General features: G+C 41.0%; 2 protein-coding genes and 1 long non-coding RNA gene across 7 annotated transcripts; 1 reads left to right on the forward strand and 2 right to left on the reverse strand.

The window, feature by feature from the left end:
- Positions 1 to 16,293: 16,293 nt before the first annotated feature.
- Positions 16,294 to 159,240, forward strand: IL12RB2 (interleukin 12 receptor subunit beta 2). The gene is made up of 21 exons (XM_042997534.1): positions 16,294 to 16,360; positions 27,521 to 27,632; positions 29,352 to 29,639; positions 37,076 to 37,190; positions 38,224 to 38,408; positions 39,828 to 39,970; positions 40,895 to 41,045; positions 50,277 to 50,356; positions 61,163 to 61,382; positions 71,669 to 71,869; positions 75,868 to 75,966; positions 76,057 to 76,215; positions 80,873 to 81,010; positions 83,765 to 83,855; positions 86,317 to 86,416; positions 132,339 to 132,379; positions 133,578 to 133,661; positions 154,298 to 154,387; positions 156,113 to 156,294; positions 156,997 to 157,105; positions 159,177 to 159,240. Exons 2-18 carry the CDS (start codon positions 27,557 to 27,559, stop codon positions 154,314 to 154,316), a joined length of 2,190 nt encoding a protein of 729 aa, XP_042853468.1. The 5' UTR covers positions 16,294 to 16,360; positions 27,521 to 27,556; the 3' UTR covers positions 154,317 to 154,387; positions 156,113 to 156,294; positions 156,997 to 157,105; positions 159,177 to 159,240.
- On the reverse strand, positions 103,898 to 117,820 carry SERBP1 (SERPINE1 mRNA binding protein 1). 4 transcript variants are annotated; one of them, XM_007089817.3, is made up of 8 exons: positions 117,387 to 117,820; positions 113,611 to 113,761; positions 112,827 to 112,967; positions 112,625 to 112,696; positions 111,923 to 112,042; positions 109,022 to 109,199; positions 105,872 to 106,045; positions 103,898 to 104,496 (listed from the first exon to the last, which is right to left on the reverse strand). In XM_007089817.3, the coding sequence occupies exons 1-8, from the start codon at positions 117,697 to 117,699 to the stop codon at positions 104,440 to 104,442; spliced, it is 1,206 nt and encodes a 401-aa protein (XP_007089879.1). In that variant the 5' UTR covers positions 117,700 to 117,820; the 3' UTR covers positions 103,898 to 104,439. The 4 variants fall into 4 exon arrangements, with proteins under 4 accessions (XP_007089879.1, XP_007089878.1, XP_007089881.1 ...); XM_007089816.3 differs by having other exon boundaries at positions 112,625 to 112,714; XM_007089819.3 differs by having other exon boundaries at positions 111,923 to 111,997; positions 117,387 to 117,818.
- A 97,305-nt stretch (positions 159,241 to 256,545) lies between the features above and the next one.
- LOC122241238 lies at positions 256,546 to 267,538 on the reverse strand. Of its 2 annotated transcripts, XR_006221274.1 has the most exons (5): positions 267,230 to 267,538; positions 260,149 to 260,290; positions 258,305 to 258,478; positions 258,080 to 258,229; positions 256,546 to 256,895 (listed from the first exon to the last, which is right to left on the reverse strand). It is a non-coding gene; the product is annotated as an uncharacterized LOC122241238 (long non-coding RNA). The 2 variants fall into 2 exon arrangements; XR_006221273.1 differs by lacking the exon at positions 256,546 to 256,895 and having other exon boundaries at positions 258,021 to 258,229.
- Positions 267,539 to 288,358: the final 20,820 nt, after the last annotated feature.

The following is a 288,358-nucleotide window of genomic DNA, read 5'->3' on the forward strand; positions in this document are numbered from 1 at the left end:
TCTCTCAGAAGTTAGCCCCGCTGAGCACCTAGCAAATACAACTTCTTTATACACCTTCCCTAACAAAATGAAAAAGATCAGCTTGTGGAATGGATACATTCAAAAGAAAATCATGACTAATTTAAAGGCCAAATTAAATTCCTTAATGTGTATTTATTTATTTTGAGAGAGAGAAAGAGAGAGAGCACAAGTGGGGAGGCACAGAGAGGGGAAGAGAGAGAATCTCAAGCTGGTTCTGCACTGTCAGCACAGAGCCTAACGTGGGGCTTGATCTCATGGTCTGAGCTGTAATCAAGAGTCAGATGCTTAACTGACTGAGCAACCCAGGTGCCCCAAAGGCTAAATTTAAATTATGAATCTAAACAAGCATTTTCTAAGGAGAGAATTAGTAGATACATTCCTTCATCTTGTATATCAAGGTTTACTGTGTTGAGTTTGAAATGCTAATGAGCCACAGAGCCAAGGATGCTCATTAGATGGTTGAAGTAATTACTGGGAAAAAAACCCTGAAATTTAGATACTGATTTGAGAGTCATTCCTGCTGAGGAATGAATTTCACATACGAAGTATGAGATTACCAAGTGTGGTAGGTGGTAGGTGGCAGGTGGAATTCGACAATGGCCCCTGGTTCCTGCTCCCTTGTAGTCACACCTTTGTGTACTCATCTTCCCTTGAGTGTGGGTGGAGACTGTGACCTATTTACAACCAATAGAACATGGTAGAGATAAGAGGTTATCACTCCTATAATTATGTTACCTTATATGGCAAATGTGAAAGTATTTTGCAGTTAAGGTCCCTCATCAGGTAACTTTGAGTTAACTAAAAGGGAGATTACCTTGGGGGTGTCTGGGTGGCTCAGTTGGTTCAACACCCAACTCTTGATTTCTGCACTATTAGCGCAGACCCCGCTTGGGATTCTCTGTCTCCCTTTCTGTCCCCCGCCCCTCTCTCTCTCAAAAATAATTAATTTTTTTTTTAAACAAGGAAAATTATCTTGGATTGACCTGATCTAATTAAAGAGGGACTAAATCTAATCAAAGAGGGACTGAGGCCCTCCCTGAGTTCAAAGAGATTCTCTCCTGCTAGCCATCCTGAGTTCTATAGCTGCATGGAAATGAATTCAGCCAACAACTCTGTAAGCTCGGAAGAGGACCCCAAGACTCAGATTACATCACAGCCCTGGTCAACACCTTGACTGCAGCCTGTGAGCCCTTGCACAGAGAACCCAGTTGAATTGTACCTAGACTACTAACTCACCAAAACTGTGAGGCAGTAACATCTATTGTTTTAAACTGTTACACTAGTGGCAATTTGTGATACAATGGTAGAATACTAATACACCAAGGGAAGAAGACTACAGAGAGAACCAAAAAGTGACAGGGAAAAGAAATGAAACAATAATCGGTATTAAAAGGGGGTGGCTGCCAGGTGGTATCTTAGTTCGGGCTGCTATAACAAGAATATTGAAGACTGGGTGGCTTAAACAATACTTATTTCTCACTATTTTGGAGGCCATAAGTTTGATATTAGGATTTCAGCATGGTCAGATGCTGGTAAGAGTCCTCTTCTTGGTTTCAACATAATGTGAGAAAGTTTGGTCTCTTCAACCCTTTATAAGGATACCAATCCCATCCTGGGGACTCCACTCCATGACCTCATGCAAACCTAATTACTTCCCAAAGGCTCCATCTCCAAATACCATCACATTGGGGATTAAAGCTTCAACATATGAATCTGGGGTAGAAAAACACAAACATTCTGTTCATAGCAAGTGGAGACTTCCAGATAATAATATAGCAGCTGGCACAGGAAGCTATCTCTAACTCCAAAAATACAGAAATTCTGAATATATTTTTTTAATTGTTTAAAATACAGAGCCAAGCCCAAAGCAGGAAAGCACAATCCCACTGGCCAGAAATGAAGTTAGGCCAAAAGTAAAAGCATCATCAGGGTAAGAGGTAAAACTTAACAGCTCATAGGTTAAAGAAGATACTTACACCCTTTAGGATGAGAGATTTACTATCTCTCAGGAGAATAAGCAGATAGCCTAATACTCATGCTTAATGGAAAGCTTGAATAATCCTATGAATGACATAAGGCTGTCCTGTTAGTGAAAATGGGGCAAGGAAAACTCTACGAAACCAATAGATTAAGACAATAAAAACAAGTGAGAAATAGAAGACTTAGAAATGAAGAGACAAAGGTTTCATTATTTTTTGGCGATAAACTATAAAAAAAAAAAGATAAACTATGATAGCCAGTAAGTTATTATAATAAAACTATGATAAAAAGTTATTACAATAATTTATCAAAACAAAATCAGTACTGTGAAGCCATTAATGTCCCTTAGTCCCAGCAATACCTAATTAGAAAATATAAGCAAAAGACTTCATTTATAATAGCAAGAAACAATAAAGTAAGTTGGAATCAATGTAAGTAACACTAGACCTTTCTGTAGAAGATTTTAAGTAAAAATTACCTATAAAATAAATATAGCATAGAATTTGAAATTTTAAAATACAGAGAGAATGAAATATTATTTAAAAATTCCCTCCTAGGGGCGCCTGGGTGGCGCAGTCGGTTAGGCGTCCGACTTCAGCCAGGTCACGATCTCGCGGTCCGTGAGTTCGAGCCCCGCGTCAGGCTCTGGGCTGATGGCTCGGAGCCTGGAGCCTGTTTCCGATTCTGTGTCTCCCTCTCTCTCTGCCCCTCCCCCGTTCATGCTCTCTCTCTGTCCCAAAAATAAATTAAAAACGTTGAAAAAAAAATTAAAAAAAAAAAAATTCCCTCCTACCTTTCCCCAACCATTCAATTCCCTTCTCCAGAGGTATCCTAGGCATACACAGGCAAATATATTTTTTTCCTAATTTTTACAAAATAACAGCATAGTAGAATACTTGGCACCCCACCTTTCTTCACTTATCAATACATCTGGGGAAAACTTCACATCCAGACATATGAAATTGCCTCACTCTTTTGAAGTGGAGCATTGTATTCCATTTACATAATCAATCCTACATAAATGGAAATTAGTACGAACAATGCTGTTGTGAAAAATCTCTGTACCTAAATCATTTCCCATAGTTTCATGTGCAAGAATATCTCAAGTTAAAACTGCTAGAAGGGGAATTGTTAAATCAAAGGGTATGCTCATTTAAAATTTTGATCGATAAGCCAAACAGTCCTCCATAAAAGTTGCACTAATTCACATTCCCACCAGCAACGTAGGCCAGTGCCTATTTTCTCCCAATATATTCTTTACCTCAGTGTTAAAAAAAAAAATTTTATGTTTGCCAGTATAACAGATAAAAATGGGTCTCATGCAAATGGCAACCACAAAGGGATACTGCTTCACACACACACTAGGGTGGCTATAATCAAGCGGACAGATAAGTTTTGGCGAAGAACCCTCATACGATGCTAATGGAAGACATTTTAAATGATGCAGTCACCTTAGAAAATGGTTTGGCAGTTTCTCACAAATTTAAACATAGTTACTATTTGACCCAGCAATTTTACCCCTAGGAATATACCCAAGAGAAGTGAAAACATATCCACACAAAAATTGGTACACAAATGCTGACAGCTGCATCATTCCACCAAAAGATAAAAACCACCAGAATGTCCACCAGCTGATGAATGGATAAACAAAATGCAGTAAGTATATCAATACAATAGAATAGTATTAGCCATAAAAAGGAGTAAAGTAATAACACATGCTACAACACAGATAAACTTTGAAGACATTGTGCTAAGTGAAAGAGGCCAATCACAAAAGACCACATTTGATTCTATTTATATAAAATGTCTAGAATTGGCAAATCTATGGATACAGACAGAAGATAGTTGCCCAGGGTCAGGAGGGATAGAGAGGTTGGAGGGGATGGCCAAAGGTTACAGTGTTTCTTTGTGGGGGGTAAAGAAAACAGTCTAAAGTTGATTGTGATGATGGTTGCACAACTCTGTAAATATACTAAAACCACAGAATTATACACTTTAAATGACTAAATTATATGGTACATGAACTGTATCTCAATATATCTCATGTTGTTATAAAAAATGGTCTCAGTGTCGTTTTACTTTGCATTGCTATTACTAAGTGTGAATTTATTTATTTGCTTTTCAGATATTTTCTTCGGTGAATTGTCTTTTATATCCATTACTAGTTTTCTATTTTTTTTCCTTACCAATTTATAGTTCTTTGTACACTTTAGCTACATGGAGATGCTTTACAAATTAGCAAAAATTAGAAAGTCGGTATGGTAGGCAGAAAAATGCTACCCTCCCTCCATCTACATTCTAATCCTCAGAACCTGTGAATAGATTAGGTTACGTGGAAAAAGAGAATTAAGGCGGCAGGTGGAATTAAAGTTGTTAATGAGTTGACCTCGAGAGAGGGAGGTTATCTAGGCAGGCCCAATGTAATCACAAGCATCTTTAAATGTGAAAGAGACAGGCAGAAGAGGGAGTTTCAGAGTGATATAATGTGAAAAACACTTGACTGGCATTGCCATATTTAAAGAGGGAAGGGAGCCATGAGCCAAGAAAAACAAGTAGACTATAGAAGCTGGGAAAGGCAAGAAAATGGATTCTCCCTTGGAGTCTCCAGAGAAGAATGCAGCCCTGTCAACATATTGGTTTTAGCTCAATAAAATCCATTTTGGACTTTTGATCTCCAGAGCTATAAAAATGTGTGTTGTTTAAGTCACCAAGTTTGTAGTAATTTGTTGCAAAGCAACAGGAAAGCAATACAATTGAATAATATAAATCCTGAAAAGAATGAGGAGAAACAGATATCCTCAAGTGTCCCTCATGTGAGTGGCAACTGGTACAGCCAATTTTGGAGAGCAATCTTGTACTAAGTGCTGTTGAAGCGTGTACATCACTATGACCCAACACTTCTATTTCTGGGTACACACAGAAACATCCACATACATGCACACGAAAAATATACAAGGATGTTCATTCATCAGGGTGTTATTATTTTGGGTAGCAAGGAGTTGGAGGCAACCTAGAAGACCATCAATACAAGTACGGATGTGGAAATGTGGGTTATACGTTTGATGGAATACCATGCAGCAAGCTGAAACAATGAACCAAAGCTACTTGTAACAATATGGATTGATCATAATTTTATTTCTCTTTAAAACATGTTTGTTTATTTTTTATTTTAAAAAAATTTAAGTTTATTTATTTATTTTGAGAGAGAGAGAGAGAGAGAACGAGCGCAAGCAGGGAGGGGCAGAGAGAGAATCCCAAGCAGGCTCCACACTGTCAACATGGAGGCTGATGCAGGCCTCAAACTCCCAAACCATGAGATCATGACTAAGCAGATAGCAAGAGTTGGATGCTTAGCAACTGAGCCACACAGACACCCCTCTTTAAAACATGTTTAAAGAGGATTAAAATTCTCTTTAAAGATGTTTTAGGAGAAAATTTAAAACAGTACAAATTTATAAAATAACATTTTAAAACACGGAAATATTAGATACTTATCACAGATTCGTATGTATATAAATAAACACAAGGAATATGGATTGGAAAAACATGTAAATGAGAGCATCAATGGAATGGGAAGGAAAATAGAACAGGACATGGAGGACAGGTGCGGGGGGCACAATGAGGGGGGAGACAAAACAGAAGTTAACAGGGCATATTGACTAGTCTCACCAAAAAAAGAAAGAGCCTAAAATCAGAAATAAAAGGGTAGATGTTATAACTGATAACAAAGAAATACAAAGGATCATAAGAGACTACTATGAATAATTATATGCCAAAAATTAGACAACTTAAAAGAAATGGATAAATTCCTTAGAAACATACAACCTACCAACACTCAATCATGAACAAATAGAAAATCTGAATGACTAATTACCAGTAAGGAGATTGAATCAGTAATCAAAACCCTCCCAATAAAGAAAAGTCCAGGACCAGATGGCTTCACTGGTGAATTGTAACAAATACTTAAAGAATGCCAATCTTAAAATTCTTCTGAAAAATAGAAGAGGAAGGAACACAGTCAAATTCATTTTATGAGGCTAGCCTTACCCTGATACCAAAATGGGACAAGGCTACTAAAAGAAAATTATAGTCCAATATCCCTGATGAATATAGATGTAAAAACTTCTCAAAATACTAGGAAACCAAATTCAACAATACATTAAAAGGATCGCAGGCATAATCAAGTTAGATTTATTTCAGGGATACATGGAGGGTTCAACATCTACAAATCAATGAATATGATACACCACATTAACAAAATGAAGGATAAAAATCATATGATCATATCTTAATAGATTCAGGAAAAACATTTGACAAAATTCAAGACCCATTCATGATTAAAAAAAAAAAAACTCTCAACAAAGTGGGTATAAAAGGAGCAAACCTCAGCAAAATAAAGGTCATAAATGACAAGCCCACAGCTAACATCATACTCAGTGGTGTAAAGCTGGAAGCTATCTTTTAAGATAAAAAACACAAGAATGCCCACTATCACCACTTTTATTCAACATAGTACTGGAAGTCCTAGCCAGAGCAATTACACAAGAAAAAGACACAAAAGACATACAAATTGGAAAGGAAGAAGTAAAATTGTCTCTACTCGCAGATGACCTAATATTATATATAACACCCTAAAGTCTCCACCACAAAGCTGTTAGAACTAATTAATTAATTTAGTAAATTTGCAAGATACAAAATCAATATACAAAATTCAGTTAGGTCTCTATACACTATCAGAAAGAAAACAGTCCCATTTACAACTGCATCTAAAAGAATAAAATACCTACGAATAAATTTAACCAAGACCTATACATTGAAAATTATGACATTGGTGAAAAAAATTCAAAAAGACACAAATAAGTGGAAAGATATTCTGTGCACATGGATTGGAAGAATTAATATTATTAAAATGTCCGTCCTAACCAAAGTAATCTACGGATTCAATGCAATCTCTATCAAAGTTCCAATGGCATTTTTCATAGAAATGGAACAAATAATCTTAAAAATTTTAAATTTATATGGAACCACAAAAGACTCCAAATAGCAAAGCAATCTTGAGAAAGAAGAACAAAGCTGGAGATATCACACTTCCTGATTTCAAACTATATTACAAAGTTATAGTAATCAAACATAAATGGACAGCCACATCCAAAAGAATAAAACAAGACCACTATCTTATACCATAAACAAAAATTAACTCAAAATGGATTAAAGAAAAATATAAGACCTGAGACCATAAAATTCCTAGAAGAAAACATAGGCAGTAAGTTCCTTATATTGATCTTGGCAATGATTTTTTGTATTTGATACCCAAAACAAAGGCAATAAAAGCAAAAATAAATAAGTGGGACCATATCAAACTAAAAAGTTCCTGCACAGCAAAGGAAACCATCAAAATAATGAAAAGGCAACCTACTGAATAGGAGAAAATATTTGCAAGTCACATATCTTAAAAGGGGTTAATATCCAAAATATATAAAGAACTTATACAACTCAGTAGCAAAAAACAAACAAAACACAACATCAACAACAACAAAACCCAAAGTCTGATAAAAAAAAAAAAAAAATTGGCAGAGTTGCTGAATAGACATTTTTCCAAAGAAGACAGAGATGTCCAACAGGCACATGAAAATGTATTCAACATCACTAATTATCAAGGACATTCAAATCAAAAGCATGGTGAGATATCACTTCACATATGTTATAATGGCTATTGTAAAAAAAAAAAAAAGAAAGAAATAACAAGTGTTGGTGAGGACTGGAGAAAAGGGAACACATGCGCATTATTGGTAGGGATATAAATTCCCATACTATGGAAAATAGTGTGGATTTCTTCAAAAAATTAAAAGTAGAACTAACATATGATCCAGTAGTTTTATTTCTGAGTATTTATCTGAAGGAAACAAAGACACTAACTCAAGAAGATATCTGCACCCCATGTTCACTGCAGGATTATTTACAATGGCCAAGATATGGAAGCACCTAAATGTCTATTGATGGATAAATGGATAAAGAAGTTTGGGTACACACACACATCCCAGGAAATTATTAAGTCACTTGCAACAACATGAATGGACCTTGAGGGCATTATGCTAAGTGAAATAAGTCAGACAGAAAGACATATTATATGATCTCACATACACGTGAAATCTAAAAAACAAACCAACGCTGAACTCATAGATACAGAGAACAGATTAATGGTTGCCAGGGGCAGGGAGCAGGTGGTGGGGAAATGGGTGAAGGGGGGTCTAAAGTACAAACTTCCAGTTATAAAATAAATACATGCTGGGGATATAATATACAGCATGGTGACTATAGTTAATAATACTTATTGTATATTTGTAAGTTGCTTAGTTAGTAAATCTTAAAATTTCTCATCACAAGAGAAACAAATTTGTAACTATATGTAGTGATGGATATTAACTAGACTTATTGGGATCATTTTGCAATATTTACATATATTTAAGCATTATCTTGCACATCCAAAACTAATATGTAATGTGTCAATTATATCTCAATAAAAAATTACAAACATGCACTTTCCTTTATGCTGAAAGTGTATTTCCAAAAGTGTATCCCATGAAATAGTCACACATGTTCTTAAATATATATATAAACTATGTAAACAATGTTTCTTGCAATATCATGTGGAATAATAGAAAATTACAAATAAAATATCCATTAAAATGGAAATAGTTCATGAATTGTGGCCTATTTGTACTATATATGTGATGAAGTTGTTTAAGAAAAGTATGAGGTAGACTTATGCACTCTAATGTGGAAAAAACTCCAAGATGCATAATAATTCAAATAAAGGAACAATGAATGCACATCCTATAGTCCCAAATACACTCACACAAATCAAGGTGTATGTTTGTTAATACAATGAATAGAAAGTGGGTGTAGAGATTAGAAATTGTTTAACAGTAGACCCAGGCCAAAGTTGTGTTTGCTTAAAACTTTGCATAAATTGAAAAAATAGAAAGTGTCACTCTCAAAGTATGGTGTAGAAGAACTGATGGAGATTATGAGAGAATCTAAATCTCCCTAAGCCAAATGTTGACAATTGTTGAGTTTGTGATAGAGCTGGGGAAGAGAGATTGTTCGTATTGTTTTCCACATTTTTGTATTCTTGACTCTCAACTAATAAAAATAAAAAGTTATAGTGATGTATTAATTATAAAAAAGGGAAGGGACAGGACTTTAAAAGACAATTGTATGCTATGTATTCCATGTACTAACAATTATACTCAACACAATTCTATGCATCTAGGGCAGAGTCAGCAAACATTTTCTGTAAAGGACTAGATAGAAAATATTTTAGCCTTTGTAGGTCACATAACATTTACCATTTCTAGGGTTCAGTAAAAGAAATTACTAAATGAGCAAATAAGCCCACTAAATGGGCAAAGGGTCACACTTAATGTGACTCATAAGGAGAAAAATTGGACAATAGAGATAAACCTAGAAACAGCAGAGATAATAGAAATAGAAGACAAAGACTTTACTACTATTACAAATGTAATCAAGGATTTAAAGGAAAAACTGATAAGAGATTTGGAAACATAAAAAATAACCAAATGGAACTTGTAGAACTGATAAATATTTTAACATCTTGTATGAAACTAACTGAATGCATTTAACAGATTTGACACTGAAGATACAAGAGCAATAAATAAACTTGGGGAACCTGGATGGCTTAGTTAAGCATCTGACTCTTGATTTCAGCTCAGGTCATAATCTCACGGCTTGTGAGAGCAAGCCCTGTGTCAGCACAGAGCCTACTTGGGATTCTCTCTCTCCTCTCTCTCTGCCCCTCTCCCTGCTCGTGCTCTCTCTCTTTCTCTCTCAAAAAAAAATATTTTTTTAAGAACAATAAACTTGAAGACACAGCAATAGAAACTATCCAAACTAAAGCAAAGAGAGGAAAAAAGCTGGGGGGAGGGGGGGGGAAAGGAGCAGAGCCTCAGTGAACAATATAAAGCACTATAAAATTGTGTAATTGGAATCTACAAGTGGGGACATTAGAAACATTTGAAGAAATAATACCTGAAAAGTTTTCCAAAGTCAGCAAAAACTAAAAAAGAAAGAAAGAAAAGAAAAGAAAAACACCATGGATCTGACAAATTTAACAAACAGTAAGCAGAATAAATACCAAGGAAACCACATGACAGCACATCAAAATATAATACTGAAAATCAGTGATAAGATTTTGAAGGTGTTGAGAGAAAGAAAGACATTACATACAAGAGAATAAGGTGAGAGTTCCACTGACTTCTCATCAGAAACAATGCAAGCCAGAGGACTGCGGAATAATATCATTAATGTGTAGGGAAAAGAAAGCTGTCATTTCATACACAGTAAAAAAATTTCTTCATAAATGGAGGTGAAATAAAAACATTTTTAGACAAAAGCTGAGAAAATTTGTCACTAACATATCTGTACTACAGGAAATGTTAAAGGAATTTCTTTAGACAAAAATGAAAAGATACCTTGTGGAAACTTTGATCTATACAAAGGAATGAAGGGTTCTGGTAAACACAGCTATGTGGGAAAATGTAGAAAACTTTTGTTTTCTATTTTTAAATTTCTTTTTAAAAGATAAATAGTTAAAACAGAAGTAGTAACAACGTATTGTGGGTTTATATTATATCTGAAAGTAAAATGGACAGTGAAAGAGCACAGAAGATGTGAAGACAGAAGTATATTGTAAATTTCTTACATCATATGCTATTTGAAGATACACTGAGATAAATTAATTATACATATTTGTAAAAACTATCAGACATATGAAAAGATGTTTGTAGTGAAGTATGTACAGCTTAAAATGAGATTCCATTTCTCATCTATTGATTGATAAACATTACAGAATATAGACAGCATTCACTGTTACTGATAATGTCGAATGCTGTAGGAGTGTGAATTACTACAGTTAGGATAAAAATCTGGCATAATCCATTAAAGTGGAAAAGCTCATACTCTGATTCAACAAACCACATGTGAGATTCTATTACACACAAGTAAAATTTCTGTATATCTGTACATATGCAAAAATATTTGCATATATTCACTTATTTTGGTGAATATCTTATATTTTTGTTTGGGGGGAAAGTGAAAAAATAAACCATGAAGATCTGTAAATAAGAGAATCATTAACCAAATCTTAGTACATACACAGTATGGAAAATTGTAGCTATTGAAAACATAATTAGATCAATGATGTGTTATGGAATGTTTATGCCATATGGTAAAGAAGAACAAACCAAAGATAGATGGATAGATGGATGAATAGCATGACTCAATTTTAATTTCCACATAGAGGGGAAAAAAGTCTGTCATGTTTTTACACATCTGTGAAAGCATGAAGAAAAATGTGGAAAGATTCTCACAAAACTATTACTGGGGAAAGAGATTGGAGGGAAGAGGACAAATTATTAAAATCTGATATTACTCAGTTGTGTTTGACTTGCAGGAAAGGACACTTAATTGAGATTCTTTCTGTCCCCATTTTAGCAGAGAGCCTATAGGCCAAAATCAAAAATTCTAACACATCACCCAGTAGACACCAGCGCTTCAGACTGGTGTCTTCTGGCATCTCACATGTTTCTCCTTGCCAAAGGGGAGCATTCTCTGTTCCTGTTACACAAGTTTACATTGTGGGTGGGGTGTAGGGTACAGGTAACACGTGTTTTGGGATTACAGGCAGAGGAGTTATAACCCACTAGGTAGCCACTGCTACTCACTACCCAGAGGGCTTGGCTCTGAGCTGGATGCAGTGACAGGACAAGATTTGGGCTGTCTCGCTTGAGAAATCAGAGATTATCTTCTATATATGGGAAGCATGGAGCAAAGGTATATTTGGAGCCTCAAATAATGAAATACAGAACAGACTGCTAATGCTCACCAATTATCCATGTTCCAGAGTGTTCTTCATTAGGCTTTTATTGAAGAATTCTATAACTAACTAACTAAAGGAACATATGTGTGGTTTTATGTAGAAATAGTTGTGAGAAATTTGCCTTTTATGTGAACCATTCTTCTCTTTATAAGAATCTAGAAAACACTTTCTTTTGGGCCACCAAAGTTCTGCCCCTGATGACATGGTTACGAGCCATTATATTATGGAATCTGTGAATCCTATAACTCATATGTCTCTTAGATTTAGCTGTTGAGAATAGCAGAGCCAGAATATGAATCAAATTTATATTGTGTGGGACCCTGTAGCTGTTAGTGTTTTAAATTTGCCTCCTGTCTCATGTACTCTTTAACCTTTCCTTTCATTTAATAGGGCCTATGGGCAACCTAGAAACCTCTTGAAATTGCACTGCTCTTATCCAAGACATGGCATTTTCCATGTGGTTTATTCATCTGTAAACAACATCTGTGCTTGCTAAATGTCAGTTGTGGAAAAGTTACAACTCTGCATTTCAAGAATCTTTGGGGATTACTAATAATCTAAGAATCTTATACTATGGTATTTTATATAAGCCTTTCAACATATGACATTACAGGGGCACCTGGGTGGCTCAGTCAGTTAAGCGTCCAACTTTGGCTCAGGTCATGACCTCATGGTTCATGAGTTCGAGTCCCACGTTGGGCTCTGTTCTGACAGCTCAGAGTCTGGAGCCTGCTTCAGATTCTGTGTCTCCCACTCTTTCTGCACCTCCCCCACTCAGAGTCCATCTCTCTCTCTCTCTCTCTCTCTCTCAAAAATGAGTAGACATTAAAAATAAAAAACATATGACACTACAAGTATAGGTAGGAGTTATATCGGTGTCCTATAAGTGTACTACTTCGTACAGATGAATGAAATTAACAAATGAAAACTTTTAGAAATGAAATTTTTGTGAAGTTGAAGCAGCAAGGATGAATAGTTAATCTTAGATTCTGATCTTATTAAAGTAAAAGATTAAAATATATTGTCAAAACTTTCTTACCAAGTTTAACTGGTGCCAGCGTCTATCTGATGCACTAAATCACTGTCTTAATACTTTGACAAATGACACACAGTTGTCATAGCACAGTGTGTGTTAAATATTTTTAGGGCTTTTGGTATCAACAATGAAACAAGATAGACATGTAAATGAGTGGAAAAGTACCAGAAATGGAAACCAAACTAGTATTTCCTAGAAAAGTCTTTGTCACTGTCACTGTGGTTATTCACTTAATTGAGCTTTTGATTTGCAAGTACATTCATCTAGCTACAGCCTTACAGAAGGCCATTTCACACCCATAGACTTAATCATATTAACAGTCATAGGTTGATATTTTGGTTTCTATGTTAGGCTCTTGCTTCATTAGGCATTCTCCACCATCTAGGGCTTATTCTCAGAAACACAGAAGCAAGATTCTTTTTTCCCTCTAACTAGACAGGCAGCTACTAACAGACATGCACCTACTAGGGAAACTCCAAGATACTAAAAGAAGAAGGAGGAAAAGAAAGGAAGAAAGAAAATACAAAAACCTCTACAGTCTATCAAATAAATAAGTTAAAACAGAAAAACAAAGGCCTCTATAGAGGAGCAGATTCCATATGGAAGAGTCATTGGCTTGCCAAGAAAAACTACATATAATTTTCCAACTACTTTTCTTTTAACTTGAAAATTTTGAAGATTGAACGCCTATAAATTTTGTTGACCAAAGAGAGTGAGGTCTTTCCAGAACAAGTCAATTTAGCGCAATAAACATTTGGTGAGTACCTCTCATGTGCCACTCATTGTGCCAGGTGCTGGCGATAAATGAAGAAGCAAGACACATGTGGTCCTTGCATTCATGGAGTTTACAATGCAGGGAGGATTCATGAAGGATGAGGGAACTGCTGTTATGAAAAACTATTAGCACAAGTCTTCCCTCAATGTTTAACCCTAATTGAATGACAGAGATGGACTTAGATGATACCTTCTCTAATAATATTTATGTAAGAATGGTCATCTTGTTTATTTGCATCTAGGAAAAAGAAGAGAAAAAGGAAGGCTATTGTTGCCTGCATCTTATTTGTATTCTCATAATTTGTTTTGTTTGCTTAACAATCGGATTCAAGTCCTTTCTCCAATACCTTCATCCATTCTCCTAAAGAAGATGGCTCAGGTGAATTTGGAACACCATCTCATATCTGATTTAGCAATTTTGTAACACGCTGCGATTAGAACATTTTAGATTGTGCACTCCTTAAGGAAAAAGGAGATTAGAAAACACATTGTCAATATATGTTTAGTTGTTTTTTCACTTACTTACAAATTTTGTATACACATAAATATGCATTGCAAATATATATTTACTATATTAAGATGTACACAAAAATATAAATTAAACTTTAAAATGAAACAAAGAGTAAAGTAAAATTTGAAATAGTTTATTAACAAAATAAAAGCCTTTCTTTTCATGAAAAAAAAAACACTGAAAAAATAAGCTAATCCATGAATTGTACAAGCTCATTAACATTTGGTTACCGTATTTTTATGATCTCTATATTGATTAGTTGTCCTTTCAAACTAAGCAGAAGCTGCATTTTCCTATTTTTTTTTTAAAAAATGGTTTAAAATTTACTGAACTACTCAACTGAAACATTGAAACAAGACAGCAAATTGTTTCCAAGGCTTCTTAAGTACTTTTTTTGTAGGTGACAAACATAATTTTACCAATCCACCCCCACCCCCACACAGTTATGGCAACATTTTGAAATACTGTTCTTGTTTTCAAATGTTCCCTTAATAGCACTTTCTCACTCAGTGTTAAAATATTATCTTTACCTTGAAAGGACAAAAAAAAGCCTGTGATTTTTTTTTTTTTTAAGAAAAACCTATTTGGTAACATGCTACTGATAGATGCATAACATTACAGAACATATCAGCAAATTTAGAACATTTACCTTTTTTGGTGAAAAAAATAAATAAAAAAAAACTCAGTTTTAAAATAACTCTTTTGACTTTGTTGCAAATGATTTCCACAACCATTCACCATCTCATTACACAGTAATGTTAAGATTCTACAATTTAAAATGTTTGTTTTTATCCATTAATTATGGAGACAAATTGCTGAAGTGTGTAAATACCACCATATGTCACTGTCTCATAAAAACAATCCAGGGTACGTTGTTGATTCTAAGATGTTCATTTTTCATATTTAATGTCTCCAACAATGGGGAGTTTTAGGCCTACTGCCCAGTTTGATGAGGGGGCTGGTTCTGAGCATGCCCAGCTAACTTAGGTTGGTTTTGGTGGCCTGGAAGAATACCCTAGAGACAACAGTGGGACACTGTTAAGACCTGCTGCCTTATTACAACTCTTCTGTCACTGAGGATGATACTGGGTGAAAAAAAAGGTGATGGGGAGCGTTGGACCCAATGTGAATGTATCTGAAGAATATCTTAACCAATTGATTTTGCTTGTATTTCCCTTCTCCTTTTGTGAATGAAGAAGAGTGTTAGATAATACAAACATATTTATAAATAAATCTAAAAGGGATATTTCAATAAATAAAAATTTAATCAAAAGACATTAGGTGACAAGAAAGCATGTGTCATAGCTTATGTGACAAGTCTTATTTCTTACTGGTACCTAAAACACGGTAAGTAGTATCGTCAATGAATTCCTAGATCCAGTGAAATACTGTCATAAGTTAAGGGTCCTGCTGTCATCCCCTCTGCATTTGTGTGCAGTTTTCCCCCTTCCCTCAGAACCCCACTTACAACATATCGAACACGGGACCACTTAGGGTCGGTGTCATGCCATCTAAGAGTGCTAGTTATCTGTCATCCCACTGCCCACCGTGGAGAGCCTGCGCGAGCGTGCGGAGAGAGGCGGGCAGCGCAGAGCGCGCAGAGGAAGGACATCTCTGAGGAAAGTTCTCACTCTAACATGAGTCAACAAAGTGACTCCTTGTGGCTGTGCAAGCTGAGGACATGGTTTTGTCGGGCTGGTCCTACCTCGCACGTAATTCACCGCACCAACTCCGTCAAGGCTCGCTCAACCTTAGAAGCGAAGGCTTTGCGTCCGCATTTTGTGTCGGGAAGGCAGGTGCCCAGCGATAATCCCCTTGCTCCGGGCGACACTGGGAGCCCACGGGGGCGGGGGGCAGGACCAGGTCCTGGCTGGCGTGGAGCTCGGCGGGGAAACCGCAGGCGCCCGCGGGGCCGAGGGTCCGGCAGCTGCACGTGCCCCGCCCTCCTCCACCGCCGCGCGCGCGCGCGCGCCCCCCGCCCCGGGGTCGACCAGCCGCACGTGGCGGGGGCGGCGGCAGTAGGGCGCGCGCTGGCGCCCGGACGCCCAGGGCTAGAGCCACACGTGCGCCCCGAGCGCGAGCGCCGGGGCCGCGGGGGCCTCGCCAGCCCCAGCCCCCGCCCTCATACCGGCGACGCGCGGTGAGTGACCAGGGGCTCGAATGGGGTGGGGGCGCCGGGGACCCCGGGACACGGACTTAGCTGGGTGTCTGAATGCCCGGGCTTCGTGCCTCGCCTCTCCCGGGGCATTGGGTGCGGCTGGGAGTTCTCCTCGTCAAGGTCCTCGCTCTCTGGGTGCTGATGTGCACTTGAGGGTGCCAGGTTGGGGTTCGGCTAGGAAGAGGGGAGAGGGCGCTCAGACTGAGTGAGCCTCCCGGGACGCAGAATGGTGGGTGTGTGGGGCAGGGAGGGCTGGCATCTGGGGAAAGGGCCGAAGGCACGACTCGGGGTCCAGTGTTGGCGTGACTCGGGCTAGAAAATGGGCCTTTTCTAAGGCATTGCAGTCTTAAGTCTCGCGTGGTGGGTGTACTGTCCCATCATCGGCAGCACTTTCCCATAAACACACCTGGAGTCCCTACCTGGCGCATTAGCTGCTCGTGGAAGGGCAAGCCCAGCCCACTGGCTAGCCACCGGCCAGACTCAATTTCCTCATTTGAGGAATGTCTTTGGGAAGGCTCTTCTCAGCTGGTTAGGGGGCACAAGTATAAGCATTATAAGAGATTAAGTATCTGCATGATTAGATGGACATCTTAAACTTCATAACCCAGAAACATACAAAAGACTTTACCCAGGTATGTCCAGAGAACAGGACAAAATTAATCTTTATCCCTTATCTCTGGATAATTGTTATAATCCCTTATGTGTATATCCTCTGTAGATAAAAGTCTTTGCTGAGCCTCTACTATGTACCTGGCCTTTGAGTGTATTTTGTGATCCTTTATAATTCTTTTAAAAGTAGATGAAGTGGCTATTAGTGTTCTCACTTTACAGATACGGAAACTTCCCTGCTTTCACAGAGATGGTGAGTTTCAAGTTCCTGGCTCCAAACTTCGTGCTTCTTGCCGGCTCATAACATTATATCCACTTCCACTTGGACAAACATTATATTCTTATTGCCCATTAACTGGAAATGGTACAGTGCCCTGTTTCTCTGTCCAACATATAACCTTAGTGGCTAAGAGCTGACACTTGTTCCGCATTGTAAAGTAAAATCCTCAATCATTACCAGTAGTACTTTGTTAGGCATGAAACGCTCTATAAGAGTCTGCAACATTCTTTGATGTGTCTTGTTTCTTGAATGTCATGATGATTACATAGGATGGTCAGTTTCCAAATTTTGGCAAGCTCTGAATCATGTGTTAGAATGAGTTCCAGGGTGAAAAAAATTCTAAAGCATATGTAAGATTTTTATGGGAGAAGAATCCTCTCAGTATAGTAGATTTTGCACATTATTTCTCAAGTGTGGACTTATTTTTGTATTAGTATACCTGCTTTGTCCTCTGGCCAGTTATCTGTCATCTTTGTAATTACACTCACAGCACTGCTCTCAATTTGTGCAGACCCATGTAAAAAGAAAGCCAAATCCCAAAGAAGGTTTGTCCAATGGCTTTTGTTCTTGGAATCTTGTGGTGCTCTTTGCTAATGGAAACAATGATTTTTTTTTAATACAAATATGTATTGAACAGCTATTATGTTCAAGACATTGTGCTGGTCACTGTACTAAATATAAAGAAGTGTAAGACCCAGTTCCTGTCCTCAAGAAAGGAAAACTGTTTGAGAAGACAATAATTAGGAGAACACTTAGTATGTCATGGGTGATAGGTGGCATAAAGTCACCTATTACAAGGAAGGTATGGGATCTAGCTTTAATCAAATTAATCTTTCAGTGATGAGTCAGATGAATAGGCAAAGAGAAAGGTCAAAAAGCAAGCCTGTCCAACAATTCTGATAATATCCTTGAAAAGTAGGTGATATTATCCTTTTTTCTTATAATAATAAAAGCAGATAATATTTATGGAACTCTTGCTATATACCAGGCACTGTAATAAGAGCTGCTCATTTAATCTCCACAATAATCTTGTGACGTCGGTGCTATTTTTATTCTCATTTTACAAATGAGGAAACTCAAGTATGGAAGGCAGTTCTAATTTATCTAATTTTGAATTTACTTCTGGGTTTTCCTTTTTTTTTAAGTTTGTTTTGAGACAGAGAGAGAAAGTGGGGGTGGGGCAGAAAGTGAGGGAGAGAGAGAATCCCAAGCAGGCTCTGAGCTGTCAGCACAGAGACCTATGCAAGGCTCCAACTCCCGAACCGCGAGATCATGACCTGAGCTAAAATCAAGAGTCAAATGCTTAACTGACTGAGCCACTCAGGCGCCCCACTTCTGGCTTTTCTGTGTTAACTTGGTCAACTTGAGGATTTCCCACCTGTAGCATAGAGATACCAATAGTTTATATAGCAGATGACCTAATATTAACAACTCAAATATATGCTCTGCATTGTGATAAATTGCTAAGTAAATGCCTGTAAAAGATGATGAAGATTAGAATCTTAATTTACATCTCTTTTACAGTGATATGCGGAGGAAAAGGTAAACACTGAGTAAAACATCAGGCAGAGATGTTGAGACATGGAGTTGTTTGTGTAGAGACTTCAACTGAATTTTTCATTTATATAAGAAACGTTTAGGAACATTGTGGAATGATGATCACCAGTCTCAGCTCACCCCACCCCCTGGCAGTGTGCCTCCAATTATCTTTAATTGTGAAATTCCTAGAAAATTCTTTAAACAGAGTAATTGCAATGTGCTTTAATATTTTTGATGCCTCGTAGCACTTTATGAAAAGACTCCATGGTTGAGGTTACAAGGTGAAGCAAAGCTTGCCAGAATCCAAAGATAATAATACCCAAGATGTTAAGATGAACCCCCCCACCCTCTGCCACTGTCCATAAATAGAGACTTCAAGATTGAGGAAGACCAAGGAGAAACCCTTCCAATAAATTAAGGAAAAAAAGTTAGTAAAAGAGATTTAATTTTCTCAATAAATGTCGGTTGCCATTTTTCAAACAAGGAAAAGAGGCTTTGAAATGTGAAGTTACTTGGGATGGTGACACAGGTAGAAATGGAAGAACCAGGCACCCAGGCCTCAAGCCCCAGGCACCATGCTCTTCCCAGTACATCATCCTTCCTGAAAGACAACGACTTATTTTATTTATAGCTCTAGATGGATACGGAGGGTGAAAATAGAGAAGGTTGGATTTTTTTTTAAGTTTATTTATTTATTTTGAGAGAGGGAGAGAGAGCACAAGTGGGGTAGGGACAGAGAGAGAGGGGAGAGAGAGAACCCCAAGCAGGCCCATGCTGTCACCACAGAGCCTGATGCAGGGCTCGAACTCATGAACCATGAGTTCATGACCTAAGCTGAGATCAAAAGTCAGACACTTGACCAACTGAGCCACCCAGGTGCCCCAAGAAGGTTGGATTGTTAAAACTTAACAAGTACAGGGCATCTGGGTGGCTCAGTCGGTTATGCAACCAATTCTTGGTTTGGGCTCAGGTCATAACCTCACAGTTTGTGAGTTCAAGCCCTGTATCGGGCTCCTCACTGGCAGCACGGAGCCTGCTTGGGATTCTCTCTTTCCTTCTCTCTCTCTCCCCCTCCCCTGCTCATGCCATCTCCGTCTCTCTCAAAATAAATTTAAAAACTCAAAAAAAATAAAAACTTAAGTGCTATGAAAATTGTTGGCTTGTGGAGCTAATCAAAGAAAGAAAACAGGAAACAAACCAAATAACACCAATTGACTTGAGAGTACCTTATTTCTTCAGGACTCCATCCATGTCTTGTTTCTTTTATTTCTTTTTTGTAGTTCTCTACAAAATGAAATCTCTACAAAATGAAGTGCTTGTTCAATTTATAAGACAGTTCACAGTACAAATGATTCCAGGGTTGAGATAAGATTCCCTTATGCCCTTTAAATTAATTTATTTATATGCAGTATTTCAAGAGTCTGTCTATTATGTCCAGTGTGATATATCTGAAATGGAAATAAAGGCAAATAGAATTAACAGAAGAACATTTCAGAAAAATATAAAAGAAGGGGGAAATGTGTAAAGGAACTTTTGTTAAGAAAAATGAAGAGGTCATAAAGAGGGAAAGGAGAAAACCCTCCAACAGAATTAAAAAAAAAAAAAAAAAGGACCAACACTTCAGAAACACTTCAGAAGTCTCCTGCTTTCAAGCAAGAAAAGAATGTGCCTACGTATAGGTAAAGTTAGGAGTACAAATGCTTACCAGTGAGACTGGAGGAAATTCTAGAGAGCCTCAGCTGCTCTCGAGAAAGGAGAACAGTGTCTGTCTAGTTTGTTGATGTAAAGTGTGTTGGGACTATTGGGTAGAAAGAAGAAAAAGCAGAGAGGTTTAAGGTGATGTTACTTTCCTTGCCAGTCACATCACCTAACATGACATCATAAGGAGACTGATTTGATGATCAGGGTCAGACAGCACAGCATTTGTCCATGTTAGAGCTTGTGAGATTTTTTTCACCAAATGGCAGACTCAGAAGGAAAAAGGAGATAATGCTTCAGTCAGGAGACTGTTCTTTTTCATGACTTAGCTCATGAAAAGTCATGGAGAAGAAGGTTGACTCCAATGGCGAAGTTGCAAGCTTGCTACTTGGTGGATTTGATTTTCCTTTTCCATCATCCTAGTGGAATAGATCATTAGAGGTGGTTACATATTGTCTCTATACTGTTTTTGTATTTGTTTGTCTCATTCTCTTTTGAGGAAGGGAAGGGGGCATCAGAATGATTCAAACTTGTGAAGATTAAAGCATAAGGCATTATAACTGCTTTACTAGTGGGTATGATAAAGAATGCATGTAATGTGCATTGTGCCTGGAATATAGTAAGAAATCGATAAACTAAGCATTAGTTTTGATGGTAGAATTAACATTAGCACTATTTTTACTATTATGCTGCTATTGCTACTAATCAGAAGCAGTCTCACATGCTTGAAGTAATGTTAGATTAGAAAGCAGAAAATCTATGTTCTGATCTCGATTCTGCTATTAATGACATTTGGCAAGTCCCCCTCTTTTCTCTAAACCTTGACTTATCTATCTGTAAAATGGGGAAGGTGAAATAGATAACCTCCAAAGTGTGGTCTTTGTACTGAGATGCCACCACTAAGACATGTCTATAAGTAGCTTTGCCAGCAGAAGGGAAGGATTTTGTACTCCACCTCATTGAGTCAACTGGGTAATTAATAGTATGCATTTGTAAGAGAGTCAACCTTGATAGACATCTAGAACGTCATTTGGTTGTTCTGCAGTGTCCCAGACTGAAATGTCAGCTGTTGGAGGGTAAGAGCAGCAGGATCATGGCAGTGACTAGCTAACCTTTGAAGTGCCTTCCTCCTCTGACTTATTCAAGTATTTGATACTAAGGTTAAGAATAAAGATAGCCTCAGGGCACCCAGGTGACTCAGTCAATTAAGCATTGACTTTGGCTCAGGTCATCATCTTGAAGTCTGTGAGTTAGAGCCGTGTGGGGCTCTGTGCTGACAGCTCAGAGCCTGGAACCTGCTTTGGATTCTGTGTCTCCCTTTCTCTCTCTGCACCTCCCCTGCTCTCTCTCTCTCTCTTTCTCTCTCTCTCTCTCAGAAATAAACATTAAAAAAAAAAGAAAGATAGTCTAGCATATGATTTTTTTTAAACCTAGTTTTACAAAACGTATATAGTTCCAGTGTAGTAAAAGTCATAAGTGATTTAGAAAAGACATCCATTGGGGTGCCTGGATGGCTCAGTCGGTAAGTGCCTGACTCTTGGTTTGGGCTCAGGTCATGATCTCATGACAGTTCATGAGTTCAAGCTCCATGTTGAGCTCTGTGCTGACGGTGGGAAGCCTGCTTGGGATTCTCTCCCTCTCTCTGCCCCTCCCCTGCTTGTGTGTGTGTGTGTGTGTGTGTGTGTGTGTGTGTGTGTGTGAGAGAGAGAGAGAGAGAGAGAGAGAGAGAGAGAGAGAGAGATATGCAAAAGCAGGACCCAGAAGGGAAAATGGGAGCTAGCCTCAGTGGAGTGCCTACTTTGTTCTAGGTAATCTCATAGGTCCATGACACTATCATATTAATCTTCCCAGTAACTTTGTCCAGGTTCCTATTACTGTATGCACTGTAAGAATGAGGAAATGGCACTCTTACAGTTAATAGCGCACAGTGGAACTAAGGTTCACTAGCTTTTTTCTTTTCCACAATACTACACTGCCCCCTTGAACTTAACATAGTGCTACCACGTTAAGTAAAGTAATGTGGAAGTAGGAAGTGCTCCTGCCTACATGCAGTTATCACCTGTGGTAAGGGTTTTTCCTAGCCTACTAAAACACAGTTTTGCAGTAATGTGTATTTTGTGCTTCTTCCTGGAGCAACAGAGGAAGATACTCACCGGGGAGTTATCCTTGCTTCTGCCTTCCTGCCAGTTGTAGCATTTCTGGCTCATCCTTGTCCCCCTCACTGAGATAGTATTTTCACTGTGTGGAAACTGTCACAACTTGAGTGATGGGTCAGTGACGAGTCAGTGAGGCAGCATTCTCTTTGATTTTCTGATTCAAGATAGAGTTGTAGTTTTAATATCAACCCTCCAGGCAGGCTGTCTGAAAGATGTTTACAGTTGATAGGAAGTTTCATTTTATTAGAAGATACCTCATTTACTTGAAGGTCTTTGGGGTTCTGAGTTTCTTATAAGAGGAGAAACTATTTTACTGGGTATTCAAAGAAAATGAGCAAACTCGTGTTTTGAGCAAACTCAATGTACTATATAAACTCAACTCTATCCTCTAATTTGCCTATTTCATATATAGGGGTGTGTGTGTGTGTATTTCATATATGTATATTTCATATATATTTCTTATGTACATATTTAATATGTGTTTTATATATGCATATTTCATATTTATACATTTAAAACATTCTTATAACTAATTAAATATTTTGCTATTACTATTTTATTTATTTAGATAATGTCATAGCTCCATAAATTGCAAAGCATATTGAAAGATACCCTGTAGATACCCCTTATAGTCAAGAAGCAGAAATTTATTTAATCCCCTATGTAACTGTTTGTTCATAATCCAATCATCTTCTAGTTGTCTTCTCATTCAGTTTGTAATTTTCTTTATGCTAGAATATTACAAATTTTAATGAAGTAAGTAAGGTAGTGGTAATAAAGAAAAACTTACTATTAATGATGTCAGCCATGATGTGGCAGAATCAGATTTAATGTAGTTGTAGTTACATTAAAATAGAAATAAAATAGACACTACATGAATAGACACTACTGGTCTGCTGGCTTTACTCTGGTCCCCATACATGAGGCCAAGACTAACTTTTTTGTTTGCTTTTTGCCTTTGCATGTGTTTGTTTAATGTAATTCATATCTTGTAACACCTTGACTTATCCCCAATTAAAACTCAGTTAAATAAATTTTTTTAAAAATGTTGAATTAAACATCAGTGGTTTCCTATAGATTTGAGAGTAAAATCCAGGCTCCCTTCCATGGTAAACAAACCCATGGTAGATCTGGTTCCTGGCTTCTTCTCCATTTCATGTCCTACCGTTCTCCCCACAGTCACTTCCCCTGCCACCCTGCCCTTTTTTTTCCTGTGACTCACCCATAGCCAGCTTGTTCCTCTGCCTCTGGGCTTCATCCTGAGTCTTCACTTGGCTTGTGCCAGTCTCAGCTCCAACTTCACCTCTTGCATTGACCAGCTTCTCTCCTCCCCAGTCTTTCTCTCCCCTTAGCTTCTTTTGTGGTTTTCTTTTATCATTGTCTGAATTTGTTATTTATTTGTTTTCTGTCTCCTTATTCCAGAACGTTGGTTCCATGAGAGCAGAAACCCTCACTATCTTGTTCTTCACTCTATCCCTAGACCCTGCCACACAACAACTGCTTGATACATATTTGTTGATTGAATGGCTGACTAAAAGGTGTCTGAGCTGAGTTGGAATGGATGCATAAGACTTAGCCATTCTAGGGGTACCTGGGTGGTACAATCGGTTAAGCGTCTGACTCTCAATCTCAGCTCAGGTCATGATCTCACAGTTTGTGAGTTCAAGCCTTGCATTGGGCTCTGCGCTGATGGCTTGGGATTCTGTCTCTCCTTCTCTCTGCCCCTCCCCCACTTGTGTGTACGCTCTCTCTCCCTCAAAGTAAATAAACTTAAAAAATTTTTTTTAATTAAAAAAAAAGATTTAGCCATTCTAAGAACAGTGGAAAAGTAAGAGAATAACATCAACAGGATGTTGCAGGAAAACTAAGCAGCTAGAGAGTAGAGATGGATGTGGTTGGTAATATAGACAGAAATTAGCTCACAGAGGCCATTGTAGGCTGTGACCTTGGACTGTATGGTTTAGAGGGAAACTATCAGCTTTTAATTTAGATCAATGTTTTTCAAACATTTTAAACCAAGAGCGATAAGAAACACATTTCATATTTTCTGTAAACTGAGACTCACCCTCAGATTCTAGAGGCCACCACAATCTTTGGCTCATGGCACCCTCCTGAATCTGCCACTGTAGATTCTTATATCAGTCCTTGTCATATTATAGCTCCCTGACTGACATTTTCGCCTCTCTCATCTACTTTTAAAGACTCACCTGATTAGATTGGGCTCATTTGAATAACACAGGATATTCTCCCCATCTCAGATCCTTAGCAGTAATCACACCTCCAAAGTCCCTCTATCATGAATTGTAATATATACACATGTTCTAGGGATTAAGGCATGGACATCTTTTGCGGGCCATTATTCTGCCTACCACAGGCATGTTTATAAGGAGTTTTTTAATAGCTCATATTTCTTTCCCCTTCCTCCCTTTTTCTTTCTTTTAATAAATATTTGTTGAATACTCTTTCCTAGTGCTAGGTGCTGGCATAGAGCAGCAAGCCAGTGTTCCTGCTCTTATGGTAGCTTAAATTCTCACACAAAAATAGATGACAAACAAGTAGTCAAGTAAATAAACACAGTAGTTACAGATTGTACCAGGAAGCAATAAATAGGGTGATGAGTAGAAAGTAGCTGGGCAAGACCACTTTGGCTAGGGGATCAGGGAGGGGCTCTCTGAGGAAGTAACACATGATCTAAGATCTGAAGGATATAAGTCAGCCAGCCACTAAGAAACAGAGGAAGAGGATTCTAGCAGACGAAATGGAAAGTGCAGAATCTCTGGGCAGCAAAAGGCATGCCTTATTTAGGGGCACAGTCTGAAAGCCAGTATGAATGGAGCAGAGTGAGCAAGGCAGAAAAGTATGGCAAATGATGGTGGCAACACAGGAGAAGTGAGGCCATACATTGCCCAAGAGAGCATCTGCGGTGAGGATTTTGGATTTTATTCTAACAACAATAGACATATTGAAGGGCTGTGAATGGTGGTAGTATGAAACATGTAATGTAATCTTATTTATATTTCTAAAAGGTAGTCAGTATGTGAAAATGACCTAGAAAGGGGTAAGGATGGATTGGAAAGACACATTAAGGAGCTACTATAGTCATCTAGGGGAGAGATGACTGGCTTTTGGACTAGGGTGAGGACAGTAGAAACAGAGAGAAGTGGATTGATCTGTAATATATTTTGGAGGTAAAATTAATGAGACTTAGTGATGACCTGGTTGTAGGGAATGAGAAAGAGAGTGGACTCAAGGTCCACTTCTAGGTTTTTGAGCAACTTAAGGGGCAAGAATGTTATTTACTGAAATAAAAAGGGCTAGGGAAAGAACCAATTTGGAGAAGGGAGACCAACTGAATGTGTTAATATTGAGTACTGTTAGAGATCAAGAGGTGATGCAAAGAGACAGACTGGAACACTGGAGTCTGAGATGAAGATGTGCATCTGAGAGGCATTAGCATACAAATGATTTCTAGAACCGGGTGACCAGATGTGGAGCTGGGTGACCAGATGAGATCTCCTGGGGCAGGAGTAGAAATAGAAAATAATGTCTTGAGTGAGCTGAGGTCCTCCAAGAGTTGAAAGTCAGGAGGAGAAGGAAGAGCAACCAGCAAAGACTATTGAAAAGACGAGTGATGACTAGGCTAGAGGTAGAAAAGTTAAAGGGGCAAGTGGGCACATTTCTATAAACCCACTAGAGCCAGGGCACCTGGGTGGCTATGTTGGTTGAGTGTCCAACTCTTGATTTAGGTTCAGGTCAGGATCCCAGGGTTGTGGGATCAAGTCCTGTGTAGGGCTCCTGCCTAAGATTCTCTCTGTCTCCCTTCCTCTCCCCCCACCCCCCTCCCTGGTGCTCTGCTCCTCTCTCCTACTTACTCACATATGCTTGCCTGCTCTCTCTCTCTCTCTCTCTCTCTCTCTCAAAACTAAAAAAACTAAACAAACAAACAAAAAACACTAGCGCAGTACTGTTATATCTCTAGCACTTAACATTGTGCCTGGCACATGAAAGGTAGCCTGTTAAAGGAATAAGTGAATTTTTCTGAGAATGTCTAGTATGTTCTGGCACATCTCTAGGCATGGGAGTAAGACGTGAACATTTGCATTGGCTGGTTCCCAATAGCCTAACATCGCAGAACTTTCCAGCATATGTTATGGATTTTTGGCCCACCTTAAAATAGAATTTAGAGAATTCCCTAATGATTAGTAGAACCATTCCTTAGGTTTAAATTTGGGAACAATCAGAAATCACCAGCTTGCATTTTCTGAACCATTCGAGATAGGAATACTTAGTAAAATAAATGAGTAATAAATATAAACAAGCAAACAAACAAGTAAAATTGAACTTCTGTAGAAGACTCAAACAACTCCCTTTCTTATGACCAAAGAGATCAATTTTTCACTAAGTTCTAGGAGAGGGTTATAAGCCACTTTTTAATCTTCTGTTCTGGAAGCACATGAATAGATCAGAAATTCTCATTAGTCTTGGGATTTAACACCATTATGTTTGACTATGATGGTGCAACCCTGTTTGGAAGAAAACAATTTTTGTGTGCACCTGAGGCTCGGAAGGTTAAGTAACTTGCTCCCAGTCTCAGAGTTCTTAAACCCAGTTCTAAAGGACTCCACAGGCCATACCTCTTCTCCCACCCTTTGCCAACTCCAAGAAGCATAAGTGAATGGGGTTAGAGGTGGTTAAGATTTTCAGTTTACAAGTTTTAAGGTATACTTCATTTAAAAAGAAAAAACCCAAATCTTAATGATACAGAGAAATTAAAGGGGCATTTTAAGCCTTTCTGAATGGTGTTGGTCCTGGTATTTTCTGAATGTATTTAACATGAATGAATTTGTCTTCTTTTACAAGGAAAATTACAGAGGTGTGTTCCAGAGTTGACTGTTCATGGCACAAACAAATGGAGGGTGTTCACTGGCACTTATTTTTATCATTGTGTTGTTGTTGGCTAAAGCAAATATAGGTAAGATATTTTTATAATTGAATCAGTAGAAGGATTTATGGGTTAAATTTTCAGTTACAGATGAAATATATATTCGTGGCAATTGTTCTGGTAGTTGGTCTTTTGTAGTCAATCTTCTATCATTTTAAGTGGGTATATCTGGTTCCATATCTGTAACTAATATGCATTTTATTTAATTTATACTGATTAACATGAGTCCAATCATATCATTTCTCATTAAGTGAGTAGGTAACCACAAAGCTGACTTCATGAATGAATGTTTTACTAAAACGGTAGTGCATTTTAACAGAGGGTGTTTATGAGCAAATTCAACTATGCTAAAAAAATAATGGCTGACGCTTTCCCTGCCTTTTCTTTTTTGGGAGCTCACTTTTTTACTTAAGATCAATGAAAATTAAAGATGCAGAGAACAAATATACAAGTAGGATAGGGTGAGGAAAGAGAAAGGGAGAGACTTTTTCAGTTCTAAAAATAAAAAAGAATTTTTCATTTATAGGGAATTTTTAGTATGTCATTTATTTGATATAAATAACTTCTTCTGGGGCACCTGGGTGGCTCAGTTGGTTGACTGCCCGACTTTGGCTCAGGTCATGATCTCGCTGTCCATGGGTTCAAGCCCCGCATTGGGCTCTGTGCTGACAGCTCGGAGCCTGGAGCCTGTTTCAAATTCTGTGTCTCCCTCGCTCTCTGCCCCTCACCCACTCATGCTCTGTCTCTCTCTCTCTCTCTCTGTCAAAAATAAATAAACATTGAAAAAAATAACTTTTTCTACCAATTCCTGTTTAGGATAGTTAATCAAAGCAGTCTTACAATTACAAAAAAAAAAAAAAAGAAGAGACTTTCAGTAGAGGCTTTCTATCACATTTGAGAATTCAGGGCAAATCTATAATTCTGATGTTCTTTCACTGGCAGTACCACCAAAAACTGTTCATTTCTGAATAATTGTCATATTTATTTACACAAAAGCTTCTGGAGAGTAAGAATGACCTCTCTTTTAATGAGTTTAATGTAGTATCTGTCAATAAACAAACTCTTTTCATGTAGTGTCACATTAGCTGTATTGGGTTATGGTTCATCTAGCCCAGGGTCTTGCATCTTGAAGGAATACCAAAATATGGCATGGTAAGACCTAATTTTCATCCTTGATGCCAACCACAAACATAACAGAGCCACTGAATATTTTCTTTTGTTATAAAATAATGTTCTAGATTATACAAACTTTATACCATTAATACAGCAAGAGAAAGTGTTATTCCTAAATCTATCCCTTGGAGTTTCTAATAGCCCCTTACACCATTATTTTTCTTTTTGGTCTGAGTAATGAAGTAAGCCTTATAAATCATAAATGAGAATGGAAACAAGTGTGATTTATTCTGGGAAGTACTTTTCAGTAGCCTGAGGAATAATCTGCATATAAGAGAGGTTGATTTTTCCTGGTCCCATGTTCCTGAATGTTCTCCCAACCCTATTTTCTCAGCACTTTTGGTTCTGCTTATAGTATAACTGTTTTGAGAAGGATGCGTATTTTAATTCAAATACAATTAGATTTTAATGTGGTTACCTTCTGTTCTCATTGTGCATCACCAATTCAGCCAGAGCAGTGTAGGTTATTTATATTTCCATGATTTGATGGGATTAATTTTACTTTGCTCTTGAGGATTACACAAACCTACCATTTTGAGATGGATTTCTTATGTGCTGACTTGTGTCTTATTGCAGATGTATGCAAGAGAGGAGATGTGACCGTGAAGCCTTCCCGTGTAATTTCACTTGGATCAGCTGTCAATATTTCATGCTCTTTGAAGCCTGAACAAGGCTGCTCACAATACCCCAGTGTTAACAGGTTAATCCTCTACAAGTTTGACAGACAAATCCATTTTCTGCATGGTTACTCCCTCAGTTCTCAAGTCACTGGTCTTCCTCTGGGTACAACCCTGTTTCTCTGCAAATTGGCATGTAGCAAAAACAAGGAGTTTCGAATATGTGGGGCAGAGATCTCAGTTGGTGGTGAGCATTCCATTCTGAATTCTTAAAAACTAGTCATCTTTCGATATTTGTCATGTGTTATACAGAAATCCAAATATAGGACTGTTCTTTCTTTTCATGCCACATGGATATATTTCATCTTGATAGCAATATGAGCATCTCAATGTCAGAAATCCAGAAATCAATAGAATTGGGGTTTCATTTAGTAGTGTTATCTCTCTTTTTCTTCCTCCCCCATCCCCTCCCCTGCCCACTAGTGTTTTACCCATTAAGACCATTTACCTGTTGTCCTTGGACTCCAGTGGCAGGAAAGAGAATCTCTGCAGCTGACTCTTCATGGCTTCATGATTTATGAGAATTTAATTCAAAGCTACAACCTCCTAAAAAGACGAAAGAGGTACCTTTTTTGACTTATGAAGTCCAGGTTGACCACCCAAAGCTGAGCAGTTCTCCTTTCCCTAACTTAATGGTCCTTACATCCACACTTACTCCTGACCACAGGTTATACTTATCAGAGGTTAAAAGAAAACTATTGTCACACTATCTTTACCTGGGTTTTCTAGAAAGCTCCCTGAGGCAGAACTGACATGCTTATGCTTCATTGGGAAAGGGGAATTCAGTAGTCTCAGGGAAGCAAGAGTGAGGGGGTGAGCCAGGAAGGGACCAAAGCAAACACAAGGAGGTCAAGTCACTGAGCTGGCCACAGCATCGAAAGAAAATACAGCTGGTTGCTTGGTCACTAGGGACATTCCCAAAAAAAAAAGTATGGAAATACAATGACAGAGAACGAGGAGAATTTAACTATCTGTCATTGGTCAAAGTTCACCCACAGGGTATCAACTCCCCCACTTAGCTTGCACTGCTGGTCCCTCCAGGCAGCTGCTATGCCTAGGGTGAGCTGGCAGCACACCTGCCAAAAGCTTGTAGCCTACAGCCTACAACCTGTAGCCTTGAAGGTCCAGCCGGGCAATCCAGTGAGATTGCATGGGCTCTGAGTCATCCCATCTCATTCTGTGCCTCCGTGGTTGCAGATAAGCTCTGGAGTGGTCAGTGAGAGGCATGGGAGAGTAGGAGGAATTGGTATATTAGTCTGACTGACAAAGATGCAAGGACAGGGCCCCTGACATGAAGACAGTGTTACAGAGCTCAATGAGACTCTTTCCTAAAGATGGAAACCACTATTCTTTGACCTGCAAGGATATGGTTGGTGCCAAGCAATCTTGCTGGAGAGTCACCAGAAGCAGTGAGTAGAATACCAAGCAAACAGCTGAACAAATCACTGGAGGCTGAGAAGATATAAACCAGGCCAGTCCTCCTCTTCCAGTTCAGGGCCTCCTATTCGTACCATTTATGGGTCATGTACTCTTGGCTCTGACTGCCTGTGGTGTCCTAAAAGGAACATGGGCTTTGAAGCCCAACCCTGTCACTAGCAGTAGGCAGTTTCAATTCTCTGAGCCCCAGTTTCTCTGTCTGTTATGAAGATACTAACACATACTTCAGAAAATGGTTGTAGTGAATAGATGACACTCAGTATGCAAAGTGCTTAATCTAGTACCAGGCCCATGGAATGCACCTAGGTGATAAGCATTAGGGTTGAAGTTTTATGTGGCTTGACTCTTTTATTCCTGTGCACAGTGTGTTGGGTAGGCGACCCCATTTCCCTTAAAAGAACAGTATAAAAAAGTGATAGACAAAATCAAAACTTTTCTAAAAATCACCATTGGTCCTCACCTTCCTTGTCCTCAGAACACATGAATGTTTTACCCTGGGGTAACTTGTTAGTAGACCAACATTACATATGTGTATTAGATATTCCCAGGCATAGATGTCAGTTGTGGGTGTTCACAGTGCTGCTGCTGTTTTCTTCATATTTACTAGGCTAACAGTAGCTTTGAAAGTCAGTGTCCTTGCACATGTCTTTAGCCATCCCATTCCATTTCCTACCTTTTCTTAGGTATGTTAGAGTGCTACAACCCCTTTTCATTTTCAAAACTTTCCATCCAGAATATGCAGATGCATTTGTGACAGTTGCAGCATCAGAAAACCCAGGGAGATGGTCAAAAGGATCTGTCGTGGTGTAGCAAAGTTGGGTGGTGCTGCTGGAATTTTGCTTGCACGGTGTGCTCTAGTTGTAACCGCACCACCAAATGGCTGCTCTTCAAGCAAGGTTAGCACCTTTGAGGGGAAGGACTGACTGAAAGTAGCACCTTTTTCTGAGTACAGCTAGTCATTCCAAGAAAAGACACAATGAATTTTGGTTTTGCCTAGTATAGCAAGCTTAATCCTATCTAGTGAGGGAGTAAAGAGCCCTTTTTCTGTGATAAGTGGTGTCCACAGTGCCTTTGTATATCCTAAGGATGCTGTCATAAAGTTGGCTGTTTTCTAAGAACTGGGAATGGGTAATTTAGCCTTTTCTTCCCAGCCCCTTCCAGGGCTTAGGCTGCTCTGCTGCCAAGACCTCATTCCAATTGTGCAGTAAGTAAGCAATCAGTGCTCTAGCTTAACCTCATAGGATCGATCCACAAGCTATTTAGAAAATCAAGGCAATAAATGAAAGACAATGGATTCTTGCTTGGGTGGGTCTTTTAATGTTTGTTTGTTTGTTTATGAGGGAGAGAGAGAGAGAGAGAGAGGGAGAGGGAGGGGCAGAGATAGAGGGGAACAGAGGGTCCAAAATGGCCTCTGTACTCATCACAGAGAACCTGACCTGGGATTCAGACCCATGAACTGAGAGATCATGACTTAGCCAAAGTCAGATACTCAACCGACTGAGCCACCCAGGTGCCCCTTGGGTGTTTTCAGCATATACTTGACTGTTGATATTTCTGAAAGCTATTTTTCCAAGACTATTAATTTCCCATAGTAAGTAGGGCTTTTAAAAACAATAACAACTGTAGTACTCATATCAATTTATTATATTGCAAGCTATCTTAATTTTCAGAGGCTTTGATTTCTGTCCTTTTTTTGGTGTCAGCTATTATACACTTGTATTGAAGAGAATGAGGCCTGGTTTCCCCTGGAACAGATAGTCTCTGTCAAAACCAAGTCCTGGGGTGTGGGGACCTCATGCTAGGAAAGTTGACTTGATTTGTGAGTAAAAGCTGTGCTCTTTAAAATAAGAGTCTCTGAAAACTTTTAGGAGTAAAGATACGAGTGAGAACTAACTTTTTAATTACTTAAAAGTACCACGTGCTTTATATGTCATTTGGTCATCAAAAGACCCTATGAAGGGTTAGGATGGGAGGGGAGACATATCAACAAACTTCTAGAAGCTAGAAAGCAGGTAGACGAGTAATAATTGGCTTAGCCAGCAGCTAGCGATGAGAAATGTCATGATGCAACATGATTGAATGCAGAAGATTCCACCCCAGAAAGACTCAGAAATTGGTGATATCATGTCTTTCTGGGACGAAGGGTAAAATAGGACTAAGAAATGAGAGATTCCATTGAAAATATATTTGAAAAACAGATTCTCAGATCTCTTTCCAAATTCCATGTAGCTAGACATTCACTGCTCCACTACTCTGGCATAAGACTGGAGGCTTGGCATCAGAGGGTCACTAAACTAGCTCCGACCACTTCAGTTGAGATTGGTAATACCATGCTGAAAAACAGAGGGATTAAAGGAACACCTACAAATAGCTCCCTTCAACCCTGTACTCTCCCCCACTAAAGTTAGAATATCCTTTTCTAAGAAATCTGACAAGGCCAAGAGGAAATATCTAAAATTATTGACGATACTGTGGCACCTGGGTGACTCGGTTGAGCATACGACTTTAGCTCAGGTCATGATCTCCCCATTCGTGGGTTTGAGCGCTACGTCGGGCTCTGTGATGACAGCCCAGAGCCTGGAGCCTGCTTCTGATTATTCTGTGTCTCCCTCTCTCTCTGCCCCTCCCCCACTCATGCTCTGTCTCTCTCAAAAATAAATAAATATTTAAAAAAATTTTTAATAAAATAATTGACAATACAGAAAACCTGGCCAGATTACCCTGGGTGAAACCCAGAATCAGCAAATGCACCTCAGCTGACACACATGCAGAATTCCAATCTATAATTTAAATAGTGCCTCACTTCTATACATGAGTAAAAATATAAGGATCTGGGGAAAATGTCTGCTATGAAAGATAGAAACCAGAACAAACATAGGGAACAAAGCATATAAGCAAAGTGGAAGAAGTAGAATGTATTCAGGGAGGAAATATTAAAAAACAAAAACTATCCTTGATACCCTCAGAGAATTGAGAGAAACTATTGCATACAGAACAAAGATAGGATGCTGTGTGGAAAGAAAATATTCAGAGAATAGAAAACATGGCCCCCAATGATAAACAAATGAAAAACTTAACAAGAGACTAGGTATATACACTGAGGAGGTTTTTCCTTGATGGTAGAGCAGAAAGATGAAGAGCTTAAAACTATAGAGGGTAATATATAAAATTAGAGGAAGATCCAACCGATGAAAACTAGAGATTTTTAGAAAGATAAAAATAGAGAAGAGAGAATCAACAGAAAAATAATTCAAGACTGTTTCCCAAACTGAAGGACAAAAGTTCCCAGAATGTATACACTCCAAGAATCCAAAAGAAAGTAGGCCCTCATTAAGCACATCTTTGTGAAAAATCAGAATAGTGGGGACAAAGAAAAGATTTTACAATCTTCTGAAGATGAAAAACAGTGGTTCAAGAATCAGAATGACTGGGGCGCCTGGGTGGCTCAGTTGGTTAAGTGTCCAACTTCAGCTTGGGTCATGATATTGTGGTTCACGAGTTCAAGCCCCACATCGGGCTCTATGCTGACAGCTCGGAGCCTGGACCCAGCTTCAGATTCTGTGTCTCCCTCTCTCTCTGCTCCTCCCCCACTCGTGCTCTGTCTCTGTCTCTTAAAAATAAATAAACATTAAAGAATCAGATGGCTTCAAGCTTCTCAACAGCACCCTAGAATATGGAAGACAGTAGAGTATTGTCTCCAGAATCCTGGATGAAAATTCTTCTCAATTTAGAATTTAATACTCAGCCAAAGTATTAGTCAAGTGTGAGGGTAGAATAAATACATTTTTAGTCATGGTCAAAGTAGTTCCTCCCTGTGCCCTTTTCCAGGGAATTACTGGAGGATGTACCCCACCAACACAAATAATTAAAGGAGAGGAAAGAATTAGATTTAAGAAATAGGATATCAAACACCAGAAAAAGAAGGAATTTCCATGATACTAAGTACTGGTAATATCAGAATAACAGCTGCTATTGTACCAGGCACAAAGGAAACCTATCTTATTGGAAAGTTCGCAAGGACCCAAGAAAGAGGTCTTCAGGCAAATGAAACAGCATTTTAATATGGTAAGCAGTGATTCAGATAATTGGCTTGAGAGTTTGGAATTAATAATAAGAAAAATAAACAAATGGAAAAACAAGGCAATTTATTGCTGGCTCCAAGATCAATAAAAAGTAGTACATAAAATGAGAAGTTAATGTAGTGTTCTAAGTGGATTAGTCATAAGTAGTTATGTATACAGATATATAGAGTGTATTTATACATTTAACCATGTTCACAATATTTCCTTCCCTGAGCCCTTTCTCAGGGAACTGTAACAGTGTATACAGTATATACAGTGTGTGTGTGTGTGCGCGCATGCGTGTGTTTCATACATGATATATATTTCAATGTAATGTATACGTATTTCATATATATATGAAAGAGTCTGTTCTTTTAGGAAAAAGAAAATTTATTATTCCATCAAACAAAACTATATGAGCTCCATACTATTATACCCATTTTATAGATGAAGAAATTGAACCTCTGAGAAGTTAACTTGTCCACCATCACATAGTGGGCAATTATCATGTCTGTGGTGTTTGCTAAGAACAAAACAAAAAGTTGGGGGGGGGGATTTATTCCATCAATTACAGCTTTTTTTTTTTGGTGCAGAGAATATCTAGGGATTTAGTGGTATACTTGTTTTATCTCACCCAAGGGAAACATCTATTACATGTGGGTCTCAGTATTAGAGTACAATGAGATGAATGATTAACAGTGTCTTTTCTTACTTCCACTAAATCTGAGAAACTCCTAGCTTGGGTTTTGCCTTTGACTATAATATGGCTTAATTTACAAATACACACCTTATGGTAGAAGGTATCTTGCCTTGTACACCTTTGTATGTCCATAGCTAGCACTGTGCCCAACTCATGGAAGGTACTCAGTGTCCACGTACATAAAGAATTAGCGTAAATATATGATAACTAATTTGGATGTAAATTTAAAAAAATAAAATTAAAAAAATATATTAAAAAAGAAAAAAGTATTCAAAAAAAGAATTAGCTTATAAATGTTTATAAAGTGTTTCAAGTGATTCTGCAGAAATTAGATTTAGATGATACAACTCAGAAGGACATGACTAGGGCTAATGGGTAGAAGTGTCTTGGCAGCAAATATCAGGTCTAGGAAGAGAAAGAGCCCCTAGTTTTTAAGGGTTTCTAATATTGGGGGACACCTGGGTGGCTCAGTTGGTTGAGCATCCAACTTTGGCTCAGGTCATGATCTTGTGGTTCATGAGTTTGAGCCCTGTGTCTGGGTCAGAGCTGTCTCTGCTGTCAGGTCAGAGCCAGCTTGGTTCCTCTGTCCCCCTCTGTCTCTGTACCTCCCCTGCTCATGCTCTCTCTATCTCTCTCTCTCTTAAAAATAAATAAACATTGAAGTGCCTGGGTGGCTCGGTCAGTTGGGCGCCCGACTTCAGCTCAGGTCATGGTTTCACGGTTCATGAGTTCAAGCCCCACGTAGGACTCTGTGCTGACAGCTCGGAGCCTGGATCCTGCTTCGGATTCTGTGTCTCCCTCTCTGTCTGCCCTTGCCCTATTCACGCTCTGTCTCTCTCTGTCTCTCAAAAATGAATAAATGTTAAAAAATATTTTAAATAAATAATAAACATTAAAAATATGAAGTTTAAAAAAATTAAGTTTAAAGGTTTCTAATATTTGAATGGACCTCACTCTGAATCAGTAAACTCATCATCACCATTGGTAATGAAGCTAGCACTGGATGTTCAGCTGTCAGGGGAAATGGTTGAATATGGTGGTAAAAGGCTTAGACTCCAGTCAGCTACACCTGGGCTGGAGCCCTGATTCTGCCACAACACAGTTTTGTAATTTGGGGCCAGATATTTAACCTCTAAGTTTTAGTTTTCCTCTTCAGTACAATGAGGATGATAACAATAAATACTTGATGTAGCTGCTATGATACCTAATTGAGAAAAACCATGCACAATGCATAAGACTCAGCATGTAGTGTTTGATCCATTTTCACTATTGTTATTAAAAGACATTCATGCCTTGGAAGCAAATATGAACTTGATGGAACTAGACATAGGGGAAGTATCATTGTCTTATTGTCAAATAACAATGTGACGGAGATATCAACTGTGTGGTGTTTAAAATATGAGGCTTTGCACTTTCTTTTTAAAGTTGTTCCGGAACAGCCTCAAAACTTATCTTGTATACAGAAGGGAGAACATGGGACCGTAACCTGCATCTGGGACAGAGGACGAGACACCCACCTATATACTGCATATACTTTACAGTGAGTGAAAGACTATTTTTGCAGCTGCTTTGTAGGTATTGTCTTAGACTACACTTAGAAATTCAGTTAGATATGCATTTAGAAATAAGTTTTATATTTACCAGAGAGAAGCAATAGACACCTCTAGATAGGTACTTTAACAAAAATTCTAGTGTTCATCAGTTAAAACTGGTTCATTCATCCAAAGTGTGAGAACTGATGTCTTGGGTCTGCGATCTAACTCAGAGTTCTCTTCAGAGCATCCAAGGCTTATGTTATGGATGTTCCTCCCTGCTCTAATAGGGTTAAACTGGCCACATTGTATCCCTTCTTTTGTGGTTGTAGACTCTTAGGGTCATAATATATAAATAGACTCCTCCTTGTGGTAGCTTTCCATTAGCTTCGGAGGAGTTTCTTTTTAAAGCATCTTTGTGTGACCTGGAAGTCCACACAAAGAAGAGTCTGGGAGATTCTGTTCCCTGGAGTTGATTCCATAATCCATCCAAAGGATAGGATAGTTTGCACATGCCTAACTGAGCAGGAAATGGGGGAAAGAAAGTGGAGCCCAGGGTTCCAGGCTGTACTAGAAGCTGGCACTTCTTTTTGTACAGTAAATGCCTAGGGCCATGGATCTTTGGGTAACAGTTGGGTCTGCCCTGAGGAGCCAGGATGTCAGCCAGGGTTTCGGGTTACTTATCTATATGCACATCAAAAAGTCTCAATCTGGGGTGCTTGGGTGGCTCAGTTGGTTAAGCCTCTGACTCTTGATCTCAGCTCAGGTCTTGATCTCAGGACTGGGAATTCAAGGCCTGCATTGGGCTCTATGCTGGGTGTGGAGTCTACTTAAAAAAAAAAATGTCTCAATCCTACTAAAAAAGGGGAGAAAATATGGTCCTATTTATTACCATAGAATACAAATATTCCCTTAATGTATCCAACTGACCTTAACAAAATGTCTAGAATTTTGAATATTCAAATATTATATCCCTTTTGTACTAAAAGGAACAAGTACTCATAAAGTATCTTGCTAAACACAATTGTCTTTTATTTACAGGCTAACTGGACCAAAAAATTTCACTTGGCAGAGGCAATGTAATGATCATTATTGTGACCATTTGGACCTTGGAATTAACCTAACCCCTGAATTGCCTGAATCCAGTTACACAGCCAAGGTTACTGCTACAAATAGTCTTGGAAATGCTTCTTCAATTCCATCCACATTTACATTCTTGGACATAGGTACATTTTATTTCATGTTTTGTAGGTATCATTCATTGGTAAATGAACATTATTCTTAAAATCACTTCAATGTTCTGTACGTAATTGTTTCAAAAGGGACAATGGCACAAAGAATAGATATTACTTTGATGCAAGGAAAAGAGTGCATGATCTCAGAGCCTTATGGAGATGGCCATACAGAATGGAATGTTCAACATTATTCTCTCTGTTGGAGAAAAAAGAACTTAGTCCCACAGAGGCACTAGCTGCCAGTGATAACCATTTGACTGAGGAGAGGGTTCTGCAAGATTGATTTTTCATGAAACTCAGTGTAGGCATTTCTTGTCAGAGATATCTTTTTACCCCCATGGTTACTCCACTGTTCTGAGATAGGCTACCTGTGGGTTTGCTGGGCCAGTGCAGAGGTGCAAACTATCAATAAAGTGTACCAAGGTACAGGGGTGCCTGGGTGGCTCAGTCAGTGAGGCGTCCAACTCAGTTTCAGCTCAGGCCATGATCTCATGGTTCATGAGTTTGAGCCTTGCATGGGGCTCTGTGCTGACAGTGCAGAGCCTGCTTGGGATTCTCTCTCTCTCTGCAGCTCCCCTGCTCACTCTGTCTCTCAAAATAAATAAACATTTTTTTAAGTGTATCAAGGCACAAATGTATCTTGTTCTGAGAATACCTACTACCATTCTCATCACCTTGGGACCTGGAGTGAGCCAGTTGTAGCACATTTCTGAGCAAATAAAATTGGCCCAGTTGAGTTAGAGGCCAGTGTCAAATATCCCCCAGGTAGGACTGTGCTTCTGGTCTGCCTTAACTTCCAGCCTTACATTATGTGTCTCTCTTCTCTCTTCCCACAGCACCTCTTTGCACAGCGTATATTGCTATGGGTATCAACACAGGCATTTATTATACATTACCTATCATACTTCTCCCCGTCTTACTACCTTCCATTTCTTTACATTGACTATTTCTCTGTAAGGCACCTTCTTTTCCTCTTATTCTTTCCCTCTGTTCTCTGGTTCCTGTGACCATTCTGTATGATCTTTCCCTACCACCATTTCTTCTTCTGAGAAGTGATCACCACTAGCCATCTCTGGCTTGTCAGCCATTGGTACTCTGGGGTTTGGTACATTGGTTTTCTTTATGCATTGGATTAAATGCAGTCGATACTATCACTAATGTTGAAGGTAGTTTATTTGGTAAAAAATGAGGGTAGATTAAGGAGAATTATTTTAATTATTTAGCAGTGGATCAAACTTTTTTTTTCTCTCTGTAAAAGCCATGGATTTCTTTCTTATATATCTCACCAGCTTTGGTAGTCATGCATCTTAGAAATGAGCTGTGTTCACCTCTTTCTGGCTTATGTCAAAACAAAGGTTATTTCTGATTTTGGAGCCTGAATCATACGTTTTTGTTTGTCCTGATTACTAGTGAGGCCTCTTCCTCCATGGAACATCAGAATCAAATGTGTAAATGCTTCTGTGAGCAGATGTATCCTTCAGTGGAGAGATGAGGGGCTGGTGTTGCTTAATCGACTCAGATATCGGCCCAACAGCAGCAGGTCCTGGACTATGGTAATGGTTTTAAGAGTAAAGGGGAAAAACAGGGAGGGGCTCCTAATATCACTGCACAAATCTCTGTCTTTTCATGCCAGCAAAATATGGGGTTTAAGAATATTTAGCCCTAAAGTACACACTTGAGATAGATCAGAAAGTCATATGCACCTCTATTTATTAAGAAATATCTTGAATTTTGATTATTGATTCTGAAATTTTTTAAACCACAGGCTTCTGTAAACTAATATTAATTTTCCACAATTAGTAAAGGATTCATTGTACTTTGTTATGCTACCCCTGTTTTATTTTTTAGTAATCTTTTTACATATTAGAAAGAGAAATATTAGGAAATGTCCATAGAGGCTTATCTGGAATTGAATATTGCAAAGATAAAGCCCCACACTTTGATATATTAGACATTAATGTTTTTAAATTAAATTTTAGGATTATAATTCCTCCTAGTATATTTGTAAAATAGAATGGCTTATAATAATAACAAAGGATAAGTTGCACATATAACTGAAACTCAGGAGAAATTGCTTTTTTTAATATAATTAAAATTTTCTTTTTGAAGTCTGTTCTATGTCTGTGATAAAACATTTATCACATTCTAATTATGACCAAATAAAAAATAATCTCTAGAAAATTCTCCAAGTTTTTTCTGAAAATTGGTATTTTTCAGCCTTTACTTACTTTTCAGCTTGTTTCAGGATCCCCCTTGGGACCCTTATAGGTGGGTTCTTAGTCCCCAGAGTTTGTTTTTAATGAGAAGCTATTTCATATTAACATCATGTATATTCAGTAGCCCTGTCATTGGTATTTTTTCTCAATGAATGACAGATCTGAAAAAAGAGAAAGGGTTATCTACTCAAGTTTCTTACCTATGTGTGTCAAAATTCTTTAATTTTAATTGACACCTTTAAAAATCTTGTCTGATTCAAGGTCAGTGCTACAAATGCCAAAGGAAGACAGGATCTGCTGGATCTGAAACCATTTACAGAGTATGAATTTCAGATTTCTTCTAAGTTACATCTATATAAAGGTAGTTGGAGTGATTGGAGTGAACCATTCAGGACACAAACACCAGAAGAAGGTATGTGTTCTAAAAAGGAGGGTGGGAAGAGAAGGAGGAGAGATGGGAGAGGGATCTGTAAAGTACTGGTACTGAATCAACAAGTTAATTTAACACATTAATTAACAAGTAAATGAGTACACTAATTAACAAGTTAATTTTGACTTTAGCTTAAGTACTGTAATTGTCCAGGGAGATGTGTTTATATTGTTAGGGAAATTTTAACATTAAGTAAGTCCTACCCCTGTTTGCCCCATGTTTTCATGTTGGTTACAAGCTTACGCTTCAGTAATGTTTGGTTATAACTCTTATTTCTATTTTTTTTTTAAGTTTATTTGTGTATTTTGAGAGAGAGCACGTGTGTGCAAGCAGCGGGGAGGGGTAGAAAGAGAGGAGAGAGAGTCCAAAGCAGACTCCATGCTATCAGCGCAAGCCCAATGCTGGGCTCAGTCCCACTGACCATGAGATCATGACCTGAGCAAAAATCAAAAGTTGGAAGCCTAACTGACTGAGACACCCAGGCACCCCTTATTTCTATTTCTTGTTTATATTACTAGCTCAGTAACTCTCTCATTCCACAAAACCATAACCAGTAATTTCATTCCTTTAGAGTAAAACTTGATCATTCTACCTTTTGGATTCTATGAAAATTAAAAGCTTAAAAGAAGGTAGACTCGGGGCGCCTGGATGGCTCAGTCGGTTAAGCGTCCGACTTCGGCTCAGGTCATGATCTCGCGGTCCGTGAATTCGAGCCCCGCATTGGGCTCTGTGCTGACAACTCAGAGCCTGGACCCTGCTTCGGATTCTGTGTCTCCCTCTCTCTCTCTCTGCTCCTTCCCTGTTCATGCTCTCTCTCTCTCTGTCTCAAAAATAAATAAACATTTAAAAAAAAAAAAAAAGAAGGTAGACTCTGGAGACATACATTTTAAAATACAGTTTAACATCCACCAGCCCTCTCTCTTCCAAATATTACAGCACTGCACTTCATCATGCCTCTGATATACACTGCTCAAATGAGGGCCTCCAGCCTGCCCATAGCTATGGAAAGGATATCAAATATATTTCTTAGTCTGATGGGCTTTTCTTTTTGGCAGTTATAGGGATGACAATTTACTGAGGTCTTAAGTATAATCAAACTAAGGTGCAATCAAACATTGATCATATGAATAAATAATAGCTATATGAACTTGATGTCAATATTAACAAATCTTTGGATACACAAGAAATAACCATCTGAATAATTAGTTTTTAAGAGCACTCATTTAGTGACCTACTATACAACTTTTCACAGTCTGTGTAACTTTGGCTCAGAAGAAAAATTATTGGCATATAATCCATTGCTTTATTATGTGGAGATTGTGAAGTATTAACGTGAGAAAATCTAAACGCTTATTTGTAAAACTTATGGATATGTGTGACTGTAAATTAGTTTCATGATATGTTATATTCATTTTTCTGTGAGCTGCTAATGGCCTTTGATAGCTGATGACACTTATCAATACCCAAGTGACTTTCAAGGACCCAAAGAGCCTAAAATATAAAATATTTAAATATTTAATATTTAATAAATATTATAAAATATTTAATGTTAAATATTTAAATATCCTAAAATATAACACCTAATATATAAATTGTAGAATAATGTATATTTTTCCTTTCTTCTTATATTAATTGCATTTCTGTATTTTAAAATAACTCCATCTAACAAATTGTAATTTATTCCCTCTCATTTTATGATAAAAATCTCTTAAAATTGATGTTGAGCTACTTGCTCTCTGTTTAAATATTTGTCATTTTTATAATCCAGAGTTTTTTATTCTTTTATTAAACATAGTCAAAGTAATGTATTTTTTAATGCCTTATCTATGAGACTTTGTTTATATGTCCTACAGATAAAATTCTTGAAAATGGGCCATATTTTCTGTGCACGGCCAAGGTACTAAATAGGCTGAGTAGTTTTTAAGTTATGTCACATTCGGCTTAACTATAAACCAGGGGTATTCTGGGCTTGTGAATTCTCGTCATTCTTACTGACATTTAATAATGACCTGTTTGGAGGTGTGTGGAAAGGTTTGGGGTTTTTTTTTTTTTTTTTTTTTTTTTCTGAAAGGGTTTATCTGTTAAATTAAAAACAGTTCAAGGTGGGACAGTAACAACAGTAACTTTCTCATAGCCCTTAAATAAACCACTATCATAACAATGAGTGAGTGCAGCAACTTGTTATGGTTGTGAACTCATGGACAGTTATGAATCAAATCAAGGAACTGACTTGTTCAGAGTAATTGCAGGCATTCATGAAGAGAGGAAACCCATACTCTGAGATGCACCACATTTACGAAGCTGTTGGCTTCCTTTCAGTGTCTGCATTTCCCTTTTCTATGTTTCATCTTTCTGTGGGTTGATGTAGGACCTCTTCCCTCTTACTCTGAGCAGCTTGGTTTTCTCCCCTTACCGCTATTTCTGTCATCAGTTTCTTTATGAAACACCAATTGATGTAAACTTAAAAGGTGTGAATTTTTTTAACACTTCTTCCTTTTCAGCCTTCGAATGTGTACTCATATGTAACTTGGCATTAAAAAAAATTGCTAGTAAGCTTTTTTTTTTTTTAGTTACTCTTTAAAACTCTGAATGACCTTATAATAGAGTTCTTTGGAGCCTTTGCTGCCCAAAACTGAGAGCAATGTTATCTTCTGGTGGATTGAGCACAGTTATTTAGATCATGTCAGCAGAGAATGAGGTCTTTATTTACTCCATATGGCCCTTTCCTGTGTCATTAAATTCAACTCCTGTTATGGTCCTCCATGGAAAACACTTTTTAAATGACCTTTAAGTAAGGAGTAGAAGGAAAGAAACTGCTTTCCTCTGTTTAGGAGAACAGTCCCTCAATCTTTATCCATCAAAAGCAGGTCTGATACTGGGAACTGAGCAACCACATTTGGCCTGTAGTGGGAGAATATTCTTCAGTTTGAGCTGCAGGGTCTCCAGACACATCTGGAGAAGAAAGGTGTTGGGGAGGTGATTCCCTCACCACCTAGAACACCCAGGAGGAGACTCCATAAAAAAGATGAACAAGCCATTCCTTAGAGCTATAGTATAAATTAGGTATTTCTGTTTGCTCATTCACCACTTTTTAAAGTCTAATTTACATGTTTTGGTCTTGTTAAACTCTGTATAGGCAATTAATAAATAAAGCAAGTGCTACATACTCAACCTTAACACCAGAGCAATGAAGGAGTAGCCCTCCTCCCCCCACCGCCATAAGAGGTGGTGGCATGGGTGGTTGGTGAGAGACTCCCAAAGGGGAGAAAATTCAGGGTCACCAGTTGCAGCCACCCCTTCTCACATTGAGAAGCTAGGCAATTCATTCATTCATTTGTAATTCTGAAATATTGCTAAGATGGGTTAATTTTAATGAATAGAAGAGCTCTGACCCATGGTCAGCACTCAATAAATTTAGCTGTTGTTTTCTTCATTTGGAAAATTAAGTGTTAGAGCTAATAGAACTTGTTCAAAGTCTCAGAACTAAGAATTGGAGAAGCCAGGTTTTGAACACTGGTCTTTTTTATCACATAGCCCAAGCTCTTGGCTCTGCACCCCACAGTTACCTGACTCTGAGAAGGCCAATTAAATACTAGAGGTTATTTTATCATTTTGGTTAACAAGTTCTTAATAATGATCTAGCTTAGGAGTCAGCAAACATTTTCTGTAAAGGTCCAGGCAGTAAATATTTTCAGCTTTGCAGACCATATCTCTGTCACCAGTACTAAAATTCGCTATTGTAGTGTGCAAGCAGCTATTGACAGTGTATAAATACATAGACAAAGCTATGTTCCAACTGAACCTCATTTATGGATACTGAAATTTTAATTTTATGTAATTTTCACATGTCACTGAAAATTACTCTTTTGTTTGTTTTCAACCATTTAAAAATGTAAAAACCATTGTTAGTCCACAGGCTGTACTAAAACAAGGAGCAGATTTGACCCACTGGCAATAGTTTGCTGACTCCTAAATTAGCTCATTTATCTGAGTGCCTAAGGCTTGAGGATATGGGAATCAAAGGTTCTTAGCCTTCTAAAGAGATTTACATGCAAATGTTTTCATTAGAAGGAAAATGTTATGTTTGAGAGCCAATGACAGTCCCTGCCTTCCTTTCTTTTTGGGTCCCCTCTAAGCCCAACATCTATCCTGGAAGAAATCAATGTCTGAGCTCAATTATTTGACAAGATGGTGATCACCCCAATAGGAAGAAATGCTTTCCGTGAAGCCTTCCAGACAGAAACAAATGGGGGAAAATGCTTCTCAAGATGGATCTGTGAGAAAAGTGTGTGTGTATCAGGAACTATGCCAGGTGCTGGGACACAGTGATAACTTGTCAGATCCTCAGACTCAAGGACTTCTAATCTGTTTTGGAACATTAGGTAAAGATTCCTGGAGGATACAACACCACGAAGAAATGTAAAGTTCCAATGCAACTTATGGACTTCCCTCATCTGGAACATATGGCCTCCAAAGTCATTGCAGTAGGAGAAGGGAGCTATTTCCTCCCTGAAGTACTTGATTCTTTTGAATTCTGTGAAATCTCATGTTCCTGGATTTTATTCTTCTTCATTGACCAGGTCTTCTTGGTTTCTTGCTGGTCAGTTTTCTCTTCTCAATACCAATCCCTATGGCTTTTCCCTGGGCTCCCTTCTTTTCCCAGGTGACTTTATCCAGTTCCACAGTTCGAAAACTAGACAGACAGATGATAGATAGATAGATAGATAGATAGATAGATAGATAGATATCTCTTTGTTTTTCTCCAAGACAGAATGTTTCCAAAATACTTCTGTTTCAATATTTTCTATTTTAGTAAATGATACCACCATCTTCCTAGTTACTGAAGTCAAAAATCAAGAAGTTATCTTTAAATTCTCCTTTTCCAAATAAAAAGAAATTCTTTTTCCTTATTCCCCAATACCAGCACTTGACTCTCCTAAACATATTCAAAATCTGTTCATTTCTTCTGTTGCCACTATGATTATGCTAGGTTAAGCTACTTTCTCCGTACAAAGGATAACAGCAAAGTGAACAGTTATGAACCCACCATTCAACTTAAATGCTGTGAAATTACCAATATACTATTGACACTATCCTGAATTATATGTTTATCAGTACTTTTCACATAACTTTCAGAAATGTATGTATCTCTAAACAGTTACTAGTTTTGCTTGTTGCCATGGTTGCAATATCTGTAGAATGATAGGAGAAAATCTCAGGTGCAACGGGCTGAGAGTGAGTGTGAAGTGAGGGAATAAAGACTAACAATTCACAACTCTTCATGAAGTTCTGTGAAGGAGAGCAGAGATGTGGGGCAGTAGTTGGAGCAGGATGTGGTATCAGGAAATGCTTTGTCTGGTTTTGTTTTTAGGATTGGTGAAAAATTGTAGTGTATTTTCAAGGTAATGGTAAGCTTCCAGCAGAGAGGGAGAAATTAGTAATGCAAGAGAAGTAGGGGAGAAGTCCTTGATAAAACAAGGGAGGATGGGATCCAGAACTCAGGTTGGGTTGAACTTTGATGGAAGTAGGGATACTATGTTAGAGAATTGATGGTGAACTTTTCATGGTAGAAAGATGAGGGAATCCTGCCTTGTTACTTCCTTTTGCTCAGTGAAGTATGAAGCAAAAGCATCAGTTGACAGAAACAGATCCTTAGAAGTGGGCAGGTGGAGGGACTGACAGTACCAGCTACTGGGAAGGAACACCTTATGGATGGTGGCCCTTCACAAGTAATAAAATAGGTGACAGAAAGAGGTGAAAAGAGAGAGTGAACCAAGTGTTAAACTTCATTTATCAAGAAGGAAGTGGAATGGGGTAGTCTATATAGGACTTCCCGTGGAGGCATAGCAGGTGATAACGTCTGAAAATAAAACTTGTTTAATCAAGTAGATACTTGTAATATCTGTTTGAATTGAGTTGTTTAAAACTAGATTTTAGATAAATGGGTCAACCCCAAAAAGTGAACTTCAAGGAACCGAGGCAGTGAGTGACTTATCTCTGTCTTGCCCTGCTTGGAACATGACTTGGACCAAAAAATCCTCGTGTGTTTCATTGAGCCCACTACCTGAAACCTCCCAAGATATGCCTTTTCCATATTTGCTTTGTGTTAAATTCTCCATTTTCACTCTTTTTGGAAATCTGTATGCTCCTTGAGGAAACCTCTGTTGAGGGATTGCTTTCCACCTGCAATTAAGTTGCTCTTGTCCACGTTCCTGTGTTCGCCTTGGCTTCAGATATGGATGCTCATCTCAGAAGCACATGGATTGGCTCAGATTTGTTTGCCACACCTATTGTTTCATAGAATCCTAGAATCTTGGGATTTTAGAGTTGAAAGCACCTTCAGGGTCATTTAGGTCAATCTCCTGCTTAATTTAGGATCTTCACTTTTTTTCATATTGGTGACTCTATTCAACTCTACAGTTTTCTCCTTTATCATATAGGAGGCAGTTTCATCTCAGGTGACCTGACTTCCATTTCCAATATTTGTATTTTTAGTCATTTGTACCCATTTGTTTTGTAATCACTTGGACATTTGGTCTTTGGCTTTCCTTTTCTGGCCTGCCTATAATAGTTTTATCTGCCTTTGTTAGATAACACTGAGGTTAGAATTTCAAGTGATTTTGTGTCAGTTGAATGTCAAAGATTCTCTTTAATATCAGCTCTTATGCTGCTTTAAGCAGCAGTGGTTTGACACCCCTGGTCATGAAATTTTACACTTTGAAACTCATACAGATTCAGCTAATGATTTCTCTCCCACAGAGGCTAACACTGCAGGTGGGCACCATTAAAATTTCAGTTTCACTTGCAATTTTTCCTTTGAAGAGACTGTGATTCTAGAATTCAATTCTTAGCTCTGTAGTAATCTGGTGGTTGTAGATCTTTAATGAGACAATGAGTATTCCCTTTATTTGTTACTAATATGTAATTAACTGGAGACATTTAGCACTAATAAGTCATCTGGCTTCAACATGGAGCACATCCAAGTTTCCACATCCTGATTATGTAGTCAATGTCTGGGTTATCTAGTTTGCTCAGATCTCTGCTCAATGTAGTGAACTGTAATGGAAGAGCAGGGTCTTTGGAAATAGTGAAACCTGGGCTCAGCTGGCTTTGCCATTTACCAACTCCATGTGTTCTGGAAATCATTTAACCTTTGTCAGCCTCCTTGGCCTCAGCTCTAAAACAGATGTAATCACACACACACACACACACCCTGCATTGTGTGAGGATTAAATGAGATAACGTGCAGTACATAAAATGTCCAAATATTTCCTGACACGTTGTAGGTGGTTAATAATGGTCAGGTCCCCTTTCCTTCTGTTGCCTGTGCTTTTTTCCTTTTTGCATCTGGACTAGCAGATAAAAGTGCTAGGCTTGTTTTCTGGGTCACTCTTCATAATCCTGAAGGATGGAGAGCATTTTCACAATGTCTTGGGTAAGCATTTCTTACCTTTAGGTCCTCACTGCAAGGGTAGAAGCTACCACTGGTGGGAAAAGAGGGGAAGAAAATAAGTGAATGTTTAGAAAAAAACAAAAGGAAGAGGGTGAGAGAGGCAGGAAACGGAAATAAAAAAGGAAGAGGGTAGAACACAGAAGAGCACCTGTTGGGCGTGGAAGTACTGTTGAGAAATCACAAGCCTCAGAGCCAGGTAACTGCAGGGTGCAGAGAGAAGAGTGCTGGCTATGTGATAAAACAGACCAATGTTCAAAACCTGGCTTCTCCGATTACTAGTTCTGGGACCTTGAACAAGCTCATTTCCAAATGAAGAAACAACAGCTAAATTTCCTGAGTGCTTACCTTAGGTCAGGGCTGTTCTGTTCATTCAATTCTCACAACAGCCCCATGTGACGTATAGAACTACAATCCTCATTGAACAGATGAGGAAACTGGCTTCAGGATGTAAAGTATGTATTCAGGATGTGGTTAACATTTGTTCAAGATCACAGAGCTGGGATTTGCCCATAGACGGTCTAGCTCTGGAGTTCACACTTTAACCACTGTACTAAAGCTGCATATGTCATGGGGGTAAAGAGGATATGGGATGCAAGTTTAAGTGGGCCAAAGGACCGCCCATAGTATGTGTGGGTGCATGTGCTCCTTCCCTTTTTCTCTTCTCCTCTCCCTGGCTGCTTGTCTTCTCTTTTCCTGGTGGGAGTTAATGTTCCAGAAACTTCGTCTGGTTAAATGGGACTTGTCACCCCAGAAGGAACCCCAATGTAAGCCTCATCTCAAATACATTCTAAGTGTCACAATGAACAAGTTTCATTGGTGCAGTTGAAGCTTGTTTTCAGGGGCTGTTTCTGTGAGTTCCACCCCTGGCTGTAAATCAAAATAAATCTGATAATGGGAGAAATAAAACTATTCACCCACTCACACATGCACAGGTGCACACACACTCTCTTTCTCTCTAGCACACAGGAGTTGATTATTCAGTTTCTTTTCAAGTCTGTTTGATTGACTTTCTCAGATTAAATTAGGTCATATTTGACCATTGTCTTAAAGATGGTGGTTTTTCCTTCAATCAGTTCATTCTCTGTTTTAGCATCAAGTAGCTAACATTGTCTGAATTGTTCATTTGTACATTTGTCACCTGACAAAGAGTTGTCAGGAGCCTGTTACATTCTAAGCACTATGTAGGTATGAGAGATATTAAGATGAATGAGATGGGCTTTCCTTTCAAGTAGATCATGATCTCATGATCTAATGATCTAATGATCATAAAACCAAATAATTATGCCACAACATGGTAAGTTCAGGAATGGACGTGAACACAGAGTTAATCATTTGTATTTTTTATTTTTACAGGATCAAAACTGTGTTCCTTATGATTCATATTTTGGTTTTTCTGCTGAGAATTAATTCTTTCTGTATTCCAATAAAAAAGAAATAATCACACGTACTTTCTTTGAGTTATTTTATTACTACATATTTTAAGAGTAAGTTAGGAATCCAATTTCCTCATCATCATTTTTTTAAATTTGTTTTTAAGGTAAAATTTGTGTTTTCTATGGCCGACACATATGTTCATTGTTTAACAAAAGGAAAGAAATATGGGGGCACAAAGAAAATTGAAATTACCTGACAATCCTACTCTCCTGGAATTGTTTATTAAATAAGCAATTGACTTTAAGAGGTTTTATATTGTGCATGTATGGATGTATACATGTATGTGTGTATACATGAAAATATGGGTTTTTTTCCCTTCAAAACAGAGCCTACTGGGACATTAGATGTTTGGTACATGAAACAACCCATTGACTACAATAGACAACAGATTTCTCTTTTCTGGAAGGTAAGTTTTCATTGTCAGTGTAAAATTCAAGAGAAGTATATATTTGGTTGATTTTTTTTGTTTTGTTTTTATTGAGATATAATTAACATATAGAAAGAATTATATATTTGAACAATGTTTAAGGCCAAAAAAAAAAAAAGTTTTATTTCCATAGTGGCTTTATACAAGGCTTCAGAGACTTGGTTGAAGCTCGTTTCCTCAGCGATATCCTCAAGACACTTGACCCAATGTCATTTCCTTTTGTCAGATAAGAGTGAGAGTTCCCACTGAGTTCCCTCCTGCACACAACTGCATCTTTTCCTCATGTGCTTGCATCCGTTCCTATCTCTAGGCATGTCCACACTCTGTCCCACTGCACCATTTCTTCTGCCTCTTGACCCTCCCAGCCACTCTTAATCTCCCCTGCGTATAACATGCCCACCAGTGACCACACCACCTTATTCACTTTTTGGGAAATTAAAGATGGGAAGTCTGTGGATGTGGATATCTAGGAATATATTTGCTATAGTCACTGAAAAGGGAGAGGGTGGAAAGAAGGCTGTTCTACCTCAGGAACTCAAGTAATTGTAGACAATCGTGTGAAGAGGAATGGAAAGCAACTCCTCCTCAGGAATAGTAGTAAAACAGTAGTGATTCAAACAACCTTCCAGAAAACAGTAAGACCTAATGTTATTACAGGATGTGAGAGTTTCACACAGTGCTGATTCTGGTGTGGTTGCTTCACTTAATCCTTTAAAAACCCTGTAAGGTAGGTCGTAGGTATCCCCACTTAACAAATGGAAAACCTGAGGGTAAGAGAGAGGATGTTCTTCCCACAGTTACCCAGCTACTAAGTGCAGAATTGAGACTGAAACCCCATCCAGAACTCTTTCTGCTCTGTCATGACTCATCTTTGTGAAAAGAAAATACTATTTGAATTGAGCTCCTGATTGGCATGCTGCTAATAAGAGGTTTTCAGGTGAGCTGTACTCCTCTTTACTTCCCTACTCCTGCGTCCCTCTCACTGCACCTCTTCCATTTAAGGGTAAATCAACAGTTTTGGAATCATGAAGCTGATGAGCACGAAAGCAGAAGAGTCAGAGAAATGAATATCAAGTCCTCTGATGGGGTTAGCATGATAGATGTTGATAACTGCAGTTTTCTTCAGTTTTAAGAAATGAGCCAGGCAAGAATTGAGCTCTTTCTCCCTCTTTTCCTTTCTGTCTCACACACGCACAAAATGTCTGGTATGAGACTACTATAAATAGCTTGGTGAGTCATAATCAAGCTCTTCACTTTGAAACTAAAACTACAGCTTAAAATTTATTTTAAAATGAAGCCATGTTTAAGAGCAAGACAATTCTCAAAGCAAGACATTTAGAGTGGCCATAATTTGTGAATATTATAGAAGAACACAGCTCAGTTCTTGAGTGTTGGTTTTCATTTTCACAAGTAAGCAACTGGTTAAAACCAAAATTCCTCCTTCCATAGAGAATCCTTCCCCCTGAGTGTCCTCAGCAGTGATCTGAAGAGATAGACTGTTTTAGTTCCAATAAACATTTTTTAGCCACAGGTAATGCTCAGCCAACATGCATATGCAAATTCTTCTCTGCTTTTCATTTTAATCTTGCCCCTAAGCCCAGAAAAGCCTAAACTCTAAAGTGAGATCTTGGAATTCAAAAGAACTTGAATTCTCTTCTAGTCTACTCTCCTATCATTAGCACTGCTCCCACTCCAGCCAGGACTGACACATGCCCCTGCTTGGACTATCTTGGACAGGGAGAATTCCACTTTGTAAGCAGTCCATGCTCTGGTGGGCATCTCTTACTGTTAGAAAATTTTCCCTTTTGTGGAGCCAGAGTTGTGGGTGCATTGGACTGGAACTGGCGTCACTAAGAAACCAAAAATGTAAATACTAGAAACTTCCTGGCACCAGATGGTGATCAAGACAGGGCAACTTCAAGACCTTCTGTGACTGTCCTGTTTGAGAGAGGCTCCTTAAGGAATGTTGGATCTAGTCCTCAGTTTTTCAGGACTATCACAAGACTAAGTCCTTTTCTGCCAAACCCTGGGCTTCTTCAGTGGCCCCAAATAGGCCACTCACCTGGCAGTGGCAGTAAAAGACTGACAAGAGTTACTGAGATGAGCAGCCTGCTTTGACCACAGAGCCACAGAGCCACAGAGCCGGAGGGAATGTAAGCAGCATGCAGGCCCACCACCCATTTCACAAACAGAAACAGGTCTAGGGAAATGACGTGATTCCAAAGAGAGGATTTCAGGTACTGTGGTGCTTGCAGCTGGGAGCCTTCCTAGGCAGAAGTCACTGCTCCTGTCTGGAACCACTCCAGTCCCACTTGTCCTCCTGGGGATTCCCTATGCCACTCTCAGGCAGGCTTGGGAATTGATGGGGTGGTGCCATGACATAAGGGACCTGTTTAAATGTCAGACTAGAAGAAACACTGCAGCCAGATCAGGTGGTTTGTGGTGGGGCCCAAATCAGACCTCACCAAGGAAAGGAAGCAAAGATGTATGTGTGTTGATTTTGGCTTTTTTTTTTTTTTCACTTTGATCAATACTGGGAACCCCAGTGAGAGGGACACCCTGCCACTGCAAAGAGGGGGATTTCAGGTCTTGGCACCAAAGGAAGCCCCAGGTAAAACCCCATTAGTCTATGAACAAAGTGAGAGCATGTTTCTCTGACAGCTGGGGGAATGTGAGGTGACCTTTCATTATTGTAGGATGTTTACATCAGAAGAGAACAACTTGTTGCTGAATGGGTACAGCCTGGGTGTGTGAGGGAGTGAAGTGTGAATATAGGAGAGTGTGAGTATGTATGTGTGATTGTGCATTTATGTGAGTGATGTGTGCATGTGTGTGAGTGCAGAGAGTAAACGTGAATGTGTGACTGGGTATGAGTTTTTTATATGTGTGTGGGATGTGAGTGGGAGTGTGGGTATGTATCTATGAGTCTGTGTGTCAGTGTGGGTGCATGTAGGTGAGTGTCTTAGTCCCTTTGGGTACTATAACAAAATACCATAGACTGGGCGGATTATAAACAGAAATCAATTTCTCACAATTATGGTGGCCGGAGTGTGTGTGGGTATGAGTGTTCGTGAATGTGTGTATGGATCAATGTGAGTGTGGGGGTGTGTTGAGGGGGAAGGAGACTTTTGCTTTATTGTTCTGGCTCTTACCTACTTACTCTGGGTTTCTCCTGAAAGCTTTCTTCTAAAGTTCTCTTTCCTCAAAAATATCTGGTAGTATGCTTTGCCATAGCTATTTTTAAGAGAAAAAATACTTTCTTTGTTGAAGCCAAAAAAGTACAACTTAATCTGTGAAATAAAACACCTCAGTATTGTTCAAACAATAAATGCAATAACAAGTAGAAAATGTTGCTCTGTCACAAACAGTGCCAGTGTCATGTTAGAGCTCTTCACAGGGGGCTTTCTAGCATCCACTCCCTCACATTCCCTGTATCTTCCTTCTCCGCAAAGATTCATAGTGTTTCCTTTGTTTTGATTAAGCATTTCAATCCATGATTCCAGTACAGATTTCTTTCACTTAACATAGCATGTATCCTTTAGGAAGAAAATCACCTTATAGATAGATAGATAGATAGATAGATAGATAGATAGATAGATAGATAGACAGACAATGTATGGAAAGATATGACAAACCTCATTAACCTTTCCAATTTCCTCTGTTAATTTCTTAATCATGGCAGGTCATAAACTTTCTGGAATTATGTTTGAGGCCATGGATCTGGAAGTAGTGTGTATAAATGAAGCCAACTTCATTCATTCATTCAAACTAGCAAATATATTGAAGGCTCTCATTAGTACTAGACACTGTGCTGCATTCCAGAGATATGGAAGTGAACAAGACAAATGCAGTCCTCAGGTGCTTGAACGCACAGTCCAGGAGAAGGACAGACATGGGGATGATGACAGCACTCAGGTGTTAAGGAGGAGTTCAAGATCCAGCTAGGGAGATGATTATCGAGGTTAGCTAGTAGACCAAGGGAATGGGTGAGGAGTCACAGAGGATCTCTTGCAAGGTAATACTAGAGCTGACCCCAGAAGAACAGGTTAGCTGGGACAAGGGTGGGGGAACATTTGGCAGGAAACCAAGGACTATGGATTCAGCATGTAAAGGATCACTGTAGTGAAGCCCCATCCCATAGAAATATAAAGCAAGCCACAAAGGAGAGTCATATGTATAATTTAAAATTTTCTTGTAGCCACATTTAAAAAATAAAAAGAGACAGGTGGGATCAATTTTAATAATATATTTTATTTAAGCCCAAGTATGTATGGAATATTATCCTTTCAACATGTAAATCAATATTTTAAAATTATTGATCAGCTATTTTACATTCTTCTTACCCTACTAAGTCTTTGAAAACTGGTGTGTCTACTAAGTGCCAGCGGGTCCAGCGGCTAAGAGCTTGCCTCCAGAGGGCAGACACGTCAGTCACACATCAAGATTTTTATGGCTGCCTGCAGCTAGTGGCTCCCTCATGTAGCAAACAGCGCCCCTCTAGGGCCCTCACAAGCAATACAGAAGAGAGTTAGAGAAACTCAGTTCCAAAAGTGGGGAAGATTTGGTGGGTTTTGTTCATTTGTTAAATGACGTAACTCATTCGGATAAACAGCTACCCTCAAATCACAGAAGACGAGAAGAAAGAGAAAAGAACAAGCCCCATACACCAGTTCACAGCAGAGCCTCAGAAAGGTCTGTGACCAGAGGGAGCTTAGTTAGTACATTCTCTTCGTCTCTTTCTCTCTGTATTTCTCTGTGTCCTATGAAGAATATTACAATCCATATCACGTTGCACTGATGAGATGTGTCCTTTGGCCTCCTCATATGAAAGAAATCCAGTAAATGTAGGAAAATATTACTTGTAATCTGATTTATATTGATGTAGAACAAAGGTCTGTCATAAATCCACAGGGAAGATTGGCTGTCAGGAGCCTGAGGCCTTTATATAATTAGAGGAGGCATCCCAATCTCAGAATCAATATTTAAATACAAAAGCAACAGATGGGAAGATTTTGATAGTTTTGTTGCAATATTCAACTCTGTCTCCTTTCCTTTCCCAACCCTGGTCCTATCACAGGCTGGCACAGCATTTCTGAAGGTATTTTCAGAAAGAAAGGGTTGTTTTCCCTTGCTTACTAGTCACACATATTATAGTATCTGTAATGTAGAGAATCTTAGTTGGATAACAGAAGGTGGTCAATGACAAAGATAAGAAAGTGGGTAGCAGAGAATTAACAGAAGATAGAAAACAGAGACAGAAAGGAAGTTCAAGTTTTGCTCTAACAAAGTTTCCATTATTTTGCTGATTTTCTGCTACAAAACAAGTTAGAAATCATGATGTCATGAGTTATTAGTATCCATTAAATAAGTTCAGGGTAGCAAAACACCTGGGAGAATCTAGAAAGTGCTAACACGACAGCAGTTAAGAGCTTACCCTCTAGGCAGAACTGAGCTGCCTGGGTTCAGGGTGCAGCCTCACCACCTACTGGCTGTGTGTTCTTAAGCAAGGTGCTTAACCTCTCTGTGCCTTCCTTTCCTCACACATGCATATGGTAATAGTATGTACTACATGAGGCTGTTGAGAAGATTAATGAGAGAATCACGAAAAGCATTTGCTAGATTATTAGGAAGCAAACGTTGTGCAGGACTCTGAGGACACAAAGGTGAGCTGACAGGCTCATGGGAGGACAGATCCATAGATGGATCATTTCAATACAGTGATTTTTAAACCTTCCGATGAGGGTTATATTTTGAGGTGCTCCTTCACTTTGGGCTGGGTTGCTGAAAGCCATCATGAGTTCTGAAACCAAACCCAGGCTTAAATTATACATGCTTTGTAATCAACTGTATGACATTGGTGAGATTTTCATACAGAGCTGTGGTGGGATCCAAGTCAAGATGGCTTGACCTTCCATAGATTGGTAGAAGAGTAATATGAATATAATGGAAAAGTGCCAGGTACGGTGATTTTTATATTAGGATAACCGACTAACTCACAAAGTGTCTTAACATTTGCCATGCATCCAGCACTCTTTGAAACTGTTTGCCTCCTTCAGCCCATTGAATCCTCCAGTAAGCCTATGCTATACACAGAATTACCTCATTTTACAGATAAGTAAATTGAGCCTCAGAAAGGTAAAATAATTTGGCCAAGGTCACACAGCTGCTATGTGGTGGAGTAGGAAAAACTAAGTAGCTTTCCAAAACCAACCTTGCCACCCCAAAAGTCTTCATAGACAAAACTGTGACATATTCAAGTTCCCCACCTTTCTAATATGTCTTGACTACAGACTCTCTTCTTTGACATATTGGCAGCTTTGACATATTTTTGTTTGTTTGCATCAGGGAAAGTTAGAATAAAATATTATTTTATGACAAGTACAGTAGGTTTTTTAAAGTCCTAAGAATACATGATTTATCAATTCACAGAAACACCCTTCTTCCTATATACTTCAAAACAAAATAGGGACATTTGGAGGGCTCAGTTGGTGGAGCATGTGACTCTTGATCTCAGGGTTGTGAGTTCGAGCCCCATGTTGGGTGTACAGAGTACTTAAATAAAATCTTTAAAAACAAAGCAAACAAAAAACAACAGAGGTCTTGCATTCTGACATGTACCAGATTTTGTCCTATCACAGATACATTTACCAAGGTATTTTTGATGGTGAAAGCCTTTTCACCCAACAGAACTCTCACAATAGTTTGTGAGAGAGCTGTTCACTCTTTGCTTCGTAGACAAACCTGTCAGAAAAGCTAACTCATACTAAGTTTAGATCATTTCTTACGGAGCAGAAAGAAAACTGAAGGAGACCGTGGGACAGCTTTTCCTGCTTAGCACACTCTTACCAATAGGAGAGGCTGACAATGACAGTAGGAACACTGGCTTGAGACCTGCTTTCAGCACTGCCCACAAAGGTACAAGAAGTACCAGAGACATTGGACACATTTTGGACATTGCCTTACACCCACCGTACACCCTCTTACACCCACTAGGGGGCGCACTAAAAACTTACTTTTCTGTGGGGACTACTTGCATCAGTCTCTTAACCTCTCCAAGCTTCAGCTCCCTCAGGATGGGGAGATGTGAGGACTAAATGTGACAATAGATGTAAAGTTTCTGACTCATGGTATGGCCCAATAAATGATAGTTTCTCCCTATCACTCACCCAAATATACATTAGAATAAAATATTAGAATAAATATTAAAAATAAATACATTAGTGTATATATATGTGTGTGTGCGTGTATATATATATTGTATATATACATGTGTATATAGTGTATATATATATGTGTATATATATGTATATTGTATATATATATACATACACATTAGAATAAAAGAAGTTCATCTAGAAAGACCCAGCTGGCTCCTCAGATGGCAGTTCTTTGGGATTCACAGCTTGTCTCCTTGTGACGCAAGGCCTGTTGGCTCTGGAAAAAAAAGAATTCTGGATCTCCACCCTCCCAAAATTGTTGACCTGTTGTCTGCTGTTGATGTTCCACATCAGAATATACCACAACCTTGCAATTAGACAAGCTGCTTTCCAACATTGGGCCAGAGAGTGACTGGGGATTCCAACTATGAAACATGGTGCCCCCTGGTGACCAGTTGTCTCAGGCTTGCCAACAGAAGGAGCAGGAGTAGAGGGATCACTAGTCAAGAGCCTTGGATTCCAACCTCAGCTCCTCCATCTATCCCTTGAGAGCCCTTAAGCAAGTCACTTCATGTCCCAGACTCAATTTCCCTATTGGTAAAATGAAATGTTGAATGAACTGTTAAACTGTAGAATCCTGCCTGGTTCTGAAGTTCTGTGATGATATTCCATTAGATCAAGACCAAGTATAATCTGGAGGTGATGTATTACATGCATTATTTGCAAACTTTATGTTATTATTTTTTTAAAAAGCCAAATTGCACTGTTTTCAGTTGCTTCAGGAGACTATGTGCCCAGCTGGATAAACACCTGTTTTCCTTTTGGCTCATTGAGTTTTTTGTTCTATGGACCGTGTTGGACAAATTGTGCCCATTTTCAGATTGGTGAAGGAGACCAATTGCCTGAGTGATGTTAACCTTTATCCTAAAACTTGAGCTTAATATTTTATATAAGCATAACTTGTATGTGTATGTGTATAAGCATATGTGTATGTGTATACATATACATATATATACACACATATTTATACATACATATACACATATGTATAAATATGGGATACCATATTTATTTCTCTAACTACCTTACCTCCACCTTCACCTTCTCAATGATATTTTCAACTCCAAAATATGGGATGTGGAGGGGAAAATGCAAGGGTTTGGGTCCAGGCCCTTCACTACCCTCTAGGAACCTTCACTCATCTTTCAGATCCACATCTCTGTTCACTAGATCACTGCAGTGTGTGGTGTGTGGAAATGAGCTAGATTTCCACAGCAGTTCCTAGGAAGGTCATTGGATCCAAGATGATTTGGCATTTCCTCCTTCTTCCAGCACTCTCCCATAGGATTGAAGGAGATGGCTGATGTGTCTATGAAGGACAGTGAGAGGAAGGTAGTGAGGGTTGAGTTGCAAGGTGTTTTTTTCAATTAGGGGTCCATTTTCTCAGTTGTCAGAGTAAGACTGAAGCCCCTTGTGTTCCTGTCAAGAATGGGGAGCTTTGTGAGCACAGTTAACTCTTGAGGAGTGCCCTAAGGGGTATATGGTGTGAGGGTGGATAATAGTCCTATCTCTGGACCTACAGAGGAGATAGGGAAGGATAGAGTGATAGCTAAGGGAATTAGCTTCTCCAGTCAGCTTTTGCTTTAACTTATCCTTTTTTTCTCCTGTGACAAAAGGCATGTTTATTTTTTATTTTTTATTTTATTTTAATTTACATCCAAGTTAGTTAGCATATAGTGCAACAATGATTTCAGGAGTAGATTCCTTAATGTCCCTTACCCATTTAGCCCATCCCCTCTCCTACAACCCTTCCAGTAACCCCTGTTGTTCTCCATATTTAAGAGTCTCTTATGTTTTGTCACCCTTCCTGATTGTATATTATTTTTGCTTCCCTTCCCTTATGTTCATCTGTTTTGTCTCTTAAAGTCCTCATATGGGTGGAGTTATATGATATTTGTCTTTCCCTGACTAATTTCACTTAGCATAATACCCTCTAGTTCCATCCATGTAGCTGCAAATTGCAAGATTTCATTCTTTTTGATTGCTGAGTAATACTCCGTTGTATATATATACCACATCTTCTTTATCCATTCATCCATCGATGGATATTTGGGCTCTTTCCATACTTTGGCTATTGTTGGTAGTGCTGCTATAAACATTGGGGTACAAAGGGCATATTTATTAATAACAGTTCAGAATATCGCAATTTCAAAAGCACTCACTTTAATGCAAACAACAGGCATATAAGATTGACTGTGGTGTACAATTAAAATATTAACTTTCTTGGTTCTTGCCAAAACACAAAAATGTCTTCTAGGGAAAGACTGAATGTGCACCCAAAAGAGCCCTCAGCAACATGGCATTCATCTGGTGCATTGACCATGGTTTAAGATCCAGTCCTGGACCTTGTGGATCCAGAAGGGCACCTAGGATAGGACCTGCATTAATCAAGTTCCCAGAGACTGAAATATAAAAAGCTAGATGTTCATGGATTAATTTATAGTGAGGAATGCAGCTGTTGGGCTAACTAGGAGGCTTGAGTCAGCAGATAGGAACATTCTCTCTCAGCATGCTAATTATTTCAGAAGCCAAATTATAATCAGAAGGCCAATTTATTCACTTAAAGTGAAAAACATAAATTTTAAGTAAACCAGATGTTCCTGTTATCCCAGTCTCTCCTGAAAGATAAACTTCACAGGAAACAAAATTATTAGGAGATGGCTTGAGGGGCAGGGAATCAGAGAAAGGGGCATTTGGCAGTCCTAAAATGTGTCTTTTAGCAGCTGCACCCATGAAGGAATAGCCTTGCCAAGAAAATGGTAATGCTTAAGTCTCACGGGTTAAACCTTTTTCTCCCTGTACTAGGCATGGACGGGTACTGCCATTGCTGGCCTTGGCAGCTCTCCATTTTCATTGCTTCTGTTTCCCATGGTCCTTATCCAAACAGGGTTACAATACAAATAATTAGTTTTCTGCTTACTTTCTGGGATCCCTCCCAAATGATCTCAATTGGAATTCTTGCAATTCCAAAACTCATTAGTCACACATTTATAAACAGTGTCTTACTTTCCTAGGACAGATGGCTAATCCAGTTCATGAAGTGTGGATTTTACTAGTTTAGCTCTTGAAAATCTCACTTTTGATTTAATGAGCAGCATTACACTTTCTACATAAAAAGTTTGTGTGTGTGTGTGTGTGTGTGTGTGTGTGTGTGTGTGTGTGTGTATTTCACAGATTTAAAAATGGAGATTCAGAGGTGCTGAATGCCTTGCGCTGGCTCACACAGCTAGTAATTGGTGGGGCTGGAACTGAAACCTAGATCATCTGAGTTCAGATTCCACTCTTGTTCCATTGGATGTAATTGAGTTTTCTACTGCTGGAAGTTTCATTTTGAAACAAGAAAGGAAAATCGATGTGTCTTTAAGAATTAGCTTTAAAAAATATTAACTGATTTTTCCCCTAAATGGTGGGTTTTTGTGGAGGCACAAAAATATGCAGTGCAGCAGATGAGAAGATATAAATAAGTCATTCGGATGTAACCTGCTGCTACAGGAGCCATAAGGTCCAGGCACAAAGATCCAGCGACCTTGTTTGAGACTACACAGTAAATGGATGTGTTTCTTTACAGAATATGAGTGTATCTGAGGCAAGAGGGAAAATCCTCCACTATCTAGTGACCTTGCAGGAGGTGGCAGGGGGGAAAGTCACAATGCAGAACATCACAGAACACACCTCCTGGACCTGGATCATTCCCAGAACTGGAAAGTGGGCTGCAACTGTGTCTGCAGCCAACTCAAAAGGCAGTTCCCTGCCTACTCGTATTAACATAACGGACCTGTGTGAGGCAGGTAAGTACCAAGTTTCCTTCAATTAGTGCCTGTGGGAAACTGTATCTTACTTACCTCATATCTCCCACCGGCTCAGCCCAGGGCCTGGCATGAGTAACACAGGAGTTTGGAGCTAACAGCCTTCAGAGGCTCTTTTGCACCCGGCCTTGGACAAGTGAATTAACATGTCTGAACTTCAGTTTCCCCCTCTCCAAAGTAGGGATTATATTATCTGTCTTGCAGCTCATTGTCAGATTAAATAAAGACTAATATATAGTAGGTGCTTAACAAATGTTAGGAAATATTAGTTACATTAAATTGAACACTAATATTTGGCTAATTTTTCTAGGAGCAAGAATAGCATGTGTTGTCAAGTTCTAGAAAACAATATTCTACACGTAAGCATATTTTAAAACCAATAGTGTTGAAATTCTGGCTGTAATGAAATCATAGTAAAATTTTTCTGTACTATAGCTCTTTATTACACAAATTTAGATATGTACCAATTATCTATATTGAAAATCTCCCGACTAGCTATACACATTTTACAGTTGCATGCTCTGAAAACTAATTTCTCAAGATAAAAGCCTATGATTAGTCAATAAAATGGATATAAATGCTGTTTCTCAAATCTGTATTATAAATAGATTCCATGTCAAGATCACTGGCCTAACTTTTCCAAAAACGCCTAATAAAACTATAATTAAATCCTTTCTTAAAATCCAGTGGAACAATCTTATCTACATGTGAGTCTAGCAATCATCATTTGAAAGAAGTTTCTACTCAAACATGATTATTTTATATACACTGTTAAATCTTAGTTATATATCTTTTCAGTCATACAGCCATAAACATAGAGATAATAGAGTAGCTAAAAATAACTAGAAGAAAATACAAATAAATATAGATGTAACTTTGGGTTGGTATAGGAGTTGGGAATTGCTCTTAGCAGTAAGGGGTTGCTCTTACCAGAGGTCTGACTAGAGTGTCTTTTATTAATTCTCTCACATATAAGAAGTTCAGAGGTAGACAGCTCAGGGCTGATGTGACAGCTTGGTTATTCCAGGCTCCTTCTTTCTGTTCCCTCTGCCAAGTTGGCTTCCATCCTCAAGATGGAAGTGGTCCAAGATGGCTGCCAGAGCTCTAGCTACTTTCTTCTAGGAAAAGAAGGAAGAGAGGAGGGCTCTCACCCTGAGGAGCTTTGTTCCAGGTCACACAACACACTTGGAGTCATTGACTCTGCCTGGTCACCTGGTCACAGGTGCAAAGGAGACTTAGAAATATACTCCAGGCAGCAGTGTTCCCTTGCTAAAGATGATGAGGAGAGAGTGTTTGGGAGAATGATAACTGGTAACTGATAACCTCTGACAAATGTGGGTAGGTATCTAAGGCAGAAACCTGAAGGAAAAGATGAATTAACTGTATGGAGAAAAAGCTCAAACTGTATGCATAGTAAAATAAAAATTTTTTAAACACCACAAACAAAGCTTTAAAAACGTAGATAGCAATTTGGGGCACCTGGGTGGCTCAGTCAGTTAGATGTCTGATTTAGGCTCAGGTCATGATCTCACTGCTCCTGAGTTTGAGCCCTGAGTCGGGCTCTGTGCTGACAGCTCAGAGCCTGGAGCCTGCTTCAGATTCTGTGTCTCCCTCTTTCTCTGCCCCTCCCCTTCTCATGCTCTCTCTCTCTCATAAATAAATAAACATTAAAAATTTTTTTAAATAAATGAAATGTCTTAAAAATGTAAATAGCAATTTAAGAAGTGTTTATATCACATTTTCAGCAAAAGGAGATTATCTATCTATCTATCTATCTATCTATCTATTTTTTCAAATAAATAAGTGACCAGGGGATATGAACTGGCAACTCTAAATAGAAAAGTAGCAATAAAGATGTGAAAATATGTTCAACCTAACTAGCAATCAATGACATGCAAATTTTGAAAAAACATGAGAAACCAAATCACACTGAGAAAGAGTAAGTAGAGTTAGTATAACCCATGTGGGGAGTGTGTGGGGAAGAGATACGCTTGTAGCCTGCTGGTGGGTATGTAAATTTGTACAACTTTCTGAAGACATTTGGCCGTACGTAACAAACTTCAAATACTAACATATCTTTGACCAAAAAATTTTACCATTAGAAATGAATCCTCAGCAAATGGTAAGTGCTTAGAAGTGTAGGCACAAAGATGTTTGTGGAAAAATTTTTGAAATAGTGAAACACCACAAACAACCTGTTAAATAATAGAGAATGGACTGGCTTAATGTATCATGACTCTCACCTGCCTAATCCCACACTAGCATTAAAGTGATATTCTAATTGTGCTTTTATTGACAAGCAAAAATGCACATAATGAGTAAAAAGGTAGACTTTTTGTAGTATGTATGGGATGATGCTATTTAAAATATGTATTGGGGTGCCTGGGTGGCTCAGTCAGTTAAGCATCTGACTCTTGATTTCAGCTCAGGTCATGATCTCATGGTTCATGAGTTTAATTCCCACATCAGGCCCTTTACTAACAATGTGGAGCCTGCTTGAGATTGTCTCTCCCTGTCTCTCTGCCCAGGCCCCACTCACACTCGGTCTCTCTAAATAAATAAATGAAATGAAATAAAATAAAATAAAATAAAATAATAAAATATGTATTAACGGGGTGCCTAGGTGACTCAGTTGGTTAAGCATCCAACTCTTGGTTTCGGCTCAGGTCATGATCTCACAATTGTGAGATCGAGCCCCAAGTTGGGTTCCTTGCTGGGCATGGAGCCTGCTTCAAATTCTCTCTTTCCATCTCCCCCACTTTCCCCACCCTTTCTCAAAAAAAAAAAAAAGAAAAGAAAAAAATGTATTTACATGACTACACATTTTTTGCATCTTAAAAAAAATCTAGTAGAATGTATATGAAAATGTTAACAGAGGTCATGACTGCATCATAGGATTACAGGTGATTTTCCTTCTCTTTTGCTTTTTTTTATAAGTGTATTTATTTATTTTGAAAGAAAGAGAGAGAGAGAGTGAGCAGGGAAGGACAGAGAGAGAGAGGAGAATCCCAAGCAGGCTCTGAGCTATCAGCACAGAGAGCTCAACCTGGGGCTCGATTCATGAACTAAGCTGAAACCAAAAGTTGAATGCTTAACCATCTGAGCCACCCAGGGACTCCCCACTTTTGCTTTCTATATTTTTTTAAAAAATTTTCTTCAGTAAGTACTGCATATATAATTTTTAATATACCCTGTGGGGGTAATTGAACTCATACCACTATTTAGTATCCTGCTGTTGTTAAAATGTAATATATCAGAATACCTTCTTCAAATGCCACTGCAGTTGGGTCTTGAGGATATAATCTTGGTGAATTTTCTGGGTCTGTTCCAAGTATTTTATTTATTTATTTTTTTAATGTTTATTTAAAGAGAGGGAGAGAGGAAGAGAGGGCACACACTCAGAGGAGGGACAGAGAGAGAGAGAGAGAGGAAGAGAGAGAATACCAAACAGGCTCCATGCTGTCCGTGCTGTCAGTGCAGAGCCCAACGTGGGGCTTGATACCACAAAGCTGAGATCATGACCTGAGCCAAAAAAAATCAAGAGTCTGATGCTTAACTGACTGGGTCACCCAGGCACTCCTACAGATGCTTTATTTACATTTGGTAACAACTTCTCTAAATGACACAGTCATTATGTTAGAGTTGGCCTCTACTTTATTCATTCAGCAGTCATTTATTGAGTGTATACTACATAAGGCAGCTAGAATCCAGCAATAGGTAAAATATACTGTTGAGGTCCTCCAGTTATATTCAGTCATGGGAGGGGGGGGCAAACAAAAACAAATAAACTCTGGTACAGTGTAACAAATGTGAGATTAGATGGATGCACAGGGAGCTCTAGGAACAGAGAAAAGCTGAAGCATGGGCTTGAAGAGAATGCCAGGGAAGGAGGTAACATGTGACCCGAGCATGGAGAGCTCTGTGAGCCAGGTGTGGGAGTGGAGGTGTGTGGGTGTGTGGGTTTATTTTAAAGTGAGATCTCAGAAAGCTTGTAAGCTGAGAAAAAGACTTGGGTAGGGAAGAGTGTGAGGATTAAGGGGAGAGAGGGACTAATTAATGGAATGAAGTCCCTGGGGAGGTGAAAGATGGTGGAAAGCAGTGACAAACAAAACACCTGTTTCTCTCCTCTCAGACTGGATAGGTGTTAAAAAAAGGATGAGGCTCCATACAGATGAACATGCAGGGGAGGTAAGATAGGACAGTACTTGAACTGAGCAATAGCGAAGAGAGTTCTGGTCCTGGAAATCTTGGAGTATCAAGGATCTATGCTTCTCCTAAGACCACACCTGAACCACCCAATACCCTGCACGTCCCAGGTGACATAGAGGACACACTGGCAAATTACATGGTCCCACCCTTGAGCGCTCTTGTCTCACACATGTTCTGAATGATCTGTAGGGATAACGTACTATGATTTTGTCTCCCTTTCTTTCAGTGTATGTTAATGTATACTCCTCACATACAGAGCTTTCCTTTTAGGAAAAGAAAAGTAATACCCCCCACAGGCAGAATTATGTTGATTTTGAGAAAGTAGGGAGAGCTTTGTTGTAAAAAAAAAAAAAAAAAACACCTGCCACAGCATTGCCCATAAAGAAGCACAAGAGTGATTTTGTTGGTTTACGATGAAAATCGAATGTGTGCTAAACCCATAAGTCAGCAAGTAAAAACATATTTAATATTTCAGACCAGTCCCTGTACTCAAGTATTCTCAAAACTATGGGAAAAGTCAGAAGCCAGTACAGGGGCGCCTGAGTGGCTCAGTCAGTTGAGCGTCTGACTCTTGATTTCAGCTCAGGTCATGATCTCACAGTTCGTGAGTTTGAGTCCCACATTGAATTCTGTTCTGAAAGTGGAGCCTGCCTAAAATTCTTTCTCTCCCACTCCCTCTGCCCCTCCCCTGCTCTTATATGCTCTCTAAATAAATAAATAGACAAATAAATAAAAAGTTTTTGACAGAAGCCAGTACAGTCATAAACAGAGACCCATACAGATGTCAGAGACTGAGGCCCCAGGAGGTGAAATAACCTAGCCAAGATCAACAGATCCAATTAGTGGCAGAACTGGACTGGAAAACAAGGCCACCTGTCTCTTAGATGGGTACTTATTGCAAATACCTTATGAACCTTATAACTCTGTTCAGAAGCTCTCAGGGAAAAAGGAGATGGGAAGTTGAATGATTGAGGCTAAAGGAATAATTCTGAAAGTTGATAGAAAGAAGGTGAGTTGTTATCAGAGTTCTGAAGGAGAGAACATGCCCTGACAAGCATCATGGGAAGGAAATTCAGGCTGGTTCCTGGTAAATATGATGAGTCAGGCAGAGCAATGCCAAGTTGATTTGCCTAGCAAATTCCAGAGAAAGCAGTGGTCAGAAGGGGTCTCTGGCTATTTTAGTCCATCACCTGGCAAAGGTACTGGAACCTATAGGTGCTCAATAAATATTTACCAAATGAATGCATTTCATTCTCAAAAAAAAAAAAAAATCATGTGGCATAGCCAGGACATTGATAACAAGGCAAATGAATATAAGGGAACCCCTACTGGGGAGTTCCAGTCCCTGACAAGATGGCCAATACTCAGGGTATAGGCCCTCACCACCAAGCACAGTACTGAGGATGCCATTTGAGGGACAGGATAGATGGCTGAGTGCAGTGGGGAATAGTGTTGAAAGGGAGTGCTGAAGTAGCACTTTCTGGTTTCACTCCTTCTTATCACTCATGTTGCCCTGATATGATCATTGCTTAGACATTTCTACTATGGAGCAGGGAAGTCCAGAGAGCAGAACAGGGTAACTTCAGAGAAGCCCCAGCACCTGGCTGTGAAAGGGAGCTTAGAGCAAAGACTGCCTCTGAGCTGGCTGGTCCTTGAGATTTCTCCTGCCATCTACCCCATGGGCCTGGCAATTACAAAAGAGAGTTACAGTCCCAATCCCCCATGCAGAGCAGTGCCAGCCGTTAAGACATGAGTACTGGGTTCTGGAGGTACTAAGTATACCTTAGGGGAACCTGAGGACAGGTAGAACACAAGCTAAATCACTGTAGACTCTCTGGCCTGGAACTTTCCACCCTGGAAAGCTCCTCCTCCCCACCTGAACTTACTTGGAGAAGCACAAACTACAGTGAAGCTTTCACTGTCTCCCCACAGAAAGATAAAGGCCAAGGCTGCAACAGCAACCCAAAAAATAAGACATCCCAAAGGAGAAAATTAGGAGAAATCTGAGGGGCACAAGTTCCGGGAAAGAAAGGCAACAAAGGGAACAACATGTACCATAGAAAATCTCACTAATGCCACAGAAAGAACAAAAGTTGAGAATAAGCATAACAAATATCCTTAGAAAGATTAGAGAGGCTGGTAGAAACATGAATCAGTCAAGTCAGGTGGTTATGAAGAAGCCCCAAATGAAGAGAGTCGGTATGGAAAGTTTAATTGTTGAAATAACACAGCCAATGCGTTGAATCACACAAAGGACTCAAGACCGAGTGAGTGGAAGTTTGGGTGAGAGACTTCCAAAAGGCATCAAAAGCCAGGAAAGAAGTTGAAAAATGAGAAAACTTAAAAGACTGAAAGAATAGGAAGAGAAATTATGACAACTACTTAAAAGGAGTCCCAGGCAGAGAAAAAACTAAATGAAGGGGAAAAAAATACTTGAAAATATTTATTAAAAAATCTTACTGTGTGTACTGCTCTAGTACAGGACGTCAGTAGTGGGGCAGGCTATGCATATGTGGGGTCAGGGTACACAGAAAAGCTCTGCACCTTCCACTTATGCTGCTGTGAACTTAAAGCTTCTCTAAAAAATCAAATCTGTGTTACAAAAGTCTCTGAAAAAAAAAATTGGTAGAAGGTGGAGGATAGAGAGGTCAAAAAAAAAAAAAAAAAAGAAAGAAAATAGTGCAGAATGATCAACAGATTGATCCCAAGAATGTAAAGATGGATAAATATCAGAAAAATGTATTAATGTAATTCATCACAATAACAAAAAAGAGAGAGAAAGGGGTATGTTTTTAACAGATACAGAAAAGTATTTGGTGAAAAATATTTTTTAATAAATAATATTTTACAAAAATAAACCTAATTGGAAACTATGAAGAAACTAAAATGTTTTAGGTTTTTAAAGACTTGCTACCAAAAACCTTCAGCAAATATCATCTTAATAAAGATATATAGGCACAGTCTCCTTAAAATTTGCAACAATGAAAACATAAAAGGAAATAAGAGATTTAAAGATTGAAAGGAGGTGATTTTTTTTTTTTGGAAAAAAAATTTTATGCTTATTTCTGATAGAGTGCAAGTGGGTGAGGGGTAGAGAGAGAGAAAGAGAGAGAGACAGAATCTGAAGCAGGCTCCGGGCTCTGAGCTGTCAGAGCAGAGCCCAGTGTAGGACTCAAACTCATGAACCGTGAGGTCATGACCTGAGCCAAAGTCGGATGCTCAACCAAATGAGCCATCCAGGTGCCCCGGAAGGAGGGGATGCTTAAGTGTGCAGCTAATAAGATTACTAAGTGCAGAGTTCAACAAAGGCAGCAGACAAATTATTAGAACTAATTAGAAACTTTATCAGTTTACCAGAAATAAGAATGACACACACAAATGGTAGAAAAAGCATTAGAAAATAAGATGTTATTTAAATAGCAGAACACATGTATAAAGTGTCTAGGAATTAGCCTGTAACAAGGAATGCATAAAAACCTTAAGAAGCTATTTTTAAAACTCCATTGAAAGATATAAAAGAGGATCTGGGGCGCCTAGGTGGCTCAGTCAGTTAAGCGTCCGACTTCGGCTCAGGTCATGATCTTGCAGTTTGCGAGTTCAAGCTCCATGTCAGGCTCTGTGCTGACAGCTCAGAGCCTGGAACCTGCTTTGGATTCTGTGTCTCCCTCTCTCTGCTCCTCCCCCACTCATGCTCGCTCTCTCTCTCTCTCTCTCTCTCTATCAGAAATAAACTTAAAAAAAATTTTTTTACAAAGATATAAAAGAGGATCTGAAAAATTTCAATTAAACAGCATATTTATGAATGGAACAAATTAACATTGGAACACCATCATTTCACCTTGAATTAAACTATAAATTTAACTTAATTCCAATAAAAAATAACAGCTGGAATTTCTGGGGACTCTGATAAACTGATTCAAAAGCTATATGGAAGAATAAAGTGTCATAAATATCCTGGACCACTTTGGAAAATGAAGGGCAAAATGAGGAGGAGAATTTACCAACCAAATAGACATCACAAAGCCTAGTAGTGTGAGCACTGTGTTCTCACAAAGAAGCTGACCCCAGACATAGACCCATTAAATATATGGAACTTGGTGTATGGAACTTAGGGATAGTATCCATTAAATATATGGAACTTAGGGATAGTATCACATTTGGAAAAATTGACTCAAAGTGTGGAAAATGTAATAAAATCTATTCCCCTTAATAATTGTATTCCCTTAGCTATATTTGGATTAAAAACTTAAATGTGGCAGGTAAAAACCAGAAGCCAAGAGGAGAAAATGTAATTGAGTATCTTCATGATCCCAAGATGGAAGGATTTCATAAACAAGACTCAAAATGCACAAGCCAGGGGCACCTGGGTTGCTCAATAGATTAAGCATCTAACTCTTGATTTTGGCTCAGGTCATGATCTCCCCATGTCAGGATGCTCCCTCCCTATCTCTCTGCCCCTTCCCCATTCGTGAGCACACTCTCTCCCTCTTTCTTTCTCTCTCACAAATAAACACTTTTTTTAAAAACTGCACAAGCCATAGATAAATTTACCTAAATCAAAGTAAATATTTATGTGCAAACATATCATAAAGTTATCAGAGACTTAAAAAGCTGAAATATATTTCTAGTGTTGAAAGCTCACAAATGATTGATATCTAGAATATAAAACCTATTTCTGTAAATCAGAGAAAAGACAGGAAACTCAACGGAAAAAATGAGTTAAGTATATGAGCAGGGAGTTCACAGAGGGGGAAGTCAGAATGCTAGTAACATATGAAGAAAAGCTCAGCATCATAAGAAATCAGAAAGCAAAAACAAAACCGTAGTTAAAAACTGCTTTGCATCTACCAGATTGGCAAAAATTAGAAAGTCAGAGATACCAAGTATTGGTGGGGAAATAAGAATCCTTACGCTTTGCTTTTCTTTTAAAAAAATTTTTTTAATGTTTATTTTTGAAGGAGAGAGAGACAGAGTATGATTGGCGGAGGTGGGGGTGGGCGCCCAGAGAGAGAAAGGGAGACACAGAATCTGAATCAGGCTCCAGGCTCTGAGCTGTCAGCACAGAGCCCGACGCAGGGCTCGAACCCACAATCTGCAAGATCATGACCTGAGCCCAAGTCAAAGCTCAACTGACTGAGCCACCCAGGCGCCCCTCCTTATGCTTTTCTTGTTGGAGTGTCAACTGATTGGCTATTTTAGAGATCACTCTGGCTGTGTTTAATGAAATAATACATGTATTTATACTTGAGCAGCTCTGTGCAGATATATCCAGAGACACTCTTGGGACAGGGACACATGAGAATATGGAAGAAATGTTCATTGCATCCTTGTTTGTGTTAGCAAACAGCTGGAAGGAACCGCCTGATTGTCGCTTGGACAGAAAAAGATTTGAGGTAGCTGTCAGAAGGAATAAGCTGGATTTACATGTAGCAGCAGGATGGACATATCCCAGAAATATAATATTAAATGGGAAAGAAAAAGTAAGAAAAAGCATTATATTTACTCCCAGCACATTTCATGAAAATACAAAGCACAAACACAAAGCAACACTAATTTTCAAGGATACGTAGATATCTAAATAAACATATGGGAGGTAGATTAGAAGGATGCATATTATATTCATTACAGCAGGTACCTTTGGGGAATGGAAGATGAAGAGGAAAATAATAATTACACAGGGTCCTTGCACTGATGCCAATTCAGATTTGTTGAAAACAAATATGAAGTCCTTTTTTTTAAATAAAGTTCATTTTGTTTATTTATTCTGAGGCAAGGGAAATGGGGGAAGGCAGAGAGAGGGGGAGAGAATCCCAACCAGACTCCTCACTGTCAGTGCAGAGCCCGACACAGGGCTCAAACCCACGAACTGTGTAATTATGAGTCCAAATCAAGAGTTGGACGCTTACCCAACTGAGCCACCCAGGCACCCCCCCGCCGCCAAATCTGAAGTTCTTAAAAAGAAATTGTTTTTTTGGAAAACTTTGCTGGGATGAGTTGTTTTTTTATATCTTTATCCACCTGTGAATTTGTTTTTGTCCTTCCCCCTTTTCCCCATTAAGAGTTGTTGGCTCCTCGTCAGGTCTCTGCAAACTCAGAGGGCGTGGACAACATGATGGTGACCTGGGAGCCCCCTGGGAAAGCCGCCCCTGCTGTCCAGGAGTATGTGGTGGAATGGAGGGAGCCCCATTCCGGGAGTGACACGCAGCCCCCTCTAAACTGGCTGCGGAGTCCCCCCTACAATGTGTCCGCTTTGATTTCAGGTATTTAATTGTTCACCTTCCTTTTGGAGAGTTACTAAGCTCACATTTTTTGGAGGAAGTCACAGGTGGGAACCCAGAACCTTCTTCAGTTTACAGGCAGCTGCATAAGAGGAATAGTAATGACCTAGGGTCCTTCAGGACAGCACCTCAGAGTATACCACTGCAGGCATAGAATACCAACTGATTGACTAAAATCTCTAGTGTTTATGGAAAATTCACGTGCCTGGCACAAAGCCGTATATGCCAAATGCATCATTGAACCAAACAAACATGGCTGAGAGCTAAGTAGTAATCGGTCAGTGTGATGGGCACCTTTCACTTAGGGGTTTAGGTAATTCTCAGAACAATCTTATGTAGCAACTACTGTAGTCATTGTACAGATGAGGAAACCAGGAGATCTTTCATTACCAATTCTGCTGCATAGTATTTGTGTGATAATAAATCCAGAATTATCTATGTGATAATTAGCATCTCTAGACCCCAAATCCAAATCCATCAGTAGTTACAATCAAGTGATAGAAGGCATCTGAAAAATATATTAAAATGATTGGACAGAACTTAGTCAATGTCACTTTTAGGAATAAGTTCAGCAGAGTAGCTGAAAGTCCAGGTTCTGTGGGTTTAAGTCCTGGCTCTGTCACTAGGCTGTGTGACCTAGGGCAAATTATTTAACTTCTCTTTATCTCAGTTTCCTTATCTGCAAAATGGGCAAAATAATATTACCTACCCCGTTGGGCTATTGTGAGGACTAACTGAATTGATGTAGAGAAAACATTTTGAATAGTGCCTAACACATTTTAAGTACCTGATAATTTAGCTGTCATTGTTGTTATTATATGTGACAGGGCTAACATTCTTACAGGCTTGCAAGCTCTAAATTCTATAATATTTTTGTTACACCATGGCAATCATTACACCTGTCCAGGAGGATGTACATGCCCTGCTTACGGAGACAAGACAGATGAAATAAGCAGAGCAGAACATGTGACAACACGTGAGCTAGTCATTAACTGTGTGCCTCTTTTATACTGTAGCTGCTCAGATTTCTAGTGGGTTGCATTCAGTTTTAATCACTACACTTAAAGACAATGTTGTCTAGATAACCCAGTGAACATCAAAGGAAGATGAAAACAAGTCATTGGAGGTCTGGAACTTTTAATGTGGGAACCATTTAGCCTGTAGAAGAGAATTCTAGATGGGGGTGGGAGGTTTGATGGCTGTTGCTGGCTTTGATGTATACGTGAGAAAGAGTATGTGTCCTTTGTTGCTCTGGAGAACACAACTAAATCCTCTATGTGGAAATTATAAGGCAGATGTCAGCTCAATTTTGAGAAAGAAATTTCCTTACACATGATGATCTCTAATAAGACAATTGATTGGCCCTCAGAGTGGTGCATTACCTGTCACTAGAATTGTTGAAATAGGACCAACTTCCCTTTAGGGCTGTTATGCCCATCAAATCAAATGTAACAGTGTAACTCTAAACTGCTACAAAATTGTAAATGCTTACTATAAACTATATTAGGATTTACCTCTGTGGGATACTTTGAGCCCTGTGGTCCCTACAGTTTCTTCCTTTTAGAAATTCTATAATATTACCCAAATACCATAAAAGAGATGACAGGAGAGAATGTTTTTCATATTTAAGATATTAAATTATTTTTAAGCACTTTATAAATACTCATTTGAATGAAATCAGTATGATATTGGGTGAAATAATTTTACTAATTAAAGTTGTTCCCCTGCTTGAAAATATTTGGTTAGCTAGTAGTGTTGATGTTACATTCTGGAAATAAACACTTAACAAATTAAGTAATTCATACTTATGAATTCAATATGGCGCTCTCCAGTCAGTAAGGTGACTCATTGCCTTCGGATCCTTACCAGCCTTTTCTCATCATCTGGCTAGGGCAGAGTTGGGTGTTTTGGAATATATCCTGAAGGTCAGAATACCATCCGGCTCCTAGATTATAGGTTTATGGGCCCAGGCTAGAGACCATCAGCCCTGTCTTGTGTGGGTAGAAATGGTTCTGACCATATAGATCCACTCCTTATATAAATATGTAGATATCTATCTGTAGATGTCTAGAAATACCTTCCCTGAGGCCTAGGCTATTTGGGTCCCTCTTCTGCATGCTCCCACTGGACTTCCTCTATGATCATTCTTCATTACTGATCATTTAATGTTTGTCTTCTCCCAAATTTAATAGGTGAAATTAGCTTTCTGCAAAAAATCCACCATAGCTATAGTTTAAAAACATGGAACGGAGCCTTTGTCCAAGGGTGCCAGGTATATATGTATGCACGGGAGTAGTGGGAAATAGGCCTGGAAGTTGGGGCCAGACTATAGAAAGAAATAAAAAAACTTAGGAATGTGGACTTTGTGCACTGGACAGCAAAACTAAGGAATTTGGAGCTAATGATTAGGGTGTGTTTGTGTAAGAATTAGCCAATAAAACAGGGGTCCTTAAGGTCAGAACCAGGGAACAAGCTTATTAGGGCTCTCCTCTGCATGCAAAGGGAAAAGTCAACTAAGTTATGGATCCACATTTTCTTCCCTCCTCCACTAAGGGTGGGCTATTCACAAAAACAAGCCACAGCTTCTGATGCAGCAGTCCCAAAGCCTCTGCCCTGAACTCACATTTTGCACGGCAAAATGCAGTGATACTGTTTGCCTAATGAGCTCTTCTAGAATTCCCACAGCTATACACAGGCACAGTGGTTGGCCGGATGCTTCCAGGACCAGCGACAGCAGCCAGGCCCTAGCCCCTCCCAGATGAAATATGATTCCTTATTCCTTGTTGCCCTTTTGGCTCCTGGGTCTGCATGCCACTGTGAAGAAGCTTTGGATGACTGGACTAAGCTCACTGTGGCCTTTTCTCTGTATCACCTGGTTCATGAATATGAATGGGAACTCACCATGGCATGAGTTCGGATCTCCTTGTGGTCTCTTCCAACAGTATTGGTTACACATCTGAGGTTTCTGTAGGGCACTTGCTGGAATGTTTAAGGAACAATGGATTTTCATATAAAACACACCTTATTTAGTAAATTATTCTGCGATACAAAATTCCTCTTCCCCCAAAATAAAATGTTAAAATTGTCAGTGTAGGGGATCAGATCTGCGTTAAACAATATGGGAGACAGCCCTTACTCTGACCACATAATCCTATCATTGCCTAGTAGGGATTCGCTCTCTTTTCTCTTTAAATTTCCATTGGGAATTTAAAGATATGTCCTGCGCAGTGTCTATGAGAAGGGCCTTTTCTTTACAGGAAGTAGAATCTAAAATTCATGGAAATAAGGAATTTTGACGGGAAAGAGCAACTCGCCAGCAAACTTCATGACTCATAGAAAATTGCAAAGTGTGGCATTTTAAAAGCTAGGAAGGGGCAGTAATGTTCCTAGGTATCCTCCTCATCTCCAGGCTGTCAAGCAAATGAAATGTGACTGGAGCATAGAGGGGGAGGCGGGGGGAGGAGGGGAAGGAACAAGGGGTTGGATTACACTGAGCGTGCCCTGGTTAGAATGTGCCATCCCGCTGCCCTGTCAGATCCCCAAAAGCATCTGTGGAGTTAGAAGAGGGTTCAGGTTCAAAACAACAGTCGCACTTCTCTGCAAATAGCAAATGATTTGCTTGTAGAAGTCAGTGGGTTTTGCGGGGATTTTTTTGTTTTCTGGTTTTTTCCTTGTGAGTTTTGTTTCAAAAGCAGTCTCTGTGGTTATATTTAAATCTTTGTTGGAAATGGAATAGCTTTTGTTTCCTTAATCATGTTGACCCCGGAAAGAAGCTTCAGGTCTGCCTGTTGGCTCACCTTGAGGTGAACTTGAGAGGTAGGAGCAGTTGCTTCCAGAAGCCAGCAACTTGGCAAACAGGATGCTGAGATTTTGTGACTTAGGTCATCCCTTCACCCTCAGTCCAGAAATTTTTAAATGTCTCCCTTTAGTGACTCACATGTGATGCCAAACCTGTTGTAAGAACTCCCTTTTCCTTGCAGGGAACATAAAACCCTACAGCTGTTATGAAATCTGCGTGTGTGCACTGTCGGGGGACCAGAGAGGATGCAGCTCCATCCGGAGTAACTCTAAGCACAAAGGTGAGCCTTGGAACCTTTTGCCAAATTTTACTTTAGTTCAATAGTTTGGAGTTAAAGGGTGACAAAAGCTTTCTGTGTTCTACTTTGCAGCACCACTGAGTGGCCCCCACATTAATGCCATCTCAGAGGAAAAGGGGAACATTGTAATTTCATGGAACGAAATTCCAGCCCAGGAGCAAATGGGTTGCATCCTCCATTACAGGATATACTGGAAGGAACAGGACTCTAATTCCCAGCCTCAACTTTGTGGTATGTGTGAGGCACAAATGCAGTGGGGCCTTTCTTATTTAGATGTTGGGAAAACACACAAGTATGTGCATGTGCATACATACACACAGGTGCTAACACTGTGACTGGCACATAGTAGGTGCTCAGTAAATATTTGTGAAATTAATTGAGTGGAAAAAAATGGAAGATATCTAAACACACACGTACACAGAGTTACTATATGTTATGTGCCAAGCAAATTGAAGAAATGAAGGTAATGGACTAGGCTCTCAAGGAGCTACTCACATGGGGAGATATTTCAAAAAGCAGTAACAGCTGGGGTGCCTGGGTGGCTCAGTTTGTTAAGTGTCCAACTTCAGCTCAGGTCATGATCTCGTGGTTTGTGGGTTCAAGCCCCACGTCGGGCTCTATGCTGACAGCTCAGAGCCTGGACCCAGCTTCAGATTCTGTGTCTCCCTCTCTCTCTGCTCCTCCCCCACTCGTGCTCTGTCTCTCTCAAAAATGAATCAGTGTTAAAAAATTTTAAAAAGAAAAAGCAGTAACAGCCCATCAGTACTATTATATAGACCCTTGAGGTGTGTAAGGGATGAGTTAGAACTTCTGAATCCCCCACATTTGCAAACACTATCATAGCATATTATTTTCTCCTTAAAATGGGTAAAATACAATACAGTTAGGTAGCTTCTTATGACCCATAATTATTCTATAACTATAAAAATCTAAAGCAATTAAATTCTGGCTAGAACATTATCTCAAATGATTTCATCTCTCATTATGTAGCAGCTCCAAGTCACTTGCCAGATATGATGTTCTAATCTTTGATTTATTCAGAGTTGTTATGGGTTTTTTTCCTGGCTTGACCTTCTTTTTATTTCATAAGCAACTGGCTTTCTTTCAGGAGCATTTATCATAAAGAAGCAACATTTTTTAACTAACTTGAGAATAAAGAGAAATAAGGAAGCAATATTTTTATTCCTTCATGAGAGCTGTTAGGTCCAGGAAGAATGTAGCCTGAGATGTGGGTGCCAGAGAGCTGCCTGCAAGATTGATTTTTACCTAGAAAACTTTAGAAGTTGGTCCTTTCTCTTGACCTTAGAAAATCTTCAGTATTGCTTTTCTGAAAGTTATGACTTTTAATGCTAGTTAATTTTTATTATGTAAATACAACTTGCACATAGTAAAAGCACTTAAATAGTTCAGAAAGATATAAAAATGTAAATTATCCCTTCCTCCATACTTAGGCTGTTAGCAGTTCTTTACATGCTCTTCCACAAAAAAAAAAACAAAACAGAAAAATTAATGCATATATTTAGGGTAATCATCTGCATTCTGATCTACACTTTGCTTTTACCTCTCAATAATACAGGCTGGACCTCTTTCTGCATCAGTCCATATGGATTTGCCTCATTCTTTTTTAACAGCTCTATAGAATTCCATTATAAGGCCTCACAATCTGTCAATTAATCCACCACTGATGAACAGCACATATCTTTGAACAGAACCACTTTGGGCCCGTCAGGGTCAGTTATTTCTGAAATGCACCCCAGAACATGACGAATTGATTGACCGCTTCCTGGGCCATTTGGACACCCCCCACTTTGCACTTTAGCAGAATTGACACCAAGATGTCTGTTTACAATCAACATGGTCAGTTGGTTCTTAGAGCTGCTCTTGTACATGTTGAAGAAACTACGTATCTTATTTTACCACAAATCTGATGAATCTGAAGTTTATATAAGGGCATTTTAAAATAAATTAAAAGGAGAGGAGGTGCATTGACAGCCTGGAGCCTGATTTGGATTCTCTCTCTCTGCCCTACCCCCACTTGCACTCGCGCTCTCTCTCTCTCTCTCTCTCTCAAAATAAATAAAAATTAAAAAAAATTTTTTTCTTAAGGAGAGGAGGTGCAGATTCAAAGTCCTATTTCACACCAGTTTAAATTAAGTTTTCCTTTTATTCAGTAAGCATTCATTGATGAATTAGACCTGTCTGTCTTCAGAGAGCTCAATCTACCAAGGGAGGTGGAAAAGCACACAGAGTGATGTAACCGTTGTAATCAAGGACTGACAACTACCTATTGTATTTGGCAACTAGAAATCATTGGCAAAGCCACAGGTGCAGTCTCCAGAGAGTGGTAGAGGGCAGTAGGTTGAGGAGGAGGGAGAAAGACACCAGAGAGAGAGGCATTACAAACCGAAGAGGAGGATGGAGAGCCAACGAGGAAGGGGGCCCTGTCCTATGTGTCTGGGAGCTGTCCACTGGGCAGCAGCACTGTGGCCACACGCAGAATGCAGTTGGAGCACTCTGCCCTTCCTGAGCAGAGGGGAGGGCTACACCTGGAGCGGAGCATCCGCATTTTAGTGCCTCTCTCAGGTGGTTTCGGTTCACAGCCACTCCTCTGGAAATGTGTTGATGCTGCCATGTGCACCAATAGCACATTTCTCTACTGGCACACATGTTGGGTTTTGTTACTACTTGGCTGTTTTTGTCAACAGACTCTGAGCATCATGAAGGCAGAGGCCAGGGCAATTTGCTCACCATTGTCTCCGCCTACCAGGCATACAGGAGTGAATACTGCCCTACTCTTTGTTACACCAATGTAGATTGTTAGGTAATAACTAGTTTCCAGTAACAATGCGGCTGTTTTGTCTGGTACCACTTGACTTTCTTACCTGCAGCCTTTCAAATGATTGGCAACTATCCCATCTTCCTAAACTGGTGCCGCCTCATTTAACCACCCTGAGCCTCAAGTTTCAGCCCCCCAAGGATTGAATGCCCACCTTTATCTCTGCTGGTGATCACAGCCCAGACCAGGCAGCAGAACCGGAATTTCCTGCATGACTTCTTTCTCCCATTACTCAACCAGGTCTGTTTTGCTAGCCAAACTGAGGGAGCCATCACCCTCCTCACTGCTCCCTCCATAGAGTTTCTGTTTTTATTCTCCAAGTATACATATGTGTGTGTGTTTGTGTATAAACTTTTTTGGCCCAGCAAACCGTTCAAGACCCTTCCCTTCTGTTCTGAGGTCTCATTTCACTCTGAGTTAAGGGTGCCTTCACACGGTCGGATGGTTGACTCTGATGCTCACTGATGCTTTGCTGCAACAAGATGAGAGAAGGTCTCTCCAAAATTAATTTTTTAATCCTCTGCCGTAGGAATAAAGACAGAGTTTTTTTAGTTTAATCACATAGTTTAAGTCTGTGCGAATTCATTAGGTTAGAGTAGGCTTGGAAATTTTCCACATGGTACTTTTTCTCAACAGGATGTTGAATATAGGGGTACCTAGGTGGTTCAGTGAAGTGTCTGACTTCCACTCAGGTCATGATCTCACAGTTTGTGGGTTTGAGCCCCACATCGGGCTCTCTGCTGATAGCTCAGAGCCTGGAGCCTGCTTTGGATTCTGTGTCTCCCTCTCTTTGCCACCCCCCCCCCCGCCCCCCGCATGCTGTCTCTCAATAAATAAACATTTAAAAAATTAAATTAAAAAAAAGGATGTTGAATATAGAAATTGCTCTGATAGTCACAGCTGTTAAGTGATGTGCTTAGGCCCCTTTGGATGGATATTACAGGACTCCTTGCTGGTCACCCATAGTAGTCAGGGGTGGGGGGAGTATAAGGGCTCTCTCTGTTTTCTCCACTAGCTGGTGAACTCTTTGAGGCAGATTCTGTGCCTTTGTATACTTGGTGACTTATCCAGAGCGCAAGCTCAATAAATATTTGTGACTGTGGAAATAAATTTAGCAAACAGGAGCATTGTCTGACCTGCCCTGGGGTTTTTGAGCTGGTAACTGAAGTTGAGGCTCAAAAGTGCTGGGTTCAAGTTTCCACTTTGATCACCCACACAGGTGCATGTCAGCTGAGGGAGCCAGCAGGTTACTCCTGCCAAAGTTCTGCCCTTGATCTTCTAGTCTTCCTGCCTCGCAGCCCTAGCTTTTGAGAAGTCAGTCCAAACCTTACACCCAGCAGATCACTGGAAAAGAAGATTTCCTATGTACTACAGGAGGGAAAAAACATCAGCGTGTTGCTCAAAAAACCCAAAATCTTCCCTGCTGAGACTCTGCAGGGGTGTTGAGAGTGTAAGGGACTGATAACCTAGTAAAACTGCCAAATAAATCCAATGTACGTGCCACTGATCTCAATTTTAGATTTTATGTCAGATTGAAGCAGATCATCATGTTAAACTCATTAAGACCAGTATCTAGAACCTACCCCAAAAAAACAGAAAATCAAAATTAATGTTAAATGTCTATTTCATTAATTGCCTAACTTAGCTTTCTTAAAAATTCCACTGAAAACAATTGGTGTATTTAATTTCCTCCCCAAGAGTTCTCAAATATATCTAATAAATGTTGGAAACAGTATAGTCATAGGAAATAAAAGGAATTACTACAGCTGAGTAATTTCAAAGCAGAATGATGAAAGTTCTTTCAAAAGATTTTGCCACAGAAAATTATTTTGGTATGTTGTAGAGTGAGACCTCCGTAAATGACAGTGTCCAGGGCCTAGTAAAATATTAAGTACTAATGAATTAGTAGTTTTAAAAAATTAGTTTTAAAATAGCAGTGTGCTTTTCTCTTTCAAATTAAAACATTAACAACAACAAAAATAAGTAAAAGCCCACATTCAAATAGTTCCTGTAACATGTGCCTTTCTTCTTTTATCTTTATCCTCCCTTCAGAAATTCCCTATAGGGTATCCCCAAATTCACATTCAATAGACAGCCTGCAGCCCGGAGTAACATATGTCCTGTGGATAACAGCTCTGACAGCTGCTGGTGAAAGCCCCCCAGGAAACAAGAGGGAATTTCATCTGCAAGGTAGGAAACAACTTTAAAGATGGCACAGCCACCCTGGATTCCTACCTAGGTGTATACTCCCACTATGTTTGGCATGGAGATTATCAGATTTTCTTTAATTCATTAATTACTTTCTTGCTGCTCCATCTTTGCACTTGCTGTTTCCTTTAGCTGGACTGCCCTACCACTGCTTAGAGAAAGTATCTACTTATTTTTCAAAACTCAGCCAAAGTGTTTCCTCCTCCAGGAAGCCTTCCCAAGTGCACCTCCGTAATTCCTCCATAATGCACTACATTTGACCCCTCTTCAAAACACTGAATCCAGTAGGCAGGAACTGTTTATCTTTGAGGTCTGGTTCGGTGCCGGGGACATAGTACTTGTTCACTAAATATCTGTTCAGTGACCAATGAGAATAATCTCAACAATAACAATGGCAGCTATTGCCTATCAGGTAGTTACTATGCACCAGTCGTTGTGTTCAGTGCTTTGCACACTGTATTGGTTTGCTGGGGCTCTTGTAACAAAGTGCCACAAAACTGTGTGGCTTTAACAACAGAAGTTTATTTTCTCACAGTTCTGGAAGCTGGAAGTCTTGAGTTCAAGGTATCAGCGGGCTTGTTTTCTTCTGAGGACTATAAGAGAATCAGTTCCCTGCTTCTCCTCTCGTCTGGTGGCAATCTTTGGTGTTCTTTGGCTTATAGATCTCTGCTTTCATCTTCACATGGAGTTTTCCTTGTGTGTGTCTCTTTGTTCAAATTTCCTCATTTTTAAGGACACTGATCATGGTGGATTAGGGCTACTTACACCAGTTTGACCTCATCTTAACTAATTACATCTGCAATGATCCTGTTTCATAATATGGTCACTTTCTGAGGTCCTGGAGGTTAGGACTTCGGTGTATGGATTTTTGGGGTAAAAGGACACATTTCACCCTTCATAACACATACTTTTACTCATTGAATCCTGACCTCAACCACGCAAGGTGCCTGCTTTACACTGTTGTACCTGGTCACATAGTATCAGGCACTCAATTCAAAATGAATAAAGGAACAAGGGATTAGGATGCCTTTTTACAAGGTCCAGAATGTACAGAAAGATTACCCAAAGTCATGGAAGTGTCAAGTGGCAGAACTACAAATCAAACTCAGATTTAGTTACTTGAGTTAAATTTGAGTGACCTAGCGAACATGGGCTTCTCTCCACTGGCTAAATTGTGCTGTTCTCTCTGGCAGCACGTGCCTGCATCTTGCTCCAAGCATGAAACAAGCTGTTCTTGCTTTGCAACATGGAGTATCAGGTTGATCATTTAGGACTTGGTTGTTCTATGCCCGGTACTTCTCCACTGGGAAAGTTGACAAACCCTCTTCTCATCTTCTAGCACGCTAGCACCAAAGTTAACTTGTGAGCAATTAATCAGTTAACAACTCAGCATCTTTCTACCTGTGGTACTCCATACTTGCCCCATCTGCCCAGGAAGGAAGACAGATGCTAAAGAAATGTCAGATTGTGCTGATTGCGTGGGGTGGTAACAAAACTGCATCAACACCCCGTTCAGCCCTGGTGACACGCCTCTCTAGTCCCTCCCTGCTCACGCTCCTCCTGAACCTGTCCTGCCCTCTACCAGAAGAATCTTTCTGCAAGATACCTTGCTCCATGTTGACATCCCACCTCCATCGCAGCCCATCAGTGGGTCCCCAGGGACCTTCAAGCTAGAATTCAAACTGCTTCGTCACCAAGCCCCACATGATCTGCTCCTGTTCACCCATCTAGCTTCGCCCTCTACCACACGCTCATCTTTCGTACTTGAAAGTGTGACGAGACTACCTGGAGTTGCCTGAAGGTTCCATGCCTTTGTATAGTTCTGTCTAGTCTGCTTCCCTAACTTGACTGCTTTGCTGGCTCCACCCTCCAAACCTGAACTTTTGACATCATGCCTTTTGGGACAACATCCTGGGCTGCCCTTGGGATTATTTCCCATGCTGTTCCCTGCTACACTGCCTTGTACATGCCTTTTGTAAAAATGCATATCCCATGGCATCATGATTTATTTACATGTTTACGCATCTGTCTCCTGGACTAGATTAATGATTTAAGACAACAGAGCCCATGTCCTCCTCATCTTTGTATCCCAGCACCTAAAAGCTCCTGATACATGGTTAATAATAATGAGTGAATAATAATTATAATTATAATAATAAAGAATATACTACTAATAATAAATGGATGAATTAATGAAGAATCCCAACACATAGCAAAATACATCTTCATAGCAAGGAATCCAAACAATTTCAAAGACCCTAGTTAGAAGGCTTATCCAGTGGTTTGTTAAAATCAGTAATACCATTTCTCAAGGGCTTCCTATGTTCAGATGCATTGCCATGTGCTTTATATACACCATCTCTAATCTTCACAACAACCTGCAGGGCAGATGTCATCATTCACCTTTTGTAGATCAGGAATCTGGAGTCCATTGATCACATATCAGTCAGTGGAAAGTCAGGATTAGAATTCAGGGCTCCCAGTTCACAGCCAGTGCTTGGAACACCACACTCCCTTTCCTTCTGCCCCTGTTAGAGGAAGGAGCCCCTTCCTTAGAACCATAGAACTGGATCCCTTAGGGCCCTTCTCCCTAGCTGAAAGAACAAAAACAAGTTGGCCTTTTTCCTGAGCCCATCTAGCTAGCCAGTAGCTGTGGGTAGGTGCCAGAGGGTTCATGCAAGTATTTTAAGATGTTCATTGAAGATAACTCAGTCACAGGATTTGCTAACTTTTCAGGTAAAGCCAATTGGAGTGTGTTTGTGGCACCAAGCATTTGCGTTGCTGTCGTCATAGTGGGCATTTTCTCAACGCGTTACTTCCGGCAAAAGTGAGTTGATTATATTTTCCAATTTCAGCAATGTGATGTTTTAAAATGACAATAGCTGTTGCCACTATGCGTCAAAGAAACGGACGTTCTCATACATTGCTGGTAGCAGACTAAATTTATTCAACTTTCTTGGACAACAGTATTATGTTAAAATTTTTTTTTAAGTTTTAAAATAGACCTATGACCTATCAATTCCTAACTGGAAATTTAGTCTAAGTATATACAGATATTTAATGGCAAATATGTTCACTGAAGTATTGTTCGTTGAAGGAAAATATGAAATAACCTAAATGTCCAGTGATATGGGGTTGTTTTACTACATCACAATATATCTCATGCTGTATAGCATATTATATCCATTAAAGACAGAAAATAAAATGGTATATCTGCAATATTACATTTTAAAAAGGTTGCAAAGCAGTATGTACTTTAAAAAGTACATGTACACATGCATACCTATATCTAAGACAGACCATTTAGCATTAAATTTGGTTCTATATGCCAAATAATAGGACTTAAACTAGCTAGCCCTGGACTTTCTCGCCCAGGTTAAGGAAGTAAATTCAGGTTAAGGGCTGGTGTGGTAGCTCTATAGTCACCAGGCATCTAGGCTCTTTTGATCTTTTTGTGCCATTATCTGGACTTGGCTTCCACAAGCTCACTCCATGGTCCAATGACTGCAGGAACTATAGCCATCATGCCTGCATTCTACAACTATAGGGAGAAAGAAGCAAGGTACCCATTATTTCCCTTTTCAGGAGCTTTTACATGAAGAAGTCAGACATGATACTTCTGGTTACACATTGGCCAGAACTGGAGCAAGGGAGATTTAAAATTGCGGTCCTACAGCTGGGCTTGTTGTCACCCCAGTAAATCAGGGTCCTTTTCCTAAGGAAGAGGATGAGGGAGTATTGGGTAGTGATTAACGCTCTCTACCCCAAGGATATGCACCAAAATATTAATGAATGGTAGCTTACCAGGATATAGAATAATGGGATTTTAGTTCTATTTATTTTCTACAATTTCTTTAGGCATTATTTTGTAAAGAGAATTTTTTAGAGTTATTCGATAAAGAGTTTTCTTCAAATGTTGTGTAAAGTAAGAGAAGAGGTCAAAATGAAACTAGCTCAAAGTCATTGTACTAGCCATTGAACTTATCTGAAAGGCTTTACATTTATTGAAGCTCTCATATGTGATAGATACTTCAAAGCAGAGCTCTCTTTAGGTAGACTTTGAAAAAGTTGAATTCAAATAGAATCAAGTAGGATCACATTCATCCTCTTCAGGGAAATATTACCAGTTAGGGTGAAAGCTTTTTTTGTTAAAAGAAAACAAACACCCCCAGATATATGGCTTTAAAAATAGTTTATTTCTCTCCCGCATAATAGTCCTGAAGTAAGTCATCCAGGTCGGTTGGCAGCCATGCTCCACACAGTCATTAGGGACCCCGTTGTCTTCTGCTTTAGTGGCTGAGCATCCCTTGGACATTGTCCTCATCTGTATGATCTGTACTGGGTCACAGGTACCTCTGCTCACAGTTGTTCGGAGAGAAACCAGTCACACAGACACATCACTTGCTTCAAAGGGCTAAACATCCCGAAAGCTTTCCATTCTTATTAAATATCAAAGCTTATTAAAGCCAATTCTTCAAAAATGTTTCATATTCGCTTTGAATTTTTAAAAAATAAAACATTTAACTCACATGCATTTATTAGAAACATTTTTAGGACTTTTTTCCTTTCATGTCATAAAAGTAATATAAACACATTTTAAGGTATTTTTTAAAAACCAGAGGATAAAGAAAAAAAGACCCATAGTTCTTCTGATCATCAAGTACAACTACTGTTAACAGTTTGGATATTTCCATATGGTATTTTTTTCCTAGGCATTTTTTAACATTGTTATTGTTCCTGTTTTGTTCTTTGTTGTGGTGGTTTTTGTTTTTGTTTTTTTTTTCCCTTTTTTCCTTTTAGCATAATACTTTACCTGTTATTACAAACTTAAAAAAATTTTTTTTAGATTTACATCCAAGTTAGTTAGCATATAACAAACTCTTTATAAACATTTTAAACTAAATAGTAAGTTCTCCACAGGTGGGAACCATGTCTTCTTGTTTGTTTTTTCATCCCCAGGATATGGCATGTGCTCATCATACATTAGGGGTTCAGTCGGTGCTTGTTGAATGAATGCATGGCTGGACAGTGACAGCTAAACATTTGTTGAGTAAAAGTTCCATAATTTATTTAGCAAACCCCAAATGGTTGCATTATGACTATCATCTATCTGAACTTCAGAAAAAACTAGTCTAGCCTTGGATGATGCATCATCTTTCTCCTTCAGTGTTTTTTATTTTATTCATTTGCACACTCCTACCGTGAAATCACCACACTAAGAACCGATGCTTCCATGACATTGTGTGTGTGCATGCTTAACCAGATGTCATTGTTTTCTTTATCTGTAGGGTATTTGTTCTCCTTTCAGCCCTCAGACCTCAGTGGTGTAGTAAAGAAATTCCAGACCCAGCCAATAGTACTTGGGCCAAGAAATACCCCACTGTGGAGGTAAGGTTATAATGCCTTAGTGGTGAATTGATAGAATTCCAGTGATCTAAGTTTCCCATTAGAGTTATCAGGAGACCTAGGTGCTCATTAGTCCCTATGGATAAGCTGAAGCCCCTAGTGCTAGGTTACCAACTGAGTCAACACTCCCATACACAGGAATTTTCTGAAGCTTATGCCCAAAAGACTAAAAGACCCATAGCTTTTCATTCCTCTCTATGCCATAGGTTCCCTCCTCACCTCCTCACCTCAATTCTTCAAAAGACATAAAAAAGCAAGTATTTTTGCCATTTGCTGAGCACTAGCCTGACTCATCCAAATTTAAGAGAACTGAAGCTTTACTGTGACATTTCCTGTCCTGGGCATTGAACAGATAAATAGAGCTCAGACTATTTTGGCATTGGCAGGAAGCCAGTCATTCCATTGTGCAAGGAGAAGGTTTTAAAGGAGAGGTTGCTCTGCTGGCAGATGGGAGAATGGAGAGTAAAGGATGGGAAGGGCATTGCCGCACAGCCCGAGGTGGTGAGAACAGCTCACGGGGGGCAAGCTGGTCATCTTGGGTGAGGGGTCTGGGAGTTGGAGGCATCTGGACATGGAGCAACACTGTGCATTTAAGGGGAGCCAATGGGACAAAGGCAGGATGCCAATATTCTTCCCGTTGCCCAGGACCTTGCAGCCCCACACTCTATTTCTCACACTTGCTAGACATTCTCCTCCAGGATTCTTCTCCTCAGTTATGCAGTAAATTCTCTCATCCACACCCTTCCTCAGGCAAGAAGGTAGTGGTACCAGCCGCTGCTCAGGGAAAGAGCAGGTTTCAGCCGTGTCTGTCTCAGTGGGAATTGAGGTCACTGCAATTAGTGCCTTTGAAATAAAGTTTGGGTGCAGACCCACCTCGCCACTCACCATGTGGATGGCCCTTGGGCAACCTGCCTGATGATCTGAGCCCAAGTTTCATCCTCTGTAAAACAGGAATTGATAATATCTCCCATGTATACTGTTTGTGAGGATTGAGTAAGATGCCATGTAAAGCACATGCATCATACAAGGCAAAGATCCTTCACTTTATTTCCGGAAAGACTCACACTTGACATCTCCTTTCACTGTTGAGGGATTTTGTCTCTGTTAAGTTACATTAACAAGAACAATAATAATAATAGTAGCTTTTATATATGTGCACATATGATTATATATTTATTTTATATATATTATATACAGGATACATAATTACATATAATATAGTATATAACTATATTATTAAATAATATATTCAGGGGCGCCTGGGTGGCTCAGTCAGTTAAGTAACTGACTCTTGATTTCAGCTCAGGTCATGACTCGAATTCATGAGATCGAGCCCCGTATCAGACTCACACCGGCCATGGAGCCTCCCTGAGATTCTCTCTCTCCCTCTGCCCTTCCCCCACTTGCACACATGCACTCTGTCTCTCAAAAAAATAATATATTCATGTTTATATATACAGGCACATGCCAGATTTATTGCAGATTTGGTTTCAAACCACAATAAAGCAAATACTGCAATAAAGGTAAATGACTTTTTGGGTTTCCTAGTAAAGTTATGTTTTTACTATACTGTAGGTCTATTAAGTGTGCAATGCACTGTCTAAAAACATAACGTATATACCTTAATTTAAAAACACTTTATTACTAAAAAATGCTAATCCTCATCTGAGCTTTCAGCAAGTCATAATCACTCAACACAAATCACCAAAACAAATAATGAAGAAGTTTGAAATGTTGCAAGAATTACCAAAATATGACAGAAACACAAAGTGAGCAAATGCTGTTGGAAATATTATGCCAGTAGACTTTTTTGAAGCAGGATTGCCACAAACCTTCATTTTGTAAAAAAACAAAACAAAACAAAACACAGTATCCAAAGTGCAATAAAGCCAAGCACAATGAGTTTTATCTATAATATATATTATATATATACATATACATATATATATATATATATATATATATATCTTTTATATGCCAGCCACTCAAAAAAACCTTTCTCAAGCATTAAAATCTAATCCATACAACAGCTTTATGAGGCTGTACTATTGTTATGCCCATTTTTCAGATGAGAAAACTGAGGCACTGAGGACTAAGTAACTTGCCTAACGCTAGCCAGCTAAAATGGTGGATCCTGGATTCACATACAAGTAGAATGTGCCATCTGCCTTTGTATTATAGGCTCTAAAAGACCTTTAAGCATAGGGTGAGCGGAGTATTTCTAGTAGTCAACACCTCTGAGCTGAACAGACTAACTGAAGAGGTATTCACACACTGGGCCCTCACTTGGTGGCAATCTTGCAATGATCTACGGTCATGCACTCAATAAGGACACCAATGCTAGTGTCAGAGGGGATTCAAGTACCAGGAGCTGAGTCAGCTGAGCTTTAAGATCCCTGTCTTCCAATGCTGACATTCCACAGTCCCAAGTCCTAAGAGCCTGAAATAGCACAGTGGGAAGCAGCTCTGGGTCAGTCCCGGACACCTGGCTCCCAAACTTGTAGCTTTGGCGTCATGGTCTCTGTTTGCCTGTTTGAGCATGAGGGGATACAGAGGCAGACAAGGCCTATGAAGGGCCCATAAAAACCTAGAAGAAATGCTGAGAAAGACATACAAAGGGTTAGAGACAGTAACAAGGAAAAAGATAGAAGAAATTGCCATACATAGGCCCGAAGTTCATTGTAGCATTATAAATAGAAGCCAAAAAATTGGGCATAATGGAACCTGCCACCAGGGGAGCAGGTTAAACATGTGGGTACATCCATACAACAGGATATTATGCAACTACTGAAAAAAAAAAAAAAAAAAGATCTATAATGTGTCTAAAAGTCCCTAAGACACCTAAAGGTAAAAAAAAAAAAAAAAAAAAAAAAAAAGTTTGTAACAGCTGTCTAAAGTGGGTTTCATTTGTATAAAGAGAGAAATTTTATATACACTCAACTCCAGCAATGTATAGGATATTTCTCGGAAGCCTACATAGGAAACTGATAATGTTGGTTGGCTTTGGGTAGTGACTTGGAGATAAGAGGGCCACTTAATTTGCATTACAGAGTCTTTCATTACAAAATGATGTGCATATATAGGTCTTTTGCAGAACAAAAAAACAAAAACAAAAAACCCAGTAAATTAGAAAATAAAATTTAGCTTAAACATGGTATCTGTGGTGATGGCCTTGAGGCAGCCTCAGAACCCCATGTCACTTGACCCTTGAAGTGGGCAGACTGCTTCTAAAGACCCTTCTCTCCCGTTAGAGGCTGAGGCAGACATCAGAAGCACAACAGTCTGTCTTTCACCTCCAACAAAATTCTCAGGCCTTAGATCCCTGTACTACTTCTTAAGATGTGGCTAAAAAACAGGTCTTTAAGCTCTGGAGGAAAAGGCCAAATCATAAAGGCAACCACTAGGATGTTCTCCATTTTGAGCCTGTAGAAGCTAAACAATGCCCTTGAGATACCTGAGGACTTGCCCTAGGACATGTTACCCAGAGAGCCTGCTTTGTACACACTCTGAGGAGCAGGCTCTACCAATATGGCCAAAGTCTTCAAGAAGGCAGAGCAAATGCCCCACTTATGGAAAAAATAAGCCATTTCTGACCCCGTATAGTCCCTCCCACATCTGGGGTAACCGTGCTTTGGCAGCCAAAGCAGAGAAAATGGCAGCTGTGCTTCCCAGAGCTAAAGGCCATCTTCCAAGCCAGACTGTTGTGCCAGGGCCAGTTTGAGTAACCATCAGAAAAGAATACTTCCCCCCATGCCCACCCCCCAAAAAACCCCACACACGCACTTACCCTCTAGCTTGTCAGTGTCCTTTGTGGAAGTCTGTCCTGAGACCTCACCATCATTCACTTTTGGATGCTTGTCATGCTCAAGGAAAGGAAGGGGACATCAGAAGCAAGTCCAGACCAAAAACCACTCTTGCACAACTTGGCATTTGACAGATGAGGGAACAAAAAGCCAGAGAGGTTGATGGAGATTTCCCAGGCTATTGAATATCAGAGTTGGGAGTAATCCTCAGGGTTTTCCCTGTCATCCTACTCTTCCCTTCAGGCATGAAAGATCTCTATTTGCAGATGGCTTACGGACATGTAAAAAACAAAAAAAAAATTTGACCGTATAAAACATCATGTACAAAGAAGGCCTTCATGAAAGAGGAAGGCATCAAGCAGAAAAAGGTGCAGAAAACAGGAGGGTGGGAGGCTAGCAGTGGAAGCCCAAGTGTGTTGGTGGCTTAGTAATGTGCTTAGTAAGACCAGGACGGTGTGCCTGAAAGTTTTTGAATGGAAATATGGGGAGGTAGAGGAAGGTGCAGGAACCTGCCTGCCAAACTACAGGCTGGGAAGCTTCACTATGTAAGTCTGAGCTGTTAAAGGCTTTGGAACTCTGCTTTAAAAAGATCAAGCAGTGTGAAAGATAGTTTTGAGGGGATAAGTAGAGTCCAATGAAGCCCAGAAAGAGAAATGTTAACAGAGTGGTTGGACCTGGAGGACTCAGGAATCTGTAGTAAGTTTAGAAAGGAAAGAGACTGGACATTGAAGAACTGGTAACTGAAGTGATGCTGACCAAGATAAGAGTAGAAAAAATTAGCTATAGGGGAAAAAAAGATGAAAATTTTTTCCAAAAGTTACTCCAAAAGGTCTTTCTTAAGAGAACTGAGATTATTACCCTGGACCATTTAGTTGTATCAAAGCTCAAACTCATTAGCATCCCTTAAAATTCTCTTCATCATGTGACCTTGTATTTCCAAAGCTTCTGTTTACCTGTCAAGAGAGAGAACTTGCATGTTCCAGAATAGACCAGTCCTCCTTGCCCATCACCTTCCTACCTGGAAAGTCTCTCTCAAGATTCAGCTCTAGTGTGACTTTTAAAGTCCTCCCTGCCTCCTCCCCCAGACGGAGGCAAGCTCAGCCTTCCCTTCGCACCCACCATGCTCTCTATCCTAAGAAATAGCTAGTACAGTTGGACTCCTCAGAAGTAGTCTGGTTGAAGGTTAAGTTTGGTAGGTAATCACTCATTGGCAGGGGGTTGAGAAGTCCATGGCTCCTGTCTGCTCCCCGACGATGTTAACTGTTTCACTCCTGCCACAAAGTCAAGGTCCCACGATGTCCCACCTAGAACCAATCAGGCGATGCAGGCTGCAAGGCCTTTCAGAACCCTGAAGTCAGTTGTCAAAGGATACTTCTGTAACAGAGCTGTATTATTAGCCTGTTCCTCCCCTTTCTCAGAAGATGCAGCTACCCTTGGACAGGCTCCTGACAGACTGGCCCACTCCTGAAGAACCTGAGCCTCTGGTCATCAGTGAAGTCCTGCATCAAGTGACCCCAGTCTTCAGACATCCTCATCACCCCAACTGGCCAGACAAGGGACAAGAAATCCAAGGTCACTATACCTCTGAGGAAGACACAGGATATAGTGCCTCAAGCCTACCACCTCCCAAAGCTCTCATAGCAGAGACAGGACTAGTGGATCTGTACAAGATGTTGGGGAGCAGGAGCCCTGACTCAAAGCCAGGACACCTAGCTGGCCCTGTGACAGTACTCCCAGTGGACTACCTTCCCACCCATGAGGGATACTTACCCTCCAACATAGAGTATCTTCCTTCACATGAAGCTCCTATAACTGATCCTCTGGAAGAACTAAAGCCTCAGCACATCTCTCTTTCCATTTTCCCCTCAAGTTCTCTTCACCCACTCACCTTCTCCTGTGATAAGAAGCTGACTCTGGATCGGTTAAAGATGGGGTGCAGCTCCCTCATGCTGTGAGTGGTGAAGCTTGGAAAGTCCATGTGCTCCCAGCCCCCAATGTGTCTCTCATCCCCAGCCCACACTGCTCCAGTGGTCATCACCTCTGGGGTGCTGCTATCAGGTCTGTTTCCAAATAGAGGGCAAACAAAAAGCCCAGGGTTTGTCTTGGGAACTGAGAATTGGCTGTAACCCAGATGCCTGTCTTGCCTTCTCCAGAGCCTTAGGACTATAGTTAACCCTTGAACAGTGTGAGGGTTAGGGGCACAGGCTTAAATCTGCATAACTTGTGACTCCTCAGAAAGTTAACCATTGTTCGCTTTTTGACCACTCTTACTGGTAACATAAACACTTATTTTGTAGATGTATTTTATATACTGTATTCTTGAAGCTAGAGAAAAAAAATGTTAAGAAAATCGTAAGGAAAAAGATTTATAGTACTGTATTTATTGAAGAAAATCCACCTAAGTAGACCCACACAGTTCAAACTTGTGTTATCCAAGATTCAATGGTACACCGTGTGTACCTAGAGACTCCAATCTGGGTTCCCACAACTTTCTTTGCCAGGTTGGCCAGTAAAGGGAAAGGATAGAATGGAAACCAAGGCTCTTACTAGCAAGGGCTAAGAATCCAAGCTTTATAAAGCTGCTACTCCATACCAAGTCATACACCTAGATCAGAAGCATCCAATAGGCCTAAGGCAGAAATGTTCTCTACATTTCTTTACTGTTCGCTGCAGTCGATATGAACCACATTGGCTCTTGACCACTTTGGAATGTCTAGTATGACTGAGAAGTGAATTTTGATTGTAATTAGTCACATATAGGAGGGTACAGGTCTAAATTACGGATCCACCAGTAAGAATTACAATGAGTCTTCAAAACAGATCAACCCAGTTTTACAGAGGAGGATGTAAAAGATCGTGGTGAACATCAGTATTACAAGAGCTCCCAAATGGTCATGACTGTTCTTATTTGTGAAAGCCTGTACAAATACACCTTTTTCCTAGTTTTCCTATTGTTTTATTTTGTCTTCACCCTCTTTCAGTGAATCAAGAACAACTTACTGGTGGAAAGTTCCTGTAAACCCACAATATGACCTTGGGAAAACAGCTTCCCCCCTCTGAAATCCAATGTTTTGGAAAGGAGTGGGCCAAAGGCTTTCTGACACCTTGTTTCCTCTTCTTTCTGCTGTAGCAGCTGTTGCCTTCAGGATCAGGGCTATCTCAGGGTCTAATGGTTGCACTTATGTCAACCCTTTCTCCCCAAGGCATCCTGCTTTTCCTTCCTCAGGAAGACAGAACTGATGCTGAACTGAGCCTAGGAGGTAATTCTTTTTCCCAGCATGAACTTGGAACATGATACATGTTGTATTCACTTAAAGCTGTGGCCGCTGGCTTGTCACCTTCCCCACCCCATCACTGCTTCTATCCCTTCACTGTAAGCCCTTCTGCTAAGCTGGTAAGGGAAGTCTTTTCAAAATGCTAATAGTACCCTTTCCAAACTAACAGGATGAAAAGTCCAAGAAACCTTCTTAAATCCCTGTCAAGCTCAGGGCCTACACCCCAGCCTGATCCCAAACCAAACACTGGCACTGAGACAGCTTTGGTTTACCAAATGTCCCTCAGAGCTCTAGGAACTCAAGTGATGAACATTTGCTCTGCTTGTTCATGTTTAATTCTTTATGCTTCCTGCCATTCCAGATTTAATACAGTTCTTTCAGGCTTTCTTTGAGAAGCTTAGTAAGTTCCTTCCTTACATCCCTATTCTACTCTATTTAGGTGCTGCTCAGCACCGCCACACATGCTTTCTTGAATCTCAGCAGCTTCAGCGTTTGTCTATACCCAAGATGCAGTGCCCCTTGTTTGACTGTTTACAGTGTGTCGTAACAGACAAGGCCACCTCCTCAGAAGCAGGCTAACCTGTCACCTCTTGACAATGGGAGCCAACTTCTCTTGTGGCAATACCTGCTTTACCTAGCTCTGATTTTTTCTTTTGCTGGCCTGATACCCATCTTAGTCATTCTTCCCCTCCCCACTCAGCCCAACACCCAACTCCCAGTCTCCCTATTACCCCTCTAGACCCTTTCCCTTTCCCAAGTGATACTGCAGTTATTTGTGTTCCTAGAAAGTAAAAATAAAGAATTTACTGGACTGTAAATAACTTGAAGGCAGGAACGATCTGCTTCCCTCACACCATACCTGGTTCACAATAGGCTATCAGTAAAATTAAGGAGCCATCACCTACCACTGTTTTCACCTTGTTCCTTCTGTTCCAGAAGCCAATCTAGCTGTGCCTGCTTCCTTTTATTGGGACACTTGAGTTTGTATTTGTTCTTCATTCCCAACATTCTACCCTACTGTTCACTGACAGCATTGCTATATAATACATGTAGCAGTGGTTCTTATTTTAAAGACCTATTTGAGCATGCCTTTGGCTGCTCACTCTGCCAGATAAAATATCCTCTTTCCATGAATGACAATATCCTCTTTCCATGAATGACAGAGGATGGGTAACCCTGTTCTGCCTTTGCCAAGGAGTTTTTGATTACAATCCCCTCATCCTGCAGATGCAGTCAAAATACCAAATTGGGCTGCCTCCTTTAACCAGGACTAGGTGGAACTCATAAATATTCATACATATTCATACACCCAACTTTCATTACACAGGAAAATTAGCTATGATTTTAATCCTCACGCCTTCCATACATCCCAAAGCCAACACGGAAATCTCTGCTCTACTGAAACACATCAAACTCCTTAATTCTCTGAGACCTAAATACTACAAATAGAGTCCAAGTTTACTCTTAATGGATTCATGGGAATCTCCACCACTAATTCTTGTGCAGAGATTCTTATCTGACATTGCCCCTTGAAAGGACCCTCTTTCCCAGAAGCTAGAGATTCTACTTCCTGGGTCTCTGTCTTCCTTTTAGGCAGTAAGAAAGTCAAACTAGTGTTATCTAGTTCTTTCCCTTTACTGACTTTTCACTTCTGTCCTAATTTCTCAGCTTCCATTAATAGCCCACAGCTGCAACTCACCAATGCCCTGAGGCCAGTGAAAAACATGCCAGCTAGGCACATTCTATTCCTGTCAATCCCCTATGTTCGATTCTTGGTTTTTCTCCATTAGGCTGTCTTTTTCCTTCATGATACAGTTGTGATCTGTTCCAATATCTCAGCTCAAGTCCTCCAAAGGAGCCCAGTTTTTCTCTTCCTAACCTGCAGGACTCCTGGACATTCATAGTATCCACCCTATGAAAGGCTGATAGGTGAACTCTCAAGTAAATCACTTCTCTGGAATTAAGAGATCAGAAAGGTTTCTTCCTTTCCACTAATAAAAGATAAGCAATTTAACCAATTGCCTGTCAATGGAAAGAAGTGAGATCTTTACATCGCAGCCTATACTAAAGCTCCAATAAACTAAAACTTTGCAAAACACACACACCAAGTTAGATAAAAAATAGTTGCAATATATGCCCCCAAATAACTAAATTAGGTGCTCTTACAGATCAATATGAAAAAAGCCAACACTTTAAAGTAAAATGGACTGAGTAGAGCCAACTCACAACACATGTAACTGCCTGGTAAGCATAAAACAATCACCTATAATCAAAGGAATGAAAGATAATGCCATTTTTCACGTATCAAATTAGAATAAACTGGTGCGCACAACCAGGAATGTAGTTGGCTTTCTGGAAGCAGTTGGACAATAATATTCAATAAAATTTGAATAAGCCAACTCCACACCTAGCAATGCAGACTAAAGAACAGTATAAACATCAAATAGGATAAAGGACTGATCACACCATACATTAAAATGGAGAGGGGGCCTAAATGCCCTTCAGTAGGTACCTGGTTAAACTATAATCTATACAACAGTTTTATGGAATCTAAGATTCCACTAGTTTTAGGACACACCATTACGTTATGCTCTGAGTAGGAAAAAGTGCTAAACTCTAATATGCCATCAATTTCCATGATGGATGTTCCCCCTGCCCCACCATTTTAACATGCCTGAAATTGGAATGGATCTTTGAACTGATGAAAAGCATACTATACATGCTTTTTACAAGTATAATATTGGACATGGAAATGGTCAGTTTCAAAAGGCTGAACTGAATCATCTCACTTTTATAAATCAATGCAAAACAAACAAACCCTGGAAGAATATACACCAAGATGCTGTAGTGGCTATCTCTAGCCATAGGTTTTTAAATTACGTTCTTTTCACCAAAAACTCATTACTCTTGTAATAGGATAAAGTCAATAAAATATGAAGTTATTACCAATTTCCTTCCGAAGACTTGAAACAGTGGATCTAGAGACAGACCCTATTGAGCACTTTAAGCCCATGCTGCTTTCATCCTCCACCGTGTTTGGCACTTTCACTGACCATTAGTACTCCTGTCAGAGGGCACAGCAGAAAAGTAAAAAAGGCAAAGTAGGTGACATGCTTGGTAAGGGTGGGGGTTAGAAATTTTAGGGTAATAACTTAAAAGCAGTGGATCTTGGAAATACAAAGTTTTTATCATAAGCCAATTTCCCCCAAATCCCCATTCTAACGGAATAATGACCAGTAACATCAAACACAGTCCTTAGTACATGCATTTTTGAAGGGTGTTATTAATGCAGTGCTCAACTCTGACTGGTTAAGGTATTAATACCCACTACTCAAGTGGGGAAACATACAAATTAAGTAACTTCTAAGTCATATAACTAATACCTGATACTGGAGAGTCTTGTTTCAGAGAATAACCTTTATAATTCTTTCCTATGCAAAAGACTGCTCTACAAATTTATGTCAACTGGGGTTTTGACTATAGTTGACTATAATTCCATAAAAATCTTTGATGCTATTTTTACTAGGTAACAAAAAACTGGCATTTCCATACTTTTAAAGTTCTACATCGTTATTTTTCTTGAGAAATCTACATAAAACCTTGGTAAATCTTAAATGACCAGAAAAAATCTGGCACTCCTGAACTTGCTAATTTATCTCTCCAGCTAATCTAAGTCCTATAAGACACAGGTAGGCCACAGAAAGGAAGTAACTAACACTCCCAGTCAACTCCATTATTTAAAGGAAATTGATAAATGGAGTATTTAAAGCTACATATAAAAACATTATGCCTTTTCAATAGAAAAATAACCAGAGCAATGTTGTCTTTAATTAAAATAGCAATTACTCTACTTAACTTACCTATTGATTTTTTCCAAGTAAAAGGCTCTCTTAGGGCTGCATTTGACTTAATATTTTTGCTTATGTAAATTGTTGAACCATTAATGTCCTCCTCCATTCTGTAGTAACTGACTCATTTTGCGAGGGGTCATTTATTTCAGCAGCAAAACCATTCTTAAGTTGGTTCTGCTGAGATTTCAATCACATCTCTGAGACACACAAACATATTTATGTGCTGTCATAGTTTACCTTTAAGTCAATTCATACCTGTTTTAATTTCCACAAATTTAAAGAATTCTTCCTTGCGAGACCCTGGCCTTATGTAGGTAAAAGAATGTTACGTATCTTGTCAATTTTAGATATCTTACTACCTACCTAGAGGTTACTAGGACCCCAAGGGAATACTACAGTAACTATTAGGGAGTTTCTCAGAGAAGAAACTGTTCTCAAAGCCCTGAATTGTCACTGAAAAGGCCCTAACACCCCATAGCAGGATACTTTTACTAGTTCAAAAAACTGAAAATATTCCTTATAAACCGGGTGAAAACCAGTAACATAAGACATTTGTTCTTTATGAAAGAAAATCTCAATTCAGCTGCTAAAATGGCAATTATATACATCTTCCAACATTAGCGGACGATATGCCTATGTTAAGCTGAGGGCACATTTCTTGTGCCATCTAAAACCAAGGAGCCTGGAGACACACATCCCTACCTCTCCCCAACCAAAAAACCTCTCTCAAGGTGAAAATAGGGGATCATAGATTTCATTTAGAAACAGAAATCTTACTTTATTCCACCACATAGAGAGTAAAAGATCATTTGTCCCTCTGTAGAAAATACTTTTCCTAAGTTTCTTCTCCTCATACTTGTATTACAACTTTGACTAGATTCCTTTGCATTCCTATACATTCCCTTTAGTTTACCCCTCCTGGTCTATGGCAGGGTAGATTTTCAGAGCAGCTGCAAAGACAATTTTTAGAAAACACCCACTTTGACCTGCTTGCAATAGACTAAAATAACTTGCAAGGATAATTAAGTCAGTAAGCCATTTCTCCAGCTATAGATGCAATCTTAAATCAATTCAAATTTTTCCTCAAAAAATCTGTAGTTATTTTAAAAATCTAGTAACTCTAAGGAGCAAGACTGATGATCCTGAAAATAAGAGGAACATCCATACCCTCCCGTAACTGGAGGATGCTTGTTAAATTTCAATTCTTTAATCAACAATATATAGGCAATTTTCTCTTAATAAATTTTGTTCGTTTTCTCCTGAAGAGGAAATCTTCTCAGATTATTTCACTTAGCATTATTCAGCATCCGAAGCCCTTTTCTTCTTCTGTCAACATGACTTCCAGAGCTCTACCAAGACTCAAGAAGTGTGTTGGGGCTTGGGGGCGTCAGTCTAATTATTAAAAACATTGATTTACCAGATTTTGTTAACACAGTGACTAAATGCCACTCAATCTTCAAGGGATACATTAACAAAATATACCTGCTATAGATGCTGACTTCCTTCCCGGTGACCAGTAAAACTTACATCTTAAAAGTAGCTTTATCCAATCCAGTCTTCTCATGCATCCTTCAGAAGCTCTTTAGACTTTAACACTTAAATGAAACCTTGGTAACTATGTACATGAATCAAGTTGAAACAAAATTATCTGTAGTTTTTGGAAAAGTTCTTCCTCTACTGGAAAAAAAAAAATGTGGAAGCTTCACTGGAAGTTCAGAATTTCCAGGCAAAAGACAAACCATCTATCTATCTATAAATAGAACGGTAACTGTGTTTAGTTCAATTCACCAATTATGAAAGCTTATACATTTTCAGCCATGAAACTGGGAGTTGATGAGGTGGTAGTGACAATCAGCATCTTCTTTAATGTGTTTAGTCATCAATTTCCACAACTACCTCTGGCAGTCTGAGCACTTTGAGAGTGTGGCTGCCAAACAAAGCAACATTTCGCTATGGATTATTACACCCTAGGTGTGAGACAAGGAATTCAGTAAGTTCCCAAAACAAAGTTTCTGACATTATTCATCAGCTAATAAAAAATTTTAGTCCAATGTAACAAAACCAGGCAAACAAGAACCACATTCAGCTGGACCACTTCATACAACTCTTCATGCTAGGTAGATGGAAACCAGGCCATTTCTTCAAACTAAGAGAGCTCTTTAAGTCCTAAATTCTTTAAGAGAAATGATCAGCTACAACTGTAACTGAGGGTAATAGAGTGTAATCAGTACCATCCATTTTCCCTACTCAGTTCACCAAATATCACAATCCTGAATATTAACTAGCCCTTTGCTCTCCACATTTCCATACCAGTAACACTGAATACAGCTGTTTAAGAAATAAAACCGTATCAAGATCAGTTCAGAGCTTCTCTCTCAACACCCGGTAGGTTATCCAAACAGGCTTTAAAAAACCTGTTATTAATTAGAATTGTCAGGTATAACCAGGTATCTTTCATAGGTCTTCCAAGCACAAAGCTTAGCATACATAAGCACACTAGGAACTGCCACACCCAGCCAAACGGAGAGCAAAAGGGACAAAGTTACTGATTTAAAACACTTTAAGTACCTACATAATTAACATATCAAACAAAAACATAATTAAATTATTTCCTAACTTGCATGAGTCATTTTTCATCTTTTCTTTCCTTCCATTCAGAAGTAAAGAATTGACTCCTAGTTATTTATAAGGTAATCAATGGCACAAAATCGAAATTCTGCCCAAATGAATATTCTAAGCTCTGAGAAATGCAGTCCTCAAGAATCCAGTAATTGATACCCCAGCTCAACCTATGAAGTTAATTAAAACAGACTTTTGTTTCCTCACCTATATAAAATGTTCACAACTCTCAGCTCACTGAAAAATCACTACACATCAGAAAGAGCATTGACAAAAACTGCCGAAACATAAAACATTAAACTATAATCATGGCATTAAGCATAATCTTATAGCAAATTTACACTTTCCTAAACAACTTTCAGAATATATTTGAGTTACAAGCTACATAATCTTTTGTGAACAAGACCATCTTTACTTAAACAGGCTACCAGATACCTTGCCCTTATTCTGATTGTAGAAGTTAAAAGGTAACTTGCTTTAAAATACTTGTAACTTCACAACTTCCAGTGGGTTAGGATTTAATTTGTACCTAGAACTCTCACATGTTGACCTGGGAGTGATAGCTTAGATCAGGGGTCAGCAAAGATTTTCCATGAAGGGACATATGTTTCAAGCTTTGTGGGCTACATCTTCATATAGGATTAGTTTTTAACCCTTAAAAAATGTAGAAGTCATTCTTTGCTCAACTGTACAAAAGCAGGCCACAGGCTGAAGTCTGTGGACTCCTAGTTTAGATACAGAACTTAAACACTCATTTCCAATGTTAACTATCTCCCTGAAGCCAAAATCTTGATAGTAATAATGTATCTTTATATCGTAACCATTTTATGAAATTAAACTTCTCATCCTTTAGTTACAATTTTTCTCTATATTCTTTGATCTAGTGAATTCCTCTCAGCCTGAAACAGGCTTACTTCAATCACTCCTCCTACAACCTTCATATTTACCTCACTTAAAAATCACATAGGATTTAAGCTGAGGACATGTCCAAGGTAAACCTAGGCTGAGCAAAAAGGAACTGAACCCAAATTTCTAAAATCTGCCACTTAATAAACATCTTAATGATAAACTTTGACAGTTTTGTAAATCATGTTAATGAATTATTTCACTAATTTCTAGGTCTGAAACTTTGGTAAGAGATCATTTTACAAGTTGTTATTACTCTGTAAAGCATACTAGTAATCACATTTTGGGCCTTCTCCAGCTAATTTGGAAATGGGACTTATGTTTAGACTTGCTAAACACAGGTTAATTTCAGAATTAGAAAAATATGGGTTATAATCTACTTTTTAGGTATTAATTTACTTTCTTTAGAAAGTAGAATTTACGTGTATTGGAAAGCCCTAGAATTTGCTATACCAGTTCCTTCAAAGTTGGGACAGCTATCCATTAATATACCTGATATAATCTTACCTTAAAGTCACAATCATTCAGGTTCCAGGAGCTTCACACTTGTGTTTTAACCTTTTAATATTTTTGGTTCCTTCCACGTAATGCTAGTGCTCTTAAAGATGTGTTTTAAATATCCAATACACAATATTTAGATTTTGTATGAAACTTCCTAATGGCACAATAAAATTTTCCTATTTCAGTGCAATGATCTCTAGCAATTGGAAAAATAATACAATTAGAATGAGTACTTCATAGTCTCCCTTCAAACCTATACCAAGAAATAAGCCCCAAATATATTTACAACCCTAGAGATGTGTCCTGCTTCCATGTTTAAAATAAAACTAAATAACTGAATGTGTAGTACCTACTACATTTTAAAATCTTTCCTAATTCCACACAAGTCTCAAAAGACTATTAAACTAAAAAATAAACTAAATCCCAATTATGTGAATGCAAGCTGAAAATGTCTTAGTAATAAATATCAACTCTGGCATTATTCCCATGTAAAAGCACCAAGATAAAAGTTTACTACAACATTCAGTCAGGGACCACTATTATTTAGAGACCTGTATTAAGGGATTTTTAGTATTGTATCATTTGTTTAAAAAAAAAAAAAAAGTGGTATTCAGTATGATTAACTTTCACACTCAAAATGTGATTTGCTAAAAGAAATGCCAATTGTCCTGTTAATCCTTGAAATTCATTTTACAAGAATTCAACTTTCTATTGAAATAGGTATCCCTTCCAAATGTGATCCAACAGCCTGGTTTAACAAAAACCCCACATAAACAAAATCTAAATATAAGGGGGGGGGGAATGATTATTTTGGGGGTGCACACACAGGTCAGAAAACACATAACGATAAATGGGCTCCTATTTGTTTTCATGACTTTTAAGAAGTGAGCATGAAAATAAAATCTTTATTTTCAGTTATTACCCACCAATAAGAGAAAGTTAGGTTCACAGTTTTAGCTCTTGACACAAAGTGAACTAGGAGGCAAATTTACATCCATCAGATACAACTAATGGACCAACTTTTTAAAGTTCAGGCTATCTTGAAAGCTTGCAACATACCAGATATTGCTGTATTCTACAGTGACAGAATGCCAGCAATGGCTGACACTAAGTAGAACTTGTGAAGTGTTTTTAATAGGAGGTGTTTTCTATATGTTGCTAAAAATCAAGGTTTACAAACATTACACGTCCAGAAACAAGTTTAAGGAACTTGGAAGTCTAACCACAATGATTTAGGAGGGTGTATGTTGCAATCTCAAGAGGGGTCAATAGTCCATATGGACTAAATTAATACTTGCCTCTGGGTAGCAGGTATGTTTGTAAATATAAAATTATATTAGACATTAGCACCAGTGCAGAACACGCTCAGCATCATAAGATCCAAAACACCAGCACAAAAGTTTATGCATCATTAAAAACCAATTACCTCCTTCCTAAGATGTCAAACTAACAGGTAACTAGATTATAAATCTAATCCAAATGAATAACTCTTGTACTGTACAATTTCTCTTTTAGAAGTATATGGGAGAATTAATCAGCTAAATAGCAGACATTCTGATTTAAGATCTTCAGTATTTTTAAAATTGGACATTACCATACACAGGTAGAAAATACTGAGTGACAAAAGATCTTTAAAACTGTACATTAAGTTCCTTTCCTGTTTACCAATAAATGTGACCAAAAAAAAAAAAAAAAAATCCTAGAATATCTCATCTGTTTGTTGAGAATTCTCTCCATGTATGTGGTGATGCTCCCATTCAAGGAACCCATTAACCTAATTTTCTGAGGAAGAGGTAAAAGATACTTACTTGTCACTTTCTGTGGAACAGTCATCTATCAACTTAAGACCAAAATTAATAGCAATATAGGAAATTCAGAAACAGTAAGATTTTTGGTTTATATTTCAAGGACGGTGCTGCTGTTCCAACCTTATAAAGTAAAGCTGTCTGCTCTCCAAATTCCAAAAATTAACATACCCCCGCCCCCCCCAATCTTACCATACAAACCAGTGCCCTTTGGTTTCTTAAGAAAAAAGCAAGGGTTAAAAGGCTGTTGATTATGGAAGAACAATTTTGATTTGGGACCTTCCACACACAAATCATACTGAGTGGTCAGACACTTATTTTACAGAACAGTTTAAATAGTACGCAGTAGCCAAATCAACTTGTTCCACCCACCCTTTGGAGAGGAAAAAACCCAACACCCATAAAACTACTTCACTTGATAGGATGTGTACCAACAAGTAGCTTAAACCTTCACCAACAAGGTGTCTAGTTTGGTTTTTAAAATGGGGGACAGTCACACATTTTAAAAGCAAATATAGGTGAAATTGTCAATCAATTATAAATTTGAACCTAATGAACCATGCAGGAGCAAGGGTTAATAAACCAATGTGCTTTGAATTTGTTCAAGTACTGATAGTTCTGTATATAAAGATTTAGCATATATAACAGCTATCATGAGAAGTGAAAAAAGATTTTCCCCAGAAATGAAAATATTAAAACTAAGTTAAAATACATAAAGTAGTATTAGTATTCCACACAGCATAAAATTTGACAAATCAAAGTTTACATGACCCAGTTGACCATGTGTGAAAATGCAAAGCAGGTATTAAAACTGATATTATGTCCAATATTTAAAACCAGTTTGTAATTGAGAGAACATCTAAATCCTTAATTAAAAAACACAAATGAAGTGAAAGCTTTAAACTGGTACACACTGTTCACACCTATATTTCAAGTTTGGAAATGCATATTTGCAAGCAGCAATACAAAAGTATTCATGAAGAATGCATAATCTCTGAAAATTATGAAAACATCCCTGCTACCAATACATTTCTAAATACAAAACTGACTACCATATTGTTACTTCTGTGTAGCGAGAGAAGTTCATTTTCAAAACAGATAAAATTCAGTCTTTAGGTGTGAATGGTATGAATGACAGTCTTTTTTTTTTTTTTTTAAATTCTTAAGTCGTTTGGGATCCTTAAGCATGCAAAACCTCAGATGGGAGGGTCCACAAAGGAACCAGGGTTGTCTTATGGCATCCAGTTAAGCCAGAGCTGGGAATGCCTCAGGGTCATCTACATCAGGAGCAGAAGCACTTGACTGAAAAAGAAAGAAACCAAAATGAACAATTCTAGAATCTTGGATTGCCAGTGTCTACATTCAGACACACAACTCTAAAAAATCATGAGGTTAAATAAAATACTAAGTAAAATGTGGCAAAAGCTTTACTTAAAAGTCAAAGTTACGGATCAGAATAAAACTATAAATATTTACAATGAGCCTTGTCCTAAGTTTTTATCAAAACCTATAAAACTTGCTTAATAATACCATGGGTTTAGTTTTCTAATAAATCACACAAGTAGACTCACATGGAATATGTGTGTGGAATTCTTACTCTGTTGTTTAGTAATTTTTCCTCCCTTGCTCAATATGAATGGCATCAATTTGAAAGCAGGCTAAGAAACTTGTTACATAAAATGATTTAAGCAGCACATTCATCAGGGTTAGAAAGGGACCCAACTGCTATTTATAAAGTACAAATAACAACAGAAATGTGTTGAAAGAGCCCATATACACAACAGTGATCTTTTTAAAAAAACCTGATGTCAGAGGAAGAAACAAGAAATTATCATCCATTATGGACAAGCATAAAATCTGCTATACTAATCTACCACTATAATCAAACACTGACAGACTAAATCAAGTAAATGGGTCCCCAATTTGCACATCAGGTGTTGAGAATTCAGGAAGGCATCATTGTTGTTTCCTAGCCACACCATTAGAGACAAAGAACTAACTTAACCCAAGTATTACCTCTAATACTTTAGTTTAATAATATCTAGTCATGATACTTTGGCATCAAACAAATCAGAGTTCAAATTCATCAATTAGTAGGGCTTCTATCAAAATATTTCTTAAGAACTTGTTTCATGTCACACACACTGTGCAAGGCATTAGATTATAAAACTAGGACATAAATGAATTCCAGCTTTCACACTATAGTAAAAAAAAGTGACAATATCATCTTGTGTCACACAATTATGGACACAAATGTTATTAATGTTAACATTTAGCTGAGACCTAAAAAAAGCAGCAAAGAGTCAAGGCAAAGGAAGAAGCTGGCATTTCAAGTAGACCTTAGCAAAGGCCAAGAGTTAACCTGGTTCCCTGTATCTAAATTTCTCCTTCTGTAAAACAGGGATGTCAGTGTGGTAACAAGAATTAAGTACCTAAAATGCCTAGCACAGCACCATGACCAGCATCTAATAAGTACTGAACAAAGTGATAATTTTACTAGCAGCACAATTCAATCACTTTAAATACTTTAAACAAAAATATAGCCTAAAATGTAGTTTCTTGAAGGTATGTCTGTCTACTTCTTTTTTCTTCTTCTATTCATATCCCCAAAATGGACATAGGGCACTGATTTACCAAAGAGAGGTCTTCAAATTACTTAAAGAAGTCTTAAAATTACCTTGTCAGTTCTGCTGCCACGGTTTGGACGTCCACCACGCCCACGGCCACCTCGCCCTCCCCTGCCACCACGTCCTGGGCGGCCAAGGTCTCCAAAATTGATCTCCAGCTGAGACGTTATATCATTTGCTGGCTTCCGGAAATGATGGTCCATAACCGAATCTTCAGCATGAGCCTAAAAAATTAAGAGTGGGCCATGGGATGATTAATAGGAAAGCAACACCACTAATTTCTAAATAACTAACTTTCTTTTAAAAAGACCAAAATCCAATCTGCACTTTGTGTGAATATATCAAAAATGATATGTGTCCTTCAGATGAAGACTTCTGGATAGATGTAAGGTTTCTACTGGTGATAACTGAATCCCTTTTTAAGTTATGAAGAGAACTCTGGCTCTGTACTCTTCCAAGTATGACTTGGGAAAAGAAGTCACATATAAACTTCTCAGAATGCTTTTCTGTTCATGTACAACTATATGTTCTTCCCTATAAACTGGAGAACTACAGATTCAAATGAAACACAACTTTACATCAGGGAACCTTGAAAGCTAAGCACAAATAAATCCAAGCCTTAAATATAGCCAGGTAACCTTAAAGTCAACATGTTTGTGGAATCCAGATCCTCCTCTGTATTTATGTATAAGGTATACCACCCACTCTGCAAAACAAAACAAAAGCCAGAGAATTTTACACTGTTTAATTCTTAATTTCTTCTTATATGTTTGGGATGAATGTGTTTTAATTTTTTTAATGTTTACTTTTGAGAGAGAGCGAGAGAGAGCGAGAGAGAGCGCGCGCAAGCAGGGGAGGGGGAGATAGAGAAGGAGACACAGAATCCGAAGCAGGTTCCAGGCTCTGAGCTGTCAGCACAGAGCCGGATGCGGGGCTTGAACTCACAAGCTGTGGGATCATGACCAGAGCCGAAGTTGGATGCTTAACTGACTGAGCCACACAGGCGCCCCGGGATGAATGGGTTTTAATCTTCTAGTTGGAAACTTTTCTTATACTACTTGAAAAGTATGTTTTAGTATTTCTAAATACAGGTACAATCCTTTTCTGAAGGAACAATGAACATTTTGTTCTTTCTAAATGTTGTAACACTACAACTGTTAACTACCCTTTAAAGTAGAAGTAAATTTTGTAGTTATATCTATGTTTTCACCCCTCTAATTGTCTAATATCCAAATTGTCATTCCTCAGTGCTAGGCCAACCTAATCTAAAAGGCAGTAGAAGGTTCTTTTTAGAATATCCATTTAAGTTAATGTTTAAATGTAAATCCACAAAACAACTGGCAAATTAAAGTCAATTATATATACGAATTGCTTAATTTTTAAACATTTGCTACTGCAAAGCAACAGTATCAATTCATTAATTAGAAGTGTTTTATAAGTTTCTAGAGCACAGAAGCAAAAAAGCCTAACTGATATCCTACTGAAGCACCTCAAAGGTTGTACTACACTAATAAAGACAAAGTCTGGATGTTCAGGGCACATCCCTTTAAAGCAGCTAGAACAAATCTGCAGTTTTTTTTCTAGAACCATGAAGGATAATCAGGAACTAAGAGCTCTGACTTCAGCTGTCAATTAACATCCTAATTCAGTTTTCCATTTCTAAAGTTTCTTGTTATTCCTAACTACTAGTTTGTTGTGAGGATTAGGATATGTAAAAGAGAAAGAGCACTTAAAATGTACTACAACAATCTTGAAGATCTATACATAAACTGCAAGACCATATATGTCAATAAGGCCAGATCTAAACAGGTTCCCACATCACAAAAGCAACATGAACAAAAAGGATCCAAACACATAAAAGTGGTTTGATAACAAACATGTCCTGGTTTCAAAGTTATTCATAACACATTTCACAACTTAATTTTCAAAAATTTCTAATCATATACATCAGTTTGTGTAATTATTTTTGAAAAGTTCAATGTAAAATAGTACTTAAAACTACCATACCTAACCCAAGGTCTGTAAAATGCATGAGAGATTTCAGGGTATTCATGAATCATGTAAAATAGATCAGTATTTTGTGTATGTGTGTCTTGTTCTAGAGAAAACTTCTATCGGGACCCCAAAAAAGTTACAAATCATTTTGTCAAGTTGCCTAAGTAAATCTTTCCCATTTTAACCTAAGCAGTTTAATAATTAGTACAAATTAACAACCTCTCCAAGATGAACTTTCATGGTTTTTTTAATCAGGAATCCTATTTGCTTAACCCTAATACACAACTTTATCTGCAAAAATTACAAAAAAAAATAACCAAAGGCATTCAAATGAAGCAAAAAGTTTTTTTTTTTTTTTTCCTACAGGACTTGGCACTTAAGTCCCCATTTTATTTTTATGGAGTCAATGCTAAAAAAATCATCTCTAAACCCAGAATATTTAAGTCTCTTCAACCTTTATTTCAAAATGTTTCCAAGTTTGTTTCACAGCTATTTGTTTAGAAAATTAAGATGCAGTATCTTACCGAATCTTTTTATTGCAAGTTGCCTTAGTAACAAAAACATTTCAACTTAACTTTATAATCAAAATCTCACACTTGTACAAGCCCTAAATCATGTGGCAATGGGCCATTCCTCTAAGAACCCGCTCCTATGATTGTTACCTAATCAAAAACCACCAACATGCCTTTCTCAAATATTTTTGTTAGTAAACCAATTTGCTGGTTCCTGTAAGACATCAATCCTCAGTAAAGGAAAACATTTTTTGAAGAGTCTTGATCATTATAAATGGCACAGGCAGAATTTGAAAAATTTAATAATAATGAAGCCACTAATTTATTTTAGATTAAACCACATGAATATGCAAATCTTTCATCTGATTCCCAGTTAGGCAAGACATTTTAAATATTAGCACAACTCTGAAAAGACCTACCTTATTTCTAAGACACTAATTTTATGATACACAACTAACTGCTTTTTAGGAAAAAAACAAAACCACATTAGATACATTGTGGACTGATTGAAGGACTACTTTTCTTGAAACATATGGTAATGCAATTTATTTCCTTTTTGAAAGTTTATCTACCCCAAATGATCCTAGGTAAAGGTTTTCTAAAAACAGATTACCCATGTCATATTTTTAAAAAGTATAAATACAATTCAATACACATCTGAACATTCCCAAACACCACAAAACTTAATTTTACCTCTTCACTCTTTGACTTATGAAGAACAAATCCCTTCTTCCACTGCCCATCAGCACCTTCATTTGGTTTTCGGATATTAAATTCTACTTTTGCCCGGTCCTTATTTTGAATAGCTTTCCACTCATCCAAAGTCATTTCTTTTGGACCCTCTTCCTTTACTTCTTCAACTTCATTCTCCCTGTGAAAACATATTTGTTTTATAGCTGGTAGTTCTTTTAAAGCTGATAAAATCCTAATTTACAATTATAAGGAAGCAGCTAATCTTGACTAGTTGGTAATCTTTAAGAGACTACTCAAGGACAAGAAGACCCCAGTCCTCTTTGTAACCCAAAGGTTAACATGTAACTTGGTGGAGGCTAGAATTCAGTACTTGTTGAATTAGTGAAAGCATGGATAACTGAGGAATATACAATTTTGAATTATCTTTACCTAAAATACACATTTCTTAAAAACATACTTCTTTAAAACCATACATACCCTTATGTGATTAAAATATTAGGCTTAGCTTCTCCTAAAACACTTTTTAATTTTCCTAATTTCCCACAATATAGAACTTATAACAAAAATAAAGGCAATCATCTAGGATGACTGAACAACCAGGACTCATATTCTAGAATATAAAAGAACTATTCCTCTATCCTTTATCAACTAACGCTCATAGCAAAACAATTTTAAAAGCCAAGTACACCTATAAATCCAAAATCCTGTATACTCCAAACTTTCAAATCAACCTGACGTGGACAGGAAACTGCAGCTTCACCAATACTGGAACCTTCCACAAAACACACCAATTTCAAAACTTCATACTAAATTAGTTAGAACTATTATATACTATCCTTTCCCTTTTTTTCAAAAACAAAGCATGGGCCTAGGAATCCATTATTTTAGTCTAATCTCAACTTGTAATTGTCACCAAACAAGTTGTTTGCTATTTTGGGAGCCTTGCTTCCTTCCAAAGATAGCAGGTGACTCAGTTAGCCTGAGAGCTCAAATATCTATCTCCCTTCCATGCTACTTTTCACTGTTCGATATATCCTATCTTAAAACTTCCTGTACCAAGTTTACACTTAATAAATGGTACCTTGGCTAGCAATATCAAATCCAACTCTTGTCACTTTGCAAGTGAGAAAACTAAGGATCAAAAAAAGATCCTAGTTACTCCCAAGTCATGACACAGCCAAGAATAGAACTCAGCATACCTTTACCACATCATGAGATCATGACCTCTACCTTCAAGGTAACGATCAAATGAAATAAAATAATAATAAAATAAAGGCTCTGGGAACTAAATATAAGGGAGTTAATCAAAGTCAGCCTGTGACTCTTAATCAAAGCTATGCTTCCTAAATTTATACTTCCACATATAAGATGGAATACTATATTCAGATTCTCCCCTGCTCTAATATCATAATCTTGATCTTCTTTAGCCCAAATACCCTCAATTGTATTCCTGGGTCCTGAGCGAAAGATTTGCTTGCAATACACTATCAATACATTAATTTCTTCCGATAAACAGTTTTACCACTCAAAATTATGATTTCATAGTTTCATATAAGTGAAATTTATATTACCCCAAGTGTAACAGATCACTTAATACCATGTATGTTTATCTAATAGTAAATTATTATTCTTTCTTCAAACAAACCCATGGAATATGATACTATTACCAATAATGGTTCACTGTAGGCACAACTTTTGGAGAAAAAGAAGAAAAGCATCCCCTCTCTGACTGATTTAAATATACTCTGATTAAGATTACACAAACCCAGGGTGCCTGGGTGGCTTAGTGGGTTAAGCATCCAACTCTTGATTTTGGCTCAGGTCATGATCTCACGGTAGCATGTCAGGCTCTGCCGACTGTGGAGCCTGCTTGGGATTCTGGCTCTCCCTCACCCTCTGCCCCTCCCCCACTCGTGGGCTAGCCCTCTCTACATAAACAAAAACCCTAAATTACTGGCAATTACACAAACCCTAAATAACTGGCAATTCCAGACTTTAAGCCATATTACTATATATAATAAATGACTGGCATGTAACTTCTGCTTGGGTTGATGGAAACTAGAGGAAGGCAGTAAATTATTTCCACCAGCATAACTTGAACCTTTACAATTCTTTCACCCTTGAATGAAGACTTCAAAACCAAGTCTTATATCTAAAAAACTCAGAAAATGAAAAGGATTAAGAAAGCCAGTAAATTAGTAACATATTCTGGCTCTTGCTCTCCTCATACATTTAAAAACAAGACAATAACGCTATGTTCCAAATTCTATAGGGGGGAGTGGGGGAAGCCTTCAGAGACAGAGAAACCAATTTTAAAATGGTCACATTTTCTAGTTTTAAACTATTTTGGAATAAAATTTATATAGACTCCAAAGTACTACCACCTATGCATTCTAAATACTACAATTCTCTTATGTCAACCATTTGGTCTAATTTTCAGAAACCCCCAGTTTTAGCTTCCACCTATTCAATGTCTCTAGACAGCTATCATCACTAGGATTATTCATTATAACTTGTCTACCACATAAAGTATAGCTAAATAAAATGCAGGGCATCTTTTTCCTATTCTCCATTCTCAGGTTAAACAGTTAATTTTTGTTCTCAAGGTGAACAAGTATTACTGTTCATACTGTAAAATATGCATTTTCCTTATCTTTTAAAAGACAACAATGGTAATTTCAAATAGAAATATCCATTTCTATTTTTCAAACCATTATAGTCCAATATAAAAATGTGTAAAGCAGTCCTCTAAATAGATACTATTTGAGGGATTGGGGCACCACAAAAGTCTCCGGTTAAAAACCATCAAATAGTAGCATTAAACCTGCATGCTCTTTTCTTGGTAAAAACCCAAACTGATTGCAATGCTGGGGCATTACCAGTACACATAAAACCACTTACTTATTTTCAGTGTCTGCAACTGGATGTTCTTCACCTTCAGGTGTTTCCTCAGTCACATTTGATTGATCCAAGTCACTGCAATTATAAGATATTGGTTTCTGAATGTATTTTGGGGACTCTCTAAGGAAAAAAGAAAAAGAAAAGCATCTAGGTCCATTTACATGTAGCTGAAGAATTCTTTATACAAAAATGTTTTAAAGTCTTCACATTCCCTAACAATCTTTTCTTACTAAATAAACTTCCCAGTAGACCTAACAGAAAATAACTTAAAAATGCATACTAATTCCAAGTTATAGTTCAAGTACTTTATTCAAAAAGTAGCAGGACAGAGTAGCTTGCTCAAAAACAAAGTTTCAACAGCCTATCAAACTTTTCTAATGACCACACGGGTCAACAGCTAGAAAAGGAACTATTAAAAACATACAGGAAATCAGCATACCCAAATAACTTAAACGTAGGGTTTGAAAAGCTACACTGCCATATGAAAAGAAAAATTAACATCACATATATTAAAATATAGAAAAATTGGTCATTTGACATATTGTATTCAAATACATCCAACAAGATAGTATAAGGAAGTAGCTCTCAGATGAGAGCATCTGTTCTTGTCCTAGGACAAGTAAAACTTAATAGGTATAGATAAAACTCTAATAAAGTATAGAATCTTATTTAAGCATTATTTTAAAAATTCAGAATACCAACGTTAATTCATCTTTGACAGTTCCCCAGTTGTGAGAGCCGCTACCTCCACGTTTGTCTTCGTGCTTCAGGCCACTGTAATGTGAAAAAGAACTAACAAAACTGAGTTAACATAGTACTCTTTAATTCTAGAAATTCAAATTTTGTCTAATTAAGGAAGCAAATTCACATGTAAAAATATAATCAAAACCTATATAAGACTTACGATCTATCACTTCCACTATGCCTATCAAATTCACGTTTGCCACGAGAATCAAATCCATCTCCTCGGCCCATTCCACGTCCACGGCCTCCTCGACCTCTTCCAAGACCACCACGGCCTCGGATAGGCCGATCAATAATCGGTCTACAACAAATAAAAAAATATTATATACCTCCTCCAAGGTTTCCAGAAAAAAAAAAAAAATAAGGAAAATTCATCCAAAGACTCAAATGCAAAAACATATTTACTGGCTAATAATGCAGTGGTTAAACACGTTTCAGAAAATTCAAAACAATCTACTTCCAAACACAGAAATCAGAACTAGGAAGCTCCCCGCAGACGAGAAATTTTTGCTTTCTCTAAAACTTTACTGCCAGTGCCTATACTTTTTCATGGTTATTCATTTTGCATTATAATCCAGTAAAACCACTACACCTCACCAATACACTTCAAAATAAAAATAAATGCATCTAATGTGCACAAGTCATCTGTTTTCCTATAAACAATTACCCAACAGGACTTTCCTGCTAACAACATCTGGGGACAGTAAGGAAAAGAAATTATCCACTGATTTGATAGAAGTATTTCATTACAAGAAGTCCAAGACTGAACACTAAAAACTGTCACCAAAATGTTCATAGTAAAACAATGCATACACTCAGACATTTCTCTAAAAAACTGATCAATGTAACCAGCCACACTGCCACCTGGCAAATTATGCCCAATTTATAGCTTTGTGTTAATATATGACTCTATAAACTGACAAATATGAATTAAAAAATCTTGCCTATCAACTGAAAATTCTCCTCCTTCACCCTTTTCTTCAAGTGGCTTTTCAAATCGCCGTTCACGAGGTGGTCGCCTTTCTGGTCTCCTATCAATTATTTTCCCTTCACCCTGCAGCTGTTGATCAGGTCTTCTTCCAACACGTCTTATTCCTAAAATGATAAATAACCTGCATAAGCACAGTGTTTTTGCAACACAAAAAATTAGGCAGACTACCGAAAAACAAAAAAAGAAAAAAAAAGTTGCTATTCTTTCAATCCACTATCCAGCACTTGCTGCTGAAACTGGCAAGTGGGCATCTCTATAAAGTATAAAAGTACTTCAGAGAAATTCCTAAAGACAATAAATTTGTTTCAAACTTCTATTTAGTTTGCCAAATCATATCCCACTCCCTCCCCAAGCATTCCTGTAACTGACTTGTTAAGTCATCAGGGTAGCCATTATTCCTCTCACTTTTCAAGATGCCACAATCCCTTAATTTAAAATTCCCACTTTTAGAAATTTTAGGCATATGATACATAGTGGCCTTCAAGATACCAAAGATTAACACCAGTAGCCATTCATTAGTTAACACTGAAGCAAATCAACACACTCACCAGATAAGGACCCTCAGAAAACAGTGAAGGCCACCTACTTTATTTTACATAATCTGGAGGAAATAAAACTAATTTCTATGAAATTACAAAACTGATAGGAAAACAAATGGCACGGAGGACTACATCTTCATTGTTTCAAACAGCTAATTAACCAGAAAAAAAAGTATCATTTTCCTCTATTAATTTTTGTATGTATTCACATATCCATATCCATTCACAGGGACACACACTGAGGAAAAAAAAATACTGCTATGCAACCATCAGGAAATAGTCCAATCATATCTTTATTATAAATGGAGAGCTTTCTTTGTTTGCCCTTACAAGTATCTTTGTTTCTGAAGAATCTTTAAAAACCACACACACATAGATCCCTTTAAAAACAGTATTTAAGAAATAAAAACCATCACTAGGTGATGGCTAAAACATTTACTGATTTCCCCATTAGTTTTTTCCTGTGTCAGTGGCCCACAAAGGCAACCAATATGCATTATCAGTGGCCTCAAGTAGATTAAATTCATGACTGTAAAATTTCAGGTATGCCTAAACTCCTAAACCATAATTTCTGCCCGAGTCAAAAAGCAGCTGAGGAATTGGTTTTGTAACAGGATCTTAAATTGATTCACTGATTCTTTCTAAGAAAGTGACCACCACCAGAATGCACCCAATCATTCAGTTGCTTGTAACTAAATTCAAATGGTAAATATCAAACTCTTAAATAAAATTTTAAGGTCCAATCCACATAAACTCTCAGGGTAAACCACAAATGTTAGATTGTAAGGCATCTTAAACAAATGCTGTCACAGGTATAGTGTATTGGGGTGGAGCTATGGAACCAGTCCTTTAATAATGATATTCAACAAGCCAAACACACCCAAATGAACAATGGCTTCCTTCCCCACCCAATATTCATTATTATGCTTACAGAACCTAAAAAATTTACTAAATAAATTCACCCAATGACAGATATTTTTAAAAATTCAAACTTTTCTTACCCTCTTATCTGCACTTGCAAACTCATTTGATCTGCAGTAGATTCCAGGCTTTCAATTAAAAAAAAAAAAACTAAACTAAACTAAAAAACACCTTAGTCTACACTCTTAGCGATGTTCTGTGTCAGCTCTCAAATTCTTCAAATGGACAAGCTATGAAACTCATAAAATACGAAATACATATCTAAGATACTTCTAGCATTTGCCAGGACTTATCATCCAAAGGCAAAGAACACATGATTAGGTAGGAATTCTTCCCACTGCAAGAGGCAGGGAGACAGTTTACAGGTCTATCCTTCTCCAATGCCCACAACATCAACTGACAGGTAGGAGGGATCTGAAATCTTTTTCATTCAACACTTTTCCTATATTTATATGCTTGTGTTTTATGCAATTTAAGGTTAACAAGTGAGTGCAATGTATTGCTGATCTGAAGAAAATGTTGACAGCTAATATGGAAGTTTTCCTAAGGAAAGTGTACAGAGTGTGAACTCAGTCCTGGTTATAAATTTATGAAGTAATTCCATAACTTTGTAACCTAAAATACTAGGTTTGAGGTTAAGAGCTTACCTCAAAAGTGGGCTTTATGATCAAAACAACTGAGGGGTTTAAATCAATCTTCATGCTTTGAACATTCAAAATGGGTGAACACATTTACCTGGTACACTTTGATTTATACATTTGACTCAATTTTTTCACTTTTTTGGGATTAGTGATCAAGGGGGGTGAACTTGAGCAAAAAATAGTAAATACACAGGTCTCTGTTACTCAACACAGAAATTAAATAATTATTCCACTGTGCTACAGGTTGCTTTAAAACTTAGATTAAATAGATACTTGGTCTAATCAATGTGCACACATGCTTTCCAACACTCCAAATTGTGCTTCTCCCCACCCTGTAATTTTAATACAAGAATTGTTTTGTTTTAGTCATTACATAGGTTCTTCATTCCAAGCATCACAGAAGTTCTGCATTAAAAAAAAAAAATCCCAAAGCAAAGCCTAATATCATAATAAATCATAACTGTGATTTTTAAAATTAGTTGAATGCAATTCAACTAAAATGAGAAACTACTACTTTCACGAGCACGTGGCAGTGAAGAATAATTTCAACTTTCAACATAAAAAGGCAACTCCAAAGATTCAGAGCTTAAGTACTACACCTACCTGCTACCGATCGAGTACGTTTTCTTATCCTCAACTGTTTTTGCTTTTTCATCCATCACAGAAGACAAACCAGCAATAAGAGAACGCAAAAATCAACCCCAAGACAACTGTGACCGGCCAGTGAGTCCTGACCATGCTTCATGCACATGTGGAGAAAAAGCTACAGACTCAAAGGAGCTCTGCCATGGCTAACATTGTGACAGCCTCTGCACTCGTTTCACCACGAGGCCCAGGCGGGGCCACTGAAATACTGAGAGGAGGGGTGACGGGACAGAGGACGAGCCTCAGGATTTCCTGCAATAACAGGTCTTCGTTCAGAATTCCCGCTTCTGCTTGCTACAGTGTAACAAAATGTCTCTTCCCAAAAGCTTCCTTCACTCCAAGTTTATAGTTTTTAACAGTTAAGGGGATGGGGGGGGGGCAATAAAGTACCTGTGGCACCTGGAACAGCAGCTTGCTCCACAGTATGATAGCGTAGGACACAGAACTAGCTCAGGTGCAAACTCCGACCCCCCCAGCTTTTCAGTGGGGTACTCCGCGCCATCGTGGGACAAGATGGCAGGAGAGAAGCCAACCGCACCTCAAAGCAGCCTCGGGAGAGCTCCGTGCTGCAAGAAGCTGTGGACCCCACACTTCCCCGTAACTACAAAAGCTTCAGCAAGTGGCTAGCTTCCCCGAACCTCGGTCCACGCGCTCGCCCGCCAAGGAATCCGGCGGGAAGGCAACAGCCTCCCAGGATCGCGAACACGCTCGAGGAGCAGCTATCTCCAGAGCACGCTCCTCCGCTCAGAAACTGAAGCGGGAAGGGGATGGCTCCAGGATCCTTGCAGGTGGTTTGAACTTGGGGCTACCACGCTCCCAGCACCTTAGCGGGACCTGGCTTTTGTCGTGTGGAGGAAACGTGAGGAAATCGGCGGCAAAGTCTCCCGCGGACCCTCAGAACTCCAGAAGTAGGTGGTAGCCGTAAAGTCCCCTCGCTCCTTCCCTCCATCCCGGGTCTCCCCCACCTTCTACCACAGCTTTACCTTCTTTCTTAAGCGCCACGGGCGGCTGCGTCTCCTCTTTCTTGTCAACCACGCCGACGTTGGGGGGCAGTGGGTTCTTGCGGTCTTTCTGGGACTCTTTACGCAGCTGTTTGCCTGCCGCGTTGGAGTTGGTCTGGGCTGCGGCCTGAGCTGCGCTCTTGGCCCCGGGGCCCCCAACGCCGCCCCCGCCGGCTTCTTTTTTCTTGTTCTCTGCTGCCTTCAACACCTCAAAGGGGTCCGATTCGTCGTCAAATAACTGATCGAATCGGTTGGTGACCACGCAGCCGAAGCCTTCCTGTAAGTGCCCAGGCATGATGGTGGCTCGGCGGCGCGTTCCTCCACGGATTGCAGCGGGCCGCGCCGAGCCAAGAGCGCCTGCTTCAGCTCTTCCCACAAGATGGCCGGGCCGAGAGAGGGGGGCCGTCTTCTCTTCCGGCGCCAGGCACACATCCGGGAGCGGCCAGCGCCGCACGGCACCACGGGGTATGTAGGCCAGAGTCGCTTTTCCTGAGGCGGCTCTCGGCTCCAAGACTACAAATCCCAGAATGCACGGCGCTGCAACTCTTCGCGCGCGCCTAAGAGGAGGGACCTCACGAAGGGAGTGGAGCGTGCGAGCTGAGGGCGGGGAAGCGTTGTGGTGGGCGGAGTCCTGCCACCTGCTCTTGCCACCCTTAAACTCTCTGGGTCTCGGGCTACTCTGAAAACAGGAAAACGAGACGGCGTATTTTGCTCGCGAAAGTTCTCTGTCTTTGGTTTTACTTACCCGCCTCCGGCCCAGGGCTAACTTTCCCCACCTCCCCGGGGAGGGTCAAGGTTACTCCAGATTTTACAATTAGAGACTCACAAACTTCCAGGGCTGGAAGGTTGCTGCCTCGCGCAGGCATGTCCCGATCTGTTCCAAGTTCTTAGCTGCTCAGGTGTTGGAGTCGCCCTGTTGCACCGCCAATAATGAATCGAGACTCTTGTGTTTAAATGAAGGAGGAATACGCTTTCTCTCGCGGGGACGTGAACTCGGTTAGCAGAATGAAAAAGACCACTTGAACTTTCGCACAGGAGCATTGCGCGCCTTTCCTGAATGTTGCGATGGGTGCTTTAATTGCTGTTAACTCTTAACAGTGCAGCACTAGCTAGATACGGGGCAAACCTCAAAAAGGCACTGTTTGTAGGAACACTTTCTGAACTCGATCCAATTGTCCATTAGTGTCCAGCAAGGTAAGGTTGGTAAAATGTGTTCAAGAAATAATATTGTAAAGCATCTGAGTGTGTGGGGTGCTGAGAAATGCAGCGAGGAGAGGGAAATGTGTCAGCAAATTAATTGCTGTTATTAAAAGCGTTGATATTAGTTGAGAATAGTAAGGTCCATTAAGGCAATAGATGTCAGTGCATATTCAAGCATATTTGGTAACACTTAAAGAGTGTTTAAATATATCACCATAACTTTTCAACCTTTTCCCATTTACACAAAATAGAAAATGTGTCTCTTATGTTCAAGGTGTTACAAATAACCTTAATCTCAACAACAGCTTGTTAGGTAGTTTCCCCTTTTCACAGCTGATGAAACCATTTCAGAGGTGAAATGAGTTACCAAATTCACACCTCTTTAAGTGCTAATGCCAGGAGGTAACCTAGTCTTGTAACTCCACTCTGAGACTGTTGACATCAACTTTTAAATCCAAACTCTGCCTTCTGATAGAGGTCAGTCCATTATTAGTTAATTTCCAATCTTTAATAAGATTTAAATACTGTTGCATGTCAGGCAGGGTATGTAAACATGGCTGAATGTAATCTTATCAATTTCTGAGCAAATTTTAAATCAATTCCTTAACAGGGAAAACAAGAGTCGTATTTCAAGCATGTGGCAGCAAGCCTGGTGATTTTCATGTTTCTAAATCCAGCCTCACTCCTCAAAGTCACTTATTTTTCTGTCGTCTCAGCCCCTGCCACTTGCACCCCACCCGCTTCCACAAGCTCTTGTGGTTCCTACCAAGACAAAAGGCAAGGAGCTTTTGACTGTACGCTTTGTGCCCCTTTGAAAATAGCTCAAGTGCAGTTTGGAAGATCTCCATGCTTTTAACACACCCTTTCTCTACCAAGGACTGTTAATATTTGCATCTTTGAGGCATCTGCTACAGCTCCTTTTTACCTCTTTCTGGCCACTACAACAACAATAAGAGCGAAAACTTGGCATTTTACTGTGTGCTTGGTGCACTTTACATGTTGTATTTCATTTAATCCTCACATCAACTCTATGAGTAAGTTCATGTATTCCCTCTTTAAGGTGAGGAAAATGAAGTACAAAGAGACTAACTTACCTACTCTTACCACAGTCTGGGAAGTGGGGCAGGCCTATCCTTAGTAATTTTTTCCTATGTACAGATCCCCGGTTTCCTCAAACAGATCCTTATGACCACCAAGTATTATTACATTAAGAATACTTATAGATAAGCTACACATAGGGGAACTGTGTAGCTATGAGTTTCTAAAGTTCACTTAATGCTCCTCAGAGAATTTTACCTATTAATATAACAAAAATAAAAACCTTTGGGGGGAAAAGGGAGAAACTTGTAAGTACTTTTAAGTTCCTTCTCTCCCTTTCTTCTTTCCTGGAATTTTGGTTAATATGGTAAAATTTTAAGGCCCATTTTTAAAGCACACAAATAAAGCTCAAAATGGCTATTCTTTTACCACAATCAGTTACTATTTTATAAGTGGTTATTTTCACTAATGTTTCCCTTCTCCTAAAAAGTTAAAATAGTCCTAAAAAATAGTCAGAAGTTCTTGCTACTTTCCATAGAAAAAATATTGGCTAAATAAACCGCAAAGGAGGAGGAAAGGAGACTTCTTGGCAGATTTGTTACTCAAATTACAGGCATAAGTTGTAAAGTGAAAAGTGGTAAGATACCACTGATTAGAAATGTAGCCTAAAATATCAGGTCTCTGTAGCAATGCTTGAGTCACATATTGTTCTCTGAAAAATATTCATACAACTTCACAGCTTTATCTTTAGCAAGTTCTGTAAAGAGTTTTCTAGCAGTAAATTCTGAAAACTATCCAAATATCTTGATTAAATGTCGAATATAGTTACCTAATGTTAATGAAACTGAGAATAAGAATATTATACATCCTTCCAGTCCTCACTTTTAGGATTCTAATACTCAATTCTCAACCACATTGCAACTTGTTTTTACTCATTTCTTAATAATCTCAATCCTCTATCGCTAACTGTTGCTAAATTAAAATAATAATTGCTAACAACTACTACAATTTGAGCATTGACTATGCTCTTGACATCTTGTGCTAAATTCCCTACATGCATTATTTCCTTTAATTCTCAGAACAACATTAGGTAGTAATTAGTTTCACTACCTCTGCCTCCCTTTTACAGATAGGGACACTGAAGTTAAGTGTCTCTCCCAAGTTCACATTGCCTGAAATAGTCCAGGCAGTCTGATCGCACAGCCTGGGCACCCAACTATTATACTTGTGAGGGCCATGGCAGAGGGAACAAAGTGTTTCATCTTTATAGTGCTATCATCTAATAGTAAAACTATTATTATAACACTTCGGGGACACTAGATACAGGCACCACATAAATGTAAATAAAAGACTAATTTTTAGTGTACTCTAAATACATTATGCATTTTTAAAACAAAAGCAGTAAAGGTGGTACTTGTGAAGAAAAGGGCAAATCTGTGTCTGAGGATGCAATGCTAAGCATAAAATTGCAAGTCTACGCTCTTGCTAAAGTTAGAATATCTAAGCTAAAAATAGAAATATTATACTCTCTATTTTGCCACCTCAAACTCACTTTGAAGTTTGATCCTCTTAATTTTAAACATCCCTTCCTTTTATTTCCCTGCATTGTACTCTTAAAAACAAAAAGATTTATTGAGATATAATTCACAGGTCATACATAATTCACCTGTCTAAAGGGTACTATTCAGAGTTTTTTGGTATCCCCACAGAGTTGTGCAACCATTGCTGCTACCTAATTTTAGAACATTTTTATCGTTCCAAAAAGAAACCAATACCAATTAACATTCACTTCCCATTCCCTCCACCCCCAGTCCTAGGCAACCACTTATCTACTTTCTGTCTCATTGATTTACCTATTCTGGATATCTCATATAAATGAGATGGTCTTTTGCGACTGGCATCTTTCACTTAGCATAATGTTTTCTACGTTCATATTGTAGTATGTGTCAGTATTTTATTTCCTTTTATGGCTGAATAATATTCTATTATATAGATAGATGACATTTTAATTATCCATTTACCAGCTGATGGACATTTGAGCTACTTCTGTTTTTTTCCTCTGTTTTGCTGTTGTGAATATTTGTTTACAGGGCTTGTATGGACATGTTTCCATTTCCCATATATATATATGAATGGAATTGTTGGGTTATATGGTAACTCTATGTTTCATATTTTGTAGAGTTAAGCTGTTTTCCAAAGAGGCTACACCATGTTACAATCACACCAACACTTATGAAGGTTCTAATTTCTCCACATCCTCACTAATGCTTGTTTCGTCTTTTTGAGAATGGCCATCCTAGTGAGTGAGAGTGAAGCTATATCTCATTGTAGCTTTGATTTATATTTCCCTAATGGCTAATGATGTGCTTTTCACATGCTGATTGGCCATTTTTGTATCTTCTTTGGAGAATGTCTATCTACATTTTAACTGGTGTATTTATCTTTTTATTATTGAATTGAAAGAATTCTTCATATAGTCTAGATTTCGAGTGCCTTATCAGTTATATGATTTGTAAATATTTTACCCCATTTTGTAGGCTGACTTTTCACTTTCCTGGTGGTAACCTCTACAGCATAAAAGCTTTTTATTTGATGTGGTCTTTTGTGAAGTTCAATGTATCTGTTTTTCTTTTGTCACTTATACTTTTGTTGTCATATCTAACATGGGTTTGTCTAACTCAAGATCACAAAGATTTCATCTATGCCTTCTTCTAAAAGTTTTAGATATTTTTTACAGTTTTAGCTTTACATTTAGGCCTATAATCCATTTTAAAATAATTTTTTGTTTCACATATACCCTTTCCTTTTAATTTAATTTTGAATATGTCAAACCAAAAAGAAGAACTTTAGGAGAAAAAAAAGATACTGTTATTATTCATCTTATTTTTTAAAAAAATTTTAATGTTTATTTACTTTTGAGAGAGACAGAGAGAGAAACAGAGAATGAGTGGGGGAGGGGCAGGGAGAGAGGGCTACACAGAATCCAAAGCAGGCTGTAGGCTCTGAGCTGTCAGCACAGAGCCAGACACAGGGGTCAAACCCACCGACCGCAAGATCATGACCTGAGCCGAAGTCAGATGCTTAACCAACTGAGTCACCCAGTTACCCCATCTTATTTTTTTAAAAAACATTTTATTTTGGGCGTTATAATAAATAGCAAGTTTTTAGGTTTAATACATCCAATGAAGCTCCAAATGCATCTGTGAAAACCCCTTTGGAAATTGAAAATATAGTTCACACTTAATACTACCTATTCATTCTGATAACAAACATTTAATTCAACAATTATTTATTAAACACCCACTAGTGTGTCAAGCACTGTTCTGAGCCCTGAGGATTATGTGGTGAACAAAATAGGCAAGGCTTTCATTTTTATGGAGTTTACACACTGGAGGAAAGAAGCAAAGAGAAAACATGTAAACAGATACATCACTAAGGTTATTTGCAAAGTGATAAGTAACGTGAGAGTGTAATGTGAGGGAGGGACAACTTTTTTGGATTGCATGGTCAGAAAGCCTTCTGTGCTGAGGTCTGAATCATGAGAAGACACCAGCATTGCAATGATTTAGTAAAAAAAAGGAGGAGGAGGAGGAGGAGGAGGAGGAGGAGGAGGGAGGAGGGAGGAAGAGGGGACTGAAAGCAAGAGACCAAGAGTTAGGAAAGAGCTTGTAGGTTCCAAGACAAAAAAACAAGAGCAAAACCAAATATCTCTGAGTGTCTGTAGGCAAAAGAGCACAAGATTGGGATGGCAGACTGGAAGACAGATCTTGAAGTGAATACAAGGATAATTAAGACTGTGTATGCTTCCAGTTTCCTTTTTTTTTTTAATTTTAATATTTCTTTATTTTTGAGAGAGTGCAGGCAGGCGAGGGGCAGAGAGAGGGGGACAGAGGATCTGAAGCAGGTTCTGCACTGACAGGATGACAGTAATGAGCCTGATGTGGGGCTTGAACTCACAAACCGTGAGATCATGACCTGAGCTGAAGTCAGATGCTCAACTGATTGAGCCACCCAGCTGCACCAACCGCGCCCCCACCCAGTTTCCTTTTTAAAGAAGAATCCTCAGCTAACATGGTAATAAAATTTAAAATTTAGATGAGGAAAATGTTCTGTAATCAAAATTAGCATTTCTTATTCTAAAGAGGCCAGATCAACACATTCTTGAAATTCTGACCCACTACCTGAGGCATTGGGAGGCATTCCTACTTGATCCAGTGGGAACTCAAACATCATTTTATTTTTTTACTAAGAGAAAGCCAGCCCCCCTCCCCATACTCCAACTATTGTTGGCTTCTGTGAAGTGGATTGGAGGAAACGACACCAAAGATTGTTGCAGAAGCTTTCTTCAATAGTGACATCAGATTATTTATCAGGAGTTACCGAAGGGCTGAGACAGAACATGTCCAGGTGTTATCCCTAAAACTGAAAAATCAGAAGAGATAATTAGTTATAAGCACAATGCTCAACCATAATAAGCACTTAATAAATGGTAGCTATTATCTCAATAGCTTTGGCTGATCTTCAGTGATACTACTCTTGATTGCTGGCCAGAGTCTCTTAGGTTTCTGTTGCTCCCAAAGCAAACAAGTGATAAGGGTATGGGGAGATGAAGCCTCTGTCCTCCACAGTTAATGTTCACAGGTGGAGATTATGTGTAGACACTTTGGAGCAAATTTTGCATATGCAGAGATCACAGGTTAGGCAGAGATACAGGTGTGAGGGCTATGAGCCCTTACTGCCTACCACCACCACTGGGAGTTTCTTCCTTCCTCTAGTGCCAACTTCGTAAAAACTCTACAGAGCACTGTACTAGGTGCTTTAAATGTACTTTGTTATCATATAATCAACTTTGAGGTAGGATTATTATCTATACTAAATATGAGACCAACAAATGATAAAACTGGATTTGAATTCAATTCCACTCAGCTCCAAAAACTCATGTTCTTTCCATTATGCTACCAGTACTTCTCAAATTTTTCCAACTAAGTACCCATAATACCTAGAAGGATACCATTTTTGAGGGCAATGTAGAATTGTCCTCATTCTTCCATTCTCCTCTTATCAGTCATTACATTCCAGCAGTTCTTCCCATATCCGGCAAACATCTCCTCTTCTCCATCTCCATGGCAAGCACTCCAGTGCAGACTATCTACGAGTATCACTGTAATGGATGACCCTGACTTCATATTTCATCCTGGTCTGGATTACAGATCATATCATTCCTAGACTTGACAGTTCTTCCCCTATTACATACAAGATAAAGTCCAAAACCCTCAGCAAAGCACTGAAGGCCCTTAATAATCTGGTACTACCTTCTTTCCAGCCTCCCATCCCATGCACCCTAACCCTCAAGCCCTATAAGACTAACTCACTCTACCCCATGCACATGCACATACTCCATATCCTTTCACATCCTGTTCCAAGAATTCTTGTGGCAAATTCCCTCTTATCTACCAGGTCTCCCCTTGAGTTCACTTCCTGTGAGAAGCCTCCTGACCCTTAAACATCATGTTCCCTTGTCCTACCATGTGCTCTAATATTAGCCATTTCTACCCCCATTTGCACTACTCACCATGCTGCATTATCATTGTCCAATTTACCTCTTCCAGAAGTTTGTAAATCTCTGCTGTGGGGTTGTTTTGTTTAGCTGTTATGCCCCCAGTGCTGTGCTTAGCACATAAATCTCTCTATTGAAGGAATGTGCCCCGTTTTCCCCCCACTAGATTATAAACTTTTATTTCTAGTGCCTAGCATACTTCTAGTTCCTAAATATCTGTTCAATAATACTTCATGCTTATTGAGCATTTACTATGTGCCTGGCATAATCTAAATAATATTTAATGTGGATTAACTCATTTAAAACTCTTAATAACTGTGTGAAGTCAATGTTATCATTAACCCATTTTACATAAGGAACCTGAGACACAGAAAGGTTCAATAACAAGCAGTGTGACCTTGAGCAAGTAAATGGCAAAACCACCATTCAAACAGAGTACAGTTGATCCTTGAACAACACAGATTTGAACTGTGCAGGTCTACTTGCATGTGGGCTTTTTTTTTTTTTTCATTAAATGCAGTATAAGATTTCTTTTTTAAAAAAAATTTTTTAACATTTATTTTATTTTTGAAAGACAGACAGAGAGAGAGAGAGCAGGGGAGAGGGAGAGAGGGAGAGAGGGAGACACAGAATCTGAAGCAGGCTCCAGGCTCTGAGCTGTCAGCACAGAGTCTGACGCGGGGCTCGAACCCACAAACTGTGAGATCGTGACCTGAGCCGAAGTCTGACACTCAACTGACTGAGCCACCCAGGTGCCCCTTCATTAAGTGCAGTATGGTATTATAAATGTATTTTCTCTTCTTTATTATTTTAATAACATTTTTCTTTTCTCTAGCTTACATTATTGTAAGAATGAAGTATAAAAGACGTATGCAAAATATGTGTTAATGGACTGTTATATTATTGGTAAGACTTCCTGTCAACAGCAGGCTACCAATAGTTAAGTTTGGGGGGAGTCAAAAATTATATGCAGATTTTTGACTATGTGGGGGTTGGTCCCTCTGACCCCTGAGTTCAAGGATCAACTGTAGTCTGGTTCCAATATCTGCACTCTGACGCTATGCCATGTTGCCTATATGTGTCTGCCCAGTGAGGGATGAATAAATAGAATCCTTTCCAGTTTCTACAGGAACAAAACCCAAGAGTCCTGAGCCTATTTAAGGAGGGATAAAGGAGCCTATACAAAGAGGTTCTTAATTTCTCATAGATTTCATTGCGAATGGTCAAAATAACTGTGAGAACTTCAGGTATGTTAGAGGTAGTATAAGAAACAGTGAGTTAGAGCCATCATGCCAGTTGTTGGCAGAGCCTTGTGCCTAAGGCTTTGTAAAGTTGACTCCCATGGTGGACTGCTGTGAGATTAAAGGCCCTCCTATCAAACCATCACCCCACTTCATAGCCTCGTGTGTGTGGCTCAGTTCTTAAGCTCTTTATCCTCGGTTTATCTATTAAACAGAGATATCATGGTTAGGATCTTTTAGGATTGTGGGGACTCAGTGAGTTAAGATATGTAAATCACTTAGAGCAGAGCATGCAATTAAGTACTTGAAGAAAGAAAAAGGAGGAGGAAAAAGTGTTTCCGCTTACGCTTACGGAGGGTCAGTAACGCCAAGTGGTCACGTCAGTGGTTTGTGAATAGCTGCCAGCACCTTTTCTAAATGAGTGAAAGAGGGAGAGAAAGGATCCAGACTTAAGCCAATTCTTTGCTACTTTACATCAAGTTTGGGAATTAAATGTTAGGAAAGAGAAGGCCACTGTAAACTTTTGCTTAAAGGGAAAGGTTGGGGACAAAACACAAGTAAATAATCACCTTAGGGATTCTCCATAGCTCATCAAGAAATGCCTGACCGTTTTTTTTATACTTAGAGATACCTCTCTTTTGAGGAATTTAAGTGGCTTTTAAAATTAGACAGAGCTTGGGGGCTCTTGAGTGGCTCAATTGGTTAAGCGTCTGACTTCAGCTCAGGTCATGATCTTGCAGTTCATGAGTTTGATCCCCATGTTCGGCTCTGTGCTGATAGCTTGGAACCTGGAGCCTGCTTTGGAATCTGTGACTCCCCCCCCCACCGCCCGTCTCTCTCTCCCTCTCTCTCTCTCCCCCCCGCCCCCCTCCCCCCCTTCCCGGCTAGTGCTCTGTCTCTCAAAAAATCAACATTAAAAAAAAAATTTTAATGAAAAAAATTAAAATTAGACAGAAATTTTCTAGCTCAAGGGGATACTGAATTCTGTTAATCCTTTTATGGCTATGTTTCTTCCTTTTCCTCAATCACCTTTTTACTTCCTTTCCTCTGCAGCTACAAATTTCCCTCACAAACTGCTTTTTCAGATACATTTCCACTAGCAAGCTCCCTGAGTTCTTTTTTGTTTATTTTGAGAGGAAATGGTTAAAAATGAAAGTAGAAGAAAACAGAGGAATACTCAGTCCCCTTGGCTGCCTGCCAGGAAAAATGCCAAATGTCAGAGGCCTTGATGAAAGCGACCCAGCCACAAGCACGAGGGATTGGCCCACCACAAGATTATCCTCCAGGGGAATTTATACCACAGCCTAAAAATTGGACGGTCTTGGGAACTTTCTCCTAATAAGGTCCTACAACTGGACCTGATAGTAAAATATTAAGCTTAAGCTCTCAAATCACTAAACAAGAGCCTGGGATCTCAGGTTACATGCAAAGGGTTTAGATATATGAATATTTTAATCTGTCTGGGAAGCCGTATAACACATTGGGGAAGCACAGGCCCTGGTGCCAGAAAGACCTTGGTTTGGATTCTGGCCCACCACTTGTCACCTTGGTGATTTTGCACAAATGGCTTATTCTCACCCAACTAGTATGTCTTAATTTTTAATATTAAGAATAATACAAGATCCACCTCAGAGGGTTGTAGTGAGGATTAAATTAAAAGTCCTAACACTTTTAAGTACCCTGCTCAGCAAATGTTAATTACCACGACTACTAGTTTTGCTAGCCCTCAACATTGAAAGGTGGAAACCAATACCTCATACTATAGCTTCTAGGACCATGCCACTCTTAGGTTGTTTTCATTATGTCTGCACCAGTAAGTAATCCCCGAGGATTTGAGTGGTTCTAATAACTCAACCTTGAGTTTCTAGGGCAAAGGAAACCTAAAAGGGAGTAACTTGAATCAAAGACAAGTGATAGACTTCTTAATAACAGGACCTATTTGAACACCTAATACATTATTTTACCTAATCATCACAATAGCCTCTATGGGAGAATCACTAGAATTCATAAATAAAGACACAGAAGCTCTCAGAGGTTTACGTACCTAGTCAGTGGAAGAATTGGGATTTATCCCAGAATTATCAAATACCAAACCTTCTCTTTCATCTCTGCTATAAAGTCTTGGAGCTGAAAGCTTCAAGACTTAGCAATGTATTCTAGAAAAGCTCAATATTTTTACTCAACTGAAGTGTGACAAAAAATCAAAAAGTAGTTCCTCTCTGCAGTCCCTTACCCACCTCAAGATCAGAATCTTCCTTAATGGTATGCTTCTTATAGACACATGCTTGATTAGAAGAAATTCTGAGCAAGACCCATTTTAATCATTTTAGAAAGATACCAAAAGACAGGGCCAATACCCTGAAGCTGTTTGTCTATCTACATTTGGTAATGAATGCCTACCAACAGGACAGAGCTTGCAGGGAAGGCTGAGAGACAGAGCACCCAAGTGTAGAAATGGTGTGCCTCAAATAGAATAGCCCTGTGGCAGAATGTATTTTTTTTAAGATGAACACAACAATGTCTCATCCCACGTGATCTTCTGCAATGTTATCTTGCAACACCCCAATATGAGGTGGAGTTCAACACACTTACCCTTGAGTCTGGGCTGGTCTTAATGATTTGCTTGACTGATCAAATGTGTTGCAAGTGACAAGACATATTGGGTCTTCCAAGGTTGTGTCATTAGAAGCATCTCAGCTTTGGCTTGGGTCTCTTGAACCACTCACCCTTGAAATACTCTCTCTGAGAAGCCCAGGCCATATAGGTAAGTCCTGTGTGGGGACTCCAGGTGACAGCCCCAGCAGAGCTCCCAGTTAACAGCCAGCATCAGCTGTCAGCCTTGTGAGTCAGGCGTCTTGAATATCCCACCTAGTCAACTCTACAGATTACTGCAGCCTCAGCCAGAACCAGCTCCATAATTTGTAGGACTCAGTGCAAAATGACAATCCTGAGCTTCCTGTTCAAAAAATATTAAGAGATTCAAGACAGCAACAGCATTGAACCAAGTGTGAGGCCCTTCTAAACATGGGGCCCTGTGTGACTGCACAGGTCACATGCTGTATGAAGCCTGCCCTGGCCATGTAGTAGACACTGATTGCATCCAGTTAAGAGGCCCCAAGTGAGAACTTCCCAACTGAGCTTAGTCAACCCGTATAGCTTTGAAACACAATGGGACATTGTTATTCTAATTCACTGTGTCTTGGGTGGTTTGTTATGCTGCAAAAGAAAATTAGAACATTCCCACAAAACACCTGTAGGTAGCCCTACCAGAAAAAATGCTAAAGGCAGCAAGGCTACCAAAGCACCCTCTGCTCAAATACATACAGGAGGATGATTTTACATACTAAAGCACAAAAAAATCTCAGATCCAGGAGTAAGGCTTCTCTGGGGTCAGAGAGACTTTTCTCATTGGGCAGATCCTGGGAGAAGGCAGGCAAATAGCTTAAAAGAAGAGACATTACCATTGAAAATAAAAGTCACACAAAATATGAATGAAATTATACTCTGCTATTAGATTTATTGGAAAAATGGAAGAAAAGTAAAAGCGAGGAAGCCAAAACATTTTGGTTATCTCTAAGGTATCAGGGAGAATGAGAAGTTTTCCTGGAGGTGCATAACTAACTTTATTTTCTAAAAAAGTTAAAAAGCTGGATTCTGCAAACTATAGCTTAGTTCCCTCATTCTGGGCTAGATTCTGGAATAACATGTTAAAGGAATACTTTGTGAATTACTAAAAGACGAAGAATTGATCACTAAAATCCCATACCAATTCATTAAGAACAAATCATGGTAGACACAGGGCTTGACACACAGTAGGTAGTCAAGAAATACTTGTTCTATGAACTAATTTTCTTTCTTTTTTGATGAAGTTATCACACATTTTGTAAAGAATTCAAGACACGTAGCAACGCATTTCATGAATTCATTGATGGAAAAAAAGAGAAATGTGGGCCAAAGGATAGTGGTATTAGGAGATTACAACTGACTCAACAATCAATAACAAATGCTTTATAAAAGTCAGAAGAAATAGACCACCTGGCGTGTGTAGTGTAGGGGAATTAAAGCATGGATTTTGATGTCATTGCTCTGCCATTTGCTTGTGGTAAGGCCTTGGGCAAATTACATAACCTCTCTTATTCTCCCTCTCCTCGCCTGAGTCATAACCCATGTGGGATAGGCATGAAGCAGTTAAACAGAAAACTCGGGTCAGTTGGCTATGTTCCACCCCCAGAGAACCAGGGCAGGTGGTTCCTCTGCCAAGGAGACAATTACAGTGTGAGGCGGGAAACAACCAAAGAGGAAAAGATTTTTGAGTAAGAGGAAAGTCTTCTGGGCAGTACTTGGCTCAGAAGACTGCCCTTTTATTTCAACAGACTTTAGATACAGAGATCCCTAACAGCCTGTCCTTCACCATAGGTCTGAGAAGAGTCACTGACAGTCTAGAGCCTTTGCAGGGATTTTGACGTGGGGGGAAGGGCACCTGGTATTTGTGTGTCTGTTCTATAACTATTAGGTACAGAAACAAAACATAAGAATAATATAAAATCAGCAACAGAAATACATAATTCAGGGAAACACCATGCTTGAAAGACCCAACTTAGAGCAGTATCGGAGACAGAGTGAGGGCTCTGTGCAGATCAGCATTAAAAGAGAAAAGCAAACAATCCAGGGATAGTCTAGGAGGCCTGACAAAAGGACTGGGCCTCACGTCTAAAGCTCTCCAGTGCAGTCTTTTTATGTTATCTCCAAATACAGTTATATATTTGGTTGTCCTGGAGATACACTTACAGAATAGAAAGAAGGTCATGTTCATGATGCAACTTTAAACTTACTAAACCACACCCCCTATGATGTGTTGTCAATTGATACTTTTAATAATATCAATAAATTTAGTAAGACAATCTCATCATTATTTTGTGCATGACAAAAATAGATTACTTTTATCATGTTAACAAAAGCGTTACTAAAAACCACGTAATGTAAGTAAGTGTGATCACAATTTTAACAACCTTATTTTAGCATTTTTTAAAAAACATACTAGGATTCTCAAAATCCATACATGGCCTGTGCTTCTTTCAGTCTCTGCAAGAAGGTAGAGGAAAACCAGGTTCAGAATCATGAGTGTGAAAGTAGATGATTCAGGCAGGATAGCATGGACACCACTCCCTGGCTGAATTTCTGTAGAATCAGAGATTTGTCTTGCAATGTTGGCCTTAGCTTTATGAGTAACCATTTGTATTGTTGAAGGTGCTTTGTCTGTGAATACTATTTTTTACTCTTTAAAAAGAGAAAGATGTTGAACTTCATGATCTCTAATATATTTTCCTTATTTAACATTTCAATGCAGCTATTAATATCTGAGTCGAGAAGTGATCCTATCCAAAACATTTGGAGCCAGAAGTTTTCAGAATTCAGAATTTTTCAGTTTTAAGAAAGATAGTATGTGCATGGAAAGTATATTGTTAGTCTAGTGGGTTATACAGCAGAACTGTAATCATAATCAAACATTAGTTCTGCAGTAAAATGTATGAATATTCATAGTAAGTGGGAAATAAAGGCTATAAATAGCTATATAACATGTGAGCTCAGTTCAGGTTTGCCACTAAATGAATTCAGGTCAGGTTAGGTCCTGCCAGGAATGAGTTACAAAACAAACAAAACAAAAGAAAACAAAACAAAACAAAACAAAACAAAACACCAACTTTCAGCTTTTAGAACTTTTCAAAAGATTTCTGAGTTATGCAGTCAGTACCACCCTAAAGGTATATCTTCATAGCAAATGGAATTTATGCATATCTAAGTATGTTTCAATAATATTTACCAAACTGTACATTGTTCATGTAGAATGTGCCTTGTCTTTGCTTTTTTATCACTGATCTTTTTTTTTTCCTTACAAAGTCCCAGGGTAAAAGAAATCCTTCAAAAAAGGAAGAAGGAAGGTAACTGGCAATTACAAAACTAGTTTTTCATTTATACGGATAACACGTTATTTTTAAATATCAAAACATCAGTAATTTCTTGGTATATATATTTAAATCTGAAATTGAAGCATTTGCTTTTTGAGATGTATCTAAAGAATTATACACTGCATTAAAATCTCAATTCAGACAAAGGTACATGTTTACAAAATGTTTTGATCCTATCCCTCCCCTGTTTAAAAAGTCTTCCAAGGTTTGTTAGCTTTGTTGTAAATTTCCATTTCTATTTCTCAGGTTTCCTGACAAGTTGGCAGTTTTCTTATGTTTGTTAGACCTTTGTACTCCCCCCTTCCCCTGCAGAGTCTGTTTTTGTCTGAGGGGGTCCTTTTAGAATGCTGGGTGGGGAAAGGGAGGGTGGGTGGTGGGTGGAGGAGGTTGTACAGAAAGTGTATAGCTTGGTGGTCAGGGAATGGAAGAAAAGGGGATTAGGAGATGTGATGGGGAAAGATGCAGGAAGGTGTCAAGTCCAATTCCTGTCCTTGCCCTGGAGCCTAACCACCTTCCTTTCCTTAGTTCTGCCTTTCCCTCAATACTTCTTCCCTTTTATCTTCTAGAATCAGCTCCATTTTCTCACAGCCTGACTCTACCACACTTCTAGGATAATTTATTTTAAATGGGATTTTTCCCCCTAGGGATAAGCATGCTACCTGGAGAGAGGAAAGTCTGAAGTGTAGAGAATGCCTACTCCTGGACCTTGGTCCTTCCCACATGGCAGAGCATCCTTCCCACATGGAAGAGCATATAGGACAGTGAGGACATACCTCAACCAAGTGCAGAGATACCCATCTTGTCATTTTACTCTGGTGTTGTAATCCTGCAATTGTGAATATTCATCATACTCAAGAACTAGAATTCGTCATCTATCTCCTAGTAGACCAGAGGAGATTCTGCTAAGAAAATCCCTGTGGGTTTTCTCCAGTCTCTGTCTTTGCTAGTCTACATGGAAAAAGAGCATGAGCTTTGAAGTCAGACTAAGACACCTTGGAGTAGATATTTAGCCTCCTTGATCCTCAGTGTATTTCCTGTTTAAAGTGTGGACTTTAAATACCTACTGCCTGCAAATTGGTATGTGGTAGAGGTAAAGAATGTAGCACGCCTAATGTAGTGGTGATGTGTACTAAATGCTTAATAAATACAATTTCCCTTTTTCTCCTTATAGGAACTTGTGGCCCCAGCAAACTGACGGAGACGTTAGAGAAGATAGACAAAGGATGGAAGTTGATATGGGCTCCTGGAATTTCAGGTCTGCTTAGCAAGAGCTAAAGAGAAAGTTGACTGGTACATGTTTTTTTAGATATGAACCGTGTTGGAAGGGGAGAAAGGGACAATTTACTAGAATCTAATTGTTTTCCCCAGTTTATCTGATACTTTAGTCATATCCTTTGCCTCTGTCTCATTGCTATTCTCTTCATGACTCTTCTGACAGAAACATGCCATAGCAATAAAGTATCATCTGTGTGGTGTTTCCTGAAAGCAGTGGGGAGATTGAGGTCAATGGTTAGTGACCAGGTTAGAATCAGATAGACTTCTTTACAGTCTCAGCTTTGCCATTTTTTGGTGTGGCGTGGGGAAATCTCAGTCTCCATTTCATCAGCAGCAAAATGGTATAAGCTTACCTAACTCAAAGGTTCATTAATTTGCTTGTAAGTATTTTTTTCTGAGCACTCATCATGTGCTAGGTACTGTATTAGATACTGAGGATAGACAGTTAACAAAACGATCCCATTCTTACAGACTTTGCATTCTAAGGGGAGACACAGAGGATATACCAAGAACGTAAATACGTCAGATGGTGACTAGTCAGATGGTGGCTATGAAGAAAAAAAAAAGCCAGATAAAAGGACTGGGGGTAAGGGAGCAGGTTACCCTTTTATATAGGGTGGTCTGAAAAGCCTCTGTAAGAAAGTACCCTTTGAATAAAATCTAAAGAAAGTGAGAAAATGAAGTGTGTTCTAGGCCATTGTGAGATTTAATGAGATAATGCTGATAAACTTAGCATATTATCTGGAATACACTGGGCACTATATCAATATTAGTTGCTTATGTTATTAAAGAAGGTATTTCATTACAGTGAAGGCTACAGGTAGCTGAAAACCTTTCTAGTTCACCCTAACACACTCCTGAGGGACCCTTAACCATTATGAAAGACAGGGGTGATGGCTCAGAGGACTTCATACACACACATTTTATTGCTGGCAATAAAATGCCAATCGTGTGAACAAAAGTATTTCTGTAGGAGTGGGATATTTTAAGCTAGCAGAAAAGAGAGTGGGGTAAGAGACACTCTATAGGGTAGTCTTCAGATTCATATTCTCTGTAACAAATATTCCCAACTCTGAAGTTTGCAGGTGTGCACACATATTTCACCTCATCAACAACAATAATGGCAATGATGACATTAATTATGCCATTTATAGGTTTGTAAAAGCTCTTCTTTCAAAGACCTCAAGTGTTTTATGTACGTGACCTAATTCACCCTCACAGCTTCCCCAAAGACAGGTCTAGTCCCATTTAATAGATGAGGAAACTGAACTATAAAGAAGCTAAGTCACCTCTTCAAGGTCAAATAATTACCTAGACAACTCTGATCTAGATCCCAGACTTAATTTTCAGGTTAGGTCCCTTTTTGTTTGACTCTTCATCTTTCTAGATGTCAGAGACCATAAGGTGGGTGCAATGGAAGGAAGCCATGATGTCAGGATGTCAAAGTGCCCACCCTTTGCTCATCACATAGTTAGTGATCAGTAAATGTTGTTTTGTTTTTTTTTTAAACTCTTTAAGAAGGGGCTTCTTTAGTGCTACCAAAATATTAACTATCTAGCATACCTCTCAAAGTTTGGTTGATGGAGAGAGCCCTAGTTTAGAAATACCCATATACGTAAATACTGACATTTGGCTTTCCTCTGTGAAAGTCAACAGGAACATAACAAGGGCTCTCATTTTTTGTTGATCATCTTCTCTGGGGTAGGCCTTTTACATATGTTATGTGTTATGTAATCCTCACAACAAAATTTTGCAGGAAAAATAATTGACCGTATTTACAAATTAGGAAACAAAGTATCCCAAAAGTTAAATAATTTATCTAGTGTCACATAGCTTATATATGACAAAGCTGGGATCAAACCCACATCTCTCTGACATCTAAGTCTTGATATCTTCTATAAGGCCAGACTGCCAATTCATAATGCCTCACTCAAATTACCTGCAGTCTGATGATCCAGTGTGAGTCATTTATGACCCATTTCTCCCTTTACATGAAATACTAGCAAAAGAATAAAATCAGCAGGTAAAATTTGAACAGTACAATTTTGCTGTTTTTAAAAATTCCTCTTAAAAGTTTAGCAGGTTGGTATATGCAGCTTAAATTTGGAATTTTGAAAGTTCTGTCTGGATGTTAATTATCTAGTCCATTCCTTTGCTCATCAGCAAGACCAATTGGTAGTTTTCTAAACATTTCAGTGCACTTCTTTTTCCTGTGTCAAAGATAGTCTGGTTCACAGGCAAGCACCTCTGGAGATATGAGGAAGGAATGAAATCTTGGTTTCAGTGACATCAATACCTTCTCAGGTGCCAGAGGCAAGATCTTGTAGATATATGCTATTGACTTGGGAAAGAATTTCACTTATAATTTAATCATCTGAATCATTCATACTGGTAAAGTCATGACATAAGCAGATAAATTATGTATATGTAATCTCTTATGCAACCATCAAAAAAGATATACAAAGAAGTATACTCAAAAACACTAAAGATAAATAAAAGTGAAATTCTTCAAAACATTCAGGTAACTCATAAGAAGGCATTAAAAAGAAAACAGAAATGAGACAGAATAAAAAGGATATAAAAATAAAATGGCAAACTTAAGCCTTCATATCAATAATTAAACGTAAATGGTCTAAGTACATTACTTAAATGACAGAAATTGGCAGAGTGGATTAAAAAACGTAATCCAGGGACGCCTGGGTGGCTCAGTTGGTTGGGCGTCCAACTTTCACTCAGGTCATTATCTCGCAGTTCTTGAGGTTGAGCCCCACATCGGGCTCTGTGCTGACAGCTCAGGGCCTGGAGCCTACTTTGGATTCTGTCTCCCTCTCTCTCTGCCCCTCCGCCACTCATGCTCTATCTCTCTCTGTCTCTCAAAAATAAATAAACGTTAAAAAAAAATTTTTTTTAAAAGGTAATCCAAATATGTTGTCTGTAAGAAACTCACTTCAGATATGATATAGGCAGGCTGAAAGTAAAAGGGTTGAAAAGATATGTCATATAAACATTAATCAAAGGAAAGCATGATTGGTCATATTAATATCAGAAAAAGTAGACTCCAGTAAGAAGAAAACTAGCAAAGACAGAGAGGGACAATATATAATGATAAAAGGAACACTATAGCCAAAAGACGTAACTATTTTATTTTATTTTATTTTTTAAGACATAGTAATTTTAAATACGTATGCACCAAACAACAGAGCTACAAAATATGTGAAGCAAACCTGAAAAACTGAAAGGAGAAATAAACTCACAATTAAGGTTGGAGGATTCAATATACTTCTCTCGGTAATTGATAGGATACCTAGACAAAGAACTCAGTAACACAGCAACATCAGCAAATAGGATTTCATCAACATGTATAGAATATTCCACACCATGACAGCAGAATACAGACGCTTCTTAAGTGCCAGTGGATCACCTACCAAAATAGACTATATCCTATGATGCTTGCCATAAAACAAACCTCCACAAAATTAAAAGAATTGAAATCATACAGAGTGTGTTCTCCAGCCACAATGAAATCAACTTAGAATAACAGAAAGACTACAGAAAAATCTCCAAGCACTGGGGAAACAAAACCTATCAGATTATCCCTAGGTTAAAAAGGAAGTCTCAAGAGAAATGAAAAATTGCACTGAACTAAATGAAAATGCAATATATCAGAATTTGTGGGACATAGCTAAAGCAGTTCTTTGAATGCTCTGAATGTTCCTTTAGCAAAACACAAAACTTTCTGTTTTAAAACCATTCCTTCTAGGGGTGCCTGGATGGCTCAGTCAGTTAGGTGTCTTGACTCTTGGTTTCAGTTCAGGTTTCTTACAGTTTCATGAGTTCAAGCCCTGCATGGGCTCTGTGCTGACAGCATGGAGCCTGCTTGAGAGTCTCCCTCTTTCTTAGCCCCTCCCCTGCTGGCGCTCTCTCTGTCTCTCTCAAAATAAATAAGCTTAACAAAAAAAAATTCCTCCTATATCTTTTTCTTTAGATTTGAGTGGACAATATCTTATTTTTTATGCCAAAATCTGGCTTAGTGCTCAGTAAAAGTTGCTTGAGCAAATGAATGACTGGATAGAATAAGCTATTTAGCAGAATGGAATTGAGGCCAAACCAATTTCTGCATGGGATCAATCAGAAAGTGTATATGCATGGTAGGTGGGGCCTTACACAGTGGGAGCTGCTGCACAGACACGGTTCTGAGCAGCTGCCTAGTTTATCTACCAGGAGAGCCTCCTTGGATTTATAGTTGCCAAAAGTGGCATTTGCCTATGAACAACAAAAGTAGAGAAAATTCAGCATACCCAATTCCATATCTCTGCCCTCAGTAGAAGTAATTTCTTTAGTTAATTAAATCAGATTTGGCCTTCTCCTTATCATTCCACCTCAACTATCAAACTTTTCTCGCCTTTTCCTTCATGCCTCTGTGAATAGAAGGACCATAAAGGTCATCTAGTCCAGCTTTCCTTTCAATAACTGAATATCCTGTAGTCAGTACAGGGGTGAGCTGCCAGTTTTTCTCACAATTGACTCAACTCAACTCTCTGAAAAGAACATCAGTGAGAATCCAAATGTAAGGCGTAAACTCAGTAATTGAGGAAATGACCTAAGAGAGTCTGTGAACCTTCCCCTTTCAAAACAAGTGTTTCTACTAAACACATAAAGGCAGACTTATTCTGGAAACCTAGTTAAAGTCAAAAGATGGGAAAATGTTCCAAAAGTTTGAGTATGCTAAAATCACTCAATGGTCTTACATGTTATGAGGCTGGTTCTATTCCTAAGGAACTAAAAGTATGATAAAATCCCTAATTATACACAGGCTTGATGATATATTTCCAGGATTCTGTAGATGTGTTTAAATCTTATCCCCCCCCCCCACAATTGATAATGTGAATTAGTTGACATATCCTATATGCTGTGTAGTTACACTTCTCAATGGGAAAGAGTAAATGGCATTCTAGTTTTTATATATGTCTCTTGTGAGTTTGGTAAGCTAGTCTCAGCATTTGATCTTACCATGGTGAACTTGTAATTCAATTTATGAGCCTTTAAAGGGGAGAATCCTTCCTGGAAATCTAGTGACTCTAACTAATTAATGCCACCATTCTAGTAAACTCTCTAGATGGTCAACTAGCTTGCTTGGCCAAGTCACATCTGACTTTACTCCAGGCCTTTCCTTTCAGATGACAAGGCCCTAACAAAAGATCACACTGCCTATACTTGACGTCTGCTAGAGAGAAGGGACTCAGTATTTATGTGTTGCTTTCTTGGACTTTACTTGGTGCCTTTAGAAATGCTGGAACTTGTCTTCTTTTCCTTTTCTTCTCCTTGATCTTTGTTGTATCCCTTGGGGCTATGATGAGAAACTTCAAGTTGGTTTAGTTAAGCCAATGTTAAAAACCTAAAATGGCAAAGTAAAATCAGACAAAATAACCAGATAGTAGCAACAATGTTCTTTTTTCTTTTTCTTTTTCTTTTTTTAATGTTTTTTTTTTTTTTTGAAGGAGAGAGAGACAGAGCATGAGCGGGGGAGGGGCAGAGAGAGAGGGAGACACAGAATCCGAAGCAGGCTCCAGGCTCTGAGCTGTTAGTCCAGAGTCCAACGTGGGGCTTGAACCCACGAACCGTGAGATCTTGACCTGAGCGGAAGTCGGAGGTCTAACTGACTGAGCCACCCAGGCGCCCCAACAATGTTCTTTTTTCTCTTGTGATAATTAAAAAGAAAGAGAAGTACAGCAGTCATCACCCCCATTGAAAACCTCACCAGAGAGGCAATCCCAGGAAATCCCTAGGAGCCTCCAAGGATGTATAGCTGTAAGTCAGCAGCAGTTACCCTCCAACTGTAAAGCCAGCGGGGCTGAGGGCTGACTGTGTCCTCGAAGGCCTCATTCAAGGTGCATAAGACTGGTTTTTAATAAGTGTGTGCAGTCTGTCAGGATAGTGAACTAAGAAGGGTAAGACCGGTGGGACTTGTTTGTCAAGGTCCTAAAATGGGAATTTTCCTGGTTATACACACAACAATGAATATGAGCAACATTAATAGTGGCACGAGTGATGAAGTCAAAAGCTTGAGTCTTGGTCTGCTGTAATTATTAGACAACGTATCCCCAAAGTAGGCTAACAGGGTTCACATTTCTAACTTAGAAACAGTCTACATCTCACCTTAGCTTTAAGATGTGTATTTGGCTCAAGTTACATTTTGCCGAAGCTCATTTTGCACTAATTGCAGAGTGTTTATACCTTGAGAAGGTTGTGGGTAAGTTTATAGAAAATGTGGATTCCGGAGCTAATATGTTCCAAACAGCTGCTTCGAGGTGATGATTGAAAACTTCAGGTCCCTTAAATAGACGAGTGTTTTCTACATTTGAATTTTCTCCCCCCCCCCAACTTTTAATTCCTGTTGAGATGCTGAGATAGTCTGAATTTGGAATACTCAACAGCACATCTGCAAGACTAAGTGTAGGCCTTTGAGCATTTGTAACTGCAGCTCCTAGAATAATAACTGTCACAAGATGACCACCAAGGCTTGACAGACTAAGCATCTTCCCCAGTTCTCTTCCCCTGTTATTCCATGAGACACCTTCACTTTATTCACCCTGGCTCAAAGACAGGGGCTAATTTTCCTCAGCTTCGTCTTTTCCTGCCCTCCTGTTGATTTTGCTTTGGAGCCATTTTGTATCTGTCCCTGCCTCTTCATACCTTCTCCTAGCATGCTTTACCTTTCCTGTGAATCCTTGCAAGAGCCTCCAAACTAAAGGAGACATCGACTGTTAACAGTTGTTATCTCTGGGCTAGAGATCAAGAGGCACTTTTACGTTCTTAGTTATACATTTATATAGTTTTTGGCACTCTTGACTGGCACAAACTGCTTTTGCAATCCTAAAAATTTTTTTTTCATTAAAAAAGGATGTAGGGAAGTGACATGGTACTCAGAGAGGCCTCTTAGATGTGATGTTACAGGAGTGGGATAGGAACATTTGAGAACAAACATATTTCTATAAGTTTTTCTCATGTAACATAACCCGGAACCAAACTCCAGTTCCTGTAGTAGCTAAAGCAGTGCAACCATCTTCTATAAATAGTCAGAAACACTCAGTCTGGATTCTTATACAATATCATCTGACAGACAAGATGGAAAAGGCATGTTAGTCAGGAACTGAGAGAAAGAGAGGGGAGGGAAGGAATGAGGAAAAGAAAGTCCTAAACAGCTTATAATATAAATTAGTTCTTAAAGGGACTCCTCAGTGTTAGACCCATGTAATAGGAATGGGTTTTTTGTTTTGTTTTGTTTTGTTTTCTGAGAATTATTGCTTAGACTCACTGGTTTATGATTCCTGAGGAGAGCCAGCTTGCTCTTCTGACCTACCTCCCCTTTCACTATCATGGGTGCTATTTATAGAGCTCCCTGTCCCGGGAGTGAGCTGCCTGTCCCAGGGGTCCAGCCCCAAGCAGGCCCTGTGTACTCTGTGACACGTTCTCCTGAGGGTACACAATTTCCAAGACTAGCCAACAGCTGCTACTAATTTTTACTAAGAAAGGCTAACATAGCAAGGGAGAAGACAACACGAGAGACTCCTGGGTAAAATGGTCTTCTGGCTTCCTCACTTCTGGTTGGATCCAGGCTGGACATGTAGTGCATCAGCTTCTCATGAGCCCAAAGCCTAAAGGCTGTGGGGGGGTGGGGTGGGGTGGGGGCCTGTGTGTTAGTCTTCTCTTGGTTCATCTTCCCTGCAATTAGTTCTTATGGGGACTCTGGAATTAGGCCACAGGCTTGTGTTTGCTGAGGTATGGAGAGGGTTCTGGAAGCCTTTACCAAGCATGCCTTCACTAATGAGCACCTGTCTCAGTAAGAATACATGAATTATAGGTACAGTGAGCAGGAAACTAAGAAAACAAGACACAGTCAACAAATGTCTGGTGAATGACTAGAAAAACATGGTAGTCAAAAGCACAGGCTCTGAGGCGGACTCCCTGAGATTCAAGTCCCACTTACTTAGCTGTGTGACCTTTGCAGAGTTGAAGCTCTGTGGGGAAGAATGCCTAGTTTCTAGTCCAGACTCTGTTTAATAACTGAATGTGCTGGGTCAAGTCATTTCACTTCTCCGGGCCTCAGTTCTGTCATCCATAAAGTGGGATAATTATACCTGCCTTGTCTACCTTACAGGGTTGTCAGTGGGATCAAATGAGATAATGTCATAAAAGCCCTTTGTAAATTAAAATATACTATACAAACGTAAGCTATTATTACATTTAATTCTAGTGACTAGTAAATAATAAAGTGGTGGAACCAACAATCCCATTGTCACCAACTTGAATCTTACAGAGCAATTTCCCAATTCCACCCACTCTACCTGCTAGGCATTTCCACCTACCTACCTCCTCCCATGACTTTAGTCAAAGACAAGAGAAAGAGAGTACCATAATAATTCCCCTAATTAACTTTCTCAATCAGAGCCCTATAAAAACATATCCAAAAGAAAAAGGGAATGCATCTCAGAGTGTGTACTGTTTCTTTTAGGTAACCTCTCTAATCCCCCAGAGATTTTAGTTCCGTTTCTTTGTTTCAGTGCTCCAAGTCTGAAGTTATTTTCACACTGCTTTTTGGGGGCACATCAGCAAGCTAGGCTTTGGGTCTTCTGATTGCCATAGTTGGCTAGTGAGCACACACAGGTTGTTTTCCCCTCACTTTCTACCATCTGAACATTCAGGTGTTAAAGTAGATGACCCATTGATCCTTTCCAGTCCTGAATTATAGACCTAATTCATTGGGTTCTCTGACTCCTTCACCCGCTCCAGACAACTGTCTTCAAACTTTTTGGTATTGGGCATATGTGATTTATGCCGGAGTGAGATTAAGAGCAAAGGAAAAATTCGCAAACAGAGCTATCACAGGAACTACTTGCCAAGCTTCTTTTCAAATCTTCTTCCCATCCCCTCTTACGGCTCATCTCTGGAGTGGGTCAAAAAGCCCTTTTTAAAGAGATAGAAGCCAGAATGGGAGGTTGGAGTGGACATAGAGTGAGAAACCGGATCAGTTCCTCAGCCCCCATTATATTTTCTGCAGTTTAGGCAAGTGAATTAACTCTGGTCTCAGTTTCTTCATCTTTAAAATGGGGCTAACCCCTTATTTACTTGCCTTAATTACGTATTTACTGCCTTATTGACAGGCCTATTGTTAGGAATAAAAGAAACTGCTTAACGTCAAAACACTTTGTCGTTATTGTTTACAATACAACAGAGATTGATTCTGGAATCGGAGGGCATAACAGGGCACTTAGATCCAGGCAGACTGTAAACCAAAAATAGCATCACAATTGCACAGAGCCTAGAATAAAGCATTACTAGCTGCCTACCCATCCTTCCCTTCTCCACAGCAAATTCTTCCCAGGACCTTTGTGTTGAGTTAGTTGTCAAATGTTCCCATTCTCAGATGATTCAGGCTCACTTTCTTTAAAATGTCTCTGATGTCTAACACATAACCACCACTGTGGTTTAGAAAGCTCTAAGCAGAGCCGTGGAATTTGGAACTGCTTCCCGCAGCTAAGCTCCATAGGTGCAAGACACAACTGTCAGCCGCTTCTCATTGCAGATCAACTTGATCCAATTGCACTGACAGTGATGGGCCGAATATAGGCCAGCAGCAGGGGCTCACATTGGCTAGGGTAAGCCTGCTCACAGATGTGAGGAGGACTAGCTAGGACAAGTCACGTCACCACTTAGCCTAATTACCCTTAATGGGTTTAGAGCTGTCTACCTGGAGGAAGGGAGTAACTTGCAAGGTTCTGTGGACATGTTTTTCTCTTCCCACTCCAGTCTCTCCCCTGGGTGATCTCACCCAATTCTCATCCTTTTCCAATGACTTCTTCTGTCTTCAACTGAGATATTTTACCTGAGGACTAAGCTACCGTCTATTGGCTGGTCGTGTCACTTGGATGTCCCACTTGTACCTCACACTCAACAGGCTGCAGGTTGATGTCCTCGCCCACGCATCCACAAACCAGCTTCTCCTGTCCTGGTGCTTCCCCTCCAATGAGCCCCATCCTAGGGAATGACCCTTTGCCCACCCAACTGTCCAAACAAAAGGATGGCCCTGACTTCTCCCTTTCACAGTCAATCTCTGATCAGCCTTAGCAGTCCTACTTCCTAAATATCTCTGGAATTCATCTCCTTCTCTTCATCCCTGCTGCCACTCGCCTAATTCAGGCTGTGATTATCTTTTGCGTCATGTATTGCAAGAGCCTCCCAACTGGTTTTTCTTACTTCCATTCCTGTCCCCGCTCTGATCCATATTCCACAACAGGGATGCTCTGAAGACTGCAAGTCTGATCATGCCACCTGTTCCCTTGCTTAAATGTATAAAGAGCTTCCCAGTGCTCAGAGAAGAAAACTCAAGCTCCTTGACACAGTCTTCCAGGCCCTGTGTGATCTGGCCCACTTCACATCTCCAGCCTTAACCTCTTACCACGCCCTCCCTTTCATCCCATGTTCTGTTCCAGTGGCTCTTAACCTGGGCTGCACATTAAAGCTACCTATTTTAAAACATACTCAAGCTTGTAAATCATCCCCAAGGCTGGGCTCTATCCAAGACCAATTAAGTCAGAACCTCTGGCAGTGGAGCCCTACTCGGCTGCACCTCATTCCCGCAGAGCATCATGCCCTCGCTCATCCTTCATCCTTTGCACGTGCTCTTGGCTTTGCGTGGAAACTTTCCTTCAACCTTGCTTCTCTTCCTGCCACCTGGCTGACTCATTCATCCTTCAAGCCTCACCTGGGGCATCGCGATGTCCTCCAAGAAGCCCTCTCCAAGCCTGGTGCTTTGAGTGACATGTTGTCTTCCATGTGCTTCCAGATAGATCACCCTGTCCGTTCCCTCTGGCAGTAGCACCTGTCACACTGTATCATTCTCACTGCAACACTCCAACTTTGAGCTCTCTGAGAGTGGAGACTGGACCTGCTTTTTCTCACCCTGTATCCCCAGCATCTGGCACAGTATCTGGCACATACTATGTGCCCAGAGCATTTGTGGAAATAATTAGTTCATTTTATAAAGTCACCCCGCTTATTCCAGACTTGCCCATCCCTCATAGCAGGAGGGTCAACAGCCATATCCATTTCTGAGTTCCTTTATTTAGTCACTTATAAATTCTTCTAGCAAATATTTGACAATCTGGTATGTGATTGGCATTAGTCATCCTGAAATACATTGGACTTCTGCAAACGAAAAATTCCCCAATCTGGGGCCTGAGACCTATCTGTGGAGAGGCTAGGAAAGAGTCTCACGATTTCAGATTGCCTAGGTCACAGAACCACAGCCGGGAGACATAGGCAACTTCCTCTGTGCTCACTCTATCCCTCTTCCATACAGGGAAACAGGCCAGGAATTACTCATGATTGTTTCCAAGGATTGCCTCTCTGGATTCCTGAGAACTTGAACAAGAAAGGCTAAAAAATTGAAAGGGTTATAGCAAACCATGAACTGATGATCCCAAAGGATAGAAACTGGTTTCTTAAGCATCGTGTAAGTGAAAACACAGGTGAACATCACTCCAGCCCATGCTGCCCTGGGGGCCTCATCCCCTGCCTCTAACAGCTTTAGAGGCCCACCTGTGGACCCCAGACAGTCACAGCCTGAAGCCCATGGGTTGGTGTGCAAGGTTCCCTTGGAGCCTGGAAAGTGCTCAGCTTTTCTTCAGCCCACACCAGGCTGGTTCTGTCCAGTCAGAATTCTGTATCACCACCAAGAAGACCTGGCAAGGTCCTAACTTCACCTCATATAAATGAACCAAGGAGAGTAAAACTAACCAAATAGAAGTGAAAGGGGAGGAGGAGAAGAAAGGGAGGGAGGCAGAGACCAAGAAGAAACTTTTTTTGTAATAGTGATAGAAACGAGACAGGCTACCATTGAGCACTTTTAATGTGCCAGGCTTTGTGCTCACTTCATCCTCACAAAAATGCTCAAATTCAGGTCACTGGTGTAACTACAACCCTATCTTCCTAGCCACAAAATGCAGAGAGTCAAATGGAGAAGCTCATGGGGTTGGGGATTTGGGAATTTGCTTTAGTGGAAGTGGGTAAAAGAGGTTTGGAAGATGTATATATAGGCTTTGAAGAGTACAGAGTGGTTCCAAGTAGGAGATGCTTGGGCATGATGATGAAGGCCAGAATATGGTTCTGCTGGTTTCTGAGTGGTACTGAGGGGCGATGAGAAGGAATCAGGTATAATCCAAGTAGATGATAAAGTCACCAAAGATGGCAGTGGGGGAGAGAGTAGAAAGGTAGGAGCTTCATTCTTCCCATTTACAAATAGATACTGAGCTGAGCTGTGCTGTGTGTCAGGCAAGGCTTAGACTCTGTGGATACAATCATGAACAGGACAGCGAGGGCCTTATGTCATGGAGCTCATGTCCCTGTAGGAGCGACAAACAACATAATCAAGGAGTAAGTACACACACACACACACACACACACACACACACACAATGCCAGAAAGTGACTAAGTGCTGGAAAGTTGTGGTGTGGGTACAGATCTGGGTTTGCACTGGGTGATTCAGGAAGGTCTCCCTGTAAAGGTGACATTTGAGTGGGATGTGAAAGGCAAGAAAGGCATGCAATATCCAGGGAGGAGAGCATTTCAAACATGGAGAACGGCTGGCACAAAGGTGCTAAGTGGGAATAAGCCTGGAAGAAGAAGAACAAGGCCAGGGTAGCTGGGTCATGACGAACAGCCAGAGAGTGGTGTGGAATGAGGTCCAAGAGGCGGGCAAGTGCTGGATCACATGAGACCTTATTGTCCACAGTTTGCTATTTGGATTTTAATCTAAGGACAGTGGGAAACTGTGAAGAGTTTTGATTAGAAGAGGGATGATCTGATGTGTGTGTGTGTGTGTGTGTGTGTGTGTGTGTATGTGTGTATGTGTGTGTGTGTGTTAAAGTTATCTTAACTGTGGAGCAACAATGAAGTAGAGAAGGGAAACAGGATCCCCAGCAGAAATAAACCATCCTTTACAGGAGGTTGTTGTTTTGGGTTTGGTTTTGTTTTCTTAGTTCTTGAAGTCGAATGCATTTCTAAGGGTCAACTCCCAAGGTCAAGAGTAATCTGAGAAGTCTGTCTGCTCCCTGGGGTTGTTTGTGAGGAAGTCAAGACAGGCACAGACCAAACCACTTATTATGGAGGAGAGTGTGTGTTTTTCCATTCCACTGAAAAGCAGACAACAGAAGAAGAAATGTATTTGTTTGAATCTCTCCCTGCAGAGGATGTGCCACCCACTGTCCCCTCTCCCGAGGTACCCGGAATCCCTTTCCCTGTATCTTTATCCTTCCAATGGTTTAACATGTTAAACCCTGCTTAATTTCCTAAACTGATTTCCCGAGGGCTCTGGCTTGCAGAGTTCCCTTTCCTGTCATAGGAACCAGCTGACTGACTTCGTTTTCCTCTCCTGCCCCTGTCACTAGGGCAGTGGAGCTGGGCGTCACTTTCCTGACTCCACACTGCCCCTCCTCAGGCTTCAGATGCTCCCTCTGGGCCCTCCATTCCTCCTGCTGCTTTGGTGGTCCAGACTCCTCATTTATACCAGATTTCACTTGGACAACATGCTGGGATGAAGGAGGGAGTGACCCGGGTGAGGGAAGCCCCCAGATTGTCTTTGCACCCCTGGAGGCTGCTGCTCTGGCTTCCCAAGCCTGCAGCAGTGGGCAGGCTGTGCCTGCTCCCAGCCTGGATTCCATAGATCACCTACCATGAGGTTGCTGGCAGAGCCCCTGTGAAATGGTGGATGAATTCAGTGCAGGAAACTCACCTTTTCTGACTCTTTCTTTAGTTCTGGTTGCTAGGACACTGCACTGAAGGTCACTTTACAAGAGTGGCTCATGCTGAGCGAGGACATAGTATGTGCCTGGCTCTGCGCTAAGATCTGTATAGGCCCATCTCACAAGATCCTCATAATCTTCTTACATAGAAGGGATCTTGATCTCCATTTTTATGGAAAAGGCTCTGAGAGGTTGAGCAACCAGCCCGCCAAAATGGGATTCTAACAAGCTCCAAAGCATCCAGGGGCTTAGCCATGACATGCCTACAACAACCTTAACATTTGTTTGTCCCTCACCATGATTTCAATCTGAAAGTGCTCATTTGGTACAATTTACTTTCATGTCCTCAATAATAAACATTTCTCACCATGGACTAACTATCCACTCTAATATCTTTTTTCAATATGGGCCCTGGGAAGATGTGGAGAAGGTTCTGACTGATGATGTCAAATATAAGGTACCAAATTTCTCCCAGACAGCCTCATTTTCTTAATTAATGATTTTTAAACACCACACATGAAAGTGTTACCAATGTTTGTAAATTTAAATGTAATGTTGTAGGTACTTAATTGTTCTTTGGAGAATTAAAAAAAATTTTTTTAATATTTATTTATTTTTTAAGAGACAGAGAGACAGAGTGTGAGTGGGGAAGGGGCAGAGAGAGAGAGGAAGATACAGAATCCGAAGCAGGCTCCAGGCTCTGAGCTGTCAGCACAGAGCAGGATGCGGGGCTCGAACCCACCAGCCATGAGATTATGATCTGAGCCGAAGTCGGACGCCTAACCGACCGAGAAACCCAGGTGCCCCTGGAGAATTTTTTTTTTTGCATCAAGCATGTATTTATTTTACTATCAGGATGGGAAAAAAGGATGAATAGTGGGAAATAAAACAACAACAGAACAGGGAAAAAGAAAGGGAAAAAAATTGTTCAGACTTGTTTCTGACCATACATGCTGATAAGTTCCCTGTGCAGAGGATCTCACATAGACCATCCTTAGACTTGAGTCCTCACCTGGCTAAAGACCACACCTCATATCTGTAGTGCATGGTCAATACCCTTGAGCAGAGTTGAACGAAGATTGGTGAGTTGAATCAGATGTGGCCCATGATACACATAGTGCCAATATTGGCTGGTTTGAGGTTAACAGGCCCATAGATTTATTCCCCTAACGAGATGTGAGGTCATTTTTAGTTAGAGATTTTAGAGACTTGAGAAAAAAACCCTGATGTCATGATTCAATGAGTTCCTGAGGAAACACATAGAATTTTTTGGCCACACATTCTCAGTTTTTTGGTTCATTTGGCATATCGCTATGCTAAATTTGAAAGCAAATGTCAAGCATAATTATTATATATGTACAAATTCACCTCCCAGGGATCTACATTCCTCATCTGGAAAATGAGGGAGTAAACCAGATGCTCCCTAAAGGGCTTTCTAGTACTTGTGCTCTCTGGTTTATGTATTTTTGGACATTGTATTTCACTTTTTGTTTATTATAAACTGAAAAGAGTAAAAAAGGATAATATCCAGCCTCGAGTTTCCCAACCATGCTATAACTGATCTACAAATTGGATGTCTAAAGGATTATGTTACTTTGAACTAAATAAAAAGAATAGGTTAGCATTCTGAGAAGATGCTTAGATTGTGGCCTTCTAGATAAGTCCCATGCCTAGGCATTTGCAACGACTTCCCTGTGTCACAAACAAAAGGATTTTTCCATGCCTTTTGAGAGTATACATGAGAGGGAATTAAAATAAGGTACTAAACCAAAACCCACTATGGTTATTCAAGTACTCCTAACTTTGTATTTTCATCCAGAATATGTGCGTCATTTTTTGGTTCTTTTTGTGTTTCTTTCTCCTTTTTAAAAAAAACAAGTAATCTAGGAGCACCTGGGTGGCCCAGTCAGTTGAGCATCTGACTCTTGATTTTGGCTCAGGTCATGATCTCAAGGTTCGTGAGATTAAGCCCCGTGTTGGGCTCTGTGCTGACAGCCTGGAGCCTGCTTGGGATTCTCTCTCTCCTTCTCTCTCTGCCCCTCTCCCCTTCAAAGTAAACAAACATTAAAACATAAAATAAAAACAAATAATCTATAAATAATTACTTAGGCCTCTTTTATTTTTAAAGTCATGGACTATTGCAGATAAACCCTCCAATGCTCAAGTATATGTGAGGCGATATTTAGTGACAGAAACATGTAGTGGTTAAGAGCAAAAGTCTTCAGTCTCTGGGAGCGTCTGGGTTGCTCAGACAGTTAAACATTCGACTTTTGATTTCAGCTCAGGTCATAATTTCATGGTTTGTGGGTTCGGGCCCTGCATTGTGCTCTGTGATGACAGCGTGGAGCCTATTTGGGATTCTCCCTCTCCCTCTCTTTCTGCCACTCCCCGAGTGTCTCTAAATAAATAAATAAATAAATAAATAAATAAATAAACTTACAATTTTTTTTTAAAAAGTCTTTGATCTGTGTTTTGTCACTTAATTAGCTGTACAACCTTAAGCAAGTTATTTAACCTCTCTGACTTCCCATCTATGAAATGGGGATATTAAGGATTCTTTCTTTCTTCCTTCCTTCCTTTCTTCCTTTGTCCTTCCTTCCTTCCTTCTCTCCCTCCCTTCCTTCTATCTTTCCTTCAATAAATACTTTTTTGAGCACCTGCAGTGTGTGACTCAAGCCTCTGGGAATAAATATAGCAGCGAACAAGGACAGAGTTCCCTTTTTCATGTATGTAAGAATTTAGTTGAGTGAAACAGATAATAAATAAATATGAATGCCTGGTGGCAAGTACAATGAGCAAAGCATAGTAACAGATATTAGGGATGGAGGGAAGCTACTTAGAAGAGGTAGTCAAGGAAGGCTCCTCTGAAAAGGTGACATCTGAGCTGAAATGTGAACTAAGTGTAGAGAAGAAGATTCCAGGTGGGGAGAACATCAGATGTGACAATCATAAGGAAAGTGTGCTTTCAGTGAATGTTTGGGGAAGAATAAGAAGGTCAAGATGACTGGAACATGTAAAGCCTTTAGATTTTACTCTAAATGCATCGGGAAGCCGCTGGGAGGGTTGAGAAGAAAAGTAAAAACATGATCTGATCCATGTGGAAAAGGACCAGCTTTCCAGATGTTTTAACATGTGATTTGACTATGTGTCTAAAGATTGACTTCTCAAGCTTGTGTTAAGATTGGCATGAGCTCATTAGGCAGTGTATGTGAATTGCATAGTGTTTGCAGTAGATTGCACTCAAGAAGTAGCTCTGATTATTATGCTATTAGTCAAGTTGATAGATCATCACCAAGGTTCTGCACCGATGATGATAGGGCATCTGTCTGAGGTCCAAGGAAATAGGGAGAGAAAACCATCATTTCTTGAGTACTTACTCTGTGCCAGGCCTGAACATATTTAGCTCTGGTACAATAGAGCAAAGCAGCACGCTTTTTTGTATCAGTCTTGTCATGATGCCCAGAACTATTCATAACTCTGGGCTGAGGTGACTTTTAAAGTGTACATTTTAACCTGGGGTGGCAACATTAGGTCCTATTGACCCCCTGTTATCTTAATGTGATTTCATGGATCAGATGAACTAGCTAGCCACCCCAATGGCTCTGGAGTCTGAATGCCTATGGTCAAAGTCCAGCTCAACAGCTTATAAGCTGTGTGACTTTGGGCAAGGTACTTAACCTATCTGTGCCTCAGGTTTCCCATCTCAGGGATGATAGTGATAATTATCTTTCAGCGTTCATGTGCGCTAAAGAGAGGTACTGCATGCAAAAATGCTTTATCTGACATAACTATATTATTTTCACAGTTAAGTTCATTAATGAGCCAATCAGAAGAGCTTTGAGGGGTGGAACACAGCACTGGTAAGGTTTTAGGGGAAAGCAGAGGGCCAAAAATGTTATGGTGCTACCATGAGAAGTTCTGTAGGATGAACACTTACTTCCAGGAGTGGGAACAGCTGGTAAAAAGATACTAAAACATGTTTTAAAAAATCTAACTTAAGTCTTTGCAAGTTCTCACTGTAGAGACAGAAGATTCAAGTGATCCAGTGAGAAGTTTTGATCAGTATGCTGCAGGGTGATAGATGATAGGGAGCCAAAGAAAGAGACAGGCCTTATAAGGAGTTTTAAAAAAGTAAGAAAAACAGATAAATGTGGTAAAGAAATCAGAAAATTCATAGAGTAAGAAATGCAACTAGAAAACAAATTAGTGAGAAAAATGTTTGCCAATCAAATTAGCAAGGATTAAAAAAAATAATACAAATCCCCTTGCAATTAAGGCAATAAAAATTGCTGAAAGGATTTATTGCTGAAAGGATTATATGTTGCTGAAAGGAATATAAATCAATAAAACCATTTGAGAAATCAATGTGATGACATAGATCAAGTGCCTTTAAAATGATTATTCTCTTTGACTCAATAATTCTATTTCTAGATTATTACCCATTTGTAGATTTTTCTAGGTTTTATTGATTTATTTGAAAAAATTAATTTTAGTATTTTTTAATGTTTATTTATTTTTGAGAGAGAGAAAGACAGAGTATGAGTGGGGTAGGGGCAGAGAGAGAGGGAGACAAAGAATCCAAAGTGGGCTCCAAGCTCTGAGCTGTCAGCACAGCTCCTGAAGTGGGGCTCAAATTTACGAACGACGAGATCATGACCTGAGCAGAAGTTGGACGCTCAACTGACTGAGCCAGCTAGGCACCCCTGAAAAAAATTAATTTTAGATATAGAGTCTTCATAGAATTTATTATAGCAGGCCCAAATTAGAAAGATTAAAATATCTTCAAATAAATGGCATATTTTGCAACCATTAAAAAAGACATTTATATCCCATGAAAAAGAATGAAGTTGGACTCCTTCCTAACACCATACACAGAAATTAACTCAAAATGGATTATAGACTGAAATGTTTAAGAGCTAAAACTATTAACCTCTTAGAAGAAAATATAGGAGTAATAGACCTTGGGTTAGGCAAAGCCTTCTTAGATATTACACCAAAAACACAAGCATCAAAAGAAAGAAAAATAGACAAACTGAACTTTATCAAAATGAAAAACTTTTGTGCTTCCAAGAACACTATCAAAACAGTGAAAAAACAACCTGAAAGAATGAGAGAAAGTATTTGCAAACCATTTATCTGATTAGGGACTTGTATCCAGAATATATATCCAAAAATCACAACTAGAAAAAAAAAAGACAAATAACCTAATTAAAACATAGGCAAAGGTTCTGAATAGACACTTCACCAAAGCAGGTGTAAGAATGGCCCACAAGCATATGAAAACATGCTTAACATCATTAGCCACTAGGGAAATGAAAATCAAAACATGATGAGATGTCATTTTATACCTGCTAGGACCGTTGTACTAAAAAAGACAGATAATAACAAGTGCTGGAAAAAAATGCAGAGAAATTAGAACCATCGTACACTGCTGGTGGGAATGTAAAATGGAGCAGCCATTTTGGAAGACAGTATAGCAGTTCCACACAAAGGTTACCCAGCAATTCCACTCAGAATTCCACTCAGAAATAGAAATATATACTTATGCAGAAATATTTAAGGTGGCATTATTCATAATAGTTAAAAAGTAGAACCAACACAAATGTCCATCAACTGATAAACTGATAAGTCAAATGTGGTATATCTATGTAGTAGAATATTATTTGGCAGTAAAAAAAGAATGAAGTATTGATACATGCTGTAACATGGGTGAGCCTTGAAAAAATTATGCTAAATGAGAGAAGCAGTCACAAAAGACCTGTATTGTATAACGTCACTTATATGAAATGTCTAGAAATGGTAAATCTATAGAGACAAGAGAATAAATTAGTGGTTACCTGGGCTGAGGCTAGAGCGGGGATGGGAATGGGGAGTGATCACTAATGGGCACAAGCTTTCTTTCTGGGGTAATGAAAATGTTCTCAAAGCAATTACAGTGATAGTTGAACAACACGTGTATACCAAAACCCATTAAATTGTACACTTTAAATGGGCAAATTATATGGTATGTGAATCGTATCTTTATAAAGCTATTAAAAATACATTTGTGTAAAGTATATACTAAAAGAAGAAATGTTCATAATATTTGTGAATGATTTAGAATCATGTATTGTAAATTATGGTTATAATTATTTGGAAAGGAGATTCAAAGCTTTGACATACAAATATAGTATGATTTCACTCATATGTGGAATCTAAGAAACAAAACATGTGAACATAGGGAAAGGGAAGAAAAAGTAAGATCAAAACAGAGAGGGAGGCAAACCGTAAGAGACTCTTAAATACAGAGAACAAACCGAGGGCTGCTGGAGGATGTTTGGTGGGGGGATGGGCTAAATGGTAATGAGCATTAAGGAGGGCACTTGTTGGGATGAGCACTGAATATTGTATGTAAGTGATGAATCACTGGGTTCTACTGAAATCAATACTGCACTGTATGTTAGCTAACTTGAATTTAAATTAAAACAAAAACCAACACCAAACAAACAAAAACCCTCTGACCTAAATTCTGACAAGAGATCTACTACCATGTTAATGAAGGCTGTCTTTGGATGGTGAACCATGGTTGATGTTTTTCCCCCTTTGATCATCAGGCCTTACCCTGATAATAGGGAAAACTTCTGTTAATAAAAAAAATAAGGAGGCCTTTTTTCCCAAGCAGTCCTTGGGCACAATCCTTGTTCATCCTTACCCCCTGCTAAACAGAAAGCATCTGAAAAGTGTTTCAGCCGTTATTCTATAGAAAACAAAGTCTGACTGAGACCAAAAGTGACATTTTCCATGTTCCCTCCTCCCTCCTGTTCTTCTACCCCACAGGCCCATAAAAGAAAAATGATTCAGAAAGTCCCGAGCAAGTGAAACCCGGAAACGTGCTACACTTGTGTCTGGCAGCCTCATGCCCTGGAGGTGAGGAGCGGACAGCCACCATCCAGGGCTTCTCACAGTGAAAGTGGAATGAGGGAGGCATGTGCTCCAGCTGGGGGCATGAGTTAGGGCCTGTGCCAGGTGCAAAGAGAAATTTTATTTTTGACTTGAGCGCACACTGTATGCTTATCTCTACTGAGGAAACCAGCTTTTCCTTCTTACCTCCCAAGAGGAGGAGCCAGTCCTGGCTCACATCCCTGGACAGAGTTACACTTCCCAGCTGGCCCCTCTCCAGGCCAGCCAGTTGTCCATCTCTATCTTGGAGGAACAGCTTTGACAAAGTCCTTGGCCCTGTTTAGAAATCCCCTTCCCCTTGCTCTCCCAAACAAAATTAATTTGAAACGGTTGGGTTAATCTGACATTTTTCCTCTGAGGAACATGTGTTCATATGAGGGGGGAGGGTCTCCTGGAGACAGTCTCCAGGCTCTCTACTTGGAATCCATATACCTCCCCAACCCTGCCAATCTACAGTGCATTCAGGGGCATGCGCCTGGGTTGCAGAGGGGTCTGGGGACCAGTTCTCTGAGGAATGGTTGAAGGACCTGGGGCCGCTTAGCTTGGAAAAGAGAAAACTCAGGGAGATCTTGAGAATTGTCTCAATGAGCTTATTAAAAGTTTATTTTGGAATAATATCTCAGAGAAAAATTGGAACCAATGTGGAGAAGTTGCAATGAGGCAAATTGCCTTAATATCAGAAAGAACGTTTTTAATAATGAGAATTTTCCAACATGTAATAGGCTCCATAGTTGAGGAGGTGATTTTCATTGGAGGAAGTCTATACAACAACTTTCTTTTGGGCACCATCAACTTAAGAGTGTAAAACGTTTTTCCAACAATTATGTGGTGGTGCTTATTATGTACCAGGCACTTTATATATATAATACTTTATATATATAAATACTTTATATATATATATATATATATATATATATATATATATATATATATAATTCTAGGAATACTTACAACATCCTTCTAAAATAAGTGTTTTATTATCTCCAATTGTAAGTGAAGAAAAATAAGACTCAGAAAGAGGTTCAATAACTTGCCCAGGGCCACACTGTGACTCAAACTCAGGTAGAATGGTTCCAACATCTGTACTCCATTCATTAACTCCTATATTAAGGTCACATTTATATTAATACCCCCAAGATATGACCGTAGGCTCCTACATGTCAAAATATAGGATTAGTCTCTCTCATCCAGAGGTGCTCAGATTGTTTCCAGAAGTCCCCGCAGAGTGCCTACCTATACCAACAACTTAGTGGATAAGGTACATGCACCTGTCATACACCATGGCTTCCCCCTTGTCAACACTATTCATGCAGCCTCACCAACTATACTAACTGTGAGACCACCAATGTCTGTTTCAAGGGGGCTTCCCCACAATGCACCCTAGTCCATAGGGCTCAAGGCTTGTGTGTTGCTAGGTTCTGAGAGGTATGGAGAATGGTCCCACGTCTGTGCTGCAGTTTGTCATCTGAGTCCCCAAGAAACAATACTTTTGGCTGGAGTCCTCTGTCTCTCACAACAATATGTCCCTCTCAGATACTGGTCCTCATCCCCTTGGGTATAGAGTTTCAGAGACAGTCCAATGATTGGAGGTGGGTCCTACAACTCATGTCCCTCTCTGTCTCCTTTACTTCTTTCTCGACTGTCTCCTATCACTTGGACAACCAAAATAACGAAAACTCTCTTTCCCCCCAGCCACAAAACACAGAGCCTCCACGCAGTAGGTGAAGAGAACTCTGAAGAGATGTCACTCGTTTCTCCCCAGCGCTTGCTCAGTCAAAAAGGACATGGGATATCTGAAAGCAGAAGCAGGAAGACTATTCTCAGGTGTGCTGGGGAATGGGTGTGCTGGATGAAGCTGGAGGCTGGAAAGAATGGTAAGGTCTCATCAGTTCAAAAATGTTAGAATCCTAAGTCCCAAATAGTTTGTTAGAAATGGAGTTGCTTCAGCTTGTTTCCTCAAATAGCCCCCACTGGGTTTGTTTAGGAAAGAGTAGGCTGTGTTTCTAAGTAAAGTTTTTACCTGTTTCTGGATTCTGCTTCATTTATGGAAGGTACAGGGTGAAAGAACTGACTGTCTAGTGTAGCTCATCTTTAGGCAAGAGAGAAAGCTGGGATGTGGAAGGCTAGGGTCAATTTACTGATGGGGAGCAATTAATGGCTCTGATAAGCCTTTTCCTTGAAGAAAAGTTTCAGAGATGAGCTTCCTCTGTTTGTACCCAGTTTCTCTCATGTTTTTCAGGTTTCCCATGTTCTTCAGGTCTTCTCATTGTTCTTTATGGTCAATGTGAGGGATATGGGACATTTAGATTCTTTGAAGTTTCCATGAGAATATTTGGCTGAAATAGGGGAGAGAAGATAGGGACAAGAGTAAAATACATCTCACTGTGGATATGAAGAAAGGGTGTGGTAACCATTCTCAAAATGGCCTCCAGTAATCCTTGCCTTCTAGTGTTTTTATCTTGCATAGTGTCTCTCCCTGCATTGAATCCATTTTTGTCTGTATGACCAATAAAATATGGCAAAAATGACAGTGTGTGGCTTTCTAGACAAGATCATGGCTTCCACCTTGGCTCTAGGAGAAGCCAGCCACCATGTTATGAAGGACGCTGAAGCAGCCATGTGGAAGAGCCTATAGGGGGAGAAACTGAGGCCTTCTGCCAAAGCCAGCACCCACTTGTCAGCCAAGTGAGTGAACCACCTTGAAAGCATATTTTCCAGTCCCAGTAGAGCCCTTGGCTAACTGCAGCCCCAGTTAATATCTTGACTGCAACCTCATAAGAGATCCTGAGCCAGACTGCCCGAACTCTTCCTTACCTATAGAAACTGTGAGAGGGGGACCTCGGTGGCTCAGTTGGTTAAGTGTCCAGCTCTTGATCTCAGGTCAAGTCTTGATCTCACGGTTGTGAGTTCAAGTTCCATGTTGGGCTCCAGCATGGAGCCTACTTAAAAAAAAAAAAGAAAGAAACTGTGATATATATTGATGATTTCAAGGTAATTAATAACACATCAATTGATAACCCATGCAAAGAGCAAGTCTGATTATGTGAAGGGCCCTCTAGCATAAGCCCTGTTGGTTGAGCACCTTCATGCATCATGTCCTTGGGAAGCCAGAGGATTGGCAAACTAGGGCCCATGGGTCAAATCCAGCCATCCAAAGGCCAAATCTGCCCACATCGCTTGTCTCCATATTGTCTATGGCTGGTTTTTTGCTACAGTGACCGAAGTGAGTAGTTGTGATACACTGGATGGCTCACAATGCTGAAAATATTTACTATTTAGCCCTTTATAGAAAAAACTTGCCAACTCCTATTCTATAGGAACTTGCAGTATGATGGTGAAATGTCTTTCGCACACACGTACAGATATACACACCCACTCCAAACAAGATCCTGAAGTACACACATGTTATTTCATCTGCCTGGTAAGCCCTCTGTACTTTCTTCATCTGGCTAACTCCTACTTATCCTTCAAAACTCAGTTTAGATGCCACCTTCTTGAATCCAACCTTTACTTGTGAAATCCCTCTCCTTTGAGGTTGGCTTATGTATCACCTCCTTCCCTTGTTCCCCCAAGCCAAATGAATTCTAACAGCAGTGTTTCCGTATCTCTTTTAGAAGTCTAATCAATCACATGATGAGGAATTGTTTAGTGTCTTTCTCCCCCACTGGACTATAAGCTCTTCAAGGACAAGGATTGTGCATTATTCATTTTATAACCTCAGAGAAATATACCTTTACTTATTTATTCATCACAAATACTTATCAGATGCTTACTATTTGTCAGATAATTTGCTTACACGGGATTCACAGAGAAAAAGACTGAGTTCTTGCTCTCAGGTTGCTCTAGGATGGGAGTGGGAAAGCAAACTGGCATTAGGCTATGATGTGGTAAAGGTGTGTGCAAACTTCATTGTGAGCATATTTGTTGTAGCCATATAAACATCTGCAAAAAGAAATTGTTTTTCAACCCTTCCCTAGCATTTCACCATAGTCGGACACCATACTAAATACTTAAATACATTACAATTTACTTAATCTTTATACAACATGAAGCAAGTACTACAATGTTCCCTTGTACAGGATATAGAGAATAAGAGAGGTCAAGTAACTTATCCAGGGTCACAGAGCTAAAAAAAAAATGTCAACTGAATTTTGGAGCAATTATTTAGCTGAATAATCAATTCTAAATCTCAAAAACAACTTAAGTTGGAGAAATTGGGATAATGCTGTCCTTCCCTCTTAGAACACTAAGTGGATGGTTTCTGTCAAGCTGGAATTTCCAGCTCCAGAGGCTTTCTGATGACTTACACTATGCTTGGCATTTTATTTCTAGGAATTGCCTTCTGGGAGATTCTGCTGTTTTAATGATTGTGCAAGCCTGGTTTCCTCACTGAATTGCACCATTTGCCACTTTGAAGTCCTCCCTAGTTGTTAGTTTGACTTTCCTAGGACCCTGTGGGGGAAGAACGCATTCAACAGTGCCCAACTCTAGCAAGTTCTTTCCTTGCTAAAGTCAGTAGGACTATGGATTGCCTACAGCTGGGATGTGAGATGGGGCTCCAGTTCCTTCTCTCTGCCATCACTTATCTCCAGCTGTGATCTCAGTTGTGGATTAATTGGTTCAAACCTTGGGTGTCATTCAGCAAACTGGTTCAGAGATCCTGCATGCAGTGGCTACTGGTGCGGGCTCTAGCTTAAAGAAAACCATTTCCCCGTGTAGTATGAATCACTTAACTGCATTCTGTTTTCCTTTCTAGGAATGAAGACTGAAACTCCAGAGCTGGTCCCCTTTAAAAATACATAAATAGGTATTCTGAGCCATTTGTCTACTCTGTTCAGATCACTCATTTGTGCCTGGTTCCACCTTCCTGCACAAAGATGTGAGGGCTTTGTGGTAAAGACTGGAGGTGGTGAAGTGGGGGAAAGCTTAACGCAGGACAGTGACAGGTGCTGAAAGCAGGTATGTCCCTTGCTCAAGAGCCTTAGTTCAGCGATTCCCTTCCAAGGGTAAGTGTGCAGAGTGAAGTGATGAGGAGTGGTGTCAAAGTAGGTAGGAGAGGGAAAGGCCAGTATGTGCACTCACGGTTTTCAGCCTATTCACCCTCATTCCACAAGTCTTGATGGAATTGACTACGTGCCAGACCTTGTTTACAATCAGGTCCTGGAATTTACAGTGGCAGATGAGACAGATATGGTTCCAGCCCTTCCGAAGTAGTGGGGAAGATCAGAAAGAAGCTAACACTTAAATAAAGTAATTGCAAATTATGGTAAGTGATGGTAGGAATGAAGAGTGGGCTATTACAGAGAATAATCGGGAGGGGGGATGGGACAGGACCATTTATTTTGAATGGAATAATCAGAGAAGGCTTCTTTGGGAAAGATAATGAACATGAAGGATAAGGAAGCCAAGGGAGAATTCCAGGCAGAGGGAACGGAGCGTGCGAATGTCTTGAAGCTGAGGTCAGCTCAGGCAAACTGAAATGGCTAAGCTGCTCTTGGTGGGGGCCCCCAGACTTCCAGCCTGCACTGCTTTCTCTAGGAGTTCCCCCTGCCCCAGGCCCAGTGCCTTCAGTGCTTCCCTTTGCTCCATCCAGTCATGCTCCTGTGATAGCCTGAGAACCCCCTCTGCAGGATCTACAATTCATCTGGGGTCTCAGCCTTCAGCTATAGCTCTGAGCCAGAGCAGCTTCATCAAGAAAAGGGGGACACTTAGGGACATGGGCTCCCTTCTCTCTATTTTAGGATAAACAGACCTTACTAAAGCTTAGTGTTACAAATTACTTAGGTCCTCTGGACTCAAATCCTGGCTCTACCACTTGGAAGCTTTAAGTATAACGTGTTACTTAACTGCTCTGTGCCTCAGCCCCCTTATCTGTAAACTAGGTCTTAAAAATGTATCTGTCTCATAGAATGGTTAGTAGATTTAATTAGTTCAGGCCGGCTAAGTGCTTAGGTCAGTACCTGGCTTATCAACATTCGACAATCATGTTATTATCATTATCATACTTCAGCTCTTGTACCCCTCTGCCACCTGGAATGGCAGTGAAGATGTGTGATGCATTCCCCAGAGGCTGGGCTCCCGGGAATCAAGCTGTATGTAGCCTTCTCCTATAATTCAATCCAGATCATTTTTATACCAGGCACTGTACTGGACACTTTGCTACATCATTTCCTTGATCCTTCCAACAGTCGTAAGAAGCAGGTATTACCCTTATTTTACAGATGCAGGAACTCAGGTTTAAAGAGGTTACCCGACTTACCCAACACCACAAAGCTACTGTGGTCCCTAGGTCCACTGCTGCGATCTGACTCAGTAGGCCTGGGTAAATCATTGAGATCTGCATTACAAATACCTACCCCAACCTTCCCAGTTCTGATGCGGGTGACCTCTTTACTGTACTTTGGAAAACCATGGTGTAGATGATCTTTTTAAAACAAAATTTTTTTGATGTTCATTAAAAAAAATTTTTTTATAAAACGTTTTTTAAAATGTTTACGAGAGAGACAGAGACAGAGCATGAGTGGGGGAGGGGCAGAGAGAGAGAGAGGGAGACACAGAATCTGAAGCAGGCTCCGGGCTCTGAGCTGTCAGCACAGAGCCCGAGGCAGGGCTCAAACTCACAAACTGCGAGATCATGACCTGAGCCGAAGTCAGATGCTTAATCGACTGAGCTGCCCAGGCGCCCCAATATTCATTTATTTTTGAGAGAGAGACAGAATGCGAGTCAGGGAGGGGCAGAGAGAGAGGGAGACACAGAATCTGAAGCAGAATCTGAAGCAGGCTCCAGGCTCTGAGCTGTCAGCACAGAGCCCCCTGTGGGGTTTGAATGCATGGATGGCGAGATCATGACCTGAGCCAAATTCAGACACTAACTGAGCCACCCAGGTGCCTCTAGATGATCTTTAAGGCTACCTTTGGCTGCAAAGTCTGTGAAGATGAGTAAGTCCATACATGCTGAGTATGTAGTTTAGTGAGGAAGGCCGTTTACTGCTGTCGATGTTCATCGTAACAGAATTAACTCAGTTCATGGCACTGGTTGCCTGCTATGGTTACTGTCCAACAGTCACATTGGGGCTGAAAAATGTCCCCAGAGTGTTTTTGCATTATGTAATCTCAGTTCATAATTTCTCATCTACAGTTCCAAGTGAAGATAAAATTAAAATGTTCTAAAAACCCAAAGTCTTAAGTTTGGGAAACTCATTTTGGAGTCAAATGTGACTGAACTGAAGTAAGTTTATTTGCAGATATTATTTAATTTTTTTTAAGTGTTTATTTATTTTTGAGAGAGACAGAAAGCATGAGTGGGGGAAGGGCAGAGAGAGAGGGAGACACAGAATCTGAAGCAGGCTCCAGGCTCCGGGCTGTCAGCACAGAGCCCGATGTGGGGCTTGAACTCACAAACTGCAAGATCATGACCTGAGCCGAAGTCAGACGCTTAACTGACTGAGCCACCCAGGTGCCCCAGCAGATATTATTTAAACCACTTGCTGTGAATACTTAAACATTGCACTGCAAAGTTATCAGCGTGCTTGATTATGGGGTTGTATTAATGATCTATTGTTGCATAACAAATTACCCCAAAACTTAATGGCTTGCAACAACAAACATTTATTTTCTCACAGTTTCTGTGGGTCAGAAATTCAGAAGAGGCTTAACTGGGTAGTTTTGACTCAGGGTTTCTCATACAGTTACAGTCAAGATGTTGCTATGGCTGCAATCATCTGAAGGCTTGCCCAGGGCTGGGGGTAGGGGGGAGTCCCTGGCAAGATGGCTCACTCATATGGCTGTTAGCAGGGTAAAGTACAATGCTTTTTATTATTATTAAGTTTATTTATTTATTTGGGGCGGGGCTCACACAAGCTGAGGAAGGGCAGAGGGAGAAGGGGACAGAGGACCTGAAGCAGACTCTGTGCTGACAGCAGAGAGCCCAATGTGGGGCTTGAACTTGTGAACCGTGAGATCATGACCTGAGCCAAAGTCGGATGCTTAACCGACTGAGCCACCCAGGTTTCCCATGCTTTGTGTTTGAGCCACCGAGGTGTCCCATGCTTTGTGTTTCTTAAAAAAAAGTTACCAAGTTTAGCCCACACACAATAAAAGGAGATTTCGATGACACTATTCGTTAAGAAAAGAATGTAAAAGTTTTTGTGGACTTATTTTAAAACCACCACAGAAGTGTTACCCATATCTTCCTGGAGGTGTTCTGTTATATGCAAGATATGGACCAGTAGTATCCTACAAAAGAATTCAGCAAAGATTACTAAATAATTATGAACTTCATCTGGCACCGAGAGTTTTGGATAAAGGGTTATGTTTCTGTAGTATCATGATAAGCTTGCACTATGGTTTTTACCACTGTAAGTAAATAAGCTGAGGAAACCTAGAATGTTTTGGAATATTTTCAAGCCTCAAGGAACTTCACGGATTATCCAGTAACTAGAGTCTGCCCTCATCTCCTTCACTCCATAGATGAGTAACTTGAGATTCTTAAAGGAAAAAAAAATGCTAAAAACATGCATGCTATGTTTCAGACACTGCTAAGTGCCTTAGACATATTATTCTATTAAATTTTCCCAGCTTTACAATGAGGAAAATAAGAATCAGAAAGGTGAGTAGAATGCCCTGGATCAGACAGCTAGTGTGTTTTAGAGACAGGGTTAAAACCCATGTCTCTTAAGTGTCAGCCAGAACTCTATACACACAACACCCCCTCTTATGATCCTCTGGGATGTGAGAGCAGAGCTGGCAAGGTCTAAAAACCATATCCCTGGAGGATCAAGGTGAAAGGTCTTCTGTCCACCCATCCAGAGGTCTCTCTAGTCTGAAGATCTCACCAGCCTTCTGCTTCCCTAGATAGTGTCCAACCTAAGATTCTCTTCTGGGAACCATAGAAGAACCCCAGAAGTTGAGAAGCAATGACCCCACTGCCTGTTGCCTCACCCTCAAAGTGGGATTCTGAACTTCAAGCTAGGTGGGTGCTGCTGAGGTGTGACAAGCTTGGTTTCCACTTTGAAACGCCTTCTCAGGGTATCTGAGATACACCTCATGTTCACATTCTCACCTAAGAGCCATTGGAGAACAAAACCTCCTGCCCAGGGGACTATGGCTGGAGAAAGCCTTTCCAAGGACTGTCAGCTTTAAACTCTGTGAAGGATATGTCATCATTAGGAATCTAAGTTCAAAAGTTATAGTAATAGCGATTATAGTAATAGAATCTGTTAGGACTCTTTTAGTGACATGTGTCAGAAAATCCAATCTGAAATGGCATAACCTGAAAGGTAATTAATTGAAAAGTCGAGAGGTAGTGTTGATTTCAGGTATGGTGCGATGTAGCAAATCAAATGCTCCAGAAGGACTTGGTCTCTCTTTCATCTCAACATTCAGCTTACTCTGTTATTGACTCCAATTTCAGACTAATTGCTCCCTGAGCCAGTCACTATCACCAGAGGGCTACAATGTTCTCATTGGCCAGTCTTGGGTCACATGACACTCCTGGATGGAAGGGATTGGGGAGAGTACAGACCACCAAACAAAAAACTGGAGGCTCTTACTGCAGATAGGACAAAGGAATGTTGCCAATGAATTAGACAACATTTGAGCTCTTATTATGTGCCAGACTCTACGCAAAGCACTCCACACACACAAATCTCATTTAATCTTTATAAACAACTCTGTAAGATATGTATTATTATTACCTCCATATAACAGATGAAGAAACTGAGGGTCAGACAGGATAAGTAATGTGCTCAAGGTCACACAGCTAGTAAGTAATGGGGCTGAGTTTGAACCCATTCTGATTCAAGAGCTATCCTTCCATTTCCATGAAGTTGTCTATGGCATCAGCTTCCTCTAGGTCATTTAGGCTGGAAGCAGCAGTGTCTTTTTCAACATCTTCTCTTTATCATCTACATCTGGTAGTCATCTTATCTGAGCTATCTGTTTCCATCTTCTGTTCCTAATGCCACTTCCCATTGCTACTGATCTCTTCTCTCGGGATAATTGGAATAGCTTATTCTCAGAGAACACACATGTGAAGTTTGAGGGCCATTTTAACTTACGAGTTAATATTTAAATGTTAGAATCACATAAAAATCTATATTGCATGGCATTCTTCGAAAAATGGAAAAACTTGCTAACACTGGACCAGCCTCATGGCAACAATGAGCAGCACTGTCTGCTGATGATTAGGTGTCTGTGTTTCAGTTGGCCAAGTCCCTGTTGCTTCTTTCCTCCAGGCCTCCTCACTCATGTAAGTTCCTCACCTACCCTCCGTGAGCATCTGAGTTTGCAAGCCTAGTGCCTAGTTTCTCCCCATTTTTACCCACCCTCCTATGACCATTAGGTTTATCTTCCTAAACCATGATCTGATTATCTCACTTTCATATTCAGAGACATTTAACAGTTCCACACTGCCTACGGGCCCGCTACAAATTGGTCCCAAGCTCTTTTTTTAGGCCAATGTCCTGTTGAACAAGCCTCCACACACTTGTTTCTGCCATACCCTTCTGGAATATGCCCCGCATTCCCTCTCCCACTTGTGTTTGCTCAGTTCTTATTCTCTGGGCCCCTAATGTCCTTTCTTGGTTCTCTCTGTGCCTCCTCACATCTGCTTTTTGAGTGCTCATACAACTTTGAATGACAAGGTCAATTCGCACCTCCTCCAAGAAGCCTTGTTAAATCCCCTCCACCAACATTATGTGTTCCTGCTCCATATACCACCAGTACATTACTTTCGAGCACCTATTGTGAATGACATTCATAATACAAAATACTCTTTATCATCAATCAATCAAGTTAATACTTATGGAACGCTACTATGTGCCAGGCACTTTTCTGAGTGTCTTGCCTTCACAACCGTTTTTTGACACATCCTACTCTCATTACCATCATGCACAGAGAAATCTGAGACACAAAAAGTTTGAGTCATTTGCCCAGTTTCATATGGCTGGCAAGCAGTAGAGCTGGATGCCAGGTAGTCAGGACCCAGAGCCTGGGTACATTATTACCACCTTAGATATGTACTCAGAATACATTTTAAAGAAACTGCTCTGTGCCAGGCACTGTAGGAGATGTTGCGAAGGTAAAGATGAAGAGCAGCAAGCTCTCTGCCCTCAAAGAACTCACAAGCTGATGGAAGGAGATGGACATGGTCCAGTGGGAGGAATGAGTGTCACAGGTGCCTTGACAGAAGTAGAGAAGGAGAATGGGGGCAACACGGAGGTATCCATGAGAATTTGGAAATTGGGCACAAAGGGGATCATAGCCATTGGAAAAGGTCAGGGGAGACTTTGTGGAGGCATCTTAAAAGGTGAGTTACACAAAAAGCTGCATATTATTCCATTTATATGAAATATTCAGAATAGGCAAATCCACAGAGACAAAAAAGCAGATTTCCAGGGGCTGGGGGAAGAGGGGACTGGGGTGTGACTGTTTAATGGGCACAGGATTTCTTCTGACGATGATGAGAATATTCTGGAATTAGGTTGTAGTGATGGCAGAAGACCATGAATATAGTGGGAGTGACTGAATTGTACAGTTTAAAATGGTTAAAAAGGTAAATTTTATGTTATGTGATTTTCATCTCAAAAAGAAAAAAAAAAGATGAGTTGATATCTATCAGGTACACTGAGCAGGGCATGGGGTGGGAAGCATTGGAGGTGGGGAGATTTCAGGTGAAGAATGACAGTTTGGAAAGCAGTGAGCTGATTCAGAATGGCTGCTGTTATAGTGCACTTGGGGCTGATACGGGCAAGGCTTAGGTCTCCCAGGAACAACTAAGGCTACCGAGGAATATAGGAGTGATATAATGATCTTGTAGGCCACTCCCAGGAGCTTGGACTCTATCTTGCAGGAAATGGAGCACCAGTGATGACTTTCAGCAGGACCATGATGTGTTCTGGTGTATAAGGAAGATCAAGCCAATCCCCATATGAAAGATGGGGAAGTGTGCAAAAATCTGGAGACAATAAGGGAATTATTGTAATAGTCCAGGCAAGAGCCAACAAGGAGCTGACTATGTGACCATTGCCACATGCTGGAAAGCAGAACCTATGTCATTTGCATTTGTAAATTTCATTCATTCAATGAAATATCCCCTCAATGCCCATAAATGGATTTCCATTATGGCCCATTATGTGCTGGTGCTGAGGACACAGCAGTGAACACAGGTCTGGCCTAGCCCTCCTGGAGTGTATTGTCTGGCCAGGCAGGCATATGATAAACCAATAATGACACAATGGATGATTTACAACTGTGAGATGTCCTATTAAAGGACAAGGACAAAGACAAGGTATTAATTCCAGCCAGCCAGCCCTAGTTTCAAACCCTGGTTCTTCGCTGCTCAGGTGAGAGCAAGTTTCTCACACTCTTGAAGCCTTGGTTGCCTCATCTAAAAGTGTGAGTAGCGACAGTACCCACCCACAGGATGGCTAAAGAGATTAAAGTTAATGCTGTAGATGGAGACGGCTACCAGTGCCTGGCAAGCAGCAGAAGCTCAGAAGGATCATTTGATTCTTCCACTTGGTAGGCACAATAAATCCGAGTTGGGCAGAACTATGTTATTGACCTTGAATCCATCAGTCTCTGGGAACATGATGGAAGACACTGGGAATGCTGATTTGCTGTGTATAGAGTGGCCAATTGATCTGTGAAGAAGCCCTTGAAGAAATGTTCATTTTTGAGAACAGCAGGCCTGCCTTAGCATTGTGGAAGGTGCTGTCCTCCCCTTGCTACTCCATCCCTAACTAGGCTTCTCATGGTGTGAAGGGAACAGCCATGGGTTTTGGTGTCTCCCTATAGTTCATCCTCAAGGGAATGACATTCCATAGCCTAGTACAAAATATCCTTTTCTGACCTCTGGAGGCCAATGTGCCCATGCCCCTCATAAGTCCAATGGAATGATGCCCACCAGTGTCTTTCTCTTACAAGGTTCAGGCTTAGTCATAAACTCCCTTACACATGAGTATCTTCATCCAAAAGTCATGGATTGAATGCTTATGTGTGGCGGTCACTGTGCTAGATGTCAGGATTGTAGTATTGAAAAGAATAATACCCATCCCCTGCCTCAAAGGCATCCTATCTCATGGGGAGTTGGAGAGGTAAGTGAAGGCATGCCATTTGTGGTTAAGAGCCTAGAATCAAAGTGGCACAAGCCCTATGGCTGCACAGAGGCACAGAGGCAAACTGAGGCACCTTGTCTGGGAATGCATATAAGACTGTGTTGGACAAGCCTGGGCCTTGGTGTCCAGCCCCTGACCAACTACTTGGTGATAATACCTGTCACTTATTGAGCACCGCTATGTCCCTGGTATAAAGTGCCAGATACTCATGTTGCTTAATTTATTCTCATGATGATACTATGAGGACTGTTTTTAAATGAATCAGTACATTGCAGCATTTAGAAGAGTGTCTGACTCATGGTAAATGCTCCATAAGTGATACCTATTTTTATTCTATATTCTTTTCTCTTTCTCTCTCTCTCTGTCTCTGTCTCTCTCTCTGTCTCTCTCTGTCTCTCTGTCTCTCTCTCTCTCTCTCTGGATAAAACTGAAATTAGGTGATAGAAGATTAAAAGGGTCCAAGCGTAAGTCTTGGGCGAATTCCCAAGGAGGCCCCAAAGGCAGCTTGGGTTTCCATCACTGGCAGAGGGGATAGGTGAAAAGTGGTGGGTTCACACAGTGGGCACCATGTAGCAGATAGAAGCGGTAGATTAGCAACATACGTAGTGCTAATGCCAGGAGGAGGACTTGATCATTGGCTCCTTCTGAAGAGGGCTTCTCAGCCGCAGCAGATGGCTGCCCTGTGGGAACGAAGCCTATGACAGATAAACAGAATGACTCGCTCTGCATCTGTCCCTCCTTCCTCCTCATGCCTCCCTGAATTGCAGAGGCTGGAGACATAAAATCCACCTTTCTCAGCCTCCCCTACAGGTCCTGGGTATGATTAGAATCTGCCATTTAGATTTGCTCACAGGAGGCTCAGACTGAATTAAATGGGGATGAAGGTGAGGGCACCTTGTTACTACACTGTGTCGCTGGTGCAGGTCTGGCCAATGCAGAGCCAATACCAATAATGGCAGTTCCCCCATCCTGAGTTGTGGCTAAGGTGATAGGAGCCTGGAGTGGGCAGTTGAGATACCATCTGGGTGTTGTTCGGGGTGTTGTTCCGGGGGACCCGGACTACAGCCCGCTCCTCCATCAATTTTGTAAGCACCCTATACCCTGTAGTGTTTTCCTGCTTAACATAGCCAGAACATTTTTTTCTTGTCGTGTGTGTGTGTATGTATGTGTGCTTTAAAATTTCAGTGTGAAATCTCCTGATTTATAAATGAGGACAAAGCAGATGACCTTTCTGACCCTGGCTTCCTCACCTATGAAATGGTTGTGTGAAGCCACTTCTCATCATGTAGTGGGAAGGATTCCGTGAAATGTCATTTGCAAAGTGCCTGTCGCACAACAGCTGCTCAGTAACAGAGAACTTTGTGTAGCATAAAAAGCATGGGGTTTTGGAAACTGGGTTCAAATTGTGATAATACTTCTTACCAGCTGTGTGACCACAAAAACCTTTCTGAAGCCCTGGGCAGTGTGGATGACAAAATACCTACTATAGCATGGCCTTTTTGTTTGTGTGCTGTTTTTGGTGAATTTTAAAGAGCTTGCATATACAAAGATGCCCAGCACAGTGCTTGCCTGGCACTTAGTCGTCCCTTCCCAGATGGTGGTCTCCTTCTTTACCTCCTATTTCTTTCAATTCATAGTAATATTTAATATCCTTGATGATAATGAGAATGGTTGGAAAGAAACTAATGAGGAAAATGGTTGTAAAGGATGCAATTACACAACCAGCCATTTGCTCTCTATTAGGAGGCTGACAATTTTTGTTCCCTCCATAATACAGGAAATAAAGCAGTATCTACCATTTCTGTGTGTGTGTCTGGGTGCTCTGGAGACTATTCTGCTCACACCTCTTTCCTGCCACCAACTGTCCTTTCTTCTGCTACCAGAGCCATGGCTCAGCTCTGCTTCAGGAGATAGGAGTTGTGTGCTGGGCATCTGGGGACCTGCCAAGTGAGATAAGAGAGGGTTAGGGAAGGGAAGCCCTCTGAGATGCTTGGCAAAGTGCCAATAAAGTAAGAGGAGGAAGGGATGATGCTGGACACATAGTAGGTCTGTTGGTTTGTCAAGAGTGGTAGGAGCCTGGTGTTCTCCGTGGAAGGGTGTGGTCAGGTGTGGAGTAGGCATATTGAGGAGAGTCAAAGCTAGAGACTTGCTGATAGAGTAGGGGACATAGTGGCTATTGTAGGAATATACGATTATTTGTTAGCCTTTATTGCTGTGAGATATACTTTTTGGCAAGAAGTGTAACCAATGGGATGCACTGAAATGTATTTGTAGAAGCCATCAATAGACTCTTATGTTGGCCACTGCCCACCATATGCTCCAATAAACATTGGAGGGAAGAACAGTGTTTTGTTGTTGTTGTTATTGTTATTATTATTCCCTTCCAAAGTGTAGCAGTGGTGATTAGCACACAACCTGTTATTTATTGTTAATGTAGGCAGGGCATCTTGTGGAAAGATTTGGCCATTCAACAAACATTTGTGGAATGCTCACTGCCCACTATATTCCTGTCAGGATCCTTTCTAGAGTCTGAGGATCCAAAGATAAATGAAACAGTCCCTGAACCCAAGAAACTGACATTCGATGGACTGAGGCAGATGTGCCTGCACCTACCAGCCTCTGGGGATGTAACAGTAAGATCTGCTCCCTGCCCTTAAAGATGCTATAGGCTATTGGGGTGGGATGGTGGGAAGGAAATGTCAGGTGGATAGGAAGTTGCAATCTGGTGTGCTTCAGGCTGGTATGGGTGAATTATCCAGGTATGAGCAGGAATTATCCAGGTGACGAGGAGGGAGGGGGTCACGTGTGTGTTTATGTTGCTGAGGGTGAGGAGAGGCCATTTCAGGCAAAGAAAGCTGCAGTTAGTACAAGAAAGGGCATGGAGCCCTGTCCCCTGAGAGGACAGGGTGAGTTCAATATTGCCGTAGGGTAGGAGACAAGGCTGAGAGGTGTGGATAGGAAGTGAATTTTCAAGCAAGTTCAGACTGGATCTTGCTAAAACTTGTTTGTCATGCTAAGAACCTGATCTTCATTCTGAAGGCAATGGGAAACCAGACAGGTATTTTAAAAGGTAGATTGAATCCATTAATTCTATACCTATTTATTGAGTGTTAACTATATACGTATTTGCTACTGGACTAGATTCTGGGAATTTGATGATGTGTAAAATCATTCTTGTCCATATGGGCTTTTTTATGATCTAATGTGAGAGAGACCAACTTTCTTTTTTTTACAAGGATAATGTATTAAGGTCGTGTTTACATAATTAAAACTCAGTTAAAATCATCATATGCCACACAGTCACCCAACATACATATAAAGTTATTAAATAAGACTAGTGCTGTGAGGGGACTCCAAGTCAGCTGGTGGTAAAATGCCAAATAATGGCTAATAATAATAGTCACAGACATTTGGTAAGTGATCATTATGCAGCTGTCATCATGCTTCATGCAGATCATCTCATTTAATCTTCAAAGCAATCAGATGAATGAGTTTTATCTCCACATAGGGACATATGTCTGACTCCAAGATTTGTGCAACTCATTGAGGCTGGGTTTGGACTTCATCTTTTGCTAATAGCAACTATATCAGACTGGGTAATGGCCAGCCAAAAATGCCCATGCCCTAATCCTTGGAACCTGTGAATATGTTACTTTACATTGCAAAAGGGACTTTGCAGATGTGATTGCATTAAAAAGCTTGTGATGGGGAGAGTGTCCCAGACTATCCAGGTGACTTCAGTGTAATCACAGGGGCCTCATAAGAGGGAGGCAGGAAAGTCAGAGAGAGGGAGGAGCAGAGAGAGAAAGCAGAGGCTGGGGTGATGTGCTTTGTAGACGCAAGAAGGGACCACTAGCTAAGGAAGGGCTCTAGAAGCTGGAAAGGCAAGGAAATGGATTCTCCCTTAGAGCTTCCAAAAGGAACAAAGCTCTGCTAACACATTGATTTTAGCCCCTGAGAACCATTTTCCTCTTCTTACCTCCGGAACCATAAGGTAATTAATTTGTGTCATTTTAAGGCAACAAATTTGTGGTTATTTGTTACAGTGGCAATAAGAAACCAATAAAACAGCTTCGGAGGGTACTTACTTCACATGGCTGAATCAAAAGCCCTCAAAAGAGGGCAAACTGAGTGTTTTAGGAACTTGTAGAAAATCTGCAGTTGGGGGAGTGAGTCTGAAAGCAAAAGGAGGATGGAAAGAAGTGGGAAAGAGGGTGTTTTAAGTGCAGGGACCAGCAGAAACAAAAGCATAAGGGCAAGGGTGGGACATAGAAGGCATGTGTGGGGGAGGGTTTGGCCAACACCACCAGGCATATCAGAGGGCCAGAGAGCGACCTAAGGTTGGAATTTTGGCTGCAGTCGGACCATGGAGCCAGACCCTGGTGTGAGCCGTGACTAGGAAGCTCACATGGGAGAACTTTGAGTGGGCCGTGAGGTAATCATGCCGCATTTTATGAAGAATTCCCTCCATTGCTGGGAATGGTGAAGGAGAGGGGCAGGAAACCAGTCCTGAGGCCTTGCTGTTACCTGCCTTGTATAATACTAGTCTGAACCAGGCTGCTGGCAGGGAGAAGAGGGAGAGGAGTCTCCCTGCCATAAAGAACATGGTCTTATACACCAGCATGTCTCAAGGTGTGGCCCCAGGACCTTTGCAGTGCCCTTGAGACCCTCTCAGGGAGTCCTCAAGGTTAAAATTTTTTTTTTTCATTTCAAGGTTAAAGTTTTCTTCATTTCCTTTTTCACTCTCATTTTCTCACAGTGCATAGTGGAGTTTTTCAGAGGTCACGCTGTGAAATATCACTGTAGACTCAGTGCAAAAAGAGAATTAATCCCTATTTTATTAAGCCAGACATGAAAAAGACTTGAAAAATGTTTTATTTGTTTTAGAAAATATTTCAAAAAAATGTCCTTTAAGCTAACAAATAATGACTGGTTACTTTTTTTTTTTTTTTTTTTTTTTTTAGTATTTTATCTATTTGGTATAATTTCATATAATTGTAGGAATTATAGTAAAGTTTTTACATATCAATCAACAGATATCCAAATTATAATGGAATGGATTTTTAACTTATTATAAACTCACTACAAATTTTTAAAGTTATAAATTCAGCTTTATAAAAGTTTTTGCTACCATGGCTTATTCTAAATATGTGATGCTCCATAAACATGATATTCCGTATACAGATTTTATTTTATTTTATTTTTTAATATGAAATTTATTGTCAAATTGGTTTCCATACAACACCCAGTGCTCATCCCAACAGATGCCCTCCTCAATGCCCATCACCCACTTTCCCCTCCCTCCCACCCCCCATCAACCCTCAGTTTATTCTCAGTTTTTAAGAGTCTCTTATGGTTTGCCTCCTTCCCTCTCTGTAACTTTCTTTTCCCCACTTCCCCTCACCCATGGTCTTCTGTTAAGTTTCTCAGGATCCACATAAGAGTGAAAACATATGGTATTTATCTTTCTCTGTATGACTTATCTCACTTAGCATAACACTCTCCAGTTCCATCCACGTTGCTACAAAAGGCCACATTTCATTCTTTCTCATTGCCACCTATTACTCCATTGTGTATATAAACCACAATTTCTTTATCCATTCCTCAGTTGATGGACATTTAGGCTCTTTCCATAATTTGGCTATTGTTGAAAGTGCTGCTATAAACATTGAGGCACAAATGCCCCTATGCATCAGTACTCCTGTATCCCTTGGGTCAATTCCTAGCAGTGCTATTGCTGGGTCATAGGGTAGATCTATTTTTAATTTTTTGAGGAACCTCCACACTGTTTTCCAGAGTGGCTGCACCAGTTTGCATTCCCACCAACAGTGCAAGAGGGTTCCCGTTTCTCCACATCCTCGCCAGCATCTTTAATGACTCATTACTTCCAAATGAGTATATATTTAGACACCTTAGTATTAATTTATAATATGGTAAATATTGATAGACATAAGCCATGTAAACAATAGTTCTTTGGGGTCTTCAATAAATTTTTAGGAGTATAAAAAGGTCGTGAGACCAAGTGTGAAATCTGCTATTGTACACAAATATTTGGGCTTGTCTCTGTTTATTTGGGATATATTTCTAGACTTAGATGAGGGATCCCAGCCTGTTAAATTCTGGAATAGGCAAGGCAGATGTGGCTCTCCCCAAATGCTAGAGGAGGCTCCGCGGGATTAAGGTATGCGCACAAACACACACAACTTGCATAAGTGGAGTAAGGACTGAACGCCATGTATTTGAGCCCAGACAGTGGGCTTTTCCCATTATTCCGCGTGCTGGAGAAAGGGTTGGCCTTCTGGGAGGAAGCCTGGGGAGGACTCGCCCTCAAGCTGCAGCCAGCCCCCAAAGCGCCTGGGTGCGCTCCAGGCTCATGCTTTCCAGCCGTGCCCAGCGCTCCCTCTAGAGGCTGAAAGTTGAATCTACACCCTTCTTGCTTTGTCTTCCTACTGTGGCAGCCAAACTTCGGCCCTAGAAGGAGTTTGAAGTTCCTGGCTCCCTGATGCTTTGGAACAGGCGGTGGGGAGCAAGCAGAACTCCATTTTCACGTGAGGAGGCTGCGGAGTCGAGAAGTAGTGTGTTGCAGTGACTGAGTTCACAAAGTTGGGGGGGGGTGCACTTGACCTTTTTGGGTTTCAGTTACTCAGGAGGAAGTAGTCTGCACATCTAGCCATAAAGATCCTTCCAGCTCCACCAGCCTACATCCTAAGTGCTAATTGTCCCCATGGTCCGTGCTGTGAGAAGAGACATCAAGGAGAAGGCTTGGAGTCCTGGGCTGTAGTCTCTCAGGGCTCTGCTTGCATTTATGGATTTAGCTCAACCCGAATCGGACTTTAGGATGAGTCTTTGTAATTGTGGAGATCACACATTCTCTCCTTTAGCAAGCTTATTTTTTAAGAACTTTCCTACAGTTGATCCATTTATTAGGCAAAGAAGAATAAGCTGCTTGATTGTGTCAGGCAGTGGGTCAAGGACCATATGTATATTTTCTCATTTGATTCATGCCACAACTCTATAAGCTAGGTGCTAGCATTATTCCCACTTTACAGAGGGGAAAACTGAGGCCCAGGGAGCTTAAGTAACTAGCCAAGATCATGAAACAACTGTGGGGCAAAACTAAAATTCAAACCCAAGCAGTCTGGCACAGCCACAACACTATACCTAGTCTTGATAATAAGAGTTTGCATCTTTTTGAGGGTTTGTTATGTCCTTGGAGTTTTATGTATGTTATCTCATTTAATACAGCAATTATGGTTTTTTTAAGTTTATTTATTTATTTTGAGAGGGAGAGAGAGAGTGTGGGAGAGGGTGGGGGGGAGAGAGAGAGAGAGAGAGAGAGAGAGAGAGAGAGAGGGAGAATCCCAAGCAGGCTCCACACTGTCAGTACAGAACCTGATACAGGGCTTGATCCCATGACCCTGGGATCAAGACCTGAGCAAAGATCAAGGGTTAGATGCTCAACTGACTGAGCCACCCAGGTGCCCCAATACAGCAATTCTGTAAAGTAGCTTTTGTTATCTCAGTTTTACAAGGAGGGTGCTTATTCTCAGGTGGCCCAGGGCCAGAGCTGAATTTCATCTCTGAGACTGCAAAGCCTGAGCTCTTTGTTGTTATTCAGAATTATTTATGTGCCAGAGAAAGATGAGGAAGACTGACTGAGTCTATGGGGAGCTTCTATTATAGTCTCTTTGTGAGGTAGTAACAGTTGCAGACATTTACTGAGCACCGTTCTAAGCCTTTACACATATAACTTCAATCCTCACAACAATCCAGTAAGATAGATCTGATTAGTATCCCATTTTACAGACGAGGAAATAAAAGCATGGAGACAGAGGGGTTAAATAAATTGCCCAAAGTGCCTCCCACATTTGGTAGTGGTAGAGTTGGGACCCAAACCCAGGAAGCTTGGCTTTAGTACCAAAGTTTTTAGCCACTACATTATCCAAAGAAAAAATAGTTCCTACAGAGATGCAGAGGCCACTGACCAGGGTTGAAGACAGCCAAGGGGACCAAGCCCAGCCCTGCAGAGATCCCAAGGAGGAAAAGGAGACATCCCTCCCTGGGCCCTGTTCCTCTGGCCCTGGCTTTCCATCTGTTTATCAGACTGCTACACTTAGAAATTGTGCCTTTTCCCCAAATGTAAGGGCTAAAAGCAGAATTCAGTACATTTCCCCAAAAGCAAATTCAATACAACTCAATACATTTCCTTCTCTGCATGTCCCTTCCTTGCCAATGTTATCATCATTCCCTCACACCACCAGAACCAAGCTCTGATGGATAATTTGTTGGTGTTAGAGAACTGTATCAAGAAAGATTCTGAGGTGTTGCTTTGTCTCCAGCATGAGCAAGAAAGAGCAATATGATCAATGAAAACAGCTCTGTAGTGGGAATAGTGGGAACTGACCCCATGCGCCATGTATTTGCTATTTCTGAAGTGGGCTCGGTGCTAAGGAAGAATGAAGGAACTGGGTCCTGAGAACAGGTGCTGATAGGCACCAAGCCAATATGAATACCCTGGTCAGTGGGGGCCATGGCTAAGAGCACAGCAATTCCTGGGTAGAGAAGGCAGGTGCTAAGGCAAACTGGCCAGGCTTAGAGAAAAGGAAATTCTGGATAAGAGGGATCAGCCTGGGGCACGAAAGTGAGGTTGCCAAGCTGGGGAAGGATGGCAGGGTCCAAAGGAAAGACAGGGAGCAGATGATTTCTTGTTCAAAAGCCATGCAGAAAAGCCTCAAGCCCCAGGATGGTATGAAGCAAGAACCAGCCAGATCCACTGGTGAGGATTTCTCCTGAGCTATGACATTCTCTCCTCCAGAAATACAAAGCAATGGTGCCTTTCAACTGGGTAGGGTAGGGTTCCGGGATAAGTTCCAGTGGAAATGGATTGATCCAGGGTGAGTGAACAGAGGTGGAAGAGGTCAGTTGGGACTTAAAGTGTGAAGAGCAGTGACCATGGTGAGTGAGCCTGAATGCAACAGGAACTTGAAATAAGAACAGAGCTGTGATTGTCTCATGGAACCCAAGGATAAGAATGGGCCTGAAACCTGGGAGCCAAAACATCATGCCAGGAATTCTCACTGCCACCTGTCTCTGCTTCTCTACACTTCTGTGCTTTCTTCTGTCCTTTCCCTGACAGCTGTCCTCACTTCTTAGCCCACTTTTTAAAATGAGGCTGCCTCTGGATCCCAAGTTCTCATGTCACAGCTTTAGCCAAAGAGCTTATCAAGACTTTGGATCTCAGTTCCTGATATTGGGGGGGAGACAAGACCTGATTGGCCAGTCTTTGGTCTGTTGTCTGCCCCTGGGCCAATCAGCTAAGACTAGAAAGGTGGGGCAAACACATCTGTTAAAGGCTTATCCTCGTGGATGCAGGATGTGAATGGGGAATATTCCCAGGAAGAGGGACTAGAGATGGCTTGTGGGGCTAGGAAGATACCCCAGATGGTATCTGCTAAAGACATGAGTGTCTAAACGTAAAGCACTGGAAGACACCAACATTGATTGGATGTCAGAGAGAGGAGATGGGGAAGGAGAAAGTCTTCAGGAAGTTAGAAGAAAATCAAGAGAGGGAAGAGAGCTTATTTAAAGAAGGAGTAAGGCATAAAGGGTCAAAAGTCATAGTACAGTCAAGAAGGATGAGCAGGGTCAGAGACCATTTGATTATAGAAAGCACCTTTGAAGGGTACGTTGGTGAAGAAATAATATTTCTACAGGTTAAAGGATGGATTTGGTTGCATTTTTATGGGTAAACATAAAAGTATTTAGTGTTAATGTGTTGTCACCTTTGGGGAAAGAGTCCACCTTCACTGTGTTGAGTTGGCATTATTCAGAATTTAACATATATTGACATAGAAACAGTAAATTTTTCTCCAGTCCTTACAGGGTAACACATTTAAGGTCTTGCCTGCATAGTTTAGGTAATAGAAACCTATGCATATTATCAAAACAATGTTTAAAACGGTGGGATGGGGAGCAGGAATCCAAAAGGCCAATAAACGTGAAGATGTGCTCAATGTCAGTGGTAACCATGGAAATTCAGTTGAAAAACACAACCAAACATAATTATATATCCACCAGATTCACAAAAATTAAAAAGTCCAAAAGTTCTAAGGGTTGGCAAAATGTGGAAAAATAGAATTAATTCTCAAAACTGCTGTTGGGAGAATAAATTGGCAGAGACACAAGTTGCCAATTTACCTTACATTTGAGATGGTACCATTTGTATAGAACACAAGGAGTCATGATGCTCCCTCCAATTCTGCCATGAGAAGCCATCCTTTGGAGAACTACTAGGAAATTTTTAGCAACACTGAAGGTTCACATACCTTATCACACAGCAGTTTCACTATTAAGTATATGGCTAGAGAGATTTGTTTATGTATACACCAGGATAAAATCCAACAATGTGTGAATATTGGAATATGCATACAATAGACCCAAACAGTGGGAGTGTAAACAATCCAATGTCAAAAATAAAATAAAATAAATTGCTGCGCATTCATAATGGAAGATCAGACAGCAAAGAAAATGAAGACATCACAGTTACACACAGTATGGATACATCTCACAAATGTAATGTTGAAGGCAAAAGGCAAGATACATGGGAATATAATAATCAAAATGTTTAAAAACAGGCAAAGCTAAACTCTATGGTATAAGGGATGACTGCTATAGAGAAAAGTGAAAAATAAATGGGAAGTAAGTGAAGGATTTTCACAAAAGCCAGGATGGTAGTTACCCTGGGTTTCTACAGAATTAGGATCTTAGTGGGGCTCACTGAGGTTCTTTGAGTACTGGCAGTGTTCTCTTTTTTGACCTGGGTAATAATCACATGGACCTTTGTTTTACAATTATTCATTAACCCATACATATATTTTATGTACTTTTCTGCATTTATGTTATGTGTGTAAAGAATTAAAGTGTAAAGGGTGGAGTGGGGTGAGATCAGTAAAGATGATATATAGAGCATACCCATTTTATTTTTTGGTCTCTCCCAGAGCCCAGCTAAAAATGGGGTGTGTGTGTGTGTATGTGTGTTGTGTAGACTCTCGAGGCCAGGAAAGCAGGAGAGGAGAAAACAAATGAATGAGTAAAGAATGGCTCAACAGACTCCGTGAAACAAAAGCCTAAACTGGTCTTGAAAAAAGCTAAGAACCAACTTTATTTTCACTGCAAAATCTTGAAAAGTTTCAGGAACTTGTGGTACCTGGAACCTCCAGAAATATTGTTAAATAAGTGTTAAAATAAGGAGGATTTTTTGGCAGCTATTTAAGACGTAATTAGGCCCCTAGATTCCCTCTGGTGCCCAGGACTGCTGGATGACTGCAACTTCCTTCTCCACATAGAAGGTTAGAGGTTTTTATTCTAGAGAAGGCAAAACACAGGGTCTCTGGCAGGGGAGAGGCACAGGTGAGGATCGAAGGGAATTCAAAGCCCTTACCCGGCATTTTTCACCCAGTTCCCTGAAAGCCGGCCACCAGGCTTTTACCATCTATGTCAGGTTATGGGTAGCATCTATTCTGGGAAATATGACGAGCCCCAGCTAAAAGACCTAAAGATATGGACATTCAGAGTTCCTATCAAATGGCTGAGGCAGATCACTTTATGGTGAAGCTCAAAGTCAAAAATAGCCACACCCCAAAGTTATAATTCAATTTTTATTCCCTTAATTTCTCTCTGTCAATCACGTATGCACTTTCTCTCTTCAAAAACACCTTATTATGGAATATTTTAAACATAAACAGAGTAGAGAGACTAACGTAATGAATGTACACATACTCATTGCCCAGCCTCAACAATGATCAACTCCTAGCCAAGCTTGCTTCCTCTTGGCCCTCATCAGCTCTCCCAACCCTGACCCCATATCAGCTGAGCTAAATCCCAGCCCTCATATCATTCTGTCTGTAATTATTTCATTATGAATCTCTGAAAGACACAGACTGCTCATTTAAAATATAACCACAATATCAGTATCAACCTGAAAAAGTAATTCCTTATCATCAAGTATTCAATGTTCATGTTTCCTTGATTTTTCTATAACTTTTTCCCCCTACAATTAGCATGAACTGGGATCAAAGTCAGTTTACAACTTGATTCATATGTGTCCTGATTATTCTCTAATCCCTAAATTCTCCCATTTATTATTTGACTGAAAAAAATATAAGAAATTGTGTTGCCCTATAGGGTTTTCTTTACATTGGACTTTGCTGATTGTGTCTTTGTGATTGTAACATTTCCCTGCAACATGGTAGCTAGATCTAGAGCCATGATTAGTTTCACTCTTTTTCAAGGCTACTTTATAAATTGAATTGGGTACTTCCATCGTGGGGCATGCAATTTATCTTTGTCTCTCTTTTTATGATTTTAGCAGCCAGGGATGGTCATTGAATAGATCTATTAATTCATTAGGGGTTGCAAAATGATAATATTTTTTAATCCCCTCATTCATCTTTCTTTGTTAGCCAAATTACTTCAGCATAGCTGTCTCTTCAGCCACTCAGTTGCCAGAAGTTTCTTCTGATTCCTCAGAAAAGACTCCAAGAGGTATTGCTTCCCAAGTTTTTGTCCTGTTCACAGCAGTGTGCGCACTGCCTACATATTCAAAGATCAGTTTAAAATTGGAATCAGCATCACAATCCCAGACTTTAGCCTCTACTACAAAGCTGTAATCATCAAGACAGCACAAAACAGACCCATAGACCAATGGAATAGAATAGAAACCCCAGAACTAGACCCACAAAAGTATGGCCAACTAATCTTTGACAAAGCAGGAAAGAACATCCAATGGAAAAAAGACAGTCTCTTTAACAAATGGTGCTGGGAGAACTGGACAGCAACATGCAGAAGGATGAAACTAGACCACTTTCTTACACTATTCACAAAAACAAACTCAAAATGGATAAAGGACCTGAATGTGAGACAGGAAACTATCAAAACCCTAGAGGAGAAAGCAGGAGAAAACCTCTCGACCTCAGCTGCAGCAATTTCTTACTTGACACATCCCCAAAGGCAAGGGAATTAAAAGCAAAAATGAACTATTGGGACCTCATGAAGACAAAAAGCTTCTGCACAGCAAAGGAAACAATCAACAAAACTAAAAGGCAACAACGAAATGGGAAAAGATATTTGCAAATGACATATCGGACAAAGGGTTAGTATCCAAAATCTATAAAGAGCTCACCAAACTCCACACCCGAAAAACAAATAACCCAGTGAAGAAATGGGCAGAAAACGTGAATAGACACTTCTCTAAAGAAGACATCCGGATGGCCAACAGGCACATGAAAAGACACTCAATGTCGCTCCTCATCAGGGAAATACAAATCAAAACCACACTCAGATATCACCTCACGCCAGTCAGAGTGGCCAAAATGAACAAATCAGGAGACTATAGATGCTGGCGAGGATGTGGAGAAACGGGAACCCTCTTGCACTGTTGGTGGGAATGCAAACTGGTATAGCCGCTCTGGAAAACAGTGTGGAGGTTCCTCAAAAAATTAAAAATAGATCTACCCTATGACCCAGCAATAGCACTGCTAGGAATTGACCCAAGGGCTACAGGAGTGCTGATGCATAGGGGCACTTGTACCCCAATGTTTATAGCAGCACTCTCAACAATAGCCAAATGATGGAAAGAGCCTAAATGTCCATCAACTGATGAATGGATAAAGAAATTGTGGTTTATATACACAGTGGAGTACTACGTGGCAATGAGAAGGAAAGAAATATGGCTCTTTGTAGCAACGTGGATGGAACTGGAGAGTGCGATGCTAAGTGAGATAAGTCATACAGAGAAACACAGATACCATGTTTTTACTCTTATGTGGATCCTGAGAAACTTAACAGAAGACCATGAGGGAGGAGAAGGAAAAAAAAGGTTAGAGAGGGAGAGAGCCAAAGCATAAGAGACTCTTAAAACTGAGAACAGGGGCACCTGGGTGGCTCAGTCGGTTAAGCGGCCGACTTCGGCTCAGGTCATGATCTCGCGGTCTGTGAGTTCAAGCCCCGCGTCGGACTCTGTGCTGACAGCTCAGAGCCTGGGGCCTGTTTCAGATTCTGTGTCTCCCTCTCTCTGACCCTCCCCCGTTCATGCTCTGTCTCTCTCTGTCTCAAAAATAAATAAACGTTAAAAAAAATTAAAAAAAAAACAGAAAAAAACAAACTGAGAACAGAACTATCAAAATCTCTTCTACACATTCCCATCCTTTCCCTTTGTTTCACTTTGCAACTCAGTATACTCATATCCGAGGTTTGCTTTATAAATAATACATTGATATAGAACCAAATAGGTAGCTTTTCCATTTTTAAGACCATTGTGCCACCAGCCGGGTGTGAAGGTCACCTGCGCAAACCACTCCACCAAGCGGCCAGTTTCTGAGAGCCATCCTGACACTGGTTGCCACTGACTACCCCACTGATCATGCTAAGGAGAGCAAGTAGAGCCAGAGACACCACTTCTGAGTTTCTTCATGGCCAAGACTTTTCCTTTTCTAATACTGGGTGGATGGTATGAAACCACACATGTCCCTTTTGGTAAAACAGAGAGCCTGATCCCTTTTGGTAAAACAGAGAGCCTGATCCCTTTTGGTAAAATAGCTCTTGCTGTTTTTCCAGCAGGTGGAAAATAGGCTAGAGAACCTGGAAATAGATGACAGTGATGTTAACTGTGGTCCCATCAGCAGGGAGGTGACATCCTGCACTGATGGTGGAGGCACAGTGCAGCCTACTGGTTAAGCATTGGGAACTGCAGTGAGACAGGTTTGACTGGAATCCTATCGGTACTTTTTATTAGCTGTGTGACATTAGGCAAGTTCCTCACCCTCTCTGAGCCTCATTTAACCTGCCTTATTGTTTACTTCAAAGGATTAAATGAAATAATACACAGAAAGGATTTGGTGTAATAATAGGCACTAGCAAGCATTAAGTGCTGGGCTAGGTCACCAGGGGTTGTGAGCTCCCTGCAGAGATAGAAAACCACCCATTTTTGCAGTTTGAATTGGATAGAACACTTGCTTTAGGCACTTTTCAGCTTTACAAGGCTTGGAAGAGCCCCCACGGAGTTGGTGCAAAACAGAATTATAGGGAAATGTCTGCAGAGAGCAGAATTGCAGTGAAGAAATAATCCATCATTAGCTGTGTATGCAACATAACCACGTTAGCTATTTTCACTGAATGATTTTCAGTAGAAAGAAGCCTTGCACACTGTGACCAAACGTTCCATAGAAACCACTGCTGACAGGGTGGATGCGGTCATTCTGTGCTGTGGATACACACCTTTTGTCTCCCGCCCAGGAAGCCTGGCGTGGGGCGAGGCCAGGCTGAGCTGTGGGCTTGGAAAGCAAACCGGAAGGGCAGGGAGAGCCGCCCGAGGGCTGGCAGCGGGCTGTGCATGTGTGAAAGTTGCTGCCTCTGCGGGTTGTTTTGATCTTCCAGGCACAGAACATTCGCGTGCTCTTTGAAAAACCCTTTTTCAGGACTCATATTGATGATGAAACCATTCCACAGAGGCAGTGAACAAAAAGAACTCAGCTGGACATCTGTATGGGGCGTCCCCAGGCCCCTCCGCCCCAGTGGGTCCTCAACTACACTCATCTCCTGCCTCCCAAAGCTGTTTCTTCTCCTCTGTTCTCTCCTTCAGTGAATGTTAATTACTAAGTCACCATTACTGAGTCACCATACTGAGGCTCCGGGCATCCTCTAGCCTCTTCCCCTCCCTCCCACCTGCCTCCTTCTGTCGCCCTGTCATTCGTAAAATCTGGCTGACTCCGCCCCAGAAACACCCTAGTGCTCCCCGTTCTCTGCACCACCCACAGAATGTTCAGTATTTCCTTCATCATGACCTCGACAGTGGCCTAAGTGGGCACTTACCCCTGGCCATGTGCACCCCACCATTTCTCAACAGTTCTCCAGAGCCTTCTTTCTAAAACCAGGCATTCACCCCACTAAAACTTTGGTTGCCATTATTGCTAGGAAAAGAAGCGGAGTGTAGGCACTAGGAAACAGCAGTCTTTGTCACAGGCAATGAGAGACAGGGACTGTGCTAAACAATTTACATAAACCTCTCAATCGTCAGGTGTTTATGAAACAGTACATACAGAGCCCCACTTCAAGGCCATTCCCTTTCCTTTTCCTGAGTTAGCCTCTCCTCAAGTACAACTTCCCCCTTGAGGCAGCAGCTAGATGTCTTTGCTCAATGGCTGGGGAAGCTCCCTTAGGGAAAACATTATCACTGTTTCCACTGAGACTCAGAGGCTCAGAGAGTTGAAGTAACCAGCCAAACATCACACAGCAATGAAGCCTTCATCTTATCTTAGATAATCTGACTCCCCAGGCCATGTGTTTAACCACTTATACCACCCTAAGAATGAGTAACGAGGTCCTTGCACCTCAGGAGCACCTGGGCTGGCCGAAGATCTAGACACAAACAAGTAACTCCTAGAAAACATGATTCCTACATTAATGAAGTCTGACATTTTCTGCAGCCCCGAGGAAGTAGTGGGCCCACTGTTGTTTCCCTTAGCACCTCTCCACACCTCACGGTCTGGCTTGTGCACCACATCAGCACCGTCTTCACAATCTTTAAGTCTAACTATTTCCTTACAAATATTAGGAAATACTGTACAATTGGAGAATGGACCCAGCACAATGACTACGCTCCTGTGCCCCCAGATCGCACCCCTGATCAGCGCAGGGCCTTTTTATCCTGCTATTGGAATCATGAGTAGATTCTGACAGGATCTGTTCTTGGGCTGCTGGTGAAGTCGCAAGGGGTTCTCCCTTTGTGGGATTACAGCAGGAGGTCTGACAGCTCACAAAAGCAAACCCCACAGATCCATCCATCAGCTTTTCTTGCTCAGAAATGTAACTGGTGACTAAACGGGCCCCGGTCTTCATTTCCAGGAGATATGTCCCTGAAACTGGTGTCTCTCCTTTCTCTCTTATGTCTCTCTTCTTTCCTCTTTGAACTTCTAGGAAGCATCTATCTCTGCCAGGTACAGTGCTGGGAGCTCAGATGCAGGGATGAATAAGACATAGAACTCATCCCTGGAGAGACTATTTCCACAGCGGCAGGAAAGAATGTGGACTTTAGAGCCTGAAGGTCGTCACAGTTATAATTCTAGCTACACTCCTTACCAGCTGTGTGACCTTGACAAGTAACTTAGCCTTTCCAGATCTTAGACTCCCCATCTGTAAAATGGTGTAACATAGGTATCTACCTTCTGGGGTTGTTGTGTGAGTTAAAAACAAGATTATATATTCTGCACGGAGAACAGTGCCTGGCACATGAAAATACTATGTAAGCATTTATTGTTATTTGCATACACTACAGTATACTTCTGAAAGCTGTGATTTGATCCCTTTTATTCTCCCAAGATACATCCCACAACATGCTAAGAGTTGCCTGGCACACAGCAACCTCTCAATGAATAAAGTTAGCAATCATCGTGATTGTCCCTGGTGTGATTTGAATGGAAAAATCCGGATTATTTCAGGTAAGCTGGTATTTCATTACTCGTTGCTAAGTGTGAGGAACATAAAACTGATTTGTTCGGGGGGTTTTCTGAGCATGACATCTGTTATGTCAAGTGACAAAACAATGGTGAAAACCTAGTTGGGAGGAGAAGCTGCAAGACTTAACAGTAGAAGGAAACATGACATCTTTGTTGGCCTGTGGTGAATTCTCTCTCCAGACAGCCAAAAAGTGGTGCTAAGCCATGTAGTTAAACTGAGAAGACTGAATTGTTGGCCTGCTGAGTCTAACTGGGGCTGGCCTGTGCGGTGGACTTCAGCCCTGCACCGCCTGGAGGAGGTGAAAGGAAGAACCAATTTCGACCAAGTTTCACTGTCCACAGGATGCAGATTGTGTGTTGCGCGTGTGTGAGTTGTGTAATGCAAGTGTGGTACGTGCGGGGGGTATGGTGTGTGGTATGTGTGTCTGATATGTGGCGTGTGTATGCGTGTGTGCATGTGTCTAGTACGTGTATGTTGTGTGGGAGTTATGTGGTTTGGATGTGAGTGTAGATGTGTGGTATGTGTGATATGTGGGTGTGGGGGGTGTTTGTGTGTAGATGGGTGTGGGGGTGAATGTGTGTGTGGTGAGTGTGTGGTATGATGCATGTGGACTGTGTGTGTGTATGTCCATGTGCATTGGGAGTAGAAGGCAGGGAACCTGATCTTGCTTTATCAATGAGGAGGCAAGCATTTTAAATTATTCTTGGACTGGATTTTTTCTGTTAGTTGAGCCATTTCTTTAAAGGTGCTGTTAGTAATAATTATTGCTCTCCTGGGGACCTTACTTTATTTTTATAAACTGAAGTAATCATATGTGTTTGAAGTAGGTCAACAAAAAGGAGTTGTCTGGTTTTGCTGTCTAAGCAACTCTGCCTGTATTGTCATCAGCATGACTTTTTAATTAAAGCCCCTTCCAAGTTCACAAGTTAGAACTTCACCCCTGCCTGAAACCACAGAATTATTCACACTACCAGATGTCCCAAGAATGGCATGTCACAAACATGAGTAGACAGAAAGATTATGCATGTTCATATGACTTAAAGCTTTGGTTCAAGTGTCTCTACAGAGATGAATGGACTGGAGCCATCAATATTATTTTGGAAATCATGATATAGCTTGGGGCTTAGTAGGACTCAGGTTGCTTACCTGAAGTCAAAATTGAAACAGAATGATGCTAAGGGTGACTCAGGCAGATTGACAAACATTCCAATTCTACCCGCACCACTTACTGTGTGTCCTGGGAAAGTTTTCTTCCTTTCTTTCTCTTTCTTTCTTTCTTTCTTTCTTTCTTTCTTTCTTTCTTTCTTTCTTTCTTTTATTTTTAAAACATTTTCATTTATTTTTGAGAGACAGAGGTTGATCTTGGGAGGGGCAGAGAGAGAAAGGGAGATGCAGAATCCAAAGCAGGCTCCAGGCTCCAAGCTGTCAGCACAGATCCCGATGTGGGGCTCAAACCCACAAACTGTGAGATCATGACGTGAGCCGAAGTCAGACACTTAACTTACTGAGCCACCCAGGCACCCCATGGGCAAGTTTTCTGAGCCTCAGTTTCTTTGTCTGCAAACCACAGCAAATAATATAGCCCCACAATGTCTTATCTACAATCCCCAAGTCCAAGCGCTGTAACAACTGGCATCCTTTTCTTAACTCATTTGGCAGTGAAATCTAATTGATCTGAATTAATTTGGCCATAAAACCCTTCCCTGAACTCACATAAGCCTTTTTATAGTCTGTTTATTTTACTTAATGTGACTATACATGTTTTGCTACAGAATAATGAATGTATTAGTTATGGGGTATAGCCCCAGACCATTGGGTACATAACATTAAATGTTTGGTGCACTTCTCATGATGAGCACCAGGTATTGTATGGAATTGTTGAATCACTGTATTGTACACCTGAAACTAATATAACCCTAAATGTTAATCAACTGGAATTAAAATAGAAACTTAAAAAGCCAAAAAAACCTTGATGCTGTCTATTATGATGATAAAAATATACTAAATTTCAATAAATACCATTAGAGTAGAGCCCAATAAATAATTTCCTGAGTTGATAAATGGTATTATCAATTGGCTCAAATAAATATATTTTAACAAAAGAAATAATAAATTCTTGCAACATATTATTTCTCTAAATTCCAGAAATGTCTGAATTCCAAAACACATTGGCCCCAGGGAGTTTTGATAATGGACTGTGGACCCATGTCTTCGTCATAGGATTGTGAAGACCGCATGAAACAATATATGTAGAACACCTCGAACACCCTAGGTCATGCTGTTTCCATTCCCCTTTCTCTCAGTCAGGTGCAACTTCCTCCTTCAGGTAGCAGCTCAGAGGCTGGCTGGTCAGGTTTACTGCACTTCTGGCACTTCTGGCTATTTGCCCACTTGCTTGCTAGTCTGTAGACCCCTTGAGGGTAGGGGTTCAGTGTTAGTGATTCACAGCACAAAGTCCATGAGCAACATTTAAAAAACTAAAATGTAAACATTTAAAAAATGAGTTCAGCACTCATTTAGTGGGCATCTGCTGGGCCTCATGGTCTCCAGATCACCTCTCTTTCTGGCAAAGGTGTACTGCGGGAGGGAGCTGACGTCAGGTGTCAGAGGAGACAAGGTGCGCACTTCTGGGAGTGCCAGCAGGAGAGGCCAGCCCTGGGGAAGCAGTGGCAGGGGCTCCTATATCTAGGTGTGCCCAGCACAGTTCTGGTTTGCCTGTTATCACAGGGTAATTGTTAACTCCCACTTTTACTCTTTTATTCTCAAATGTATCCTCATTTGGGTAATAAATCATGTGGTCACCTTATGCAATGAGCATCACTGGGAGTCTCAGGGTGCAAAGCTTTTGTGTGTGTGTATGTGTGTGCCTGTCGTGCCTAAAATGGTAAGGATTGAGGGATAGAAGAAACACAGAGGTGAGGGTCACTAACAACAAACTTGACACCCCAGCAATGATTTAGAGCATAAGCTCTGTAATTGATCAACTGTGGAACATAGGACATTGAGTTGAATGGTGCCTTCTCCTTTCCTCCTGAAAAAGAGAAGTCTACCTTCTAATCCCAGAAACCTGTGAGTGTGAGCTTATTTGGAAAAAGGGTCTTTGTAGATGTAATTAAGTTAACGATCTTGGAGTGAGATGGCCCTAGATTATCCTGGTGGACCCTAGATTCAATGATACTATCCTTATAAAAGAAGCACAGAGGACCCACAGGGAGAAGGATGAAGCTGTATGAAGGCAGAGTCAGAGACTAGAGGGATGTGGCTGTGAACCCGGGGATGTCTGGAGCCACCAGAAGCTGGAAGAGGCAAGGAAGAATTCTTCCCAAGAGCTTTTGGAAGGAATACAGTCCAGCCAACACCTTGATTTAGGATTTGTGTCCTTTATAACTGTGGAAGAATAAATTCCTATTGTTTTAAGCCACCAGGTTTGTGATCATTTGGCACAGTGACCGTAGGGAACTAGTTCACATAAGGTGAGTTACCTAACCTCAGTTACCTCATCTGAAAATGGGGATAAGACTCAGACCTACTTTATAGGGTTGCTTGGGGGAGGAAAAGGAATGATGCATATAAATTGCATAGCACTGTAATCGATAGAAATTATAATAATGGCTGATGAGTGGCCATGAGGAAATGCTGCTTTCACCCAGCAGATGGCAGAAGATGGATTTGCAAAGGAGAGGACTTGGATAAGGTTTACTCCCTAGCAAAGCCTGGCTGACCTAAAGTGGTCACAAGCTGAAAGGGAATTAACCCTCACTGCCTCAAAATGAGCTTTCGGTTGTGTTGAGATTAAACTGATTCTGTTTGCCTTTGACATTGTAAGCAAGACTGGCATTGGGGGCAACAAAAAAAATTGGGGTTATAGGTTCAGCTCTGTGACCTCAACAGGACTCAGTTTCTGCATCTGTAAAAATAACAATAAAGTGAAATACAAAGGGCAATATACATTAGAGGGTGCTATGAGGACAAAATGACCTAATGTGTGTAAGTGCTGGGAAAGCAGCATGCTACACAGCCCAGCAGGGGCCCAGCAGGGATTAATTCTGCGGGAATCGCAGGTCATGGTCGATCTGCTCATTCAGTTACTCACTTGGCAAACATTTATTTGTGCCAGGCATTGTGTTACGGCCTGGAAACGCCGCTGCGATAAGCTCACATTCTAGTTTGGGAGGACAAACATGTGACAAAGGCATGCACAGGACATGATTTTCTCCTAGATGCCAGGATAACATCCCAACTCTGTATTTTGGCTTAAGAACACATTTGAATGAACAGACTATCGAATATTTATATTTCCTTCTTAATTGCTTTAAAAACTTCCACCCTTTGGGTCACCTGGTGGCTCAGTGGGTTGAGCATCCAACTTCAGCTCAGGTCATGATCTTGTAGTTCATGAGTTCAAGCCCCACATCGGGCTTGCTGCTGTCAGCCTGTCAGCACAGAGCCTGCTTTGGATCTTCTGTACCCCTCCTTCTCTTTCTGCCCCTCCCCCACTTGCACTCTTTCAAAACTAAATTAAAATATTTAAAAATAAATAAATAAATAATACAACTTTCCACATTAAAAAAAAAACAAAAATTACAGGACAGTCTTCACAGAAAGCTCCATACAAGTATCTGAATAGTGGCTACCTCTGGGAATGGGTGGAGGTGGTATTTGGGAAAATGGGGCTTTCCCTTTTATTTTCTATACTTTCATACCATTTATGTTTTTTTAACAAGCACTCATTGATTTTCCCATTTTAATAAAGAACAATAATAATGTTTTTAATAACCCTGTCCCCAGAAAACTCTTCTGCACTTGGCTAATTCAAACACTGTGATGTGCATTAATGATGGAGTGAGTTCTCTCCTTTTTTAAAAGAAAATTAAAAGGAAGAGAAAAGTTCATACGTGCTCTTTGTGCCCTTGTAGGTCATCTAACCGGAAGTGATCTAGTTTTAAAGCCCTTCTCCTCTTCTAAGTGGTTTGCTAACAGTAGCTCAGTGACCCACAGGGCCTCCTAGCGAGATGGACTTATAATAAGAGGCCCGTGAGTCACTCAGAAGTGCCAGGCTATAGATGCCCTGTGTCAGCCGGTCATAACACCCCTAGTGTTACTCACATAACGTGAGTCTAGGGTTTTATAGTGTTCAAAGGGCTTTCTCCTGCATTATCTAGTATGACCCTTTCATGACCCTTGGGAGGTCAGGTTAACATTCCTATTCCTGTAGTGTAGATGGGGGTGGAGGGGAAGGTGGGCGCGGAATGAACGTTTTGGAAAGTGAAAAGACAAGCCCAAGGTGGGGAAGCTAGTTAACAGCAGAGTTTAAAATCACTTACGTGTCAGTTACTGCTCAACACAGAAAAGATGACCGTTAACATCAAATTCTCATATAACATACCTTGTGAATTGAGGGGGTAGGAGAGGGAGAAAAGGAAGAGGAGACAGTCTTCCTGTCTAATCTTACCCTCCCTTCCTTTCTCCCTCCTTCCTCCTACTCTTCTGGGAAAGAAGAGGCGAGGAAGAGGAGGACCCTGTGAGAGAAGTAAACAGATCATTACAGTTCAGAAGTCAAGTTGTGTGCAGTTTTTAATTACACTGCAGATTTGAAGCAGTGTGGTAGAAATACAGTAATTGAGTCCAATTTATGTGCCAATATTGAGGAAATGAGAAGCTTCTCAAATTATAAATTGGTTGAGTTGCTTAAGTTTAATGCAGGCAAACCTGGTGATTTGCAGATGATGTCCACACTTTTGCCACACGGGGCACCACCATTACTGGTAGATAGACACATGTGCCATCCCGTCAGGGTTGGTGCTGAATTACGGGAGTTTTGCATTATACAAGGTTGTCAAGGACCTCTTCTGCCTCCTCCTCCAGCCCACCAAATATAGAACCACTCGATTCAGCGTGATGAAGGCTAATGGAGACAGACAGAGCTCAGAGGAAGTCACCTAGCTCAGCTTGGAAGCTAGAGAGAGTGAAGTGGCTCTCAAAGGAGATGATACATAGTCCTGAATCCTACAGTGATGGAAATGATTTACATTTGGGCGTGTCCTTCTCTGCATAGCCTGCTGTCTGTCACGTGGATTTGTACAAGCCAGTGATGTGGTCTTGGAGGATAACAGAAGCTGTGGAATCACTCCCCTTCTCCCAGGCTGGGCAGGGTGCCCCACTGGGCCCTTACTTGGACTGTTTACTCACATCACTCTGCTTAAAATGACTACTAACACATCTGTCTCTTCCACTAACTTGTGAATTCCTCAGGGACAGGGACTAAACTTATTCTTCTTTTAAGCTCTTTCTCCTTGACCAGTGTCTAGCATGTAGAAACTTATCAGTAAGATTTTTTGTCTTTTAAAATATTTTTAACATTAAAAATTTTAAATACATACAGAAATACGGAGAACAGTAGAATGACTTCCCGTGTACCCATTATCCAGCTTCAGCAACTATCAACTCATGGCCAAAAATCTGTTCTCTATATTCTCCATTTGGCTACTTTCTCATCTCATTAGATTAAAGTAAATCTTAGACGTAAATACATAGAGGTGGATATTTGGGTGTCTATAAGTCATTGTAAGTAAAGAAACAAGAAAAATGTAACTTCTAGGTCTCTCTCACTGTCTTAGAAATGCCTGGATGGGCAGGGGTAGGCAGCGGGAAGGAGAAGATTTTGTGAAAGTCTAAGGCTTTTGTGGGACAATTTCCAACAATGAAAACAATTGGAAAGGGAAAGAGGAAGGCATAGTGCTTACTGTGTGCCAAGCACTGTGCATTATAATTTTATTCATCCCCCTAGGAGATACAGTTGTGCTTTTTAAAATTAAATGTTTAATTGTTTTTGAGAGAGAATGTGTGCAAGCAGCGGAGGGGCAGAGAAAGAGGGAAAGAGAGAATCCCAAGCAGGTTCTGCGCTGTTAGTGCAGAGCCCAGTGTGGGGCTCAAGCCCATGAACTGTGAGATCATGACTTGAGCTGAAATCAAGAGCCAGATGCTTAACCAACTGAGCCACCAAGGCACCCAGGAGGTATAAGTGTTATTATCCCATTTGAGGATAAGACTGAAAGAGATAGAGCGCTGTATCTAAGGCAAAGCTGGGATTGGAAGCCGGCTCTATGTGGCTCCAGGGGCTGTGTTGGTAATCCTATGACAGGATGACACCTGCAATGAAGACCCAACAAAACCCATCCCTGGTCTGAGGCTACTAATGAGAATTTCCTAGGCTACTGGCTCTTATTTTCCTTTCCTTTTCATGTAAAATCCAGCCTACTTCACAGGTCCTAGAAACAAACCCTACAGGCTACTCTAACCATAGGAGGAGGAAGGGCTTCCATGCCCAGGATGAAAAAGGGGGAATTAAGTTCCTTATCAAAAAGAAGGCCATTTCCTCCTGGTGCTAGTCCCCAGGAAGTGACAGCCAGGAGTCCTGAAGGACTTGTAAATAAATTTGTAAAGGGTTAAACACTGAAATAGACATATAGAGTTGAGATAAGCCATTTGTGGGAAAAATCCAGGAGATTACGTTTAAATGTGTTTTTGAACAGATGAGGCTGGATTTGGTTGTGACTGAGAGGGAGTCAATAAAGCCCCAGTTACTTAGGGGGCAGGACGACCACATAGTAAGAGATGGGGACCAGCCAGTCGTGGAAGCTTAATGGCAAGTCTCAAGGGCAAATGGTGGCAGTGTCCGTCCATTCTGCATCCAAGCAAGGTTGGCAAGCCAACCTGAGCAATGAGGTTGACTGGGCACAGCCACCCCCGTAGGTTGGTGAGAGTGCCACAGGCAGTTCATCTAAGAGATATAAGTCTAATGCTCAACCATCACCCTGCCCCCGATTCCTTGCTCACAGTCTTCTGGATAATTTGGCATCTACAGGATTCATTTTTCAACCAGGAAAGAACAAGCCGTTCTGGCCAGTGTGAACTTCCAGTACTCTTGAAAGTTGATTTTCTCATTATAAGCAAATACATTGGCTTTCTCATTGTAACTTAGCTTTTGCAGCAATTTGCCTTCAGGGAGGGAATGGTCAGATCTCCCTACTAGCGTGTGCTGTCTGCCTGCCAGCTGTATTTCTCTTTGTAAAATAACGAATGGGAATTCTGTAGTTTAGATATCAGTTTCTTGAGTGTGTTTGGTTAGTGACTGGATGCCTGGGTAAAAAGGCCCCGGCTGGGCAGTGCCAACAAAGTCGGGTCTCCAGGCTGGCAAGAGAGCAGACTCTTTAGGGGGAGAATCCATCAAGGCAGTGAATGCAATGTCCTGGGGTCTCATGGGAGAGAGCTAGCTGCCCTTTCCCGAGGATAGCTTCTGGACCACAGTGACACCTGGGCCTTAATACAGGGAACTCCTTCCTGCCCTCAAGGAACTGAGTTTGGATCCCCTTACCCCTAAGTAGGCCCGGTAATGCCAGTTCAGTTGAGGAGTGTCCCTGCCTTTACTCTCATGGACATGAGACAAAGTGGTTCAGGGAAGCAAAACTTTGCGGTATTACCCCTTCGGTCAAAACCTTCCCTACCACTTACAGCATAAAGTACAAACTCCTTGGCAAAACTAGCCCTCGTGGAAGAAGAAATAAAAAGGTTATTACCACCCTATTTCACCAAATGAAATCCTCTTATAATTGTAAGGTGTATTATTATTTGAAGTACTAAAAACAATCGCCAAATAAGCTGTGATACATCACTGGGGATAAGACACACCAATTTCAGAGAGGTTGAAATATGGAAAACATTTCACTGAAATATGGTATTTAAAACAAAATCTGGGAGTTGTTTTTCCCTCTAAAGGGAGAGACAGAATTCATTTTAGAGGAAAAGGATTCTGTTGTGTAGGAGCATCATTTATTTGTTTGTTTATTTTGAGAAGAGCTGCCCTGATGGTCTAGGCCTGGATAAGTGAGAGCGAGTCAGAGAGAGGGAGAAACAGACAGCAAGAGGAATTGCTCTGTATAATGAGGTAATGGAAACCAGAGCTTTCTTTAGTTAACTAGGACAATGGGGGAAGGGAGGATCTGAGCAAGGTCTAGATACAGAGCAGTATCCCCAGCACTGGAGGCCCCCTAGACTCACCTGTAAGCTTTAAGGTATATACCTGCCCAGTCCCACTCCCAAAGATTCTGATGTAAATGGTTTGAGGTGGTCCAGGTCATTGGTATTTTTTTTTAAATGCTTATTTATTTATTTTGAGAGAGAGAGAGCACACAGAGCGTTAGTAGGGGAGGGGCAGAGACAAAGAGAGGGAGAGAGAGAGAGAGAGAGAGAGAGAGAGAATGAGAGAGGGAGAGAGAGAATCCCAAGCAGGCTCCACACTGTCAGGGCCCTCTATGTGGGGCTCCAACTCATGAACCGATAGATCATGACCTGAGCCCAAATCAAGAGTCAGACACTTAACTGACTGAGCCACCCAGGCACCCCTGGGGTGCCTGGTCTTTTTAAAGACCTGGGGCATTGGTCTTTTTAAAAACTTCTAAGTGTTGGGACAGAGAAGGGGTGGTCACAGGAGCCTATGAAGGTAAAGTTGGCTGGTAAGAACATTCCTTTGCTGGAGGTGGTCAAGGCAAGTCGGGGCCACCGTGGCTAGTGTTTAATAAGAAGCTGTTTCCTTTTGCTCTCTCATGCCTGTAGCAGAAGTTTGCCATGCCTGCAGTTGTGGAAAATGAGTTGGTGCCCAGAAAGGATCAAGGGGACGCACAAGATGGACTATGGCAGTGGAGACTTAGAGCCATGATGAGTACCCAGTGACAGGGGAGTGGGCAGCCAAGGTGCCAAGTGGCCCAGGAAAGTCTCACCTTCACCAGAACCCCATGAAGACTTGGAGATATCAGGCTTCCCACTGTTCATGGCATTGCTGCTTCGGCTATTTCTATTTGAATATTGAACAAAAGGATGTTTCTAGAAGGCTGGTGGACGTGGGGGTCACTCAGGACCAACACTTTGGTTACACTAAGTCTTTCACGGTCTGGTTCCTGCCTATCTTGTCATTCCCTCTCTGCATCCTATACCCCACCCCATCCCACATGCACCCCATATTCCTCGGAAAAATGCCCATTCACCTGTCAAGACTCAGTCCAAGGTTTACCTGCTCTGAGAACCCTTTTCTGTACCCTTTCCCCACCCCCACCTCCACTGGAGTAGATTATTTCTTTCACTGCCCCACTGAATCCTGTGCAGACTTCTCTCAGAGCACCTCTGATCTGGGCTAAATTGTGTCCCCCCAAAAAAAAGTTATATTGAAGTCCTAACCCTCAGTACCTCAGAATGTGACCTTATTTGGAAATAGGGTCTTTACAGAGGTAATCAAGTTAAAATGAAGTCATTATGGTGGGGCCTAGTCCAGTATGAGTGATATTCTTTAAAAAAAAATGAAATTTGGAAACAGAAACGGGCACACAGAGAGAATACCATGTGAAGACTAGAGTTCCACCGCCATGAGCGAAGAAACCATCAGACGCTAGGAGAGAGGCCTGGGACACATCCTCCTCTAGTGCCTCTAGAGGGAGCAGGGCCCTGTCGACACCTTGATCCTAGACTTCTAGCCTCTAGAACTGTGAAACAATAAATGTCTAAGCCAGTTTGTGGTACTTTGTTAGAATACCCCTACAAAACCCATCCAACATATCACTGCCTTTATCTTTCTAGGACTTATTACCCCCATTAAGCTATAAGCCCCTTAAAAACAGAGACTTCTTTAGTCACCTTTGTACCCCACTTAGCTTCACCTAAACATTTATTGAATGAATTAGTGATTGTAGTGCATCCACCACTTTTCTGAATCGGCTTTCAGAAACAGCACCAGGTGGCAGAAAATGCCCTGGGGCTTAGCCTGGTTGCTGTGATCTGCTTGGCCACCAGCTGTCCACAGTCATCATCAATAACCACAGCAACAACAATAATCCCATTTTCAACTAGGTTTCAGTGGTCATCAAATTGTAAGTATGCTTTCAGGCAGTCAGTCACTGGACAACCATTCACTGAGTGACTCCCACAGACTGGGTTCTGTGGTAGGAACTGGGGATATGGTGGTAAACAAGACCAGCTGGGTCCCAGGTTTCATGGAGTTTCTATACTAGCAGGAGAGACAGATTAAGTAATTATGTAGTTACGATGAAGGTAAGTGCTAAAAGGAGAAACACAGGATACCAAGAGAATAATTAACAGAGGACTCTGGCTAATTCCAGAAAGCTTCTCAAAGAGAGTGGTGTTTGAGCTGAGCAAAGAGGGAATTACAGGAATAAGCTAGGCAAAAATTTAGGGGAAGCATGATCCCTGTGGAGCGCATAACACATATGAAGCCCATTCACTCATCAATTGTTCGTTGAGACTTTGCTATGGGCCAGGCTGGTGTTGTAGGTCCTGGGTATGTGGCAGAGAACCGATAAAAACCCCAGCTATTGAAACGCTCACATTTAAGAAGCCAGAACGAGCCGAGGAAAAAGTACCAAGGAAGGAAAAAGCATGGTGGGCGTCTTCAAGGACATGAAATGTAAAAGGTCTGACTCACCGAATCTGTTTTGATCATTGCTACACTTCCCCCACATATAGCAGTGCCTGACTCATGGTAAGAGTTTACTACATTATTTGCTGTGGTTGAATTGGAATCAGTGAGGAGGGTGGAGTTGGTTGCGTGTGGTGATTCTAGCACAACCTGGGTGAATGAGCCCTGCACTAAAAAGTGCTTTAGCGTTTGCAAGAATGCTCTTGAGCTGTAACGTTTGCAGCCCGATTTTTCACTGCTATTCAGTGGTATGGGTTGGTCTTGGTGATCTTAAGAGCTCTTGTGGTAATAAGGTGTTCTCAGCGAGTGAGTGGCACCGTGACCTGTCCAGTTTCAAGTCTAGATTCATGACTGTTGGCATTCCTCACCTAAACCAGATTGTATGGCTCTCCAGTGCTTAGAAACCTCAGAAGGAAAATCTCTGTCCTTCCCATTCTGGTGGCTTCCTCCCTTGCTCAGGTCATTAAGACCTTTACTTGGGGCTATTACATAAAGGGAGAGGTACAATCTAGCTCCAAGGTAGATGAGTCTATTGTTTAGAAAAATACTTTGATGGACTTTTTGGTTGATAGATGCCCCTTTTTTTAAACACGTGATATTGTTCATTGTAAGAAATAACATACACAAAGTCAAATGAAAAATAAAAGTCTTCCATAATCCCACCTACTGAAAATAACCAGTGTTGTATTTGGGCATATTTCTTGCAGAGACTTTTTTCTCTGCAGATATACCTGGTATATGTGTGTGTATTTATATTTACCAAAAAGTGAGATTTTACATAATATCAATTTGCAACTGACTTAAGCTTAGAAATTTATATTCAACATCTTTCTGTGTCAGTAGATATTCATCAACATCACTATTTTAAATTTTGGCCTGGCCTGGTGTTACAAACTCCCTAATTTTCCATTTCTGACTTCCCCTCACCCTGGGGGCAGATTATTCCTCCTGAAGCATCATCCTAGTCCTGTCACTTTCCTGTTGAAACCCTTTCAAATGCTTCCCACTCCTCATTTCCTACAGATGCAATCTAAATTATTTCACCCCAAATTGGAGACCCTCCATGACATGACCCTACCCCCAAGCTACTTGCCCATTTTTATTTTCCATTTCTTTCCTAAATGGACCTAATGCTCTAGTGAACGCTGGAGTTCACAGCTTTTCTGGGTTACCTGTTCTGTGCAAGCAATGGCATTCAGGGACCAGACTCCCTGAGAAATTGAATTTCCTCAGCTTTTAGCTTGGTGTTTCCCAAGGTCCTGTCTTTTCCCATCCCTGCTCAAACTGTTCCCTTACACTTAGAACACCATCCACACAAACCCCCCAGCTACTGGAACCTCAGGTCAACTTCTAGGTCTAGCTCAGGTGCTAACCTCCTTCAGAAAGCCTTGTTCCTCTCCAACAATTGTCCTCGGCACTAAGCCAACTGCTTTTCTCATTGTGGGGAAAAATATCATTTACCACACCTTGTCACTGTGAAAGCATACTTTGCTGCTTTGAATGTGCATGTGTGTGCACACACAAACACACATACATGATGGTAAATTGTGCAAAGGAGGGTTAGTTACAGGACAGACTTAGGACTTCACTCCCACGAATGCTTTTCTCATTTCCATAAAGTATTTGCATACAACTACATATCCACGTAGGTATGTCCATAGAACAGATATGCATGTGTGCATTATGTACTCATATGTAGGCATGTATGTGCCTATATATATATATATATGCAGTGCATATCAAGATTCTTGCAATTTATTTTTTGGAAGCTGCTACTTCTAAGGTAAAAGCTAATCTTCTTACAGCATTTATAGGTTTCAGTCAACCATGGCATTGTATTAGGGAGCTTGCAGGGAAAAGGCACCTGAGTCATACACTGCATAAACCTGACCACCTCATTTGAGAATCTGGCTCCTCCTTGGTTTTATGCTATTAAATTGACAAATAGCTCTTAATAAATCCACTGAGCTTACATAACCCAGTTTGGGCACTGTGAGACTTGACAGCAGGATGGTATGCTGATTATGGGTAAATTCATATTTCACCAACTAGCTTCCCTGAGTTACCTGTTCTGTGCAAGCAATGACATTCAGGGGCCAGCCTCCCTGAGAAATTGAATTTCCTTAGCTTTTAGAATTAACCCTGTAGGAGTCCAGCATTTCAATACTGTAGAAATAGTAAGGAGGAGCACAGGAAGGAGGTTGACATGGAGACTTTACCAAGAGAAGTTTAGAGTTTCAGTAGTACCCCTCTCGGGGACTGACTTCTTTCAGGGTTATCAGGTTGTAAGAGTGTACTTCCTTCCCTCCCACCTCCCAGCCAAGGCTGCCTTGCCGAATTGCTTGGCTGACCTTCATTCATTGCTGATCCCATAAGCTCCAAGCCCTACACGAAAGAATCAGTGTTGGCCACACGTTATCATCTTCTGGCCCAAGTCTTTACTGTTGATGATGCAAGTATCATGAGGACTTTATTCCAGACTGACTCCTGTCTGTTTTAACTTTCTCTTTTCACTCTGGCCTCTCCCTGAGTGATCTCATCCATTCCTATGGTCTTTAATGCCACCTGTATAGTGACCACTCCCACATTTATACTTGCCCTTTCAGATCTGTCTTCTGAGCTCTGTCCCACGTGTCCAGCCACCTATTTGTCATCACTATCTGCATATCTGCCTGGCGCCACAGACTCGATACAGGTTTAAAGTGAATTTGCCAGCTGTTCCCTAAACTCATTCCTCCTCTTTGGTTTCCTATCCAGAGGATGACACCACCTCCCATCTAGATACCCAAGGATGAAATCTGGGATGTGTCCTCATTGACACCACCTCTCCCTTCACCTCCCCTGCACCCAACTATATGATTGGATAATCATCAAGCCCTGACAATCCTGTAATCTCCTGAGGAGTTCCCAACTCTCTCCGTGGCTCTGCATTTCTCCTGCCAGCTCCCTGCTCCCAGGTACCAGAGTGTCTTACCTGGACTACTACAAAAGACTTCTAACGAGTTCCCCCACATCCATCCTTGCATTGTCTAATCTAGCTCCCACATAGGAGCCAGGGAGACTTAGAAAAAACAAGAACAACAACAACAACCTAACCGGGATGCCTAGGTGGCTCAGTCGGTTAAGCATTGGACCCTTGATTTCAGCTCAGGTCACGATCTCCTGGTTTTCTGAGTTTGAGCCCCGTGTCCAACTCTGAGCTGGCAGCATGGAACCTGCTTAGGAGTCTTCTTCTCCCTCTCCTGCCCCTCTTCCACTCTTACTGTCTCTCTCTCAAAATAAAGTTTAAAAACTTAAAAAAGATTTTAACTAAAAAATAAAAAATCCAATTATATTACTCCCCTATTTAAATACTGTCAGTGGTTTCCCATTTATTTTATTGAAAAATTCAAATCCTTTGCCACAGCTCACAGTGCCATGCATGACCTGGCCACGCCCTCCTTATCAATGTCACTCACTATCCCTATCTCCTTTTTTCTATCCTCTTGGTGCTCTTGCCACACAAGCCTACTCTAAGTCCTTAGATGTCATGGATGGACAGAGATCCTTCTATTCTTTCCTCTTTGGCTAATTCCCATTCATCTTTTAGGTTCCAGTTTAAATATCTTCTATAGCCCCTGGGACCAGATTAATTCCTGATTATGCTTCTTTGCACAACGCCTCTCTGTGCTTCTGATCATAATGGTTGTTATCTGAACAATGATTTGTTTAATGTCAATTTTTTAGTATGTAAGCTTCATGAAGTTCGGAATTGTATCTTCTTTTTTCCCAAGTAAATGTCTTTCTAACACCTACCACAATGCTTGATATTTAGCAAGTGTTCAATTAAGTATTTAGTAAATGAATAAAAAATGTTCTAAGTCTAGATCTTTCTGATATAGTGGAACACATTAGTAATTTTTGTTAGTGTCCTTCTAGTTTTGAATAACTAGCTTTAATCATTGTTTGTGTGTGGGTTGGTTTTACCTTTCGTTGAATGAACCCTAAGTAGTTGCTGTATCCAGATAATGCACCGGGTACCCAGAATCAAAATTGAATTAGACTTTGATCCTGCCCAGAAGGAGTTTACCAATTAGCAGGGGATAGTTCAAGTTTATATTTTCCATGGGAGGACACAATGAATGGTTTGGGGATTTTCACAGAAGCAAGAACACCTACACCTGTTATATTCAGTGAAATCATTCATCTAAGAGCAGGCAGGGCGCCAGAGAAAGGGTTATAGGTTCTCTTGGCTGAGCCACTATGGCTGTGGCCAGGTTAATTACAGTCAGAGTACAGCCCAAGGTCAGGAGTGTTGAGTTGACTCATTCTGCAAAAAGAGCAATCCGGAGTCAGGCCAGGTAAGGTTAGGAGGTTGAGGTTCACCCACAAGGGTACAGCCGCAGAGAACTATGGGTGCTCAGATTCACTTTGTCAAATACCTGGCTGGCCCTGGCAGCATCTCCCTGGCCACCACAAGGCCCCTTTGCAGTTGCAGTGTCCAGGTTTATAACTTCTCAGCAAGGGCTGAGCCAAGGTCTTCAGGCAAAAGGTTGAGCAATAAGCCCACATTCAGGCAGAGCTGGATTTGCATCTGGCACTGCTGGAGCTCCATGATTCTAAGCAAGTTTCATCAATTTTCTGTAACTCAATGATGAGTTTCAGTAGTAAGTGAGACAGTTTTATATCCATCACTCATTGGGCAGATAAAACAATGTATGGGAAGTACCTCTCTATGGTTGCTACTCATTATTTTTTATTGAGTTATAGCTGACATACAATATTAGTTTCAGGTATACAACATAGTAATTCAATATTTGTATACATCACAAAACGATCACCATGGTAAGTCTAGTTACCATCTGTCACTATACATAGTACTACAATATTAACGACTATATTCCCTATGTTGTACTTTACATCTCTGGGACTTGTTTATCTATTAACTGCAAGTTTGTACCTCTTAATCCCCTTCAATCATTTTGCCCACTCCCCTGCCCTCCTGCAACCACTGGTCTGTTCTCTGTATTTATGAGTCTGTTCCTGGTTTGTTTTGTTCATTTGTTTTCTTTCCCAAAATTCTACATATATGTGAAGTCACAAGGTATTTGTTTTTTCATGTAGGACTTATTTCACTTAGCATATTGCTCTCTAGGTCTATCCTTGTTGCAAATATCCAGATTCCATTATTTTTTTATGGTTATCTTTATCCATCCATCCATTGACAGACACTTAGGTGGTTTCCATATCTTAGCTATAGTAAATAATGTTTCAATGAATATAAGGGTGCAATACATATTTTCAACTTAGTGTTTTTTTCCCTCAGATAAATATCCAGAAGTGGAATTGCTGAATTGTATGATATTTTTATTTTTAATTTTTGAGGAAACTTTGTACTGTTTTCTCCAGTGGCTGCACCAAGTTGCATTCCCACCAACAGTGCACAAGTGTTCCCTCTTCTCCATATCCTTGCTAACACTTATTTTTTTGTCTTTTTGATTTTAGCCATTCTGACAGGTGTCAGTTGATCTCTCATTTTGGTTTTGATATATACCTCCCTGAGGATTAGTGACATTGAGCATTTTTTCATGTGCCTGTTGGCCATCTGTGTGTCTGCTTTGGAAAAATATCCAGGTTACCTGCCCATTTGTTAATTAGATTGCTTTATTTGGTGTTGAGTTGTATAAGTTTTTAAATATATTTTTCATATTACCTTCTTATCAAATATATTCTTTGAAAATATTTTATCCCATTCAGTAAGTTGCCTTTTAATTTTGTTGATGGTTTCCTTCACTGTCCAAGGCTTTTTAGTTTGACATAGTCCCAATTATTTATTTTTTGCTTTTGTTGCCCTTGACTGAGGAGACAGATCCATAAAAATATTGCTAAGACCAATGTCCAAGAGTTTACTACCTATGGGTTTTTTTGTTGTTGTTGTTGTTCTTTTTTTAGGATTTTTATGTTTTTTGTTTTAGGTGTAACATTTAGGTCTTCAATCACTTTATTTTTGTATATGATGTAAGGAGGTGGTCCAGTTCATTCTTTTGTATGTAGCTATCCAGTTTTCCCAACACTGTGTATCGAAGAGCTGTCTTTTGTCTTTTCCCTATTGTATATCCTTGCCTCCTTTGTCATAGATTAATTGACCACATAAGCAAAGGTTTATTTTTGCGTTCTCTATTACGTTCCATTGATCTCTATGCCTATTTTTGTGCCAGTACCATACTATTTTTGTGGTCACTACAGCTTTGTAGTATAGTTTGAAATCTAGGAGTGTGATATGCCCACTTTTGTTCTTCTTTCTCAAGACTGCTTTGGCTATTTGGGGTCTTTTGTGGTTCCATAAAAATTTTGGGATTATTTGTTCTAGTTCTATGAAAAATATTATTGGTATTTTGATAGAGATTGCATTGAGTTTGTTTTGCTTTGGATATTATGGACATTTTAACAATATTAATTCTTCCAGTCCATGATCACACAATATTTTTCCAGTTATCTGTGTCATTTTCAGTTTCTTTCATTAAGTCTCAAATTTTCAAAGTATAGGATTTTCACCTCCTTGGTTAAATTCTTAGGTATTTTGTTCTTTTCTTTTAAGTTTATTTATTTATTTTGAGAGCAAGAGAATGAGGGAGAGAGAGCATGCTCACTAGTCAAGGAGGAGCAGAGAGAGTGGGAGAAAGAATCCCAAGCAGGTGTCATACTGTCAGCAGTATGCCCCCCGACAGGGGGCTCAAACCCATGAACAATGAGATCATGACCTGAGGCCAAATCAAGAGTCAGATGCTTAACCAACTGAACCAACCAGGTGCCCTGGTATTTTATTCTTTTTGATGGAATTGTAAATGGGATCGTTAATTTCTGTTTTCTTTTTTTAATTTAAATTTTATTTAACATACGGTGCAATATTGGTTTCAGGAGTAGAATTCAGTGATTCGTCACTTACATACAACACTCAGTGCTCATCACAAGTGCCCTCCTTAATACCCATCACCCATCTAGCCTATCTCCTACACCTCCCTCCATCAACCCTCAGTTTCTTCTCTGTCATTAAGATTCTCTTGTGGTTTGTTTCCCTGTCTTCTCTTTCCCCCTCTTCCCATATGTTCCTCTGTTTTGTTTCTTAACGTCCACATATGAGTGAAATCATATGGTATTTGTCTTTCTCTGATTGATTTATTTCACTTAGCATAATACATTCTAGCTACGTCCTTTTTAAACATTTTTTTAATGTTCATTTATTTTTGAAAGAGAGAGAGAGAGAGAGAGAAGGGGAGGGGCAGAGAGAGAGGTAGACACAGAATCTGAACAGGCTCCAGGCTCTGAGCTGTCAGCACAGAGCCTGACCCAGAGCTCAAACTGTAAGATCATGAACTGAGTTGAATGAAGTTGGACACTTAACTGACTGAGCCACCCAGGCACCCCTCTAGCTACATTTTTAATTTCTCTAATAGTTCATTAATGTATTGAAATGCAACAAATTTCTGTATGTTAATGTTATATCCTGCAACTTTACTGAATTTATTTATTCTAATAGTTTTTTTGGTGGAGTCTTTAAGGTTTTCTATATATAGTATCATGTCATCAGCAAATAGTGGCAGTTTCACTTTTTCCTTACCAATTTGGATGACTTTTATTTCTTTTTCCTTGTCTGATTGCTGTGGTTAGAACATTTAGTACTATGTTGAATAAAAGTGGAGAATGAGTATTCTTGTCTTGTTCTTGGTCTTAGAGGAAAAGCTTTCAGTTCTTCCACACAGCTAACATCATACTCAATTGTGGTTTGTCACATACGGCCTTTAATAGGTTGAGACATGTTTCTTCTATACCACCACCTTATTGAGACTTTTGATTATAAATGGATGTTAAGTTTTGTCAAATGCTTTTTCCGTATTTATTGAGATTGTCATATGATATTTATCCTTTATTTCATTAATGTGGTCTATAATGTTGATTGACTTACAGATGTTAAACTATTCTTGCATCTCTGGAATGAATCCCATTTGGTTATAGTGTATGATCCTTTCAATGTATCATTGAATTTGGTTTGCCAATCTTTCGCTGAGGATTTTTCCACCTACATTCATCAGGGCTATTGGCCTGCAATTTTCTTTTCCTATAGTGTCTGGTTTCTTATAGTGTCTTTGTCTGGTTTTGGTATCAGGATGATGCTGACTGTGTAAAATGAAGTTGGAATTGTTACTTCCTCTTCAATTTATTGGAATAATTTGAGAAGTACAGGTATTAACTCTTTAAATGTTTGGTAGAATTTTTCTGTAAACTCATCTGAACCTAGACTTTTGTTTGTTGGGAGTTTTTGATTACTTATTCACTTTCATTATTAGTAATGGGTCTCTTCACATTTTTTATTTTTCATGATTTAGTCTTGAAAGACTACAAGTTTCTGGGAATTTATCCATTTCTTCTAAGTCACCTAATTTGTTGGTGTATAATTATTCATAGTATTCTCTTATGATCCTTTGTATTTCTGTGGTATCCATCCTAATTTCTCCTCTTTGACTTTATTTGGGCTCTTTCTTTTGTTCTGGATGGGTCTAACTAAAGATTTGTCAATTTTTGTTTATCTTTTCCAAGAACCAGATCTCTGTTCCATTGAGCTTATTTATTTGGTCTCTATTTCATTTATGCTCTGATCTCTATTTTCTTCCATCTACTAACAAAATCTTTGTTCTCCTTTTTCAAATTTCTTTAAAGGTAAAGTTATATTATTTGAGATTTTTCTTGTTTCTGGAGATAGACCTGTATTTCTATTAACTTCCCTTTAGAACTGCTTTTACTGTTTCTCAAAGATTTTGTTTCCATTTTAATTTTTCTCAAGCTAGTTTTGTTTTTCTCTTTGATTTCTTTATTGACCTATTGGTTGTTTAATAGCATGTTGTTTAGTCTCTATGTATTTGTGTTTTTTTCTCAGTTTTCTTCTTATAATTGATTTCTAGTTTTATACTGTTATGGTCAGAAAAGATGCTTGATATGATTTCAATCTTTTTAAACTCATTGAGGTTAGTTTTGTGTCCTAACATGCAATCTATCCTGGATAATGTTTATGCACACTTGAAAATAAGGTATATTCTGCTGTTTTTGGATGAAGTGTTCTGTACATATCTATTAAGTGCATTTGGGCTAATGTGCTGTTTAAAGCCAATGTTTTCTTATTGATTTTATGTCTGGATAATCTATTCATTGATGTAAGGGGGCAATAAAGTCCCCTATTGTTGTATTGCTGTTTATTTCTCCCTTTATTCCTGTTAATATTTGCTTTATATATAGGTGCTTCTATGTTGGGTGAATAAATGTTTGAAAATGTTATGTCTGCTTGTTGGATTGAGTCCTTTACTGTTATATGATGCTCTTCTTTGTCTTTTGTTGCCATCTGTTTTAAAGTCAATTTTGTCTCATATAGCATTGCTCTTCCATCTTTATCTTTATTTCCTTTGTATGGCATACATTTTTTCCATACTCTTACTTTCATTCTGCAGACACCTTTAGGTTTGAAGTGACTCCTATCAGCAGCACATAGATGGGTCTTAGTGTTTTAATCCATTCAGCTACCCTATGTCTTTTGATTGGAGCATGTAGTCCATTTACATTTAAAAGTAATTATCGGGGCGCCTGGGTGGCGCAGTCGGTTGGGCGTCCGACTTCAGCCAGGTCACGATCTCGCGGTCCGTGAGTTCGAGCCCCGCGTCAGGCTCTGGGCTGATGGCTCAGAGCCTGGAGCCTGTTTCCGATTCTGTGTCTCCCTCTCTCTCTCTGCCCCTCCCCCGTTCATGCTCTGTCTCTCTCTGTCCCAAAAATAAATAAATGTTGAAAAAAAAAATTTAAAAAAAAAAAAAAAATAAAAGTAATTATCAATAAGTGTGTACTTATTTCTATTTTCTTAACTATTTTCTGGCTGTGTTTGTAGTTCCTCTCAGTTCCTTTTTTTTTTCACTCTTGTAGTTTGTTGCCTTTAGTGTTACACTTAGATTCCTTTCTTTTGTGTATTTATTATAAATTTTTTCTTTGTGATTACTGTGAGATTCACATACAACATCTTTTATATATAATAGTGTTTTTTAAGTTAACCAGTAACTTAACTTTGAACACGTGCCAAAACTTTATATTTGTATCCTTACACACACATTTTGTATTTTTGATGTATCCCTTATTTTATGTATCCCTTAACTAATTACAAAGTTTTAATGAATTCTACTACTTTGTCTTTTACTCTTCATACTTGCTTTATAAGTGGTTGATCCACTACCTTTATTATTTTTTACCTTTTCCAGTAAGATTTTATTTTTACATGCTTTCTTATTATTAATTAGTGCCTTTTATTTTTAGCTTAGAGAAGTCCTTTAACAGTTCTCGTAAGGCCGGTTTAGTGATGATTAATTTCTTTAGCTTTTACTTGGCTGGGAAACTCTTAATCTCTCCTGCAATTCTGAATGATAAGTTTGTTGGGTAGAGAATTCTTTTTGGCAGTTTTTCTCCTTCAGTACTTTGAATATGTCCAGCCACTCCCTTTTGGCTTTCAAAGTTTCTAAGAAGAAGTTTCTAAGAAAAATCTGATATCCTTATGGGGTTTCCCTTTGTACATAATATGTTGCTTTTCTCTTGCTGCTTTTAAGATTCTCTTCTTTTGCTTAACTTTTACCATTTTAATTATAATGTGTCTCGGTGTGTTTCTCTTTGGGTTCGTCTTATTTGGGACTCTCTAGGTTTCCTGGATCTAGGTGTCCATTTCCTTCCCCAGAAACTTCCTTCGTCCAATAACTTTTCTATTTCTTTCTTTTATCTCTTCTCTTTATGGGACCCCTATAATGCAAATGTTATTCCATTTGATTCCTAGAGGTTCCTTAAGGTATCCTCACTTCTTCAATTTTTTTTTTCATTTTGCTGCTCTATCTTGGTTTTCCACTGCATTATCATCCATCTTGCTGATTTGTGCTTTTATTTTATCCATTCTGCTCTTGAACCCCTCTAGTGTATTTTTTTCACTTCAGTTATAACTTCCATTTGGAACTTTTTAATATTCTCTCTTTGTTAAAGTTCTTTCTGTGTTCATCCATTCTTCTCCTGAAATGGGTAAGCATCTTTATTGCTATTACTTTGAATTTTTTTACCAGGTAGGTTACTTATATCCATTAAAATCTTTTTCTAGGGATTTTCTTGTTCTTTGGTTTGGAACATATTCCTATGCCTCTTCATTTTGCCTATCTCTCGGAGTTTGTCTATATGTATTTGGCAAAATGGCTACCTCTCTTGGTCTTAAAAGAGTGGTCTTGTGCAGGAGCTGTTCTATGTGGCCCAGAAGTGCAATCTCCCCTGGCCAACAGAGCAAAGCACTCTCTGGGCATCCCTCATGTGGGCTATGTGTGTCTTCAAGTGTGATTGGGCTGTGCTTGCTGTGCAGAGAAGGTGGGGCTCATGGCACTCATCTGGACTGGTTTCAGCTAGGTTGCTGGGGTGGACAGGGCTCTGAGCATTTGTTTGGCCCATCTGGCCCATCTGCTCCAGTAGGGTGTGGCTTGGGGCACTTGTCCATTCAGGATATGGCACAGGGTGGACAGAGTATGGCCTCTGGAGCTACCAGTTTAGAGGGAGGGCACAAAAAATGGCAACTGTTTGCTCCCACCAGCAAGTCAGGATGACATTGTAAAAATGGTATCTTCTAGCACTCCCATCCCTGGATAAAGTCTCTGTGGTTTCCTGCCTTTACAGTAGCAGCTTTAAAATTAGTAAGTGGGTCCCCCTTGTTTATATTTTAGTGCTTTCCAATTTGTTGCTTTTGTGCTGGGGTCTCAGGGTGAGTGGGTTTGTATGCAAGCTCTTTAAGAGCTGGATCTCCATTCCCTATAGTTCTACAATTCTTCTGGTCTTAATCCTCATTGATTTTAAAAGCTAGATGTTTTGGGGGCTGGTCTTCCTGGTGCTGGCCCCCAGGATTGGTGTCTTATGTGGGGCACAATCCCCCCACTCCTCAAGGGAGAGTTCCATATTTGGGGGATCCCTCCTGATTGTGGGGTCACTGAATCTGTGGTAGGGTTCTGGGCAAGGCCATGTCTCTGCCTCTCCTACTCTTCTCAACACACCTCTCTAATCTTTTGTTGTGGAGATGCTATTCATCTAGTTCTCAGGTTCTTTTCAGGAGAAAATTGTTCCATATGTAGCTATAAGTTGGCTGTGTCCATGGGAGGAGGTGAGTTTAGGGTCTTCCTACACAGCCACCTTGAATCCCCTCTGAAAGTCTTAATTTCTAATTCAATTCCACCACAGTCAGCAGACAACCTTTAACTGTCAACTCCTTCAGGGATGGCTTTGCTGTTCAGTCACCTTGCCCAAAGTCCTACCCCTTCCTAAGGTGACCCACAGTTAATGAGTCATCAATCCCTGAGTATATGCCTGTCAACTCTGCCCAGCTCCAATAACTCTGAAGGCTATTCTAGTGACAGAGTCTGACAGTCTGAAGTTGTCATCATCAGGCCTCCATTTGGCTTGAGTCCTTCTGCATTTTCTGCTCCTTTCCCATCCTTTATTCAAGTGTTCATCTCTAAGATGCTGTTTAATAAATATCCTTCCCCCGAACTCCATGTTGGAGTCCACTTTCCAGAGAATGAAGCTGTGACATATTGTCTCAAAGTGAAAGGTCTAGGGGCTATCAAGCATAGCAGAAAGTTAAGCTAAATATGATCTCTGACCTTACAGCATAATGAGAAGAGAGATCTTAAATAATGGCATATCCAATATGTTAATCATGGTCAGATGGGAGTTACCAAGGAAAAGAAGGTGGGGTGAGAGTTTATAATAGGGGACTTGGCCTGGGGAGGCCTCCCCAAACAGGGGACCCATAAGGTGATTTTGTAGGATGAGTTGGGGGGAGCCAGGTAGGGGGACAGCCTGCTGAGGCCAAGGGGACTACACATCATAGGAAGGAGTTGTGTTGGAGCAACCAAAAGGCCAAGATAGCTGGAGCCTAATGCAGCAAAACTTCAATGTAGGAAAGAGCTTCGTTTCACGGGCTTCTTCCATTCTTCACCTCAGCCGCTCACTCGGAATCCTCTGTCTTCATGTTGCCTGGCAGATGCCTGAGCCTTCTCATTCTTTGTCCCTCTTTCTCTCTCTCTCTCTCTCTCTCTCTGTGCAGACCTGCTGCTTTCCTGACCCTAACTCCCTTTCCTTTGCCCCCCAGAATTAATCTATTCTTCACCCTTTGGATCCCCTTGGACTTCTTTAATGAATCCAAAAAATGAATGACATTGTGCCCCTTCTCAGATCATCTATCTGGTTTCTTAGCACCTTTGGGGCAATAACTTGGTTGCAGGTGTGCAGAAGGATTATACAGAGAGGAAACGGTGGAGGCAGAGGCTGGAGCCAAGTGGAGAAAGAAAAACCTTTGCTTAAATGCCACGCCAAAGGGGGGTGAGGTGCAGGAGCCAGGTCCTGGCATGAGGGAGATGGACCAGAACCAGGAAACAGGTCAATCAGAGGCCCGATTATTGGAGTGCCGGAAAGCTGAGTGTGGGGGCAGAGTGAGCTGGAAGGTGATTGGTCTGTGGTTGAGCTGCTCTTTATAAGGAGCCAGCCCTGCCCTGGCTCCACTTGGGAGCTGCAGCCGGAGGCCCTGCCTCTGTCTGCAGGTGTGAGTAATGCTGAGAATGGCAGGCACAAGGAAAAGGGGAACTCTCTGGAGCCAGGAACCACACCTGTCTACGTTTTTCAAAGCTTTATCACCTTTGCAATTTAAGCAGTCTCATTTCCACCGAGATTAAAAGTAAGCGTGAGCAATTAGGTAAATTATGTCTGATTTAGTACTCCCTAAGGAAGTGTGGGAGAATAACCTTGAACTTCATCCCACCTATCAAATATCTTGGTCATAATTACCTTCTTTGTATCTTAAGAGTTTTGAAGTATTTTTTTGTTTTCTTAGGTATACACCTATGTTTTTATAGACTTAATATTTTTTGCATACTTAATATTTTTGTAAAGAATACATACATTTTTGTAAAGATGCTTTTATGTTTTTATCTGTAACCATTCAATTCAACGACCTCTTCTCACTGTGATATTTTAGGTAGGAAATACTGGTTTTGCCTTCCCTTGTATTGCGTGGCAAGAGGCCAGGGGTTTGTTTTCTCTCTTCACAGACATTTCCTTCTGCTAGTAGCTCTCCAAGCTTGTCCAGGCCTCTCTCACCCCCAACCTCTGCAACTCCTATTCATCCTTCAACTTCAGCTTAAATGCAACTTTCTCTAGGGAGCCCTCAAACCTCCTGGATCTCCGCTGGCATCCCCCTTTGGGCTTCCACATGGTAGGGGTAGTTTCCTCAGGGTGGCGTTTATACTCTGTTGGAATCGTTATCTGCTCATCTGCCTCTTGTACCAGACCCATGTTTTTGAGACTGAGTTGCAATCACTGATGGACTGTGAAATCAGTATAATGGGTCATGACCAGTACACTTAGATTTTGTAATCTTTGTTTGGGGGATTTTTTTCTATATCGTATTTGAATAGTAATAAAATCACATTTGCTACTTTACTTTTTGCCTGTTCATATGTAATGAGTCAGTTTTGTTTCAGTGTGTGTGTGTGTGTGTGTGTGTGTATGTGTGTGCACGTGTGTGTGTTTGTGTATCTGTGTGCACAAAAGTGAATAAGACATAGGCCTGAGCACTTTGGAGCACATGGTGTGGAGTAGTGGTATTTTTTCTTTTTTCAGATTTTTAAACTGTGACCTACAGTAAGAAAAACATTTTATACTGTAACATTTGTATATGGTAAGAAAAACAGTTTATAAAGTGTTTTATACTGTGTGTATATACCCATTCACATACTTTTCAAAGCATATATATGTGACTTTGATATGTGCACCTCACACAAGGTAACTATTTTTAACTCATTTTAGATGTGATGAAATGGAGATTGAGCAATTAAGTGACTGCAAAGGTCCTACCTCTTGAGAAGTTGGAGCTCTGGCTTCAAAACCAAGATTTGAATGTAGTCCTTTTTCTCACTCATGTGATTTTTATACACTTACACACAGAATCAAGGTAGCATGAGCTCTGACATCCCATCACTACATATAGGATTGCAATTTGTTATACAGAACATTGTTCTAAACCCTAACTGCACGGCTGTGGAGTGAGGCAATAGGCAACAGACAGCCCTGGCACTTGGGAAAGCCACTTAGAAATAAGTGCATGCAGCAAATAGGGTGTTTTTGCAAGTAGAGAGCTGACCTTGTCACAAGTCCATGTTTTGTCCACCAAGAAAAGCCTATTATTTTTATTTCTGGACCCCACCAAGAGAAGTAGAGTACGAAGGAGAGAAGTGATTATTTTGTACTTTCCTAAGGGCCTTGTATTTCATCCTGGGTAGCACACTTGGAAACTAAAGACAAATGATAGATTGTTTTTGGAAGAAAATGCCCTGAGAGGGGAAGAGGGCTCAGGACCAAGCCGTAGAAGAAGATGGAAGGTCAGAAACCGGGGGGAGGGGGGAGCAGACTGGAGGTGGGGGTGGAATGGAGCTCTTCAGATACGTGAAGGGCAATCTGGTGGAGAGAACTTAGACTTTGGCCTCATGTGGCCCCATGGATGGGAACAGCATGGGGACTGAGTCCCATGTAGAAACACTGGGGTAGAACTTTGTGGGGTTTGCCTGCATGGCGTCTGCTTTTCTTGTCACATAACCCACATCTTGTTCAGGTAACAGCCTCGTTTTACTCTTGGCCAGCACAGTCATTTTGGTGGGGTGAGTCTTTCCCTTTGTCTAGGTGATCTTATGGCTCTGGTCTAAGATAATCAGCATACCCTATCCTTTCTAATCACAATGATTGTCTAAGAATCAGCTTGTGACTTAGATCAGTTCAATGAGAAATATATTTTGAATGTCTATGAAGATGCTTGTAAAAACCTTCTCCCGCTCTGGATTGACAAGTGCATATATCTGAAGGTGAAATCAACACAAAGGAGCACACAGCTAAGAGAGGGGATAACACTGTGCCCCAACTCTTTCATTCTGGGCCCCTGGAACTGGAACCAGCTGTGCCTGATATCCTATAGATCTCTCAGTTAGGTGAGCCCATATGCCACAATTTTGTTCCCTGGGAAGTGGACTCTGAAATGGAGTCTGGGGTGCAGGATTTTATTGAGAAGTGTCCTGGGGATGAACACTTGAGAAGGGAAGGGAGCAGAAGTTGCAGAGGAAGGACTCAAGCCAAACACAGGCCTTACAACAGCTTCAGCCATGCCCAGGAGGAGCTCTGAACTAGGATGTCCTTCCAGAATTATAGGAGTTGGGTGGAGACTACCCAGACATCTATGCTCCAGCATTGATTACTCAATAAGTAAGTCACCCCAAGAAAGGCTGAGGCAGCAAAGCAATCCCTGAAGGAATTGAGGGTTAAAGGCTATTGGCAGCCAGCTCTCCAGCAGCTGGTGCTAAATGTCCTTCTGGTTGGCACATCAAGAGTCCACCACACGATGTATTCCTTAATTTTTCATTTTTTGGTGATGAGTTTCAGCTGGGCTTTTCTGTCACTGGTAATTGAAGGAATCCTGACAGGCAAATAAGGAAACATTTTCTAAAATTCAGAGCTGTCCATATACGTAAGGGGCTGCCCTGGTGGGGAGCAAGCTCCTCGTCCTCAGTTCAAGCATCTACCTTCATGCCCTGGAGGGAAATTTGAGTTGCATGACCTTTCATTCTAAGATTCCTTGACTCCTCGTTCTCTAAAGACAAGCTTAAAGAGATTCTGATTACATGGACATCACACAGACAAATCACATGGGCATCAGAGCAGCCCAGATCAATCTGATTAAGTCTATTTTTCCCGGATAATTTCACTTAACTGTTAGACTTGGAAGAATTTGACTTGAATTTGGAGATGAAGGGAATGTTGCTTGGTTTGCTAAGGAAAGATACTTTTTTTTTTTTTTTTTTGGTCATTAGAAGGAATCCTAAAGGACTACCTTAACTGACTTTACCATAGACTGTTTTCACTTGCCATGTCCAAAAGGCGGATGCCGTCTTCAGTTACTACTACCTTGGGGCCTCTTGATGAGGTTTCCCTCCCTCTATTTCTGTGTTTTTCATGTCTCCTAGTCTCCAGCCTCTGGTTTCTCATGTCACGGTGGCACTCCCTGAGTCAGGCTTCATTGGCTGCTTGTTAGGCCATCTGTTCTTTCATGCCAAGGACCTCGGCCTCCCACACCCCTCTGGCCCTCCCTGCCACAGACTCAAGCTCTGAGGCTCCTGAGCTCTGTGCACCCACTCATGCTTATCTGGTGGGCCCCCCACTCCCTATTTGGCTCCCTCTGATGTGGCTGTTTCTCCGGCCCTGAGCTCTCCATCTCAGCTGAGTGTCTGCAGACTTGGCCGGGAGAACAGGCACCATATATATGATGTGAGGAAAGGGCCCCAGACCGAGTGCCTAGAGAATCAGAGTTTGAACCCCAAGAGGCTCTGCCACTCACATGGATCAGTCAGTCCTGTCTCTGGGGCTCTAATTTCTTGATCTATTAGGGAGGCCTGCCCTGCCTTACAAAGTTGTGGTGGGAATCATCATAGTCCTAGCTCTCCTTGACTGAGTTTTTGCCATGTGCAGGTGTTAAGCTTAGCACTTACTGTTCTTCTTAATCCTTGCAATGCAACACTGAGGGTGGCATATTTTTTTAATATTTATTTATCTATTTATTTATTTATTTTTAATTTTATTTTTTATTTTTTAAAATTTACATCCAAATTAGTTAGCTATAGTGAAACAATGATTTCAGGAGTAGATTCCTTAATGCCCCTTACCCATGTAGCCCATCTCCTCTCCCACAACCCCTCCAGCAGCCTTTGAGGATGGCATTTTTATCCTGACTTTATAGATCAGGGGATGGAAGCCCAGGGAAATTAAGTAATTTACCCATGGTTACATAGTAAGGCTAAAATTTGAACCCTGATCTGTCACCCATAAAACTCTTGCCATTTATACATTTCACTATAAGATGAGGAACACAGAAATGCTTTATAACAGTGAGAAGACTTTTCTGCACATCAGCATTTATTATTATTTCTAAATCATCCATGAATCTCTCTTGGTCTCAAAGGTGCAAGGACTGGCCGGTAGGGATGGCGCTGATACATCTGTGGGCAAATTGTAAAGAAAACCATCGTGAGTTAACAATTGTTGACATCTCTAATTTCTTCAACCTCAAGAAATACATACCTAGCAAGTAGCGGGGACAGAAGACTTCCTGTTACTGAAGATGTACTGAACACTGGAATCTGGAACTTGATCCCCAGATCAGCTTTGAGGAAAGTTTGGCTGGAATCAAATGGTCAGTGTCTTTGCACCATGCAAACGTGCCTGCAGTGGCCACCGCCATCATCCTCCGGAGTCTGCGGGCACCGCAGACCGTGGTGCACGCGTGGGGGCAGGACCCCCCACCCCCACCCCAACACCTCCATGCTGGCTGCAGAAACCAGAAGCAGATGCTGGGAGAAAGTTTGCTCCCACTTACCCAAACATCGTATTCAAAGCTGGCTGGAAAGATTCAGGGAATGTTGCTGGAGATTGGCAACTGCAAGCTGCTGCACCTGCGGTGGTTGCCGGCTCCAGGGTGGATGACGCCGCGGTGCAGGCTCACCAGGCCAAGAAAGAAGCGGCCAGAAGGTGGGTGCTGGTGCTGCTGTGCCCTCTTAAACAAGGAAAACCTGATTCAAAAGACAACTCCTCATGGAATCAGCTCAAGGTTTGAAGCTTGTCCTATAAACCTCAACACCCAGAACCACGAATTGCAAATTTAATAGATCATTTTGTATCAAAAGGTCAACTATGAAGTGCCTAGAATTTTTTGATTGGATGAATGTATTCTCTGGGTTCTGCTATGGCCTGGAGGGTGTTAGCATTTTTTCTGTTGTGATTTTTCAATTTTTCTCCCCTAGAAGTGGATTTCATTTAATGTATCTAAGTCTTCAATTTCTCAATAAAGTAAAAATCTATTGAAAAAAAAAATTTCTTTTTCCAGTTTTGACAAGTTCTGGTGGCAGCAAACCACCCAGCGGATACCAGATGGTGGCGCCAGAGAGGCAGTAGTTGCTGGAGGGATTCGCCTTGGAGGCTCCTGACAAGAGATCTTGAGACTTCGGTTTCCAAATGCCCGCGCTTAATTTGCCAGGCACTCTGCATTCTTCATGTGTCAGCAGCCTGGCTGCTCTTGTAACTCATGGTATTACGAGGTGCCTTGGGGTTTGTCCGTCGCTGGTCACCCAGAGTCTGCCACAGAGACCATGCACATTCTCATGTGCCTCAACAGATGTTAACCCAGAACTTCCTAAAGTGGCATTACCAGAGCTACAGGTGGCTCAAATCTTTGGTTCTCTAATTCTTGGCTGTGAGTAGTTTCTTCCATTTCTCTGGGTGCTATGATGTAAAAGAGTGAGAAATATTAGCCTCATTAGACCTTCACAAATTAATGGGATAGATACCACTGATATCCCCATTTTATATGTGAGAAAATGGAGGCCCCACAGGCTTACTTACTGTACCAAGTTCACATAGCTATTAAGTAGCCCAGCCAGAGTTTGAGCCCAAACAGCCTAATCTCTAAAATTTCCATGCTTTTGACCCCAGACCAGAGGTCCTAAACCCTGTGTATTTGAATCTGAAGAACTTTTAAAGAGACCAAAAAACCAAAGCCAAGAAACTGTCAGAGACAAGGGAAGCCCAAGGAGACAAGATAACTAAATGTAATGTGGTACACTGGATAGGATCTTGGGACAGGAGAAGGACATTAGAGAAAAAGTGTGGAAATTTAAATAAAGTATTAGCTTCAGTTGATAACAATATATCAATACTGGTACATTAATTTTGGCAAATGTACTGTACTGATGTAAGATGTTAATTGTAGGGGAAGTTAGGAATGGTGTAGACAGGAACTCTCTCTACAACCTTCATAATAATTCTATAAACCTAAACCTGCCCTAAAATAAAAAGTTTATTATTAAAAAACAACAACAACACACAAAGCCTGGGATCCCACATCAGATCAACTAAATCAGAAATACAGGCGGTGAGGCCCAGGCATTAGTTTTTTGTTTTTTTTTTAAAGCTCTTCAGCAGATGAAAATGTCTCTGCAGGGTTGAGAATCCCTGCACTGCCCCCACCCCCACTGCCCATGGACTCCAGGGAGCTAGAATGCAGGGATCTTGTCTTACGTGTTTTTATTCCTCTAACGCTGCAGAGCTTGGAGTCTGGCCCTGATTAGTCATTCAGTACACATTTGATGAATAAGTGAGTGAGTGAATGAATGAATGAATGAATATTTTAACTTTTCTCCAGTTCAACCCTGGCATAAGCAGCTCTGAAGAGAAGAGATTACAACATATAATGTTGTCAGGCAAGTCTGTCAGTGGGTACTGATGATTTATTATGAGCAAGCTGCTAGGTGCCAGCCACGGCGGGAAGTCTGGTGGGAGGTGATGCCTGTCCTCAAGGCATATTCCATAACGACAGGGGGAGGTCCTGTGGGGTAGTAGTTAAGCAGGCATGGTCTGGAGTCAGGTGGCCTGGGTTCAGATCCCAGCTCCTTCATTTAGTAGCTGTGTGACCCTGGGCATTTTCCTAACCATGTTGAGGACTAAGGGAGATATGAAAATGAAGAAGAAACTGAAGCTGCTGCTGTGTGAACTGCAAACCCAAGAGAAGAAATTGGTAAAATGGAGCATATTGAAGAGTTTTGCTCTCACTGGTTTTCCACAAGGTGTATTTCCAGTCATCAAAACTCCACCTGTGCCTTAGCTGAAACCACCTGCAGAAAGAATGGGAATGGATGCTGTGATGACGTGAGCAGCTGGGGCCATGCCTGGGTCCTGGGCTTGGGGAAGGGGCACAAAGGAGACATTAGGTGCAGAGGAAGTGGGGTCCTCCTGGACCTGCTGGGTGCTGCCGGGGCCATTGCTCCCTTCATGGGGACACCCCATGACCATTGCTCATGCCGACAGAGCCCTATCTCTGCTCCAAGAACTTTTCCAAGTGCTTCCCTTGCTGAAAGTGCTATAAACCTAAACCTAAAGCATTTCCAAGTGCTTCACAACCTTTTCCTGAAGTAATCATTCTTTTTGTATCACTCCCATTTTATTGATGACGGAACCAAGGCCTAGAATTAGGTAACTCACCCAAGGTCATGTAGCAAGAAAGTGGCAGGACCAGAATTCAACAAGACGAGTCCGGCTCAGCACCCAACCACTACGCCACAGCTGGCAAGAGGGACACAGCCTGGTTTTGAAAAAAAAAAAAAAAAAACCCCAAAAAACAAACAAACAAACAAAAAACCCAAAACAACCCATCAACTTCAGAACGAGGCATAGTTAGGGGTCTATCTAATCTGCATCTGCAACCTTGGATGTAGCACTTAACCGTTCCAGGCCTCACTTTCCTCATCTGTAAAGTGGACCTCACAACAGGGTTGTTCTGAGAGTTAAATGAGATAATGTATTTAGCCATTCTTGTCCCCTTCTCCATTCCCAAGCATACTTCCCTCTGTCCCTGTTTAGTGTTCACATTTATCTTTGCTTTTCAAAGCTAGGGAAGAAAAACAGAATCTTCCAGGCCTTGATCTATTCTTCTAATGGAGCAAAAACAAGAGCGGAGTTATCAAAAATATATATGTACGTATACACACACACACACACACACACACACACATGCACACATGTGTGTATATGGTATACATATATACTCATATATATGTGTGTGTAAGGATGGATAGATAGGTAGATATATAGATACCAAAAATGTTTGAAAGCCTGAGTTAAAGATCCAGATTTGTCTGTTATAAAAGATCCTTGACCAACATGGCACAGTATATAGAGAAGGCAGTCACCCAGTTAGTGATAAAGCCAAAAGTATAAGAAAGTGTGGCAAGAACCATAATTTCAATAGGGATTCAAAAGTGGGAGCGCTTGGTTTGGTTAAAGGAGTCAGGGCATCCTTCTCAGAGGAGGTGACACTGTGTTGGAGGGGCAGGGTTTGGTGAGGCAGAGGGCACCAGCCTATGACATAGAGAAGATGCTATAGAAGGGAATAGAAGGGGCATGCCATGAAACCGTCAGTTGAATGCATCAGTGGGTGGGACGACCGGGTGAACTGCAGCATGGAAATGAACCTGGCCCTGCATCCTACCTGTGTGATTTCCTTTGATCATCTGGAAAACTTAGATTATTATGCTCATTTTACACAGGAGGGAACTCAAGTTCAGGGCGTTCAGGCACTTGCCCTAAAGCACATAGTAGAGAAACAGAGGCACCAAGATATGGTGGTACCACATGGTTCTTCACACTGAACATATGAAGGTGAGGAAGCATGCTGATGTGGAAAGACAGGCCAAGAAAACAAGAGGACAGAGTTTTGGTGCTAACTGTCCTTTGTGGCCCACAGAGTTATTTATCATAGGTTTAAGTGAGATAGCACATTTTAATTTTATTTTTTTTAATTATTTTTTTAAGTTTATTTATTTGTTTTGAGAGAGAGAGAAAGACTGTGAGCAGGGGAGGGGCAGAGAGAGGGAGAGAGAGACAGAATCCCACGCGGGCTCCGCACACTGCCAAAGCAGAGCCTGACGCAGGGCTCAGACTCACAAACTGTGAGATCATGACCTGAGCGGAAACCAAGAGTCAGATACTTAACTGACTGAGCCACCCAGGCACCCCAAGATAATGCATTTTTAAATGCTTTAATGGTAAAGTGCACTGCAATTGGCAAATGGTACCAGAATATGGGGAATCTCATGATGTCTACCTACACTTCAAAAGAGCATCTAGTACAATAATGCAAACCAGGGGCTTACAACACCCTCAAAACTGGAGGGTGTTGGAAAGTATATGAACTTTGGCATCAGACAGGCCTGGGTTCTAGTTCTTTTTCACTCACTAGCTCTGTGGCTGTGGGCACATCCCTTCTGTGGGCCTCAGTTTCCTTCTCATTGAAATGGAGAGACTATACCCAGTGTGGTCCAGGGTCTCATCCAGCCCCGTGTGGTCACGTTCTGGGTCTGCCCTCATCAGACAACACAGCTGGGCTCCGATTAACTTTCAAGCTGGCCTACAGTGATCCCCAAGATAGCCAGCCAATCTCAGAGAAGGAAACCTAACTTTACCATAACTTAGAACACACTTGATCAGACTCTTTGATTGTAAGCATAGTCTATGGGAAAATCCAGGTGATATTAAACATATAGAGTCTATACATAAAATTTAGAGGATGCAAAAAAATGTAAGGATGAATGTAAAGTTGACCTAGATGTACACACTATTACCTTTGTGGTGTGTGTCAACAAAAATTTACGTGTATTGATTTATTCTAAAATCAAAAAAGCCGTATTTAAAATCTAGATCCTCTTCTTTTGTATAATCTTCTTTCATTGGTTAAATAACATAAATATAAATGATACTCTCTACATATAGAAACTACTTTTTTAAAACTCTAGTTAGATTCATTTAACCAATCAAAAATGTTTTTGAAAAATCAGTTGAGCATTTTTGATGCCAATATAAATTGTTTTACTGTTACTGCATTTGCCAAATAGAAAGTAATAAGCCTGTTAGGTTATGTAACTAATTATCCTTAAAACTCATTACAACCTTTAAAAAATCGGTCAAATACATATCTGGCCAATTACACCTGACTCTACATCTTTAGGAGATATGGCTGTTAATCTCAATACTTTATGAAAAGCTTTATGAAAAGCTCACTCTCTCTAAAATATTCTATTCACTAAGACAAATTAATACAAGGCACACTTTTAGGAAGGGGGTAGGTATCTGGTATATCAAATAAGCAGAGCCAAGCTGTCAATGTCTGTCTAAAACCTGTCAGGGGCTGGAATTCTGCAGCTGTCTTCCCTTCATGCCATAAATAATCCACTTCATTCAATCCAAGAATAGTCCAGTGGGTGAGGGGGGAGAAGTCATTGGTAGGTAAGACTCATGAGTGTCTATTGTTGACTGGGACAAGGTAATGCAACAGAAGTTGTATGAGGCATTCGATTACTTGGGCTCCCATTCTTAGTTCTACCTGTCTCAGTCAGGAGAACCCAGGCTCTGCTGTGATAACAAAACCTTCCCAAATCTCAGTGGCTTAACATAATAAAAACTTATTTCTCCCTTAATACTATCATTGGTAGGCAGGTGGACTATGTTCATTTTAGTCACTTAGTGACTTAGGCAGATAGAGGCCTCAATTCAACGTGTGCTTCTAAGAAATGTGGCAAGTTCTTAAAGCTTCCATCCAGAAGTGCTATATGTAATTTCTACCCACATTTGATTGGAAAAAGTGAGTCACATGGCTGCATCAACTTCAAAGGGGGAAGGGAAGTGGAATCCTGCCATGTCATGATCATCTTAACTGTTAAGTTGACTGTGTGACCTCAGGCCAGTCATTTATACTCAGTCAGCCTCAGCTTCAGTACCTGTGGAAAAGAGGGTTACCTGGTCTCTATAGTCATTAATTCATTATTCATTCAGTCACTCAAAGTCAGTCAGTGAGTGCAGTGTTCCGGGTAGGAGTCCAAACTCTGGAGCCAGCTTAACTGGCTTCATCTCAGCTAAGTTACATACTACCTATGACATTAGGCAAGATATTTAATATCTTCTGGAGTCTGTTTCCTTAGGAAACATCATGGGGATGTTAATAATACCCAGTTCATAGAGTTGTTGTGCAAATATAATGCACATAACATTTAAGCTAAATAGAACAGGTAAAGTACTTAGAACAATCCTGGGCACATCGTAAGTGTTCTGTGTTTGTTAGTTTTATTGTTGACCCACCCATGTAGCCATTTATTCAATGAATATTTATTCAGAATCTTCCCTAGTTATTTTTGAAAGCTCTTATGAGTCTTGAAGGGGAAAACAGATGTAAGTCCATGTTGCAAATGACAGGGTAGCCACAGAGAAGTCTAAGAGGAAGGGGTAGCATTTCGTAAGGTTGGATTTATTTTTTGCTTCCACTTATTAAGCACCTAGTATGTGCTAGGCTCTATTCTAAATGCTTTCATAGTGACCCTAAGAGGTGGTCTTATAGATGAGGAAATTGGGGCTTTAGGAGGTTAGGTGACATGTCCCAGGCCCCACAGAGGATGAAGGGTGGGGCTTTAGTAGGATACAAAGCCAGGATGTGGTCAGTTTTGCATGAAAGCCTTTGTTCTTTCTCTCAAGCATGTTATTAAGGATCATCTGCTCATCGTTTAATCTGCTCATTTCTCTACTAGATTGAAAGCCCCTCAAAGGCAGAAGGTGTTACCCTTAATTCTTGGTGCTCTTACTTGCCCAGAACCATACCAGTGACACCACAGGGTGGCCATTAGGAGGAGGAGAAGGAAGAGAGAGAGTTAAGCCAAAGATCAGAGTCTTGGATTTAAATCCTACTCCTACCCCAGCCCCTGCCAAAGCTGGCTAATAATCTTCAGAATGTCTCTTCTCTGAGACTTTCATTTCTTGACTGTTCAATCAGTTCCACAGGACTTTCTGACCAGGCTTCACAGCCCCAGTCTTCCAACACTTACAACTTAATAGATACTTGTTGACTTGATAAGAAGATAAAACCACACTAAAAGACTACTTATTATCAATTTTAGGCCATTTGGCTTTTCTTTGACACACTTCAAAGTCAGAGAAGAAAAGATATTATCTAAGACTTTATACATCTTTTTTCCCCTGGAGCATAAATTTTCATTTACGTCAGATTCTGCCAAAGAAGGGGGGGGAGAGGAGGTAAGAGGGGAAGGGGACACAGCCAAGACTATGGAGTTCATGAGCCCTCATGCAATGTGTCCAGAAGAAATTTCTCCAAGCCAAGGCCCTCTTTGGGTAAGAAAGCAGACTCTGCCTGACCTCTGGAGAAAAGGGCCCCTGGAGATAATGTTGTGGGGTCATGCACTTCCAGCTTGCCAAGGCAAAACACATGTGCTGTAAACACAATGGGCTCAGGCTGAACCAGTCCTTCCTGCAGATACCAGCCTGCAAAAAACACACTTTGGGAGCTGCTGGTCAGAGGAACGCCGTACGTGCTGCTCGGCCCGGGAGTAGTCACAATGGCACAGCAAGTAGACTTGCTCGGTCCTTGAGCAATGAGGGATCGGCCAGAATCCTGGCCACCCTGGTGTTGGGGTCTCCCCTCAATGGTTTTCCTTTCCTTCACTCACACAACACCAGCCACTATTCTCCAGCGTCTACTAGGTGTGCTAATTGCTCAGCACCGTGTAGAGCTTAATTCTTTTAATCTCACAGGAGCCCTATAAAGTAGGTACCTTTCTCTTCCCCATTCTGCAGAGAGGACTCCAAAGCCCAGACAGGCTGCGTCACTGGCTGTTGTCTCACTGCCAGGACTCTAACCCTCTAACCCAGGACCCGTCGTCTAAGCCCGTCCCTGAGGTTTCTTCTAGATGAGAAGTCATGGAGGGAAGGAGAGACACACACTTCCAGACCTAGCCTCTCTTCCCTGAGTGACAGTGCTCATTCTTCAGACCCTCCTGCCCATCTCCTCCACAGGGAGGCTCCAAGGACGCTGGGCTGCCTGTGATTTCCTGCCCTGGCTGGACAAAGACGCATACAGCAACCTGACTTCCTGGGAAACTTTAGCGGCCCTGGTTTTCCATGGGCTGAGTCATTGTAGCTTAGCTCAATGTTCTTAGCTGGAACAGTCATAGGAAAGTGTCTGGAAACTCCCCCATGTCTTATCGACAAAAGAATTGTTGAAGACAATTCAGCTGCATTCCTCAGCTTTCTCAGACCTCACCTTGCCCTGGGAGGATGAGAAAGGCCGGGAAGGTATGAGGGTGAAAATAAGCCCTGGAATTAGGAAGAGCTTTGAGTGCCAGCCCAGAGAGCTGGCAGCTCCTGAAAACACACCACAGCTGGCCTGTGAGGACCCAAAGGCAATGAACCTCTGTCCACTGCTGTACTTCCTGTGGAAAACTTGCTGGTCCCTACCCCATACCATCCATTCAACTTGTCATCTGATACCAAGTGCTTAATATGAGCAGAGAACTGAGTTAGGCACTGGTGGTCGTAGAGGAGCCCAGTGGTTAATAGCATGATAGGCAGATCTGGACTCAAAATTTGGATCTACTGCTTACTGGCTGTGTGACCTTGGACAGGATATTTAGCCTCTCTGAGCCTTGTTTTCCTATCTGTCCTTAGACTTCATGAGTTTGTTGTGAGGATTAGATGAGATAATATATATGCTCAGCATAGTGCCTGACACATCATAAGCACTCAAGTAATCATATCTATTATCAAGTCAAAATAATCATGTTATACTTTCAGTTCCATAACATTCTTGGAGCACCTTGTATGCGTCGGACTGTTTGGTTCTAGGGGAGGTGGAAAGAGAGAAACAGTCCTTTCAAGGAGCTCACAGAGAGAGTCCATTAGTAAATTATTATAATAGTATGAGGGAGATGTAGCAGCAGAAATACATAAGGGGTGTTAAGAGAATAGAAGCATATAAGAAGGGTCAGTACAGATTTCTGGAGGTGATGCCTGAGTTAGGTACCCAAGGAGAGTAGGAACTTGCCAGGTGAAGAGATGGAGGGCTGAAAGGCCATGACAGTGAGGAAAGGGCATTCCGGAAGAGGGGACAGTTTGAGCAAAGGCTTATTGCAGTACTCAAGATGTAGAAGGAATTATCTCAAGGGAAGCGGAATGGTCTAAGACAGAACTCAGGGCTTGATGAAGGGGAGCTGGGTTCAAGATCATTGTCCTTCCCTTTCTAGCAATTCACATTTGGCAGGTCCTACCCCTCAGAGATGTAGAGAGAGATAACATTGGCTACTTAACAGGGTTAGCTCCACGCATAAATGCTGCCATGCTTGCTCAGAGACAGGTATGTTTGCAGCTATGTCTTTTGCACTCCAGCAGGGTCCCAGGTGACTTGGGATGGGGTGACTCGAATACCCCAACACTTTTGGGTCCTCAGAAGGGCATCATACTAGCTTACTTAGCGGAGCACTCACTGTGTGCCAGGCACTGTGATAACCCCAGCAGGGTTGTCTTCACAGTGGAGAAGCTAAGCATGATCGTTATCTTCTGCATGTATCCAAGCAGAGGGGGCTCCCAGCACTTGGAAAATCCTGGGCAAACCTGAATGAGTTGGTCACCCAACAAACAGGGACATAGAAATTTACCCAGACATAGTTTTGATGCTCAGTTTGGCTGAGCTGGAATTTTAATCCAGGCCTATTTGCCCTCAGCACCCAAGTTCTTAACCACTGCTCTATTACTTCAACCCATAAACGATGTCCTTTCAAAACAGAGTCATCGCTGGGTTCTGATTCATTCCCAAACAGACTGATGAGTCTTTCTTGTCTCTAAACAGACTAACTCTCCTTCCGCACAAGGGGCCTGGCATTCAGTCCTGGGCTGTGATGTCCATATTTTGAATACTTCAAATATCGTCCCGTGAATAGACTGTAAACAGAGAGGCAAGAGGGAGGAGGAGAGGAAGGGTGGGGGGAATAGGATGAGACTTAGCCACCAGCACCTGTCCTCCCGGGACCACAGCCGAGTGCTGTCTCAGGCTCTCTGCCCCCGTCCCCTAGCCTCTCTCCAGAGCTGGGGGCACCAGATCCAAATATTTGGCTGGCCCACCCTGTGAGCCCTGCAGTTGGACAGCAGCTGTGAAATGGGAGTTGGGGAGGGACCCTCAGCTGAGCAGAAACCATCAGGACTTTTGCTGTCTTTTCCAAAGCACATTTTAAACCAGCAGCATGGTGTGAGACTGGCGGCCCACAATGAAGCATGAACGGGATGCCTGCTGGGCGACAGGCAGGCGTTTTGACACAAGGGCCAAGTATTATTTACTCCCTGGGAACAGGTGCTGCTCGGGACTTGCAAGCCTTTCTTGCCGGACTCCTCTGCCCACATATTCTAGCCCTTGTCAGAGGCAGCTCCTTCCAATGCCCCACACGGCCCCAGCCCTCAGCACTGCCTCATTCTTGGCCCTCGGAAGCACGCAGCTCAATGGCGCCTGGAAGATGCCAGCAGTGGGCTGGCTCCTGCCTGGGACATGTGCTTGCTGGAATCAGCTTGTTTTACATAAGCTGTTGGCACAAATGTCAGGTGATAACAACTTTTCGGCCCTAGTTAACCTGCAACCACCTTATCTGTGCCCACGCAGATGTAACAGAGGCAGCAAAGGGAAAGTCATGGAAGAGGGAGGGAGAAAATACTGCCTACAAGTGTGTTTGTGTATGAGCAAATTCACCTCTGGCAAATGCCCGAGGCTACAAACCACGATTGACTTTTCTGTTGGAGGAGAAACAAACAACCATGCAGGCAAACTCCAACTACCACCAGCTGGCCTTTCCTCCCCTGATTATACGTTATTTCCTTAAAGCTCTGGTTGGTAAACATTGCAAGACTCTTTTGTTGATTCACAAAACAATACAGAAGTCAGTTAAAACATTTCTTTGCACAGTTTGATTAGGGACAAATAGAGAAGGGGAAGTGAGCAGACGGCCTGGAGGTCTTGTTTGGCTCATGAACTGGACCACATGCTGCATTCACCTCATGCCCTTCTTTTCAAACCCCATGACCCTCAGAACTCATCAGTGCCAACTGTGAATGAGCTCTTGGGCCCAGTGTTGCTGAGAGGGAAAAGTGCTCCCAACCTGGAAGTGGCGGGATGACAAATAGACAGATAGTCCCAACACAGGCAGGGTCACAAGGTCATGAGTGAGGGATATGCATGCTGTGGTTTCGAAGAGGACAAGATTGCATGTGGTTGCAAGGAGCTTGGGAAAAGACGGTCACTTGGTTTCCCGGTTCAGACCCTTGCTCTATCTCCTGGACCATAGAAACTGTGTCTTCACTGGCATCCTGCCTCCAGGTTTTCACCCATTCCAATGCACCTCACATTCTGCTGCCAGAAGGGTCTTTCTAACTGAAAAATTGGACAGAGTTCTCCATTCATTTAAAACCCTTCCTTGGCCCCCATCACTCCAGGAAGAAGGCTAATGTGAGCCATCATCATCTAGACGCTCCCTCCCTCCTGGCCTCATCTCTCAAACCCTTTTAACTCCAGCAGTGGTGAACCTTGCATCATTCTCCCTTCCATAGATTGCCTCCCTGAATTGATCTATTCATCCTTCAAGACCCACATTCCATATGACCTCCTCATAACATCAATCATGCTGTCTTCTGTGTTATCTCTCTTGTTCTCATTTAAATTATTTGGATTCTAATACTTTATTTTCATACTAATGTTTACCAAGAGCCTGGAGCTTCTTAGGGCAGGACTCATGCGTGGTTCAAGGCCGTCTCCCCGGCATCCAGCCCAATAACTGGCACTTAGTCATGCTCAACACATGTTGGTATCCTCCCTTTCCACCGAAGGAAAGCTGACATCCTGCTTGCGGCTGGCCATACCTAATATCTTCAGCACCTACCTCCCCCTTTCTGGGCTTTTCCTCTGTAGTCCTCACCACAGCCTTTTCTAACACCTTATGTTCCCTTCACCCTCATCCTCAACACTTTCTTCCCATTGCCCCAACCCCCCCCCAAAAGAAAAAAGCCCTTGTCTCAGGACTTAGGGGAAGATAATTTAAACTCTTCCAATGATTTAATTTGATTTGTTCTCTGACGGCAGCTTCCAGCCTGTCCCTCATTCCAGAGGTAGTAAAGTACTCCTCAATCTGGTAGGCCAGGGAAGAGGGCCAAAAAAAGTAGGTGGGGGGAGCAATTGATTTTATTTGATCATCTTGTGTCTCTCATATACTAGCTCCTTTGGCCCCACAATAACCCTGTGAACAGGTCATTTTTACCTCCATTTTATTGATTAAGACGCTAAAGCTCAGAGATAGCAAGTGACTGTTCCAAAATCACTTAGCTGAGAAGCAAGGGGGCCAGGCTTTCAATCTAGATCGTCTTATTCCAAAGGGCTTGTTCTTTTCACTGTAATGTGGAGGGAGAGTCTGTGGAGAAGGAGTATCTAATGTTTCCTAATCAACCTTCAGCCAAAAAAACCAGAAAGCCACTGTTCTAATTATTTCTTCACCTTACAAATCCCAGGTTGAAATCCCACTTCTTCCAGGAGGCCCCAGTTTTCTCCAGCTGTCTGGTTAGGAATGCATCCTATTGCATTGCACTGGTCTAAAGTTGTTTCTTGTGTATACATCTTTTCATCCCAACCCAAAGGCTGGAAGCATGTTCCCCAGACAGGATCTAGGACAGTGCCAGGCACATGAGAAGAAGCCAACCAATAAGTCCTTTTATTCCAGACAGTTATTGATTCACAGAGGCAGAGAACACTCGGTTCCACTTTCAACTCCTTTTACGACCTTGGACAAGTCACTACCCTTTCTTTGGATTTCAGTTTCCTTATCTCTAAAGGAGGTTGGACTAGCAAGATCTCTTATAATATCTAACACTTTATATAGAGTCTACTCTGTGCTAGGTATGCTTCCAAGTGCTTTCTATCTACTAAATCATTTAGTCCCCACAACAAACCTAGGAGGCAGCTACTCTTGTGATCTCGTTTTATAGAAATAGGAAACCAAAGCATAGAGGGGTTAAATAACGTTCCCAAAGCTATATAGTCAGTAAGTAGCAAAGCCTGGATTCAAAGCCAAGCTATCTGCTTCCAGAGTCTATGCTCTAATCATTACACCATACCTCCTCTCCTAGATTTCTTTTTAAGATGTAAATGTATGATGGGTCACCTGTGTGGCTCAGTTGGCTAAGCTTCTGACTCTTGATTTTGGCTCAGGTCATGATCTCCTAGTCATGAGACTGAGCCCTGTGTTGGGCTCCACATTGAGCATGGAGCCTGCTTGGGATTCTCATTCTCTCTTTCTCTATCTGCTCTTGCCCTACCGCTCGCATTCTCTCTCTCAAAATAAATAAAAATTAAAAAAAAGAGATGTAAATGTCTGCTCATTTATTCCATAGCCATCTGCTGACCTACTCTGTACCAGTCACAGGTACACATTGTGATGGGCCCCAGAGCTACAAAGCCCAATAAGCTCCTGATTTCGCCCTTGGCATCCCCATGGTGCAGTGAGGGAGAGGTAGCCGAGTAACCACAAGCGATTCTAGGTGTCCTGAATGTCTGTACCAGCTACGGGACAGGCACATTCATCATATGTGTCCCCCAAAGTAGCCCTACATTGGATTTCTCAGTACTTAACTGTTTCATTTTCTCATGGATTCACATTATAACTCAGAGGTTCTCTGTTGGGAACAGAGATTAAGCACTGCTGACCTGTGGGTACCTCTGACCTGTCATCTGTAAAGCAGTTTGTTGGACCGAATTTCAGGCCTTATTCCAGGGCCCCTCCCAGTGTACCTCCAGTTTTCACTCTATCCTCATCACCCAGCACCACCCTCCACATGACTTTCTCAGTCTAGACTGAAGCCTCTGTGTTCCCACAAGCATGTCGCTGTCTTGCCCTCCCTCCCTCGTCTCTGCCTGTTACAGCCCCACTCATCCTTTTTGGCTCATCATAGAATCCACCTCCGTGAAGCCTCTCTTGATTCCCTAACCAGATGCAATCACTCCCTCCTTACCCTTCTGTGCAGAGTTCAAGTTCCTCACAGGCTAGAACATGTTTTATAGGCAATTTCCCAAAGTGTGCATTATAGCAATTCCTGGTACAGAGCAGAAACTCTGAGGCACAGTAGAAGGTACAATTAACTTGGCTGCAAAGTCCTCATTTCTAGCCTCTTTTCCGCTATTTAATACTTATGTGACGTATGACAAGTCATTAATTTTTTTTAGTGTTTGTTTCTTCTGACTAAAGAATACAGAAGGGTGTAAAGAAGGTCTAAATTATCCATAATTTCTACCATTCAGCGATAACCACTATTGTTCTTTTGGTATATTTCCTTCTTTTCTCTATGCGTACAGCAAACATGGAAATAAATACTCTCTAAATATTGTTTTGTAAATGTCTTCACTTAATATTTTGTGAATATTGCCTTTGATAAAAATCTTTTCTATGGAAGATTTTTTAAAAAAATTATTGAGGTATAATTTATGTACAATAAGTGCCCCCATTTTAAGAGTATGGTTTGATGAATTTTGACAACTGTGTAACCATTAACACAGTCAAGATTTAAAACATTTCTATCATTCCCCAAAGTTCCTGAACACCATTTTGAAGTCAGCCCTCATGTTACTCCTGGGTTTAGGCAACCCCTCATCTGTTTCTACAGCCTGATTTTCAATGACCACTCAGTGCTCCATCATATGGGATGCCCTAATTTGTTTGGCTGTTTCCTGACTGTTAGACCTTAAGGATGGTGTTTAATTTTTTCTAGTAATAAATTAAAGCCCAGTGAGCAATCTTTGATCATACATGTGATTCTTTCCTTGGGATAAATGCTCAGACCTGGAATTGTTGGATCAAAGGGTATGCGCAGTGTTAAGGCTTATGATAAATATTTGGGCCAGTCACTTTTAATCCTTCTGCGTCTCAGTTTCCTCATTTGTAAAATAGGAATTAAAAATTCCAATCCCAAAGACTTGTGAGGATTACATGAAACAATCTATAAGACACTTTGAGTAACTAGTAAACTGATCCACAAATCCTTGGGAGCTGAGTAGAAGGAAGAGTTTCTCGGATGGATCTGAATCCTGACTCTCTGCCTCTTTTCTACGTGTTGACCTTGAATAAGGTACTTACCCTTAGCAAGCCTCAGTGTTCCCATTTGTCAAATGAGAATAACAGGGTCCATTCTCATTGGGTTCTTATGAAGTTTAAGTAAGATACTCCACATGAAGAGCTTAGAATAATTCCTAGCTCATAGCTGCTCACTAATTTGCAGTGATTAGTTCCGGCCAAGGTTCTTGGTTACAATAGTCACCGACTCTGGTTAACTTAAGGAAAATAGGAAGTTACTGAAGGGATATTGGGTGGCTTACAGAATCAACAGGAAGGCTAGAGAACCAGGCGTGGAAAATGGGCAGGAACCAAGGTAGACTGGGCAGTTGAGAACATAGTCCAGCCTTGCCTCTGGAACTGTCTGGTTGTGACCTGTGGCTGGTATTGCTGCTGCCAGACACCCAGACTGTGTGACTGTGACCATCTCGGCCATCCCCCTGTCTTTGTGCCACTTGCTCCCGATTTAAAGTTCCAGATGGAGGCATCTGAATGGCTGAGCCCAACATACAGATCAGAGCCCTGGCTGCCAGGGAATGGGCTGGAAAATGCCTGCCTTTCTTCGGCTTTCTGTAGGGGGAGGAAGTTTCCTGCTTCTTTCCCAAACTCACAGAATGAGAGCATTCCCTGAAATAGGAAGCCTACTCAGATGCTGGGTAGCTGAAATTGATGCTATTATTTTTAATAATGTGATGACTGAATAAATATTTAGTATTTGCATTTATTCTATAAGTATATGCTTGATGCTATAGGACATACATTTTAAAGAAACTTCTTGATGAATGCTCGGATAAAATATACAGCAAATTTGCACATTTTGATAGTGTCATATTGGGTTTTCTTCCCATGGGAACAGGTCTGCACAACCTCTTGGTTTTAAGGCATGTGTGTGTTGTGGGAGGTGACGACAAAGAATGCACAGGAAGAAGGTGGACTCTGATGTACTGAAAATGAGCACTCTTGATCAAATATTTAAATTCCATTGTTCATTTCCTTTTGGTTTGATTTAATTTTTCACTAAAAGTGGTGAAGTACAGTCAGTTATATTGAGGTAGACAGTCCCCAGGTAAGGGTAACCTGGGGCTTGTTTGATTTTAGTGGGGATGAGTTGAACACAGTCAACAGCTGATTTCTGTTATTTATCTTTTCAAAGCTGTGATTTATTCAGCCCTTACTGGGAATTGCCTTATTTACTTCTCACGATCATCCTGTGGTGGGAGAACTGAGGCTCAGAGGGTAAGCGTAGTTTTTTCGAGGTCACACAGATAGTGAGTGAAAAATTTGGGACCTGAAGCCAGGTATGCTTGCATTGAACCCAAATCTCTTAGGTACAAGTGTAGCAAAGTAAACAGCAGGCACATGACTGTGGGGAACTGGGGCAAGCCACTGTGTAAATGGACATGTCGGCCAGGTGGACAGAGCATGAGGACCAAGGGTGGGAGGTGAGTTCCCTGCTAGTCAGCTCAGACACACAGAGCAGATTCCCAGGGCCCCAGGGCCTCAAGCCTATGGGTGGACTAGCCATTCATACAAGGGATGTTTTAAAAATTTGTTTTGCCTTAAAAACTCTTTTGTTGTAAAAGATTAAATGAATATATGCATCTGTATCTAGTATCCCTGTCTCTCCTCCCCCATCTTGCCAGGCTACTAATGTTACCAATTTTTATACATCCTGCCAGAGTTCTTTCTATGCATTCACAAACATAAGTAACTATGCATATATCCTCATATTTATAACATAAATGGTATCATACTATGTGCATCGTTCTCACATTTAATTTGTTCATTTAAAAATACCTCTTGGAGATCCTTCCATGATGGTATATATGAATCTACCTCATTTTTAACAGTTTCATAATTTTCCATGGTGTGACCATTATATGAATATATTATAATTCACTTAACACCGTCTATTAAAGATTTGGGACGCTTCCAGGGCAGCTGGGTGTCTCAGTCTGTTAAGCACTCGCTTTCGGCTCAGATCATGATCTCACAGTTCTTGAGTTTGAGCCCCGCTATCAGCACAGAGCTTGCCTCAGATCCTCTGTCTCCATCTCTCTCTGCCCATACCCCCATCTTCTTGTGCGCTCTCTCTCTCAAAAATAAATAAACATTAAAAAAAGGAGGGGGGGGGCCCTGGGTGGCTCAGTTAGTTAAACATCCAACTTCGGCTCAGGTCATGATCTTGCAGTTCATGAGTTTGAGCCCTGCACTGAGCTCTGTGGTGACAGCTTGGAGCCTAGAGCTCCAAGATTCTGTGTCTCCCTCGCTCTCTGCCCCTTCTTCACTTGCACTCTGTCTCTCCCTCTCTCTCTCAAAATAAAAGTTAAAAAAAAATTTTTAAAAAGATTTGGGATGCTTCCTTTTTTTTTTTTTTTTTTAGCTATTCTAAACAAAATTGCAGTGATCCACAAATGATTTTTCAGCTTCTGAAAACATATTCAGACTGATGGCATATATCAACCTATTTCACTGATTTATAGGTTTGTAGGTGTCTGTGATTTGTAAACTCAAGGAGAAAATTGCAGGTTTAACTTGGCTCCAATCGCTTCCCCAACCCTACCTCTCCCAGACAAGCGATCTCTGACCAGCCCCCTTCCCTTGAGTTGGTCACTTTTTCCCTGTTAACTTTCAGTCTGTACACATTTCGATCACTGCACTATCGCTCTCAGATATAATTGTTTATACCCTTGTGCTTTTTCCATCAGATTGTGAGTTCCTTGAAAGCAGGAACTCTATTTTCTTAGTTTCTAGGCCAGCGCCTGGCACATGGTAGGATCAATAGATATTTGTGAAATTAAGCTGAACCCATGCTTAACACACCACCAGTCCCCTCAAGAACTTTAAAGGCATGGTTATGCTCTGTCTTGTACCACATCAAACGTATAATCTGCGTACAACATGTACACTATCATAGAGGAAATAAACTGCCCTGTGAAATACTTGAATTTACCAATGATTAGAAAATGGATGGAGTCCTTTTTTCTTGATCTAAAGAAGAGTTGTTATTAATTTTCTGTATTAGTTTCCTGTACCTACTATAACAAAGTACCACAGATGGGGGGCTTAAACAACAGAAATTTGTTGCTTCAGTCCTGGAAGCTAGAATTTCAAAATAAAGGTGTCACGGGATTGCTTCCATTAAGGAAGGATGTGCTCTAGGCCTCTCTCCCTGGCTTGTAGATGGCTGTCTTCTATGTTTCTTCACATTGTCTTCCCTCTATGTCTTGTCTGAATTTCCTTTGCTTAGAAGGACACTAGACCTATTGGATTAGGGCCAATCTTAATAACCTCATTTTACTTGATTACATCTGCAAAGTTCCTATCTCTAAGTAAGGTCACATTTTGAGGTACTGAGAGTTAGGACTTTAACATATGCCCACTATGAATTTGGGGATGGGGAGACACAATTCAATCCATAACATTCTTCTTTTGAAAATTATTTTTAAAATCATGTCAAAGAACTCTGATTAGGAGTCTTCTGGGAGTATAAAAATTAAAAAAAACAAACCACAATGGTCTTTGAGTATGTGATTTGCACAAGACCAAGGCTGGTGAAATATTCCCTTCCAGGGAAAAATTCCAGCCAGGAATTTGAGGGTCACTCCCCACCCCCTGATTCTGGCCCCATAGCATCTGGAGCCCAAGCTCTCTTCTCCCTTGAAAGCTGGAGGTGCTCTACTTCCTGCAAATTATACTGCCAGCCATTCCCCATGGTCTTGAAAATATTTCTCTGATGATATCAAATCTGAGCTCCTGTGACTGATAAAATGTTTTGATTTCACAAGAGTTTGGTTCTTCAGGTATTTTTTCAGCTCAGGATGAATCTGACAGTCTAGCTATGTGTCATCTATATGCACTTTATTTAAGATGAGGCTCTATGATGGAGCCTAGCTTTAGATCTAAGGGGAACTCCTGCCCAAGGTATGGGTTATGGGCCCCTCCTCTGTGGCCCCACTCCTGGGCTTCTCTCTGACCCAGATCCAATGCACATATAATCATCTCCCTTCATCTGTCTCTCCCACTGTACTGTCTGTCTCCTTCACTGTGTCCCCTTAACAGCTGACACTGGGCATCTGATTTTTCTGAATTAGTCAACAATACCAAATTGCTTGTGTAGGAACCCCACCTCTGAGACAGTTCATGGCTTTGGCAAACTAGGCCGACTGAGGGGAAAGGAGCAAGAGAACAAGTCTGCAGCAGGAGTCAAGGGAAAGGGAGGGGAAGCCTGGTAGAAATGGACACAGAAGCTTCCCAAAATGTTCATGGATCTACCCATCCATCCACCTACCCACTTACTCATCCATCCACCATCCACTCATCTAACCATGCACCTACCCATTCACCATCCAACCATCCATCTACCATTCACTCATCCACCCATCCATCCATCCACCATCCATCCAACCATCTACCACCCACCTACCTATCCACCATCCACCCACCCACCTACCTACCCATTCATCCATCCACCATCCACCCATCCATCCACTCACCTATCCATCTAACATCCACTCACCCACCTACCTACTCATCCATCCACCCACCCACCTACCCAATCACCCATTCATCCATGCATCCATCTATCCATCTGCCCATCCATTCAACAACTATTTCTAAGCACTTGCTATTGGCAAACATTCTATAGGGCACTAGGAATGATAGAGTGAGTAAGGCAAAGTCCCTACCTTCTTGGAGCTGACATTTTAGTGTGGATACAAACAAAACTCAAAGTAATATACAAATACTGTGTCTGGCACTATAATACCATATAGTATACACATGAGATAAAACCCAAAGTGTTCTTTTAGATAGGGTCTAAAGGGAAGGCTTCTGAAGAAATAATACTTTAGCAAAGACCTACATGAAGTAAGGGAGGAAGTCACATGACTATCTGGGGAAGAGCATGCCAGGTAAGAAGAAGAGAGATGCAAAAGCTCTGAGGCAAGAATCGACCAGTACCTTAGAGCAATAGGAGGAGGTCCATGAGGAGGGAATACAGGAAGTCAGCAACAAATGATGACAGCTTAAAGAGCGACTCTCTTCTAGGGCTTTGAAAAATGTCTTAAGCTGACATTTATTAAGAGCTTATTATATATCAGACTTTGTTTTAAAGACTTTAGATATATTAACTTATTTATTTCTCACAAAAGAACATTAAATAGATACATAGATAGATCATCATCCCTATTTTATAAATGAAGAAATGGCACCAACATTAAACAGCTTGACCAAGCACATGCCTAGTAAGTGATGGAGCCCAGATTCACACCCCAAGCACACTACATAACCAGTAACCACAAAAATTGAATAGAGCCTCAATTTTGGTTAGTGCACACAGTAACAACTGTACCGCTCCCTCATGTGCTCCTCCCCAAGCACTTCAAGGAACAGCAAGTATTCATTCATTCACTCAACAAAGGGAGGTGTTTGTTAGCCTCACTGTGTACACATAAGAGTACTGGGTGCACAGGAAAAACAGGAAGACAATTTTGTCAGGAAGGCAGGAAATCGAAGAGGCAATAACTGGGTACTTAAAGCCATGAAGGAGAGAAGAACAGGATGTTATGAAGACACGGAAGAGGACACATATCCATGCTTGAATGGGTCAGGAGTTGCAGAAGCCTTGCTAGAGAAAGGCGACCTGGGGTCAGGTCATCCTATGCCCCAGGGGACAGGCTGTAAAAAAGTCTCTTCCTCTTCTTTTCTGGAAAAAACCTTGCGTGCAGCAAGCCTCATTGTTGACCTATCAGTATTTAGCACTCACCAATAAGTCCAATTTTTACTGTTTACTAATCACTAACCACTATTACTCCCCTTCACTAAACATGCCTACTTTCCTCCTACCCTCCTGCCCATCCCTACCCCCAGCTGGGCTGTCAAGTGTTGGAGCAGCTAAAAAGGGACTCCTTTCCTTTGGGGAAGGGCTTTAGTCACTGATGGCAAGAGGATTTCAGATGTGACAGCATCTTTTGCAAGCCTCCTGAAGTCACAGGATGAGGGCAGCTCATGATGAGGATGAAGAGGGGGTTGGAGAAGGCCATGCCTACTCATCAAGCTGGTCCTGGAAGAGAGACAAACAGGCAGGAAGGAACCACGAGGCCTTGGAAGCACAAGAAAGGAAAAACGACAGCAGAGTCCAGGAGAACCCCCTTGGTCTGGCCAGCCCAGAGGCCTTCTATGCCAACAGTAAATCCTGGGGTGCTGCAGCCCACAAACCCTGGCCCTTACTTTCTTCCTCGGAGAGGAAAAAAAAGGTAAGGAAGTGGGTAGCTCTTAGAAGACTGTTATGATTTCAAAGTAAAAAGGAGTTGTTTTTGAAGTCTGCCCAGAGATACAGCCAGGTCCCAAGGGGCTGCATTTGTGGTTCCAGTAAAAGGAGCGATGTTGACATGGAATTCTTGGATTGGCCTCATTTCATGAAAAACAAGCTGCCAAACCAAATGGGAAATGGAGTTCAGCAGAGAAGTATGTGCTGACTCCCCTCCCCCTCACCAAACTTGGCTTCTGACAACAATCAGCACACGACTTACGTTCTCTAACCAGAGTTCTAGCATCAGGGAATTTTGCTGGCAGATCCCTGGGTTCACAGGACATACGGTTTGCTCCTGATGGGCTATTTCTTCCCAGCACATTCAGCCTGTGCCCATTCCCTGTCACTTCTCAAACTTCCTGTTCTTTAATGGAAAAAAAAAAAAAAAAAAAAGCTAGGCAGAGAAATGATTGGAACCAGACCAGTGGCCCTAAGAAGGTGTCCAAGAATCCAGAGATATCTAAAGAAGTCTCATACTTGTAGTTCCTCCTCACCATGTCCCAGGGTAGAATATCTGCCACTTTTCACAGTCTGCTTCCATGGTTAGAAGTCAGGCCAGCTTCCTGTGCATCAGTCACTGGAGATGGAAGATTAATTCCATTCCTACTTTATCAACCTCCCGGCTCTGTGACCTTGGACAACTCGCTTAACCTCTTTATGCCTTGGTTCCTTCAGCTGTCAAATGGAGATAAAAGATCTATATTGTAAGCTTCCTATGAAGATTAAATAAAAGCATGAATACAAAATGCTAAGGCATAGTGTTCATGCACATAAGCCCTCAATACATTGTAATGGTTCTTTTTTATTATTAATATCAGTCAATGTAATTAGTTAAGATTCTTTTGAATATAAAAAGTAAAACGAGGACTGAAATCTATGTCAAGAAAAAGATAGTGTGGGAGAGGTAGAGTGGCAGGTGAAAATTATAAGGATACAAGTAATCTTATGGAACATGGGCAAGAGGATTCCAATATGTGAATTGGAATTAGGAATGCAAACCGAGAACTAAGACTTCGTATTCTCTATCCTAGTGCGTCTCTTAGACCAGTGCCATCCAATAGAACTATCTGTAATGATGGAAATGTTCTAGATCTATGCAGTGCAACTGAGGAACTAAATTTTAAATTTCTAATGTTATTTAAATAAATTAATTTAACTTTAAACAAACTAAACCAATCAAATAAAATTATTATTTGAATAGAATTAAATAGCCCCATGCGGCTACCAAACTGGACAGCATAGTTCTAAACTTTGCTTCTCTCTCTCATGCACACATGTGCACCCCACCCAGCTTCCTCTGAATCCCACCCCTCCCCCCCCGTGGTCAGCCACAGTCATTGGATCTACCTTTACTGTTTCACCTCCCAGCCTAGGGCCCACTTACGACTGACTACCATGCCTCTGCTTTTGGGTTCCAAATCCTGGGAGAGTAATTTGATCACTTATCTTTTCATGCCATGCTGCAAGGTAAAGGTCACTCTGTAGAAAACCCTTTTGGGTCAGGGTTCACTGCTGAACCATGGGTCATGGAATCTTACACTCTCTCCACAAGGGCTGGGTGGGGATTCCCCCAGGAGGGGCTGGGTGGGTACCCCGAGACTTTTGTCTGAAGATGACAGTGATCCAGTGTTTGGCTTCGATGCCTCAGCCAGGCCCAGGAACTGGATAGCTGGGAGAGGAAGTATGACGAGGCCTTTCCCGGGCTTCTGTAGTGATTCAGTCCCTGTTTGTGAGGAAAGCCCAAAGGTCCTGCGTTAAGTCTCGAAGCTGGGAGGAAGCAGATAAAGAAGGAGCAGCCTCTGCCCAGTGCGCCCTGCTGATCCACACCCAAGCCTGGGGGTGCTTCTAGTGAGGCTGGATGATGATGAATGACTAAAGACTTGAAAACACCAGGTTTGACAAAAAATGTTTTGTTTTCCTCTAGATTCCTGGAGGTGCAGAGATGCAGATTAATGTTAGTAAGAGAGAACAATGGCAGACTTGGGGAACTCTTGTGTCATTGTGAAGTCTTAGCTTCACCCTGTTGATTGAGCTTGACAAGCTTTCTCGGTCAAGCAACTGACCAGGGCTGGCAAACAGCTGCTATGTCTGGGCTTTGTTTTTAGGCCTTTTAATTGGTTTGTCTGAGTCTTTGAATACATGGAATCAATGGGTTGTTTAACTTATTAATCAAACATCAAACATTATTAAAGGGACAGTGACATGCCCCCAACTGCGCTTGTCTTTGTAGAAGATGATAATAGGATCCTCCGTGAAAACTGGGCGTGATAACCCCCACCTCTCCTGGCTGTTTTGAGGAAGAGGTTGTGATGAGGTGATGGGAGCACAGAAGTGAGCCTGAGCAGGAGGGGGATGTGGGTCCTCATCCCTGCTCCCCGGGGCCCAGTCCACCCTCCAGGCCACAGCCAGAGGGATCGGGAGTGTGAATATGCACGAAGGCTACTCTCCTACTAAAAGCCTCCAACGGGTCCCCATCACACCTGGAATAAAATCCCAGCTCTGACCTGTAAGACCGCCTGCTCTGGGCCCTCACCCACCTCTCAGACCCCATCTTCTGTGGCTCTTCCCCCTGGCTCACCCCACCTGACCACACAGGCCTCCCACTGCATTTCCACATGAAACTCAGTCTTACCTTAGGATGTTTGCTCTGACAGGTTCCTCCTGGAATGATCTTCTCCCAGATTTTTTTTTCTTTCCTTTTTGCATGGCTGGATCTTCTTGATATTCACAACACATCCTCAGAGAGGTCTTTCTTGATTATCCAATTTAAAGTATCTCCCCTGTCACTCTCAATCCTTCCCACCTGGCCATAGTATTTATCCTTCACTACCTGACATTTTCTAGGTTGTTGTTATTTGTTGACTTTCTGTCTTGCCCAATTAAAATAACCTCTTCAATATAAGAAATCATTCAGGTGAGAATTTGCCTTGTTAGCTTCATATGTTTGCAACTCCCGGGACTACACAAAGCACCTCTCGGTTCTCGGTTATGGTTTGGTGAGAAAATGATTGACTTAGAGGATTAACTGTATAGGTTAGCGGTTTTGCAAAGATCCAGGGTTTTATGTTGTGTTTAGCTGTATGGTCTAGCTATTAATTGAATTTAATTTTTAGCACACCTAAGGGACTAACCCTCTAACTTCCCTGATTGTAGGTTTTGGATCTTTCTGGGCTCCATTTCCTCTGCTATAAGTGGTTATTCCCTTATCGCTAACCTAATGTGGCTATTCAGAAGTGTGCCTAATTCACTTTTTCGAAATGCTTTGAAAAGACTCATTCTGGGTTGCGTACAAATCCATACGTATTCTCAGACACTCGCATGAATAATATCTAGTTGACCCCTGAACTTGAACATTTGGATGTTTTTTGCAGGTTCCACCAACTGAGTGTGTCTGAACTGAGATCAGCATCTTCCATGTTCCTCCTCAAACCCACTCCTCCTCCTCCTCTGTTCTCTGCCTCCAAGAATGGCTCAGTCATCCTTCCAGGGTAATAGCCAGAAATCTGGGCCTACTCCACAACGCCCACTTCTCCCTCTGCCTTCATGTTGAATCAATTGATTCTACCCCCGGTTATTTGAATCTGTCCAAATCTGTCTTCTTGTGTCCATCCCCACAACCCCTACCACAGTGCAGGCCCCTTTGATATCCTCCTTTGATTACTGAAACAGCTTCCTTATCGGTCTCTTTGGTTCCATTCTCCCATCTCCAGTCCATTCACCATCCCATCCCACAAACACTCAAAAAAAAAAAAAAAAATCATGTCACAGCATCTTACCTTCACTGGTTCTCCATTGCCCCTGAATGAAAGTCAAAACCCCTTAACATGACCTCTAAGGCCTTGACATTGCTTACGTCACCAGCCTCACTTCTTGCAACTTCCTTCCCTCCTCTATCCCCGACTCTTTCTGTTCCCCAAACTCTGCGTGTGCATCCCCTTCAGTGCTGGTGTCTATGCTGTTTTCTCTGCCCAGAACATTCTTGCCCTTTACCTTGGCTGAATGCCTAATCGTTCCTTCAATCCTGTGTGTGTGTCAGGACTTCAGGTCCCCAGGTCTGAGATAGGTGCTGCTCTTCAACACACCATAAATGACTGCTGTTACTAATTGCTGCAGCTACTACCACTACCACTAGTAGCAGTAGTAATGAAACTAAGAGGAGTATTGGTTAGAATATAAGACACTGCCTGCGGCACAGACAAGATCAAAGTATATTCCTTTCTCCTCTAAGAGACGAGATCAGGGGGTGAGGGGGCAGGTCATGTGTCCTTCGATTTTATTGTTCCACTAACCTGAAGGACGGCCCTTGCTGGCATGGCTCCAGATGGCTCAGCACCATATTTGATATCCCAGCTATCCAGCCAGTATGGTGGTTGCCATGGGCTGAATGTTTGTGCCCCCCACAATTCATATGTTGAAATCCTAGTCCCCAGTGTGATGGTATCTGGAGATGGGGCTTGGGGGAGGTAATTAGATCATGAGAGTAAGACCCCTCATGATGGGATTAGTACCCTCATAAGAAGAAACACAGGAGCACCACCCCTCCCTGCCTCCCTCCTTCCCTCTCTCACCACAGCATGTAAGGATACAATGGCCAGCAGTCTGTAAACCCAAAAGACAGCCTTCACTGAGAGCCCAGCATGCTGACACCTTGATCTCTTACTTCTAGCCTCCAGAATTGTGAGAAATAGAGATTCGTTGCTTAAGCCATGCAGTCCATGGTATTCTCTTACAGCAGCCAGAGCTAAGACAGTGCTAGAAGAAGAGAGCAGGCCCCTTCTCTCTGGCATCCTAAGGGCGTCACCTGGGGGTAATTGCATGATTACAACAGAGGAAGAGAACAGACAACACAACTTGCCAGTGTTTACAGAACACCATGCTAAGTAAATGCCTTTTCTCATTTGACTGTCTCAACCGCGTTATGGGGGTAAATGCTGTTATTATCCTCCCTCTCATTTTTAAGCAAAGGATGTTTTATCAACAAGCCAACTTTGAAAATCTGAGAAATAATATGAAGAGCCAGCCAGCCTGGCACACCATGTGATGGCAACTCCTTCTCAGAAAAGGTTTCATGTGATGTGCCCATGACTTTTATATTTGTTAACAAACACAGTGAGAAATTCCAGCACTTTCTGTTCTTGTGTAGCTATTATTTCAAGTTAGGTCTATGTTTATCAAAGTTATATGTGCATGTAGTTAAACAATCAGAAGATGCTTTGATATGAAAGATGGTAACTATCTTCCTGTTTCCCATTGTTTCTCCAAATGTCCATAGTGCAGCCTCCCATGGTCCAGCAACAACCATTTCAGCACCTTATTTACTCTCTTTACTCCACCTCTCTCACCAACATACCTATATTGCTACTCTGATTTCTCAGGTTTAGGCACGATCTCTTGATTCCCTACTACTAGAAGATGAGGATTTGGCTCTGACATCTACCCCCTGTCCCACGTACAACGTATACACATACTTTCTCCCTGTTCTCTCGCCTTCCCAGTATAGATTCCACTTCCTTTTAGCCAGGTCAGCATTTTCATAGCTGTGTCATCTAGCACACTTGATTTTTCACTTTTCCTCCACAATTTTTTATTTCCCTGGTAATCATTTTCTTGTATTTTAAGCTTGCTTCATTTTCTGTGTACTTACCTCCAATTCAGCCTCAAAACTGTCCACAGTTGCATAAAGCTTTTCTAAATATTTTCAAAAACACTTGATGTTCTATCAATTTCATCTTTTTGAAGCAATCTCCCTGGGGGTCTTCTGCCTGGCTCTGATCTGGACAGGCGGCCTCCATGCCTGGGCTAGCACTGTTGTCCCAAGATCCCTTTGCCATCGGCCTGGGCCTGCCTTGTGCCTCTCTCTGAGGTTGGAACTCTTTATTTGTGGGCGCCATGCCTTCCTCTTTTTTAGATTATTCTTTTAGCTTGGAGTGTGAGAAAGAGACCATGGGAGGTTTTGGTTACGACCGTATGTGCTCATGTTTCACGTGCCATCTTTAATAGAAATTCTTAGCCTCATTTCCGAGATGAAGCAATTGAAGTTCAGGAATATTAAGCAACTTGGGTCTTGTTGAGTTGGTCTAGTAGGGTATTTGCTCTGTCAGAGCACCTGTCACACTGTTTTCTTATCTGTTTTCCCTTCTGATCTACAAGCCCCCTTGGGGCAAGGGAGTCAATCTTGTTCCCTTTTGCATCTCCAGTGTCAGGGCCATCCTAGGCACTCAGCTATTATGTCTTAAGTGATTTCGTTGGGTCTGATTTTGGAGGACAGTATTTATTACATCCCAGCAATATGCATTTTGCTTCTAATTTCCTAAACCCAGATGATCTGTACCTGCTGTCATTCCCCATCGTTGACATTTTGTGCTTGCTGCCATCTCAGGAGAAATTTAAGTGTCTTGTCTGCACCTGAAAGAGCTAAAAAAAAATGCTCTGTGTAGGTTTTGCTTGCATTTTGTTTTTGAATCAGAAAACGTTCTTCCACAGTTCACTTGTGTGAGATATACAATAGTATAATCACAAAATATTTTTGCTCTGAAAGAGCAACTTACTCAAGTGAAGGCAATGCTATATTTATGACATTTCTTTCCTGTTTTTAGGATAGCTCATGGAAACTTGACAGAACAAAGGATTTATTTTTATTAGGATAAATCTGTGTGTATCGGGTAGTGTTTGCTTGCTGCCTGTTAAGTCTGAACATCTCAACTTGGAATAAAAACAACACTCTTTGATTAATAAAAACAACCTGAAACAGTTCCCTTCAGCCAGCTTACTCTGTGTTATGTTAAAATGTAATGTAACAAACACGGCCTGGTGCCCTCCCCAGAACCCAAACCTTCCATGACTAAAAATAGCCCTTGGTCTTTCCCTGCAGCTCAAAAACAGGAACAGTATAACTTGTTTGCCTCATTATGTGTTCTGCACAGGGATCTGTCCCCTCTCACATCCTGGCCCTCATACGACGTGAGCACATTCTAATCTGCTGATTACAAATCCAACAGGTCCAACAATAGGAAGTGAATTCTACACAAACATGGCTTCCCTGGGTCCTTAAACAATGCACTGCTCACCCTAGATTCCCAGGTAAGAATAATTACCATAACCGCTACTTAGAGAAGGTCCTCTTAGCCTTTGCAAGGCTCTGTAGACACAGTAATAGGTAGTATATGTGTATTAACACTTTTAATCCGTACCATGTTTGAGGGTAAGTCCCGTTATTATCCCCATTTTGTAGGTGAAGGAACCACAGCCTCAGGAGATGAAGGGACTTGCCTGTTCACCCTAGGCAGTATGGGGAGGTATGCACACTCATCTTGGTTTGACTAATGAGCATCACGCTAAGTGACCTTGTCTGGGCTTCCATCATGCCGTGGCCACTCAGAAATAGAGCGGGATGAAGGACCACCTTCCCTACCCAGCCTAACTCTGATTACTGTTGGCCCATAAAGATAAAGGCAGGGACTATACCCTCTCAGTCAGGAGGGATTGTGAGGATCATCTGTCCTTGAGTACCTTTCCTTCTATAGCACATCTGCCTAGTTCCCACCCAACTCCATGGGAAAATCATAGGCTCTGGAGTTGGCCAGGCCTGTTTTCATGTCTTAGCTCTCCCATTCACTAACTGTGATACTGGGCAATACTGATACTACTTGTAATGGACAGGTAATAAGTACACTTTGTGTGCAAGGCACTGGCTAAGCTCTTCTAAGTGCATTATCTCCTGCAGTTCTCGTGACAGCCTCTGAAGCATGTCCTTGCCATCTTTTTGCAGTTGAGGGCCCTGAGGCTTGAGGAGCAAAGTAGGGGGGCCAGGTTAGTGTGGCGGTTAAAAGCATGGGATCTAGAATAAACATCCCTAATTCAGATGCTGCTTCCTACTGTGTGACCCTGGGCCAGTTACTTAACACCTTTGAACCTGCTTCTCCATAAGTAAATGGGGTACATAATGATACATACCTTCCTTGCAGGGTTGTTGTGAGAATGAGACTAAATAGGTACTAAATAATAAAGGTACTGCATAATAGTTCCTTGAGCCTTTCCCTCTTTCTAGAAGAGCTCAATCCAAACATTAAAAAAAAATTTTTTTTTATTCTGTGGCTCCCTCTTTCTCTGCCCCTCCCCTGCTCATGCTCTGTCTCTCTCTCTCAAAAATAAATAAACATTAAAAAATTTAGAAGAGCTCAATCCATTTATAGTTCTAATTATTTGAAAGGCCTTTTTATATTTCATCTGAAAATCTTTCTCTTGATTGCTCATGCTTGCTCTCACAATACATCTAGCTATAGGGACAGATTCTAGACTTTGGAATGTAGAATCCATAGTTTCTAATTCATCCAGTATGTTTTTGAGTATCAGTTACTCTTCTAGGCTGGTGAACAGGAAAAAGCATAGATTACAGTCTAGAGCGTATGTGTATGGGTTGCAAAGGTATAGGGGAGGGAGGTAGACAGACACTAAATAAGCAAACAAATAAATATGAAAATGCCAGGTATTTTTTCTTCACCAATTTTGAAGAAAATATAACAAGAGAGTGTGATCACATGTGTATGTGGTGGTGATGGTAGTGGAGTGATTCTTTAGGTTGGATGGTGAGGAAAGGCCTCTCTGAGGATGCTGTACTTCAGCTGATGCTTGAGAAGGATCCATACATGCAAACATCTAGAGAAAGTGCATTCTAGGCAGAGTGGAGACAGAGCTAGGGTCCCAAGGCTGGAACAACCTTTTGAATCCGAAGCACCAAAAAGGTCGCTGAGTGGTGCAGAGCTAACAAGAGGGAGAGTAGGCAGAGAACAGGTCCTGAAGGACTCTGTGAGCTGGGACAAGAAGTGTGGATTTTATTCCAAGTCATCTCAGATCATTTTGGACGATTTAAGTGACATATTATGCTTTACTTTTCAAAAAGGTCATTCTGGCAGGGGTGTGAAGAATGGATCATCGGGGAAGGGGCAGGAGAGGAATCAGAGAGTCTGAGTAGGAGCTTTTTGGCAGGAGTCAAGCTGAAAGATGCTGGGACTTGGGGGTGGCAATAGCAGAGGAGGCGAGAAGCGGATGAATACCGGGAGTATTTTGGAAGAGAAAGCAAAGAGCAATAGCTGATGGGGACAAAGGAGAGGAGGAAATCAAGATAATCCTAGGGGGTTTTTTTTGTTTGAACAACTAAGTGGGTGGCGGTGTCATTGACCAGGTTTGGGAAGCCCGATGAAGTTCAGGGTGACAGGGAAAGGAAAAGCAGGAAAAGGAAAATGTGTATGACCACATTACATTCGAAAGGTCTATTTGTTCCCCTCATGAAGGTGTCAGGAAGTGGTTGGAGATGTTAAGTCTCGAAATCTGCTGAGAAGTACACAGCTGGAGATTTAGATTCAAGAAACATAGCCTTAAATTGGTACATGAGCTGTGGGATGGAATTAGATCACCAAGGGGTAGAAAGAATATAGAAAAGACCTCTAATATTTGAAGTCAAAGAGGAGGACTCCAGCAAAGGAAATGAAGAAGGAGCTGCCAGTGAGGTAGTGGTAAAACCAGGGGAGTTTGGTGTCACAGAAACCAAAAGAAAGAAAGAAAAAAAAAGTCTTTCGGGAAGGAGAGTCTGGTTAGCTGCGTGCAATGCTATTGCAAAGTTCTAGTAAGCACAGCAAACAGACCATTGGGTTCGTCATCTGAAGGTCAGTAGCCACTTTGCCAAGAGCCGTCTTAACAAAATGGGGAGGCAGAAGCTCAGAAGGTGTGGGTGGGGAAGAGAAGAGGGAAGGGGAGACAGCTGCAGTAGATAACCACTTCTAAGATGTTTTGTAGTGGCGGAGAGTAGACCTGTAGACCAATAGCTGGAGGGGAACGTGGGGCTAAGAAGTTTGTTTTGGTTTCATTTTTGAGAGCCTTGATTTTTGACCCTCTGTGGAAGGGGAAGGAGGACAAATGGAACGATCCAGTGGAAAGGAAGAAATTGATGCAGGAAAGACAGATACCTAGAGAAGCACTGTCCAAGACAAGGCAAGAGGGGATTCCATCTGGGCATGAAGAGGGGCTGGGGCTGGGGCTGACCTGAGCAGGACATGCCCTCTACAGAAAGAGGAGGAATGCGGGCACAGGCTGGGTTAAGTTGGAAGTTTTGTCAGAGAGAAGATGTGGCAGTCTCTATGTGATCGTTTCTCTTTTTTCTCAGTGAACTACAAGTCAAGGCCATCCACTGAGCGAGGGAAGGAGTGGTGTAGGAATTTTGAGGAGAAAGGAGATGTGAACAATAGTTCCGGAGAGGGTGGGAAGTGAAGATACTAGAGAAGTGTTTGCCAGTTGGTGGAGATTGCCCACTGGAGATTTGCACCATAGATATAAAAGGAATCCCATCCTCATCATCAGCGGCTTCAGTGAGAACAGGTAGAGGCTCAGGTGCAGGCAAGTGATGGAAAAGTGGAGCTTGGCAGGTGAGCTTGGTGGAGGGAGTCTAGACTATAGGAAAGAACTGTGAGTCCATGTGAATCCAAGGTGAGTGGGGATTGTAAAGCCTGACGACAAAGTGGTAGGATTAAGAATCACTGGAGGTCTCCACAGGTTGAAAACTTACTGGACCAGAGAAAGTGAGCTGGGAACATAGAGGCTAGGACATTTGAAGTTGAAGTTTCAGAAGCGGTGCATTTAGTGCAGTTTACAACTTGACATGACCAAGGAGGAGGAGAGCTAGGTAGGATGGAGGAAGGTGCCTTTAGCGTGAGAGGGGTGACGGTTGAGCAGCCTGGGTATCGGATGGATGGCCCTCTGTGTTATGAGTGACCAAGCATGATGGTGATGCAAGGGAATGAGAATATGCTATAGGTCATCAGTGGAAGGGGTGAGACAGAGTGGACAGGAGAGGGCAGCGATCCAGAAGCAAGGGGGAGGTCTGATGAAATGAACTTCCAAGGAAGAGAGTGAAAGGGAAAGGAAGTAAAATCGTTTGGAAGTGGCCATGGGAAGCAAGGTACACACCCATCCCGTCTTCTGGTTGTGTGGCATTGGCAGGGTGTGAAGGGGAAAATGCCAACCTGCTTTCAAGTAGCAGCAATGGAAGCAAAACTTCTAGGACAAATTCAGGCACTAGTCAGGGCAAGAGTTCAGGGGAACATTCTAAGAAGGGGTAAAGATATGGGCTGGGAGGCTGCTGAAAATGTGGGCAGGGTGACGCTTGGTCAGGTTAATAGATGTGCAGAGCACCATGGAGCTAAGGGTTGGGGTGACAGTGGGTGACTTAAGAGTGGGCCTTGACCTTCTGGAGATGACTGAGGTGAACAAGGAGGTGGGAAATTATGAGAGTAGTGTGGGTGATCTCATAAGAATCTGGCTTGGTAGCAGAAAATTTAGTGAAATCTGTTCATTTTACATCTCTGTGTAAAACCCTTCAACAAGCCCAGACTCCTCAGCACTATGAACAAAGTTGGCATGTGTAAGGAGATCTCCTACCTCCCCAGCCATACCTCTGAGCCAGCCACATCAAAAGGAACCTGGTCAAGTTGGGTTTTTCTGCTTTTCTGATATCTCAGGCAGCACAGCACGGTGGTTACGCACAAAGACTCTGGTTGTAGACAATCTGGGCCCAAATCCTGGCTATACCACTTTCTAGATCTGTGGCCTTGAGCAAGTTATTTAACTGCTCTGTGCCTTAGTTTTCTCACCTGCACGATAGGGCAAATGATAGCACCTACCTTAGATAACTGTATACCTGCAGAAGCACTTAGATCTTTGTCACGTGGGCTAGTTGTAATTTTTCCCTCTGTGCGAGATTCCCTAGCCAGGAATTCACCATCTTTCTGACCCACCCTTTTCCCACCCTTTTCTCTACCCGCTTACCTTCTGGGGTCACCCAAGACATCATTTCCTGCAGAAAGCTTTCCCCAGCCCCATTGAGGGGCACAGGCTCCACTTCTGGTTGTGTGGCCTTCCCTGCCACACTACCACCGTGCACTTGTGTGACCAACCTTGCAGGCTCACGTCCCAATCTCTTCTCAGGGCCTGGCACACAGTAGGTGAGCGTAAATGTTTGTTGGATAACAGAATGAATAGACGACCCCTCCAGAAGGAGGGGTGGTGAGGCCCAGGCTGAAGAGGTCCAGGGCTTGGAGCCGTGTGTGGAACACAAGTGACTGAGAAGCGGATCAGCTCAGACCTGCCAGGGTAGGCTTGGGGTGAGCCAGCCGCTCTGTGCATGCTTGTGTAAGGAGACCTCTGGGGTTTTATCACTGTCTCTCTTTTTAAAATTGCATTTTAGTTAGAAAAGGAAGATGTTGCCTCCCAGAATTTGAAAGTCACTGATCCTGGTGCTCTCTGGACTTTCTTCCAGCTCAGAAATTTATAATAAGCTCTGCTTATTATATCCAGCCTCTAAGTATGGTGACCCTGAGGGATAGCATTTGCGCCTTTAGGATCTATGGATTCAGATATGGACACCAAGTTTCTGTGAAGGTGGCAACACAAGCAAAATGAATTTTATTTGTCTATCAGCATAGACAATGTTGTGTATGCATGTGAGAAACATGTTTCTTCAGCCCACAGACGATGCTTGGTATGTGTGTGGACAAACCGCCTGTCTGCAATGCCCGGGGCTGGCCAAGGGCAGTAGCCCCTGGGCTGGGGATCTGAAGTAGGGCCTACCAGAGTTTCTACAAGCTGAAGTTCTCTGTCCCCGAAAGGGGAAATAAAGGCCCAGAGCTAATTCCAGAGGCCTGGCTGTGAGAATGTCAGTTGTCTCTGAAATTTTATCTTAGATTGAGCAACTCGCCCTGACCTCTGACGCTGTGGAGGTGCTGTCTGCCACCCTGGCCGTAGCTTGTTGTAACAGGCGTGGAAGAGACCAGAAACACTGAGCCAAAGTGCAGACAGGCACTGTCTGAGCCAGCGTCAGGGCTCTGTTCCTCGGAGGGAGGGAGAGCTTGAAGATGAATCATAACTAAGGAGCAGCATCTGGATGAAAAGTCTGTCTCTCACTAATAGGCCTAAGCCAGTCTCTTGGTTTAACAACTGCCAGTTTCTTTTCCTAAATATCAGCAGCCTCCAGCTATCACAGAAGATGGGATGGGAATGAGGGCACACATCCCATTCCACTCATCTTGCCACCTGGGGATGTGCTATTACATATGAAAGCACATTTTGGACCAAATTCTGCCAGACTTGTATTAGCAATTTAGGCACAACATCCATGGTCAGTTCCTACGTGTAAGAGAGAGGAGGGGAAAAATCCCATATGCATCCTGTGGAAAGATCCTCTCCAACCCACCAGGTAGAGGGACCAAGCATAAAAGTCCTACACCAAGAGGGAGGCACGGGTCCTCGAGAACTGCTCTGGGGTACAATGCTACCAAATTTGCCGATTTTTCTACCTAGCTCTCTGCAAGCAAGTTGAGCTTTATGGTCTCTCTAGCTATGCTACCTGGAGCACTGCTCTTTACTTGGCAACGAATAATTATTTTTGGCATTTCTAATGCTAATTAACGAGCACCTGGTATAGGTTTCTATATTTGAAAAGCTTAAGCAATCTCTAGAGTATGGATTGTGAAGTAGGGCACTTTGAATAGTGTCTAACTACCTTGAGGGTAGTAGAGATTAAAGTTAATATGCAAACATGCATCCCAGTTTTTACAAAAACATATTTTTAAGTGAATTGTCAGACATACAGAATGATACCGAGAGACTCTCTGGTTGATTTTGTTCACTTATTCATCCATTCCTAAAGGTTTTGGAATGCCTGTTTTATGCCAGGCACAGTTCTAGGCACTGGGGAACAGGAAATAAAGTCCCTGACATTGTGGAGTTGACATTCCAACGGTAGAGGCTCATGATAAATAAAACATAAATATATCCTCCAATGTCTGGTGGTGATCATTCTCATGAGGGAGAATAAAGCAATGCCAGGGGCTAGAATAGCTCTGTCCAACAGAAATGTAATGAAAGTCACATCAAATTTCCTAGTAGCCCCATTTAAAAGAGTAAAGAAAAATGGGTGAAATTCATTTCAATGGTATATTTTATTTAAAGTAATGCAACATACCCATCACATTGTCATTTTAGCAGGTAGTAAATATAAAATTTGTTAATGAGATATTTTACATTCTTTTCTCTCAAACTAAGTCTTCGAATCCACTGTGTATGTGACATTGCCATCACGCCTCAATTTGGACCGACCGCATTTCAAGTGCCCGTCGGGCACGAGCGGTTAGTGCCTGCTATGCTGGACGGCACAGAGCTTAGTAGGAAAAGGACAATGGTGCTATTTTAGACAAGGAGAAGAAACTGCCTCTTCCCTTAGGAGGTGACATTCTGATGCAGAGCTGCATGGAATGAAGGGGCGAGCCATTTGGTTATCGGCAGAAGAGAAAATACCGAGAACAAAGGCTGTGCGTTAGGGAACAAACTTGGCATGACTGCCAAACCCCAAGGAAGCATGTGGCTTAGCTGGCATGTCCCTGTTGCCCTTTGTCTTCCCATCTTCCTCCTTGGAATGCACGTGGGGTGCCTGGAGGGGCAGCAGCTGTTTTTCCACCCTGAGGACAAGCACGAGCTCTGAAGTTAGACTCCCAGGTCAAATCCCAAGCTGGGTCAATGCTTCCCCAGCTATCTCTCTGTGGCCAAGGAGCAGGGATCCACCCCTAGCCCCCACCCCTGATCTCCTGCAGACCAATACTCTTGTAAAATAAAATAGAATTCGTTAAAAATGAGATGAAGTAAAAAGAAATGAACATAACGTTATACGAGAATATTCAACAAACATAACATTGTTCTGCCGAGTTACTGCAAAACACGGGTACGCTATTTCTGTGCTTCTTTTGTTAGCAGACCGCTGACAAGCAGGAAAGTCCAAGGACAACACAGTGAGCAGTGGTGAGGTCTAGTACCATAGGTAAGTTTTTCCACCCACCTAAGCCTATCCTCTCATCTGAAAAATGGACTTCTCGTGATAGTATCTCTTTCACAGGCTATTAGTTTGGTATGCTTAAATAAAACAGCTCCTGTGAAAGCTAGCCCAGGAGGTCAGCTTATGTGAGCTATTGCTCTTATCACACATTTTGCTCCCCAATGGGCTGTCAGCTCCCTAAGGACAAAGATGACTATGTCTGACTGTACTAATCCAGTACCCTGTGATGTCTGCAGGGGAGAGATTCAACAAATTACTGTTGAATTCTTGAAAACCGCTTTGAAATCCTCCGGTGAAAGGCATTTGGAAATCACAATCCCCAAAGTTGTCAGTCAGTCAGTCTGTCAGCCTGTCATCCGTTCAGTTCCAACGCAGCGTGATGAAATGGAGAGCAGCCCCGGACAGACCTACGTCCGAATCTAGTTCCTTCCACTCACCAGTTTGGGCAAGTCACTTTACCTCTCTGAACTTCAGTTTTCGCACCGAAAATGTGGGTATCACCACACTCACCCTATTAGATTGTTGTGGAGATTAAATATGCAAAACACCAGGGCTCCACTCCTGGAATCTGTTGTTCCTGCTCTGCAGACAGTTCAGAGAGTTAGTGCAGATGGCTGTGTTGGGCGCTGACCGGGGTGGAGGCCTGGCATTTCTGGCTTGGTGAGCATTCCTGAACCTTTTATTGGCAGCATCAAAGATGCCGGCAGCTGGTAGCAAACTGGCACCAGTGTCTGGCAGAGACATAAAAATGGGACCTCACCCCGTAAGGCTCTGTTCTAACCCTACCCTGCCTGGAGGCTAGTTCCAAACACTCCCTGGGCCTGTGGGCTGTCAGTGGTAAGAGGTATCTGCTTTGAAGTTGGCAATTGCACCCAAAGTCTTCCCTGCTTTAAAAAAAAAAAAAACTACCACCAACAATAAACCTCTCTGTGTGGCCTGCCACACAGGATAAAAGTCTTGTAGTACTCATCACTTCTTTAGGGCTAAAGGTATAGAAACCTTTTAAAGTGCAAAGTCTGGAATAGACACTTCTCTAAAGAAGACACCAGATGGCCTACATGAAAAGATGCTCAATGTTGTTCCTCATCAGGGAAATACAAATCAAAACCACACTCAGATACCGCCTCACGCCGGTCAGAGTAGCTAAAATGAACAAATCAGGAGACTATAGATGCTGGAGAGGATGTGGAGAAACGGGAACCCTCTTGCACTGTTGGTGGGAATGCAAACTGGTGCAGCTGCTCTGGAAAACAGTGTGGAGGTTCCTCAAAAAATTAAAAATAGATCTACCTTATAATCCAGCAATAGCACTGCTAGGAATTGACCCAAGGGCTACAGGAGTGCTGATGCATAGGGGCACTTGTACCCCAATGTTTATAGCAGCACTCTCAACAATAGCCAAATTATGGAAAGAACCTAAATGTCCATCAACTGATGAATGGATAAAGAAATTGTGGTTTATATACACAATGGAATACTACTTGGCAATGAGAAAGAATGAAATATGGCCCTTTGTAGCAACGTGGATGGAACTGGAGAGTGTTATGCTAAGTGAAATAAGTCATGCAGAGAAAGACAGATACTATATGTTTTCACTCTTATGTGGATCCTGAGAAACTTAACAGAAGACCGTGGGGGAGGGGAAGAAAAAAAAAAAGAGGTTAGAGAGGGAGGGAGCCAAAACATAGGAGACTCTTAAAAACTGAGAACAGACTGAGGGTTGGGGGGGGTGGGAGGGAGAGGTGGGGGGCTGGGAGGGAGAGGTGGGTGGGTGATGGGCATTGAGGAAGGCACCTGTTGGGATGAGCACTGGGTGTTGTATGAAAACCAATTTGACAATAAATTTCATATTTAAAAAAAATAAAGTGCAAAGTCTGAGGGAGATCCTAAGATAGTTGGGCCGTTAACCCCTTAACTCCCTACAGTTCATGTGCCAGACTGTATCCCATTTGACCCTCACAACACTCCTGCTAAGAAATTCTTTTTAATTTACTAATTTTAAAAATTGTGGTAAAACACGTAACATTAAATCTACCCACTTGACCATTTTTAAGTACACAGTTCAGTAGCGTTAAGTACATCCACATTGTTGTGAATGTCCCGAACCCACTTCCTGTTGCAGAATTGAAACTCTGTATCCGCCCAACAATAACTCGTTTGGTCTTCCCCCTACCCCAGCCCCTGGCAAATACCCTCCTACTTTCTGTCGCTGCAAATTTGACTACTCTAGGCACATCATATGAGTGGGATCATGTCGTCTTTGTCCTTTTGTGACTGCCTTATTTCACTTTGCATACTATCCTCAAGTTTCATCCATGTTGCAGCATGTGTCCTTCCTTTTCAAGGCTGTATAATATTCTGGTGTATGTATATATCATATGCTGTTGATCTGTTCATCTTTGATGGACACTTGGGTTACTTCCACCTGTGGTGTTATAAACAATGCTGCTACGAACATATAGGTGTACTGATACCTTTTTTGAAACTCTGCTTTCAGCTTTTTTGGGTATATACCCGGATGTGGAATTGCTGGTTCATATGATATTTCTATTTTAGTTTTTTGGCACAATCACCAAACTCTTTTCCACAGTTGGCTGTGCCACTTTACATTCCCACTGACACTGCACAAGGGTTCCAACTTCTTCACATTCTTGCCAACACTTGTTATTTTGTTTCTCTTTTCTTTTTTATAAGGAGTAGCCATCCTAATTGGCGTGAAGTGCTATCTTACTGTGGTTTTGATTTACTGGTTTGTTTCTTTTAAATCACCATTTTGCAGGGGCGCCTGGGTGGCGCAGTCGGTTAAGCGTCCGACTTCAGCCAAGTCACGATCTCGCGGTCCGTGAGTTCGAGCCCCGCGTCAGGCTCTGGGCTGATGGCTCAGAGCCTGGAGCCTGTTTCCGATTCTGTGTCTCCCTCTCTCTCTGCCCCTCCCCCGTTCATGCTCTGTCTCTCTCTGTCCCAAAAATAAATAAAAAAACGTTGAAAAAAAAAAAATAAAAATAAATCACCATTTTGCAGAAGAGCAAGCTGAGGCTTAAAATAGGAAGTAACTTGCCCAAGGTGATCTAGCTCATCCGTAGAGAGACCAGCCTGCACCGTATTCTCTTCTTGGGGCAGTTCTGGAGCTCAGCAGCTGAAGCCCACAGACCTGGAATGTGGCCCCTGCTGCACCCAAGCACCCATCCGTCCAGCCAGCCTGTCCCCTACCTATCCCTACCCTCCAAATATCTGTCAAGTATCTGTCAGCATGGTGGAAGGGGTGAGCGTGAGGACTTTGGAGCCTGACTGTATGGTCTGAGGTGTGGCTCTGCAGCTCACTAGCTGTAGAATTGCAGCAAGTCATGAACCCTGCTGTGCCTCATATTCCATATGCACAAAAGGTGCTCGATCAGAGCGCCACTTCTCAGGGTGGCTGCAGGGTAATTCCAGGGAAGGCTGCCTGCCACAGCACACACAGAGAAGGCAGCGCCAGCCTGGAGGTTCAACCAGGACACAGCATCGGGGTCCCTGTCCTCCTGTAGGTCACTGTGCAGTGTGGGGCACAGCCATTAACTAAATATTTACACCAACCAGTGTCAGGGGAGGTGTGATAAGTAAGTGCCCGGAAGGAGAAGGGCCAATGAGAACCAGTCTTTCTTACAGTCTCTTCCCCCCGCAGTTCTACTCCTGCCAGGCTGCCATTTATATAACAGGTAAAATAGCAACTCAACTCTGGGGAATACGCCACAGAGCTAAAAGGAAAAGGTTAAAAGACTGAGTCTGGCATTTAAAATTCTTGGCTCATCTGGGTACTCCAAACTAATAATCTCCTTTAACTCTAGAGTGGAATCAACAGTCTTTTTCTTTTAGGAAAAGAAACCTGTGAACAGGTTTTAGGGGGTTTTTTTTATTTAAAAAAAAGTTCTCAAGTGACGCCTTTTAGGAGTAGAAGGACAACATGGAGGGAAAATTTGAGAGCTGAGAGAGGTTGCCATCTGATAGACACATTGGCTCTGTGAAGACAGAACTGTGTCTGTGGTTCATCACTGTATACCCAGGGTGTGCAACACCCATTTTCCCTGGCCTGCAGTAGATAACTCAGTATTTGTCGGATGAAAGAGTTCAATCCAACCAATTTTTCAAGCAGCTATTATGTAGCAGGCGCTACTATTATTGATTAATGTTAATTAAAACATGTGCTTTTGGCGTCCAGCATGAATAATCTAAGCCTTACAACTTGGAGGTAGGAAGTATTATCCTCATGTGAGCAAAGGAAGAACCAGAGTCTCAAGGGTATTGAGTGTTTTGCCTCGATTCTCATATCAGTAAGTGGCAGTTAGGATTTGAACCTTCATCCATCTCTTGCCATGGCTGAACTCACTTGACCTCTATGCTCTGCTTGCCTCCCTGTGCATCATTAACCCCTATTTGTGTAGATCACCCTGCCTTGAGAAAAAAGAAATGAGAGTTGATCCTTTTCCTCAGTTGTTCAGAGGAGTGCACATTTTGCTCCACCCACGAAGAATCACAAAATCCTAGGGCAAGGAGAAAACGTGGAAGGTTCTTCTCTCAGTGCTGAAGGCTTGGGTGGAATTTGCAGAGGCCCCTCCCAGGAGCTATAAGTAGCTCTTTGGTGAGTACAAAGGGCGGAGTCCGCCCTGACTGGCCTGCCTGCGGTCATTGCTGGCCTTGCTAATTAGATCTCCTTTCATCTACTGAGCTCCAAGAGCTTTTACCCACATTAACTTGTTAATCTTAGCCCCATCCTTCTGATGCAGATGACAAGCATAATTAGGTCTAGTCAGGAGACAAAACAGAGCCAAGAGACAGCGGCAGAGCCAGAAGAAAACACAGGGTAGCTTACTCCTCCTGCGTTCACTGTCTCCCCTGCTGACAGAAGTGATTTCAGTTGGCCTTGAACTGGCTTCTGCCTGCTTTTCTGTATTCCAGTTTTGAAAATAAAGCGTGGCCCGTTTGAATCTTTTTTTTTTTTTAATTTTTTTCTTTAACGTTTATTTATTTGTGAGACAGAGAGACAGAGCATGAACAGGGAAGGGTCAGAGAGAGAGGGAGACACAGAATTGGAAATAGGCTCCAGGCTCTGAGCTGTCAGCACAGAGCCCGACGCGGGGCTCGAACTCACGGACCGTGAGATCATGACCTGAGCCGAAGTCGGACGCTTAACCGACCGAGCCACCCAGGCGCCCCGGTCCGTTTGAATCTTAATGCACAAGTGTGGATGTGCAAAAAAATATCACATTTCTTCTTACCTTTAAGTTCAGCTCAGTCTAAGTTGGGTCCATCTCTCTGGGCTAATGGGAGATTTGTCTCAACTTTTATTGGTACTAAAGGCACCCACATCCTACAGAAGCGGTATCAGTTCTAGGGTCCATAGTAGAGAAAAACTTCTTAGCAGTCCCTGCCTGCAGTCTTGGATCCACACTGGCAGGTGCCAAGATGTCCATGATCTATGCCTTGAGGTGCCAGTGCTCTGTTGTACAGTATCCCAGGTCAGCAACATTGGCCAAATGTTGCCTGGCTGGGCAATGATCATTCCCTGTGGTTCTGTAAGGAAATGAGGTTTGGGTCCCGTTTGGTGGCACCGTCATATTTCTATCACCTCTTCACCTCAGAGATTCCACCTCTACCGCTTAAGGCCCTCCCATCTCTCCTTCCCTTCTAGGATGTACTGTGTAAATCTCAATGAATTTGTCTCTTGCAAAAGCCAGGAAAGAGAACTGTCTCCCAGCAGCTTTGGCTCAGCAGATGCCCCTGAAGCTGGAGTTGCATGTCGTCATGGGGAGGGGAGGGCAGAGACCTAGATTTCTCATTCTCTTCTATTTTACAGCAGAGAAAACAAAACATAGCTAATATGCCTTTTAAACTTTCCCACCATCGAAACAACGTACCAGACAGTTTGATTGTTAGGGCTGCCATAACAAAATACCACAGATGAGGGGTCCTCAACAACAGAAATTCATTTTCTCATAGCTCTGCAGGCTAGAAGTCCAAGATCAAGGTGCTCAGCAGGTTTGGCTTTTTCTGAAGCCCACCTTCTTCATTTGCGCATGGCTGCCTTCTCACTGTGTCCTCACGTGGTCTTTCCTGTGTATGCACATCCCTGATATCTCTTTCTGTGTCCAAATTTCGTTTTCTTGTAAGGACATCCATCATATTGGATTGGGACCCACCCTGATGGCCACATTTTAGCTTAATCACCTCTTGAAAGACCTTCTCTCCAAGTATAGACACATTCTGAGGTACTGGAGGTTGGGACCTCAACATATGAATTCTGGGGGGACATAACTCAGCTCGTAACACAAGGGTTAAGTGTGTTTAAAAAAATTCCCAGTCTACCCTTTTGTCCTCTGTAAGTAGCAATCCCTTCCTGTCTGGCTTTGGAATCTACAGACCTGGGTTCAAAGCCCTGCTTCAACATTTCTTAGCTGTGTGGCTTTAGGCAAGTTATTAATATACCTAGGCTTCAGTGGCCCCAGCTATAAAACGGAAATAGCAATAGTATAAACCTCAGAAAGCGTTTCAGGGATTAAATGAGATAGTAAAAAACTCAGCATAGTGATCCAAACACAGAAAGTGCTCCATAATAAAAGCTATCCCCCATACACCCGATTCAGTCTTCTTCTGCCTGAAGTCTTAACACTGAAGCTACTTTCTCCAGGAAGTCCTCCCTGATGTTCCAAGCCCGGGTTTAATAACCTCTTTCATATTTCCCCAATGCTAACATTTACCACACTGGGCTGTAAAGGTCAGTTAAAGTGTCTATGTTCCTCAGCTCAGGGAATCCTGAAGCAAGTCCACAGTCTCCTCTGTCTTCCTCACAGTTGACTGTTAGAGGTTGGCATGTCGGTTATTAACAGCTGTGAGGTGCTGAGAAAACCCTACAGAAAAGAAGGAAGGGAGGGCTGGGTGGATGTGGGGGAGTGAGGCTACCTTAGAGTGGTAAGGTCACTCACCTCAGTACCCTTGATCTTTCAGCCACATAATTCTTTTGTACGGGGGCCGCCACGTATGTTGTAAGAGGTTAGCAGTATCCCAGGCCTCTGCTCGCAAGATGCCAGCAGTACCAGTCTCTCAGCTGTGATAACCAAAAGTGTCTCCAGCCACTGCCTATTGTCTCCTTGGAGGGACTGGGGGAGGAGAGGGGAGATGAAAACATAGCCCCATTTGAGAACCACTGCCTTAGATCAGTGGTTCTTAGACTTCAGCATATCTCAGAATCTCCTGCACTGGCATCTCAGAAACACAGATTGCTGGCCCTCTGCTGGGGTCTGAATGTATCCCCATAAAGCATATGTGTTGGAATCTAACCCCCAGTGTGCTGGTATTAAGAGGTAGAGACTTTGGGAAGTAATTAGGTCATGAGACCAGAGTCTTCATAAATGGAATTTGTGCTCTTATAAAAATGAGACCCCACAGAGCTCCCAAGCCCTTTTCACCATGTAAGGATAAACGCGAAATCTGCAACCCAGAAGAGGCCCCTCCCCCAACCGTGCTGCCACCCTGATTTCTGACTTCCAGCCTCCAGAATTGTGAGAAACACTTTTCTATTGTTAATAAGCCACTCAGACTATGGGTATTTTGTTACAGCAGCCAGAATTCACATCCCCAGAATTCCTGATTCAGTATGACTGGGGCAGAGTCTGAGAATTTGCATTTCTAGCAAAGTCCTTCTGGTGCTACTGGTCTGGGCCACTTGGAACCCACTGCCTTAGAGGTGCCATAGCACTGGTCTCGGGAACATAAGAGACATGTGCTGAATACTTTTGGCCTGTGACTAAGTCTGGCAAGGTAAAGACAATTCCCCTGACTTGGGGTCTCAAGGCACACACTTAAAAAAAAATGTTTATTTATTTATTTTGAGAGAGAGAGCAAGCTCATGGGAACAGGGGAGGGGCAGAGAGAGAGGAGGAGAGAAAATCCCAAGCAGGCTCCATACTGTCAGTGCAGAGACCAACGCAGGGCTTGTTCTCACGAACCGCAAGACCGTGCCCTGAGCTGAAATCAGGAGCTGGACGCCTGACCGAATGAGCCACCCAAGGACCCCACGAGGAACACATTTACTCAAGACTTTCCTCACGCTGCAGACAGCAGGGAGACTGCAGAGACAGACAGAATGAGGGAGAAAAAGAGAGGCCTCAAGTCAGGTCAGCCTGTGTGTCAGAAGACACAGCTGGGCTAAGGCAAGGTGGTGGGGAGGGGCCGCTGCCTCCACGGTCTTACTCAGAGACCAGCATTCACCAATATTAATTCAAGACAGATTTACTGAGAGCCAGCGAGGTGCCAGGCACTCTTGTGGGTGTGGGGATGCATGAAGGACCTAATAGAAAAAAAATCCTTGCTCTCATGGAGCTTATATTCTGTGATGGCTCAGGAAAGGATGATACTGAAAAATTGGGCAACGTGATAGAAAGCAATAGGTTCTGTTGTAAAAACCAATCAGGTACGTGGGGCCAGCGGTGGGAAGGGGGAAGGTGGCTAGCAGTAGTGTACTGGTAAATGTTGCCTAACTGGCTTTCTGGGGGCAGAAATGTCCCGATTCTGTAGTAGTGGCCAATTTCAGTGGTGCCATGGAAGATTGTAAACTATGAATGTGAGGTCATTAAATAAGAAATTAGGAGGAAGTGCACACAGTAGCACAACATTACATAGTATTTCTACCTTATGGACACCATACACATAAATAACTGAGTATATACTGGTAAGATGTAAAATAATTAAGAAGGGATAATTTTGGGTATCTTGAACCTTGATGTCTAATACAATTAATTCAATTGTAAGTTTATGTAATTTGACTCACATTAATGATTGTATATACTAACTGGCTTGCAGATTTTCTGAAAATTTCACCGTCTACTCTCGCGAGCTGGTGGTAGCTGGCTTCAGCTTACCGCTGGTAGTTAGGGAAGGTCTTGTTGAGACAGCGACATTCGAACGGAAACCTGCAAGAGGTCAAAGAGTAAGGCATGTGGATATCTGGGAACGAGCACTCTGTGTCCTTCCTGGGCAAAGTGGCGTGTTGGGCCTGGTGTGTCCACAAGGCCAGGCCCTTGCACAGGTTGACCCCTGGGCCAGGGAGCGTCTGTCCTCACTGCTGTGCCTAGTGATAGTCTTTAGGGCCTGAGCTCACAGATGGCCTCTTGGGCAAATTTCCTTATTTCTCCCAGGCTTCCTTAGATCCTTTCTGGAAACACAGGTGGTTATGAAGGTAGTAAATAAATGACCACAAGCAGACAGATTATTTCCCTCCATGATCCCTTGGTACTTTAAACCATGTTGTTTTAGCCCATTTGGTATTATTCTATCCTTGTCTTTCTCCCTGTGGAGCCCCTTTTTTTTCAGGTGTATGAAAATACCAGGCTCGTAGTTGATGTGTCTAAGTGCTTAGCTACTGAATGGATGAACACTGATCTTAATATGGGGTAGTTTACACAAACGTGGGTTTTAGTGAGTGCTCTTCTGTTGGGTGAAATCCACAGGCAGGGTTCCTTCAGCTGTGGTGACATTGTTAGCATGACTGCCCCTCTCTGTACCGATGAGGCTCAGGAGAGCCTGGTAGAGCCAGCCACAGCCTCAGTCATGCACAGCAACAGCCACCCGCTATCAGGCCACGGGCTCAGGCCTTTACTTAGGCCACGTTACTTAATCCACAGAGCAACCTACAGGTGGGTGTTCTTACCCCCATTTTACTTATGAGGAAAATGAGGCTTGGAGAGGCTTAGGTAAGTCACCCAAGGTCACTGGGTAGAAGGTGGCAAAGCTTTCCCTTTGTTGCACAGATTGAGTAAGAACTGGTTCCAGGCAGTAAGGAGGTCAGCCATGTAAAATATTAACTGTAATAATGTCGGGCAGCAGGGCTAAGTGCTAAGTGTTCATTAGAACCACCAGCCATGCTTGAGAGCACAGGGGAAGAAACCTGTGATTCCACACGGGGCAGGTGGACAGGCAGCACCTAGATGCCATAGAAGCTTTGACCCTGAGCTCAGACTTCTGGTAGGAAAGGTGTGGGGGCTCTAAGCCCTTCTGACAGGCACAAAGGTGTTAGTGGAAATTCAGGAGAGAGGTTTTTCATGAAACTGGTTCAGGATCAAGCACCTTGGGCCAGTGCCATGTATTCATTTATTTATTTACCGAAACAAGCTGGAATAATATTTTTTAAATATTAACTTTTTTTTTTCCTTTCCTGGTATATTTCCCCTGGGAGGCAAAAGACTGGTCTGGGGAAGGGTTGGGGGAGGCACTGTGAAGAAGGCATAAAGAGGCCACAGGCCTCTTCCTGGCATTGCTTTCCAAAACTGGAGCCCTTAAGGCAATGGAGAGGATTGGGGTATACCCAAAATGTCTGGGGAATATTGAAGATAAAAGATCCCTCCAATCTAGTTGGGTTTGGGGAGGCAGAGGGGCATGTTAATAAGAGTCGAGGTAGGATGGTCTCAGAATGAGGGGCTGGCATGGGGAGGGGAAAGCTTTGGGCAGGTCCTCTGAAAGGAGGTACTCTACCTCCTTCACTGTCAGAGCCCTGGAGGAAACAAGGAGACCCCATGAGGGAGGGGCTGCAGACATGAAGCCTCAGACAGACTCTATTCCAGGCTAGTATGGAGGCAACAGAAGGGACCCATGTCCTGGTGCAGCATGCAGGTGGTGGAGAGCCCCACAGACCTCGGGCAGCGTTCAAATGGGAACAAGGCCTGTGGCGACTGCTGCCTGAGGACCAACCAGGACACTGGGACAGTAGACCAGTGAAATAGGAACCAGTTCCCATGCTTCTACTTCAAGGCCTGGCATGATGCAATGCACTGCAATTTAGCCACAATCCCAGGAAAATGGAGAGGGAAACTCCAAATTGGCAGAGTTTTGGTTTCTGTCGCCCTGCAAGGACAGTGGCTCGAAATTAAAATGAAGTTGAGTTATAGAGTCATAATCTGCAGAAAATATTTATTGAGCCTCCAAGATTCCAGGCACCAGGGGTGGGGGAGGAAAGAAATGAGTAAAATAAGGATCTGTCAGTGGTCCCTTTGTCTACATTCCTGAAATAGAAGTGATGCCAGGGCCTGACTTCCATACATAGTCCTCTAGTGCCTGCAGTGGTAACCACTGATGCTTATGAAGCTGTTACTTTGTCCAAAACTTGCACAAAGGGTGCTCTTTGTCCCATTTAAAACAGGTTACTGGGGCTAAGGGATATTAAGCAGTCCTTGCAAGACCACACAGCTAGTAATTTTCATAAAACCACACAGCCAGTAAAGTGGCCAAGTTGGGATTCAAACCTAGCTGGATGTGATAGGTTGAATTGTGCCCCCCTGAAAAGATGTTGAGGTCCTAACTTCCAGTACCTGTGAATGTGACCTTATTTGGGGAGAGGGTCTTTAAAGAGGTAACTAATCTTAGGTGAGGTTATTAGGGTGGGCCAGATCCAATATGACTATGTCCTTATAAAAGAGGGACAGTTAGGCAGAGACAAATGCACAGACACAGAGGAATCGCCATCTAAAAATGGAGGCAGAGAACGAGGTGATGCATCTACGAACCAAGGAACACCAAAGATCGCCAGTGAACCACCAGGAGCTAAGAGAGAGAGATGCAGCTAATTCTTCCTCGTAGGCCTGAGAAGGAACTAATTTTGCCAACACTCTGATCTTGGACTCCTAGCCTCCACAACTGTGAGGCAATAGATTTCCGATATTTAAACCACTCAGTTTGGGGTAGTTTGTTACAGACACTAATGCAGTGGATGACTCAAGAGCCTGAGACTTGTTAAATCACCAAGTTATATAGCCATTTTGCTAAACCCTATGCCACTGTTACAGCTGGAGTCCACAGAGCAGGATCTCTCTTTTCTCTCTGGTCTGTCAATGCCTCTTCATCTCCTTCCATCTCCTTAGCACTATTTTCTACATACTTTTTAACTGAAGTCATCCCTACTTTTCTTATTGAAGACCTGACTTGAGTACCCTATAATTCTATATTTCTATGTCACTAGTAATTCCAGAAACATGCCTTGGCCTCTCAGACTTCCAGAGGGTGGAAGTCTGACATGCCCTCCACTGGAGGCCAGTGACCACCTGGAAATCTTAATTACCCTTCAAGAGTGAGTTCTTCCAGTTCACTTTCATGACACCCTCCCTCAGCCAGATTTACTGTCTCCCTCCCTCTAACACCAACAGCATGAGAACATTTCCACATGGAATCATCTTTGGTAATGGGCATGGCTGTCTTCTTAAGTACCTTGAATGCTTCTGGAAAGCCCAGGAGTAGCAGGTGTTTTAAGCCTTCCTACATTTCAAGACACCTGAATTTCTAGACTTCAACTGGAGTTCCTCATCCCTTCTTTCTTTTCTGGTTTCTCAAATTCACCTTCCCAGGAAAGAGAAACACCTTCAAATGACTCTGTACTTGGCATGTATCTGTCCTATTAACAGATTTTCAATCCAGGCAAGGAAAGTTTATCCCACTTCCTTCCTATCCCCTTCCTGTATTTTAACAAGGTTTTGTCATCTCCTTGAGCTAGCCTCAGCAGAGATGGTTTGGCTGGGTGAGCATTTTATTTTGGCATTTGAGGATGGTGTTGGTTGGAGCCTTCTGTCTGTATACTGTAAAGAACACAAACAGAACAAAAACGTTCAGTTTGAGGCCATGGATCCTGTCCAGTTCCAGATTAAGGCAGAGGCCCTTCTCGTCCAGGATCGAGTGCTGGCTGGCCTCCAAGAGCAGAGAAGTGGGGAGCAAGGCCGACAGTGGCTGCTGCTGCCCAGTGGGCCACCTGCCCTTGACAGCCACAGGAGTTTGGAGAAACTGCTAGCCTGGCCCTTTGCAGGGGATGTGCTGAGAACTCTTCTCCTTTTTGGGAAAAACAAACCAACCTCCTGTGAGAAAACCTCAATCTGTGGATAGATTTTCCTTGAGAAGAATCCATTCTGACTTATGTGTCTCCGTGGTGGCTTTCTGCCTCAGGCTTTGAAAATTAAGGCCACTTAACGGGTTGCTTCTCTGAAGAGTCTCACAGCTCCGAAGTTTACAAGAGTTGACCCAAAGAAGCCTGTGCTTGCTTAACTGAGGGGAAAGGTGGTAAAAACTCCTTTTTTTAATATTTATTTTTAATTGAATTATAATTGACATATAATATTTTATGAGTTCCACATATGCCACATAGGGATTTGATATTTTTATCTATTACAAAATGATCACCTCAATAGGTCTAGTTATTGTCTGTCACCATAAATATTATTAACTATATCCCCTGTGCTGCACTAAATGTTCCTTTCTTACCTACCAACACATCCCAGCAGGTCTGCAGGCACAATTTATAATCTAGCAAATATTTAAGGAACTTGTATAGTATGTTTAAAGCTTGGGACTAGCTTTGGGGTAGGGAGACTTATTTCTTCCCTGCTTTTTAAATCCTCTACCAGACAGGTAATACTCTAAGCTGAAATAGTCTATATTACAACAAGACCCTAGAGCACAGTGACTTTTGCAAGATACAGCTTCATGTACTAGTAGAGAGGTAGATGGCTGATAGGGTGGCCCTGCCACATTCATGGTATTTATTCCTTCTTAGAATCCCACCCAAACCTCTGTATTCCAGTCAAGGGGAAGGGAGAAAATGATGTGATCACCTCATGTTCCACTCACCTCCCACTCGCCAAAAATTGGTAACATGGCCATCTCTAGTTGTAAGGGATATTGAGAAATGTAGTCTCCAGTGGCACACCTATGTATTTAGCTAAGAATTACAAATTCCTTTATTAAAGAAAAATATTGATGGACACGTACCAGTCTCTGCCAACCTTTCTTTCATTTATTTACCCAATCGACAATTATTTATTGAGTGCCAGCATATTATTTGGCATTGTTTTTACACAGTTGCTTATGATTCACTGGTGTGTACATAAACCTATGCTCAGCTGGAAAGTCATACTGTGCTGTGTTCCCTAGTAAGGAGTTCAAACACTATGGATCTTCAGGGAAGGAAAGACTCATCCTGACTAGAGAAATTCATCTATTTTTTCAGTATACTTATTGAGCACTGTGATAGGAAGCTTGTAAGATGGTCCCAGTGATTTCTACCTCCTGGTATTCATGTCCTCGTGCAATCCCCTCCCATTGTATATGGACTGAACCTAGTGGCTTGCTTCTAAAAGACAAAAATATAGCAAAAGTGATGGAATGTCAGTTCTGAGTTTAGGGTACAAGAAGACTTTGACTTCTCCATCTTGCTTGAATGCTCCCACTCTCTGTCTCTGTCTGTTTCTGTCTCTGTCTCTTTCCCTCTGAGCCCTTATTCTGGGAGAATCCAGCTGCCATGTTTTGAGTAACTCTAGGGAGAATCTCATGTGGCAAGGGAATAATATTCTTAGTCAACGGCCAACAAGGCCCTAAAGCTTGCCGACAGCCATGTGATTGAGCTTGGAAGTCAACTTTCTGAGGCCTGCCAACAGCCTCATGAGTGAACTTGGAAGCAGATTCTCCTGCAGTTGACCCTTGAGATGACTGAGCCTTACTGACAGCTTCACTGCTGTCCTGTGAGAGACCCTGAGTTACAGTCATCCAACTAAGTGGTACCTGCACCTGATTTCCTGACCACAGAAACTGTGAGATAGTAAATATTGTTTTCAGCTGATAAATTTTGAGGTCATTTGTTATGCAGCAATAGATAGCCAATACAAGTACCTACTATTTTCAGGTACTGTGCTAGGCCATAAGAATGTGAAAAATGAGGGATGCCTGGTCACTGTGTTTGGGGAGAGGAGGAGACAGGTGTATGTGCAAATATGGTACTAACAACACACGGTGGTAAGGGCAACGATGGAGATGTGCTCAGCGTGAGATAGGAGAGAAGAAGGGCTCCTTATCCAGGACAGAAAAGGGGAGGGGAAGGTCATCTGGGGAAGGCTATACTTGGGGAGGGGCCATTCCATGGAGAGGGGACATGGGCAATGCCTGGAGGGGAAATGGTGTGGTGTCTGCACAGGAACCAAGCATGATAGTTTGTGTGCCAAGCAAGAGGTGAAGAAAGGCAAGGTTAGAGAAGTGACTAGAGACTAGCCCAGTCTTGTGCCAGTCATTTATTTTAAAGTAGTCAACATTATGAAATCCTGCTTTGCGTGAAATGGTGTAAAAACAAAAGAGTTAATAAAAGAGCTAGCATGTTCTTCTCAACATTCCAACACCTGAATTTTAAGAAGCCAGCTTCAATTATCTAGAGAACACAGGCAAGTGTAATTTGCTTCATTGTTTTTGCTCATAAAATTGAGCAGAGAACTGTTGACATGTGTCCATGGAATAATTGTGGTTCTTACTGAAAAACTGGCTCAGGTGATGTTTGATGCTTTTACAAGTGGGAAATCCACCTTTCCAGCTGGAGGACTTTATGAATCTGTAGTCTGAACATCTGAGGAGAGATTTGGGAAGTAATGTATGCTTTTTGTGTGGTTGATTGTTTCCCTCCTTTTCCCTCTGTCCCTTTCTCCTTCTTTCATTCCTTCTTTTGTCCTTCCTTTCTACCTCTCACTGCCTTCCTATCTCTTTCAATTCTTCAGAATGTTAAAGGTTTCATAATATGTCTAAACTCTCAGTATCAGCTCTGCAAGGGATGAAAAGGAAACAAAAGCACTCCTCTTTCCCCTGCCTGGAGGATTAGCTCTAAAGATTCTTAACTGGTTCTTGGAAGGTTCTCTGGATCACAACTGAACATGAGTGAGTCCAATGATTCAGCAGATAACAAGTTTATTTGAACCAAGACGGTTATAAAACTAGGCTTGTGGATAATGGTTGCTCTAGAATAGGAAGAAATAAAAACAATATATAAATTAACTTTAAAATTGAAATGTTTTATAATACCATTTCAGAATGATTTTCTGTATCTGGAATCCTTTACTTACATGAAATAGCGGTTAGGGGCATCCTTGCATCTGGATTGTAAGTGCCGTGAATCTGGAGTCCCCCTTGTGCCCACAGGGACAGGGGTTTTGAGTAGATACCTAGAAATAAAACATCACCTGATCTGTTGGGTTTGGCTGGAGGTTGCATCCCTCCCTTCCAGACTGATTTCATCAGGCACCATTCTCATATCATGAAGTTATTTCTTCCTCTGATCCCTGTATATGAGTACTTTGTGCCTCTGTTAACCACCTACAGGAATGATAGTAAAGTATTATCAGTCAAAAAGGCAAAGGCATCAACCGATCAGAAGGGACATGGTGCTGGGTCAGCACCCTGGAATCTCTCTTTTATGCCATCACCCTCTTCTGGGGGTTCCAGAAGAGGGATCTGGTGGCAAGAGGCTCTTGCCTTGAGGTTCCTTGAGGCTCAGATTCATACACACTAAGTAATTGTTTCAATGTCTGTCTTTCCCACCAGACTGTGGGCACGTAGAAGGTATGGGCTCTGTCTCTCTCATCTTTGCCTCTCTACTACGTAAGACACCGTCGAGCCATAGTGGGTGCTTAGTAAATATTTGTTGGGCAAAATTGAAATACACCTTTTTATTCAGACATTCAGTAATTATTGAGGCACTGCCTTGACTTAGACACTGCACCATGCGCTTTGGAAAATGTAAAGAGAAAAAAGAGTTGGCTTTTTACCTTTGACAAGTTTTCAGTCTAGTTACTAGACTCTGTTAGAAATTGTCTTACTCCTCTTATTCATCCCAGTGCTCAAGACAATGCTTGGCATATAACACGCACTCGGTAAACACTTGTTGATTAACTGTAACTTCACATGTCCAAGCCAAAGGAATTGCTTCAGACTGGTCACTCATCATCCATCCCGCCAAGTCTGCCAGTCCAGCAAACTCGGTCCTGCAGAATTACTCCCAGTGATCCAGCAAGCTATATGGTCAGCCAGGAACAAAAGCCACTAGGAAAATAACGCATCACTTTTCATCTGGGTGTTTCAAAAGGCACTGAGTTATTAAAATAAGGTCACAGCTGTCCCAATCAAATCATCTTTTCAAAGGAATTACAGGGTTGTGAGCCAACAGTGACCACATACACCTTTGCAGTCCTCAGAACCAGTGTTCTCGACACTGAAAGCAAAATCAAGTAAACAAGGTTGTGTTGTGGACTTCCTTGACCCAGACTTTCAGGAAGGAGCTGACACACTGCCCAGACTCGCGCTCACCCACATAGCTCTGAAGCCAAACAAACTGGAGAAGCTCGTGTTTTCCCAGCTGTATGATGCACTCACTTCACCAAATGATTGGCCAGAAAACAAGGAAAAGAAAAAAAGTACGCCTAGTTCAGACCAGGCAAAGAAAGAATTGCTTCAGCTGGGCTTTGTTTTTTCTCTTCATGAGGTAGCAAGAAATATAAAAATGGAGGAGGTTAGATCTCTGATTTTTAATTACTAAAAAAGACACAAATACTTTTTTTTCTTTTAAAGATCTGATCATGGCATTACTTAGCTTGAAGACTTCAGTGACTTTACAGCCTTCAAACCCTTTGGTGACCCCTTAGGTCTTTAACAACTTGTTTAAAACAACCTTTCTAGCCACATCTGCCCCATTTCCTCCCACTCAAAGCTGTTCTTGAGCTTTGCCAGGTTCCCATTGTCTTAAATACCTTGTGTGCTTTTTCATCCACATGCTTTTGTTCATGCTGCTCCTTCTGCTTGTTAACACCCTTCCCTGCCTTGATCTCCAGGGAAACTCTAAGTCATCTTTCAAAACAAGGTGTTTTTCACTGTAACTCACCACTCATCCCAATAACAGAATTAGCAGCTCTTTCATCTGGGTTCACCTAGGACTATTTTGTGTGACCTCTTATTGACTTATTCCTCGTATTGTTTATTCATTCATTCAACATTCATTGATGTTCTACTTGGCACTGGGTACTCTCTAGGCAGTGGGGATCCAGTTATGAAAGCCCCTAACTAGTGGCTTTCAATAAATCAATTGTTGCACATCGGAATTATAAGTTCTTTGCAAAGGTAAACACAGGTTGCTCTCGGAGATCAGAGAAGGGTCACGTACCCCAGTGTGATTGGTGGGAGAAGATCTGGAAGGCTTCTTGGAGGAGGGGGCACCTGAAGAGCCTAAACGACAAGGAGTTCTTATATTTATCCCCTTATTTTTGGGAGAGCACTCCTTGAGGTAAGAGATCAATCACATATCATATTAAATCAGGTCATTTATTCCACACATGTTTACTGAGCTTTCTGCTGGGAGACAAATGCTCCCAAGTGAAAGCAGCTTGGGGGACTAGGAGTTGAAAGGCAGAGAAGCGGATGAGGGAAAGAGAGGAAATCAAGGATGATCCTCAGGTTTCTAGTTTAATCAAATGAGTGGAGAGTAGATCAGGGCTGCCACGTGCAAGTGCACAGGTTGTAGACTCATGGTGAGTGAGGCAACATAGAAGGAGGAGCAAATTCGGAGGAAGAGTCTTATTCTTCATACCATAGTAACCAACCCTTGATATATAATGTTGGCATGGGCTGGAATTGGGAGAATTAGTTTGTTTTCTTGAAAGCAGGTCTTCCTTCTTGTGTAGACTGGAAAAGAAACTTTCCTGTTATACTCACTCGACTCCTTATTTTCAGATATCAAGAGTCCCGGCTGTCAATCAATCAGATTATTTCCCACTTCCCTTCTGTCTTTAGATCATTTTGACACCCTACCAGAAGAAATGTTAGGATTTCTGTCTTACGTGAAGCTCGGAAATTAGGTGTGAAACTGGATAATTTATTCAATTATTAGTATTATTAACCAATAAATGGGGTTAATTAACAACATCTATCATTATTATTAACCAAAAGTTAGCTTTAGTTATTAGAATTGATTCAAGCCACAATTTGATCATCTCACCACAGTGGCAATGCCATGTTAACTTAAAGCTTTGTTTTCTTTTATCTCCTTTTGCCTTTTACACAGTGGAAGAAATTGAAGCAGGAGTTTTGATCACCCAAGGTTCTCTACCAAAATAAATAATCTCTTCAAAAAATATTTCAATGCATTCTTAGTATACACTAAGTAATTCCCTCCAGAGAAGCTGGACTCTAAGATATCCATTGGGTTACCATTTGACTTCCTGTTACATTTAGAGAGAAGCATAACTCTTTTAATAAATGTACTACTTTAAAGTGTATCCAGACCTTTCTGTACAGTCAGCTCTTCATTATTCTTGATTGCTATTCTTTGCCTTTTCCATCTCTTTCTAGAAATACTGAGCCCAACATATGTATCCTATAAAAGTTGACAATGCATCCTACAAAAGACAGCTGCAGCTGAACATTTAACTGTCATCCTGTTGCACTGCTCATTTTTCCTACACAGCCCTCACTGATAACATATTCAATTTGCTCTTTGTTATGAGTTCTATCCTCTTTCTTCTTTTTTTTATATTTTGTTCCCCAAATGTATTTTTCTTTTAAGCTACTTGATTGTGGGCAGTATTAGCTTCTTGTTCACAGTTTAGATGAACTATTATAATAGATTCCAAACACCTGTCTTTGGTGATTAAATGGGAGAGAGACAGGAGGTAAAGCTTACCTTTGCATTATCTATGTGTAAAAGTGTGCCAGGTACATGTATAATCGCAAGGCAGTGATCGTAATTAGCCTTCGTAAAAAGAACAAATGGTTGTAGAAGAACTATTTCCACAATATCATTCTTAATTACTTGTAATCTTTAATCTATTCATGAAAACAGATCCGCTAAGGCAATGATCTTTACATTTCTGTCATACTCCCTCCCCCCAAAGTTTGAAAACCATATACCCCTCATCCATGTTTAAAGTAAACACCTAATAAATTTAAATAGTTACAAAGGATGTGACTTCTGACATATTTTAAATATTGCCACTTAAAAATAAAGCTCTTACATTACTCTCTTAAGTGTTTCTCAAGGAATTCGAAATACCACAGCAATTTGACACCTACCACTATGATTAGATATTCCATCACCACCTAGTTAAAAGTACTTGAACAAGCTTTTCTTTAATCAACATTTTCACCATGGTTACTCCATTCTACTTCTCTAACAGAATTTTTAAATAATGTTTTGATGCTTGAAAGTATTTTATTGGTCATTCTGCTGTACATCCTTACCTACCTGCCTACCTACACACACACACACACACACACACCCACACACACAAACGTAAGTTAGAGGCTCAAAGTGTTGTAAATTTTTTTTCTGCATTTAGTTATCATTAGCACAGAATTAGTCAAAACAACAGACAAATATTATCTATTTTGCTGCATAATTATGAAACATAAAAAGTAAATGTTTATTGGAATTGCATTCCTTAATAAGCTGAGTAGCTCCTTTCCTTGACTGTTTCTTGTATCTGTGGGTGAGGTATTTATTGCTGAGGGAGAGAGGGTGCAGGATCCATTCTGTTCCCACTTATAAATTTTACAGACACAGGCATTGGGAAGTGGTGTTCACATAAATAAGTAGGTGAAAATGGATTGAATGGCATTGCCACTCAAGTCTGTACTATTTCAGGGGTGCAAAACAAAGATCACATAGTCATTTAGCATTGAAATAACTTTTAATGATCTGTCAGCTGACAATTCAATTAGGATGCCCTTTAATTCTATTGAAAACAGAGAATTGGGAACCACATGGCTTGCACAAGGATTTATTACCCAGCCATTAGAATCCAGTTAAACACCAGTATTTGGAATTGTCCCTCTGTGGCACAGAGGTTTCTACACTTTAACACAACACACCGGGGTGATTTCTGGTCAAGTAGGAGATGAGCCTTTCTTTCGTAAGCTGGGAGGATGGATGTGGTGAAAAGACAGAGAGGCGAGCCATAATGAGAACTCCTTAGACACCTTAATTTTTAGAAAGAGTACTAATGGCAAATGAGCATCTGAAATGGATTCTTTAAAAATATCCTTTTACACACATCTTTTGGAAAGCCCTCAAATGGGATACCAACTTGAAACCACTGTTATAATGATCTCTACCAGGAACCACCGTTTGTTCACTTGGCAATAGAGCCTTTTCTCAGAACACTTAATATCTGAAGAACCAATGGTTCTTGGAATACTCTCTGGGAAATGATACCTTAGAGGTTCATTTAATAAATCGTAATTTATTCCCCAATTAGATAATAAAATCTAAAGCTGTGAGTTGGAGGTTGTTGCAGATGTCAGAGAACAGATATGATGCTGATGGTGATGACGATGGTGATGATGATGGTGACGATGATGATGGCAGCAGCTGTGGTGTTGGTGGTGATAGCTATTGTTCTTTAATTGTGTTTGCTTCACATAGCCCAAACCCCAACAAACACTGGTAAATATCAGTAAGGAGGTATTTGTCTCACACAAAAATAATTTCTGGGCAGGTAGCCATGGACTAAAATAGTGGCTCAACAGTGTCATCAAGCACCCAGTTCTTTCTGTCTTGCCACCCCATAATCCTTCACTTGTGATCCTTGTGCCTGTTAGCTCATGACTTCAGGATGGCTCTACCTCATCCGTCACAGTTGAGTTCCAGGCAAGAAAGTATGAGGGAGGGAGAGAAGGATAAGAACTTGCTGCTCAGAAGCTCTACCTTTTTATTTTGAAAAGTCAAGGACTTCTGCCTACATCTCATTGGCCATAACTAGGTTTTGTGGCCACCCCTAGATACAGGGAAACCAGGATTTTGAGTATGATTTCCTTTTCTACCCTCCTTAGAAGAGGAAAACAAAGAAGAAAATGTTTGAGAATAGAGTTTGAGTGAACCAGCTTATAGGTTCTGTCACATCCTCCTCTTCTGAGACGGAACCTTACATATATTATGTCTGTTCGAACAATCTTGTCAGAGGTTTAGTACCGCCATTTTTCAGGTAAGGAAACTGAGGCTTACTAATGCTGAAGTAACCTCCCAAGGTACCATAACTAATTTGTGACAAAACTGGGGCTGGAATCAGTTCTTTTTTTTTCTTTTTTAAAATTTACATCCAAATTAGTCTGCATATAGTGAAACAATGATTTCAGGAGTAGATTCCTTAGTGCCCCTTACCCATTTAGCCCATACCCCCTCCCACAACCCCTCCAGCAACCCTCAGTTTGTTCTCCATACTTATGAGTCTCTTCTGTTTTGTCCCCCTCCCTGTTTTTATATCATTTTTGTTTCCCTTCCCTTATGTTCATCTGTTTTGTCTCTTAAAGTCCTCATATGAGTGAATTCATATGATTTTTGTCTTTCTCTGACTGACTAATTTCACTGAGCATAATACCCTCCAGTTCCATCCATGTAATTGCAAATGGCAAGATTTCATTCTTTTTGATTGCCGAGTAATACTCCATTGTATATATATACCACATCTTCTTTATCCATTCATCCATCGATGGACATTTGGGCTCTTCCCATACTTTAGCTATTGTTGATAGTGCTGTTATAAACATGGGGGTGCATGTGTCCCTTTGAAACAGTACACCTGTATCCCGTGGATAAATGCCTAGTAGTTCAATTGCTGGGTCATAGGGTAGTTTTATTTTTAGTTTTTTGAGGAACCTCCATACTGTTTTTCATAGTGGCTGCACCAGCTTGCATTTCCACCAACAATGCAAAAGAGATCCTCTTTCTCCACATCCTCGCCAACATCTGTTGTTGCCTGAGTTGTCAATGTTAGCCATTCTGACAGGTGTGAAGTGGTATCTCATTGTGGTTTTTATTTGTATTTCCCTGATGATGAGTGATGTGGCGCATTTTTTCATGTGTCGGTTGGCCATCTGGATGTCTTCTTTGGAGATGTGTCTATTCATGTCTTCTGCCCATTTCTTCACTGGATTACTTGTTTTTTGGGTGTTGAGTTTGATATGTTCTTTATAGATTTTGGATACTAACCCTTTATCTGATATGTCATTTGTAAATATCTTCTCCCATTCTGTCGGTTGCCTTTTAGTTTTGCTGATTGTTTCCTTCGCTGTGCAGAAGCTTTTTATTTTGATGAGGTCCCAGTAGTTCATTTTTGCTTTTGTTTCTCTTGCCTCTGGAGATGTGTTGAGTAAGAAGTTGCTGTGGCCAAGATCAAAGAGGTTTTTGCCTGCTTTCTTCTCGAGGATTTTGACGGCTTCTTGTCTTACATTTAGGTCTTTCATCTATTTTGAGTTTATTTTTGTGTATGATGTAAGAAAGTGGTCCAGGTTCACTCTTCTGCATGTCGCTGTCTAGTTTTCCCAGCACCACTTGCTGAAGAGACTGTCTTTTTTCCGTTGGATGGTCTTTCCTGCTTTGTCAAAGATTAGTTGGCCATACTTTTGTGGGTCCATTTCTGGGTTCTCTATTCTGTTCCATTGATCTGAGTGCCTGTTCATGTGCCAGTACCATACTGTCTTGATGATTACAGCTTTGTAGTATACCTTGACATCTGGGATTGTGATGCCTCCTGCTTTGGTTTTTTTTTTTCAAGATTGCTTTGGCTGTTCGGGGTCTTTTCTGGCTCCATACAATATTTAGGATTATTTGTTCTAGCTCTGTGAAGAATGCTGGTGTTACTTTGATAGGGATTGCATTGAATATGTAGATTGCTTTGGGTAGTATTGACATTTCAAAAATATTTGTTCTTCCTATCCAGGAGCATGGAATCTTTTTCCGTTTGTGTGTGTGTGTGTGTGTGTGTGTGTGTGTGTGTGTGTGTCTTCAATTTCTTTCATAAGCTTTCTATAGTTTTCAGTGTATAGATTTTTCACCTCTTTGGTTAGATTTATTCCTAGGTATTTTATGGTTTTTTGTGCAACTGTACATGGGATCGATTCCTTGATTTCTCTTTCTGTCGCTTCATTGTTGGTGTATAGGAATGCAACCAATTTCTGTGCATTGATTTTATATCCTGCAACTTTGCTGAATTCATGAATCAATTCTAGCACTTTTTTGGTGGAATCTTTTGGGTTTTCCATATAGAGTATCATGTCATCACTGAAGAGTGAAAGTTTGACCTCCTCCTGGCCGATTCGGATGCCTTTTATTTCCTTGTGTTGTCTGATTGCAGAGGCTAAGACTTCCAATACTATGTTGAATAACAGTGGCGAGAGTGGACATACCTGTCTTGTTCCTGACCTAGGGGGAAAGCTCTCAGTTTTTCCCCATTGAGGATGATATTAGTGTTGGGTTGTTCATATATGGCTTTTATGATCTCGAGGTATGACCCTTCTATCCTTACTTCTTGAGGGTTTTTATCAAGAAAGCATGCTGTATTTTGTCAAATGCTTTCTCTGCATCTACTGAGAGGATCATATGGTTCTTGTCCTTTCTTTTATTGATGTGATGAATCATGTTAATTGTTTTGCGGATATTAAACCAGCCCTGCATCCCAGGTATAAATCCCGCTTGGTCGTGGTGAATAATTTTTTTAATGTATTGTTGGAGCTGGTTGGCTAATATCTTGTTGAGGTTTTTTGCATCCATGTTCGTCAGGGAAATTGGTCTATAGTTCTCCTTTTCAGTGTGGTCTCTGTCTGGTTTTGGAATCAAGGTAATGCTGGATTCACAGAATGAGTTTGGAAGTTTTCATTCCATTTCTATTTTTTGGAACAGTTTCAAGTTAATAGGTGTTAACTCTTCCTTAAATGTTTGATAGAATTCCCCTGGAAAGCAATCTGGCCCTGGAGTCTTGTTTTTTGGGAGATTTTTGATTGCTAATTCGATTTCTGGTTATGGGCCTGTTCAAATTTTCTATTTCTTCCTGTTTCAGTTTTGGTAGTGTATATGTTTCTAGGAATTTGTCCATTTCTTCCAGATTACCCATTTTATTGGCATATAATTGCTCATAATTTTCTCTTATTATTGTTTTTATTTCTGTTGTGTCGGTTGTGATCTCTCCTCTTTCATTCTTGATTTTATTTATTTGGGTCCTTTCCTTTTTCTTCTTGATCAAACTGGCTAGTGGTTTATCAATTTTGTTAATTCTTTCAAAGAACCAGCTTCTGGTTTCATTGATCTGTTGTACTGGTTTTTTTTTTTTATTATTATTTCAATAGCATTAATTTCTGCTCTAATCTTTATTATTTCCTGTCTTCTGCTGGTTTCAGGTTTTATTTGCTGTTCTTTTTCCAGCTCCTTAAGGCATAAGTTTAGGTTGTGTATCTGAGATCTTTCTTCCTTCTTTAGAAAGGCCTGGATTGCTATACACTTTCCTCTTATGACTGCCTTTGCTGTGTCCCAGAGGTTTTGGGTTGTGGTGTTATCATTTTCATTGACTTCCATATACTTTTTAATTTCCTCTTTAACTGCTTGGTTAGCCCATTCATTCTTTAGTAGGATGTTCTTCAGTCTCCCAAGTATTTGTTACCTTTCCAATTTTTTTCTTGTGGTTGATTTCAAGTTTCATAGTGTTGTGGCCTGAAAATATGCACGGTATGATCTCGATCTTTTTGTACTTACTTAGGGCTGATTTGTGTCCCAGTATATGGTCTATTCTGGAGAATGTTCCATGTGCACTGGGGAAGAATGTATATTTTGCCACTTTAGGATGGAATGTTCTGAATATATCTGTTAAGACCATCAGGTCCAGTGTATCATTTAAAGCCATTGTTTCCTTGTTGATTTTGTGATTAGATGATATGTCCATTGCTGTGAGTGGGGTGTTGAAGACTCCTACTATTATGGTATTACTATCAATGAGTTTCTTTATGTTTGTGATTAATTGATTTATATATTTGGGTGCTTGCACATTTGGTGCATAAATGTTTACAATTGTTAGGTCTTCTTGGTGGATAGACCCCTTGATGACATAATTCCCTTCTGTATCTCTTGATACAGTCTTTAAAGTCTGGATTGTCTGATATAAGTATGGCTACTCCACCTTTCTTTTGTTGACCATTAGCATGATAGATGGTTCTCCATCCCCTTATTTTCAATCTGAAGGTGTCTTTAGGTCTAAAGTGGGTCTCTCATAAACAACATATAGATGGATCTTGTTTTCTTATCCATTCTGTTACCCTATGTCTTTTTATTGGAGCATTGAGTCCATTGACATTTAGAGTGAGTACTGAAAGATATGAATTTATTGCCATTATGATGCTTGTAGAGTTGGAGTTTTTGGTGGTGTTCTCTGGTCCTTTCTAATCTTTTGTTGCTTTTGGTATATATATATATATATATATATATATTTTTTTTTTTTTTCATCTTTTCTCCCCTCAGAAAGTCCCCCTTAAAATTTCTTGCAGGGCTGTTTTAGTGGTCACAAACTCCCTTAATTTTTGTTTGTCTGGGAAACTTTTTATCTCTCCTTCTATTTTGAATGAAAGCCTTGCTGGATAAAGAATTCTTGGCTGCATATTTTTCTGATTCAGCACACTGAATATATCCTGCCACTCCTTTCTGGCCTGTGGAATCAGTTCTAATACCGGTATCTGCACCTTTCATCTCTGCCCACTGTGTAGACTGTGGCTGTTCTGCTGTCCTTCCTGACACAGTCCACCTACCTCATAGTGCTGGATCTACACAGTGCTGCTGGGCACCTATGCCGAGTGCAGGGGAGTGGGGCATGGCTGAAGTATGTAAAGATTCACTATGCTTTACTCACACCCCTTCCCTCACCCCCTCACCCCATTTCTCCTGATCTTGGTAAGGATGGGTGAAAAGAGGGAAGAGCAAGAGAAGGAAGCAGCAGCTCCAAGCTGGGAGGCAGGGCAGTGGGATTCCTTTTCTGACTGTGACGCTGGTTTTTTAGTTCATCGTGCATCAGTCTCTTCCCTTGCTCTTCAGCGTGTATGTGTTTGATGGAAGACAGATGGAGAGGTGGCAGAGTTGTGATCTTGCGGGAAATGTGCATGGTCACTCCTGTGGCATGCTCCCCATGCTCTGGAGGCAAGTCCATTGGCAGGCCTCACATGCAGGACTTAGCTTAGAATCTGCCTGTTTCTCAGCCTTGGCCCCGAACACCCTGCCTAATCCTTCCCTTTAGCCCTTTTCCGTCACAGACTCAGACATACTTTCTTCTCAGGGACTCTGGGCTGCCAGGACCTACTCAGTCAGGGCCTGTGAAGCATAGAAGCTCCAGAAACTTCACCCCATGGGATGGACTTGTAAAAAATTTTCAGAATTCCAATGCTACCATCCTGGTCCAAGCCAGCATCATCTCCCACGTGGATGACTACAATGATCTTCTATCTGATCTCCCTGAAGCCTCCCTGCCCCGATAGTCTATTCTCCACAAGCATCCAGAATAGTCACATCAAAGATCACACTCTTCTGCTCTAATCCTACAATGGCTTCTCTTTCCCCTTAGAGTCAAAGTCAGACCTTTGACAAAAGGCCTCTAAGGCCCTATACTATCTGAACACTGTTTCTCTTCTCTTTCTTCCCCTCCTTAACTCTCTATGCTCACTTCCTACTACTCTCTCCTCCTCACAAGGCCCCAGGGCCTTGACACAGACTGTTCCTTCTGCTGAGATCACTCTTCTCCCAGATATTTAAATTTTTTTTTAATTTTTTAACGTTTTATTTATTTTTGAGACAGAGAGAGACAGAGCATGAATGGAGGAGGGGCAGAGAGAGAGGGAGACACAGAATCGGAAGCAGGCTCCAGGCTCTGAGCCATCAGCCCAGAGCCTGACGCGGGGCTCGAACTCACAGACCGCGAGATCGTGACCTGAGCTGAAGTCGGCCGCTTAACCGACTGAGACACCCAGGTGCCCCACTCCCAGATATTTAAGTGACAACATCATCTCCTTTAGGGCCTTGCTAAAATTCCATCTTCTCAGAGAGGCCTACCATGACTATCTTGTTTAAAAATGCTACCCTTTCTCCCCGCCACCCCGCATTGCCAATCCTCCTTACCCCACTTTTTTTTTTTAAAGATACGTGTTTCTTTAAATTCCAGGTAGTTAATATATAGTGTAATATTAGTCTCAGGTATAGAATTTAGTGATTCAATAACTTACATACAACACCCGGTGCTCATCCCAACAAGTGCCCTCTTTAATCCCCATCACCTGTGTAACCCTTTCCCCCACCCACCTCCCTCCTGGTAACTATCAGTTTGTTGTCTATAATCAAGAGTTTGTGTCTTGGTTTTCCTCTCCTTTTTCCCCCCATGATTGTTTGTTTTGTTTCTTAAATTCAATATATGAATGAAATCATATGCTCTCTGTCTTTCTCTGACTTATTTCACTTAGCATAATACTCTCTAGCTCCATCCACGTCATTGCAAATGGCAAGAAATCATTCTTTTTTATGGCTGAATAAGATTCTATGGTGTGTGTATATATATATGTATATATATATATATATACACACACACACATATATGTATGTATATATATACACATATTTACATATATATGTATATATATATATACACACATACATATACATATACTGTATCTTCTTTATCCATTTGTCAGTTGATGGACATTTGGGTTCTTTCCATAATTTGGCTATTGTTGAGAATATTGCTATAAACATCGGGGTCCATGTATCCCTTCAAATTAGTATGTTTGTGTCCTTTGGGTAAATACCTAATAGTGCAATTGCTGGATCATAGGATCTGTTTTTAACTTTTTGAGAAAATTCCTAAAGCAATCTATACATTTAACCCAATCCTTATCAAAATACAACCAGCATTTTTCACAGAGCTAAGCAAAGAATCACAGAATTTGTATGGAACCACGTAAGACCCGAATAGCCAAAGCAACCTTGAAAAAGCAAAGCAAAGCTGGAGGCATCACAATTCCAGACTTCAGGTTATATTTTACAAAGCTGTAGTGATCAAGACAGTATGGTACTAGCACAAAATCAGACACATAGATCAATGGAACAGAATAGAAAACCCAGAAATGAACTCTCCTTACCCCACTTTCTCCCAGAGCACTTACTGCCTTCTTATATAGTATATAATTTATTTATTAAACCTGTGGACTGTTTCCTCCCATGTACACGGAGTATGATGCTCACCAAATATTCTAGTTGCTTCTTCAGATTTCCTAGTCTCTTTTTCATTAGGTGAGGCCATGTGACCAGCCCTGAGGGAAAGTGTGGTAGGTCCTTTCCAAGCTGCAGTGCTGACAAGCCCTTTGCAAGTTCTCTGGGCTTCCTTCCCTTCTTCTGCTGTAGCCACCAAGCAACCTCAGTCTGAGGTGGTGATGCCTCCTGGTCCCCTGAGTCACTGCATGGAGGACTGGTGCCCTGGAGAATCACAGGAGACTTTGTGTAAAAGAGACATAAATGAAACACTGTTTTGTTAAACCACTGATACTTTGCAGGTGATATACACTCTCCTGGCTAACACACCCCATTTGGAATATAAGGTCCATGAGAGTGGACCTTAGGTCTGTTTTGTTCTCTGCTGTGTTTTTGGCACTTGGATCAGTGTCTGGCACATAAAAGCCCCTCAGTGAATTTGTTGGTTGAATGAATAGACTCTTGGACAGGAAATCAGCATACCTGGCCCAGCCCAGTTTCCAGCTTCCTCTGGAGTATTGCTAATTCTCAGGCTTTAACCCTGAGAGCTCCTTATGCGTGGGCACTAAGTCACAGTCATCCTTGTGTTGTCCTCAGTTACAGGCATGAGGCCTAGTACATTGTTCATGCTCAGTAGAGACCTAGTAAGGGACTAGTAGTGGTAACTAAATGCTAGACCAAACTCTTCTTGCAATCCCCAGGTGCAAAGCTCACAGTGGGAGAGGGAAGATGGTCAGTTCTAATTCACATACTCTGCGGTCCTAGCACATAATCTTGTTTTATCACGAAATTAAGGCTGTTCTGTCTGATCTCTCTCAGCTTGCAGATCTCTGACCTAAATCTATTCTCATGTCTTTGTTGTCCTCGTCCTGCTCGAGGGCAATCTTTGTAACTACACAGGTTGTACTATTCTTTCCAGTCTCTTCCTTTTCATACATCAGCCCTCTGTTTTCTGGCCCCCAACACCACAGTTCTAGCAAACTTCCTCTTGCCCATGGCACCCAAGGCCTCCTGATCTCTTTCTCCCAAGACCTCCTCCTCCCTCCTCACGAAACCTGGTGGGATTTCTTGTGGCACGTGATATTTCAGAGCCAATCAAATCAACCACCTTGTCACACGCTACCTCATTGGCTCCTATGGAACCACACTTTCCAGGTTTTCTTTGTATTTCCCTGACCTTTCCTGCTCTTCCACAGGCTCCTCTCCCCCCATGGCTTCAACAATCACCTGTACACTGATGATCCCCAAGTCTTCATCTCCAGCCCTGACCTCTACCCAGAGCTTTAGATATTTTACAACATCTGCCAACTGGACAGCCCCACCTGATGTCTCATGAATTGGACACCTCTTGTGCACCATCGCACAGCCTCTCAGCCTCACCTCCAAGTCTAGAAGCAACTCCTGGGGAGCATCCTACTAACCCAGCTCCTGTGTAGACAAAGCTGGCAGAGTTATTCTCCAGAGCCAATGATCACAGGGTCTTTTTGAGTATGAAAGCTCATAGCTTGTAGCCTCATGATATATGGATCACAGGACAGACAGCACAGGGAGTAGAATCAGAACACCTGGGTCCAGGCCTGCTGCACTTCTTAGCTGAGTGGCCCTCAGTAAATCAGCTGGTTTCTGCACTCACAGAGTGGGAAGACCCTCTCTAATTGCCACTGGATGTGTGAAGTACACATAATAGTAAGTGATGGTGGCGATGATGATCATCATCATGGTTAACATTTATTGAGCACTTACTATGAGGAAATGAAAGTGGAGGAAGACACCTTGTGAGTAGGTCTTGGCTTTGCTACTAAGTTGGCAATGTTCTCTGAGTAAGTCATTTCCCGTGTCTTGACCTCGGTCTCACCTTGGAAACAACGGAGTTGAACTAGTTCAGGGCTTTGGGATGGGGCAATTACTAACATCCTTTGTAGCTAAAAAATTCTGAGTTTATGAACCGGGCACGAGGAGTTATTGCTCGTCCCAAAGTGGGCTGAGCATCCGTCCCTTTCACTCTGACATGCTTGCCAGGGCACCCCATGCGTAGAAGGTGACCTCATGAGCCCTTACAGCAGCCTACTTCCCTTGGGTACCAGGAGAATGGGCTGATTGTGTCGTGAGCCAGAAAGTTAGAGATGCTGCATCTCTTGCACTTTTTTTGTCTAGCACACAATAACAATGAGGATAATTCTGTCCAAGAAAAGCAATCAAGTTTTTTTGGCATGAAGTGTGCTCTTTAGCCCTGTGGAATTTACTGTCATATTACTGCCAAGTTGGACAGATTCTTATCAGAGCCAGGTCACATCCAGGTCAAGCCCAAGGCCCATTGATTCCCCCATAATGCCCTATCGTCTTGCTCCTCATGCTCCATGACCTCCACACATCTTCTGGAGGGTCTGAGGTGGGACTGGTACTCTGTTTCCTTGCCACTCTCTTTCTGAATGGTGCTTTTGCTGTCATGGAAGGGCTTTGTTTTCTTTCTCAGCTTGTTTTCTCCCATCCTCCAATACCTTATTAGTATTTTCCATTTTGAATGTACAGGGATAAATATCTTCTGGACATTTTCTCCTTGTGGTTATTTCTGAAAGTTGCACCCATCCCCCCATTTGGGATTAATTTCTTTTCGTAGCTGATCCTATTAATGTGATTTCCAGTAATCCACTGCTTACTACATAATTGAGATGGGTAGAGTAAAAAGTCCCAAAATGGATGTGAATTGAAAGACACTTATTTGGCCATAGTGAGAGTTGTCAAAATACCTCCATATTCAGGAAGCTACCAAGCCAGGCAGAATGATTATCCCTTTTTGTCCCCAGAGTTGGGGTTCCTGGAAAGGAGTTCTCAGGTAGATGTTCCTCAGTGGGGGAGCAGAAGGCAGGGAATCTAGGAGGACTTTTGACTTCGTCCATTTCTTGACAGCTCATACTTTTGGCAGCTAGTTGGCTATTAATCACCTGGCTATTGGTGGGGGATGGATGGAGAAAGGGGATGTCTGCCAAGTCTGACTTTCCCTCATGCTTCCCATATATAAATGAGCACTAAAAAGTTATATTTAAAAGCACTTCATTTACTTATTCCACAAGTAATATCGAGTGTATACTGTGTCTGTGCCAGGCTCTGTACCAGACACGAGAAATATAATGCAGAGCAAACATAATCCTTACTCTATAGGGTAGTCACAATCTAGTACATCAGATATGCCAATTGGACATGGAAAATGTCAAATGAGTTCCGTAGAATCTGACCCACTCAGATTCCTTATTTACAGCATTATTGCTAGAATAATTAATTATCTGAGGAATGATTTGTTAGTGTTAGACTTTCTTTTTAGGGTAAACATCCAATGAAGATAAGGATCCTGTTACCACTGTAACCCCTAGCATAATGCCTAGCCCATCAGTAAATGCTCCACATAAACATGTGTGAAAGAAGGAAAGAACATATGGAGGAAGGGAAGGAGAAGGTAGGATGAAATAGAAAGAGGAAGAAAGAGAGAATAAGGGAGAGGTGATAGAAGAGGAAAGGAGAAAGGTAGGTTAGTATCTTGGGAGATGGGTGAAGCAACATTGTGAAGAAACACAGAGGGAATGTAGGGCATGTAGAGGGAAGCTGGTATTGGGAAAGAAAGGAAGTGGTTGAAAGTGAGGGGAGGTCAAGGTGGCCAGAGCTAAGCTGTACAGGAAGGGGGATGTTTCATTTGGGAAAATTCTGTGGCATTGTCTGGAGCTGCTGTGCTGGAGGTTGGGGACTAGCCACAAATGTGCCCCTCTGACCTGGGCTGAGAGGCATTCTGACTACAGAGAGCCATACCTCTGGCCTGAACTGGGCATGATGGGAAAGCTCAGGCCTGTGGTTAAAGCCATGCCAAGTAGGGTTGAGGATCTGGACTCTGGACCCAAGCAGACCTGATTTGCTTCTAGCCTGTGCTGCCAGGAATCTAGAGTTAGGTTTCTCTGAAGGACTGTTTGGATGGGGGGCTGTCTTAAGGAGGACCTGGCCAACACCTTCTACTAGAGGCAACCCTGGACCCCCTTCATAAAGATATATTTAATCTTAGCTAACTAGTCCTCACAAACCATTGCTCTAGCTTACTGATTCTTGTCTTTATCGATAATAGCTCCATAATTATATCTTTCTCACTGGTTTTAACTTCTATGTCTTCTATTTCACGTTGAATTTTGGTCTTAGCAATATTCCCAAACAAACCTTGTGATGGATGGTCTGAAAATCACAAGTGCGCGTATAGGGAGAACTGGGGAAAATAAACAGCATTGATGGAGCATATAATGTGCGTCAGGTCTTGTGCTAAGTGCTTTCGTTGCAATATTTCATCTGGTCTCCACAAAACAGGTACTGTTGTTGTCTCCAGTTGACAAGGAAGGAAACAAGCTCAGCTAGCTTAAGTCCCCTCTCTGAGGTCTCTCAATTGCCCCTCGAGGAAACAGGATCTGCATACGGAACTGACTCTGGTCAGACACAGGCACCCCAGCTGGAGGCAGGCCCTCTCCAACGGCAGTGAGCTGCAATTATAGTTGAACCAGGGCAGGCGATTTTTACCTTAATAGTTAAAGCTGTTTTCAAGGTTTCCTTCTTTAGTTTTGACAAGTGATCCTCATTTTTCATTTGCTATATTTATATAAAGCTTTCTTTAATTAATTTAAAAAGTAAAATTTTAGAAGGAAAGCATTAAGTAAGTAATAGTGCAGTGGGTATCTGAGTAAGGAAAGAAGAATCAAGATAGACACAGGTAATAAACTGTGGAATCCTGAGGACACCCTCAGAGCTTGGTTTTGACCTTCACCGTTGGGCTCTCTGACTCTCAAGGAACCGACCCTCATGGAGCATCCAGCTGGGGCTTGATGCATCCCACCTGGACTTTCCTAATCTGTCTCATCTTGGTGGCTCTGTCTGGTCCCTGGGTGCTAACCACAACCCCTCTCAACAGGGTAAACACAGGAATTAGGTAAAAGGTGGTTTGGCAAAGGTCAAGAGGGGAAATGTCTTCAGCTGCAGTTGGCTCAGGATATGTAGGGGCTTGCTGGGTAGGGATAAAGAGGAGGATCCCCACTGCCCACAGTACAGGACCTGGAAAAATCCAGAGAGGCAGCTGGGTCAGTGCACGCATTCTGAGCAAGTTTTCAGGAAAGAAAGGGTTGTTCGTTTACCAGAAGTTTGCAGCCGCAGAGATTTTCCGCTGTGTCATAGTGATGAAGGTGACCTACTTCAAACTTTGTGGACCTACGACTCTCATCTTTATGTTCTTTACCTGGGCACAAGGTCTCATATTTCTAGGCACTCCTTAAATGTTTTGGATTCCTTCTCTTTGCCACTTCACTTGCAAACCCTTTTATAAGGAAGAAGACATTCTACATAGAGGGCCACAATTAGGGTTGATTGGACACCTAGCTCTGTGCCCCCACTACCAAAAACTAGATTAGCGGCAATCTACTTCCCAATGATTGCTGGAAGTTTTCTTCTGCGTGATCTAGTTCACGCAGGGCCATTCCCTGGGCCAAGAGATAATCAGGTCCAAGACCTGCACGGCTCTAGCCAGTTCTTGGAAGAGGAATTATAAGCCTATCTTTTGATGTGTCTCTGCCCCCACTTCCCCCCCCCCCCGTCCAAATAGCAGACACAAAAACACTGCTTTTGTGCAGTCCCCTCAGAAGCGAGGATCTTCTTACGTCAGCTAGTGTTACACCATAATACTTAACAGGCCAATAATGCCAAGTTACTTGGTTTGCTGATTTGAAAGTTCTATGCTCCTTGCGTTTGTGTTCAAGGTAAAAAGAGAACTAAAAGCTTGTTCTATTTTTTATTTTTATTTTTAAATTTACATCCAAGTTAGTTAGTATATAGTGCCTTAATGATTTCAGAAGTAGATTCCAGTGATTCATCCCCTATGTATAACACCCAGTGCTCATCCCAACAAATATCCTCCTTAATGCCCCTTGCCCGTTTAGTCCATCCCCCTACCCACAATCCTCCAGCAACCCTCAGTTTGTTCTCTATATTTAAGAGACTCTTATGTTTTGTCCCCCTCCCTGTTTTTATATTATTTTTTCTTCCCTTCCCTTATTGAACAAACATTTTTGAACAGATAATTCCTGTTGCTATACTATTAATAGTATTATGCTTAAGAGCACGGGTTCTTGGGGTGCCTGAGTGGCTCAGTTGGTTGAGCATCTAACTTTGGCTCAGGTCATGATCTCCCGGTTTGTGGGTTCGAGCCCCACGTTGGTCTCTGTGCTGACAGCTCAGAGCCTGGATCCTGCTTTGGATTCTGTGTCTCCCTCTGTCTCTGCTCCTTCCCCGCTCATGCTCTGTCTCTCTCTCCTTCAAAAATAAATAAACTTTAAAAAAAATTAAAAAAAAAAAAAAGAGCATGGGTTCTATATTCACACTAATTTGAGTTTGATTTTCTGCTCTACCAACTTGGACAAGTTACTTAACCTCTGAGCCTCTGTTTCTTCATCTGCACGTGGTAATGCTAAGTCTCTTTTTTACTGCATGGAGCAGAGATTCCTTCAGACACACTCTATAATGAGCTTCTGTAAGGCCTGAGGAGGGAGGCAGGCATCTCATGCAAAGCTCAGAGCTGGGCTTTCAGAGACTAGACTTGGATCCCAGGGCATGAGTATACGGATCCTTTCTTTGGTGCCCAGCATTCACCTGACTCAGCTCTTCTCCAAGAGCTGACGTCTTCTCAGGTCTGCATCTCTTCCCTCTGTGAACCAGTTTCTCCATCCTCCCCCTGGGTGTCTTTTCTCCACCTCACAGCTTCTGCCTACTTACACCTTTCCTTACTCATGCCCTCAACTCATACAGGCCCATCGTGGCTTCTCTGGCTTCTTGTCTTCCAAATTCAGTCTCCACAATTAACTGACTTCCTTTATATATCTCAACTTGAAATTTCTAAAAAGCAAGAATGTATTTGGACAAGTCTTTTTGTGTTATGGTACCCTAAAAACCGCTGGCGGACCAATGGGTTGATTGCTTTTGGGTCCAGGTACCATCTCTGACCCAGTCGAGGTGTGTGTATACCTCTGACCCATGCATGTGTGTTTGAAAATGATTACATTGAAAAAATCAAAGCCACTGGGGGCAGCCCTCCTTCAGCCAAGGTGGTGGTCAAGGCAGTTTCCCTTAGAAGGGGTGGCAGACATAGTCATTGATGAATGTGATAAAAAATAATAATAATAAATTTTAAAAAATCTCCTAAGGTTGTTGTAAAGATTAAGTGAGATAAAACTTGTAAAGGATCTGGCACAGAGCTAGGACACGTAGTAAATGTTCAAAAAATGATAGCTATCATTCTTTATTATGTGACTCTTGCTGTCATCATTATTGTAATCTACCACCAGGGAAGGCTTGGTCCAAACATACAGGGCAAATTTGTAGGCTCCTAATGAACTAGGCACTGGGCAATTATTTTTCTTAAACACATTTAATTTAACTTCACTAAAAGGAGGGAGCAAGAAGGAACATAGGACCTCTGTGTGTGCAACATCAAGGAAGAAAAAAACCTCCCTGGAGCAAACATTACCAGTTTCTTTTCAATTTATTTATTTTTAAAAAATTTTTTGTTTATTTATTTTTGAGAGAGAGAGAGAGAGAGAGAGAGAGAGAGAGTATGAGCAGGGGAAGGGCAGAGAGAGAGGGAGACAGAAAATCTGAAGCAGGCTCCAGGCTCTGAGCTGTCAGCATGGAGCCTGACGTGGGTCTCAAACTCACAAACTGTGAGATCATGACCTGAGCTGAAGACGGATGCTCAACCGACTGAGCCACCCAGGCGCCCCTCCAGTTTATTTTTTAAACCCACAAATGTGATCCTGTAAGCCTGCCTAAATTCTTTTCATGGCTTCCCATTTTTCTTAAATAAAGACAAACCTCTTCCTAAGGCCTTGTGTGGTCTTCACCCCCTCTCCCTCCCCCATGCACACACATGTACTCTTCCCAGCATTGGCCAGCACTGCTGAGCACGTGGTTTGGGTACTGCAGGCACACTGGCCTGCTTCCAGGACCTGGGACACCTTGTTCACATTGCACAGAAAGGCCTTGCAACATGCTGTTCTGCCTACAACACTCTTCTCCTCCCTTCTCAGCCCTTTACTCCCCTTTTGGCTTTCTACTCGAGCATCAGGAAAGCTTTCCTTAAGACAGGATCTTCTGTGAC

Source organism: Panthera tigris, chromosome C1, assembly GCF_018350195.1.
Source record: "Panthera tigris isolate Pti1 chromosome C1, P.tigris_Pti1_mat1.1, whole genome shotgun sequence".
Lineage (NCBI taxonomy): Eukaryota > Metazoa > Chordata > Mammalia > Carnivora > Felidae > Panthera > Panthera tigris.

Excerpts from the sequence above, each read along its gene's own strand:
- IL12RB2 (XM_042997534.1), top strand. The coding sequence starts at position 27,557 with ATGGCACAAACAAATGGAGGGTGTTCACTGGCACTTATTTTTATCATT. Across the intron at positions 37,191-38,223 it reads TATACTGCATATACTTTACA|GCTAACTGGACCAAAAAATT; the intron begins GTGAGTGAAAGA and ends TTTTATTTACAG. Across the intron at positions 76,216-80,872 it reads TTCCCAGCCTCAACTTTGTG|AAATTCCCTATAGGGTATCC; the intron begins GTATGTGTGAGG and ends TCCTCCCTTCAG.
- SERBP1 (XM_007089816.3), bottom strand. The coding sequence starts at position 117,699 with ATGCCTGGGCACTTACAGGAAGGCTTCGGCTGCGTGGTCACCAACCGA. Across the intron at positions 112,715-112,826 it reads CATAGTGGAAGTGATAGATC|TTCTTTTTCACATTACAGTG; the intron begins GTAAGTCTTATA and ends CAGTTTTGTTAG. Across the intron at positions 112,043-112,624 it reads ACTGTCAAAGATGAATTAAC|AGAGTCCCCAAAATACATTC; the intron begins GTTGGTATTCTG and ends TTTTTTCCTTAG.